The sequence below is a fragment of the Brachyhypopomus gauderio genome, chromosome 13, assembly GCF_052324685.1.
Source record: "Brachyhypopomus gauderio isolate BG-103 chromosome 13, BGAUD_0.2, whole genome shotgun sequence".
Classification (NCBI taxonomy): domain Eukaryota; kingdom Metazoa; phylum Chordata; class Actinopteri; order Gymnotiformes; family Hypopomidae; genus Brachyhypopomus; species Brachyhypopomus gauderio.
This window is the reverse complement of record NC_135223.1, coordinates 21,331,585-21,593,672: the sequence shown is the minus strand read 5'-3', so window position 1 is coordinate 21,593,672 and position 262,088 is coordinate 21,331,585. Positions and strand designations below refer to the sequence as shown.

Here is a 262,088-nt window from a genome sequence, read left to right as displayed (position 1 = left end):
ATGTTATTGAGTTGAGGCAAAGTGACTATTCACAACTGCACAAGCAGCAGCACATGCGTTCTCACTGACTTAAGCCTCATCATTAGAATTAGCTTGCATCTCACAAGTGTTGTATGTGAATTTGCACATTTCTTTACACATTATATGTATATATGTAATCCACTGTAGTGCATAGGTGATGAAAGATCTCTGAACCCTATTGTTTCTCTGGAAATGATAGATAGATAGATAGATAGATAGATAGATAGATAGATAGATAGATAGATAGATAGATAGATAGATAGATAGATAGATTGATTGATTGATTGATTGATTGATTGATTGATTGATTGATTGATTGATTGATTGATTGATTGATTTGTTGCTGTTGTTGGAATATAAGTTTATTTCAGACTTCCCAAACAAGTTCAATAAATCAGCCATTGCAGGCTTTTGTATGAATATATTCTTTTTGCTGCTGAATGTAGTAGATGCACAAACTCTGCTATAATTTACAGCTGACTGAATGGGCTTGTCAGAGATATAATTGCATTCTAAGTGTAAGACCCAGGTACATTGGATTACACTGCAGTATGGAGCACAACTAATTGAGTTTGTGCACTGCTGGCACATGTGCACCGAGATCATTTGCCCAACTTCACCATGTTGGGACCTCCAGCCTGGTAGCAGCAGGTTAGTCAAGCCACTGACTAGCAGTCTGACACTGGGGGTTAAGAGCAGTCCAGCTGTGCCCAGCTGTGTCCAGCAAAAACATATACGAATTAAGACAGTATATCTAGTAATGTATTAAAGCTGATAGATATTATGAAGAAATACACTGACATCACTGCTGTGTTCACAGAGTTTATGGACATGGAGTTATGATGTGCTCTTATCCAAGATAGCGTTTATTATACATGAGTCAGTACATACTACATACTTGAGTTTCTTTCTGCGTCTGCAGAATCATTGCCTGTGTTAATGTCACAGCAGTCAGCTGTACAGTCCCTTCACTCTCTCTGTTTCTTTCACTGTGGTATATACTGCGCAAGTGTGGCAGGCCTCTGAGGGGAGACTAATGTAGTTATATAATACTCGCCATGCTGGTCGTCTGCTAGAAGAGAAACATGCAGGCAGTCCTGTTACATAAGTCTGCTACGACCGCACTGTGAAGCTCTCACACTGTAGTGTTCCTGCCGTTGCGCTGTCTGTCTCTCTATATCTGTCTCTCTCTCTGCCTGTCTCTCGGTCTGTTTCTTTCTCTGCCTGTTTCTCCCTCAATGTTTCTTCCTCTCTGTCTGTTCCTTACTCTGTCTACCCTATCTCCCTGTCTATCTCTCTCTCTTTCACGCTATCTTTTTCTCTGTTTCTCTTTCTCTTTCTGTCGAGACACTCCACCTCAGGGACAAAAGCCCAACGTGGTAGATGCAGGAACAGCGATGCCTTCCAAAGAGAACAAGCTCTGTCTAGTCTTGAGTACAAAGATATTCTGTGGTTCAAGCAAAGGGCACAATCACAGTTTGGGGCAAAAGTGAGAAGAAATGCCAGTCCATCAAAACAGCGTTTTCAGACAATGTCTCTTTCCCCCCGCCCATCTCCTCTGTATTTACCCCTCGTGGTGTCACCCTCTGTATGGCATCCTGTATGACTCAGACTCATACTGCTGCTGCCATGGCGATAGACCCGCAACCCCCTCACTCTCTGCAGGGAGTCTGAGCAGTGGTGGCATCTAATGACAAGGCCTGATCCAAAAGAGCTATGACTCATCACTTGAGTGCCAGGTGAACTTTACCACACACCATGGGATCTGCGGGGTACCTGATGACACTACGCTGAAGAGGGAATCAGAGCTTTTGTTTTGTCTTTTCACTGACATAAATGAGTTTATGTTGCCATATTTGCATATATTTTCGGCACTTTCATGCAGGAGATGGATATGCATTATTTTTTTCTTGACTGCGATGGACTTCACGTGCAAGAGTTTTTCCACTGCTCGGCCTCCGCATACCATATGCAGATAAACTGACACATTTAACTAACTTTCAGAAACCGCTGCTAACAGATCTTTTGGAAGAGCCCTAAAAAGGTATTGCATTTGAGTACAAAGGATGTCATAAACATTGTCATAATGTCATAGTTATCAAGCTAACTATCTGGCTAGGAAATAACCAGAACCCCAAAACATGCTTAGCATGTATGATAAATGGTACTGTACTGTGAAATGATGTGCTTTATCACAACTAACAGGTTGGTGTCTCACAGTAGGTCGCATCTTGTATGGAAAGGGTTATCTGGAGAGTGTTGGAAACAGGCCTGGGAGTGAGTAACTCCATCCCAAACACACCATGAGGGGGAGAGAGGAAACAGACCCGTGTCTGTACAGTGCTGCCAAAGTAAACTGACAGTCTGTATGCTGTATAATTTGAGAAGAGAAAAGAAAAATCTGATCTCTTTTAAAAAATGAGAAGATACCCAACCAGTTGGCCCAGCAGAACTGGATTGGCATCAGGTTTTAGATGAAGTGTAATTAAATCTGTGCTTGAGTGCTGGGACTGCTCCATGCTCCAGTCCCTGTTGTTGTGGTCATATCAAAGAATAATGCACGTCCAACTGACAACGTAATGTGACTCTGAGTCATACTCACAGACCTAGCAAAATCAAAAATAAGAAAAAGGAAGTGGTCTTAGGATCAACTTGCCAACTTGCCTCTTGTAATATCCCTCAACTCTGTGCTTTAAACGTGGTTTTAAATTCTATGCAAATTGTATTAGCAATCAACATGCCACATTTATTCCAGTATTACAACACAGTACAGATAAGGATAGAGGGAGGATCATATTATGTAATAGAAAACCAGGACCATAACGTCAAGGCCTACACACAGGTCTAAAGATCACCACATTAAGGAACATAAACATTACAATACTGCCCGCCTTGATAATAAATACTCTCAGCTTGTCACAATGTTTTGCGGAGGGAGAAATCTAAACTTCCAGTACTTTACTATTAACAAATGAGAGTAATCAGACCTCTACTTCACAATGAATAAAACTTATTTTGAAAACAAGCTCTGAGTATTATACTATCTAGTGGGCAAACACCCCACAATGCCCTATTCTCTCACCCATTCTCTCACTCATAAAGGGTTAAAATAAACAATGTCCATGCTGGTGGTTAAGTCCTATAATAGTCCCCATGTGGGCTGTTTATCACTTAGTTTTTCACTAAGTGGTTTTTTAACTCAAATGTAGGAGGCTAAACCATGCTGAGGAGTAAGAGAATATCAGAAAATGTGCTCACATCAGCAACATTTCTTGCCTCCCTGTGATGCATTCACCGAAAATAGCATGTAAATACTTACCCCCCAAAAAAAGCCTAGCATTTTTCTCTACCAGACCTGAATTTGATTGAACAGTTTGGTAAATTACGTACTGATAATTCACCCCTGACTGCTACAACGGTAAACAGCGAGAAGGCTACGAAAAGGGAGGTAATATATCCTATAGATTAATATAGTGTACACCATTTCAGTGCAGCAGACTTTGAACTTTGAAGAATACTGCAAATCGGAATTTTTGGAATGTTCCATGACGTCATCTGACAGAAGCCTCCAGCGAGGAGGGGAATTTAAAAAAAACGATGGTATTCTTCCAGCCAATAGGCGCCAGCACAGGACGCCGTCTCATGAATATTAATTAACATAAAAAAACCTGTAAGAGCGTCCAGTGGCAGGAGCCGGGAGGGGGCGGGCCTTCGGGCTGTCTCGTGCTGGGCGGTGCGGCGCGAACTTGTTTTGCGTCGCTCGAGAGTGTTTTTGTTGTGCTGATCAGCTGAACGTGGGACTGCGGTTCCAGTTTGACGACAAGGAGGAGGAGGAGGAGGAGGAGGAGGAGTGCAAGCGCAGCCTCCAAAAACGCCCAGAGAGCCAGGAGCACCTCCACGGCGTGACGAGGCGGTGGGATGCGGGCTGCTGGACTCCGCTGCTCCCAGTAAACGAACAGAGGAGCCGAGTCTTGGGTCCGGTACCGAAACAAGGTAACAAGAACCGCAGACGCGTCCACGTTTCTTCACGTCTAGTTTCTTGGTTGCCAAACACAAGATTTTGGTGCGTGTGAGCGCCAACAAGCTGCTGGGGAGATGAGTGTGTGTCTCTTGTATGAGCTAACGGGTCGGAACATTTGGTCAAGTGTGTCATTAGGGAGCTTGATGAGACCTTTAGGTGAAGTGTGCAAGGTTTAGAGGAAAAGGGAAGCCAAGTGCACAAGGGAGCGACACTTTTCTGAAGTGTGCTAGCTCGTATGGACGTGGACTTCCTGCTCTTGCAGTGTGACTGTGTGTGCGAATAAAACGGGTGTGTTGGAGAAACGGAGGAAGGTTTCTGACATGCAGTCGGTTCGGTTATCTGGACGGGCAGCAGAAAGGGAAACTATTTCTCGCATGAATCCTGGAAACGTTACTGATGTTCTTGGAAATGACGGAGGTGGTGAAGAGAGTTTGGGATTATATGATGGTTTCAGATGTGCGGGATCACCGCTGTGGAGCTTCTCACACCTTCTGGTCGGGGTGGTTTAGTAAGACCGAGAAGCTCTGGTCATTCTCCAGTCGGGCAGCTAACCGGTCATGTCTGCTCCTCTGGACCGATATTACAGTAATGCGGTGCTCTTTCAGTTTTTATCCCTGTAGGTAACCACAAACGAGGCCGTGACAGTAAATAAACTAAAACATCTAGTTCATAATTTACGGCGCATGATCTGTAATGCCCACGATGTCCTACGTTATCAGGAGTAATATGTCAAACACCACTAGAGATCACTCTCAGTCCAAGTGATTTGACAAAAATACTTCAGTGAAATGTTCCGGAGTTAAAGTCAAGTGTTTCTTTTGCTAATCTTAAGTTTTTTTTAACACCTGAAACGGCCAGATACGTTTGAATTTGTCTGACCTTGACCAGTTTGGCCAGCGTACCTTCTGTCTTCTGACTGTCTTCATGCTTATCCAAGGCAGAGAGAGACACTATAATAGTTATTTATCATTTTCATACTGTAGAGTTTACTCTCTGAGTCTTTACTACTGGGGCCATTAATCCACTTGTGGTACTGTGTGCTGAGGTCTGGCCAAGAGCATTTTTATTTCAGTGCCTCTGTTCCAAAAAATGTTTCTGATCGTTTTAACACCATACTTTGTTAACTTACGTGAGTTTTCTTGTGTTGAAAATCAATTTGATATAATGTATTAGGTTACAGCAGTGTTGCTGGAACTAATAATCATTTATCATTTGCAACAGAGCATTACTAAGTAATATCATAATTCAATGCTACATAATAAAGGAATTTGTCTGCCACAATAATTACTCTAAGGGGCATAACAGAGTGAATGCAGGAGGTTTCTGGACATCCGTTTATGTCTCTTAGGTTAACAGCTGCTTGCTGCCAGTAAGTGTCTAGGAATGTTTAATAATCACTGCTTGCCTTATTAACCATGGCATAGAATGACCAATAGTACTCTTCCCCCATCCCAGTTTGAGTACTATGGTACTATGGGTACTGGGTACCTGGGTACTATGCTATTCTGCCTCTTTGGCTGAAATGTCAAAAATCTCATAAAATGAGCGTTTGTCACCATTACATTTTTCTAAGGACTATTTAGAATTGGCCATTCACCACTGAAATGTACTTTATGTTGAAAGATGAAATACTCAACGAGTGCTTAAAGTACTCTTTGAACTAATATTTGGCATAATTTCAGTAGTTCATCACCAGCATGTCAGAATAGGAGAATTGGTTACAGGGCTTGGAGGAAGCTCCAGAACCAAGCGACCCACTACTAACTCAGCCAGGCAGATATTTCAGACAGGTAGCTGCTTGGAGGCAAAGGTCAGTGTGCTCACTTTTCCCAGCATTCTTCTTGCTTATTAATCTTCCGCTTATGTCCTCGGTGCATGTCAGCACAATTGCTGCAGACTGAGCACACTATAGGTTATTAGGAGGAAGAGGATGGATGAGGAAGGTAGGAATGTGCCTGATGTAGTCTGTGCTGTCATGCCATGCTGAATGAGGCTGACCACCCTCAAGACGTGTCCGTCAGTAGTTCACCTACACTTTCCTGTCCTTGTCTGCCTGGTGTGGAGATGATCCGTCTGTGTTGCCTCCTCGTCTGGTTTAATGTCCGCTGTCCCATGGTGCTGTGGAAGAGTCGGCACTCGCCATTCTCCTGTGCCGTTTGCCAGCCCCTGTTGTCCTGCCTCAGCTCTGTTTTTGTCTTTAATGTTTATTTAGATTAATTTTAAATTAGATCATCACCTAGCCACATGTTAGAAAGGTTTTGCATCAGGGATTTTTATAATGGGTAAAAGCTTATTTAAAGAGGAAACCTCTGTTCTTTTAGCAACGTTATGAAGCAATGCATGATGCATCAGCTTTTAGTCATTCTGAGTCTGTAGTTTTGTTGGAAAATGTGGATATAACCATATCCAGACCAAGAGGAAGAGCGGGAGTCTGGTGTTTAGTGACGCTGGTCTCTAGTCTGTCACCTCCCTCGTGTCCCTGGCATGACATCCTGTTTCTGATTGCATTCCTTCTGCCAGTAGAGAAGTATAGTACCTTTAAAACCTTTGTGTGCATGTGTTTGTGTATTTCTGTGATTTTGTATAATGACTTCGATTCATCGCAACCCAGACGTTCCACTTACATCTATTCAAGACCCAATATTTGTATTTAAAGACAAAAAATGGGCTTTAAAACTGAATCTTTACTCATAAAGATTTACTTTACACACAACTGCTGAACCCTTCACAATACCATGCCAGCAATTGCTGTGCGTTAATCATTACCCATACCACAGCAGCTTGGCATACCAGCCGCAGGGCTGCCACATAGCCTACACTCCTCACGCTTCACCAGAATACCGTTTGCTGGACATGTTCATAGACAATGGTTAGAAATGTTGCTTTTCTCTTCACAACTGTAGGTTTTGTTGTGCATTAAATGCAGATGGATCCCAGCAAGATCTCACTGCTGAAGTTGCATTCAGATCTACAGGAGATGAGTGATTCCTAGTATTATGACGCAGTGGCAGTTGGCAGGCTTATTTTTTACTTGGTTAACCATTTTTATTTACCCTTTCATATTTATCAGTCATTCATTCACTGGCTAGTGAGTTATACATGTATCTTTTTAACAGTTATTGACAAAATAGTGTCCTATCACATGCGGCATATTTGAATAATATGAATCTTGGTATGGGTCCCTTGATAATTGGTCAAGTGTCTGTAAAGACATTTGTTGGGAGTGAACAGTTTTCACTCTAAATGCATGAAGGATTTTACATATTTTCCAAGATAACAAGTAGTTGATAGTTGACTTTTCTGCCATCGCTGGTAATTGCCCTTGTTTCGTCCTTGTAATGCGTTTGCACATGCGCGCACACACACACACACACTCGGACCGTCCCACAGTCATTGTTTGTGGTACAGTTGTACACACACAGGCTCTGTAATCCCGGTGGCTGTGCACAGGGTCAGGAGTCAGCACAGGCAGATAACCCTTCCATGTCCCTCGAATAAACACGTTCTCTAAAACACAGGAGCTTAATAGAGCAACCATACCTCAGACCCAGGAGGACAAACCCTCATGGACTTGCAGATATCGCTTGTGCTCAAAAAACACAAACATACATACTACATACTCTCCCAGACACTCAGTTTCTCTCCATCTTTTTTAACATCTCATTGTTGGCATGAATAACAGACTAAGAAGCATCTTGATTATTGAGATTATTGCAAAGGCTTTGGCTGGGAGCACTGCTTGGACACACAGACAAGCTCTGTTTATAAAGGAGAGATACACAGTAACCACCATTCCTGTATTTCTACCATGTCAAGGACAGGGTTCTGATTGTGTACTTTAATACTTAAAATGGTAAGCATAGGAAGCACACACACACACACACACACGCACACACATACTCATTTGCCCACTCACTTTCTCTCCCTCTTGCTTAACTCGTGAATAACCCATTGTTGGCATGAATAACAGTCTAAGAAATATGATCTTGAATTTTGGGATTAGTGCTAAAACTTTGGCTTGAAGCGCTCCTTAGACACACAAACAAACTCTGATTATAAGTAAGGGATATACAGTAACGGTAATGATCAGCACTAGAAACTGTACATGTGCACACAAAATAAACATATTGATATAGTTCAACAAAGGCTATCCCTAACTGTGCTCTATTTTCTTTAGCTGAAGGAGCTCTGTTTCTTAGCTAGATTGTGAAGAGTCTTTATACTCAGCCCTTCCCTAAAGCAAGAGCTTTGTAGACTACTGGACCAACCTGAATAATGGTGTAATTATAACTTAACAGCTTCTCTGGAAAGTGTCTGCAAAAGGGAAACTGGATCATCCTCATGCATCATTATTTAGTCCTTGTTGTCATCATTATATTATTGTCAGTGAATACAGCTCTTTTATGGTGTGGCTTGTGTACAACAGTTGTGTTGTATATCTTTTGTTACTGATATGTTAGACACCATCGGAAGCTTTCATGATGTTCCCGGAGTTGTGTGCTGCTGTCTTTGTGTAATTTAGGTCAGGAGTCTAGGTAAACGCTGTGCACTCTTGTTGAACATTATTTGGCTTGCACCCAGGGGAGTCTTGGCTACCACTGCATATGGGTATAGAATTCCTTGTCCCAAATAGTGAACTCAACTGATTGGCCTTTGACTATGGCTACAGTGCACATTACAATGACAATATCATACAGTGTAGAAATCTTCATGTAGATACATTTACAGTGATGCAAATTTGTCTTACTATGTCTTATGATCTTATTTCTGGTCTTGTTCACACAAATTGTTGATGATTGAAAGAGTAATTTGTAATAGTTTCACTTTGTTGATGATTGGTGTGAGACAGTGAAGTTATTGGAAGAAACTCTTTGAGTTTAAATGTAAAGTTGTTAATGATGGCGAGGAGGGCAGTGTGTACTGTTTGTGCCACTGACTTACGTAACATGGGAGAGCATCTAGTTAATGCACACAATATGTCTCTAGAAGCTCGTCTCTTTGACAGGCCTGTGGGATTGCCCTCAGTGACTGATCACAGTTTAAAAGCACATTTTTGTAGCAAGAAGAACTATGGTGATGTTTTTTTTTAGGCTGCAAAAGGTTTGTGCTTTCACATAAGTACATATATATTTTGGCTGTGAGAGACCTTGACTCTTGTGTGGTTGAGCCAGTGTAGGTTAAGGAACCACTTTTTGAGAAAACCTCTACATTAGCACATTAGTGCTCCATTTCTGCCAAATGAGTGTTTTCCATTACTCTTCAGTGATCATTAGATAGACAATAGACATTCAAATGTGTTTTTGTGATGAGAGGACATTTTGTTCCCCCTCGTTCTCTGTCTTCTTCAGCAGCTCTTTTGAAAACATATGTATCTGCATGTGTCCTTCTGCTCACCCTGCTCCCCTCCTGCCTTATTTAGTAGAAAGATCTCAGCGTATCAGCTCATGGAGACAAGAACGGCTTAGCTCAGCAGTCAGCAGCAGACACATTCCCCCTGTTCCTCTCGCCACCTGTCTGTCTCACATACAACGTGGCCGTTAGTTCCAGTGTTCCCGTCTGGCTCTGTCCTTCCGTTTCTCTCTCTTTACCTACTTTTTCAGCTGGCCGTAAGCTTAACCGCCCTCTCCACGTGTTTTCACCCTTGCTCTTTTTCTCTTCTTCCAGCCTCCCCTTAATGTTTTTTTCCAGTCCCATCCGTCTTGGTGCAGTTACAGAAATATTTTAGAGTTTGCCTCTGCTCTCGAGGTGGTTTCTCTCCACTCCAAGGTAGGCCAGGCTTGAGCAGGGGGCTCTTATGGAGTCTCCGTCAGCTGTGTGCAGGGAGAACAGCCTGGACTACAGACACCCCCTCCACCCCCTGTCACTAGAGAGGCATGCTGCAGCACACCGGTGAGCTGGCAAGACCCCCCAGCAGAATTCAGATGTGCTGTTTTTATCCCCCCCAGTGCAGTGCAGTGGGGTGTGGCTCCTTCACCCACAGCAGCTTGGACTGTCTGTGTGTCATGGACAAACAGAGAGGACTGTGAATATGGTTATGCAAGTTTTATGGTCCGGTGTACATCTCCTGCAGCCGTTGTGACGTAGTTTGGATGTGTGTGTGTGTGTGTGCGAGCATGTGTAAGGATTGGGTATTTGGGACAGTTTTGCAAAACGTATATATGACTTCTTGACATGTTACATGTATGGCTTCTTGGATTTTAATTTCACATGGAGACAAGTTCCAAAGAAGCAAGAATGTCTAGTGCGTGGGTTTTGAGGACTGGAATGAGAAACGGTATGAAAAGCAATGCTTAAAAACTTAAACATAGGATGTAACATTTATTGCAGACATAACGGGGGCCTCCCTGAGTCCTGTGTCAGTGGTTACATAACAATGTGTTCTTCAAGTCACTGCTCTCTGCAGCTGTCTGCTTGGCTGCCAGCAACAAGAATCCTGCCAAACTCTGAGAGATATCACACATACCGACCTCAGTACCTACATCAGACCTGCTCGGAGTCTTAAGTCTGGACTAGATGCCTTTTGGTCTGGGTCTGTGTGTGTGTGCGTGTGTGTGCGTGTGCGTGTGTGTGCGTGTGCGTGTGTGTGCGTGTGCGTGTGTGTGTGTGTGCGTGTGCGTGTGCGTGTGTGTGTGTGTGCGTGTGTGTGTGTGTGCGTGTGCGTGTGTGTGTGCGTGTGCGTGTGCGAGTGCGCGTGTGCGAGCGCGTGTGTGCGTCCACGTCCCTGAGTTCGGTTCTTAACCGAGGCCTGGGTCATAAACGATGAATTTAGTTAAACCACTGCTTCTGTATTTTAAGCATGGCTGTATTTATAACAAGGGGCAGTGCAGTCTATTCAACTAAGCTCCCAGTGTCCTGCATCAGTTCACATGCCCCATACACATTGTAATGTAAAATCAGCATCACAAAAGCTGGCCAGATGAAGTATTGTCTAAATGGCAGGCTCAGATGAAAGGCCGAGATATATAAACGCACACATGTAATCATTCTTCTCCACAACATTTGTTTTGTCTTCGTCGGTGATTCCCTTGGCACAGTTGGTTTTGGTTCCTGACGGAAAACATTTCGGATGAGTTCCACCCTGAGTGATTCCTTCTTCCTGCAGATACATCTGATACATTGTTTTAACTGTACTGTTCCAAAAGTCGTGCTGAAGTTCACTGGCGTCCACAGGAGTGTGAAATACTGTTTAGAGATCATCCAACAAGTTCCTTAGAGATGTTTGCTAAGTCTTTATCCATTTTGAATGATTATGGTATTTGAGATTTAGTGTCTGTCAGTTTATCTACCTTAACACTGTTTGATTGGCTTATCCAGAAAACGCCCTGATTTACACAGAACAAACTTAAGCTGGTACAACACTGCCGATGAGATCACACCATAAGCAGGCACCTGTGTGTCCTACAGAATTAACAAGAGAAACCTTTTCAGGGTGAGTAACCCTAGCGATGTCCTAGAGAACATGTTTGCTGCAGATAGATGCTCAGATATATACTCTGATATATACTCATATACTCATATTCTTAGCACAGTATAATGCCACACTACCTATGCTTTCTCTTGTTACTAGATTTGGATATTTTCACAGATGATGAGGTCTTGCATTGTAAATCGCTCTGGATAACAGTGTCTACTAAATGCCCTGAATGTATATGTAATGTAAATGTCTTCAGAGGTTTGAGTTGAACCTGGTTGCCAGGATGTTCTGTTGCTTATGCATTCATCATATACCTGACTTGTAAACTGCATGCTCCCTTAGCCTCTTATCAAGTCACTGGCTAATCTGGTCTTCACAGCACCTATAGCTGTTTTGTGTTTGCCAAATACAGTCATCTAAAGAGCAGCAGTGTTTAATTATGTATATAGGAGTTGTTTGAGTTGATCCAAAGATTCCTCTTGCTAGCGTGCTTTCTTGTTAATCTGTTAAGCCGTTTTTTCTTATGGGTTCCTCGATGGTAAGCACGAGTCACGGCATTTGTTTCTTTGAGCTGCATACGGTCTGTGTTAGCATTAGCGCCCTTAGGGCGAAAGCCAGCCGGGACCCACACACAGCATACGTTGTCCACATCTGTCCTGTCTGTGTTTTTTGCGTGCCTGGGCATGTGTTGGAGGTGTAAACGTCTATGTTCACATACACGTTCTCGCACTCTTGCATTGTGTCACGATAAACAAGCTTCCTGGACCATGTCCAGCTTGTACAGTTCTGGCAGACAGAGGGTCAGGCAGGGGTCCAGGAATGGTGCTTCCTCACCAGCAGGGTTCTGCCCGTGATTGTCTCAGTGTTTACTGGTTTGCTCAGTGTTTACTGGTACATGGTTTATTCCTTTGTGTGAAGCCATAGAAACTGAATTGTGATATTGTCTACATGTTTGCCTTTACAGTACGATTTGAAATACTTTGAATTCTCTTTTAGAGAATTTAGATTTTATTTTGCCTTAACAAGACCGAACAGAAGCTGCAACTATGAGTGGAGTTTTATGATGAAGGTTCAGAATTGTTTGAGCATAAAGTAAAAGTTGACTACCTGCTGTTATACTCACTGTACATTTTGGTCACACTAGCTAGTTTCCTGAACATGTACAGGTTTCAAGAACTTGCGTTAAACTGCACTGTCCTGGAAGGGGGGTGGGGGGGTGGGGGGGGATCAGACAATCAGACACCCACATCCATCACAGCTCTGCACAGTTCATCTTGATTCAGCTACTGCATGAACCTCTGATCACATGAACCATGGATCTGCCATTTCCTTCAGTACAGGCACTTGAATAGGCCAGTACTGGATCTGGTGCGGTTTCTACACACAACTAGTCGCCATGTTTCGGCCTTCCTACAAACACACTTTCACACAGCCCTTTGATTTAAGCTTCTCCCAGTGCTGTCCAGCCTGCACCTGTGTGGTGCACTGTACTAGGACTGCACTAGGACTGCACTAGGACTGCACTAGGACTGCACTGTGGGGCTCTTTACTAGAGTTCTGCTTCTCAGTTTAAGGGGAAACAAAGGGTTATATTCACTGGGTGAAGACATCATGTAGTTCTAGCTTCTGTGTTCCTTTGCTTTCAGTTCTGGGATCAAAACGTATAGATGTGATAATCACGCACATGCCATCCTCTCCATCAGAGCCACTCGATGTTGTATCTCTGGATCCTTTTACGGTCTCTGGTTGCTCTATTTTTATTTATTTATTTTTTACTTTACATTTGCTTTTGTCTGGAATCTTTTCTTAAGAATGTTGAGTTTTGATGAAAACTGATAAAGGCCTAGCACAGCTGGGCAGAAGAGAGTCTTTCTGCTGGGCTCTAGTTGTGTCAAAGCTGGGACATGTGCCCAGAGGATCCAACTGAAGAATATTTTGTAGCCTATAGTGCCCAGTTGTATCAAAGGAGAGGTGTGTATGTCTTTTTGTCCTTTTAGACTGCTGATATTTTTATAGTAGCAAGAAACAACTAGTACAATGGCAGTTATATATATATATATATATATATATATATATATATATATATATATATATATATATATATATATATATATATATAAACATGGTCTTAAATTTGAGTGAAAAGGGTCATTTCTATTGACACTGTGGTGATACAGCTGAGGTACTAATGCTAATAAAGTAACTAAGACAAGTCTGAAAGCAAACATCATGCCAGGTTCAGACATGTTTAAACTGGTCTCTGTTTCTTTGTGCAAAGATTAAAAAGTTAGCATTTGAAAATGAAGCGCAAAAAAAGAAAACCTCCAGAAATATAGACTCACTAACCAGTAACCATGGAAACTAAAACACTAAAAGTCTGCAGTAAGTCCAATAAGAGAAGGGTGGATGTTCAGGACCCAACTTCTCCCCTCTCATTAAAAACAGACTGGATCAGCGTTAAAGGGAGCCCGTCGACTGTAAGTCTGGCTTGTCTGTCTACCTGAGGGAACCGGTCTGGGTTCAGCACCAGTGGCAGAGCTTTCTGGCTTCTGTCTTGCTTTTTTACTTCTGTCGCGACGCATAGGCCAGATTTTATACTCTAAAAAGAGGAATGAAGTTGACACATGCTGAAATATAATCTGGTGGTTATGTGTGACGCTGCTAGCTGTGGCCCGTGCTGTCATGTTTGTCAGTGTGTTTATTACGCTAGTGCACATTTTTAAGAACAGCGGCAGTGGAAACACTAATTGTGGGTGTAGTGGGAAAATATTGAGCAAAGCACAGCATCCCCCCCCCCCCATTAATCTTGTGCCTACTGAAAATATTTATCTGGATAAAGTTATGGTTTGACTTTCTCCGTGCCGTCATTAGTGGTGGAGCAGCTGTAGTTGCTTTACAATAATGATCGTAATGCAATCACAAGCACTGCTGGGATTTAGCAGATATTGCAGTGACAAATGAATCTATGCTCTCTGGTTGTGGTTGTCGACTTGGAGAGTGTGTTATTAAGATTACACTCCCATGAAGATGGATCACTTTGTCGTTTGCATTCGTCTGTGTGAATGCAGAGGTACAGTTCGCGTTCTCTTGCGTTTAAACAGACATGAAGTTTGCATTGTCATGTTGTACACAGTGCCCTGCCAATAGACAGATCAGCTTATCTGTTGTATATTAAAGAGTTTTAATGTTGGTTTCAGGTTATTTGTGATTTTATTTAGCTGCATACGGCTTACTATAGCGATTGCACAACAAAACCAGTATAGTGCGTTGACTGTGTGGCCCCTATGTTGTCTGTTTGTCGGACAATGGCTTTCGTTGTCTGTGTGTTTGCTTTAGGACATTAGTGCAGTTCTGTCTGGTGGTTCCTGGCTGGCATTGGCAGAGGAAGGTGGAGTGTTTGGGTTCTTATTTACTCCACTCACATCTTACCATGTGTCTCAAATCAGAACATCTGTGCTGCATCAGCACTCTGTGGAGGAGGAAATCGGTGCTACAGCACTTACTCACCATGCAATTTGATATTTTGTGTCATTGCCTGAGTCATTTTAATTTGATGTAACAGTACTGCACTCTGTTCTGGATGGAGTTCACCATGGCCTAGTTCTGATTGACAGGTGAAGTGGCGAATGGGGGGGGTGGCATTTGTGGGGAGAGAGCTGATTGGCAGGGACAGGAATTCGAACTATTGGTAAGGCAGAGGACTGTGGCCATGTGTCATGTAGACATTGCTGGAGCAGAGACAGAATGGAGTTGCCCCATGTGACCCCAAATTTATTGATCTATCTTTTATATGTTTGTCTATCTGTCTGTCTGTCTATCTGTTAGTTAATCCTCGCCCAAAAACCATTGTACAGGCATAGACGTAATATGCCCGTTGCTGGTTTGAACTTACTGTCTGAACATTCTTAAAAATGGTTAAACGCATTCATAATTCATAATGTTAGCATAAGCATGCTTGTTATTTCAGCTCAAAAAATACATTCAGTGAGCAGTAAGGCTGTATGAATAATATATAATGGCAATAGTGCAAATGACCTGATGAGTTCTGCCCAGTATTTGAAAATGTGTGGAGCACGTTGCCCACAGAGCGATATACCTGCTCTCAAGTAGTCAGGAGCACTTGCATGTTTTGTCAAATTCAAATAGAAATTTGAACACTAATGTAGAAAATAAAAAGCTTTTCACATTGTTCAGGCAATGTATTGGGTCGTATATGCACAAGTAGTCGACGGGACGTAAGGCTGTGGAAATGCATCTTGGCGTGTTCCATATTGTGCAACTATGGGTGTAAGGCGAGGTTTGAGCTGACCTGGGTGCTGCTCTCACTGCTGTGTGTGTACAGGACCATCCGTCATTCTTGTAGCCTTCAACCTGTCAGTGCTGACACAGCACCTGAAGGCCTCCCTCTCCACCCAGACTCCAGCCACACTAACAGCCAGCAAAAGGACAAATATGATAAAGGTGTGTGTGTGTGTGTGTGTGTGTGTGTGTGTGTGTGTGTTGGAGGGGGACCAGAGGCAAGGTTGCAGTCCTGCCCTACCAGACAGCGTCTCTCGCTCTCAGTGGGGAGGCTGTGAGGACTACACTCTCTGCTACACCCCACTCTGCTCTTTGACACTCTGTTCCCATCCATACTGCTGCGAGGTGAAGCAGGAACCCCTTCTGATGCCCACAGCGTGAATGTTCTCCGGCGTTCTGTTACTCCACCTCCAGCTACTCACGCTCTCCGGTTCTCTGGTTGTTGTCGCCGATGTTCTCATTCTGTTCCCCTGGAGATGGTCCTTGCTGAGTTTAAAAGTAAGCAGTATACAGAAGCAATGTGTGCATCTGTATGTCTGCCTGCAGCTGTGTCTGTGTGTCAAGATTTTTTTGACTGTCAGCAGTAAAGATGATTAATTGTACCAGTGCAGTTCTCAAGTCATTATTTGCTCAGGGTTAATTTGACTTTACGTAGCGCAGGACACAAGAAGCAGCTGCATTTCATCAAATGCTGAGGCATGGACATTTTTACCTACCAGCCTTTGTACCAAACCAAGTGAGCTATGGTTTTATTGCCTGATGAGATTCACTGAACAAGTTTAGCGTAGACTTCAGCTGTATTCCTCAACATGAAGAGTTTTAGATAATGGAGTAGGCTTTCCTCTGGTGAGCAGTCTTCAATGAGCCCTTCAGGTCTATAGACCGCAGACCACATATGGTGCTCTTCATTAGTTTTAGGTGCGTGTTTTATTTCTCCAAACTCTGTATATGATGAACATTGATTTCTGAGCGGTGAGAGGGAGGGAAGTGGGAGAGACGGTGGAAAGGAAAAGGCCCTGACTCTCACCAGCATTACAGCTCCACAGGGGTGAGAGTTTCAGAGACTTCAGGAGAGAAAGAGAGACAACATAGCTTCTCTCTGCATGGAGCCTCTGAGATTATTGAACATGAGCCAGAATTTGAGGCCCCAGGATATCAGATATTGTGTTCTGTCTGTCTGTCTGTCTCTCTCTCTCTCTCTCTCTCTCTCTCTCTCTCTCTCTCTCTCTCTCGTGTCTTACTCTTCTGAAAATATTTGATAGAGAAGCTCGGTTGTAAGGAAGCTAATTATTATTAAGCTTGAGGTAGAAGCTGGATCGGGGTGAAAAAGGGGTCTGTGTGTGCGTGGGTTCCTTGGCTGGATCATCCATTTTCAAATTTCTTTATTTACACACGTAATACGCACATAACAAACACACAGCCATAGCTGAAACTGCAGCAACACCAGCACTGCAAATGTATTCATACTCTGCCTCCATGGCCAGCCAAGACATGCAGAATAATTGAAGTATCGTAATGACTGTCAAGCTCCATGTCAGCCATGCCTATCTATCGGTGCGTGTCCGTGTACATAAATGAGACAGGCGGGGCACACTCTGGCTTTCCCCCTTTCGTAATCCTCACGGACTTCCTGTAAGGCTGTGCCTGATTCTCTACGAGGTTCGGCTCGGCCGGCGACGGGTGCAGCGGTGTTACTGTGAGCTCAGCGGGCGTCGTCGTGATCACACCCGCCGTCTCGCACATGTCTCACTGAGCCGACTTCAGAGCAACTTCTTTGGGTTGCTGAGAGAGGTGAGAGGTTAAATGAGGGTGAAGAGTGAGACTCCGAGATGAGTTTCAGTCACGTGCGGTAAATCTCCATGGCAGCATGTTGATTCTTGATGCACCCTGGTTGGCATGTGTACCTGCTTATCCCTCAGTAATGACCCTCAGGTGACCTCAACGTTGATTTAAGCCTCATTCATTTTGTTGGTTTCTATTGTTATTGAATCTGACAGTGTCTATTTGGTGAGAACAATAGCTTTTTGTCACCTTTTGTATTATTCTTTGTACATCTTGCTGGAATGGCTCTTTGCTTTTACATAGGTGATGTCAGGAAGTACATTGCTGGTTACACAGAAAATGCATGGTTAGTGTTTACCACTTACATTTCACAAATTGTAACTCATAAAAAGACATATTGCAGATCAGTGGGTGTGTATTCAAAATAAGCAATCAGACCGCCATGTTTCGACAGTAACATGATGATGGGGTCCAGATGTCCTAATGACGCTGAAAACTGGGCTTTACCCACAGGCAAAGCGGCAGTGCCGTGACTTTATTCAGATGGTGTTGTAGTTCAGGTCACTGAGATGTTGCCTGTTTGGACTGTGACTCCGAAGTTGGTGCTCAACGTGTGAAGTGATTAACACACAGTTATGAGGGCTGCTGTTGATTTTGTTTTTGAAAGATTAGGCTAACTTGGCATTAGAAGTATGTTGATTCATTGAACATTGAACAAAGCTAAATTCACTGAAATTGGAAATTAACTGTTCTTGACACCAAGAATGACGTTTTTTTTTAGATAGCCAAGTTTAAATATAAGCCAGTGTCATATCGCTACGTTTAATTCTATGCCAGTGTCAGGTGTGATATAATTATTATTATATATATATATTTTTTAGTCTTTTCCCTACTATTTCTGCATCTCACCCTGAGCGGGAAGATGTCTCTGAAAGCCCATGTTCATTCTAGGTGTGTCTCCCCTTCTCGCTTGTGTGTCTGGTGACTGATTGGCTGAAGCGAGCCACAGGCAGAAAGGCAGTGTGCTCCTGCTCCTCCATCAGAGATGTGCCCCGAAGGCAGGACTCCAGTGATCCTCTCTCTGAGGGATGGGCTTGGGCAGAAGGATCCGTGGTGGGGTGGGGTGGGGTGGGGGTAGGAGAGAGATGGGGAGGGGGGGTTCATTTGAGAACTGCGGGGAGTGGGTGTCCGTGCTCAAGGTGGGCTCAGATTTCCTCTCGGCGGATTTTTGTGAGCTGTTGACAGCTGCCAGAGCATGGTGCCAGTCCCCCCCGACGAGGGTCATGTGACCTTGGCCTCGCTTATTTCGAACAACGTAATTTCTCAGTGATGTCACGCGTGTATGTGGCCTGGTGTTCAGATATACGGTTTCATTGCCTGCATGTGTCGAAGAGCGCTTGAATGCTGGTGAGATTTTAGTGGTGAGGGTTGACTTCATTATTGGCCTGTGCCTCACGCTTACACAGAACGGGCTGATTTCTGCCTCATGTGAGTTGTAGTAAACACCAGAAACGGAGTGAAATTCTGTGTGGTGCCCCTAGTCCACTCCCACACAGGAAGTACAGCACTGTGCCTGTGGCCGTCACTGTGTGTGTCCGGGTCTCCGGTGTCCATTCCTCCCTGATTCGGGATGGACGGCGTCCGTCTGCTCCTCTGACACACTTCTACACGTGCAGTGGAAGAAAGTGGGACAGTTGTGTTTGTACGAGAGATGCCGTCACACTCATTCGCACAGCCCCGCGGGGTTATCACTAACATATTACATGTCTCACTGGGCCAGGTATCTTGAAAAGCTGACAGAAGTGTTCTTTCTAGTTCAGGTTTGTTCAAGTTTTCAATGGCCAGTTGTCCGTTTCTGCTTTGTTGACAGGTGTATGTCAGAGAAAGGTGATATACCAGTGTTTGCGGGTCTGCAGTTGGTTGTCCAGCTATTTTTATTGTCAAGCCCACAGACATTATGTTTATTTCAGCACTTCTGTTTATTCCACTTAGCTGGCGTAATGTGACTTGTACTGAAATGTTTGAGGAACAAACCTTTAGCATCATTAAAACTGCATGTGACCTGACGGGGAGTTCTTGTAGTAAACCATGCTGTTAGAGATTAAAGGTCACTGTGTTTGACCTGATGCACTACAGGGCCAGTATACCATAGTATCTTTACTTGTATTTAGTGTTTTTTTGCGTCATTTTGGATGTTTCTTACAAACATGATTTGTCTTGGCAACTTCTTTATACTGTGCAAACTTTAAACTTCCAATCTATTATATTGACATCCATAAAGGTCATTGCTACTTTGCTGTCTTGCCAAACTAGTAGAGCAATATCTGTGTATAGGCCCATTTCCCATGGAGGAGTATTGCGGATTAGTTTAGTCCCCATTTTCTGCCCTGTCTGTTGGTGTTTTGTAAGACTAAGCCAAGAGACCTGTGGAAGAGGGAACAGGCACAGCTGCTGATGTTGTTGGAGAAGACCTGCTGCAGTTAGAGCAGTCACAGCTGCTCATGTTGGAGAAGACCTGCTGCAGTTAGAGCAGTCACAGCTGCTCATGTTGGAGAAGACCTGCTGCGGTTAGAGCACTCACAGCTGCTCATGTTGGAGAAGACCTGCTGCAGTTAGAGCAGTCACAGCTGCTCATGTTGGAGAAGACCTGCTGCAGTTAGAGCAGTCACAGCTGCTCATGTTGGAGAAGACCTGCTGCAGTTAGAGCAGTCACAGCTGCTCATGTTGGAGAAGACCTGCTGCGGTTAGAGCAGTCACAGCTGCTCATGTTGGAGAAGACCTGCTGCAGTTAGAGCACTCACAGCTGCTCATGTTGGAGAAGACCTGCTGCAGTTAGAGCAGTCACAGCTGCTCATGTTGGAGAAGACCTGCTGCGGTTAGAGCAGTCACAGCTGCTCATGTTGGAGAAGACCTGCTGCGGTTAGAGCAGTCACAGCTGCTCATGTTGGAGAAGACCTGCTGCAGTTAGAGCAGTCACAGCTGCTCATGTTGGAGAAGACCTGCTGCGGTTAGAGCAGTCACAGCTGCTCATGTTGGAGAAGACCTGCTGCGGTTAGAGCAGTCACAGCTGCTCATGTTGGAGAAGACCTGCTGCGGTTAGAGCAGTCATAGCTGCTCATGTTGGAGAAGACCTGCTGCGGTTAGAGCAGTCACAGCTGCTCATGTTGGAGAAGACCTGCTGCAGTTAGAGCAGTCACAGCTGCTCATGTTGGAGAAGACCTGCTGCGGTTAGAGCAGTCACAGCTGCTCATGTTGGAGAAGACCTGCTGCAGTTAGAGCAGTCACAGCTGCTCATGTTGGAGAAGACCTGCTGCGGTTAGAGCAGTCACAGCTGCTCATGTTGGAGAAGACCTGCTGCAGTTAGAGCAGTCACAGCTGCTCATGTTGGAGAAGACCTGCTGCGGTTAGAGCAGTCACAGCTGCTCATGTTGGAGAAGACCTGCTGCGGTTAGAGCAGTCACAGCTGCTCATGTTGGAGAAGACCTGCTGCGGTTAGAGCAGTCACAGCTGCTCATGTTGGAGAAGACCTGCTGCGGTTAGAGCACTCACAGCTGCTCATGTTGGAGAAGACCTGCTGCGGTTAGAGCACTCACAGCTGCTCATGTTGGAGAAGACCTGCTGCGGTTAGAGCACTCACAGCTGCTCATGTTGGAGAAGACCTGCTGCGGTTAGAGCACTCACAGCTGCTCATGTTGGAGAAGACCTGCTGCGGTTAGAGCACTCACAGCTGCTCATGTTGGAGAAGACCTGCTGCGGTTAGAGCACTCACAGCTGCTCATGTTGGAGAAGACCTGCTGCGGTTAGAGCACTCACAGCTGCTCATGTTGGAGAAGACCTGCTGCGGTTAGAGCACTCACAGCTGCTCATGTTGGAGAAGACCTGCTGCGGTTAGAGCAGTCACAGCTGCTCATGTTGGAGAAGACCTGCTGCGGTTAGAGCAGTCAAAGCTGCTCATGTTGGAGAAGACCTGCTGCGGTTAGAGCAGTCACAGCTGCTCATGTTGGAGAAGACCTGCTGCGGTTAGAGCAGTCACAGCTGCTCATGTTGGAGAAGACCTGCTGCGGTTAGAGCAGTCACAGCTGCTCATGTTGGAGAAGACCTGCTGCGGTTAGAGCAGTCACAGCTGCTCATGTTGGAGAAGACCTGCTGCGGTTAGAGCAGTCACAGCTGCTCATGTTGGAGAAGACCTGCTGCGGTTAGAGCAGTCACAGCTGCTCATGTTGGAGAAGACCTGCTGCGGTTAGAGCAGTCACAGCTGCTCATGTTGGAGAAGACCTGCTGCGGTTAGAGCAGTCACAGCTGCTCATGTTGGAGAAGACCTGCTGCGGTTAGAGCAGTCACAGCTGCTCATGTTGGAGAAGACCTGCTGCGGTTAGAGCAGTCACAGCTGCTCATGTTGGAGAAGACCTGCTGCGGTTAGAGCAGTCACAGCTGCTCATGTTGGAGAAGACCTGCTGCAAATGTTCACTTAACCTGTTCATTACAAAGCTGACTCACCATTATGCTGTAATGTGACACTGCATTAAGACTGCTGAAGACTCATTCCTCCACTTAATGTAATGAGCATTACAGATAAGATACATTTTTCTTCCTGTCAAATGTGATTGACGAAGGTCCTGTTGGGGTATTTCACCCGCTATATAGACCTTCCATGGCTTATCATATAGTCTTTCTAAGACTGTATACAGTAAGCTATGGTAAATAAAATAAACCAGGCTGATAGACATGTGTCAAAGTAGAAGTCAGTCACTTCATTCTCGTGGCACTGTTGTATGTTGTAAGCACTGTTAAGGGCAGGTAGAATAGAGTTCATGCATATGAATGGAGGTGCTGTGTTTGTGTGCGTAGCAGAGGTGGTGGTGTGGATAAATAGGCCCCCCCTCTCGGTACTAACTCACAGTGCCAGGGTGGGGTGCTTGTGGCTGGAAACTGGCTGACATCCTGTGGCCCCTCCATGTGCACACCCTTCAGTAGCAACAGTGCCCGTTCACCCACCCCTATGCCTTATATTTTGTGGGAAGTGGAGACAGAGGTGGAGACCTGTTTACGGTGCAGATCGAGTTGACACTGTTGCCGGATACGCCACATCGACTGGTGGACACTTCACCTGACCCTCATCGCTGGAGTCAGCCCTGTGCTGCCTGCTCTGGGTCAGGGGTCAGACTGCTAGGTGCCCCGACGAGGAGGGTTCTGTTTGTATTGGATCTGCAGGCTACGATGTAGCTGTGCTAGTCACCGTCATAATGGGAGTCTTGTGCTCTTTCGGAAATGCAAGTTTGGACCAATGAGGGCACCATGGTGTAGAGCCACCACATAACGATTGGCTATTTTCAATGCACAGTCTGTTTTGACTGGGCAGTCTGTTTTGACTGCAAAGGCAAACAGGTGAGCCTTATTCGGTGACTTCATCTGCAGTTTTGTGTAAGCGAACATGGGAAGGTTTACAAATGCAGCTTACATTTTGTTTTGGAATCTTGTACTCCTCAGGAAGAATAAACAATTCCTCTGAATGTTCAAGGCACTACACACACAAGCAGATTCACTGCCACCTTCTGTGTGGCGCCCTCTGTCACATCACACCAACATCCTGCCTCTGCCACCACTTCCTAGATTTGTAGGTCATGACTAAGTTGACTGAAAGAATTGATGAAAATATGCTGTGTGGTTTCCTTGTTCTTCGAGTCTCATCACCCACGCAGTTACAGTAAAATGTGTGGGCTTGAAGATGAGCGTATAGTTTCTAAAAGTGGAACTTCCTCTTTCTATTTTTATCTCTTTGTTATATTCCCCCATGACATGTCATGCTTTTGTGTGTGTGTGCGCGCGTGTGTGTGCGCGTGTGTGTGTGTGTGTGTGTGTGTTTCTTCATTGTTCAAGCCCTCTTATTTTTCCCCTATTGCGAATTCAAATGACTTTGTTGATTGCCATGACAGTTGGAAGATTCTGTCCGACTTTTTATACCACAATAATGTTTTGTTTCCCGTCCTGTGTTGAGTCTCCCTCAGAGCACTCTCCACTCTAGTTCCCCGCACTCATATTTTCCCTCCATCTGTCTCTTCACGTTAGCCTCATTATTTTCACAGTCAGAGCTTTTCTTGGCCCTCATAATCAATAGGGCACAGAGAAGAGTTTTTTTTCCCTCTGTGTATAAAGCTTTCAACAAAAGACGGCACAGATGTGAACTCGGACCGCCTCTTGCTTAATCAGTGGCTACATAATGATTTACTTTTATATCAGTCTCTTCCAGTCATGTTTTTAAAATTAAGTTCAGTCTTATCACTCCTGTGTTCGGTAGAGTGAGTCTTGGTCACTTTTAACACCCTCCTAGCTGCCAGAGAGCCTGAACTCGACATAAAAACACTCATGCAAAATGATTAGGTGCGACTGTACGTCTTCTGTTTGTTCGTGTGTAACACCGCCCTGCACTACACTGTCCACCCAGGAGAGAGTAAAAGAGTAAGAGTTGGATGTAATGCACCGAAAGATCACCGAGTCCAGGGAGATCTGTTGGAGCTTTATAGGATCGGATGTCTGGTCCAGAGAAGAAATGTATTGATCCCCTGTAAAACAAAGGACTCGCACTGAGAAGTCCATTAGGAGCCGGCTCGGTGATGCTGGCCGACCGCGTGGGTGTATCCGCACATGGACGTGTACTAGTCATATCCTGAACATTCTGTTCTCCTTGGTCTTGCTCCATATCTGTGCAGTTGACAGAGTAGCCTGTAAAAAGCAGGCGTACAGATTGAGTGCAACAGGGCGAGCCCTTCTCCAGACCGGCACACATCTGGCATCACCTGACAAACCAGCTGACCTGAGAGTCGAGGCAGGAGTGAGATTAGGGAATTTTGGCTTTTTTCCTTTTTTTTTTTTTTTTTTTTTTGAGGCCCTTAAATTAGAGCTGTTTCTATTATGAGGCTTCACTATACAAATACCTTTGCTGTCTCTCTGCTTGAATTCCCCATGCAAATATTTTTCCAAGAGAGATTTTTTATTTTTTTTTTACCTTTTTAAGCTCTCATCCGTGGCTTTTCTGGGAAGCCAGCACAAAAATACATTCCATCCATGTGCCTGTCTGCAAAGTCCAAGACCACTAATTTAGTCTAAATTACAGCCCAGCGTTCAGCCAAAACAACATAAATGTCCCTCATAAAATTTGATATGAACATTTGGCAAGACACACCCCTTGCCATCATGTATCACCACGCATTGAACTTACATGCTCAGCTGGGCTATCAAAATATTTAATAACAAGTTCAGAGAATTCTGTTGATGCAAAATGTCATATTAGAGAAGTATTCATTAGTTGGGGATTTGAGAAGCCGTAAGAGACCAAAGCACTTGTGTGGTGGGTCAGTCTCCCTTACCTGCCATGAGTGACATTTATGTGATCGGAGTGTGAATAACATGTCTGTCTAGTGTCAGCCATGGGAGTGGGAGTCTGTGGTTGCCACTTCTTCAGGTGTGGGTGTTTTTATCATTCAGGATGGGGACTATTTTTGCGACTCCCCGGCCCCGTGCGCTTTGAGCGAAACTGGGTGGTGGCATGAGTGAAGACAAAGGCCTCCTGTATGTTGTGTGCACTGAAAACAAGCCCCAATCACACTCTCTGTCAGGGAGCACAAACAGTGGAGAGAGTAGGCTATTGTAAGGCAACTGGGAGCATGCTGCCGTGCTGGTCTCTGTAGTTAGCACATCTATTAAACATGCTTTTATGGCTCAGAATAAAGTACATTCCGACCCATAATAATCACGTAACGCATAACTCATTTCTCTGAGGATTAACCACTTTGACTGGGGAGTGATGTGAAGACAGCTTGAATGAGTAGTCCTTTTCTGGTACTCCTCAGAGACTTTGTGTTATGCATTATCTCTTGTGCAAACCTTCCCTTATGCAGGACCATCAGCCTACGGAGTGTGTACCATGGGTTTTAGGAAATTGTTGGTTCTTTGGCATTGATTTCAGCTGACCTAGACTCATACTGCTGCCCCTTCTGTTGTTTTGAATAAGAGGAGATTCAAACCTCAGTGATTTTATATAACGGCTGATCTGAAAATGATTGAAGATCAACAGTCATTTAGAGGTGAAGTACGCAGCACTAAACGTCCTCCTGGCCCCTTGATGAGGACTGAGACGCTGCTTCTTCTGGAGGAAGTGCCATGTGACTGGTCCCAAGTGTTGCCCCAACATCTGTCCTCTCCAGCAGCCATAGCCAGCAGCTGATCCCTCTATGGTTCCAGGCCTGTAGAATGGCACAGAGCCACCCTTAAATCCCTGTAATCAGTTTTAATGAGCCTCTTTGCACTGAAGTGCAATTTGCAGCCAATACTACCCCAATGCCCCAGTGAACTGGGGTTAGCCATCCAATTTTGTGGGGAATAGAAAGTATGAATAGGCACAAGAGTGTGACAACATGCTTTTTAATGCTGCCAGTCATGCCTTTTTATAGCATGTTTTGTAATCCCTGCCAGTTTTTTTCTTGATTCTGTTCCTCATCTGTGTTCTGGTGAGTTTCAAAATAGCTTCAGTCAAATCTCAAACACTGGCGTGATCAGAAACAGAAATCACTTATTATTGGTCACTTCATTGCTAGGGCTGTGAGTCCTTAAACGCAGATTATACCCTGAGCCTGGAGGTATCTACAATAGGTAGATTACTGCTCCACATTTTACCCCTGTTGGGTCTGCACACATCCCTCAGTGACGAGGAGCCTCGGGCAGGAGCAGTTCCTGGGAGATGATCCATCTAACAAGACAATCTGTCATGGCCGTGTGTGCAAGCAGCCTCCTTGTTGCTTGGATGAACACAGCCTCTGTTGTCCTTCAGCAAACCCCTTCTCTTGTTGGACAAACAGAAGACAAAGGTGACGGAAGTGCGAATTCCCCTCCCAGAGGAGTACAGTATGGCCGAAGCGTGGTGCGTGGTCTCTGGGGGGTCCGGCTGGGCTCCTGATGGCCACAAAGATCGCATTCAGCCAGACACAATACAGGCACAGCCACAGGGCTTGCACAATGGCCCGCACAATACCCAGCTCTACACAGAGCTGAAGGTTATCGCCAACAGCACACTCATTGAGCATGATTGATAGAGACGGAGAAGTAGAGGGAGAGGAGAGAGAGCATGGCAGGAGAGGGCTGAAGCAAGCCGAGAGAATAAAGGCGAGAGCAAGAGCTCGAATTAAGGATGCAGGAGCTGCATTGAAGACTAATAATCCAAAGCCGACCAGTGTGTTTGGAGAAAGATTAGGGAAAGTGATCCAGCTTTGTTGATAAATTACCTCACATTACCTCAGGTAAAGAAAAGTTCCATGGACAAAAGTAGAAATTTTGGCTTCTTACATTTAAACAGCAGTTGAAGATGACAAATGTAAGGTCAGGGTTGTAACTAAAAAGAGCATATAAACAATTGGCAAATTGGTTTAATAGTTAATTATGCATGGTTTGGATTTATTAGTAATGCTTGCAGGTGTAAAATGTGCGATGGAACACTTGTTTACAGCATTTTTAGTAATAGCTTTTTTTTTCTTTTTTTTTTTTATTAGAATACATTTTTTGTAAAATATTTTATTTATATATTTTTTTGTCTGTATCTACAAGGTGGTTAAGATTGGTTACCATGTTGACTTGTATATATATTTAGAATTCATAGGCAATGTTAAAATAAAAGGAATAAAGAAACTCATCCAACACTGTGTCCAGAGTGAAGAGGCCAGTTAAGGTCCAATATATTTGTGCCATAGTGTTCAGTTATATAAAGTGAACAACGTTATTCCATCTCACCCCAGGTCTTCTGGAAAACACTCTGAGTGCTTTTGTTGGTGGTAAATAGTGAGGACATGAAATGTCTCAAGGATTTCTGTTCTTTTTCATTCAGTGGAAAAGCCCCATTTCAGTTGTGTCCACTGTTGTGATAGATATGGCCCAGAATTTCCCACAGTATTATCCTCCACACATTTAGCAGTACAAATGGGGATGAACCACTGAAATTTTATTTAGGAATAAGATGTATGCTTTTTTGATTTACATCACCTCTTACCGTGCCTCTGTAATGCATGTATGTATGTAGTCAGTGATCCATTTTCATAGAACAGAAATGCCCTTAGAAACAGAAGATAAGTGCTCAATTCAACCATCCCATCATATCAGAGGGACATAATGGAGCTTCCCTTCCTAGAAGGGAATTTCCTTCCCACTTGGTGACAGCTGTGTTCTCAAGGAGTCCTTGTAATAGTTGTGTGTGGCATTTCTAGGAACTATCTTTGTAAATTGCATCAAATGGCTTTATGCCCTTTGACTTTAAGGTTAACATCCATTCAACATTAGTACATCAAAAATATTTCTTCTAGTAATGTGAACACATAAACAAGCATTCAACTCCGAGGAAATTTCGTAGAACCCAAAACCCACAGTGGTCCAGCCAAGCACAGCTTGTCATGATGTCATCATATAAATATAATCTGGGCTTTTATTTGGAACAGCAGGAGTTAAAATGCCAGGGGTGAGCTGAGTGGAAAGTTACATCTAGAATGTGAGTCTGCAAATCACCCCCTGCTAAAGCAAACCACATGTTCTAGTCTTTGCTGCTTTGCTGCTTCTGAGTGGTGGTATACTACGAGCACACCACTGTTGTAGTGTGGAGTTCATACCATCATGAATCTTGTATATGGCAATATTAGTCTTTCTTGGTGTGTAATTACTGAACCTCAGAGTGCTATTTGTAAAGCTTGTTTAATATGGTTTAGTACTGCTGTGTTATTGTAATATACACTTTTATCCTCGTTATCTGGCTGTGATCTAGCACACTTGAGAGAGCAGTGTTGATGACTTTGGCGACGATGATCTCGGCGACACTAATAATGTGACCATATAAACAATCCAACCAATTTTATTGAACGGATGGCTGTTTAAAATCACACTGACAAAGCTGGTGATTTTGGGTGTTCAGACGAGAATAATAACAAGGATTTGAGTTGTTGAACATGTTTGCTTTCCTTCTACCTTTTACGGTGTTTATCTCTCCCTTACAATCATCTTGTTGGGTTTTTTTTTTTACCCATCTACCCTCCTTTACTTCTGTCTGTTTCTCTCTTTTTCTTTCTCCATTTAACTCTTGTCTCTCAACTCTGTCTCCTCCTCACTAACTTCACAGAAATACACCCACTCAAACACAAACATTCATATCCGCTGTATCTCTTGGTGGCTCTCATTCATGCTGTAGCTGTGAAAAGCAAAAGCACGCTGTGGAGGACTCCGCTCTGTCTCCTGTCCTCTGTCTCCTGTCCTATTCTATATGGACAGCTGGCCCACAATGACTATTCGCTGTGAGTACTTCAGCATATGTATTTAAAATGAGGAGATGCTTGTGTAGGTACTGAGGTTATTACGTATGTTTGTGTGTAAATGTGTCTGTCTGAGAGAGAATGTCTGTCTGCACAGGGGTGTACAGTTACAGACAAAGATTGTGTTGTCTGTGGCTCTGTGATACAGTATCAGTCAGGCGAGCTCTTGCTGTATGATTAGTTGATGTGTCATTCAGCAAACATGTTGCTGGTCTCGGTTCTCAGGACATGTTCAGAAATATCTCTCACATATGTAGCAATATACTGTATAAAGAGTTTAAAGTAATACACACATCCAAAATTGAAGCTGATGTGTGCTAGATGAGTCAAAAAAGAATGTCCACACACTTGTGCTCCCACAAATATTTTTGATTAGCACTGCAGATTTTGCTCCTGTGGTAGTGTTAACGCCCACAGAGTAAAATTATTCTGATAGCTTGTGTCCAGCTGGCCGCATATAAACACTGAAGTTATTAATTCAACACTGGGGATTTTTCTGTGTAGGATTTGTCACACTCTAGATGTTGTTCATCTTGTTTTTGTTTTTAGATACTTATTAATTTATTGACGTTACGGTCCTGTGGTAGTGTGTCTTCCATTGGAATTGTATTGTCAGTGACGTTTTTCTTTCTTGGCCTCTGTGAAGCTATTGTGCATTTTATGATATAGGGCACGTTTGTAGTTGAAGCCCTTCAAGACCTTTAATGTCCACCTGAGCTGATGTGGGTCCATCTTCGTCAATGCAGCGTACGTGAAGGGCACTTGTGATGAGGAGAAAGCCTTTTCCTCATTAACAGCGCTTTGTCTGTGGAAGATTGAGTGAGGGGAGAGCAAAGAGGTGACTGCAATGAGAAATTAAAGAGGCTCCGAATCACTGCTGGAGGATGACTAATCTTATCAAAGTGCACCATGGCGACTGAGGGGGTGGGCCTGTGTGCTTGTTAGGGTGCAGCGGGGTGTCTGATTCACACTTTCGCTGGCAGCGGCCGCGATTCATTCACTTCCTGGTGTGGGTGGATGCTTCCTCTCCGTGCCGCACTCCGAAAGCCGGGCGGAGAGTGATTGACGGAGGCGCACAGAAAGTTGGCGTGGGCGGCCTGGCAGCGAAAGCGGCTCCACTTCCTCCTCAGAATAAATGAATGAAGCGTCACTGTTCGTAACCCGAGGAATGTGCTCTCCCTTCCTGGACGACAGAGGTGGATGTGTGTCCACACTGGGCCCAGTGCACATGCCTGGTTTGGTTCTCTTCACATACGCAAGGTGTGTGTTTTTGCCTTCTCCAGCTCATGCCTCCTGGTCATTTTGCCCATGCTTATTGTACACGAACTAAGAACACTGTGGCCGTTGAACGGAATTCCTCATTACGTTGTGTTAAGTAGCTAATCGAATGAGAAAACAACTTCTTGAGAAGCTGCTGTGAGAGAGAAAGTGCAGGCTTGGTCTGCTTCTCGTTATACTGCACAGGGTGCGCTCAGACATGCCAACTGCTGGCTTTTATGTCCAGGTATTTCTCTACAGTTTTTTTCCATATGAAGAGAATGCACTGCACTTTCCAAAAACTGTTTGGCATTAAAAACATTTGTCTGACTTCATGCATTCCATCTATAAAGCATTTTTTTTTTCTTTTTATGTCTTGGTTGTTTAAATCAGAGATTGTTTTCAGAGTTATGTCCTATAAAGTCAGATAGTTCATGTTTGTTGTCAGAAAGATGAAAGTCGGTAGTGATTCTCCTTAGCAGAGTTAGGATAGGCCAGTCATGGGGAGGGTGCCATGTACAGCCGTGTTTTATGAGAGCTGTCAGTGTGTAATTTTGTACCTTTATTCCACCGAGCGTAATTGTAACCTTAAATAATCGGGGCACATCTGAAGGGTATATATGGAGGGTTATTGTTTAGTCAGAAAACATCAAAACATGAATCTGTCGTCACATTCAGTATTCGTTTGCTCTGAAGGAATGGAATGTAAAAAGGTGCAGGGTTTAGAGTCCTGATGGAAGATTTAGTTCTGTCCCTCCTGATGGTGGCCATCGTCACCAAGATCAGGGTCGTGATTCCTCACCTTCTTTTTCCTTTCCCGCCGTCATTGATATCCGTGGCGGTGTGGGCTGGGGGGGGGTGAGGTGTGCTTCAGGCCCCTACCGTGTGCTATTCGGAGGGGGAGTGATGCACTACACCAGCCTGCTTCCGTCCCGTATGTTTTTGACAAACATGTTGAGGACTCGGCGAGGGGCGCGAGAGGTCGTGAGACGTTACCACTCTCGTGCGGAGGTCAGCCTGTTTCCCCACTCCCTCCTGCCTGCGTGCCGTTGTACACCACTAGGGTGCTGGGGAACAATTTTAGACCTTCAACTCATCCTCCATCTGCCATGGCTAGCTCTAGGCCCGTCTCTATGGGAACCGCTGCCAGGTTGCCAGGAGTGAAAATGGGAAGAGAGATGGTACAGTCTATTTTTTTTTTCCCTAGCAAACACGGGCCTTTTTCATTCGTTTATCCTCCATCCCTCGTTCTTAAATGCTGTGGTGTAGAGGTATCCTCCAGCATCCCTCCTGCTTTCTAGAATAAACACAGAGCTCACTGCCTCTGACTCACTCCTTCGCATATAGCTGCTTAACAGTGTACGCTGTTTTTCATTTGTGAAGACAGGAATATCACACTGCAATACACAAAACTTAAACCATAGCATGCTTAGCTGGCTAGCGGAGCTCAACACTTTGATCTACAAATCTACAATATAAATTAATGCTCTACTCACCCAACATGGCACCTGCTTGCAGTAAGTCTAGTACTATAGTGTACAGAAGGCATGAAATTAATCTTTTCTACTCTGGAAATGAAAGGATGTTCTGACCACTGACAACTGAAGTCATTTTAATATTTGGTGTATTTACACTGTTGCAACCACCCTACCTTAGTAGCATTCAGAGTGTGGACTCTCTGCAGTTAGCCAGAAGATGTGGTATGAGGCAATCTGTTATTCCAATGAGATGCAAGGTATTTACATTCATAAATATTACTTTAAAGTAAAGCAACTACCAGAACTTTCCTGAAGGATGACCTATAGGTGAAGGATGACCTATAGGTGTCCACCCAGGCTTATCGTCACATGTATGACAGAGTTGAAAAAACATTTGGCCAGCTTAAGTGGTGGTGGTGGTGTTAGCAGCAATTGCAGTGCTGGTATATAATAGCAGTGGTAGTTATATAGAAGTATTGGTGAAAGTAGTAGTAGTAGAATAGTAGTAGTAGTAGTAGTAGTAGTAATAGTAGTAGTAGTAATAGTGATGGTAGTAGTAGTAGTAATTACTTGTAGTACTTTATTAGTAATGATGCTTCTATATAATTGAACTTTAGCCAGGGCTGCCTGGCTGCCTTTCTCTTTACTATTATGGTGTCAGTCACAAGAAGAGGTAAGCCCTATACCATAAGTGTTGTTTTCAGGACCATGGGAGAGTAAGCTTGTTTGACAGTATTATTTGAAGTTATGTAACAGCAATCACTTCCATTAAAGCACTGCTGTTAAGGCTGTGACGCATGAAGAGAGGCAGGCCTATAGTGTCTGTTATGAGTGTTTAACACTCCCCCTTTCCAAATATTCAACCCAAACTTATGTCCTTGAGCTATGCTGTGAAGATGAACACTGGCAGAATGCCAAGGGTGGTATGGAAGTGAGGGAGAGATAGAGAAAGTGTGTGTGTGTGTGTGTGTGTGTGTGTGTGTGTGTGTGTGTGTGTGTGTGTGTGTGTGTGTGTGTGTCTGTGTGTGTGTGTGTGTGTCTCTTTACAAAAATGGAAATATAGAAGGCAGCATATTACTTTTTATCATTTTATGTGAACAATGTTAAATTTTTTCTTTTATTTCTAATGTAGATAGTGTCTTTCCCTTCAATAGGTAGATATGCCACAATTGTAATGTGAGCGATCTGCCATTTTGCTGCCTAGACTCCCAGGAAAACACATATGGACTTATGTTGGTCATGCACTGCTGCTTACAATGTGTGTGATTATATACAGATTCATTATTCATATAAATTCTGTTTTGTGTAGTGTTTGTCACTAAGTGTTGTCATGTCCCATCTTAGTGTTTCAATCTCTTTTTCTAACATCCACAGATGTGTCTGGTGATCCTAATCAGTTTGAGTTGGAAGGGCCTCTGTATACATAGATCGGTTAACTAGTACCCACATGCAACTGGGTACTGATTTCTCTTTACAAGAACCAGGCATCTCAAAACTCAAAGCACGTTATAAATAACTCATATTATGTAGTTATTTACATACATATTATGTAATATTATTATGTAGGTTTATGTAGATTATGTAGATAATGTAGATTATGTAGGTTTTCCCTCAAAGAAACCTATTTCAGTATCTTTGCTGAGGCATGCTAATATGTTAGTGGGGAATGCAATTCACAAACTTCTGTCGGTGTGTTCCATTCAAACAGCAAGAAGAGGTTGCTCTCCCAACACTAGCAGTGTGTCTAATAATCAGGGTCCGTGCTGTGTTTAACATATGTTGGCACCAGGGAGCCTTTACTTTGTTATCTAGAATACCATCTGTATGCTTCAGTACAGAATGTATCACAGAAATTACCAGTAGCATCCCAGTGTGCCAGTGTGTTAACATAAACAAAGTGAACCATTAAAAAACAGACAGAAAAAAACATTTGCTTCTTCATATATATGTGTATATATAATATATAAACACTAGACCCAGTAACGAAATCATATAAAACTGATTGTTTCAAAGTCTCTACATTAAATAAGCAGATATATATGTCGAAAGACTGAAGGCTAACGTGCTTTCTACATGTAGGTGTGCTCTACTGGATTTACTTGATTTGTATTATCTAGTGCTCAGAATAATACACATATTTATCCATTAAACACCTGTAATCACCTTGTTTATTGAATTCATAATCCATGTGTCTGAGATAATTAAACGCCTCATACCAATCATAAATCTAGACAAAGCAAAGATACCTTCTGATCAGTCTAGGGCCAGGAACTCATTTCAGTACTACAGCTAGACCCTTGCCAAGTTTCATTTTAATGTTGGCAGAAAGGTACAATCAACTGTTTTTGTTTTTGATTTCATATTATACATGACTTTACATCTGTAATAAGCACACCATTCAGTACTGTTCAAAGTTTGTCTCTTCATGGGTGTGAAATTGAATTCCACCACTATCAATATAAAATAAGGGGAATCACATTTTCCTCTGGACTTTTTTATTCCAATAGATTTATATTTTTTAGTATTATTATATATTTCGTAACCTTTGTATATATAGATCTTGTTTTAAATTTTATTTTATATATTGTTTTTATACCTGCCATGATTCTCTGTCCCTTCCTCTCTGCTGCTGTAACATTGCAAATTTCCCTGTTGCGGGATTAATAAAGGATTATCTTATCTTATCTCTTAGCTTACCAGTAAGGGACTCCTTATTTTTTCCAGTGAATTTCTTACTGCCCAGTCACAGAAAACCCAGAGTACTACAGGCGCTGACCGTGTAGGTTGGAGAATATTCCCATCACAAGCAGTGTAAGATAAAGAGTGAATTCTTTTTTGGCATCAGTCTAAGTAGCTTCTTAATCAACATTTTACAGACCGTCCATACGAAAGTAAAGGTAGTAGGATACCCAGTGGGGAGGTGCTAACACGGAGTGACAAGTGTGCATTTAGTGTGTGAGTTAGTGAGGGCAGTGAGTTTAGGGCAAAGTCTCTGTCCCAATGCTAAATATCTGATTTAATTCTCTTTTGTTTAGTTTTGCATATGTGTGTTCTCTCCATTAGTCGATTTAAAACTACTGCCATGAATTATGATGAAGATATATATTTCGTCATCTTATAGGCAATAATTGTTTGCTGTAAATAAAACCACTGAGTAATCAAAGTCTACCTCTGCACAGAGAACGCTCATTAAGTTGTTTTGCATCACTCAGCCTTTGCCAGATGTTTAGGAGAGCAAACCTGCTCCAGAATTGTTTTGTTTTGTTTGGGGGGGGGGGAGTTTGCTTCTTTCCCTCCTTCTCCCTCGGTAAACACCCAGTAATGAAGCCCAGGTTTGCAGTGTTTTTCGTAGACATATGGGAAATGAGGACGACGGCTCATTAAAACATCCTGTCACCGCTGCACACTTGCTGCAGTCTGGGATGCATCTAGTCGTCCATGAGGCCCGTCTGCTCAGACACATGGAATAGTGCACCAGATTCACAAAGTAAACCACCTCTCATCCTGTCGGCTTCCCCCTCACCTTTGGCAGGGCTCACAACACTGAAACCAAAATAAATGGGTGAAACCGAAGGCTGAATTGTGAAATATGATGGATTTCAAAAAGCTAGCATGTGGCTGAGCATATTGCTGAACAAAAACTGACCATAAAAAAGTGTACTAATGTTCAAAAGGTCAAAACAGTCACTGCTACTTAATAGTCACAGGGCTTTTAAAAATATCTCTTAAGACCCTCTGGCTTAGATCTACAGCACCATCTACTGGACAATACTCTCCTGAGTACTTTCTTTCTTTTTCCATATATCTATGAAGCCATGATACTTTTAGTGTAGAAAGTAGACCTCTGATCTTAACAGTCAGTCTTGTAGGCAGCTACCTGTAGAGAATAATAAATGTAACTCCTTACAGGGATTGAGGTTCTTAATGGTGAAGAATGCAAAGTGAAGTGGTGTACTGTAATTTTCATATTTATGAACAATGATGATTTCCCTTATTACATAAAATAAATATTGATTGATTTAATAGAGGTTTATTATGGGAATTTCTGACTTTTCATAATAATAATAATAATAATACCTTGTAATTTTTTTGAGACCGTCTTTTATTTAAAAGTGGGAACAGTAATGCACTAATCAATATGACTGACCTAATTTACCTTGATTTTACCAAATGTAGTATAGATACTAAAAATGAGGATATACATCAGAAAGCTTAAGACAAGCTCCTGTGGTCCTGCGTGCATTTGTTCAGTTATGAGCACATTGTCTCCACACTATAGCCTGGAAAAATCAGGCTCAGCTAAGTCCACTTTAATACTGGATGTCTATGAACTATTAAGCATGAACACTTCCTTGCTACATTTTCTTCCTTTATGTTTTATTATAAGAATAATGTGCTCTGGAAACATTTAATGTATGTGTCGTCTTGTTTTGAAGAAATTTATCTCACAAATCTCGACAATCTCACAACCATCTTTAATAATTAATAATCTTTCATTTTTGTTGGGCATATTGCCAAAAAATTAGTGATAAATGTAAAGACAGTAAATATTCGTTGTTGAATGCCATTTTTTTTTAAGCAATACCTACATACAAGGTTTTTGTTTTTGTTTCTTCTTCTAAATGTTGCTTTCTTTCTCTGTTTTTTGCAGGCCCACTGAAGTACTGGCATAACTACCCTTAGGAACAAGAAAAACTTAAAAACTTGACCTCATTGGTGGATAAATAAAATCCTTTGCCAAGCCCCTATGTAAGACCACAGTCCAAAGATGACACAATGATGAACAATGTCAAGAGTAATTGTGAATGGAAGGCCTTCGGCCCTGAAAAAATCCCCCTCATGGCTGGTGTTCTTTGGCCCTGTTGATTTCTATCATTTTTAGCTCTGGTGAACAAATTTTGGTATAAATCAGAACTTTTTACATATTTTATAAGTCATGTGCTACTTTGTTTCTGTGCCCAGGTAGATCTGTGGGACCTTGTGCCTAAGGCAATAATGTTAAGAGGGCTTGTGCTACTAGAGGCATTCCAAGCGTGTCCATAGAGCCTCCTCCCCACATCCTATGGAGGCAGAGCACAGCCAACCAGCTGATGGGGACCGATCTGGTGGGCAGCAGCAGCCTCTGTCAGATTCTTCACTTAGGGGTAGATTGCTTCAGTTACAGGAACAGGCTACCTCACAACCAATCCATGGATTACATGGCCGCCATCAACACAGACAGCCAAAACGCAGCGATATGCTCCAAAGACAGCAGCAGCAAGAGTCACAGGTGGGGGAATCATCTTTGCAACGTCCAGATGTCCCGGGGCTATCTCGAGGCAGCTACTCTTCATCTACTTTTGAATCCTCCATCCAAGTTCCTCGTGGTCAGAGGACTCCATCTCAGCATAGTCAGGAAGTCCTGGAAGGTACATCTAGAAGGGAACGAAAGCCCCCAAAACCTGGGAAATACGTGTGTACGTACTGTGGTCGACCATGTGCAAAGCCCAGCGTTCTGCAAAAACACATCCGCTCCCACACTGGAGAGAGACCATATCCTTGTGTTCCGTGTGGCTTCTCATTTAAGACTAAAAGTAACCTGTACAAACATCGCAAATCCCACGCCCATCGGATAAAAGCTGGCCTGGCGTCTAGCCGTGAAGACCACAGTTTCAGTGGAGCTGAGAGTGGAACAGTGGGAGATGAACAGGAAGAAGAAGAAGCAGAGAGCACAGATTCTGAGGATGAGACTGGTCAGCGACGACTGCCTACCTCTCAGGAAAGGCCAGCTCTGAGGAAAAGCTCCAAGGTAGAACTCTCATTCTCAGAAGAAGTACCAAGAATAGAGGACTCCCAAGCTGTCAAACAGAGGTTAGCTATGCGACTAAGTGAGAGAAAACGAGTTCCTATGTCATCACCCGATGAGACCCCTTCGTCCTCATTGGGTCCTGGGAGTAAGGGCAGTACTGAATCTGGTTACTCTTCGTCCTCATTGGGTCCTGGGAGTAAGGGCAGTACTGAATCTGGTTACTTTTCTAGCGGCGGAAGTGCTGAGCTTTCCCAAGTGAGTCCTCCCAATGCCAATGTTAAATCCTATGCTGAAATTATACTAGGAAAGTATGGACGATTGGGTCAGCAGCAAAGAATTCCACACCAACACCTCAAGTCATCGTCATCTTCATCATCATTGGGTCAAGAGGAAAAATCTGTTTCTTTTACTGTGCCTAAGACGCAAGTCATTGAGCACATAACAAAATTGATCACAATAAATGAAGCTGTAGTTGACACAAGTGAAATTGACAGTGTCAAACCAAGACGTTCTTCTCTCTCAAGAAGAAGTAGTATTGAGTCTCCTAAATTTTCTTCATCCAAAGATCCTTGTGTTTTTGATTCAAAGGGAGATGTTCCAGGTACTAGTGCTACTGGACAAATGTTTCATGGTGGATTTACCACTGAAAGACAACATTCACAATTAGTTGAAGACCCAGGTCATTGTTCAAGTGCTGTTCTTCTGAGAAGTCAGTCAGTGCCATCCTCTGGTGGCCAAGTGGACTCGACTAGCACATCTTCACAGAGTTTTCGTCTCAGCCACTCTTTTGATGAGCAGCAGGCTGCAGCAGTTGAGGTTAGGGTTGGCCACCATCATCGAATGTTAAGACGCCAACCTGCCATTGAAATGCCAGTTGGTGTTGACCCTTTAGCAGAAGCTGGTTCCACTCTTTCCACTCTGATGGAGGCAGGATGGAAGTGCGAGATGTGTGGTAATTGCTTCAAGAAGCACGACAGTTATACAGCCCACAGAGTTGCGTGCATAAGCACTTCTTCGGAAGAAGCCCACAGTGACAAAGTAGTTCGATCCACACAAGAAGATCGCCCCCAAATGATGCACTATAAGTTCAAAGCACTGGCTATGGCTGTTCGAAAACGGAGGAAAGAGGAGAGTTTGGAGGAGGACCCCCCCAGCCCCGGTCCTACAGACGTGCCCTTCAGCAACCAGCTCAGTACATCAGTGATGTGCACTAAAGATAATATTCAGGGCTTCTCAAGTACCCGTTCCCACATTGAGCCAGAAAAAATTGGACCTTATAAAGAAATTTCTGTAATTCAGCACACCAGCTCCTTCGAAAAGCAGGAAAGTATGTCCATAGAGAGTCAGGAACCAGAACCCGAGCATGAGCAATTACAGAAGCCAAAACAAACTTCCACGTACAGGTTAGTTCGACAACCCAGCATTCAAGTACCAGAGATCTTGGTGACCGAGGACCCAGATACTGAGATGGTCTCACTTCCAACAAGCACATTTTCCTCCAAAGTATCGGATAAGGAAGAATTCCAGTGGCCTCAGCGTAGTCAAAGTTTGGCTCAGTTGCCTGCAGAGAAGTTACCACCAAAGAAGAAACGCCTTCGTTTGGCAGAGGCCACCCAGTCTTCTGGAGAATCTAGTTTTGAATCGGTCTCTCTTTCACGTAGCCCAAGCCAAGAGAGCAATGTTTCTCACACCTCCAGTCGATCTGTATCTTTTGATGAATTGGGAAGAACTGACCCTGAGATGCAGGCTGGTACATGGAGCTCCCATGGGACACACATGCTGACTGTGCCAGGTCCTCTTCAACACCACCATTCTTCTAGGGAAATGCGTCGTTCTGCCTCAGAGCAAGCTCCTGCAAGCCCACCACACCCTGCCCAGATAGGAGAGACTAGAAGTAAGTCGTTTGACTATGGATCCATGTCCCCAAAACCAATTTCAACATCTTGGAAGGAAAGGCGGAAGTGTCTCTTAGTAAAGCATGCGACCCTTGAAAGGCCTGATCAGGACGAGCCAACTCCAAGCTTACAAAGTGGTCCAATTTTCTGTCAGTCTTATTCTGGTTATTCTGCCATCTCAGTTGGTGAGCACACAACAAGAAACACTTCAACACTTAATCCAGAAATTCTGAGCAAAACTTTTCAGCTTTTCCAATCTCCTCTCCCTCTTCCGACTACAATTTACCCCCTGACAAGCCCAGATACCTTTCCTCCACGGCAACTGACTAGATTCCTACCAGTCACAACAGCAATATCCGAGGTTCTTTCCAGTCGCATGCTTCAACAGACCTTCATACATGGAGTACCATCTCCACTTCATCCAAGACAATTTCATTTAGCCGAGCACCTAGGCCTTCCTGTTCAGCCTGTCCGCACTTTACTCCCTCTCCAGTACCCCAGTAGTGGTCAGACTGTCCAAGTGCCATCGGGACCTCCTGTCGGAGAGTCTAGTTCACCTCCTTCCTCTATACATAGCCAAGGTCCCTTATATCACCAACTTGCCACTCTTCACCAACCTCGCCCAGTCATTGCTACCTGCCATGAGCAATTCACACCAGTAGCGTCACTTGTGGTTCCTGTGCGCTTACAGACTCACATCCCTACCTATGCAAGTGCCATGTACACAACCATCTCACAAATCTTAGCCACAACACGTTCTCAGCAACCAATCTGTTGTACAGCCATGGTAATCATGGGAAACCTTGAGGGCAAAGAGCTTCAGCGTTCCTACCTTAGGCTACCGACTCTTGATATCAAGACCAGCATTCCTAGGTCACTGCCTCTAGACTTTCAGTCAGAAACCACATGTGATGATAACTACGGGCCGCTCAGTGCTGGGGGAAATAAGAGAATGCTTTCTCCAGCAGGGAGTTTAGAACTCAGTTTAGAGGCACAGCGCCAGCAAAAACGAGTTAAAGAGGAAGAAGAGGAGGCAGAAGAACAAGAAGAAAGGGGGGAAGATAAAAGTGATGAGAAATCTCTGGAGAAGAGCCATGAAACAGGCGAAGAGAAACTGACAGCAGGGACAGCATGGGTAGAGAAAGAAAGGCAAGTCAAGAAAACAGAAGTGGTACAGGAATCTGTGGTAAACAGGCTGGAACTTGCACAGGGGGATCCTGGACTATTTAAAAAAGAGGAAAGGGAAGAAGAGAGCAATAGGTCTGCATCATTGATTGAAATTCCAGGGAGCTCCTCAGACCCCCTATACCCTAGCCTACATACCACCACATCAGTGAGCTGGTGCTATCTAAATTACACCAAACCCAACCCATCTGCACTCAGAAATCCACAAATGTCTGTCTATTCTTCCTGGAGTGTCAGCATGTATAACCCTAATCTTCCTGGCCTGTCCACCAAAGTGGTACTGTCACTATTGTGCTCTAAACAAACATATAGTTCTGAGATTTTCACCACGGCTACAGCTCCCTCTGTGACCGTTGACAACCTTGTTCCTGCCAGCAAGAAAAAGGCCAAAGTATCAGAGGTAAACATTATTCTAATTTACATGGAGTATAAAACAATTGACCATTAAATAATATAATGGAATGTTAACCTTACTGGCTGTAGATCTGTTGTGATGTCATGGTTTGTGTCTTTCTGGAGTGTAGGTACATGCCAACACACCCACTACAACTATCAAACCGAAAGAGGAGCCTCTGACTAAGAGGTCTGAAAAAGAAAAGAAAAATATAGAGGAGGGTCCCACGACCTCTAAACAGAGTGAACCGCCACGCATTTGCATCTTTGAAGGAGGGTGAGTTAAAGACATTTTTGACTTCCATAAAGGACATTGTAGATCATTCTAGATAATTATTCTACATCATTTATTGTAGATTGTGTATTAAGCTGATTAGATCCATTTTTTTTCAGTTTGGTATCACTACATAGATGATGTACAGAACTTTCCTTAAAATTAATTAATGCCATATTCATAAGGAAGTCACATAGGATCTAAAACAGTGAATCTATTCCTGTATTTAGAGTGACAAAGAACTACTGGAACAGGTGAAAGCCAGAACCACTGGGATTTTTTTATAATTACTTTCACCCCCTATTCGCACTTTACTAAGAGGCATGCTTATCAGAATGAATATAGAGAGATGTTATCTTCAAAGATATTTACATCTGAAGTCAGATATTCATTAGTGTTGTACCAGCAGCCTCTAAAATGAGTGGATAAAAGCCAACTCGCTGGATTTCCTGAATAAAGCCTGTAATATGACTCTACATAAGTCCAGAGTAAGAGAAAATTATGTGTTTAATAGTTATATATGAGTGCTGATCATTTATGAAATGGCAAGTTCTCTCTCAATTCCCTCCTCCACTACTTTGTTTGAGTTTAAGGAGTACAAATAAACCTCTACTTTTTTTCTGTCTTTATTGTAAAGAGATTAAACAAAAGTCATAAGAAAATTGGATGGATATAAAGATGAAGACCAAGTTGTCAGCTTTGTTCATTAGCTGACTTTTTCAAATGGTCTATTATTGGCAAGTTTGCAGCACTGTTAGGGGTGCTCATGAGAGATCATCACTAGACCATCCTGTAGCTTTTCGCTCCTTCTCTCTTACAGCTTACATTTTGCTTATGCAATTTTTCAGTCACACCCACACACACCCTAATCACATCAGTCCCTCTTTGTGCTCTGTCTCTTTCATGCCATTTCCTCCCCATCGTTCCTCTACCAGTGACTGCTTATCTCAGCGTCTCTTTGCTCTCTGTTTTCCTTGCTTACCCCTGCTCTTCTTTATAGGAGGCAATTAAAGAAAAAGTGGTAAGTCTGTGTTTGCAGATACACTGTCTGTCTCTCTTAGACTTTATTCTGCGTGATGTGTCCATCTTTCTTGCTCAGATGCATGACCACACACCTGTCATCACCCCTCCCCTCCAGGCCTACTGTTACTGTGACCGCATTTAACAACACACGCAGCACTGTCTCCATACTCCATACTCATCACAGCTGTTTGAATAGTGACTTTTATATATATATATATATATATATATATATATATATATATATATATATATATATATATATATATATATATATATAGAGAGAGAGAGAGAGAGATACTGTTCATTGAATGCAGTATCTTTAAAAACATCACTTAAGGGTGAGATAAAACAATGTTTAGTGACATCTGTTCCCAACGGAGACAATTATTGCAGAATTTTGTTACAAAATACAAGAAACACGAAAAATCTAAGTGAAATAGATATGAAATCTAAATCAGACAGTACAGACAAGAATAACAGTGGGTTGGGCTGTTAAGGTGCCTGCCATAACCCTGCATGTATACGCATGAATACGCAATGTTGCTAACTTCAAGATTAGCATCCAGTTCTCACACGCTGGCATATCGGTTGCATACTCTTGACTGGTGTTCAGCACTACGATGATTTGCAATAAATGTTTATATGTAAATTAGCTATATAGCTCCTGTGTCTTTCTGTGTTTACAGGTACACTGAAATGAAATGAAATGAAATGAAACTGCTCACATGCTCACTGAATAAACCGAATAAAGAAGTGAATTCTTTTAAACACACCGTTACTGAGCAAACACATGAAAATTCATCCAATTAAAATAACTTTAAATAAGACAATTTAACTATAAAAATTTAAGTTTAATTTCTCCTGTCCCCTTCTTCTAAACTCAATGTCATTGGCGAAGAACATGCAGGAAAAAGGATGAAGCAAACGTGAGTGTCCAACTAAGAGCTTAAATTAATGAACAAGAATAAACCGAACAAAAACGTTGTACTATCAAGACCAAAATAAATGCAATATTACATACAGTGACTGACAGCGGTAATGACAATAAAACAAAACAAAAGCTTATAAAGTCCAGAACAATCTGAGTGTAGCTAATGGGTAGTTGAGTGTTAATATGGTCTGATATGTCAACTAAGAAAAATTTTCATTTACATGTGCCACAAATTTTTCTTATTCATCACATCCTTTGTGATGTGTTTATTGTGCATGTTCATATCATGATGATGATGATGATGATTATGATGAAATTATGTAACAGCTACTCTTGGGTGTTCCTGTGTAAGAAGTATTATCATTTTAGGCACATCCAAATCACAGTGAGATGCTGATTGTTCAACCTGAATCTAGAGTTTTGATTAATCCTGCATTTTGGATTATGTCAAACCTTTGAAGAAGAATGGCAATCGCATGACTCATCAGATGATGATGATGGGTTACAATTTATGTTGCATTTAGCAAGGAGAATTAAGATTACTTTGAATCTAGTGGGAACGCTTAGTAATTCTAGACCAAATCTGAAGGGAAACTTTGAGCTTAAACCATGTTTTTTTTTCTCATCACTGCTGTTTTTCTGTCATGGCCAAACTCACTAAGGACACAGTCTGAATTTTCTCATTGCTGACTACTGAATAGCAGATGTTGCTGAGCACAGAGACAGAATGTCAGGCAGATTTAATGGTGGGGAAGTGTGAAACGTTAGTGCTGGGACCTTGTCACTGAGGAGCGATCTGATTGTTATTAATTAAACCGTTAAATCATCTCTGTCTCTTTTGCTATCTCTGTGTCCATTTCTGCCTCCAGGTATAAGTCAAACGAGGACTATGTGTACGTGAGGGGGCGGGGGAGGGGGAAGTATGTGTGTGGTGAGTGTGGAATACGCTGCAAAAAGCCCAGCATGCTGAAGAAACACATCCGCACTCACACGGACATTCGGCCCTACGTCTGTAAGCACTGCAACTTTGCCTTCAAAACGAAAGGTGAGTGGTCTTCTAAGCTCGGCCTCTGTGCTGCGCTCTCGCTGTGCTGAGCTACGCCACACGTTTGTCCGTAAGTGTCCGTGTGAGATTGTTAAAACCGTGGCTCTGTAATCTGCTTTGCGTCAGGAAACCTCACCAAACATATGAAGTCAAAGGCGCATGGAAAGAAATGCCAAGAGATGGGTGTGGCTGAATCAAACACGGATGAGCTGGCGGACGAGCCAGGTAGGTCTCCAGGTACATGGGTCCAATCTGCTGATGGTGTCAAAAACGTTAAGAGTGAGTGAGTGACTGGATGGAGATCTGGTATGTGAAAGTATATACATTAATAATGAACTGCAGGAAAATAATTGCTCTTAGTTTTGAAGAAAAAAAAACAAATACAGGCAAATTATCATATAAAGAATTAAGAATTTAGAATTAATTGCAAAAGGAAAATCTTGTTTACATAATCTTTTAATTTTAATGCAATGAACGCTGCATGATAATTAATGACAAAAAAGCTCAGAAGAACTGTAGTTAAATAATTATATAGACACATTTATGTAACTGTAATTTTATCATTCAGCACTGGACCATCATTGGACCAGATCTTTCCCATTGGCAATCATGAATGCACTGTAGACAATGGTAAATATCAGGGTATTTTCAGGCACCCAATTCCAGTGCACTCTGCTCGCAGTTTGGTGAAGGCCAGTGTAAACGGATGGCTGCGCCATTGAGAGAAGAGGGTTCTGATATGCTTGTACACTCAGCACCAAGGACAGTTCATTCAAGATCAGTCCATTCAGCAAGCTTTAAATATGGTTTGTGAATGGAGGAGGCAGGATGCACTATTATAAGAGCATGCTTATATTCTGTGGACGTGCTTTATAAAGTGCTTTTGTGTGTGTGTGTGTGTGTGTGTGTGTGTGTGTGTGTGTGTGTGTGTGGGGACAAAAACTAAGCTGCATCCAAGAAACTGGATCTCTGTGATGGAATTGTGGTGAGGTGTAGATCAGAGCAGGGATATATTGCACACACACACACCCACTATATATAACTTCTAAGGCTTTAAGTTCCCAAGACTACAGTAAGTTTACAGCTTTAGTAAGTTTGAAATAGAAGGATAACGTTGAACCTTCCTAGAAGTTGCCATCCAAACAAACGTCTAGTCCAGTTGAAAAGTGCCTTGGTCATGGAGGTAAGAATGTACATAAGGGTTATTATAAGAGCTCCAGATGTGCTCTACAGAGACGGGAAGACCGGGTGGACAGACAACCGTCTTCGCAGGACTACATAAATCAGGATGTTATGGCAACACCTACGTCACCGTTTAGTAAAAATCTTATGACAGTCCACTCTACCTATATATTATAATATAATAATATATAATATATATATCTATAAGAGGTAAGGACTCTGGCACCATATGGAAAAAGAGTCCAACAGTGTCTCTGGGTAGAACAGCAGACACTATGTTGATGAAAACAGGAGCACATCACATGTCTAATAGCTGGTGATGTATGCTAGTGGCAGCATGATGTTATGTGGGTGTTTCTCAGTGGCGGGGACAGAGGGACTATAACAAGTGAGGGATGACTGAATACAGCCAAATGTAGGAACATGTAAGAAAACCTCCTCCAAACTCGGAAGTGTGCAGCCAAAACAACACAGGAGCAAGTCTGGGAATGTCCAGAATTAAATATGTGGAGAGTCTTGAAGACCACTGAATACTTTCAGCTGTGCTGGCATGTGTATGTATTCATATGTTCCTGCAGCAGTGTTTTTTGTTCAATTGACTGTATATTGCTGCAAAGTAAGGTAACGCATGTACAAAAATGAAGTGTTCATGCTATCCTTTTCTCCTGATCCTGAAAACTTTCAGTGAAAACTTCTACTGTATGCTAGCACAAGCAACAACAATTCTGCCTTTAAGAATTAAGAATATTCTGTGTCTATCTTTTGTATATTTATTTTATATTTCTTTACTTTTGAGACTTTTGTGTTTATTGATGCATATATTTAATCTTGTTGTTTGCCTCAGGGTTCATTTGACTGATTTGAACTAAAACAGATGTACACCATGTTGTTTTGTTTGCATTATGGTTCATTTATTGAATGGAGCATACAGTCATAAGAAGCCTGAATCCTTTTCTGTTTGCCAGGCACCAGCGAGGAACAATTCTGTGAATCAGAGGATCTGGATGAGCACCAGTTCTCTGATGTTGAAGACTCTGAGGATGAGGATGAAGAGGATGAGGATGAAGATGATAACGATGAAGAGGAAGAGACATTGTCCTCCCACGATGACCCTCCTTCATCCTGCTCTACTGACACTCGTCAGTCTGACAGTGGTCAGGGATCACAGACTGACCTCTCAAACCCCACTGCTCCGGAGAGAGAGGACCACCCATCCCCCTGCAGACCTTGGTCTAGTGGGAGAGCTACCTCACCAGGCAGCAAAAGGGCACTATTCTCCCATAAGGGCTGGGAGGTTTCTCCCAGAGCCTTCTCTCCTGGTAGTGAAGGCTCACCTCTCAGGAGTCTGTCTCCCAGACTGGAACTGTCCTCACCAAGTCGACACCTCTCACTCTCCCCAGAGAGAGGTCCTTCTCCTGTTAGGGCCTCCCCTCTCAGGCCTCTGAGTCCCCTGCGGCCCCTGTCCCCTGCCCGCTACAGGTGCTCCAGAGCCCTGGACTCCCCAGTGCCACTCAGACCCCATCATAGACCTCAGAGCTCCCCTGGACAAATCTACTGGGATTCTAGCTCTCAAGTCCGAGAGGGCCAGGTGGGTCTCATCAATTCTAATGCCATATTTGTTGCACAGCAGATATTTTTACTTTGTCTAATTTACTTTCAGGACGTTAAAGAGAATCAACACCTGGCAGAAGTTTGTTCATATCAGAGTTGAAATAAAGAAAACGCATGCTGAATGTTTGACTGTATCAACTTGTCTCCCTCTACAGGAAAGGCCTGGTACTCCCAACACCCCTGTGCAGGAAAAGTCTGCTACTCCTAGTAACCCCCAGACTCCACAGAGGCCAAGTCCTCCACATCCCAGCGTATTCCCACCAACCCTACACCTCTCTCACAGCGATTTCTCTAGTCACCTCCCAGTCCCAGCAAGAACTACAGACCCCATGTTTAGCCATCTCCCTTTGCACTCCCAGAATCAGGCTCGCATGGCGTATCATATGATCCCCATTGGAGGAATACAGATGGTGCAGCTCAGACCTAGACCTTGTCCCAAACTGGAACGAAGTTTATCCTTCATCCCATCCCCCACATCCCCTAAAGAGGATTTCCCTTTTTCCTTGAGCAAAAGGGAGACATTATGGAGCTCACACTCTGCAGCAAGCCAGCAAAGACCTCTGGCAGCTAGCGGGGCCCAGAGTCTAGAGGGGCGAGCCAGGCCATCGGAGCTGCAGTGCCAAGCGACATGTTCCACATCGGTCAAATGGTCTGTACAACATGGCAGTGCAGAGCCAAGAGCAAAAGACCGAAAGCAGCATGGCCTCTCACAACCCTCTAAGACTTGTACCATGGCTCCTGAGACATCTCAAGAAGCGAGCCAAGATAACAGAGAAGTAGCTGAGGAGATATCTAGTTTTGATGAGGAAGAGGTAAAGTCCTCCTCATACACGAATACTGGAGAGCTTTCAGAGCTGGAGGAACATAAACAGACCCCATCCCAAAGGCACAGCTCAACTTCAGAAGGAACTCCAAGGGAAAAATCTGCCCATCTGGGTGAGAGCTGCGATAGCGACCCAGACAGCACTTAATAGCCTTTTTGCTCAATGTCTAAATGCTCTTGATTGCTACTATAATATTATTGTTACTTTGGTTTTGTAACGCTATTGTTTTTTATACAAATTTTCAATACTGTTAGTAACTTGATAAATGTTTTTGTTTGTTTGTTTTTGCAATATTCAAGATTGTAATAAGATGCACTTTTTTGTTTGGACAAAATGTTTCTGTAAATCTATCACTTCTGTCTTACCTGTATCTTTATTGACATTACAATCAATCTTAAGGTATCTATTTGAATATGTATATGTAAAAATACTTCTTAAAAGTAAATGATGATACATTTTTAAATGACCAAGGTGAATATTTAAACCAGGAGTAATTCCAATATCTTGTCCCTTGTCCAGTATTATTCAAAATATAGTTATGTGTGCCTTTTCTGTCAGGATTTATTGCTTAAGGTGTAAACAAAGATGAAAGGCTGTGAATTATTATTATTTTTTTTATATGTGGTTTGTTTTATGTTTAGATGGAGTTGGTGTTGGTGTCTGCAAAATTGAGAGGCATATTCAAGTTGTTCTTTATTTTCTCTGAAGTCAGGGTAATAGAAAAAGCAGTTTGTACCGAAGACAGCTGAAGGATTGCAGAGGTTTGCAAATAAATTGCACTGAAGTCATATTTTTTATATAGAAAAAAAAGATATTGTGTCTGTACAGATAAGAAGTCTATGGTCTGTATTTATTGCCATGTGAAAATATGAAAATGTTTAAGTTTTGTTTACTTTAGTTTTTTGAAACAATTTAATTGCATTTTTATTCTTTATACTTTTTGTTTAATTACTTTTCTGTTACATTCTGAAGACTTGAATTAAAGAAACTGGACTTGGTGACAGAGAAGAGGGTGAACAGCTGCAGTTAGATAGGTCAAGAGCCTTTTGAATTTGTCACAGATCTCTCTAATTTCTGAACCAATAAAGGTGCACCAGGAATTACTCAATATGTCTTTTTGCCAAATATTTCATAGTGTCAAATTTGGACATGCCATTTGTTTTCATTTAACTTTTGTTCATTTGTCAAGTGACCAACAGGTGGTGCATCTTGCTTGGTGTCGTTTATCCTGTCTTTGTCTTTATCTCTCCGTCACTGCTGTGAGCTTGAACAGGGAGTTTGTTTGCGGTGTTGATGGCCTGAACAGTTCATGGTTTCCTGGAGAACATCATTGCTGTAGTGGTGATCTGCATTACAGTGGACTTGATTATGTGGATCTGTTCAACATATGGTGCAATAAGTTGTAGATTTATGGCTTCCGTACTCCCAAGCAACATTTACTAGAGGAAATTGAAATACATGAACACAAGAGGGGAAAAAACGAAACTTCCATAAATAAACATTCCATGCATCTGCTTTATAGGAAAGAGTGGCAGAATTTGTGAAATTACCAAATGAAGCAAGATGAGCAGCTTTTCCCAATGCCATGTGCCACATTTTCGGGTGAACACAAAGACAATCACTATGTCTTAAGTGCAGATGTGGCTTTGTGGTGTTGTCATGAATACACAAAGTGCCTTTTGGTATATTTGTTTGGTATATTACTAGGGGAGACGAAACTGACAAGAAGGAAAGTCTCATTCATTATTCTTATTAATTAAAAAATGTATGCATTTGCATTTGTGGTCTTATTCAAGATTTGAGGTTCAAGCAGTCCCGGGGGTGGGTGGGTGTGTGTGTGTGTGTGTGTGTGTGTGTGTGTGTGTGTGTGTGTGTGTGTGTGTGTGTGTGTGTGTGTGTGTGTGAGAGAGAGAGAGAGAGAGAGAGAGAGAGAGAGAGAGAGAGAGAGTCACAAGACTGCAAGCTTGAACCCAAGAGTATTCTCTGGAGCCAATAGTCCAAGGCAAGGGTAAACTGGGAAGGTGAAAGAATATATCTGATCTGAACTCTAGACAAAAATGCTAAATACATTTCACTAAATTGGATTGATTTCTCAAACCTGTAACCTAACATTTACTTAATTTGAGGGGTTTTTTCAAGTTAATGCATACTTAGAACATCTCTGTATCTACTTTCTAATGCAAAATTCTTGTTATTAAGGACAAATAAAAAAATGTCAGTATTCCAGGAGAGACTGCCTTAGCCTGTGAACTAGGAAGATAAGAAACATCAAGTTACAAACACATTTAAAGTTAACATATTACTATACAAGTCAAATTAGAGATCAATGTTGAATTTACATCTCTCTAAATTGCCCGTAGGTGTGAGTGCGTGTGTGCGTGTGTGTTGGCCATGTGGTGGACTGGCGACCTGCCCATGGTGTACCCTGCCTTCGCCCGGAGATGCTGGGATTGGCTCCAGCCCCCCCGTGACCCCGACTAGTGGGATTAAGCGGTTCAGATAATGGATGGATGGATGGATGTTGAATTTACTTTGAACAGTGTACTAACATTAAACCAATGAATTTCACTTGCCCTCTAAAATTTAGCACAGTTAGCACAGTTGCAGTTATTATAAGACATCAAAAAGTCAAATCACTTCTTAATTTTTGGCAATTATGATTTCACTAAAGGGTATTTATTAAGGGTAAATGGGTATTTATTGTTACTTAAGTGATTTCTTGAAAAATACACATTTCTCCCATTTTTAATGATGAATGTGCATTTAGAAATATGAGAGTCTTTATTGAAAGTTGGCATCCTGTCATTCTGTAGTTCTTCTTTTATGGCCCTGTTGCTTTATTGATTCTGACATAAATGTAAATATATTTGGAAAAGGCATATATGGATCTATTTGTCTTATATGTCTGCGTGCTGCTGTTCTAGTGGACTGCTTTGTGCATTTTTAGGGAAACTTCTTGTATATTAAACCAAGCTACTAAGCTGACTGGTATTATAAATAGACAATGCTAAAAGTGATGTAATCAACGCTAACGGGCAGCTTAGTTAGTTACACTTCTTCATGTCTGTAACATTTTGCATCGTTATGCTTTAATCTTACTTTTGCAGAAGTAAGACGCTATGAGCCTCTGTTCACTCATATCATAAGTGTGGTTGTGAACCGATGTTCACTCATATCATAAGTGTGGTTGTGAACCGATGTTCACTCATATCATAAGTGTGGTTGTGAACCGATGTTCACTCATATCATAAGTGTGGTTGTGAACCGATGTGTTTTAGGATGGTCAGAGAGGATTGGGGGGGGGGGGGGGGCATTTGGCTGTTAAATGGCATAAGTGGAACAGAACGGGACAATGTGCACATGCAAGCAGGGAGGTAAAGATGGTGCTAATGAAAGGAAAATAAAGCTCTTCAGAGAGGAGGGAACTGCCTACACTTCAACTCCCGTAGCAGTGACCTCTATTCCTGTCATGAAGGAGTCGTGAAGGATATGGGCTGTGTGTGGAGAATCCATGTGCATGTGTGTGTGTGTGTGTGTATGTGGTCTTGCTGTGACAGGTGGAGATTTCTATTTTTATAAAACGTATAAAAAAAAAACACAAAACAGCTATTTATTCACATAGCTGGGCGTTCCTAAAGGCCTACCTGTTGGTATTTTTATTGTCATCTGAGGTGTACACACTGGTTGCTTTTTTATGTAAAAATGTCATAGAGTCAGCTTTAGCTTGTCATAAATGATTTATCAGATGTTAGATAAAAGATTGTTAAACATTTTACAAATACTTTCATCTGATTGCGCATTGGCAACAATATGGTACATATAAATTAATATTGTTGGTGTGTTCACATATATCCAATGTAATCTGGATAACATTAGCACTTTACCATATATGTAACCATATATGTTCTTTAAAAAAAATGTATACATGAAATGTGTACACAGACCATATACTTTACACTCTCATTATTCAACACAATCCTCTCTGGGCTTGGGGAAGGGGGAGGAGCAATTTTAGATGGTTTTGGAGAGATGAGTGTATTTCCTCTGGTTGAGGACTGTGCTGAGGAATGTGTACTAGCCTTCCGCAGTAGCTTCTCATAGTTGTGCAATCCTTTATCCTTGTGTGAGAGATTCAAAATTGTTGAAACAAAATGTCTTCCTGGACTATTTTTATGTCTAGTTTTAATACTGCATAATAACAACACTGAAGATTCGTTTCACGTAGAAGTTTAGGATCAGATACGTGTACCCTGAAAGTCTTTTCAGAGGTTTTAGGAGTGACTCAGCAAAGTTTTGATGCAGGTTTTATCTCATGCTCTATCTTCCTCACAAACACACACACGCACACACATGCACCTTTCACCACAGCAGATGTTTTCTTAAAACTGAACGCATGAAGCCACAACGTAATCATTGATACTATAGATCAGATTTGCGTGTGATTTAAAGCACGGCTAAAAAGTGATCAGATTTTAACTGTGCTTTTACGATGTTAGATTATATAGTAATAAAAGCGGACAGTTTTTATATGCATACACGTAGACATGATCAAAACACTTCTTCCAAAGTTGTGGAAATTATACTAAGGCACTCCTTCCTGTGCTGCGGAAGAACGGGTTGCTGTAAACCCTTTGAGGTCTCTTATTGGCGTCTTCAGTTCCTGCCTAACAATGCAGCTTGAGCATGATGCAGAGCCACTGAAGAGACTCTGCCTGGATGTTCTCACAATGACATTGTCTCTGTGCATATTCATGATACTTTCAGTGCCACATATGCATGACTGATTTACATATTAATTTGAATTTTTTGTGTATTCCTTTTTTAATCAAATTGGATCCTGTTCTCATATCAACTCTGTATGACTTGATGATTGAACACAATCTGTGGGGAGATTAACACCTCACTTGGTTTACTGACTCCCCTACTGACTGCTGCAAATCTACTGTGTATGTCTGGTGGAAAAGTGTAGCCAACGCCATATGTGAATCCAAATGCCTCTTTACACCTATATGACACAGCATACATGTATTATCTGTGTATGGCCACAGTCAGACAGTACAGAAGTGGATTGTTAACTGGAAATGGGCTGCTATTTTACTGGAATAGTTCAGTACTCATCCCCAGTTCTGGAAATGTCTGACTTCTTTGAGAGAGCAGATGGCTGTACACCTACTGTAAATCTACAGTATGAATCATCATGAATTGCAACTGAGCCTGTTTGTAGCCATTAATACCAGGTTATAACTATTACTTTTATAAAGCAGAATATTCCTTTGTACACTCGTACTGCATTTATACCTTTTAAAATTATTATATCAATTGGCTAAGCATCAAATTGATCCACTGAGTTTTTTTCTTAAAATTTAAGTCCAAGCTTAATTTTGATGTGGTATGGTGTCAGAAAATTTCAGCTTTTTTACTTTTTAGTACAGAGCAGAATCTTTGCACTTCATCATATATGCCATTACAATCACAAACCAACAAACAAATGCCTTGTGTGTGGTCATTAACACATTGTACTGTGTGGAGATCTAATATTGTTCTCAAGCATATTTTGTATAATTTACAGAAGTCTAATAGTTCATGCAGGCTTTCTTAAAAGCAACTCACAACTTTTTCTTGCGTTACTTTCCCATCTGAAGAACAACAGTTATCATAGGATATCTGAATCATATTCTGGTCTAGTGATGAACACCCTGGAAACCATGTGTTTTTAACTTAGTTCTCCTCCTTGCCCATGGGTTGGTAACATTGCCATGCAGAGGTGCAGAGATTCATGAAAGACAACCAACCAAGACATGCTTGAGTTGTGTTAAAACAACCTGTGCTTGCCGACCCAGGAAGATGGGCGGGGCTGTCTCAGTGACATCACAGAGAGCAGGCACTATAAGTCTGTCAAAACATGTTCAGCACTAGGCAAGTACCTACAACTGAGCATGAACCAGTCAAGAGTGTTTCACCTAATTGAGGTTCTTTAGACATCGTAGTGCTACCGTACTTGAACCCCATGGCACTGCATACTGTTCTGTTTTGTTTCATCAGTTGGTCTTCAGTCCTGCATGAAGGTAAAAAGCTGGTTTTATCTTATTTGAATTTACAAAGGATAGCAGCATAAAAAATATTTTCACACCATTTATAGTAGTTCTTTAAGACTGGTAGAAAATCTAGTTTATCTTGGATAACATAAAATAAGTGCTTTCGGGGCAAATGTTGAATGTAAATGGTAAAGTTGTCTGTTAAGCAGATGTTGAGGGCTTGCTTTGAATCATTGGAGATATAACAATATCATTCTGTGCCATAGTATTTTTTTGTCATTCTTCATTTTTTAACCACATGAAAAATAGGAAGTTGCCTTTAAGAGACAAGATGGCCATTGAACAGTATCTTTCATGTGCCAACAGCATGACAAGAAATGCTAAAAATCTCTGAAAGACAGAATTTAAGGGGACTCCTGAGTCTTAAAGAAAATGTGCCTTCTTTCCAAGAGTCCTGCTACTTTTACAGTTAATGTGCAGCGCAATGTGCCTAAATATGAAACCACTGTTAATTATAGCCATAGAAAACAATAAACATGAAGTCAGTACTCCTCTTATTAATGTTGGTGTGTATCAGTTGGTGTAATCGAATAAAGATACTAGGAGATACCGCTGATGTTCACAACATGCATTTGTTTACTTAAAATGACAGCCATTTCCCAAACTATTATAACTAAGTTATCATAATGTAGACTATAAAATATAATAATGTAATAGATACAATAGTATATATATTTATGTGTGTATACAAAAATTAATTATACGATTCATTTACCAACAGTCTGGCCTTTCATCTTCAGGTTTACTGATGTTATTGTTAAGCAGTAACCTCAGATGTTTAAATTCAAAATTTTATAAGATATAATTTTCAGAGCCTAGAAGAAAAGAATGTAATTACAAATCAATGCATGACATGTGAAACAATCATTTGGGCCTCGTAGGGGCATTCACAGGAGAGTTGGGTCCGAGTGTGGTGAGTGAGTGGTCTTTCCATCCTCCAGGGTTAGGTTTGCCTGTCATAGCTCTGTCTGAAGTGACTGACCCTGGGTCTGCACACAGAGTGAGGACTAAACGATGTTCCTGCAACAACCAGCTGGACTCTGAATGTCACTACTTTTGCCATATGGACATTATCTGGGTGAATACGCCAAGGTGTGTAGGTGAACTTTATCACATTTCATTTTATAAAGGTCAGCTAGCATGTGATTGTTAATTGTGTGTGTGTGTGTATATATATATATTGTATATGGTTTTTATATGTTATATGTGAATCAACTAATATTTATTACTAAAACATGTAATATGTCTTCCTTTCCAGATTTTATCATCTGGATTCATAGTGGCTTGTTAATCTTATCCATAATGTACATTAGGTCATTTCCTGTGCAATACTTGTTTCTGTCAAGTCAAATGAGACATTTTGGGAAGATACCTGTTAGGAAATATTTATCATTTGTGTATACACATCCATTCAGATCACTGCATGGTTTTTTTCTGATTTCATGTGTAACCAAACTTAAAATAGCCCAGAACAAATAAACCCCCCCACACACACACACCTCCCACAAAAATCATACACATTAGCCAAAGACTGCACAATAACATTATACATTTATATTGAAAATGCACCTAGGCTTAGCAAGAGTCCAATATTTGAGTTGTCATCTTATAAACAAACACAAAAATGTTTTTCAGATAATTCAATTATTCAAACAATAATTCTAAGTCACAGTTATCAATATTTCACATTGAAGTCTGTAAAGCTTTAGTTGAAGTGTTGTTATGGTATAATCTACATTGTTGACCCATTATACAAACCACTGTGGTGCATTATACTTATGCATTGTTATTAAGCATTATGGTGTGCACTGTATACTTAACATATGTCAAATATGCTCAGCAACATTTACCATCATATAATCATATTTGTAATTAGTAGTACTTATCTACAGTCAAATGCCATATTTCTGTGCACTCCTGACATACCTACACAGTTCTTGTGTAACCTGACAAACATAATTGCTGAGAGATATAATGAACTGTCCTTTGGATTTACCCCCCCATAGTTAGTGTATGGTCAGTGTCTGTGGTTACAGTAAGAATATTGTGTGTGGTCTGTGGACATAGTAAGACTGCTGTATATGGTCTGTGATCATAGTAAGACTGCTGTATATGGTCTGTGATCATAGTAAGACTGCTGTATATGGTCTGTGATCATAGTAAGACTGCTGTATATGGTCTGGGCAGTCCCCTGGTTCGCCGGCTCAGGTCTGCAAACCGCTGCTTCTGTGCCAATTCTGCTGACCAAGCCTGCTACAGCTTCTGTGTCAACAGGTGATATATATATACACTCATGCACAACACTCCTTTGGCTTTCACTTTTGTGGTATCAAGTGCAGAAGTTATCCTCATGCAGTAATTGTGTTTTAGTTAGTTACCTCCTTGAAAGTCAACTGAATGGGACAAGCATATTTAAGGCATTGCAAGAGATGGAGTTTTAATTGTAGCATTCCAGGTCATGCATTGTTTTTCCTATTTGAATAACACTACCGGTAGTTCTGTGTCCCATACCTTTTACATAAATAATGAAAACTTTCTAAAGTTATTTAGCAGTCCATTTTGTTTTATTTTTTTTTTTCTGTTTAGTTCTTGACATCTTTCCAGTCTTTTTCAATGATTTATTTTTCAGCTCAGAAAAGGCTGCTGGCGTGCAGAAGAACCAGTTTGAGCCAGTGGAAGACAAACCAGAAACCCGGACATCAGACCTGCAGAGTGTCAGACTCGGTGTTGCTCCAGCTGTAGTGGCTGGAGGAACTGAGATCAGAGCATGTGCAGATATTCTCACATTCCTTAGGTGGGTACATGCGTATATCTGCTGATGTGGATGTATTTTCATCAGGTGACTCTGCTTCTCATCACATTTCCCTGCACTTGTAGGAACATGATTAGAGCCAGGGCCATGAAGAGAGCTTCTGCTCCTACACAGATGGACTCCAGGGTCCTTATACTGGGCTATAGCTAAACTTAGGCTGGAGACAGCAGTGAGGGCAGCAAGCACCTGAACAACACACAACCCTCACAGATCGGCTGTCAGAAGGCAACGTTCACCAAATGGCATGATGCAAAGAAGAGAAAAGGGCATCGGGGCAGCATGTGAGAGAGCCTTTAAATCACGTGTGAGTGAGACAAAATCACACGTGAGTGAGACAAAATCACATGTGATTGAGCCTTTAAGTCACCCGTGAGTGAGCCTTTAAATCACACGTGAGTGAGCCTTTAAATCACACGTGAGTGAGCCTTTAAACCACACGTGAGTGAGCCTTTAAACCACACGTGAGTGAGCCTTTAAATCACACGTGAGTGAGCCTTTAAACCACACGTGATGTCCTGCTGTGAAGAAGCAGAGAGGCTGCAGATGAAGAATGGCTGTGTGGTTCCAAAACTGATAGGAGATAGTGGGTCCTTCTCCTAACATCATGACAATCGATGTGGACAAGTAAAAGAAGGCCAAATGTCTTGATGAAGCCTAGGTTTGCTTTGTCATTATAGGACATCCTATTCTATACTATTCATAGATGTCTCACTGGTTCCAGTGGGCTTTGTTTAACATTCTGCTTATGCTTTCGAATAGCTGTTTGCTATGTGTTAGGGCAAAAGCTGACAATAGAGCTGGCTTTGCCAAAAACACTTTCCTAGTTTTAGCATGAGATGGTTGATTTTGTATAACTTAGAAAGTGTACACTGCTTACAAATAATGCATACAATTGAAGTTGTTTTTGAAAGGGAGTTGGTCAAGCAGCACTGGATAGTCAAAGACGAGCTATGTGCTGAGAGTTGTGCAATTGCTTTGGAAGACCTTCAACGTGGGCAGGAACAATGTCAAAATGTTTACCTAGTGGGTGTCATTTAAGGTGCGTATAAAATCCATGATAACTGTGCTGAGGTGTATGTAACATGAATATGCTTTGGAGAATGGGAACATTCCACAGTCAGAGTAACAGGACAAATGCCCCTATTAGAGCGAGGTAATGTTAGAGCAAGGTAATGAGCGAGGTAATGTTAGAGCGAGGTAATGTTAGAGCAAGGTAATGTTAGAGCGAGGTAATGAGCGAGGTAATGTTAGAGCGAGGTAATGTTAGAGCAATGTAATGTTAGAGCGAGGTAATGAGCGAGGTAATGTTAGAGCGAGGTAATGTTAGAGCAATGTAATGTTAGAGCGAGGTAATGAGCGAGGTAATGTTAGAGCGAGGTAATGTTAGAGCAATGTAATTCCTAATGCAAACAAGTGAATAAATCAGTAAGTTGACAATCGGTACATGGACAAGTAAGACTGCACAATAGTCAGATGAGAACCAGTGTAATGCTTTCCTCCTGCCTTCTGCACAGTCCACTTAATGTATTAGATCCCATATTTACTTCTTATATCCTGTCTGCCTGACTCTAAATATGGACTGAGTCTCAGAAGCTGACCTCAAAAACTACTGACGCTAGAGCCATGAGACCAATGAACACGGTGTAAGGAATGTTTTGATTGACACATAAGCAGAAATATCTGATTGCTGACCATTTCCACTAGTGGCACATATTGCCACTGTAGTATTGTTGCTAGTGGTAATATTAGAATGTAAATGTACTTCCTCATTCATGTTTTTGGATATGCTTTATTAGTTATGAGGAAGAAATTAGATGAAGGAATACAAATTCCTATATCTGAGAAGCCTGAGTTTGTGTATCAAAATCTTAAACTGAAGCCAAGCAGTCTGTGTAAACTTGGTTACAATGACATTATGGAATGCTTGAAATTCTTCAACATAGTTCGTCTGCTGATCCATGTAATAAGATCTCTGTTAATAACCTATGACCCATGTAACCTATGACCCATTTATTCGATCTAATAGCATCACAGGCTGTACTTCAATCAACAATCAACCTGTAGCACACCTGCTCTAGTCTAAATGCTGTGATGGTCATACTGTTATCCAACATTGTCTTAGGTCTGAACGAGTGTGAAATTTATCTGTTGAGTCATCTTGGTTATTTTTGAGCAAAGCCAGCACTCACAGGATTGCCATGTTGCCACTTCACATGTAACTGCTCACTGTATGGATTGCATTAAGACACCCCAAAGACCAGTTGGTATCTATCAGAAAGCCCAGAGACGATCTATTCCTGTCTGGCATTTCTGATGCTTTTGATACTTGTTAGTGAATTGACAAATTAGACTGCAAAAAGTGCAGTGTTGTGGCACAAAACATGAATCAACAGATCATGATTGAAATGAGAAGGTGAAATATAAAACAAAGAAGGTTAATGTGAACCGTAGTAAACTTTCAAGAACTGGTACACTCAGAAAATTGGTAACTGAAGACAACTGAATACATACATTTTGGTCTATGCCAGGAATGTCCATGTTAACTCATGAAGTTGTTGAGTAAGGACATTAAATCACTACATTTGACCATGGTAACTGCTTCACTGATTATTTGAGTCTCTATATAAACATTCCCAAACATTCCCATCTGTCCATGCCATTTCAACATGAACATCAGGAGGCTATCACATTCCAGCTAGACTTCTTCTACCATCATGTGAGGCAAGAAGAATGGCAGGAAAAATGCACCTGGTTCAATAAGTGGAAGTGAGAGGAAGTAAACGAGGATTGATGTCATTAAACGTTAACCCTTGTTTTCACCCACCACTGCCTGCAGGGACAAACATATCCACTAAAGCATCCACTTCAGATATGTCAGGTGTTCTCGTCCCATTCGTTGTAAAATAGGGTAGGGAGAACTTGAGAGTAGCCTACATGAAATTCAAACAAGCATCTGATCATGATGTATTTATATAGATTAAAATATTGTCATTCAAGTCATTCAGATAGGAAGTCACGGAATAATTAATCATTAGTTAGAAATGTCGTTTGTAGCTTGTAGCTTGTACTACAAATGTAGTTTGACTCTATGCCAAGTAGGAATCATAAAGAGCAGACTTTGGTGGTCTTAGAGACAGTACCATTGGTGCTAAAAAATAGACATCGTGGCATTTAGATTACAGGCAACCTGAAAAATTATATTTCATTTTCCCTGAGAAGTGCATAGCTGATCATTTTAATGATTTCATTCTTCTGTTATGTTGCTTTTGGACAGGAATCAAGTGTGAGTCTAATTAATCGTTTTTTTTTTTTTTTGTTTTTTTTAATGAAAATGAAAGTAAATAAAGCAGAGCCACAAATCGAGGCAATAATCAAATACGCAGGAAGGTACACACAGGAGGACTGGGTTAATACACAAAGATGGGGAACAACGAGGTAGGTGCTAACACGAAGGCATGGGAATGTGAGCATAATGCACATGGCTGTCAGTGTGATATGAATGAAAAACATAAACACAGGACCACGTGGTGAACACCATAGACACTTAAATGTAATTATATATAATTATAAACTATATATATGCTAGTAGGAGGAGGAGAACGCTGTTAAACATTCGTGCTTTTCAGATGTAGTATTGTTATTGTAGGTTTAACTGGTATGTAATTGGGCACATGTTGAGACCCAGAAACTTGGAAAAAGCATTATATTTAGAGATAAAATTGTAGCTTGTAGCTAACTGTTTGAGAAAACTGATGACGATAATATTAATACTGGACCGGTTACTCCTCCTTCCTGTTTAAACCACTTCTCACTATTCCTAGTGATTCTGTATTTTTACTTCTCTGGAGTGATTTTTGCTGTCAAAAGGACTAAAATGTAAACAAAAGGCCTACTACTAATAAATGTAAGTCCATTACTGACACTACCAATTTTATTTCAAATATTTAAGACTACATGCGTATTTAATAAAAATGACAAAGGTGCTCTATTTACATGTCATGACACTGCTGGAAACCTTCATCTCACTCTAACTCAACCAAGTCTTTCTTGGAACTCTTTTGGGGGGAATTTGAAGCACAATGTTTATATATTTCTATATTAATATCTGCAAAAGAGAACTTACCTGATAATACCTGCAAAAGCCTTATATTGCCACATTTTGGAGCTTTACCAGGTCTTCCCAGAACTCATCTGTTGAATTTAGTCAATAATTATATGGTCAAATTTATATGGACTTTTAATATTATCTGTGGAGGAGTTTTCATATCACTGTGTCAGCTTGCTTTGTTCTTACTTGCTGGTGTGCTTGAACCCGAGTTTTAGCTTTGCTGTTTCATCTCTCTGTGGCTCCTTTGGATTCAGGATGTCCAGTTCACGTGCCTATAGCAAAGGTGTTTGTACATGAGCTCTGCCACCTGGTTGTGTCCGTGTATGCTCTCTTTGGGAGTCATTACTCCAATGTTCTTGTGAATGTTTTTTGTTTGTTTGTTTGTTTAACTCAGACAGTGGATTTGAACCTTTCTCAACCTTCTGTGCAGCATTTGAAGGATGGCTCTTATATGGGGTGCTCCATCGTGATGAGTTTTCTGCTCTTAATGCTAGCACATTCTATATCGTCTCTTACTGTGCCTGCTGGGTGACTGATGACTGCCAGGGCTTACATGTTTATGGCTTTGATCTTAAAACTGCCTTGACTACCTGCCTCACACTGTCAAGACATTTGATGTTTCTGTCCTTCTGGTGCAAGCCTCATGGTTTCCATGTGATTAGAGAACCCCCAGGTATTTCTAGCTGCCCTGTAGGTCAGTTATATGGCCTTGTAGTATCTCAATTCCCTTTGTCCTAATCTTGTTTCCTCTTTTTACTGTCAGCTGACTACATGTTTCTAGCCAAAACGACAGACACTCAATCAGCTCAGTTACTCAGCTACTATTCAAGAGCTTACATGTTGTGAACAGAGAATTTATTGATGTGCAGTAGGATGATTTCGGTCCATGGTTGGGCTCCTTCATAACTGTTACTGTCCTGCCTTGTGTCAGTCCAGGTGGAAGCATTAGCAAGCACATCCTTCATTTGTTCTGCTAGATGGCCATGCAGGGCTGTTAGTCTCTTTAGTTATTAGGCACAGGTCATGTCAGGCCCAGGTGCTGCCCAGTTCTTTGTGTTTGTCTCCCACTCTTGGACATCTGGTGTAATGCTAACTGGTTCCTGCTCTGAGAAGATGTTTGGTGCTTTGGTTTCAGATTGTTTAACCAGTGAGGACTGGCGTTACATGCTTCTGTCATGTATATCTGCAGTGTGGTTTCTAGTGCTGTCGATATCGCTTTAGTAAACTCCAAAGACTCGTTTATGGGCAGTCATCTGTTGCCAGGCACAAACAGATTTTTATACTCTTTTGAAGCTTTAAAGTTCGCTTTATTTTGGTTTCCAGTATATGTTGCCACTGAGGACGTATTCAGTGCTCTGTGACTTATTTTGCAGCCTAGGATTTCACACATGACAGCTGTTGTGGTATATACCACTTTGCTGGTTTGAATAATACAGGTGATTAGAGTTGTGCTTATTGCTGTTATTCTAACTGCTAACATACTGTGTGATGGCATACTACTAACATATTACGTCTGCCAGACTAGGGAGTCATTTCCAGTGGTTGATAGTGGTTAGCTTGTTCACGATAATATTCTCTAGGCCACACAGTGTGTCCAATACACACCCTGGCATGACTGGACACATAGATCCTGGCATTTCTATAAAATATGCAGAAGCAGTGAATGCTAATGATCTTTATGTAAACTCTTTCACTGGACTTATTGTGATATTATCATTCCTTTAACTACATATCTTCTGAGCTTTAACATCTGTGGTTTGTTCCCGTAGTCTACTCACCATAAAACTATCCGTGTTCCTGTACATTCCAGGTGGATCTTGATAATCCTTGTGACATACAAGGCAGTCCTGGTTCTCACTCTCACATTTCAAAGGAAGGTGGCCTGTAGTATTAGAAATGTTTCCCAGGAACTGATCTCAGAAATGATCTCAGACTCTGTGGGACGACAGGCTGGATACTCTAGCAGTTTCCCATCAAACACTGACATCTGCCTGTTACTGAGCTGTTATTGGAGCTGTCCTGTGCCCAATCGTACTACATAGTAAGTATTCACTTACATGGAACTGTAAAAACTGGCAATCTTAAACAAAATGAAGAGAAATAGAACATTAGAAGGTATATTTTATTGGTAACCAATATTGCTTTGACATTCAAGATATCATAACAAGATATCAGGAAACAGAACCAAAATATTTTGCTGTTGTATTTTACATTCACCCACACCCTGTTCACTGTCCTGAATTATCCATAATTTTTTTCTGTATCACAGTATAATAGAACAAGGAATCAAAAACATTTTTAGAGAACTGACCAAAGGGCAGGTAATTTTAACAAGGCAATGCCAGTGAAAGCCAAATGACAATACCCATATCAAAAACAGCTATCACAAGCAGAATGTCAAACACCAGATCATGAGAAGAGTTATTCACACAAATGTCTCTGAAAGAGAGTCATCGGTAAGGTATTCCAAGGTAGACAGAATCTTTTTCCCTGGTTGACCTATTAAATCACAGATGTATAATGCCGTCATTGGGTGGCAGGGTCAAGGTGGAATGTAATCTTTAATTGATAGATATTATTCTTAGAATCAGTCATTCAGAATGCAATCCATTATTAGAGGAATTTAGTCAATATTCACCTAGAATGATTTTTATAACCATTAGTCATGGTGCTAAACCACAATATATATATATAAATGGCTTTAATTATAAAAAAAAGTACTGCTTGCTTAAAAAGGTCACACTGAGTTCTCTTTGCATTGTTCTTTAGTTGGACTTTGCTTCCTGCTGGGCTTAAGTGAGGACATACACCAGGACTGAGATTTGATTTATTTAAATTGATTATTAACTGAGATCACAGTCCCTTTCTTTCATTTGTCTTCCTTGTGTTATTTAATTCCCAGAGCTTATGGTTTCAGTAGGCTCGCATTCAAAGGTGCCTTGTGCAATAACAACTTTAATGTGCTTTAATGTTTAACATTAAAACATTTATAATAGGACCATTTCCATTTCTATGGAAAATAGCCTATTTCATCTGCAAAAGGTATTCATAAAGCTGATTTTTCTCTAAAGACCTAGACTTTCTCTAAAGCACACAAAAATGTTATTACTTCAGGATTTTCAAGTTCTCCAACAAAACCTCTGTCTAATAAAAGAAAAATTGTCTTGAAGACTAAAAGAGGGTTTTCCCCCCTCTAGTGTCCTCTGGATGGCAGTGTTGTTTCAAATTACCTTTCCAACTTAAAACTCATAGGAACCAGAGTAAAAAATTGCAGAGCTCATTAAAGGTAGATTAAGATATGTTATGTTTTTTATGACACATCTACAGAATTCTGCAGTTTTGATTATACAATTAAGAAATTTACTTTGTTAGAAAGCACCTTTAACAGAGTTTATATACAGTGTTTAATCGTAAATTGGAAATTTGTGTGGACAAACATTTATCATGCAAGGTGTTAAAGCTACCAGCTATGTAAAGGTTTGCTATAACAAAAGTTTCGATACTGCTTAAGCTCTTCTCTTCTGTATTATATCTTCTATTGAGTTTTACACATTAAGGTTGATATGAAATAAATATCATTTTGTCATTATAATTTTAATTGTGATTAGAATGCTGCAAGATGACAAAATGACAAAGCACATCACTGAACATTGTATACTTCCATAAAATGAAACTTCATGTTAAACAACAGCAGTGTCAACAGTAATAATAACAACAATAATAATAATAACAATAATAACAACAACAAAGCATTTCATATTCACATATTCATGTTAATACCACTGTTTCACACATAGAACATTAATTAGTAACTGTGATTAGCTGGTGTGATCACACAATTAAACATTTCTAAGATTTATTTTGTTTACATATTGCAGCCCTTTTGTAGCCCATTACTATGCCTACTGTATATTTTTTACCTCTTACTACGTATAATCAATTTACAACATTGAGTGTATTATACAAAAAGTGTCATATCCTCATAATCTCTAATACTGATGGCCATGGGTTCATTTTGTATAAAATGTTTTCTTGCAGCTAAATAATACTAGAGTCTGGAGATGAAGAGAAGAACAAAATACCTATAGAATGGTCTTGATGTCAAGACAAGTTGCAAAGCAAAAGATCTGTTGTGCATTAGCCTACATGCAAAAATGAGTAAAACGCTCATGATTGTCACAAGTAGCAAATGAGAGAAGAAGTGGGATTTTCATGCACTTACACTCTCTGGGGTTTACACACAAAACGGCGTGAAAAACAAAGTGCAGTTCTGTTGGCAGAAACACCTCACTGAAGCGAGAGGTCACTGGAGAAAAATCAGACCAGTTTGAGCTGACACAATGCTACATTAACTCAAATAGCCACTCTTTACAACTGTGCTAAGAAAAAATTATAATCACATAATATACAACATTGAACCTTGAGGTAGAACTAACAGTAGAAGACTGCATTGGGTTCCTCTCTCAATCAAGAAGGGATTTGTGGTGGTGGTGGTATATGTTTTTTTGGAACATGCTGGTGTCCTTAATTAATAGCAATCAAGCATTGTGTGAATGCCATGACCTATCTAAATAAACTGCTCAAAAAAATAAAGGGAACACTAAAATAACACATCCTAGATCTCAATCAATAAAAATCTTTGAAATCAGTTGAAAATCTCTCATTTCTACCTGTTGTCTGTTCCATTTGCACAAGAGCAGTTGAAATTGATTCACAATCAGTGTTGCTTCCTACCTGAACACGAAGTGTGGACATTTACATGGACAGTTACATTGTGTTATTTAAGTGTTCCCTTTATTTTTTTGAGCAGTGTATTTTTGCTGACCATGTACGTATCTGTGTGGTTTATAAGAGTTTTTTCCAACATGATGAGAATCAGATAATGTGCCAAAAACATTAACATTTCAAACTGGTACATAGCTAGGACCGATATTCTTTGCATTGTACATATATAAAATCTAGACAAATCTAGAAACTAATATAAAACAGGGGAAATTATGTTTGCTAATTTGGCATGCGATACATGCTTTAAAGGCGCTGTCCAATAATCTCTGGTGTTATAATTAAAGGCATCAGTGCCCGCTTTAACAGCAATGGCCCTTAAACTGCAGTAGTAATACATCGTGTATTTCTGTTATATGTTGCTGTAGTGTGCAGTGCAAGTCACATCGTTCATGTTTTTTAACCTAAATTGTAGGACATTTAAACGAACGTTATTTTGTTGTTGAATAGCCCATAAGGAGCCTATAGAATTTTAACACTGCGCGGGTTCGTTTCCTTTGCAAAGCCACATGGGTATTGTAGTGTTTTTAATTAAGCCACACTAGATGAGTCGGCATGTGTCTTCAATTCCAAAACTACAACTACCAAACAGTGTGTGGAATGATTTCCGGTACCTTTGTAAAAAAGTTTCAATAGGAGGTGGAAAAAATGAGTGCCAAAGAAGTGTCAGTATCTGCAGCGTTTGAAAACTACTCGGCAAAAAACAGGGCAGTTCATAACACGCACATCGCAATGGAAGGTAAGAAATCTTATTTGTCCACAGGAGAATTGATTACACACTTTGTCCGACCTGAAAAAGGCCAAGAACAATATATCTTCTAAATGAAAAAAAATCTCTGCCGCTTGAGAATCTTACAATGAAACTTGCATACCGTTATTTTAAAACAAATCTAGGAGGACGGTTGTTTGTAATTAATGCATTTAAGGGATGCGACCAAAAAGTAATAAATAAATCAGGAACGGGACCATCAGAAGCCCTGATTGTTTCGCTGCTGGCGTTAATACTTAGTTGCCAAAGTTGAAACGTCTTGGGCTCTAAATGATACAATAGAGCGGCACCAACGATGCTCTATTGATCACGGTGCATTAGACGTTTAATATGCGCATGCAGTCTTTATATCGCCCAAGATGACACCAGCGACTTGATCATAGTCCCTGCTGCTTTCTTCCCGACGTGGTGAACACTATAGTAAAATGATGATGAAGAGGTCATTATTGGAAATATGACTTCTAATATTCAGCCGGCGGGACAGCAGGTGTCCGAGAAGAGTGCTGTGGCGGAACCGAACCCTGTTCGGACCTGATGTATGATTGGTAGATGTAGGTTTATGATGAACGTGTAGTCGCTGGTGCTCCGTTAACAACAATGCTGGCGCGTCGCCTACGGTCGTCGATACGAGCGCACGCGCCCTCCCCGTGGTCGCGAGCACAACAGGCGCGCGATAGAAGCGCAGCAGCGCGAGACGTGCACGTGCCGAGTGTTCTGACTCGCTAATATCCAGTGTTAAAGTTGCATCGTCAAAAGTGGCAGTTAATATTTCATATAGTTGATAGAAAACTTAACGGATTAACCTACGTGTTTCGGCTCGTGCATCTCTGTCTCTTGGACGTATGGACCGAACCGTTTCTTGGGTGAACGGCTTCATCAGTCTTGTTCACTAGTCCAGAATAATCCGTGTTTTGGTGGGATGCGCGTTCATTTCTCCCTCTAATGTGTGTCGCTTTTGCACGATCGCAGGATTGACATGGATTGCGTTATGAAGGTAGGGTGAAGGGCACGAATATTTCAATCAAGTAAACATATTCGGTATATATTCAGTGATTTTATTGTTGTATGCAACATGTTTGCTGCTATTACTAAAGGTTTCCTTTACATGTATATCCCACGAATAATATAGATGTTTGTGGCCAAGCATGTGCTTATGTTCTGTTAAATGAGTTTATATGTGGAAATTGGTTGCAAATGCAGTGTGAAGTTAATTAAATGCAATTTGAAGTGGTGGTATGCTTGTGATTCCCCATCTAACTTGATTAATGTAGCTTCTGTTCAGAAGCACGTTGAGAAAGCTGCGTGTGTCTGCATGTGTGTGTGTGAGTGATTCTTTTTTCTGTCTCTGATTGTAGATGTTGTAGAGTTTTGTGGTTCCATATTAAGTTCTTCACAAACCAGTTTTGAATAATTTTTTTCTCGCTAGGCATCTGTAAATATTGTTAACTGATGTTGCCATAATAGAGTGCAGGGGAGCTCTCTAAAATATTTATTCTTTTGTGCTGTGAGCATCATGATCAATCTGAGACACTGCTGACGAGTTCTCTTGGTGTTTTGATAAATCATAGCATTTACATGGTCCAACAAGTCTAAATAATGAGAGTATGAATAATACAAGTCATATGTCATCAAAGGATCGCTGCTTTTTTAAATGTAGTTCAGAAATATTACAGTCGCAATATGTAGCAACATATCATGCAGGCCATATCCTCAGAACAAAGGGCATGATCTGTTATTGATCATGTCTTTTGTTCTGAACTCGGACTTCAATTAGCCATTTTTCCCCCCATGTCTGAGATCCAGGATCCTCTTTGTTCATTTCGCTATTTTGGGTTCTGCATAGTAGCCCAGAGTAACTGAGATGTTGTATGTTGTGTTTTGGTCCCATGCCGTCCCACAGCAGTCAGGCTGATCGGTTTCTGCACCGTTTATTGGAACCTACATGACCAACAATGTAAAGTTGAATTGCTTTAGGTGACAAAATAGGCAGTGGATGCTTTAGGACTTGAGTGTGTCGGCTTTACTTGTTAAATGCTGTGTCTTCTAGAAGCGTCCCATCTGTGCTGTGTCATGGAGCTTTGCTCTGTGTTGTGGTGATGGTGGAAGCAGGATATGCCACCCCGTAGTGTGGCTGTGGGGTTTCAGTCCCCCTGAAGTCTCCAGTCTCCCAGGTCTTAAGGTGTCTGCTACAGCATCTTGCAGGTGTAGCGGCTGTAGAACTAAAGTTTTGCGAGGACGGAGGAGGGCACCGTTTTGGGCTCCTTGTAAACTGGGCCATGGGTCCCTGCGGTGAGCAGAGCTTTTCTGGGACAGGCGCGGCTGTGACGTACAGGCGGCCCGCAATGGGAACACACACTGCCGTCCACTCATTCTAGAGGGGGCCGAGGATGTGGAGGTGATCTGTACGCGGAGGAGGGAGCAGGCTGCAGGTCTTTTGCAGCCTCCACACAGACGCGGGTCCAGCCGGATAGACGTCCTCCCCGTAGACCCAGAGTCGCGGCTGCAGGAAGCTCCGTGAGTATAAGCGCGTCGATGTCGGCCTTTCTGAGTAGCACACCGTTCCGCAGTTCCTCTCCCCCCACGTTTGGCAGCCAAACGTGAAATCGGAGCTCGCCGCTGGCCTGCAGCGTGCACAGATAACGATTTTCTCCTCGCCGTTGCTGGGTTTTTCCTCCTTAAATCTGAACTTGTGAGCATGACGCTTCATCAGAAGATGGGCTGCTATTTAAGGAGTGCCACCTGCTCTTCATTCCGTTGCATTTTTTGAATCGCTGCATCCAATAGAAGTTATTGTCCATTTCTACGGCAGTTTCAAAAGTATATTTTGGGGCAATCTTGTCCTCGTTTTCTCTTTTTCATCTTCGTCTTTGATGATTATTGGAGAAAAACGCCTCTGTGATGTCACAGCCTGATGTGGGACACTGAGTGTCTTCAGCTATTCTTGGACATTAAAGTTGTAGGATCCAATTTTTTTCCCATTAAGAGCACATTCGCTCAGCACTAGATTGATGACTTGTTTGTTCCACTGATGTTTTTTGGACCTTATATTCTGACTCTTTTTTCCCCCCTTTGCTTTGTCTCATTACTTTGCTGCAGTTCAAATAGCCTGTTTTTGATCTCCATCAGCTACTGATGGATTAGAGCAGAAAACATGATGGATAGAGACGTGGACTGATCAGCTAGTCATGGTTAAATCCTAAATGGCAAGAAACCTGCCAAATAAAGCAAATGACAGTAGGTCATTGTTCAAGGTCATGCAATGACATAATCTCATCGATTCCCAAAACACATGTGTTTCACACCCAAGTTCCTTCATGCTTATGATTTGGAACCAATATGCAAACAGTGAAGAGACAATTCAGTTCAATTTGCTAGATGCCACATAAGTTCCTTGTTTAATTGACTGTACTGCTGATTTTAGTTCCCTAAGGGTTTTCTGTTCAACAGTCGCATTTTAACTGGTGCATGGTGGTTTGCGAGGAGTTAATGCTCAAACAGGAACTAGGCCAGTTACATCCCATTTTCACACTTCCTATCCTGAGGGAGGCAGTAGAGAGTGTGTGTGTGTGTGTGTGTGTGTGTGTGTGTGTGTGTGTGTGTGTGTGTGTGTGTGTGTGTGTGTGTGTGCGCGCGCGTGCGTGCGTACATATGCATGTGCATGTGTGATTGTTTTTGTGTGTGAAAGTGAATACGACTGTGTGTAAGGTGTCAGTGAGTGCCAGTGTCATAAACTGGCATGCAGAATTAAAAACCTAAGGGAATTATTAATTATCATTTTCATTTAAGCACCAGTCTTTGGCTCACTTACAGTCACACAAGCTGGCTTTGTTGTAGTAAGGGAAATGGTTTGAGCACTCTTCCGTATCTCAGTGAGTGACTCAGCACAGCTCATGAACTGTTGAGGAATTGCGAGTAGATGTAGAGTAACTTGAACATCGATGTCTGCTGCAGGACGCTTCCACTGCCCAGCCGTCTTCTGTACAGTCACGGTTGTAGTCGAGCGCTCATCACTGCCATTGCTCACGCTGAAGTCATGCAGTAATTTTACTGTCTCTGTAGCACGCTTAGTCATGTCATTATGTTTTGTTTTCACAGTGTTTTAAAAGTGTTTGGGGAAACAAGTAAAAGGTCAGCAGCTTGCAGGAAAATAGAAGGCGGAAGTTTATCTTTTATTTATGAATTCTTTTTTAAAATAATCCTAGCATAATATGTAAATTTGACGTTCTTCACCTCAGTTATGACAAAAACCTCTTCCTTGAAGAAATTGCCAGAGAAATGATTGATGGACGTCTGCTAGTCATAGAAAAATCTGTGTGAAGATTGAAGTTGAAGATTGCTTTGTGAAGGTGAGGGTTTAGGATACGTAGTGCAGCCATGTTTGTCTTCAGTGGTGAGGGGGCTTCATCGCTGTGCTGTAGCTGCAGCAGCCTACCTTGCGGTATACCGTAAGGTCTTTAGGGGGCAGCAGTGAGCACAAATGGCCTTGCATCCACATCTGGAACCTAATGCAACTTTCAGCTTGAACTTTGTCCCTGCAGCTCAACCTGCTCCATGTCTTAGTGCTGATTTTAGTATAATACCAACACTGTGATATTGGAAGTATGTAGAGAGCAGAGATGAAGGGCAGATGAAGGAGGAAGGCCTCTGTGGTGAGGAAGAGTGCATGTCAAACGGTGTAGATTTAGCTTATGATACAGGCTGAGTAACATGAACGCCTACAGCCACAGCCCACTTATAGCATGACTAATGTTTAACACTGTAGCTGCAGAGGTTAGAATACTCCATCGTATACACATTTCAGCTGGCATTGGTGGTAGTGGTTGGGTTTACTTATACTGTCACTATACCATGGTATAAAACCAAATGTACTGTTTCATACACTTTATAATTTGAATGATTTCCATAGCCATGTATTATTACTGTCCTTAATGTCACAGTGGATGTAAATATTCCTTCCAAAGCATGTGGGGAAAAACAACACCGCTACACTATGCAGTGTGTGCATGACAACGTGTTGGCTTGTGAACACCCGGAGGACCTGAGGCGATAGCCTTACAGTTATTTTTATGAAGCTGGTGATAAAAATAAAACATTCTAGATGATTAGGCACGTTCAGAGTATATTCCAGGGGAATGAAGGAACAAAGATCTGTGAAGGTATAGCACCATGTTTACATTTCTAGTCAAGGTGGAGCCTGTGCTGGCTGCATTGCCTGAATTACGTTGCCAACTGAATATGTTCAGAGGGTCAAAGCCGCCTCTTGCTGGACCACACAGAAGACCATCCCCGAAGTGCCATTTTTATGTCAGACTTTCTGAGTCTCGCTTTTGAACATGCACATGGAATCTGGTGGGCAATATTTCAGCAGTCCCATGGATCTTTAATGCAGCGCATGTGTCCGCTGCATGTGTTTTCAGATGAACCCACCTCTGGGTCATTTTGGTGTGGTTGCAGAGGTAAAGATGGCTTTGTGGCATTGTGTTCTGAATCGTCTGTAATGTAAGCAAGTGTGAAGATGGTTTAGGTTAACATTCTAAGTTGATTACTTAAACCATGGAATGTTCTTGATGTTGAGGGTTGAAAACTGTTGTCATTATTCTTAATCCATCATGTTCTCAATTCCCCTTGTCTAAAAAATTATTTTTTGCTGCTCAGGTTTTGTAGACATAAGCCACTATTGGCAGTGCAACAAGCATATTTATTATTTACATTTTAACATCAGTAATTTCTGATTGCAGTCAAGCTCTTGGGGAGAAGAAATATACTGTATAATTATCTTATTTTCTCAAACAAATGATATTTTTACCCATGTGACTACCTCCATATTGTAGAAAAGTGCATAAACAAGAGATCCAAAGGACATGTTTAGCATTTTTTAGCTGTGATTCTAACTAGCAGTTGCAAAGTACAAAATGGACTAATCATTTGGCACATTATGCAGATTAGTTAGCAAGCTAGTAGAACTCAGGGAACCAATCCAGTGTTATTATCAGTAAGACATAAAACCACTCAAATTCTGTTTTCTTCAGAGACTCAAGTATTTCAAATTTTCATTCTGTTGACACTTGCATAAAAGTTGCTGTGCAGTAAATGGCAGTCTGATAAAAGTTAGTTTTGTTTAGTCGTCTTGATGAGCACTGTTTGGCATTACCATTTTGATGTTTTTTGCATATGTACATGAGTGTAATTATACACTTGAGTATATATGAGTATATATGAGGAATCTTGATCCCGTTGTTTATTACTACTCTGCAGGGTAACTTCCTTCACAGGTCTTCATAGCTCTGACTGTGGTTGTGATTAGCAGGCCCAGTCTCCTTCCTCACACAGTGGCCACTTCATTGTTACCATCACAGGGTGTACTGTCTGTACACCCAACCAAGCAGCTCCCAAGCCAGTGGGTATTCATGATGACCATTTTGAAACTGGGCCAGTACCACCAAACTTGGACATTATCTTTTGATTATCATAAACTGCTGCCAAATTTTGAGGAAAAGCTTTTACTGCACGATACGTGCCTGTAGCCCCTTAATGGGACTGTTTGAAATGACCAACTCACATTTACACAATTGGGCAGCACTCATGATTCTTGAGGAAGTGCTCTACATATTTTTTGGATTGTTTTGTGTCTGAAACCTCAAAAATGTGAAGCGAGTGAAGCTAACTGTTGCTGCACAAACTCTCGCTAACCCCTGCCTTCTTAGCCCTAGTTCATGAAGCCACGTGTCTGTTTAACATCAGCTGACATTAACATGGAGCTAGACCCGCACCTAGGCACAGTACAGTAGAACTTGACGCATAAGGCATAAACCATCCATATGGGCAAGATCTACAAAAGAGACATTTAGAGTATTTTGTGGTTTAGTAACCCTTCCTCTCTGTTTTCTCTCCATAATCATAAATATTTCTCTCCCTCTTCTCCAGTTCTGATGCATGCAGTGACAATATTTTACTAAGCGCTCTGTGTGCAGCGTAGATTTACAAAACACCCCTAACAACTACCAGAACTGCCACAAATACACTGGACCTGCAGCTGTTCTGGGGCCTGCAGCTGTTCTTATCGTGCCTACGTGCCTAAATGCAGTGGATTGCTTCCATGTGATTGGTTGTTTAGATATTTTTGTTAACGAGATGTTGAACCGATGTACCTAATGAAGTGATTGGTGAGTGTATTATCATAATTGTCATTGATGTTGCTAATTATTATTATTGTTCTCAATCAAACTTATTATAAAAAAGATGATGAATGCCCCTGGAAGAGGATTCATTTATGACTTGAGCCACCTCTTCCCAGGCAAGTTTAATCCTATCAGTACTGTGAGGTCTGCTCCAAGTTCCATATATTTACATCTTTCCTCACCTGTGTACTCTTTTAGTGTCTACATACTCATTGCCATGACACCATCATCATTGCACTGTGTCATTTACTCACACTGGGCTATTAAAGGGAGTTAATCTGATTGGATATTGCAGCAGCACACCTGTCCACACCTGTTGATCATAGCTTCGGGCTAATCCAGCCTCTTTTCAGAACGGCACCACTCTGTGCTGGATTAGTGCATTACACCATGGTCTCGTGCCTTATTCTTGCTCATGAACCATGTCCACAAAAACAGAGTCCATAGTCTTGTGCTTGACCTTCATCATCCCTGAAAACGGCAGGGATTTGTAGATCTGCTTGAGTTGGCAGCACTAAAAATAAGCTCCTGTCCTATGTTCCCTGCACTGTTATGGACGCCTGGTTGGAACTGCAGGCCAGATACACATGTGTTCATAGGCTGGAGTGAGAGAAACAGCATCTGTGCTCTGGTAGGTGTTTGGATTTACATCAAAATTAGAAACATTACATCTAGCAAGAGTTGCATGAATCGTGCCGTAAGAGTGGACACTGGCTGTTCTGTCTGCAGTAAGAGTGGACACTGGCTGTTCTGTCTGCAGTAAGAGTGGACACTGGCTGTTCTGTCTGCAGTAAGAGTGGACACTGGCTGTTCTGTCTGCAGTAAGAGTGGACACTGGCTGTTCTGTCTGCAGTAAGAGTGGACACTGGCTGTTCTGTCTGCAGTAAGAGTGGACACTGGCTGTTCTGTCTGCAGTAAGAGTGGACACTGGCTGTTCTGTCTGCATCTTGTTTTGTTTCCATCTGCTGTTGCAGTGGAACGTGGGAGAATCTGGGGTGAACATCACCGCTGGCTTTACTCTCTCACTTTATTGATTGCCCTACCTTGGGTGAGATGCATTAGTATTTCTTTCTCTCTCTCTCTCTCTCTCTCTCTCTCTCTCTCTCTCTCTCTCTCTCTCTCTCTCATTTTGCCGTTCCCTTTCCTCTCCTGCCTCTCTTTCTCCCACTCCCCTCCTCTGTACCGTATCTATCCACATATCTCTCCTGCTCTCCTTGTCCTAGGCTGTTGCGGCCTGATGGACCACATCCGTCTCCTGCTCCTCCAGTGGTTTGCTCAGCTCGTTGGGATGTCGTGTGTTTCTTTTTCCACCTTCTTTTATCATGTCTGCTGTTGTCTCTGCTCTTCCGTGCCCCTCCCCCGCCTTCCCCCCCTCCTCCTCCTCCTCCTCCTCCTCTTCCTCCTCCTCCTCCTCCTCCTCCTCCCTGCGTTTCCTTTTAAATGAGCCGTCCCGTCTTTAGCTTCTCCAGCTGTGTAACCCCACGACGGCTCCCAACTTACAGAAAATAGCTGGCATTTGAAATTAATGGTGTGTAAAATGTGTCTAAATGAGCACAGAAGCTACAAAAGTGTCCTCCTCCATTTTTATAATGGCAGCCCTAAGTAAAGTAACCAGGCTCATTCAGACCCTGATCGTAAGAAGCTGGTGACTGAAGTATTCGAGGACGACTTCTTAATGAGGACACTCGAGTGCGGCTCGCTTTATTGATGACTCCTATTAACCTGTGATCACCCGGTCTCAGTGTGCTAGTTAAAGTGTATTATCAGTCATTGGTCCCTTCTGATTTACATTTCTCGTTCCCCCTGTAGGAACTCGGTGAAGGAGAGCTCATGCACCTTATCTGCTGGTCAGAGACCTGTGAACTGGACACGCTGAGGACGACCACCCCCTGACAAGGCCAATGACCTTCCACATTGTGCGTTTCTAATGTTAGCCGTCAGGGCAGTAGCGCTGTATCCATCATAAGGGTCCAGATTTTCTGGGGCAGTGATTTCTCATACTGTCCTCAATGGGGTATTAGCTGCAATAATTCTGAAACGTTGATTTAAATGGAGTGTAAGTGATATGTGCAGAGAGTGTACAAGTGTAAAAACACACTTTTAACACAGCAGTACCACAGCAGTACTAATCTCATGCCTCATTAATGGTGGACATCTAACTGCATCATGATGTACTTAATGTGTTCTAGGAAAATGGGCATTTCTGGAGAATTTAATGTCATATGTTCTTTGTCAAGATGATGAATAAACTCTTCGTTTTTACTCCCCCCAAGGATCTACTCAGTGGTTCGTGTCAGCTTCTGTGATGGAAAATCGTGGTAAGTGTTTAGGCTAAGAAGAGCTTCCAAAGAGTTTATCTGGGTTGATCTTGATTGTACACCAATCATATTGATGGGCTTATCTTTGTGGAAAAAGAGCTATTATCTAGACAGGATTTATATTATGAATTATAATATGTTACATTACATATTTTATTAATTTTATCCACATTGTTTGGTATAGGCAGATGTGACTCCTCCCACTTCTGGGATACAAACATTACTGGCCTTTGCTACTGATTCTGCAGATGCTCTTTTGGACAATTTTGTGTCCAACACCATGAAAGCAATAATGTTTTCCTAAATAATAAGCTCTGCACCTAATGCTCCTGGATCTGGACTCCTGGTCCAGTCTGCTGTGCGTCCATAAGGAGAGCCATTTTGGGTGTCCATTTCCATAAACGGTGGAACAGGGCTTGTATTCCAGGTCACAGCAGTGACAAGGTTTGGACCGAGGCAGAACCAGCCAGAAGGCTCTCTGTGTCTGGATCAGCATCCTCGAAGTTGACACTAACTGGGACATGGAGGAAACGGGCCGTAGCTTATCCGCATCGGGCCTTATTGAGTTTTGTGCTGTGACTGCACAGTGACTGACTGCACAGTGACTGACTGCACTATGGCTGCACAGTCTGTGTTGGTTCTGAATTCCTCTTGATTCAATTCCGTTTTATTGGTAGGGAATGCACTTACAGAACCATAATAAAATAACTCATTTGGAGGCAATTTATTCTCTCTCTCTCTCTCTCTCTCGCTCTCTCTCTCCTCTCTCTCTCTCTCTCTCTCTCCTCTCTCCTCTCTCTCTCTCCTCTCTCTCTCTTTCTCTCTGTCTCTCTCTCGCTCTCTCTCGCTCTCTCTCTCTCTTTCTCTCTGTCTCTCTCTCCTCTCTCTCTCTCTCTCTCTGTCTCTCTCTCTCTCCTCTCTCTCTCTCTCTCTGTCTCTCTGTCTCTGTCTCTCTCTCTCTCTCTCTCTCTCTCTCTCTCTCTCTCTCTCTCTCTCTCTCTCTCTCTCTCTCTCTCTCTCTGAGTATCTCTCAGTATGCATTTACTTTTTTTCCTGCATGATTTGGCAGTTTGGAGATTTTATAGCAGCTACTCCAGGAAAGAAAGACTTGTTTGTGCTAGGTTTACTGTTGCTGTACCTAAGCGTCTTTTAAGAATGCTGCTTTAAATGACGTGTTAATCCCATTGAATATGTAGTTGTTGGTGTTATTAAAATAAAATTCATTTAATTACATTTAAATTTAAATCCATAAAATTTTAATAGGAATTCACAGCTATGGAAGCTGCTCGGTAGTGTGGGTTGTTTTGCTCAGATCAAGATAATTTATCAAAATATAACTTGTTTCATGCTTGTTCTGTTTAAGGATTAGACATTAGTGCCAAAAAGATGTATTACTTTGTGCTAGTAAGAAAATAAGGTGTTTAGTGATGAGGACTAGCTGTTTACTTAAAATCTGGGAAGCCACTTCCCTCCAGCCCTTCATACCACAGGCCCAGTGGTCTAGAATGAAATTGTGAAGTTATTAAATGTAGAGAAAATCATCTGTGCCACCTGAGGATGGCAACCATTGGACCAAATCACTGAACTGCTGAATTACTAGCCTGTAGTGGGACTAAGCGGTTCAGCCCTTCTGAGTGTTGGTGTACTTTGTACCCCAGGCACAGAGAGGAACCTGTAGGCCTGTCACTTCTGTGGGCAGAGAAATGAACCTGATCAGAACGCCTGGAGTTCCTGCTATTTTGTATGTTGTTGCCTCTAAGGTGCAGAAGACTGGACCCACATTCTGGGTTAGGAGGTCTTACTGAGTTTTCCAAGCTGGGACACTTCAGTGAGGTTTCACTCTTGACAATAATACATCAGTATCTTTCAGACCTCCACCAGAATAACCCTTCAACCCTTTCCTTCCATTCCTGTCACTTTAAAGCACACGTATACACGTATGTACGTTCAGACACGGCTGTCTGGAATGATAAGCATCCGTCTGCACTAGCGCTGGTTTGCAGGTCTCGTTTATGAAGTCGGCGAGGGACAGAGGGTCTGTGTAAAGGAAAGGGGCGGGCAAGAGGAGTGGGAGGAGTGATGCAGAGAGAGAGAAGGAGAGGGAGGCCGGCCGCACGCTGGAGAGAGACACTGAGCAACAGTCGTGAGGAGCAGTGTGTTGGACTGTGGAGGGGAGGTGGTGATAAGCAGGCCCACGCTAGTGGAGAACCAGGGTGAGCTTAGAGCAGGACAGATTAGAGCCTAGTGAAGTGTGTCCTTTCCTGGGCAGAGCAGCACTGACGGGCCCTTAGGGCCACGAGCATGGGACAGACCCTCTCTCTGGAAACTGCATCTCCGGACTTCAGCTCACGCCCTGGTGAGTTCCAGCCACACACTCCGTGGACGTTATCTAGGTTAGGACATCTGAGGCTATCTAGTGTTTTCTGAACAGAAAAAAAACACAAGGAACACGTTTGTTAATAGGGAAGTAGCTGCAACATGTCCGTTCATAGGGACGTCATTGGAGCAAGTAACTAAAACTTGTGTGGAGGCATAACATTTTCACACTCTGTACATTTAATCTGCCTGTGCTTAGTCAAATATAGAAACAAATGATTGAATCTCATTTCTAAGAAGACTGATTGAAATGCTGTCTGCTCAGTGTTGTTGGAATAGGTTTTTGGAATATGTTCTCTTCTCTGAAGCTTTAAATCTCCAAATATTGTCCATCGTCAGTGCTTTAAGAAGCACCAGATGTTGCTATATTTCTTAATTCCACAATGAAGGTGCATATTTTGGTTCAAGAGTGTTCTAAAGAGTGTTCAAGCCCAAGAATTGTTTGGCGTTTCAAGTTCCTGTCATTGTAATCCTCAAGAACCTCCCAAACACTCTGGGCTTTTATCTTCCTTTTTTTAAGTTTCAACCCCACATTTCTTGCGTGTTAAGAGAACTGCTTTACAGCAGGCGGTCGCGTTCCTTCGGTGTGTGTGAAACTAGGACTTCTGTTGGCTTGTTTTTTTATGCAGCATGGCAACATTGTGAAATCATTAGAAAACAGCATTTCTATGCTGTGCAAGTTTTTAATGTTGATCATCTCGCTGTAGCTCTGTGAAGTGTTGCTCATCACATCCCTTTAAGCGGTTTATAAGCAAACACTGTTTTGCGTTCCAATTCATCTTTCATGCTTGCAGAGACACCTACAGCCCTGGAATTTGATGTTCTTGCATCATCTTCCACCAAAGAAGTCAGCGTTGCGCACATACCATCTAACCCCTTCTATATTCCGTTTTCAAGGTTTCTGTCAGAAACCTTCCCAGCATAGAATAGATTACTCATGTATATTTCAAATGTGAATATTTCAAATGTGAGAATTTGCTTCTTGCTATTACATCACATCCTCTACGTTCCAAAAACATTAAGGTTCTTCTCCACCAGCCGAAGCTTAAAACACAGTTTATTTATGGAGAAAAGCTTCAACCCTGCATAACCGTGATCTCCGACCTGCTTTTACTCAGTCTGGAGTTAGAGATATCAATAGTGAAGACGCGAAAAACACAGCTAAGGGCCTCTTTCTGCACACTCGGTCTCGGTCAGGGCCCCAGTGATCCTGAGCCAAGCCGAACCGCACGGCTAGGTTTCCTCTCAATACAAGCTTCTTTGTTCCATCTCCAGACTCTCCTCAAGCTCGCCCTCGCGGACACTGGATTCACTTACATCTACTTCTCCACAGTGCAAGACGTCATCTTTCTATATGCTTCAGGAACCACCCAGAGCCTCGGACCACGCGCCCTGGTGGAGATAGCTTATACAGGCAACCGCTTGGTTACCTTTTGGGCTTCTGTTGCTTTTCCTGAGGTGAAATTTGCCAAGTTCTGCAATCAACTGATAGGACTGTGAACGCGACGGCAGGCGGTCGTGCTGTTGTTTTGCACGGATGCGTTTTTCGCTGGGCGTTGTGAGCCGTGCCGGGCTGGGGAAGGGCTGTTGTGAGCTTTGTGAGGGGTGTTGAGTGCAATCAGGGGAGGGAAGAGAAGGGGGAGGATGGTGTTCCTCATGACTTCTCCCAGTGGAGCCGCTCTTACGTAACCACTCGGGCTGCTCCAGGCTCCGTGTGTTTGAACCAGTGTTGTTCTTCCGTCTTCACTCTGCTCCCTTAGCTGAACAGCATACACACCTGATTCCATGAGCCCGCAGGCTTTATGCACACATGCCCGACACCTTATTCACTGAATTATAACCGTGTGTCTGTGCACTTCGGTTATGAACGCCACAGTTTGGCAACTTGCTGTTTGGTTCGATGTACATGTGATTAAGTCGGAGAGCATGCTAGCTGCATGTGGTTTATTGGTTCATATAGATGACACTTTGACACATTTTACTTATTGAATAACAATACAAGTGGAGTACTACTTTAAACAGTTTAAATTAGAATGAGTTCTATATGAACCGTGAATGAAAATGAATGAAATGGTTGTAAGTGCAAGCATGTTTCTACAGTTAGCTTGAAAGTGCATTGACCCAATACAGCGGCATGGATTTCATGGCGAGCGCCATTTCTAAAATCACAGATCCTCTACCAGTGTGACTTTCAGGGTTTGCTGTTGTCTATGAAGATGGAAATCATGTCAATGATGCAAGACCTACTGTGCCATGTTTTTATCAGGCATCTGGAAATGCATAGAATATGCCAGCCCATCTTCAGTGGCACCACAAACACAAAACGTGTTGAATTCAAATCATAAGTACTTGTATATGCATTGCTGAACTCATTGGTATTTGCTAAACTCTTGTTTTGTAGAGCACTTTTCTGTCTCTACCTTTTGAATAATATCGTGATCTGCCTACCATGGATTCAGCAGTGCTTCGTGGTTTGTGATACTGTCCTGTGAGTTCCACAGCAGAGACGTGTTCTGTGTATAGTCCAGAAGACCTCGGTACTGAGGAGGAGAAAGCTGCCATGTGTGTTGCCCTAGACGAGGTCAGGTCGGTCATTCTGGAGGACAAAGGGATTTGGTTGTGAATAAAGAATGAGAAGGTTTGGACTTTTCAACTAAGTCCATGCTGAGGACGGTTTTATGGCTTGAATGTTCTCTGGTATGGCTACGATTAACGCTGGATTTTTGCAGGACTAATCAGAAACGTCGCACTGAGCTTTTTGCAGGATTAGTATGAAGATATTGCTGAGAGCCTTAGTCCACCAGCAAGCACTTCCTTCTGTACTGAAGAATTGGCTGTTATCAAGCGTTTAAATAATTGTAAAATGTGCACGCATGTCTGTGAACTGTAGCGAGAAGAATTGTGAAAATGGCTGCTAAAGACTAAATGACAAACTGGCGTTAATATTCACAGAATAGGTTATTAATCAGCTGGTGCGTGTTATTTTTACACATCTGTTCCAGTGTGTTTTCCACTATGTGCTGGTGTGGTCTGTAGCCTCCCCCACCACCACCCCCACCTCACTCAGGATCAGGGTGGAGTGCCGTTTCCTCCCTGTGTTTCCCAGGCCTCGCCCCCACTCCCCATCCCCCGCCTCCCAGCCCGGTCCTCCCTCGCTGCCCGCAGCGCACACAGCCTAGCGCAGGATGTGAAGGGGGCTTCCACCTCACTCAAACGGACGTCTTTATCAACACACCCCCAGCCGCAGGCTGTGTCGGCCAGCGCTGCGTTCTCCCGTCCTCTCGGGGGCCGTGCGCGATGCCGCGTTCGTTAAGTTCCAGCAGGCGTGAATGATGAGCTCAGCCTGGCGTTCGACACGTCCAGACGAGGTCCGCTTAATGACTGCGCCGCTCGTCTGCTCCGGCTGCCGCTTTCGGGACCGGGACTCCTGCACCGGTGCGTTTTCTGGTGACGGATGGCTGCTCGCTTGCTAGCTCGTCTCGACTCTCCTGCTCGGCTCGGATCTGGACGTCCGCCTGCGTGGCGTGGGGAGTGTGCTGTTCTGGAGGACGACTACGGTGTGAGGGGTTCCGCACGCGAGACTGTCTGCTACGTAGCTTCCACAGCAGGACTGTCGACTCGACTTCTGCTAAAATGCGTATAATGGGGACTCTCTCTTTTTCTCACGGGTATTCTCTCCATTCTATAAGGATCTGGAGCTCCAGATAAACTATTACTTTGAACCTGTTTGTGTTTTGGGGAACTCTTCACCATCACGGCCGTTTGCTCCAGGCCCTCTGGGACAGGGACACGCAGGGGGGGTGGGGCTCACCTCAGCTCCCCCATGGCTTGCTGCCTTCACACCTACTGGACAGGCACCTGGAGCCCAGGTAGTGCAGCCCCCCCCCCCCCCCCCCCCCCCAGTACTGAAGCCCATGGCCAGGTTGGGGCGGCTTCACCAAGTTAAACTGCTGCTAAAGCAGGAAGCTTGTTTTGTGCTGTCTGTCTGTCTGTCTGTCTGTCTGTGATATATTTATGATCTCTGGAAGGAGTGCAGGCAGTTCTAATTTCCAGCTGAGATCTCGTTCCAGGAATCAGAGAGAGCAGCTGATCTAATGTCAGTCATTTAGGTCTTTGTGTTCAGCTCTGAGGGGTTTGCTGTAATTTACTGTAGTTGGAGGCAAATGCACAGATCTACTCATGTTGCTTAATGGGACATTCTCACTCCCACTGATGGAGACTTTCCAACATTTACCTTATGGTGGCCATGTAAGTTCAATGTATTTTATAAGCACAGTTTTTCATCCAGTCCAGAAAAGAATAGCAGGTTCATTATAAGTCAGTTTCTGACTGCAAGTCCACTGCTTGGACGACACACCCTTCTCACAACACAGCACTAACAGTAGCGTGGTGGTGGTGGTGGCTTGTGGGTGTGGAGCTGGTGTACAGGGTTGCCATGAATAGTGTGGGCCTTGTACATGTGTCACTGTCACTGTGGGATTTGCATAATTACACGGCTGGTCCTGTGGTCCCGTCGTGCTGTAGTCAAAAACCCAACAACACTGGTGCTCTACCACAATGTCTAAACGCTGCAAACTGTTTCTAATTTTATGCGTGTGTGGGTCAGGGGAGAGCTGGACTGTTCACTGCTGGAGGGGTTTGGCCCGGTGTGGGAACGGCACTGTGGCCAGGACATCCTGTGCCTGTCGGGCTGCATATTAAACCACTGCCAGTGGTCCTGCACAATGATAAATATTTTGCTATGTAAAGTGAAGCCCAAATCTGATGATAAGTGCACGGCTTCCAGAGGCGGCACTTGGCACGCACTGTGGCGGTCGTGCCGTAATGAAGGTGGGCTTGAGAACATTAAAATACAGATTCCTGTCAATCACTTCGGTCCATCTCAGTCACAAGGGTGCTGACACAGAAGCTTTGAAGCAAATAATTAGGCGTGCTTCACCACGATGGCTCCTGATCTAATAACGACCTATTTTAGCAAGCATGAGTGGAGCAGCGTGCGCTAGCGAGGTCCTATTATTTTTCCACTGTTACATCCTACAAAGGTCTTCAGACTTTTTCCATGTTCAAACAATCCACAGTTCTTTCATCTGTGCATAGTTATTGCGGCATTGATTTAATCAAATCCAGTAAGCTAACCATCAACGCTATCTTCTTGCACTGTCAGTGTTGTGAAGTATGCTATGTTATTCTTTAATAAGTGTCCGACTTTTCAGGGCTCTGTTTGCCTCAAACCACATCTGCCAGGAATCACAGTGCTGTTGAGCTGAATCCAGCCATTCTGAGTAACCTCAGCCCATCCATATGTATTTATTTTTAAAACCGTGAACACATACATCACATGTTTCATGTGTGCATATGTAAGGTATGGGTGTTGATGGGTACAGCTGATCTCTGGCCGTTCATACTGTTATGTGTGGCGTGTGTGTGTTTGTGCAATGCACAAGTGTGATGTGTATTGCAGTGTGGCCTGATGGGACCATGGTTTATGTAATCTGCTCATAGACGATTTCCTGCGTAGGGCTGCTATCGATCTGCAGTGTTCAGTACCATTTCCTCCACTTCTGCCTGCCTGGTCATCTAAGATAACTATGTCCATCTCTCTGCTCTCTGATCTCCCTGCCAGATGATGAAGGTGACCACCAGCACAGTACCACAGGAAGTGAGGGTGGCAACTTGGGGGATGGCACCGCTGCCCCCAAACGCAAGGGCAAGTTCTCCACCCTGGGCAAGATCTTCAGGCCTTGGAAATGGAGGAAGAAGAAAAGCAGTGAGAAGTTTAAGGAAACTTCAGAAGGTCTTGAATTCTGTTGCCTTAATAATGGTCTGATGGGCTTAGTTATGCATTTTCTTTTGCGTTCGTTTTTCTTTTAACTCACAGTTTGCTGCATTTCTCACACAGTTTAGAAACACACAAGTAAGAACAATCTCAAACTAGGAGATTTTAGGATTTGTTATTCTGAAATTGTTTTTCAAGGCCTTGGATGTTTGGCCTTGCCAACTGATAAAAAATAATGTCAACTTATAAATATAATTGAGTTCATCACAGAGTATTGTATTCATGAGATACAATAAAACTTTTTTTAATACAGTTTTGGAAAGAAAGATCTCGATGAGAAGGCCAAGGCAGGAGCTGATAGAACAGGGAGTGCTGAAGGAACTTCCGGAGAACGGTAGGTGTGTGCGCGCGCGCGTGTGTGTGTGTGTGTGTGTGCGTGTGTGTGCATGCGTTTTAAGTGTCTAATTTAGGAGAACAAACTGATGTAGTTATAGTACCACTTAATTGCTGCTCGACATGTTTGACCATTACTAACACCTGGCCTGTGTGGTCCAGCCTTGTCCTTCTGAAAACACTTTGGATCACGGCACTCACAATTCTCATAATGTTAGTGAGAGGGGAAGAGAGAAATCTGTTTTTGAGACAGATGAAGGCAGTAAATTAAATTATTTGACTGTCTAACTTCATATTTTGGAAGGGAAGTGACATGTCATTTTTCTTCAGTCAAGAAAAGTGGAACAAATTGTGCCCTGCAGCAATAAGCTTTGAAAGTCATGCACTCAGGGCTGTGAAGTCCCATTTATTTGAGAGCTGTTCTGAACCATGCCAACACCGAGACACCCTGCTCCTGTTCCCTGCCTCTGGCTGGCTTGTAGCTTCATAGGCCTTCTCCACCTTTTCCCGACCTGATTTAGAAGGAGTAATCCTTATATCAAACCTTTTGTGAAGTCATCTAGTGGAGGTCCTCAGAGATGCATGTACATACTTTCATATATTGTTGCTCTTTATTCTTTTCCATCCATGTCAATCTCACCTTATGTAACTGAATGCTTATGGATTGTGTTTATTTATTGCCACAGAGTCGGATGAGGCCCACGGCCCTAAGCCACCCTATGTGAAGAATGGACATACCCTGCCTGTAGGGGGCAGCGGTGGAGGCGGGAGACTCGAGCCCATCAGGCCTCCGCCCGAGTCAGAATTCAGGGTGAACCAGGCCTGGTTGCCCCAGCCTGAGGACCGCAGGGTTCGAGGCCCCTCCGACGGGGACCGTCGCGGAGCGCTGGCCGTTCGGGGCTCCAACCTGGAGGAGGGCAGGAGGGGCGGGCGGAGCGGCGGGGATGAGTGGAAGATCAACCTGGGCTGGCAGGTGGAGGAGGGCCGGCGTGGAGGCAGAGCTCACGGCGGCGACGTGGACAAGAGGCCCGGCCTGACCAAGGCCCCGTCGGAGGAGGGGCGCAGGACGCGTCCCGAGGCCGACTGGAAGCCCACCCTCCCCCGACACTCGTCGGCAGAGGAGGGCAGGAGCAGGCGAGGTGAGTGGGGTCAACGTTCTTCGCTGTCCAGCTCCTTGGCTTTCGGTCTTCTCTGCCCACGCTCCTGCTCTCCTCCTGGCCCCGCTGGAGAGGAGGGTGGCTGTGCTCCCCAGGGTCCTGCTCCAGCTAGGTTTCTTATTTAGGAACAGGGGAGGGACAGCTTAGCTTCATCCTCTCTTTCCCTCCTAATTAACACACTGCCGACAATTCAACTCCAACCTCTTTAGAATGAACATTTTCATTTTAGCCAGAAACCCCCTTTGGGGATGAGTTTTCTACTAATAGTCTGTTCTAATCAGAATTTCAACAGTTCCGACACGAACCTTCATCGTTGACATAGGAAGCCAAGGCGAGCAGAAAGAACAGTTGTGGTTTTGTTTGAACTCCTCTTCCCTTTCTACTCGTTCCACTGGTTACCCTTTCTTCTCTGACCCATTTACCTCTGCGGCCGGTGTCTTGGCGTGATACGCTGGCTGTAAATAACCCTGAGCTTAAAACGTCGTCTTTGAAGAATGGAGAGAGAGAATAAATGGGGAGGGGGGGGCGGGAGATGGACACAGGGAGGTGATTACAGCTGCTTGTTTATCTCCCACAGCTGATTAAGAACAAGTACACGGGCGAGTGACACGGGAATGATAACACAACTCAGCACCGCAGCTCAAACATCCCGGACAGGGAGATGAGACGAGCTCTTAGATTCGCCTGTTTGATGCTGCCGACTGCAGCCCTGCTTTAATTGTTGAGGAAATTCTTTGTTGGCTGGCGTGCCTGATACGCTCACTGAGAACAGCTTACAGGACGCTTGTTAGCAGCACTCTCAGGCCATGGTGTCACCGTGTGTCTTTACTCCCTGTGTGTGTGTGTGTGTGTGTCCACAGAGTCAGACAGCAGTCACTACGTCCCGGACCTGGAGGCCCCGAGGGACACCCTGCGTGAGCCACTGCCGCCCAAACAGTCCCTTCAGCCGCCCAAGTGGCTAATGAGCTCCACCCCCGAGCCGGGCATGGAGACCTCCCCGCGCTCCCCCATTCACAGCCCCGCCACCTCCTACTCCTCTTCCTCCCCGGCCTCCTCCAGCTCACCCCCGTCCTTGGCCACCGGCGGCACCGGTAAGGCCCCCCGGAGCTCGGCAGCCGGCGGGGCCAACGTGTCTGCCTCCAGCGGACATCCCCTCCCCTCCTCCTCCACGGGTCTGGTCCAGCATGTCAAACAGCCACCGCTCCCTCCGCCCAAGCCACTGAACCGCACCAACCCGGCCGTACTGGGTGAGTGCACGCCGCTGCTTGCCGTCTGACGTGAACCCAAAACGCTGAGCGGATAATGTGCGTAATATATCCTGGTTTCTTCTCAGGAAGGGCCTTTGTGGACTACTTTTGCCATTATCTTTACATTCCAGGCCTTTTAAGTGAGGTTGGACATTTTTAACAAGATGAGACCCAAGCATGTCTCTTCCCTGGCGTTCCTGTTCTAGAGCAGCGTTACGTCTAACGAACCCGGGCTGGACCAGCAGGTCCACGGGTCATGAGCTTATAGTGCCATGAGCAGTTTGCGCTGGATGTGTGACCTGTATGTGATAGAACTGCCTAAATGATCTTCATGGCACGATTTAGGCATGCCTGCTTTGTTGGGGCACCTGGTTTGTTCTCATATTCCTCACATATTCAGTGTTTAGGCTCAGCTTGACCTGTTTGTCCTGAAGCATCTAGTCATAAACATAGTAACGTAGTTGTCAAAGGAACACGCACTACAGTTACCTGGTGTTTTCATACATTTGTTGTGTGTGTGTTGGACAAGTTCATGAACGTGGATTGTGAAAGATAAAACAAACACTACCTGTACAGAGATTCCCCGTTGAGGGTTGAGGTCTAGGAGAGTCCAGGGTCAGGAATCACTAATGCTGTTAAAAAAGGTTTTCATTCGTGCTATGAATGCTTTCGGGTCATGTTGAACACTCCAGGAAAGAAACTCACGTTTGCCAGTTAGCGTCCTTACATAGCTCAAGTCTTTTTGTCCCTTAATTCCCATAAAAGATAAAAAAAAAACTGGTATTAAAACAATGGTAACATTGTGCCATCTGTTATGAGACCAAAAGACGGCAATAGTTGGAGTAAACTGATGATGCATGGTAGATTTAGACTTAAGAACAATGCTCTCTAGTCTAAAGAAATGCTATGCATTGGTTTACTATTTTCAGAAAATATTGCATTTCTTTTTATGAAACAATAAGATTTAATTCTACTGTGAGTTATGAATAGTATGTTATTATGGTGATTGTAACTTTAAAGTAGAGTTTACCTGTGATGCTTTACTGAGTCTTGGACAGTAAGAGTTCCAGGTCACCAGGTTTTTTCTGAGCGGTGACATGTCTCCACACTGCCCCCTGCAGGGCATCTGAAGAATCTGAACAGTTTGTAAAAGCATGCTGGATGTGGGCAGTCATGTTGGATCTTTAGAATCCAATGCTCAAGATTATACTGACACCGTTTTCTTTTTAGAAAGCCTAGATTTCACTTTCACAAGAGTCATAAACACTTCACTAGTGCAAAAACCTGTACGACTGGCTCCTTCATTGCTGTAAACTTACTATAAATTGCAGCACTACAAAATGCTTCATTCACTACTAACCTTCTATAGTCAAATTACAGTGACCTTCATTCTATTACACACACATGTACTTCTCATCACGCCTAATCTTGACATAAGCCCATGCGATGCTAATTCAGATGAATATTTATGCTGAGGTTGGTCATATACAAGTGGGCTTAGTACCCAGTGGCTGGTGTTTGACACCTGCGGGATGGTTTCTTACCCCTGCCAGCCACCACCCTGCACGGGGGCGACCCCTTTCCCCTCTACTGGTCCTGTTGGAAGCGTGAAGGCGACTATGATGTCTACCTGTCCCTGCCTGTCTACCTGTGCCGGCGGGCAGGAGGCGTGCGTGCAGGTAACGCCAAGGCCACGCCTGTCGCTACGGCCACGCTGCCCGTCTGCCGTGTCGTCTGTCTGCTCCGTGTGCTGGCATCATCTTACTCACCTTTGCCACCACTGCATGCCCTTAGCTCTGGCCGACCAGCTGGACTAACATGCAGTGACCAGAGTGCCCCACTTCTCTTTTGTGTATTTCTTTTTTTCTTTTCCTCTCTCTCTCTCTCTCTCTCTCTCTCTCTCTCTCTCTCTCTCTCTCTCTCTCTCTCTCTCTCTCTCTCTCTCTCTCTCTCTCTCTCTCTCTCTCTCTCTCTCTCTCTCTCTCTCTCTCTCTCTCTCTCTCTCTCTCTCTCTCTCTCTCTCTCTCTCTCTCTCTCTCTCTCTCTCTCTCTACTCCTGCTAAGTTGCATGTCTATGGCACTAAATTAGCAGTAAGTGTGCAGTATCGTGCCACTCTGTAAGCGCTACGTATTGAAGGGCATGCAGCACTGAGAGGGCCCCCGTGGCCCATGTGAGGCCCCCCCGTGGCCCATGTGAGGGGCCCCCCGCTACAGTCCCTCCGGGGCAGCGGCTGGATGTCCGCAGGTGCTGTGGAACAGCCAGCGAAGGGGTCGAGAACGGCAGATACGTGCCACAGGTTGCACTGCATGCGGAAGGGCCCGAGACCACTTGGATTACGCCGAGAGTTCAGCACCAGCCCTTCAAACCCACATCACGGTCCGTGTCAGTGAGGCGCTCTGCTTGGTTCTGATCGACGGTGCTAATCTGAGGTGTGAAGGCAGTCTGGATGAGATGCATGCTCTTACTGCATTAGGCTCCTCCCTTTGGCTGTGGCTTTTCGTGTCTGATGAGTGTACTGAGGTCTTCAGTACATGGAGCATGTTAGCCTCACATAGAGTCTGTGGCAGGTGAATGAGCGGTCTGTCCTGCCACACACACATATGCAGAATGTGACCGTCACGGGGATCTAGACTATTGGCCTGAGTGTGTGATCTCATGTACAGTTTTGATGCTTAAAATATACATCATTCCAGAGAAATCCTTTCATATCCTTAAACAATGTGCTTGGGTTTAAGACCCGATAAATGACTAATGATTGTCAGCTTATGACATTGTAATGTGGTAATCTATGCTTGCATCTGTGAGTATTAATATGATTCTCGAAACCTTTGATTGTGGCTCACAACCTTCTGTCCTTCTCCAGCTGAACTTGGACAGATGGCAGGAGGAAGCAACCTAGTGCCAGCCAAGCCGTCCCCACCCATGCCCCCGAAGAGAACGACCCCCGTCACCAAACGCAACCCTGAAGATCCCAGCGTGCCCGTGTCGTCCCTGCCCTCTGTGCTGTCTCCTGAAGACCGGGCCAACATCCCGGGCGGGTTCCCTCTGCCCCCACCTCCCCCCTCCCCGCCTCTCCCGACACACATACCGCCCTCCCCTCCTCGTGGCCACGCCCATCACCTGCTGCATCAACACTCCTACCCCCACCCGTTGCCTCTGCCACTGCCTGTTCATTTTGATCCACCCAGCCCATTGGAGGAATCCCCTGCCCGTCAGGCCCCAGTACCCCTGCACATTATGATCCAGCGGGCACTGAGTAGCCCCGGACCGGCCCTCCCTCACCCAGACAGCTCCCAGCGGGCCCACTCCCTGCTGTTTGAGACCCCCCTGGAGTACCAGGGAACACGCCCACTCCCCGTCACCATCCAGCCCCTCAAAGTGTGAGTGTCCAGCACCAGGACCACAGCCAGTGCCGACACCAACACTAACACTGGCTCAGACACTTCTGTGGTATTTTCACTCTGACTTATTGGTTATCAAACAGACCATTTGTTGCTGTGGCTTTTACAGTTGAACTAGACTAATGTCTAAGAACATCTATCCTAATGGCAATAATGTGTTAATGAGAAAAATAATTGTTTGTGGAAGTATTGGCTGCATAGTTATAGTTATAATACCTCCTTCTTTTTTTAACCGCTCCAGGGCTGAGGATGACTATTCTGATGAGGAGGAAGAGGAGGAGGAGGAGGATGAAGAAGAGGAAGAGGAGGAGGATGATGAGCTACCTCCTGAGCACATACCGGCCCCGCAGATCCAGCCGGAACTGGAACCACGCAGCCGCAGGTGTCTGGTGGGAGATCTGGCTATCACGGTCGTTCCTGAGGGCCCTGACAGCAGCGAGGAAGAGGAGGGAGAGGAAGATCAGCAAGCTGAGAGTGACTCAGATGGGCCTGTGCTCTACAAGGATGAAGAATCAGACGAAGATGAAGAGGATGAAGACCCACCCAGTATGTGATTGTGAATAGAGTGTTTTTTGGGGTTTTTTTTTCATTCTCCTCTGTAGATCACTGAGCTGTGTGCAGTGAGGAGTTAATGCTGTAGTACAGCTCCATTGTTCGTTTGAGCAGAGCACAGGAGGCTGCCATGCAGATTGGTTCATATTTGCACATAACAAGCTGTTATATATGTGTGTGTGTGTGTGTGTGTGTGTGTGTGTGTGTGTGTGTGTGTGTGTGTGTGTGTGTGTGTGTGTGTGTGTGTGTGTGTGTGTGTGTGTGTGTGTGCGTGCGTGTGTGTGCGAGCGCGTGTGTGTCTAATTGGAAACGTGCTGCTCATGGGTACTGTAGTTTTTGCCAGATACATGCAAATGCTCAGAGAAGAAAGAGACCCAAAACGTTGGACTGCCTTTGACTCTGCAGGTGCGCTGGCCAGCAGGGTGAAGAGGAAGGACACTTTGGCTCTAAAGTTAAGCAGCCGGCCCTCGGCCCCGGACAGGCAGGGCCCCGAGAGGCCAGCCAGAGGGGAGCCCACAGGTCTGTCCTGGCAGAGCAAGGAGCAGTGGGAGGCCATTCGCACGCAGATCGGCACAGCACTAACACGGTACGGACCCTTCACACACACACACACACACACACACACACACACACACACACACACACACACACACACACACACACACACACAGCACTAACACGGTACGGACCCTTCTCACACACACACACACACACACAGCACTAACACGGTACGGACCCTTCTCACACACACACACACACACAGCACTAACACGGTATGGACCCTTCACACACACACACACACACAGCACTAACACGGTATGGACCCTTCACACACACACACACACACAGCACTAACACGGTACGGACCCTACACACACACACACACACACAGCACTAACACGGTACGGACCACACACACACACACACACACACACACACACAGCACTAACACGGTACGGACCCTTCACACACACACACACACACAGCACTAACACGGTACGGACCCTTCTCACACACACACACACACACAGCACTAACACGGTATGGACCCTTCTCACACACACACACAGCACTAACACGGTACGGACCCTTTCTCTCTCTCTCTCACACACACACACACACACACACACACACACACACACACACAGCACTAACACGGTATGGACCCTTCTCACACACACACACAGCACTAACACGGTACGGACCCTTCTCTCTCTCTCTCACACACACACACACACACACACACACACACACACACACACACACACAGCACTAACACGGTACGGACCCTTCTCTCTCTCACACACACACACACACACACACACACACACAGCACTCACATGGTACGGACCCTTCTCTCTCTCACACACACACACACACAGCACTCACGAGACGGACCCTTCTCACCCACCCACCCACACACACACACAGCACTCACATGGTACGGACCCTTCTCACACATACACACACACAACACTCACGAGACGGACCCTTCTCACACACACACACACACACACACACACACACAGCACTCACTCGGTACTGACTCTTCTCACCCACACACAAACACACACACAGCACTCGTGGTACAGGCCCTTCTCACCTACACACATGCACACAGTACTTATGCGATACTGACCCCTCTCACCTACACACGTACATGCGCGCGCACACACACACACACACACACACACACACACACACAGCACTCACGTGGTACTGGCCCTTCTCACCTACACACACACATGATTTATATAGAGCACTTACATTTAACATTTATATTTTTATACACTGTTTGCAATGTTCTTTATAGAAGAACAGGAATTTAAGTCAATAAAATACAGAGCAAATAAAGTTTGCATGTTCTTTACCAGCCCACACATGTATGTACACTAAAAGAAAAAAATGTTAATGTCTTCATAATTTAAAAAATATGGTGCTGCTGTCACTCTTCAAGTAGAACAGAGTATTACAACCTGGAGCAAATAGCCTTGATTAATGTCTGATAAATATGTCAGCTGTCTGCTACATGCAGTAACAGTGTGTGTTTGCCTGTAGACGCCTGAGTCAGAGGCCCACTGCCCAAGAGCTGGAGCAAAGAAATATTCTACAGCGTAAGTGTCTTCCCGCAATGCTGTTCTGCCCCACTGACCCTTTTCATCTAGTCAGAATCAAGAAGAGCCACCAACTCTGTTATGCTTCACACTCACATCTCTTTTATTTTAACTCTCGATCAGGAAAACAATTCCATCAGTCTGAATCTGCATTTGCACTTCTAAGGAGTAGATATGTTTTGTAAAGCATGTAGAATAACAGTGATGCTTGCCAATATGACTTTTAGTCTCGCCAAAATTCAGACAGGAAGGTGTTTAAAGCACACAGGAAGGTGTTTAAAGCACACAGGAAGGTGTTTAAAGCACACAGGAAGGTGTTTAAAGCACACAGGAAGGTGGTAAAAGCTGTTTCAGGGTTGCCCGTTACCAGTAATTATCACTGTGCTCATTTGCTTTCATATGAATCAGGAATGAGCCAAATCATTTTCCATTCACACCTCATTTCCCTTCAGCCAAGAACGAAGCTGACCGCCAGGCAGAGGTTCGCGAGATCAAACGCAGGCTCACCAGAAAGGTGCGAATCAGCTTTCAGTCTTCTAATGAGTATGACGTATTGGTGTTATTTAATGTGAAAACAGCAGTTTGTAATATTTTATCATATTTAGATGTACCGGTCTTATTGTCACTCAGTTATTATATTCTAACTGCTTATCTAAACACTGGCAACAGATTTGCATAAGCTGCATGTTAAGTACATGCTAAACACAGTGTAGGCTGTGTTGTCATCTTACTTCAGCAAACAAAAAAAAAGTCCACGTGCAAGTGTCTGCTCTGTCCCCTCCTCAGTTGAGTCAAAGGCCCACGGTCGCTGAGCTCCAAGCCAGAAAGATCTTACGCTTCCACGAGTATGTGGAAGTCACACTTGCTCAAGACTATGACCGCCGTGCTGACAAGCCATGGACCAAACTCACACCTGCTGACAAGGTACAAGGGGGCAAATCTCTCATCGTCTCACATCCAGAGTTCTGTAGGAGACGTGGAGTACGTAACCATTGGCTGTTTTTATTAGTTTATTTATTTTTTTCCTTTTTCTAGGCTGCAATCCGAAAGGAACTGAACGAGTTCAAGAGTTCTGAGATGGAAGTTCACGAAGAGAGTAGGATGTATACAAGGTACAGAATGCAGACCATATTTCGGTGTCTTACATAAAAATAAAATAAACTATCACTTTAAATTTTATTTATTTATTTCTTTTGTTCTCAGATTTCATCGCCCTTAACGTCTTCTGTTGCCTGGACTGTGAAGCACTTCGGCACTGGAGACAGGGCCAGAAATCGCTGTGTGTTCTGTGAGGAGCCTCTGGGTGTTTGCGCTCACGGACATCCTCTCGATGAATGTACTGTACAGAAACCTACAACAAAGTTGTCCGTCCTCTTGTAAATATGGTGCCCGTGAAGGCTAAGAACTGCAGGACAAATGCAGTGTTTGTACCAGACACTAGAGGGAGATGAACATGCCAAGCTAGAGTGTGGAGAACTGATGAAAGACCCTCTGAGGGGTGTGTAGTGTGCCTGCCATCAGGACATGCATGGTGACCCTCAGGATGCCCTTTCCTGACATCCCTCTGCTTTGGGGGGAGAAAGAAAGGTCTCAAAGGGCCTTTTTCTGCTTATATTTGGTATTACACAGTCCATTTCCTTTTAGGGAAATGTAATAACCTTAACAAATCATAGAAATAAGAATGATGGTGACAATAATAAATACAGTAATAATACATGTTAGTTACTGAGAGTGGCTGAGCAGAGTTGTGCACACCTAAGACTCTGCATGGATAAACATGGGGATATTTGTGTATTTGTATGTGTGTGTGTGTGTGTATGTATAGAATGCTGTAAATATCTCTTAGACTGATTCCTTGAAAAGTTTATAATTAGATATTGTGATGCACAAGGTTTTATGATGTAATGTTACATTTGTGTGACTTGGCCTGCTTTTATTCCTCCTCTCGTTGAGACTCGCCCATCTTCTGGTGTTTACTGGTCAACAGGAGTAGGGAGTGAAGCTGGCCTTTTCTTTTTCACTAGTTTTTGTCCTCACACAAACGTTTTAGACGAGGTCACATGAGGGTTTTATGCTAAAATATAGCCACAATATACGATCCTCTTTTTTTAATACACAGGGTTCAGCCATTTCATTAAAGTTCAATATTTAAACCATGCATACATGTCTGAATAAGAATAATTGATATGTAGGCTTTTAAATGAAAGCCAGTAACAGGGCAAACATTGATCAAGCACTAAAAAACAACTTGTTTTATAGAATAACTGTGGACAGGGATCAACTTGGAAGGAACATTTTTTGTCTTTCTCTTTTTTTTCTTTTTAATGTTTATGGCAGTAGAATAATAGAACATGCCCTGCTGTACAGATATATTGTCTAGATTAAACTGACTGATGTGTATATCTCGTCTTCCTTTTATTTGGGAACATTTTAAATATATTAAAGGTTATATAGGTTGCTATTTTTTTAAGCACAAAATATTGGTGTATAATGCGACATTACGAGAATGGCTTCAGATTAATGTATTTCTTCCATGTTAATGTAACATTGCAGCCCCATTTTGTTTTGGCTTCAATTATATGTGAACATTTAGAAACTGACAGTATTTTTTCTGTTTAGATGTCATCCATAAATCTAAATTAAAATGCTTACAAATAGTTTATTTATGGTCTGGTTTGACTTTTTCACTGAAAGATATGGACCTCATTTGTCAAATGCACATGCAGCCAACAATCTAAGTTGCTGATGTCCGAAATAAATGCGGAAATAATGTTATTCTTATATTAGAATCCGGACCAAGTTGCTTTCAATTGAGCTCAAACTCACGTTCTTTTTAAGACATCAGGTCTTCTGGTACCCATGTTCACTGAACAGAAACCAGCATGGGGGCTGAAGGGAAGAGGTTCACAAAAGGTTTTACGGCTTGTTTTGCCTGTCAACGAGGAACAGTGCAAAACTCAACATTGCGATTTAAAATACTTGCAGTATATTTTTTCACTCATTTTTTTTTATTAAAAATGTGTTGTTGATGTGCACAGTATACATTCAAAAAGTGCAAAGGACAAAATTAGCCATTGAAGAAAATGGTGGGAACATGTCCCCAAGGCAAATTATAGAATTAAGTGCTCATCAGATAGACTCTAGGAATTTAAAAGGTATTCCAAATACTGTTTACATAAAGACCAGAATAAGTTTATTTGAGTAGTCTCTGTAGTGTATTAAACTACACAATTTGAAATGAAGCTTTTTAGGTGGATGTTTGCTTCAATCAACTGAGTCGGGTGTTTTGATGTTTAGATCATTTTAATGCGGTGATTTACTTCAAATTTGATTTGACTGATCCATTTGCTTCATAAGCAATACCACATTCATATCAATTGTGGCTGGTCTGAAGACATCAAAATGAATAAGTATAGATATCCAGCTACGTTGCTAAATTGAACGGTATTCATAATCATATATTGTTCACCCTGTTTAAGATATCTTTCTACATAAGTAATTATCGAAGACACTGTACAACGTGTCACGTTGTCAAATCCAGTCTCCACCAAACGCTCCACTTTTGTCTCCCGGCTCCCACCAAATCGTGAAGAACGGTGGCGAGTTCTCCTCCGCAACACTAGGTGGCGCCGTCCACCCTCGACTCGTCCGAGCGCTCACGGCGAAGTCAACGAAGAGCGAGGGCGCTGAAATCGTGAGTTCTCCCCGGGAGGCGCAGGCTGAGGTAACCGCGGACGGGAGGTGTGTAGTCCCTGCGTGCTTGGAGGAACCGTCACACATCATTTATCGTCCAGTTCTGAAGGTGAGGCCCTAACGAAGCATACAAACTATTATCAACTAAAGTGGTGATGTTTGAGGGTTTTTTTGTCTTTCTGGATTTTTGTTTCCTCGACTTAGGGGTTTGGGGACGTAGCTAGCACGGCTAACGTTAGCTAGCGTGGCTACGGGATGGGGGGACTCAGGACCGAGTTATCCCGGCGATAGTGGGGTAAAAACGGCGGTGTGTGTCGGTGAGCCTCGCTGAAACACGCCAGCACGTCCGGGGCGACAGCTGCGCTCAATCAACGGCGCAGCTGAACTTCAACGTGCCACCTGCCGCATAACTTCGACTCGACTAACTTTTTTTCCCCCTTTTGTAAGGTTAAATAACCAGGACCTAAAGCGGAACAAAGTCCGTCCTGACGTGAAAGTCGACTAACTTACGAGCGAGAGAGGTTAACGAGCTGGTTGTGTTGGGTTAGCTAACGTAGAATCGTTTTAACTAGCGGCCGGCGCGAGCGGTCGCTACGCAGCGGCACGCGCGCTGTGGAAGGCCACGCGCGCGCGTCCTGTGATGTATAAATAAGGCGACTTTGGTGAGTGTGGGGAATAGTTTGGGTTTTCTCCGGTCAAATGACATCTTGTAATCGTGTGCGGTAGGTCAACTTGTTGAAACGTACGGAGTCGTTCCCAAATGTGCTTTTAAAAGGCTTGATAGCTGCACAGCGTTGCCATGTGACATATATGTATATAAAAGTTTACAATCTATTGTTTTATTTAAATGTATGTGCCGAGTGTAACACTGCCAAGTGAAGTTGCATTGGTGATGAGTGAGTTTTTTGTGTAATTGTGGAATTTACAGCCGAGATTGTTAGTTTAGTTCATGTATGTTGATTAAATCCTTTTAGGATTTTGAGCTGCAATGCCTGCAAAAAAAGCTGCAAAGAGACAAAAAGAAAGTGAGACGAACAACTCTGCGTCTCTGAAAAAACTGAAAGGTAATGGCCGACATACTGCAGATTCTCGTCAATGTACAGTAGTTCTCATTTGAGAACTAGCATATCAAAATCATTGTGTGTGTGTGGTGTGTGTGTGTGTGTGAATGCAGTGTCCCACAAGAGTCATGGGCAAGAGAAGGGAATGGTGCTGGTTGTTGGCCAGGGGGACGTGGGTCAGCTTGGTCTTGGAGAAGACGTGTTGGAGAGGAAGAAACCTGCCCTGGTGACCCTCCCAGAGGGTATTGTACAGGTGGTGGCTGGGGGCATGCACACCGTGTGTCTCAGTGACACCGGAAATGTAAGTGCATTTTTTTTCCTGTTTGCTTTTGCTGCCTAATGTTCAACCTAGTGCATGGAGTTTTGTTATTCACTATTCAGATTCAGGTTGTAACTAGTCTTGTCATTGATTTGATTATAATCGCACACACCCAGTCACTTAGTCCCCCAGTAGACAAATTCACCAGATCAGAGTAGATAACGTCGATTGTAGTTATGCAGGTTTGACATTGCGATCTATCTTGTGTTTTAAAAAAGTCGTTCATATCTTCATGGACTCCTGTTGCTTTATTGTTCCGTGTTGCAGATTTACACATTTGGCTGTAACGACGAGGGCGCTCTGGGCAGGAATACAACAGAGGAAGGCTCTGAGATGGTGCCAGGGAAGGTGGAGCTGGCAGAAAAGGTGGTGCAGGTGTCTGCCGGGGACAGCCACACTGCTGCACTTACAGAGGAGGGGGCAGTGTTTGTCTGGGGCTCCTTCAGGGTGAGCATCATAATTTGTGTATTTTGCTTAAAATCTAAATGTATGATTTACATATTAATACATCTATACCTGCAATCATGGATATATTTCTTAACGTATTTATACCCGTGAACACACAACATGAAAAACGTTTCTTCCTTTGCAGGATAACAGTGGTGTCATTGGCCTTATTGAGCCTATGAAAAAATGTAGCCTGCCTGTCAAAATCCACATAGAAAAGCCTGTGATAAAAATTTCTTCAGGTGAGATTTCTGCTTGTTGTCACATGGATGCCGTCACGAGGCTCATGTGACTAATGAAAACGTCTTGCTGCTCTGCAATAAAGGCAGTGACCACCTGGTGATGCTGACACTGAACGGAGATCTCTACACCTCGGGCTGTGGGGAGCAGGGCCAGCTGGGCAGAGTACCGGAGTGCTTCGCCAACCGCGGCGGCAGGAAGGGGTTAAGTATGTGTTCGCCAGATTTGACGACTGCGTGAGATGTGTGGAGCACTAGAGTCTGGGGGACCGTCCCTCTCGGAGCTGCTTGAGCTTTAGTCTTGGTCCTTGCAGTGAGGCTGCTGGAACCTCAGATGGTGGTGGTCAGGCCTCGGGGGAAGGTCCACTTCTCCGACGTGTTCTGCGGGGCGTACTTCACCTTCGCCATATCTCAAGATGGCCACATCTATGGCTTTGGTCTTTCCAACTATCACCAGCTGGGTGAGTGGTGACTTTAAAGAAAGATTGGGTTAAAAGTGGAAACGCGACGGGATCCACTGATGTTAAAGTACAATTGAGAAACACGTTTATATCGGAATTATACTTTGCGTTAGAACAATGTTGGACAACACAGACCATGCGTTGCTGCCATGCGTCGCTGCCATGCGTCGCTGCCGTTTCTGTTCCTTAAAACAAACTGATTTTGGCAAGCAGAAATACCATAGAACCATATATATGATATCTAAGTAGTGTTTCTGTATTTCCATACTGTTCATTTTGTAGGTACCCAAGGTACAAACCCATGCTTTATTCCACTAAAGCTCACTGCCTTCAAGAACACCACCACCACCTGGGTTGGCTTTTCTGGAGGACAGCACCACACACTCTGCTTGGATTCGGAAGGTAATTGCAAATCTTTGCAGTTCAGAATGTGCATAGTGTTGAGAGGTTGTTTGTATATTGCTGTGTGGTGTGAGACTTGAAATTTCATAACCCCCCTTTCTTAGTGTTTCATGTTGTACCACAATTGAACAAATGGTTAAAACAGTAAGTATTACTGAATGAAAAGATATCATTATGCCTTACATTTAATAACTAATGGCACCTGCTTTGTCAATAACCTCAACAAAGTACTTTGTGGATGCTCTCATGTCCTGTGAAGTGGTTAGGTGTCATTTTCTATAAACTTAAAAGCATTAGTTTCATGTCTATTTTTGTGATGTCTTGCTTGAACAGTTTTCAGATCACACCACTGCATTTCAGTGGGTTTGAGATCAACAGTCTGATCTGGCCTTTGTAAAATGTGGGATTTAAACCTTTTGAAGAAATCACTCCTGTTCACCATTGTTGCATGACACTACCTAGACGAATCCTGGGGTATTACTCTACGGTTGTGTGCTGGTTTAAGGCCTTGATGCCTTCAGTCATCTGCACAATGACCCCTCCTAGGAACAGCAGGAACATCACATTATTTACCTTTCATTCCCCCAATATATAACCTGTCTGCAATTATGTAGGCTCAGAAAATGTATGTGCCCATTACAATATTACAATTACTTTTCTGTGATTCTCCACATTCTTCTGAGGTCACCTGAGTGGATTTGGAACTAACCAATTAACTCCCAGGGTTGTCCAAGACTTTGACACTCATTTTCAGTCAGTATTTTTAATGTATATCAAAGGTCTAGCAAGGTAGAATGTTTATACACATTCCTGTCTATTCATCAGCACTATTCATTGGTTTGAGCAGCATTCATGGTGCAGTATCTACATTACTAACATGAGGCCATCACCCTCAGGACAGGTCTACAGTCTAGGCCGTGCTGAGTATGGGCGTCTGGGCCTGGGAGAGGGAGTCGTAGAGAAGAGTGAACCCACGCCAGTCACAGGGCTCAGCAGCGCCTCCCTGGTGGCCTGCGGTGCGTCTGTGAGCTACGCCGTCACAAAACAAGGTGAGCGGACCTAAATAGTTTTCCTGTTCTTGTGTGTTTGTTTTTTAACCTGGATAGAGCAGCGACGGGACCATTTTTCTGTCTCGAGACGCTACGTTCCCGTTTGCCTCACGTGACGTCTCAGGAGGCAGGCTGTCCTCCACGTCTGGGTTTCCTGCTGTTCTATTCAGACATAACTAAAATTGGAAGAATCTTTCCGTGTCTATACTCTGTGCTCAGTTTGATCTCATTGTATTACTGAGAAATAAGTATGCAGCTTGAAACAACTAATACTCTTATTTTTTCAGTAATAATATGATATCTAAAATACATACTGTAGACAGACCGCTGCTTTCTGTACACAGATTTTGTTCAAACCTTTCAATATTTTGTGGTGAATGTCCGCATTGGTGTTCATATGCTACAGGTGCTGCGTTTGCTTGGGGTATGGGCACCAACTTGCAGCTGGGCACTGGGGAGGAGGAAGATTTATGGAGTCCAGTGGAGATGGCAGGCAAGCAACTGGAGAACAGAGTAGTTCTCTCGGCTTCCAGCGGGGGGCAGCACACAGTCTTGCTGGTCAAAGACAAGCAAGAGAGCTGATGTTAAACGAAAATGCATAGGAGTTCAGCTGCACTACTGTGTCGGTGGTAACTGTAAAATCATATCTTGATCTGGGGTAGGGGGAAACTGGAGGTGCCAAGTCCTCCTGTACTGAACAAAGCCAGCCAGATGTTCGAGATGGGTGGGTCTCGTCTAATTAAACCTTTCTTCCAGTTTGTGGAGAATTCAAAAGTTCGCTGGATATGTTCCAGTAGATCATGATCAAAGAGACTATTTTTTTAAAACTAGTTTTTGCTTCTTCCTTTTTTCTTAATTCTTTTTAAGAAGAATCACAAGTGTTAATTGTGGGGATTGCAAGTTGAGTGAGCATATGCATGTGTGTACTCTGGTGTGGTTTAATAGTTTGAGCTCTTTTAGAAAGTTCCCTTAGATGGAATTTTAAAGTTTGCGGTTTGGTCAGAGCAATAAGTGTGTGATGGCTACAGCTGTTGTGTTATTTACAGAAAATACTTATTCGTATTCCTGTAAATGGCATTATGAAGCTGTGTTCCATAAAATGCAAATACAAATGGTTGATTTAATCCGAGATGTGCTGGCCATGTGGGAGGGGTAATAAAAGTTTTTAAGTATTTCCAGAGTTCTGATTTTTCACTGCTAACAAGATAACTGCCATTACAAATGCATTGCTGAGCCTGAAATTACACATTTGTACACTCTGTGGGAATTGAGTTTGCCTTTGAGAAAGATCAGCCATGAGCTTAAGGGCTTAATCTAATCCAGTTAAAGAACTGCTAAATAATTTTAGAGCCAATCACTTGTTAATTTTCTTAAGTGACTCAAGATGCCCATATAATGACTGCAGTGCCTAGGAAACTGTTGCATTTTTCTCAAAATGTATCCCAAGTCTGCTGATGCTCTTGTAATGATGGCAAATCAATCATTTAATCTTGAACAAGATAAGTACCAGCATTTTTCAGATTATGAAAATTATCATATTATATGGGGGAAACTGTTGAGGTTGTATAGCACAGCACAAATATTCAAGTGTCGAAAAAAATTTTTTTGGAGTGGGTTAAGTATATTGGTCTGTCTGGAAAGAGCATTCTCGAGCCTAAGGAGTAAGTGAAAATATCTTCATTGGCATAAACTAATGTGATGTGTTGAGTCTTTCAGTATTACAGTGGTCTTAAAATTATTAAATAACTAAGACGCAAGGATCGAAGTCTGGTTTTACGGGGGGGGGGTTCATTATATTCCACAGGACCACAGTGAGAGGTGCAAATCCTCTTATTTGAAAGAATAGTCCTAGACCCATTCTGAAATGCTAAAGGTCTCTTGTGAGTACCTAACGGACCACTCACATTTCATCCTCTTATTTTTGTTTCATCAACCCCCCCCCCCTTCACATTTTAATAGGATAGCACTTATTCTGACCTTATTCTGTCCCTTGCTTTTGTTATTCATGTTTACCTGAGTATAGATCCAGTAGAAAGTAGACACCCCCCCCCCCCCCAATTTATTTTGCCTGAAATGTGGTCGCATCTTCATTTGTGTCCTAAAAAATAGAGACACTAATATCACTCCTTTGTTTAGCAACATAATTCAACATTTAAATTCTATATTGGATCCTTTCATTTAAAGGTGTAATTGAAGATGGGTGTGTGAATAAATCAGACTGTCAAATTTGACTTTAGCAGGACATCCCATGTTGCAACATCAGTCTTGGTCTTCGCTACCAAGGTGTTCACCACAAACATGTGTAGAGCACACACAGAGTGAAAACAGCTCTATATGTTTCTTAATGCCAAATAAATTATATTCATATGTGGTATGTCCCAACTGCTTAGTATTTACTAATAACTTTTTTTTACTGTACTGCATACTGTATTCTATATAAGAGTGTATTCTAAAATTGAGTGTATACTTGGAACTGGTACATTTGTACTGATTTTAGTTTTTTTGTACAGTAAAGCTGGTATGGGGCTTTAGGTTTTTCCTTTTTTCATGCTTGGATTGTTCAGAAACTGTTTGCACTCATTTATTCAGATTGCCCCTACATTTATTTATACAATGTAGATACATTTGACCTTTGTGCCAGTATACATCCATTTAAAAAGCTTACTCACAGTCTGTAAAAGGATAATGTACATTTTCCATAGTAGTAATACACATCAGAACAAAAATGCCAGCATCATAAATGCCACAAACTACAGTTCGCTTGTACTTTCAGTTTTTGTTGTAGATTTAAAAAATGAGTTAGGGTTAGAATGAAGCAATATACTGAACTTTCTGGTTGCTTCTAGAAGCTTACTGGACATAGTATCACAAAGCAGAGCATTACAAGAAGGAAAACCATAAGACCACGCAGCAGTGTACCAACGCACCTGAAGACTACTGGTCCCCAGTGAAGCCTAAATCCCTCCGGTTCACTTTATCATTTAATTCTTCATAAGAAAGTAAATACACATTAAAATACATGTCAATATCCAAGGATATTTTGCCACACAATACAAGTACTTTCTGTAATAGACTGAAAGCTGACTTGCATCCATTTTTTTTTACGTTTTTCTCTCTGATACTTCTGTCGTTTTAATATTTACAAAATTTGCTTCACAGACATATGGCCATATGAAAAGGTGTATTACAGTAACTGAAGTGGCCCATGGATAGGTCTTAATGTGAACACATGTTTTTAAAAACAAACTATGCTATATTTGAATTTTACAATTTTATGTATAAGGACATAAAACCATGTGGTCTTTCCACTATTTCCTTAACAAAAAGGCTGAAATGCAGAAGTTGTGTGTGAAAACCTAAGTACACCCCATGAATCAATAGCTCGCACAACCAGTTGACCAGTAATAGAAATTGTAACCTCTACTACTCTCTTTAATTAATATAGGAATCTAAATAAAACTTATTTTTCTGGGGAATCTAAACTACATATGCTGGATTATTTTTGGATTCTTGGAATAAACACATTTATTCCAAACTGGTGTGCTTTGGACAGTGTTCTGTTGCATGTCCTGATTTTGCTTTAGCAGACAGATAATACAGCCTCACATTTGACTCTAGAATACTTTGAGATACAGAGGAGCTCATGGTCAGCTGACTGACTACCAGGTCCTGTAGGTCCTGTAGCTATAAAACGAACCCAAATCATCACCTTTCTACCACCAGGCTTGACGGTTGGTATGAGGTGTTTGTGATTATAAGCCATGTTAATTTTGGCCAATTCGGCACTGATATATGCTGCAATGTGAATTAAACATCTCCAATTGGACCTCATCTGTCTAAAACAAATTGTTTCAGAAGTGTTGTGGTTTGTTCAGACGCAACTTTGCAAGCTTAAATTGTGCAGTGTTCTTTTAACATAGGCTTTCTAATGGCAAACCATTCAAGCCATATGTATTCACTCATGAGCTTGAACATTGTGTGCTGAGGCCTGTAAACTTTTTTGCAATTTCTCTGAGCATTGCACGGGTTAAAATTGGATTCTCAGTTTGATGGGCAGCAACAATCGCTTCTCCAAGATTACTGGTGATGACTTTCTTCCTTGTGTCAATGGATGAATGAGTTTATATAGGAACCCAATGTCAGTTTGCAATTAACACACACAACTTTTACATTCAGTCATACACCAGTGAGAAGCAACAGTGAGTTGCATACAGTTTACACTCAGCTAGAAACATCAGTGCTTGGGGGGACTGAATCAGGTACAAGGAGGACAACATCCACCACTGGGTATGCAGAGACAAACCAAGACAATTTAGTAGGATCGCCAATTTACCTAACCTCCGTGTTTTGGACTATGGGAAGAAGGCTGAAACCCCAGAAGGAACCCATGGAACATGTAATCTCCCCACAGACATGGACACAAACCCAAGACCCTAGCGCTGAACAGCAAACATGCTACTAACACATACCTGAATGATCCAGACTAGCAATCTTGCCAAATCCTCTGAATACATATGAATATATATATATATATATATATATATATATATATATATATATATATATATATATATATATATATAATATTGTTTTGAATCAGTTCAGTCTCTCTGGACCAATTCAGTGCAGCAATTGCCTATGATTTTACAATGAAGCACAGTGCCTGGTTCTCCGTGTAATGCCCAGTAGTGGATGTTGAGGATGTTGTCCCAGAATATAAGTATACAGGTGTTCAGGTGTTTCACTTGCTTATGTACTCCTAATCCCCTGGAAAGGCACTCACAGCAACACTGCCGGCATAAACAACTTGCACACTTTGGTGGTATAAAATACTTATAGAGAATGATTGATGCTTTTCTTTGATCTCTGCAGAAAATTACTACATATTTTCACATTTTAAGGAACCAGCAAAACTATACAAATATAGCAGACATTGTGATACACACTATGAAACCGAACAACTATTAATTACTAGTATACATGTAATACATTTCACATTTTCAATAAATACTGCAGTATTTAAATACTAGATATACATTGCATTTAATACTTTTATACATACTGAGAATTGATGCTGTGGTGTGGACACTAAAACATCTATTTTACATTCTATTTGTACATTATTCAAAACTTGAAATAAAACATTAAACATGAGGGTCGGGGATTAGCTCTTACTGCATGATCTAATGATGCAGTGATAAAGTTAGTAGTGCTCTTCACAAAAAAATGTAATGTAAAGTTTCATTTTCCTTCTGTTATAATATTGGTCTGCTTGTATATGTCAATAAAACTCCAGGGATAATGATCTGTACATTTAGAAAACATAAGTGACAACCTGCTAGTTAGACCTGCTTTGGTACAACTGAAAGTGACAACGTGTCAGCAAGACTGTCCCCAGACAGTGAATGGCTTTACCGGCGGTTGCCACAGACAAATTACTCTGTACTTCTCCTTCCTGACTGATTCCTCTGGACTGTAGAGTCAACATAATGACCTCCAGCAGGCTTCTAGTGGGCATGTTTCTGACCAAACATCCTCATGTGGGACCTATGCTCACAGCTCAGCAGTGTGTAGTTTTGACAAGCAATCAACAGATAACACCAGGACTGGCACCCCAGTTCGCACTGAGCAGATATGACAGAAGAGTCTGTAGACGCCATGTTGAATGTTATGCTGCCTGCAACATCACCCAGCATGACTTTGGGGGACTGCATACAGTCATATGGGGTCCATACACACTACTGAGTTACATTATGAGTTGACATGATGACATTTTCTACAATTGGTTCAGTCTGTAATTACATTTTTTTACATTGATTTTCAGTGTGGTTTTGATTCTCGTTTCTATTCCCAATTGTTACATCATTTTGTTATCAATGAAGTACACAATTTGTGTCAGTCAATATTTTAATATTGAATTTTTTTTTCATTCAGATCCGATGTGTGATTTTTTGTTCTTTTTTGAGCAGCATGTGTATCCTATGGCAGCGCCATGTTTATAGTTACTAAGCATTTCAATACAACTCATTCCACTCTCACTGTTGTGGAGTTTGAAGCTTCGAGTTATGAGCTTGAGGTAAGACATCTGTCAGAAATAACTGAAATGCTTGAACCCAATAATTAGCAGAGGTGACCACATACTTATGGCCATGTAGTGTTTATATGTTTGTGTGTGTGTCTGTGGGTGTGTAAGACTTACATCTGTGGGTGTGTATTTCAGCATGAGGAATCAGAACTCTGTGGTTGAGATTTGAGTGTCCTCAGACTGTTGGTCCTGCATGGTCCTCCTTTGTCCTCCTGGGGGCACTCGGTTCACATCTAGTCATGTAGACTTATTCATGGACTCTGTTGCACCACATACTGAAGTGGGTTCTCGGGTGGCATTACATGCCTGGGAAAACTTTTGCTCCCCTTGAGAGCGGAAGGGCAGGCAGACCTCTCTGAAACACCTTTTGAAGTTCTCGTCAAGGAATGCATAGAGCAGTGGGTTTAGGCTGCTGTTCAAGTACCCCAGAGCAATGCAGAAATGCCAGCTGACAATGACAAGTGGGTTTTTCTGGTTTATCTCCACCAAGATCTTGATAATGATAAATAAATGAATGGGTGTCCAACAAATGATGAAGGCTGCCACCACCACCAGCACCATACGAGTAATACGTCGCAGGTTCCTGTCCTTCTCTTTGGAGCCAGAGAGCAGACGAACGCTTTTCAGACGCACGATCATTAGCCCATAGCAGACTGTGATGACCAGAACAGGAACCACAAAGGCAAAGATGAAGACACAAATCTTGGTTGCCATTTCATAATACCAGTGCGGGTCAGGATATATCACCTTGCAGATGGTTTTACCTAAGAGGACAGATGGAAAGTTCTGCAATGGGTCTGCAACATTAAACATTGAACTTTTCATAGCCCTAATAGGAAAATAAAAGTGAGATTTGTTGATAATTGGATTACTTTTAAGGGTGAGTCAGCTAAAGATAGGCCATATGTGAATTCCTAAACCAAATGTTCTAACACTTAATCTTATTGCAACATATCTTCTGGCCTAACAAACATTTTGGCAGATCAATACTGCTGGTATAAAATTGCTTTACCAGAGAAAATTCTGAAAGGACTTACCGTCTGTTTCAATGGTCGTTGACATGACCATGATAGGAATGCCGATCGCAGATGACAGCATCCAAATGCAGACATTGATGATCTTTGCTTTGACGGGTGTTCGGAAATCAAGTGCCCTCACCGGATGGCACACAGCGACGTAGCGGTCTACACTCATCATCGTCAGGGTGAAGATGCTGGTGAACATGTTGTAGTAGTCAGTAGCTAGAACCACTTTACACAGTAGCTCCCCAAAAGGCCAGGTACTCATCAGATACGTGGCACCCTGGAACGGCAACGTGCTGGTAGACAAAGCATCCGCCAAAGCCAAGTTAAAGATGTAAATGTTGGTTGCCGTCTTCATCTTTGTATACCTGTTGAAGTACCATGACATGATTGCTGTGAGAAAAACATTTTGCAAATTATAGTTTAATACTATTTTAAATTTTTAAACGATGGCTGCAGAAAAAAAAAACATTAACATTAAGCTTTAAAATAATGAAGGGAAGTGAATCTGAATCTGAATTCCAATGAAAAAGCCTCCAGTTCCATTTCAGATTTTCGTTCACAAACCACTTTATTAAAACACCAACCTTGTATCCAGAATCACCCTTTGTTTGAGCTACACCTATTTCAATTTTATATATTTGAGCCCATATGTTGCCAATGACCTTTTTGTGAACCATCTTCTACTAAAGGTTTTTGGCTAGTGGACCACTACATTTCATACAGAATTCATCATTATGTTATTTAATACAAAATGTAATTTTACCTTATATTATAAGCAATGCAGTTTTAATTATATTTCACAAGGAATTCAGTTTAATCACATTCATAAGGAATTCAGTTTAATTTAATAAGGAATGTATAATCATCTTCAATGAAAGAATGCATGCTATTGATAAGCTTGATGCATTTTTTATTCTAATACTTTGACCATCTTCATGCGTTTGTATTTGCAGTGTATCTACAAACCGTATTCCAAAAAAGTTGGGACACTAAACAAATAGTGAATAAAAACTGAATGCAATAATGTGGAGATGACAAATCTCAATATTTTATTCGTAATAGAACATAGATGACAGATCAAAAGTTTAATCTGAGTAAATGTAACATTAAAAAAAATATGTTGATTCAAAATGTCACAGTGTCAACAAACCAGGGGTGGAAAGTAACTAATTACATTTACTCACATTACTGTAATTGAGTATTTTTTATGAGTAAGTTTTTGAAATACGTAATTTTTACTTTTACTTGAGTACATTTTGACCCAAGTAGTTTTACTTCACTACATTTGAACGGCCTCAAATTACTGAGTAAAAAAATATTGATGGTGAAAAATTAAATGTGGGCAGAAATTTAAACTTCGAGTCCCAGAACTGAAGGCCAATTGCATGGCCTTGCCTTGCGCGTGCCCTTTCCATTGTCTCATAATCAGGTCGTAATCTGGTGCACTTTTTTTCCCAAAAGGATGAGATTGTTCTATCTTTAAATCTTCTATCTATCAGGTTCTGTGGGATCCTGTGGACATTTTATTGTGAAAAGTGGAATCCTGTGGGCACTGTATTTTGAATAGTTGGATCCTGTGAGGGTTTTAAATAGTGGATTCCTGTGCGCATTTTGTTTTATTTTGAGATGTGGGATCCTGTGGTCATTTTATACTTTATTTTGAGTTGTGGCAACCTGTGGGCAGTTTATTGTGAATAGTGGGATCTGGTGGGCACTGTATTTTGAATAGTTGGATCCTGTGAGCACTTACTTTTAAATTGTGGGATCCTGTGGGCATTTTATTGTGAGTAGTGGAATCCTGTTGCATTTTAGTTTAATTTGTGGCATCTTGTGGGCACTTAATTTTGTGTGCATTTTGTTTTTTGAATAATTTGTCATTTAAATTTCTTTATTCTTATCATAGTGTTGTCCGTTGGACAATAGGACTGAAAATTGTTTGCACTTTATGGTACAGGTTGTGACTGTCCTTGTGCTGTGAGGAAGTATGTTCCTGAGCCCAGCTGATCTTTTTGCAAGTGTGGATGTGCACTTAAATACAAAATCGATTAAAACAACTTGTGCAGAATTTGGTTCATGATTCATCCATGCATTAAATAACTGAAAGCAACTAAGTAACTTTTACTCAAATTACATTTTAAATGAAGTAATTTTGTACTTTTACTCGAGTAAATTTTGAGATGGGTAATTTTACTTTTTCTCTGAGTAGATTTTAGGACATGCCCCCCTCCACTTTTTCAAAAGCCGGTTTTGGTCCCCCCCAGTTTTTACGGTCAAAACCAAATATTTAAATAGCGACGAATCCATGTCCCCCCCACTTTTGAAATCAAAATTACGTCCATGGCATCAGGCATGAGAGTGGCATAATTCCCACTTCATGTGAGACCAAAAATTATTATTTGTTAAATTTTCATTCTTGGTGACTAATTGCTGGCCAATATATTTAATGGGAAGGGACCTGATGTGTAAATTAGGAACAATTATAATCAGTGGCCCAAATGTACTTGTATGTGCTCTCTGTTTAGGAGTGGTGGCTGTGTGGCAATGAGTGACAAAATAAGTCAAAAGCTCATTGAAAAATCATTGCAAGTTACTGACCCCATGCAAGCAGACTTTATGTCTGCCTCTGCTCTTCACTTCACAGTCAGATCAGGGTTTTGAGGAAATGTAGTTTAAACAATGCTAGAGTGCTAATTCTGGAGTGGCTGCTTAGGAAAGGAGGTAGATGTGCAGTGGAGGTTGACCTTAGCAGGTCAGGAAGTACTTGTTCATTATGGAAGGACGATCACATGTCTCACTTGCTAAAGCTGTGAATGATGATTGGCAAGGATGAGGTGAAACAGGTGAGATCGGCAGGAAATTGGGTGAAAACTCAAGCACAAAAAGTTGAAAATCATCCAGAATTTGATACTTGTAGTGCAACCCTGAATTTGGAATTCAGCTCCACCCAGAGTGGAGAGGGGAGTGGAGCTGGTCACACATTTGCCAAATCCCTTGGCCTTCTTTATTAAGGAAACAATAAGGGAAGAGGAACTTGAAGTTCCTGATACATTGTGGGCAAAAGGCACATGTGATGTGGGTCTAATAAAAAAAATCTGTCCTCCAGTGCAGATTATTCCAAAATCTGACTACAGGTCACGCAAAAACTCAAGCCTGAGGCTGTGAAAGGTATTACTCCAGTGTTCAAGGCACTGAGGAAAGCAGGAATGATTGCTCCCTGCAAAAATGTCATCTGTGCGATCTCCGATCATTCCAGGTGTAAAGAGCAGCAAGTGACCCTGAGGACTGGAGGTTTCTGCAGGACCTGACGTCAGTTAACAGGGCAATCATGGCAAGGGTCCCACAAGTTCTGAATCCATACACCATCCTCTCTCAAATCTCAAAGTTGTTCTCTGTTGTGGATCAGGGTAATGCATTTTTTTAAGCATTCCCATAAACCCAGTTTTGGTTTGCATTCGAGTTTCAGGGAACGCCATAATACTTCTTCATGTACTGTGTCAAGGGTATTGGGAGTCACCCACCATTTATAATGATGTGTTGAGAAGTGGTCTACAGGCTTTGTTTTGTTGCAGTACACTAGTAATTGTTTTCTTGCAGTCCTAAGAACACTGCAGATGAGATGTGATTAAATTGCTTAAACACCATAACATAAGGCAATACATTGGATGCAAGTAGAATTCAGGCCATGCAAAAAATTCCAAAGTCACAAACAGTTAATGTAATTGCTGGGAAAGTGCTCATATTGCAGAACATATATTTGAACATGCGTACAGTGAGGAAAATAAGTATTTGAACGGCCTGTGACTTTGCAAGTTCTCCCACTTAGAAATCCTTAAGGGGTCTGAAATTTTCATCTTAGGTGCACGTCCACTGAGAGAGAGAATCTACAAAGAAACAAATGATTCCCAGACATTTTGTGAAAAATGTGTGGTTTGTGCCATGAACAACATAAGGCAAGAGATGAAGGTACCACAAGGGATGAAAGTGCACACCCAATAGTGGAACCTTCAAATGTCCACCCTCGGGACTTCTCATTATGAGAATCCCATGCTGCCCTGACTGTATTCACTGCCAGCGACCCACTGGGCTTCCTACCTCTGCTGCGTCTACACTCACCTGCCTGCCTCTATCACACTAACGTGAAATGAAAGTGATTTTTAAGAATTAAGAACTAGAGCAAGACTATGACTATAATAATGAAAACAGCACTCTACCTAAACGTTTTATGGGCTTTGATTTTCAATTTGTCTCTATCTTTCAGAGCATGAATTAAATAAATGTCTATCTCCACTTAGACTCATAATGGTGTCTCAACTAGTGATATTGAGTGATATTGACACATGCTTGTCAGGCAGTTTGCACCATAGATTTATTAGATAATACCATCTAGTGTTTTTTAATCTTTTAATTGAGGAATCTTAGACATGCATGTTTTTTTGCAATAACAGTAACTACATTTTTTTTTTACATTTGTTTAATTATACTGAAATGTTCCATCTGCAAAATTCTACTTCTGCATAGAGTAAATACCACCTGTAAAAACATTCTGTATTTGGTAAAGACATAGTTTAAATAATTGTAGCATGTGTCTTTTTTGAGTGTTAACTTTGCAATAGCAATACTTTTTCTCTTTCTGAGAAAAGTTCAGCGAAGCTCATTCATTCAGTTTTCTCTTTTGCAAATCTTTTGTCTTACCTTTTGGTATTTTGTATTAAATGAGCTCTATTAAAATGTTGCCTTGAAAACATAAGTTTGAAATAATTGTGTTGGGTGTCAAGTGTCCTTCCAGGTGCAAATGTGATCACCACTGGGTCATTCAGCCTAATATACATGAAGACATGACAGTATAGCTTATCACTGTACACAAAAGGCTACATACAAAAAATTAATAGTCTGAAAGGTTTATAGTTGGTTATGGATAATAGAATGGATGATAGTAATCAATATTTAACATTACACAATTACAATAAGTAACGAACTTTATTAATTGAAAACACTTTTAATTATTAAATTACTGCATGCACTGTTTTGTACTGGGCTGTTTTCAATCTTATCCTTTCATTTACTGTAGGCTATTTCTTTATTTTTTGAGAACGATCACTTGTGTTTTAATGCTGTGATGGGGGACTCTCTCTCTTTCTCTCTCTCTCATCCTCTCCTATCCCACCTATCACTCTCTTGTTGTCACCCTGCCTTTATTCTTCTCTGAGAAGAATTTTATATCTAAATCCCTAAGGACAAATTAAAGCTTTAATAAACGATGTAGTGTGCGTTCGCGTGTGTGTAAGGACAAAAGCGCCGTTAACGGACGTTTCTAGCAGCTTGGGACCTCATCATGTAGTGTACACACTAACGAGTATATTCCTATAGCTTACATTGACCGTTTTGTTAAACGCATATAAACAGCGCTCTACAACTGACGCACTTGAAACGCCACTTTTACCTTGTAAAGCAATTTACAAAGGCATTTGAACGACTAAGTACTGCGGTCACTAAATGTATTCCTACCCTTCTTACCTGACAACACCATACATAACAAGGACATTTCCAAGCAGTCCCACCACGCAGATGAGAGAATAAACCGCAGTTATGGAGATGGCGATCATCATAGCAGCGCTTCCACTCATATGTGGTTCCACTTCGCTCTTGTTGTTTGATGCTTCTAGCGAAAAGTTACTGTTATAGGGCATCACCGTATAAAGGTCACCAAAACCGCTCTCGGATACTGTTGGTGAAAGATCCATTGTTCGCTACCTTCTCCTCTTCCAAAAAAATTAACTTATTATTATTTTTGTTGTATGGAAAAAACTTTATTTTTCCAGTGTTGTCGATGGGTGTTGAGGAAATGCTAGCCGTCTGTGGACGCATCCGAGTTCAACAGCAGGTGCTTCTCTACAGAACGGGGTGTGTAGGCTGTGGTGGGTTTATATGCGCTCCGTGAAGAACGGTCCTGGTACCACACGAGGATACTCCACGCCTTTTACGTCCGGCGTCTCCTCCTATTTTTGCTCACTAAAACAATGTTATACCACAGTAACACGTGCGACTCTATCTTCTGAAAAGAAAGAAATATATATATATATATATATATATATATATATATATATATATATATATATATATATATATATATATATATATATATATATATATATATCTCCATGCAATATTCATTTATATTTCACAGAAAATGTGTATTTTCTGTGAAATATAGATTAAATAATGAATATTGCATTAGTTTCCATTTATCATTGTATGAAAGTAAATCAATATACTTAACAATTTGTCATATTGCATTATTTTTAAACCAAAAGATTTAAAACAAAAGGCAGCATTAGCTGAAGAATAATCAGTTATTTGCTCTGCCTAGTCACACCATGACTAAAAATATATACATATAAATTTAATATATACAGTGCCTTAAATATAAATCCAGGCATCTAATGTTGTTGCATTTCTGATTACATACAGTAGCTAATCAGTTTCAAATTACACATTTGGGAAACAATGATGTAATAAAAGTGTTATCCTATAATGTGAGACTGATGTTTAAAATCACGTCCCACTGGTGTCATGGTAATGTAACTGGAAAGGCCTGGGGAAACAGAGGTCTAATTAATTATTAAATAGGAATATGTGTGGATAAGTGGTAAATCTTTAATGGAAGATTTTCCTGTTAGAACCTGGACCTCCCCTACCCAACACATTACCGATACAGAGACATGTTTCTTTTTCAAGGTAAAGAAAATATTAATTCAAAGCAGCCGTGTTAACGCTTTCAATTTACTCTCAATTGGTAAGATTTTATGCCTAAATAGAACACCCTCTGCTCTGTGGCCGTGATCACTTGATGCTTTAAGCGACTGTGTTGTCCTGCAGTCAGAGCCGGAGTGGCTAATCGGGAGATTCGGGAGGATTCCCGATGGGCCGGCTCATGTCAATCTCTAGTTTGGGCCGATTGGGAGGGAAAAATAATTTTGGTCCGGATTTGGGCATGAAACTCCCGGGCTGAAAAAGTGGCCCACTCCGGCCCTGCCTGCAGTGATCTCTTTCTCAGCAGTCTTAACCTCTATTACCTGTTCTTTAGTATACCCTGTACATCTGATCTTTGTCCGTAATTGCAAATCATGTGAAAATGCAGGGAAAATTATGAATTTGGGAGTAGTAAGCAATTTCTTAATGATTTTTAAATTCAGACATTTCACAATTGTGAATAGCTGTTTAAACATTTTGAATTCAGGAATTTCATTTATGGATTTAAGACCATAGTATACCCATAGTACACCCGACTGAGAACAATGGTACTGTGAGACATAACTTCTGTTGTGCACGGTGCTATTTAGGCACATCTTGCACCTGAATCTTTATAAATCAAAAGCCTTACAATCATTTGATGGCCTTTATAGTATTGCATAATGTTTTACTTTGCTGGTGGCGTATCAGACCTTTAGAGGGTTAAAGGTTCTATGTCACATGCACAAAGCAGGTCTGCAGGTGTTCAAAGGTAATGTGATGAAGATGCTCTTGCTGGTCTGAGGACCCATGTATAATAAGACATGGGTCTGACTTCATTATCGCTAATGTAAGAAACACAACAATCCATGAATACTATTAGCATCTAATCATTTCCTCCTGCTCTTCTTGGTAAAAGAGGTAATGAAGTCAGGCTTTTTGGTGCTCTACAGCAGAGAGACAAGTTCTCTACATTTATTTTGAAAGCCCTGTGGGTCATTGCATGGCATTTTGCTGATGGACACAATCTGCTATTATGTATATTAGGTCTATACGAGGATAGAACAAGATTTAACATTGAAAGGTCACAATGTTTTCAAAAGAAAGCACTTTGTAAGTAGCTGTAGCCCAATATTTAATTTCCTCTGTGAAAAGTAAATACTAATAAGCAACTTCTAATGCACTGAGAGCAGTGTTGCTGTTGGCTACATTGGCCATCACAATATTTCAGTGTTTCAAAGAGCTACATGAAATTATTAGAGTACCCATCCTCTAAATGGCTTTCAGCGAGAGTGAATACAGTGATGATGGCCATGGTTATCAGGTCTTACCATCCTGTTGATTTTAGCAAGACTGCAAAACAAAAAGTTTTCCTGTCACAGAAGGAAACATTCTGGAGGTTATAGGTCATCCTTAAAGTCACAACCTTACCTCTGCTTTCACGTTTCTGTATATTGTGTTATATCTGTTATGTATACTGCACTTTTATTTTCCAACGAGAATACATTATTTTAATCTGCCCTAAATGTTTTTTTTCTCCTCTGTTTCGATTAATTGAATTCCCCTGGAGAAGGCAATTCTTTCTGTACAGGCAGCACTAATGTTTCTGTGTGTGCCTTCCCCCAGGGTTCAGCTGTGGTGGTTGTATTATCCCAGGAGGGAGCGCAGCGTTGGATCCAGAGATGAATGCAGAGATCTGCCTGTGGGAGGTGATTAGCTCCCTGTTCTCCTGTTAGAACTCTGCTCCCAACATCCCAGACAACACACAGCCTTCCACTCGCGTTGTGACATGAGCGTGTCCGTGGGGACACTTCACTCTCGTTAACTTCTGTGGACGTAACTGTGTAAGTGGACTCACTCTAGCACTAAATCTTAGATTCCAGTCGAATGCTTTTAAGTGTGGACAGAAATGAGGACATTTAATTTGCATAGACTCTCTGGCGGTTGCAACAAGCAAATGGCTGTTACAAGACTGGCAAAGGCTGCAACAACAAAGGCTTGACCAGGCCTAACAGAACAGCAGGACAGGAAAGAGACATGGTGATTTTCGGTTGCCAGACCTCCTCACAACAGAGTCATTAATGCTCAAGAAGCAGCCTATTTGTATTAACAGGACACTCTCTCCACTCTAATAATGCACTCTGCTTGAGAGCTACAGACCAAATGGAGGAGTCATCATGGGTGTTCATTAGGCTTTACCGTGTCCTCGATTCACTTCACAAACCGACTCTCATCTGACTCCACTGAAATTTCCATGTTAGTTTTTATGAGCATGACTTTATTTCCATAGGTTATTGTTTTTAATGGGATGGTTGTTGGCTAATTTAGGTTATTAGCAACAGTAACATCATTAGTGCAGAAAGGAAGAGCACACTCATTTACATATCTCCTGATTGCACAGTATAGTTTAATGACAAAAAAGCCTACCTATGCTTTAATGGATACAACATTAAACCAAATGCTATCATGTAATTTCACCATAAACAGACATGGTATTTCACATTCTCACTCACATTCTCTTTTTGTAATACATTTATCAGTGCAGTATTGCAGAATTTATGAATAATTTTTTTTTATTGTACTGGCTGCATTCATGCAAAGAAGATATGCAAATGCAGATATGAAAAGAAACCTTGGGGTCATAGTGGTACCGTAAATGTGTCTGTAATACATCTGTAATTTCACACGGCTTGTCCTTTCTCTGCAAGCCAGTACTTCCAGAGAAATGTCTTTCAGTGTGAACACAGCAACAAAGACATTCACTGCAGTTCAACCTGTGCTCAATCAAGCATGAGTGTGTCGCGCTGTCATAGACGGTCACCCCACTCTTCTGTTATTAAACATGGAAGACCACAGAATCTCCTCAACCAGTATCTTCTTTCTCAAGCACTGTTCAACACAAGCGTATATGCATCACTCCTCATACGCATAAAATGACAGGCTTTATTAATGTTCACTTTGCTTTCCTCTCTCTCTCTCTGTCTCTCTCTCTCTCTCTAATTTGATCTTCTTCATGTACTGTTTATTTACTCTGTAATTGCTCTCTGCATCAGTCCCCTCTGAATGCTAATAGCTCCATCTGAGACACCCTCACTGAGGTCACTGCAGGGGCGCTGCAAATGCATGTGTGCTTTGTCCTAATGGATTTAATGTCAGTGAGGTTTGGGGATGAGATGAAAACCACAACTGCCGGTCTGCATTGGGAATGGATGCTTAAACAGACGCATGTTAACGGGTGCACAAATCATTGCATCATGCAGGGAGAATCAAAAAGATGGGGTGACGGACTCGGATTGCTTTCGATGCTTTAGGTTCTACAATGGTCACTCGTTTCATCTACACACACCTACAAAGGCTGATGAAGAAAATGATGAGGGACCCTGGTTGCTCCTCGTCCTTGCTAAAATGGCTCCATCTTTATTATTATAAAGCAAGACAGCTTTTAGATCTAATGACCCTCAGGAAATTCAAAATGGCGTGTTAATGTCTGTCCAGCTAAATGAAACACTGTGCATGCGTATTCTTCAGACATGTGCGAGTCGTTTCATCTTTCCTGTTCAGTTAAGCTCTGAAGAACGCATAGTGTGCCGCTCTGCTCTGCAGTAGTCCTGCTTGTAAAACCTTCATGATTAGGATTTCTCATCCTTTTTGTCTAGATCATATGAAATAATTTTGGATGGATAATAATGCAATGGAACAAAATGAAGAGCATATGTAAGCAAAACTGGGTGTTTTTAATAGCCTATAGCTGCAAAGGTGAAAGGTCTCACATTTAAACTGCAATTCATTTCAAGACGTCCATATCCAATATGTCATCTGTAATGGTCCCTCCACTCCTCCCCCGTATGTTTCTGGTCGTGTTCATCATCATGTGTGTCTATTCCACTCTCCCATGTGTGTGTGTGTGTGTGTGTGTGTGTGTGTGTGTGTGTGTCCGGTTCTCACTCCCACCTTGTGTCTGGTTAGTGTTCAGTGTTGTGTACAAGTCTGTTTTCATCATGGTTGTTTCATTCTGTGCATCACACACACACACTTTCTCTCATAGCTACTACAGTTTTTAGCACTTATTTACAGACTTCAACTGGAATCCCTGAGCAAAGTCTACAAAAACACAAACTCATTTTCATTCCTTTATGTTACATTTCTTTTCAGAACACTACACACAGTTATTTATTTATTGCATTCATTTTGAAAGCACTTCCATTCAAAACCTCACAGTTATAGCAGTTGGCCATGCCTGGTTTTCATGCCTGGTTTTCATGTGTGGACTCAGAATTGAACATTATGTTGGCCTACTGACCTCTACTGAGAAATAAAGAAAAGATGAAGATGGGGAGGAGGAAGTGGAGCTTTGGTCCATTGTAGACCCTGTGAAACTGAGCCACTGTTCTACTGCTTCAAGACATTCAGAAATTAGTAGGCAAAACACAATTTTAAGAAGACATAACACTCGAGTGTAGTCTTCATTTGATGAAAGATCTGCATTGTGTTGTAGCTGGCATTTGTGTTTTGAAAAAATGGGCTACTGTCTAAAAAAAGTGCCCGGTTAAAGTTCTAGAATAAAAACATTGAAGGCAGAGTGATCTACAACCATAAAATGTAAATGCAAATTTGTTAAGAAAGATTACTTCTCACTCATGTATAAGATCCACAAATAATATTTCACACATTCAGAACTTTGCATGCTGAAACTTTTTTTTAGTAAAGGTCTGCAATTTCCACTGCAGAAATTCGTTACTATAGGACAGGCCACAGTCAATCAGGTTGGGGTGTATTTGAGAATGAGGCACAGCACCTTGGGGAAATATGGCAAAATATCTACAGGGTCCCAGTGCTTGGTCTCTGACAAATGCTGGTGTTAGGGCTAAACAGCTGCCTATCTACTGGAATGAGTTGATCCTCCAGGAGCCAGTCAGCATGTGGCTGAATTTTACAGAAAAAAGGAATCTGCACAGGAAAGTTCTTTTTTAGCTCAAGAGGTTATTATCTGCAAAGCGCACATTTTTCTGAAGACATACACAAAGCAAGGAACATTATGAATCCACACAGTCCTAATCAGAGACTGCTTAACTAAGGATTGGAAGACAACAACGATTGTACTTTTCAGTATGCATGCTAAATTCTAATCTTCAAAAGTATGTGGTGATTACCAACATGAAAGGACCAATAAGTTGCAAGGAGTTTTATAAGGTACCTCGTGAAATATACTAATAAAGAATTTTAAAAGCATTGTCCTGCTGAAGTACAGTAAATACAGTATTTATTAGCTGAACACTGAACATAGGAACAACTTTTGAACTGCACTTTTGAGCTGTGAGGATACTTATCTATGTGGGTAAATATTGGCTGACAGAGTGATCTAGCTATGTCAAATGTAGAGGGAGGAGTCAACCTTAAGCAGTTCTCCAAGTCATTTTACTATTGGCTGGGTATTATGGGCAAAGATAAGATGAATAATAAAACGTAAGGCTTCAAAGCTAAAAGGGCATAATTTCACACCGAATCAATTGTTTTAAAGACAGCAAGATGGCAAAGAACAGAGGATGAAGCAGATAGCATGGTGCTTATTAAGGGTCAAATATAGAGCCAGGGGCATCATTAACTCTGGTCTGTGTCATTAAGAGACCGGGAGTGCAACGGCACGTAGATCCCATGTGCTAGTGGCTTTTGAGAAAAAGGAACAGGAAGGAAAAAGCTCTGCTGTCTTCTGTTTATTTCTAAAATAATGCAGACTGACATGATGGTAAGCATGGCATTACAGGTGCCAATAAAGGTGTAATTATGACTATGAATGGAACGTCAAAAGTAGCAACATTATTGTACAGTCTAAAGGATCAAATATTTTTTAGAAATCACAATTTCTAATCACAAGTCAAACCTATATATTAACCGAAATGATATACAACTCATCTGGACTTTGTTTTTAATTAGTACCATAGAAATCCAATAGTATGATCAATTTAGGTTGTCATTTACATTCCAAGGAAAACACGATTTTAAATCAGATCTTATACAAAGATTTTTCCCAAGCTAGAAAATTGTGGTTTTAATCTCATTCGAGACCATGCAGTTTACTAGTGTTGTAGAAAACAAACAAACAAAAACAAAGCAAAATAAAACAAAAAACAGCTAAACAATTACAATGTTGAAATGAAAAATTTTAATTATTTAAAATTATACAAAACTGAATGTTTTGAATACAATCATTTATCACTGATATTGAAGTTTTGTATTCAGTGCAGAATTCAATTAAATAGAAATCAGTGACCAGAGCCGGAGAGGCTAATCGGGAGATTCGGGAGAATTCCCGATGAGCCGGCTCATGTCAATCTCTAGTTTGGGCCGATTGGGAGGGAAAAATAATTTTGGGCCGGATTTGGTCATGAAACTCCCGGGCTGAAAACGTGTCCCACTCCGGCCCTGTCAGTGACCAAACATTGGTGACAAATTGTGACATCACGGGGTAATTTGGTAAAAGTAATTTGGATTTTCAATCATCCAGAATGAGAAGGCGGGCAACTCTTTATTGTAGATGAGGCTTCACACTGGAAGTTAGCAAAACTGTAAAAAATAAAAGAACATATATATAAATATATATATATATATAGAACATATATTAAATATAAAAAATAGTAGCAGCTAAGATACTCTATAGATGCAATCCATGGGCAAATGGTGAGGTGAAATATAGATTACAACATTTGTGTAGCATTTGGTGTTGTATTAGTCTTCCTTACATCTGATAAAAATGAACTTTACTGTTTAAAAACAAATTGTAGCAAACGCACACAACAACAGTTGTACATAAAATAAGAAAGCCCATTATGAAGCAATTTTGTATTTGGAGTTATAAAATGTTCAAGCATCTAAAAGAATATAAAAATGTAGTTCTCGCGGATCTCCAGTACAGGAGAGCACTAACGATAGATGAAGGGTTTTGTGTTTAAAAATACAAAACAATGCAATCATTGGTGTTTTGGAGAGAAGTGCTCGATACCTTCCAGCGGTTTCCACACTCATTACACAGCACAAACGTGGTCATAGGCTCATCAGCACTGCGAGTTTGCACCTGCACAACAGCACAACATTCATACAGACTGATTTACAGTATAATGCCAGGGGCAATATCTGACAGAGAGAACCACTCCTCCATCAATAATAACCTGACGGGGTGAAGCAGGCTGTGGAACACCAAGAAATGCAGGCATGTTACGTGGCAACTGCATGTTTTGTTTGTTATTCTGTCTCTGGAAAACCGGTTCACAGCATAGGACATGTGCTAGGAGATATCGTTGGCTTGCATGTGAGCATAAGTACCCGTAAAGCTTGACAAAACATGCAACATTTTACAAAACCTAGACCTGACCAGCTGAACCCATAATGGAACAAGTGTACCTGGTTGTAAGTGCAGTTCTTCTTCTTGCACTTGCTACACTGCAGCAGGTCAGTTGTGGTGCCGCCGGTCTTTGCCATCTGGTGCTCGCGGATGGCTTCCTGAGTCAGAACATTCCGGAGCTGCTTCAGCTCATCACTAGCCATCTCCTACGTTTAGCAGAGAGCAGAGAACTACTTTTAAGCAGAGAGCTTTACTGAGATCAGTCACAAATACCTCCAATTTTGAAAGTGGACTGTTGAAAGCAATTTTAATTAGTATTTGACTATGTTAAGACCTGCGGCCATGCTAGGCCCTGTGACCATGGCAGGCCCTGTGACCATGCTAGGCCCTGTGACCATGGCAGGCCCTGTGACCATGCTAGGCCCTGTGGCCATGCTAGGCCCTGTGACCATGGCAGGCCCTGTGACCATGCTAGGCCCTGTGACCATGCTAGGAGACATATATTCTAAGATGGAGACTCCCGAGCCATTCGCTGGGACCCCCAGGACTATGTGCATTTTTGCTCCATTGCCGCTCCTGCTACACTTGACTGAGCTAATTAAGGGCTATAAAAAGCAAAAACATTTGGTTCAAGTTTGTGGAAAGAAAAACAGAAAAAAGGACTGTACGTGATATCTGTGGCTTAACAATCACCGGCCTAGGAAATGGATGACCACAAACTCATCTATGTATAGGTCACTTGGGTTTGAATACAGACACAATTAAGGTGCAGGTAAGTGACCTTTGGAAGCGTTCTGCTGTGCACTCTACCTCAGCGGTCATTGTGGCTATGCGACTCAGCTCAATAGCGCCACCTAGGACATTCTTGCGCAGGTTGGGATTCTTGGGGTCCTTCAGGTTGCTAATGCGGCTACGCACTCTGTTTTTATATTTCATATCTGTGGCTTTAATCTCCTGGTAGATATTTAAAGAGCACAGTTAAGGAGGTATATTATGTAAATTGCCATATTACACACTACTCCACAGGCACTGTGTAATACCCACACTTAAATGAACTTTAAACAATGGATTATTTATATGGATGAAATATTTGCCAGTATGAAAGAGAAGTAGCAAAAAAAAAGAAATATCTACACATATTTGTAAAAGTATGTGAAAACCAATAAAACACTTCACATATATATCCACACATAAAGGATATGATCTTCAATTTCAGCTGCCATAGCATCACAGTTTGCTCCATAATCCTTGAAATCATCTGAGAAGAACAACATTTTGTCATTCAAGTGCTAAAAATCATCTTTAAAAAAATTTCGGTGTGGATATCAAGGGTTTGTGTCCATTGTGTACCATCTGTGCGCAGTGCGGCGGATAGCATTTCGATGCACTTGTCCCTAATGGATTCCCCGGTGAGCAGGCGAGGGGAGAGAGCCCCCCCACCACAGCTGAAGGAAGGGGACAGAGGACTGCTGGGTGTGCTGGGGGTCTTTGGAGTCTCAGGTTTACTTTTCCTGTTTTACAGAAGCACAAAAGGCAGAATGGTAATGCCAGCAGACCATGTCCTTAACCTATAGGTCACCTCAGTGTGCAGCCAACAGAATGACTGGAACCTGGTGGAGTTGCAGATGACTGTTCTGAAAGATGGCGGACTGAAAGATGGCAGACTGTACTCAGCTGCAAGACCCATTGTTGAGCTTATAATGATTCACTATTCAATAGAACAAAATGAACCTCTAATTCAGGGGTCTCCAACACGTCGCTCACGAGCTACCAGTAGCTCGCCACCCCTTTCCGAGTAGCTCGCCAAAGGGCCAATGAATTACATATAAATTTGTAAACCTAATTGGTCCCATCGAGAAATCTACTTAAAATTATGTCCAATCAAAATTCACAGTTGTCCCTCCCCTTCTAACACTAAATGATTATTCGCCAATTATACAACAGTTAGTTCACAATCCGACTGGTTGAGAAGTGTTCTAACCCTGCAGATATGTGTGATAACAGCACTCATTCTCTGTATCACTCCGCGGACGCGTTGTCAAGTAACGGCATGTACATATATTCACGATAACACACTCCCTCTCGTGTTCTATTGCTCAATTAGCTGTCAATCAAAAATTTAGACTGCCGTCAATATTGAATAAACCAGGGGTCACCCACGTCATGAGACGCCCGCGGGCTTGTTTTAAAAATAGCTCACTATAGTGCCACGCACCAAAGAGCTGCATCGTTTTTATGTTTTTATGAGACCCCTGCTCTAATTAGACACAAACTCTTCTCTCTGAAATTCTGCAGTGGTGGTATATGAAATGCAGACAATGCTATATCCTCTACATTGTGTTAAAATTATCCATAAAGTCGGTTTGTGGATAATATTTATTTAATATGTTAATTTTATATCCACAGTTTTCTCGTAAAATGGTAAAAATCTTTTGTGGGAGGGCCATAGCATGCCGCATGCTGCAGTTTTGAGCTTTCTCTGCTCTTCTAAGAATGTGTCAATTATGAGTGAAAAATAGATATTAATGCCAAATGCCTACACACAAGATATTGGCTCTTGGCTGCTTGGCACAAAATTGTTTAAAGCTATTAAAGAGTTTTTCTCCGACAGAGAACACATGGTGCCCTTGAGCAAAGATCAAGCCCAACAAACTGCACACCTCAATATTCACTTAATGAGAAACATCTTAGGTATACATACAGGCTGCACAGCCCATTTTGGGGCTGCCAACCACTTTAAAACCACCAGTGACATTAAGAGTGAGACCCCAAGTAACACTGTTGCTCTTTATAAACATCCTATCAGTTCAATGCCTGCAATGCTATGTCATGCATAATTCACATCCAAAACATCTAGTCAACAATGATCCTATATTCAGAAACTGACCAGTAATGAACAGGAAAGAGTGGGTGACTAATTGTGCATGCTGACAAATGGACTCCAGTCTGTAACTGTAAAACAAAAATAATAAATTAATTTTAAAAACAGATCTACTAAATATAGTAGCTGGTGAATATATCCATAAAATGTGGGTCCAAATGTCAGTCCTATCAGCTTGCTGCTCCCCCCCCCCCCAATTTCACACAACTGATCTCAATCATCAACTAATTACACATAATAATTTGAGCTCCTGTACAAAGCCCGAGGGTCCCAGGGGAATGACTGGGGTTTGGAATGACCAATGAGTTCTGTCACAGCTAATGTCCTCCTGACTGGCTTTGGGCTGCAGCCACCCAGTAGTTCCAGCTACAGCACTAAAACTCCACTGGGAAACTGTGAGTCATTAAAAGAGTCTGGCAGTGTGAAAGGAAGAAAGCCTGGAATAAAGTGAATAGATGAGAACAGTACCATCCATCACTGCTGTCGGTGGACAATTTTCTCTGCTGTGCTCCAGGGTGAGATGACTTCGAGCCATGAGACTCTCTCCTGAAGATACAAGTATACAGAAACCTTTGATAATCAATCAGTCATATTTTTACTGATTAGTGCATACTATCAGGACTTTTAACCCCCTGCACTCCTGCTAGGTCCAGATATTGATTCCTCATCTTTCATATCAGTCCTATTGGAGTTATGACGTAAATATGAAATTAGGGTTCTCTACTCAGAGACCCATAAATGAGTGACTAAGAACACCCTAAAAGGGTTTGCAATTCCTTGCCTTTCACACAAGAGCTTCTTAGCTGGGGGTGGTGAGCTTCCAGACTTTGAGTTAGCTACATCTCTTCTAGAGCAGAAAGAAATTATTTATGTTAAAAAGGTGTCTGCTTTTAAAGGTACAATGAGACAACCTGTAGCCAAGGAATTTTACTCAGAGACTAATACTATACCTCTGAGGCTTGCTGTCACTTGACTGACGTCTCTGGCCAGATTTAGAATCAGTGGAGTCTTTCCTGCATTACATTCAGCAACACCAGTGGTGTAAAATGTCTGACCAATAGATGTATCTTGAGTCCAAAGTGTATCTCTTATGTTCAGTGGCGGACTTAGCAATTTGGGGGCTCAAGGCGAATTTAGCTAGGGGGCCCATCAACATTAATATGCGAGAAATAAGTTAGCTAATCAGGGGGCCTCTACAGTGGGCTGCAGTGGGAGGGGCCTAAGGCAGTTGCCTAGCCACGCCTCTATGCAAAGACCGCCTCTGCTTATGTTTCTCGTCTTATAACAAACTAATCAAGTAATCTGAGCCCCAGATCATACTTTGTTTAGGATTTTTGAGCATACCTTTCTTTTTTGCTATCCTGGATCAGTTTTTTAGGAGGCTGCTGTTTGACATCAGGGGAATCTTTTCTGGAGAAAAGAAAAATGAAGCAATCCATCTATACACTGTGAATCCAATTTAAAATGACGTAACAAGCAAGAGCTGAACAAATGACACATGCTCCATCTTCAAACTACCTAAACATGGGCAAATTAATCCATGCACTGATGCTGCCCTCTGCCTTTCATCCACAGTGACACACATCTATTCCAACCTTTCTCTCTTTGCTTCTGCAGGTTGTTTTCTGGGTGCTTTACTGTCCCCCACATCTCTAATGAGAGAGGAATATTACCTCAGTACTCAGAAGACAAACCAGCCTTCATATTTAGCACCACATGCAGATCATTACATTATCTTTCTTGAATAAGAGGAAATCACACATTTTAACATAATGTATTTTAGTAGATAATATGTCTATTTCAGCACACTGGGGCCATGCAGAAAGACAAGCAAAACTTCTCGAGGCTGTCTCAAGACCACAATGCTGGACTTTAAATACTGGACAACTATCAGTGGTGCTCCAAGTAGTGGAAACGACAAACTAATGAATCATGCGCTGAACCTGTCTTTGTGTTCAGATGTCCTCTGCTGAACAGTTTGTCTGGGAGTTGTTGGTGTGTCTTTTCTAAATGCATTATGAAGAGGAATAAATCTGCTATAAGATACAAATAAAAAAGGAAAGGATATTTCAAAAGCTATCTAATCCAACATCTACTCAGGTGCTGACCTGTCTTTCTCTTTGTCTTTCTTCCCATCTAAGGAGGGGCGTTTTGTAGGAGTGGGTGGATGAAGGTGGAGAGGAAGAGGAGGAAGAGGAGCAGCATCAGGATGAACAGCCTCTTTTCTAAAGATCACCAAAAAAAACTATTGATAACCATGTAATCAAACAAACCTTTACATCCTGTGTGTACTATGCCCTCAGATATGTAACATGAGTTTGCGTTATGAAATAAAAAGTAACTATGACAGAATGGCAGTCCTTGGGTTTACAATACTACACCAGCAAAGCTTCATTAAGCATCACTGCAAGCCATCATTAGTACTGAAACATCAAAGGATTCTGAATACAAACACTGAAAACCACTCTAGCTAAAATGGACAAATGTTTACCTTATTGTGATACCAATTTTGGAACTAATCCATAACTACACAACATAACATTTGGGTGTTCCATGCCTATATCCAATTTTGTGCAGTTTTACAATTATATGAGCCGGACTGTGTCCATAACACACTTACTAATTATAAAGTAAGGGTTTTTAACAAATGCTACTGTGCATTTGAAGATGTGTGAATGCAGTAAAAAGTGGCAATTTCAGGAGCTTGTATATGTACAGTTGTGATCAAATTTATTCAACCCCCACTGAAATAAAGTGTTTTGGCCAGTTTGACATTGATTTTGATCATTTCAGTCATCTTATTTACAATTATATCAAAGAGGCACTTATAAATTAGACAAACATAACATAATATTTATGATGGAATAACCACAAATGTCTTTACTGTGCTCACATCATTATCAGTTTTATTCAACCCCCTAGTGACATTATTTTTTAGTACTTAGTACAACATCCTTTTCCAGTTATGACAGCTTTCAAGCGTGAAGCATAGCTTGACACAAGTGTCTTGCAGCGACCTATGGGTATCTTAGCCCATTCTTCATGGGCAAAAGCCTCCAGTTCAGTCACATTCTTAGGCTTGCGCACTGCAACTGCCTTCTTTAGGTCCCACCAGAGGTTCTCAATTGGATTTAAGTCTGGTGATTGCGATGGCCACTCTAGAATGTTCCAGCCTTTCATGTTCAACCATGCTCTAGTGGACTTGGATGTGTGCTTCGGATCATTGTCCTGTTGGAAGGTCCAACGTCTCCCAAGCCGCAGGTTTGTGACTGACTCCATCACATTTTCCTCCAAGATCTCCTGGTACTGAAGGGAATTCATGGTACCCTGCACACGTTGAAGCTTTCCTGTACCATTAGAAGCAAAACAGCCCCAAAGCATAATTGACCCCCCGCCATGCTTCACAGTAGGCAAGGTGTTCTTTTGTTCATAAGCCTGGTTCTTCCTTCTCCAAACATAGCGCTGGTCCATTGTCCCAAACAGTTCTAATTTAGTTTCATCTGACCACAGTACACTGTCCCAAAACCTTTGTGGCTTGTCCACATGACTTTTGGCATACTGCAGTCGACTTTTCTTGTTCTTTGGAGTCAGCAAGGGGGTGCGTCTGGGCGTTCTGGCATGGAGGTCTTCATTATGCAGTGCACGCCTTATTGTCTGAGCTGAAACTTCAGTGCCCACATCTGACAGGTCTTTTTTCAGTTCCTTAGCAGTCACGCGGGGATTTTTCTCCACATTACGCTTCAGGTAGCGCACAGCAGTCGCGGTCAGGATCTTCTTTCTGCCACGACCAGGTAACGTTTCCACTGTACCCTTTAACTTGAACTTGCGAATGATACTTCCGATAGTGTCTCTTGGAATATTTAACAACTTCGCAATCTTTTTATATCCATTGCCATTCTTGTGAAGAGCAATAACCTCTTCTCTTGTCTTCTGGGACCATTCTCTTGCCTTCACCATGCTTGGAAACACACCAGTAGATGTCTAGAAGGAGCTGAGTATCACAGTCCTTTTAAATCTGCCTAATTGGTGCTTATCATGCTTGATTGCTGCTCGTTGACATCCACAGATGTTTTCAATACCTGATGGAAAACACTGGAATGAACCTCTGTTCTTAGGAGTGGTAGTCGTAAAGGGGTTGAATAATTGTGTCAATGAAGAAATCACAAAAAGGCCATTTAATACTTTATGACAAAAAAAATTGATGCTATCTTAGTTGCATTTAGTTCTTTAACAAGTCCTTGTAAGATTTCATTATGAACACAATTACAAATGTGCACTGAATTCCATAAAACCCTTCGCAGCATTGGGGGTTGAATAAATTTGATCACAACTGTACTTGAAGAAAACACTGCATTTGGGTATTTAGTGTTGTCTAACACACTAAACATATCTGAGGTTTTAGGGCTACTGTGTTTTTGGGGGAAAACAGGCAAACAGTAAGTGCCTGACTGAGACGGTAAATAGTTTTGACTGAACATGAATTATGTATATGTACCAGTATTCATAAAAACTGAGTAGGAAAGAAGAGGAAAAAAAAAGATATGAAAATGGCTGTCAACAAGCCAACCTACATTATCAAAGTTTCTCATGGTCACCACAACAAGAACAACTCATTATCACCCAGGACCAAATCCTTGATCCCTTAGTTCAGAGTTGAGATCTCTGACCTGTGTTAAATTATTTGCTATCGGAACAAGTGACATGCACACTGTGCGTATCATGTTTTGAAACTTTCTTCACTATCAAAATAAAGACATCGAAGATGTCTTATATATGTTAACCAGTTCAATTACCTTAACCGGTAGTCTCTCTCTAAAGAGAGAGAGAACCTAGCAAGGGGGTCAACCGCAAATTTGAAGGAGCTCTAAGCTTTAATGGCCGCCGTCATCCAGTCACAGGAAGAACTGGACAACAGCAGAATGTGGATGAATGAAAACAGAGGAACTGGTGTTTTGATGAAATGTCTGGAATCATGGCCATGTTGTGACAGCTTCTCATTAGGATCAACCAAGGCTGTGACTGAACAGTATATCCCAAACCCTACAGAATTAGATTTATTTTTTTTGCATGCACACAGACTGTTGTCCAGTTTGCTAGAATAATCTGTGGTCATATTTTTTTGTCTCCTCCTGGTGTTATCTCTCTATGTTTCTCTTCTATTCTGTTAAGGTGGCGTGTCTACGTTTACGTCTGCCGCCGCTCTGGGTTTTCGGTGCTTTAACATTGGGCCCAGGGCAGTAAAACATTTAATCTTGTACTTGTACAATGTATGATGAATAAATTTGATTTGATTTGATTTGAATTACACTCTATGTCCTAACGTGCCTAACAGTATTACTCCCACACCAAAGAGATGGTCAGATCTGACACTAGCATTTAAAAGTGGTGCAGTATTTATTGATAAAACTAGACTGCAGAAACTGCTGCTATAGAGGATAAAACCAAAACCATTTGACCACATGAAAAATTACAAAGCAATTAGGTAGAGAATAAGAATATATATAAGCCAATCAAACTTCACCTGAGACTTAAAGACTTAAAGTCTTTTATCAACAAACCATCCCCTCACCGATCCTCTGATTAGACAGAAATGACGAAGACAGAAATTGATTGTCAGTTTACACAGAAACTACCTTATAAAACAGAGTTGGCAAATTAGCAAATAGCGCTGTAAATGGTAGATCTATGAACAAAGAAATATTATAGTTAATGCTGACAATGAGAACACATTAACAATGACCATTCAGTTGTAGCAAGCAATCTGAGCCTTAAGCTTACAGGCAAGCACTCAGCACTCCACATGCTGGGGTGAAAACGACAGAGCAGAGAGTGATAGTGTGATTAAAGGAGGACATAGTGTCCGAAAGTAAGTGATTGCCAGAAGGATACTGTGAATTCTACAGACATGCCTTCTTAATGTGCATCTTTGCATAATTTTGCAATGCTAGTTAAATAAGCCACAGACTCCCAACAACTAATGTAGCATTCCTTGCAAGCCTTGACCTCTCTTTCTTGATGTCAAAGGTAGATGGTTTCTGAGAAGAAGGATGCGAATGTAGAGACAAAGGAGGAACTGCACAATGTGGATCTGGAGCCTTTTTCCTATGTGGGAAATAAATCAAGACTCTCTTGATCGATAAGGGAACAGGACAGTGCTGTATGTGAATGACAACAGACATCAACAATCACTAGTTCTATTTCCTGACTGAATGAGGCACACTTGAGCTGTACTTCATCATAGATTGTTTTCTTAACAGCACATTATTAAGGTTCTCTTACAGAGTCTTTATGCCTGTCCAAGACATTTTTTTTTTCAAACAAAGAAGGTCATTCATTTCCAAGAGCATGCAGAAGCCAATTCTGACCTCTCTTTAGAAACCTCTAGAGACGGTCTTTTATGTGGAGAGGAGGAACGAGGAGTATGAGAATGTTGAGAAGGGGTAGCTGTCAAGGTTTCTGCTGAATCTCTCCTGAAAATTAATAAAAAATCTGATATAGGCTTCAGGAAAAAAAAGGTCCCAACCTTCAGCTGTTCAAAAAGAGGTTTCTTTAAATCATTCTCATCTGCTTTTCAGTACTTTATCAAACATGGACTTTATCGTACATGCTGACCCGTCGTTATCACACCAAATAACACGCTGACCTGTCTTTTCTCTCTTCAGGTTGACGTTTAGGTATACGAATATGAGGAGGAATAGGATGGTGAAGGCGGAGAGGATATGACGCCTCTCTCCTGTGTACATAATGTTAAAAAACACTGAGGCAGCAAAACAACAGCACTGTTTTCTACAACTCCGCAACGCAAACATACTATATGATTTTTTTTTTCTCGCTTCACTACCACCTGTACTTATTAAACTTAATAATGTTCATCTGACTTTGAGTCAGCTGTATGAACCCAGTCTCGCATAGGTACATTAAACCACCGCTAACCTCTCTTTCTTTACTTCTGCAGATGGACGCCTTGGATGAGCAGGTGGGTGGAGGACAGGGGCAGCTGGGAAAAAATCAACAGGAGCGTCTCTCCTAAACAGAAGAGTAACCACCCAATTAAAAACCATTCAAACAGCCATGGGAGAGTGATATCATGTTATATGCTGGAAGGACAGCCTGTGGACTGGAGCCGTATATTTATAACTACTTCGTTAAACGTGTTAGGCGGAAAGTGAGTTTATGCGAATACACACGAGAAACTGCAAATGCCACATACCTTCAGATATGTTAATGGATATGGCATACAACCTCAACACTGCTATATATGATTGACACTGAGCTACTCAACCACTATCAGACAATACAAGTTATCACTAAAACTTTTATTTGCTTGAGAATGCTTTGTCTTAAACAGCTAGAGGAACAGAGTCTTCATGTAGTGCACATGCTCGGAACCCCAGCACTAACCTCTCTTTCTTCACTTCTGCAGAAGGACACTTCACAGGAGGAGGATGAGAAGGTAAAGAAGGGAGAAGAACTGTGGAGTCCACAGCTTCAGTCCTAAAGAAATCACAAGCACTCATGAGAAGACTTGTGGCTGTGTTTCACTGTTAATGAACCAACAGCTACGTAACGCAGGAGACCTCTCACCTTCCTCTGTCCTTTGCATGATTACTGAAGTGTTTCTCCTTTCTGTGGTCACTTTCTAGTTTTTCTTTCCTTAGCTCCACCTCTCTTTTTTCTTTCCTGTGTGTAGATATTGCAGCACGATGTTACTTCCGCACTAGCGTGGCTGTGATGAGTGCGTGCGTTTGGCTCTGCGGTTACCTCCACTCTCTATCTGGGGAAGCACCATTGGGAGATTCCAGTTGCTTACTGGCCTCACTTTCACTCTTCACATCATTTGGTCTTTCAGCTTTTTGAGACTGGGTAGATTCTGTAAGAGAAATAATAGAGACATCTTACGATATATACATAACGTTACTAGTATTTTTTTTTTGCTGAATCCTTTATGCAAATATGTGTGTGAACACAGCATACGTAGTAGCCCCCTAAATCCTACCCAATAACCTCTTCCAGTTTTTGATCAGAATCTTTGCCAGGGAGACGACGTCCTCATCTGTGCAGTGCTTTCTTACACCATTGACAGACATGCCAATTCTTGTTTCCTGGAATAATAAAAGCCAGGAAGCCAGTTACAAATAAAATGGCTACTTCCTATATATATATATATATATATATATATATATATATATATATATATATATATATATATATATACATATTTATATATTTCATGTTTTTTTCTGCTCTAGATAGATTGACTAAACTTACCTGAAGTAACTTAAGAGTCATATTGAAGTTTTTCAATTCCCTCAACAGATCAAGAGCACCTTCCTGCGCATATATAAAAGTTGAACAATGAACCAATAACAAGGCTAAACGTATTCATTATCTTCAATTTCACAATGTGCATATTAAAACATATCTAACATATTTAACATGCATTCTTTCCCCTCGTTTCTGTTTTGGAGCCTCAGTAGCGCGCGCCCTCGCGAGTAAACATTTCGGGACACCCAAAAAGCGCGTGAACGTCTTGGCAGCCGGTCGACATGTTGCCGCCTCCGCGACCTTGTGTGCCATGTACATTCAGGAATCATGCGCAAATCTTTTAGTTGAAAATGCGCAACATATGCATCCTTTAGCTACATTTGAAATGAAATCGGTCTATTTATAGTGTGAACCGATTTGTTAGCGTGCACCTAACCCTCAAAAAGGGAAGTAATAAAAATGTACACAATCTTGTCAGACACCTGTTCAGCTTTTGCGTTTGTCAAGCTGAGCGTCGACGGCCAATACGACTTTACAACACGAAACGAGACCGTGTGCACACAGGCCGACCAGTGTGCGCTGAAAACTAGCGCCAAACAGCCTCTAGAACAATAAATATGAGGAAATCCTCAAGTGAAAAAGAGCGAAGCAAGCGTTAAATTGCATTTCTTACCGTGTTATTTCTAGACACCATCTTGTCTAGCTTTTTAGCGATCCGTAATAGGTCTTCCTCTCGTGTCATTTTTTACGCATGAGTTGTGCTTAAAATACAAGACTGAATGAAGTTAAGTGTACTTATGGCATGTGAAAAAAATTACAAATACACGAAATGTAAGAAGTTTTGTTCCCAACTTGAACTTGTTTCTGCACTGTCCGCTCGACCAAAGGGCGGGACTTAGCAGCCCAAGCCAGAAAGACAGAGCCGTCAAACCATCTGGTCAAAATACTCCCGACTCATGACAACTGCTAAGAATAGATATTAACACGGTCGACGCTGATTTTAAATAAATACTGAAAGCAGACAAGGGGAATCTTTATCTGAAAAAACAGTTTATAAAACGTCTTTCCCATGTAAGGTGTCTTTCGTGCGCCACTGAAGGCTGTCGACTTTCTCAACATTTTCTGTGAGTGCAGGCGACGACGTTTCAATTCTCGTATTGGGGACGAACTTGCTTTCTTTGAACTTTGAACACTTTACTGACATGCCAGTGAAACTATAACCCATTCAGACTGACCTACAAACATACCGCTTCCGCTTCTGGCAAATATTTCGTATTAGGAAAGTGGTAGTATGTTATTTAAAACAGGGCAGTTGTACCAGCTAAACAGGTGTTCGTACCCTGCCCACCAGACGGCAGCGTGGTGTCGGATATCAACGAGTATCTTCCATATCTTCAATATCTTCCAGGGTTTGAAGCAACAGTACAGGGTCACTCTGTCTACTGTAACAATTCACTAACGAGGTGTTTACACTTGTATTTAAACACTTTTGAGCACTTGTAACTTTTACTTCAATCAATAAAAATATCTTTATTCTACTTTTACTATCCCAGTAGAGGTGTCTGATGCTTTTTTCATTGTTAATGTGAACATTTGAGGGAGCTGTACAAAACTCCTGCCAGTAGTTAATATTGTGTACATGCATGTAGGCTACATATAAGAATTCAAGAATGAAACTCAGTCATGATTAAAGCATTTTACATATTAATTAATTGTGTTATTGTTTGTGTACATTTGTTAGTGTGCAGTATAATACTCTGAGCAAACTCACCACTGTCTTTTGGAAATTTTAAATAGCCTAACAGTTGAAATATGCATCATAATGATTACATTACTGAAGTCAGCACATATGCACTTGAAGGGTAACAGACCTCATGGCTTGAAGATCATAAATATGGAGTGGGGAGATCCCCTAACCCCAGGTACGTTTGCAAACATAATATTGCATTCCTAATTAAAGTGAACTCAGTTATCCAACATGTAATTTTAAATCTCCTTCATACCATTGATGGGATGATCTTGGGACTAGGTTAATTTACTGCAGCACATTTCTTTGCTATAATGTATACACTTCTCTCTCATTATTTCATCATGTCTTCCATTGCTTTTTTAACCATTAATACCCTCTCTTCAAAAGTTCTTGTCTTGCATAACTCACGCTATGTAAATGCATCAGCATACGTTGAAAAAATGCCGAATTACAGCAAGATTTAGACTTTGGGAAACAGATCTATCATTACACACTGGGAGTACCCCACATCAATCAGCAGCCCCAACCAGTTCCTGACAGCAGCAGACAGTCAACAATTTAAACTTGCCTTGAAGGTCTGGTTTTCTGAGCCACAGAGTACAGAGAAAGTCTGGTTCTCATTTTGATTACCTCCCACTAGAGGTTTTATGGGAAGATAATGCATCTACCAGTTGTGAGCACCAACCTACAACATCTTCTCAGGAGCCTGTGGTGTTTCCACCAATTACAGACCAAAGACGCCAGGCTCAGGAGTTATGAAAGCTTTGAGATGACATCAGACTAGAAAATGAATGATTTCACTGTAATGCTGTTTTTTTAGGCACTGTGCATCACTAATAAAACACTGCAAAATGTCTGGGTTTGGAATGCCATGACATGCACATCAACTACTGGTTTATCGAGTATTTACAGGATCTGAGAAAGAATAGTTTTGGTTAGTTTGTCACTGCACATGTTTGGGTAAGGCAGTTCTGTAGGAAGTGATATTTGGTGAGGACATGGGCCACCCGTGCGTCAAAACATACCTCCACAGAGCACCTGTTCAACCATAATGATTCCATTTAAACCATTAAACTACACTTAATCTCCCATAGAAAGAAGGCAAATGCATGTTTTGTAAGAGTTTTGGAAATAAAAATTTTTAAATTTTACTTCTATTTGAGGCCCTTCTTGCCCAGATGTTCAATGCTTAAATATTGTTTTATATTTCTGTGCTGATCTATGCCTTGTCATGGTTTGATCATGAAGATTCACAGTTCCTTGGACTTCATGGCTCAATTATTATCTTGACAATACAGTGTAAACTATGGGCCCATATACGTAGAAGTCTTTCTAAACTCCAGTCAATTGAAATTGCAACTGGTAGGCCGAGACACGTCTAAAGGTCAATTAAAGCAAACAGGATATACTTAAGCATCAAAGGAGCTGAAAACATTTGGAATAAGAGATTTAAATTTTTGGTTTGTCATTAATTTTTAAAACTCTTTACAACATGTTTTCACTTCAATAAATGTAGACTGATGTGTAAAAATGGCAATTACATTAATTTAAAATCAAATGCACAACTCGAGTGCAACAAATACAGGGATATGACTAATTCCTGACTACCTTTCAACTTTTAAGGTTGATGTTAGTATTGTTCCATCACGTTTATGGTAGTTCAGTATTGCAGCTTGACAAGACAGAAGTGTGTTAGTGCGCTTATCTCCTCTTGCTCTCATTTCCCCTCATTATCTGCCACTAATCCTGTCTAACGATATCCCAATCCCATTATGCATTACACTCTTTCTAGTCAGTTTCAAACAGCTGCTTACATTCAAACCATGTCCCTCTTCTTCACTGTAAGACTGCAAGAACCAAAATTTGTTCAAACATTTAGGCTGAAAATAAAATAAAATTACCATATTCCCCAATAACACAATAGAGCCTTGTCTAGCTAATCTCTCTTTATGGGTACATTCTCAGTGTCTAACTACACGTCTGACCCATTTTTAGACTCTTTTATATCAGTAAAGATGTAAGACAAGAATGTGAAGGAGCCAGAGCATCCATCAACAAGCTGCTATTCTGCAGACACATTTTCCCAACTAATCTCCAAGCCGTAACTCCCACGGGATAATCACACCTCAGGACACCACGCTACTCTTATCATACCATTCAGCATGTGTTGAGGAAAATGTGACTTGTCTCGTGAGAGAGCGTCTTCCCTTACTCATCCAAACCTTAGTATCTACAAACAGACTTGTGACACTATTGTAATCAGATTATCTCATCCAACTCTTTTCCCAGTGTCCATGGTTCTATAAATAAAGTCCTTTCCCATCAAAAGACATGATTATAATCTGTACACAGAGCATTTTAATATTCTTGAAGATAATTCCTTTCCATGTGCATTAAAGAAGGCTACATTTATCAATATGGTGACTGGCAAAGGCTTCATTAAAACTAGCTCAAGTGCTGAAGTTTACATATGAAAACGTTTATGCTCAAAAATATAGATTCCAACTTTTTGTCAGTCCATAATATACATTGCCCTGATGATTCAATTACCAGATGGAAAGTGCTCCAATCATTATTGGACAATGTGTTTCCATTTGTAAGACCTTACTGGAAAAACGTAGAAGTAGGAAATCTTACCAAACAAATGGAAAACTCCTTCGGTGGGTTCCAAGGTCATTCCCAGGTCAGGGGGAAATGGCCAGTAAAGTGAGAGTATAGAGCCGATGTCATCAGAGAGAGGCCCACAGAAGGTGACGTCATGAAAGGCAGTGACCTTGTTGGCAGGGTCATTAATAAACCCAGACATGTTCAGTCCCCAAGAGGGGAATCAGTCCATATGGGCCCTGAAGTATTCCCGGGGCTTCCTCCATTCATGAAAGATCTTTTTGTCCACCCTGTCACCTCTTTCTTAGAAGCCAAAGGGTGTTGAGGCTTGGGAGAAGTGGACATGTGACTTCCATTAATGGTCAATTTGCTGAGACCTTTTTTCCAAATTAGACAAATCATCCTTAGATGATGCAACGAGGCCTCACTGTTTGTGCACATGGAGCATATTCAGATCAATTTTGAATATGTGGGTGCTAGTCTAACAGCATGTAGTCAGGCTAACATCACAGGAGTGACGGAGAGAAGGAGGAGAGAAAGGTGGGAGATAGGTAGGGAGAAGGGTGGATGAAGCATCAGTGTGTTAACACCTCATGACCTTGATGCATTCACAGAGGCATAAGGCACAGAAAAGAGCCACCAAGACATTCAGAAGAATAATAGAAGTACTTAACATAAACATTATAAACATAGTCTGTGAAATGTTATATAAAGCAGAATCATAAACAATGACAAAACAAGTAAATAAGATTAAAGGGGAATATGAATTCCTCCAATTCCTCCTTTGATTCTTCCTAATGGAGAATCACAAAGTAAGCTTAAGCAGCCTTCATACAGGAGTGCCAGCTGATCAAACCTGCCCTTCAACAACAACAAAATACAAAACCATACCCAGAAATCTAATGATCAAACCTTTGTTCAGTGTAATAAAAGGCTAGGACAGATTACACAAATTTCAAAGAATATACCAAAAGTCCTCTCCACCTGATGACCATTCCAGTGAGTCAACCTTGTCATATCAAGTTATATTCTGAGTAGTCTTTAAGACCATCACTAGGGTTGACAACATTAGAGGAGGAATTAGGGCCTATTACTGAACACGCACCTCTTCAGCTGGACAGTGTATAGGTTAAAGCCAGTCAGTTTAATCATTATCTTGTGTGATGACAGTGCAACTGTGATACTGCCAAGACCAAGGGCTATATCATTAATCAGTTGGTCTACCGATTTCTATGAGGTCCTTGAGGGTCACAGCACCAAATTTCCCTGTTGCCACAGGAACAACCTTGGTGTTAACCTTCTACGGTCTTTCCATTTCCTCTTTCAGACCCTATTTCTACTCCATCTTCTCATGTTCCTTCTGCTGAATGTTTCCATTATCTGGCATTGCCACATTACCAGAGTCTTATCTGCATCTTAGCTACTCTCAGTATGCCTGGTTGTTTCACTGTTACTTGTTTTTCTGTGATGATCTGGCTTATATCTTAGCTTTGATTTTTTTATATCATTCTCTGTGGCTCCTCCCATGTAGATTTGTGCATACATATACTAGTCAAACATTTGGACAGAGCTGACTCAATGTATGTTCTCAATGTTTTATGTATAGTCATAAAGTCATTTTAGCCAAAGGTTTATGCTTAAATTTAGTTAAAAGACAAATAAAAATAGTTGATGTTGATGGCCTATATGATTTTTTTTCCCAGAATGTATACAGTATATAATTACAGTGTATAAAATAAAAATAATAATGAAAATTTAAATACATTTTAATTGCCTCCTAAGAAAAACCCTACAAGTGTTCAGAGTACAAGAGAATGTGTTCAGGGCATCACAGGTGTTGCCTCATGAAGCTGGTTAAGAACACCAAGTACATCCAGAGCATCATCCCAAACTGTCCAGTCATGGACGGCTCTGAAGAACTTTACAATCTAATAAACTTTTTTTCTTTGTTTTAGCATAGCATGGTCATGTTATTTCATTATTTTGACACCATCACTGTTTTCCTTAAATGTGGACAATATTAAAAATAAATAAACTAGGTGTGTCCAATCGTTTCAATGTTTGATACCTGCCACTTGGTCATGTCTGTCATGCATTTGCTTTATAGGGAATATAGAGCTTATAAATAGAGAATAGAGAGCTTATACTGTACTCTGATGAACACACTGATCCTGGTAATACGTTTCAGATGATTAACTTGCAACATTGTGAAACACCAACTAATGAACCAGGAAGCATGTTTTGAAAATATTTCATTATTCTTACAGTAAACCTTTTCTGTTTTTTCAAGCAAATCTGACAAATAATTCGTGGTGTAGCTTGCTTTGTGCAGAGCTATGTAAATGGTTTAAGGTATTCTTTACCTTCAGATTAAAACCCTTCACTCCACCCTTCAGACTCTGAAATACTCTGAGCATGCCAGAGTTGCTTTATCAGGGGATTCTTACCCATTATATCTTATGATAAGGTATGATAAGACAGAGATAAGATATTGTTGCTTGAAGCCATTCTACATAAAGTTTCTGTATTTGTTTCCACAGCTCACATTAGCAACAAATCTACAGAGCGTTCATTCTGGTATTGCCATTTGGCTCTGCTACATCCAGAACTTTAGCTCAGGGCTCTGGAAAATCCAGCCAAATGCCAGAGAAAATATTACAGTAGATTAATGTCTCCTTTTCAGTGCAAAATTAAGCCTGCAACTGGAGGAAAATCTATCTGGAGGAAAGCAAAGTTTTTATGAATTAAGACTGGATTGGATTAAGGTCTGCTTTGATGGCACAAACTTTTTTTGTCTTGTTTTAATACTACATTAGATGCATTTTAAATAATGTGACGTATAAGGACATTGCTGTTTTGACTAATGTAATAAACAGAATGAAGTATGTAGGCGTGCACGTGTCCCTGTGGCCATGGTGCAAGTATTTGAGTACGTCATCAATTTCTTCATGGTTGTATGAATACATACATACATCTTTAAAATGTTCTAGTTATCCAGTAATGCTACTGATGCACACTGACGGAATTCTAGTAATGTTAAGAGTATGCTTTGTTGTTTTGGGCAGTTTAATGGATGATTCAGTATTTCACATTCTGGATTCCAGAAACACATTCAAATGATCACCAATTTGTTTTGTTTGTTAGAAGTAAACAATACATTAGTTAAAACAACTATGTTAGAACAAGTAAGTTAGAACAAACAACTCATTATTTGCTTAGTTAAACTGTGGACCACCCCAAGGAATATTAGCTCACAAAAGGCCTTTTGTACCAGGATTAAACTTCCCATCACCAGTGTAAAGTGATATCCTAAGCAGTCCAGTTTCTCTCATCAAGGGCAGAGCAAGGCTGGACCAATCACCTGCATCTGTGGCTAGGGCAGGACACCAACACTGCTCATGTTTTTAAAGGATCTGATTACAACCAACGTTATCTCAGTTTCCATCTAATTTCCAAATGCATTGCAATCTTTATTCTAGTATAACCAATTCATCACAACTATACAATAAATGATACAGCAGCTTACTATATAAAATAATAATATGTATTATAATAAGTAATATAATAATGCAGGATCTTTGAAAGAAGATTAAATCCATATAAATAAATTGGCTCAAGGGGTCATTAAATGAACAGTAACAATGTAAAGAAAGTTGGGCTTTAAAAACATTCTGTTCTTACACTGCCACCTTTAAAATATTTCGAGTTCATTACAAGTTATTGTACAGAACTGGCACATTGCGTGTTTAGACTTCAGTTCCACTCCACCTGTGATATTCACATCTTTGTAGCTCACTTGAGTTTTACTGTTCAATTTCAATGGAGGGTGCCTAAATATAGAAAATGTATACTTATTCAGCACTAAACATTGTCTAATTTTCAAAAAGTGAATGAAGAGAACGTGACAACATCAACACCAGCTTAACATCACAACGGAGCACAGTGGGCACTGTTCTCTGCTGGTGCAGCTAGTGTTACTTCACATCCTTGCTGTACACGCTTGTGTCCTATATGTAGCTACACCAAGTGCTCCTGAAAAGGGAATTTCCACTGCCATGGCAATATTTCACTTTGTGTGTAGGTCACCTACACTATTGTTGGAAATCATGGCAAATGACTTCACATTTAATGACATTTTAGGAGGAAATGGCAAGCGTTGTGTTTTGTCTGTTTGAACAAAACGACAAACCACAAACTCTGAAGTCACAGACAAATGAAAAAATGGACAAACAAGTTGAGAGAAAAGGATGAGCAAATGGACGGAAAACAAAGAGTATAAGCATGATGCTTAAGAACATAAGCTATACTTAAGGACGCAAGCAAATATTTGGCTTGATTTGATGTCTTTGTGTAGCACTGATACATCCCATAAAACCTTAATTGAAAAGTGATGTGGATGTTTTTGAGTATTTGAGCGCTTTTGAATTTTATGTGGGTTACAGTGAGGTTATTTATAGAAGCCTCACCCTGTGTGTGTGTTCCCGGGGTGTTGGGTTTATTTTGTTTGTCAGTGAGGAAAAAACTTTCGCCTCCAGAGGATCTATGAAGTCCTTGGCGTTGGAGAAAGTGAGGAGTAAGTCCAGACAATGACATGCTGTTTGAGCAGACAGAGGGAGGCTCTGTGAGCCCACCAAGATCTCCACTCCCTTCGCTTGGAAGAGCCCATGTCTGAGATCATAGCCCCACAGATAACACTGCACCCCCTCCACCCTACGCTCTTAACTCAAGCCACAAGCTGAGATAACATCCTAAGTTCATTCCCCCTGCAGACTTCACACAAGGACCACATGTGCAGTGTGAGTTGACAACCAGCAGGACACCTCTCTGGCCAAAAGCTGCACCTGAACATCTGGCCATGGGCAGAACAGGCCACAGCTTTCATCAGACCCAGGGCAGTATGTGGGATGAGAAATGGGTGGATCCTCGGATACTGTAAATACAGACAGAGTGAGAGAGCTCTCTGGTTGCTCTCTGCCTCGTCGCCATGCACGTATGCCACGTCGGCAGTAGGAGAGTATGCCATGCTATCGGACTTTCAGAACTCCATTCTACATTTCCATGTTTATAGCAGGATGTGACAGTGACATTTGGCACTGCAGTTGGAACTCAACATGGTTGTCCAGCCCAAAGTTAGAACCATCGTCCCATAATATAAAAAATAGTTTTAAAAACTTCAAAACTTCAAACTTGACATTAAACATATAATTTAAAAGATAGCAGTTGATACGATCCAAATGTAATGAGATAGTTCGAAGGCCAGTACTGAGAGGAGAAAGTACATCTATAATTGAAAGACCACAATGAAGTGAAAACAACTGCACTTACTTAAGATTCAAAATACAAGTTAAATGTCATTGTATGCTTGTACGTTACACAAAAATTTGCCTCCTTAAAAGGCAAATCATGATCATAAATAACATCTTTCAACCTGTTGCCTCTTTATCCATGCTTCTCACTCACTCTGCTCCACAAGATGTTTGCCCTTGGCCCCTGGCGGCCCATCTGAAGCAAGCGTGTTTTTTTGGGTGCTCAGGCCTACCAGACCACCTAACGTAGACGCATGTTTGGTTTAGAAGTGCGGAAGCTCAGTGGGGCACTGGGGCTTTGCCGGCAGGCACCGGCTCTGCCCCTCTCGCTGGGTAAACTACAGCCCGCAGCCCAGACACTGCACCCATTCAGCCTGGCCACGTGCTGGGGATAAAGTTGGGATTGTTTGTCAGCGTGCTGCAATGTGTGGAATGCAGAGGTCCAGTTCTCTTCTGGGAAGGGAGCGTGAGGGGGGGAGACGCTCGGTCTGCGCGTCCCTCTCGTGCACTTGCTCTGTCATTGTGTCTCCGGTTGCCATTCATTCTCCTGCTTCTTCCCCTTCCTTTTCCATCAGATGGTCTGCATTCTTCATAATGATCCATTTCCATGTCCAGTGATAGTTGCAATCAGAAGCTGAGACAGGAGTCCAAGAACATTAGATTTCACTCTGTATAAGAAACATGGAGTCCTTCTGATCGGAATACTCCTGATCCAACAAACGTGGCCACAGAGGCGTGATGAGCTGGTGATGCAGAATAAGAAGAACCCTGCAGGTTCTCTAGGGCCACACAACCCAAAGAGACAGCAGATGGCTCTCTGGGTGTATCCCATAATATAGTGCAACGGCGTCATGTATTTCCTTTTAACTCCGGCAGAATTATGTCACCTTAAGAAAATCATATGATCACCAAAACAAACTTTAATTAAAAACATCTAGAACATTCATCTGTTTATCAGACCTTTCTCATGGTTCTGGAAAACCAGCACAAGGGAGTCAGACGCTGCTCAGAACTCCCAACACAATGATCTGCAAGGATAAAAATGTAAAGATTTACCCCATGATTGAGTAGTTTTAATAGACTGCGTGCTACTTGTTTATACTCAAATCGTTTGAACCAGTATCCCAAAGAGTATGGCCCAGGTATAATACCTAACATAGCCTGAAAATCATGTCTCTTATTCAACCATATTTGATCACTCAAATAGTGAATCAGTTAATATTCACCTGAACAGCCAGTTTTCAATGTATCAGTAAAATTTCAAACCATTATCAGCACTGAACTTCAGTGCAGAACTTTCAGTGATTTCCCTGCATTTCTTGAACAGACTGCTGGTGTTTCTCCATGGTATCCTTGGTGCATAATTTCTGGTTTTCCTGCTGTGTGGCCTTTCATTATTGGATGCAGTCCAAAGGGTAGCTTACACAGTAATACAGCGATGTGAAGTAATGGAGAACATTACTGTTTAGTACTGCATTACTAAAGTGAAAATAATAATACTTTTTACATAGCACATTTTAAAAGAAGGTTAAAAATGCTTTATAGTAACAAATAGTATAAAATACAACAAAACAGGACCTAATATTAAACTAAAACTAATAATATATATAATAATATAGCATGCAATCAAAGCATGTGAGCATATGCCATGGGTTAAAGCAAGAAATTTTCATTTGACTGAAAATTTTTCCTGGCAAAAGACAATGCCAGCAACTACTGAAAATGTGGTGTAGTTGGGACACAGCCTCTTTTGCCTAATTCTACACAATAAACACATTTATAAAGTATATTTATCTAAACAGCCTGTGTAAGGAGAGAAGAAATAATAATTAAAAATTATTTAAAGATCAAGTCAAATTTAGTGAATCCTGGTGAGTTTTAAAAGGTATGAAGCTCTCTTGTTTTTATCAGATTCACTATCGCATAAACACAAGCAGTAAGATTACCTGCTTTAAGTAGGTATGTTACAAAAAATTAAATGTCCAAAAATGGCAAATTAAATCACACCACTGGATAGAGATTTTAAATACAAACAGAACAAAACCATCCATGTTAAGCCTGGTTTAAGCCTTGAAAGTATAAACCAGGCTTAAGCCTATGTGTCTATGTATACACATTTGTGGGTAACATCTATTTTGGGTATTTTTTATCGCTTCATGTAGTACCTGGTGTATCTGAAACTTAATTTCAGATAGAAATTCCTCAAATGCGTCCATTCTACTAGCGCGGCTCGCGCAAATTTACAAAATTCGAGAGGTGCACGACCTCAGGAATCCACTGCGCGCGAGGCGCTCGCGCACGGGCGGAGCCACAGCGATGACGTCATTTTCGCCGCGCGGACCCTCGCGCCACGTCAAGTATAGGCGCGAGCGGCGCGAGGGTCCGCGCTTCAGCGCAATGAACAAAGTCATGCTTGTTGGGGTCATACACCTTAACAAGGTGGAATTAAAGCACTTGTACGTCACTTTCAAGGTCCATTTCAACACGTTTTCAACGTTAAATTTATTTAAGTTAAATATTTCTACATATATTTGAAATCATTCGCTTTTTATCACATTATTTAATGGTTGTTTATTTTCAAAACGCCCAATCTTAACGTCTTCACGTTGTCTCATGTTTCGTCCTGGAATTACAAGAAAACTGTTCAATCAGACAGATTGTTGTGAAACGAAGTAGTTACAATTTCAAGCATTTTAAAGTACTTTAGCCTAAATTCCAGCACTTTTCAAACCTGAAACACAAAGCAACATTAATTTTTGTCAGGTAAATGTTCATTCCTGTTTTTGAGGGGTGTTTCTTTATACTACCACATATCGTTTCAGACAACACTGTAAAAAGATTGTGACGCGGCAAGTAGCCTCTGCCGTTCGCGCAAGTTTAGCGCGAGGTGTACGGAGTCGCGCGCTCACAGGCAGGAGGGAGGTCACTTTTCTACGTAATGTCCGAAAATCAGAAGGCGGAATGACCGCAAGTCAATCAAATTACACTGCCGTCATCCATCCAGCGCTGCTGAGCGCCAGTGAGAGGATCATATTTCGGCCACAAAACAGATAGCACGCGCGTGTGTGTTGTTTATTATGATTTGACGGATTTTTTCCCCAAAAAAATCAAATGACGGAAATCCGTCGTAGTGACGGAGAACTTTAACCCATGGCATATGCAAGTCCATGCAAATACAGAATGTCACACAAGCATTACATGCTTCTCTCTACAATATACATTGTTATAACTGTTATATAAACTAGTTAATTGACATATTAACTAATTTCCATACAAATCAAACTGCATCAACACTGATTTAATTTTCCCATTTAAATTGTTACAAATGTCCATTCCCAATCATACATACATTTTCACTATCAGATGTGCAGGAGTTATAGCTGCTTCAGGAAGTTCAGAGTGATCTGTCTGGTTACGAATACACACCTCTGCCCCCTGCAGGCTCAGAGGCTTGGAGTTGTCTCAGCACTGTGAGCTGTTGAAGGGATGTCTTTGACCTATAATTTCTCAGGTAGTTCCATTTAGCAAACATTGCTTATATGGCTCCAAACGTTTGTGACCCAGTTTTCAGGCATTACAGTTAGGGACTCTAAGTGTGGCTAACAATATAAAATTGTTCTTATTCAGCTGCTCAGCAAAAACTCCAGCGAATTTAGGAAAAATAAAGTATAATGAAGGAATACAGCAATATCCAGCAGTATGTCAGGAATGATGACTGATAGCCTAACCGGACTCACCTGTTTCTCATTACCACGCCCTCTTTCCCAGACATTCTTATACACCTTCGCTTCACTTCCTGGTTGCGAAGTATTACCAACTATGTTGCGTACCGAGCGTTCTACCTTCCTATTGTTTCTCCTGTGTATCGACCACTGCTTGATCCCTAGACCTCGTCTCCTGCCTAGCCCTCTGGTGCCTCTCGGACTCTGCTACCTCGTTACAACCTTGGACTGGATTGACTACTCCCGTATAGCTACACAAGCTAACATTTGTACATCCATTGCCATCTCGTACCTTGCTATTGTACCGTTTTGTCAAATAAAACGCATTGTGCTTTTGCACGAGGATCCCTCTCCGTTTCATCATTTCGTTACAAAATACTTCGCCATCTACATGGATGCTGCAAAAGCCCAAGCCCGTCTGGAACACCAGGAAGCTACTATCGCTGCGCTGAATGAATGTATCAGACAACTCACCCAGATGGCTCGTAACCAGGAAGCCATCCGGGCTCTCTCTGAGGCTGTCCATCAAGCCACCACCACCACGCAGAATCTAGGTGCTGCAGTCCCTACATCCAGGGCAGCAGCGGTATTACCCTCAAGTATCCCGGTTGCTGTTCCAGAATGATACAACTGCTCCCCTGATCGTTGCCGTAATTTCCTAATGCAATGTTCAATGTATTTCATTTTTTGCCCAGTTCCAAACCGAACGTCAGAAGGTACACTTTGTTTTGTCCTTTCTCACCGGAGAAGCGGGTGCCTGGGGTACTGCCCTTTGGGATAGTAAAGATCCATCCTTGGAGTCAGAGAATCAGTTCTCGGCACTGTTTGGATCCGTCTTCGATCATTCCGCAGCAGGACGTGATATCGGCACACAACTGTGTGAGATCCAACAAGGGAGACGTAGTGCTGCTGATAATGCTAGAGAGTTCCGCACATTAGCCGCAGAAAGTGGCTGGGGGGACTCAGCACTGGAGACTATATTCTGTCGTGGGTTGAGCACCGATCTCCAAGTAGAATTGGCCTGTAGGAGTGAAAGCCTCTCTTTTACGGATTTTGTTCAAGCTGCCATGAACGTGAATAAGGTATTAACTACTCACCGTTCGGATCCTGTAAGATCTAACAGGTCAATCTCCCCAGTTCAGCCACCTCATCCCCTGGGTGAATCAACCCGTAATGATCCATGCAATTGGGCCGATCTCCCCTTTCAGTGCGAGAGAGAGCCCATCGCATCCAAGAGGGTCTGTGCATCTACTGTGGTGAGGAGGGTCACTTCCGTGACAGATGCCCAGCTCGCCTGTCCAGAAGCATGTCCACTCCAGAGGCATGTCACACTTGCAAGACAGAGTAAGCATGCCTTTACTTTCTATTAGTAGCAAGTCCCAGCTTAACCTGCCTGTACAACTCATCTGGGGTGGTATCACCAATGACTATTCAGCATTAGTGGACTCTGGTGCAGAAGGTGACTTCTTAGACACTGAGTTAGCTGATTCACTCCACATTCCCACAGAACCAGTGAATCCCTCAGAATAAATTCAGTGAATGGTCAACCCAACGGAGACAGAGTGGTGAAAGTACGTACCAAACCCCTGATGCTCAGAGTGGGTCTATTTCATTCTGAAATGAGACAATTCTACCTGGTGCCCTCTCCCCGAGATCCTGTTATAACCCGGTTTTCCCTGGTTGGCGAGTCATGACCCAGAGTTTTCATGGAACACTAGAGCACTGATAAGGTGGCGACCACACTGTTTAGAACATTGCATGCATTGGACCCCTCCGCTCCACTGCTGTTGAGAGACCCGACACGTCCCTCTCTGAGGCTGTTCCTAAACAATATCAGGAAAATACAGACGTGTTTCATAAGAGCCGTGCTAGTCTACTGCCCCCGCACAGGTCCTGTGATTGTGCTATCGACTTCCTCTCTGGAACAACCTTGCTGAAGAGATCCAAACCGTACCCTCTCTCTCGTCCCAAAGATGTGGCCATGGAGTCGTATATCAGCAAAGCTCTTCAGAAAGGATTCATCTGTCCGTCCACATCTCCAGTAGCTGCCGGATTCTTTTTCGTGGAGAAGAAAGGAGGTGGATTATGGCCGTACATTGATTACCGCGCACTGAATGCTGTCACTTCCAAGTATCCCTACCCTCTCCCTTTCATTTCAGCCTCACAGGAGTGTTTAATGGGCGCTACTATCTTCACTAAATTAGATCTAGGAAGCTCTAATAACTTAATACGCACACGTGAGGGTGATGAATGGAAAACAGCATTCGTCACTGTACCACTACGAATACCAGGTGATGTCATATGGGTTGTTGAATAGTCCATCGGTGTTTCAAACTTTTATGGATGAGATCTTCCGTGACATGATTGATCGATTTGTCTTTGTTTACATTGATGATATCCTAGTTTCCCCTTCCATCACGGAGCACATCGAACTTGAGAATAATTTGTATGTCAAGGCTGAGAAATGTGAAATCCACGTTCCCACGATTTCCTTCCTCGGCTGCACCCTATCTCCCATCCAGATCGCGAACTCCTGGCTATGAAACTCACACTAAAACAATGGCGTCATTGGTTGGAGGGTGCAGAACAACCTTTCATAGTATATACCGACCACAAGAACCTTGAGTACATAAGATCCGCCAAGTGTTTAAATCCACGTCACGCAAGGTGGGCTCTATTCTTTTCTCGTTTTCAATTCTCAGTATGTTACAGACCCGGTTCAAAGAATACCCAGGCGGATGCCCTATCTCGAATACACAAGAAAACACAGAGTGACGAAGTGACGGAGTGATGGAGTGACAGAGCTCCGGAGCGTATCTTAAAGGACTCTTGCTTCTTTGACCTTATCCGATGGGATGTACAAGACAACTTGGACGAGGCGTTACATACTGACCCAGGTCCCGAAGATTGCCTGAAGGGAAACAATATGTTTCAGTAACATTAAAGGGGCATATGCCTCAACTCGCCCAAGACACGGCTGGGACAGGTCATCCTGGCATAACTCAGACCAAACAGCTCATCATGCAAAGGTACTGATGGCCATCGTGGGAGGAAGATATCCGCGATTATGTACTCGCATGTGAGGTGTGTGCTCGTTCACGTACTCCACGCACCTTACCTACCGGTAAGATCCTCCCGTTACCTGTACCACGTCGACCATGGTCTCACTTAGCTATCGATTTTGTTACTGATCTACCTGTTTCAGAAAATAACACTGTCATTTGTGTCGTGGTAGACAGATTTTCAAAGATGTGTCATTTAATTCCTCGCCCCAAGTTACCCTCAGCTATGGAAACAGCCCTCGGTACATCGGTCCATTCAAGGTTCTTAAAAAAGTAAATGCTGTTACCTATAAACTCCTATTGGCCCCACAGTATCGCATCAATCCTACTTTTCACGTCTCTCTCATTAAGCCTGTACATTTCAGCCCCATGTCAGTCTTCTCTGTGCCTACTTGTCCCCCGGAGCCGTTGGACATCGACGGTTGACCGGCGTACATTGTCCGGGAACTACTGGAATCTCGACGTTGACGCGGTGGTCTCCAATACCTTGTCGATTAGGAGGGCTTTGGTCCTGAGGAGAGGGCCTGGGTACCGGCACTAAACATCCTCTGTCCCTCTCTCATAATTGATTTCCACGCTGCACATCCGCAATTCCCAGCCCGCCGTGGCCCACCACCTTCACGTCGTGGAGCGTCAAGAGACGCTCCATTGAGGGGGGGTAATGTCAGGAATGACAACTGATAGCCTAACTGGACTCACCTGTTTCTCATTACCACGCCCTCTTTCCCAGACATTCTTATACACCTTCGCTTCACTTCCTGGTTGCAAAATATTGCCAACTATGTTGCGTACCGAGTGTTCTACCTTCCTGTTGTTTCTCCTGTGTACCGACCTCTGCTTGTTCCCAAGACCTCGTCTCCTGCCTAGCCCTCTGGTGCCTCTTGGACTCTGCAACCTCGTTATGACCTTGGACCGGATTGACTACTCCCGTATAGCTACACGAGTTAACATTTGTAATGAAATGATAATATTTGTTGTTGTGTTTTGTTGTAATTATTCAAACAGTTAGGAACAGTTACAAGCAGTCTGGTAGAGGTTTTTACTTTTCTTAAGTGAGGTAAGGAGTAAAGAAGTTACTTCCTTGTTTGTTTTACTGGAAGATCAAAGTATTCTGTCTGTACCCACCATACAGAAAATAGTGGATGAACAGGTTTATAAGGCTTATATGGAAAAAGAATGTGCCTAAACCTGTTGACTTACAGTAAACATGACTTACCGTAACAACCTGTTTGTAGATAACAGTTATTTATCTCAAAATCGATTCTTATTCTGACTGTACTGGTCTGGTTTATGAGCTTGTCAGTGTACAACTAATCAACAGAAAGCATATTAATCAAATTTAACTCCAGCAGAATGTGGAAATTAGTGAACATGAACCATTTACCAGCTCTGCTAAAACGTCCTTACCTATAAAACTCACAATTTTCCTCCTGGAAAAGCTTTCTTATACAATAGAAATCAATATATAGAATTTACATTATGTAAAATTATTTAATTTTTTAAATAATAATATAATAATTAATATTATTTAAAGCAGCAAAGGAGCTTGATTGGAAAGTGTCCCATTTTGTTTTTTCATGTCCAAATATGTCTCAAAATTCTAGTTGATTTGTCCAACCAAAATACCCACCAAACGTAACAGTGAAAATACCAAGATCATCAGACACAGCAGCAGTTGTGTTTTCAAGCAACCTGTGGCCTTGAACAGTCTGCTGGCTGATCACATATATTTAGACCTAATAACAAGATGTCTAACACCAAGCATTAGACAGTAAGTGCAGTCCAGCCCTTCCACCACAGCCATATAAGAACACCCGGTGCTCTCGTCCCTCAGAAACACTGTAAAGCCAAGTGACCCTGTGGACGTGATGGTCACACCTCCAGCATGTAATGTTACCACTGAGACTTTCCATCTTACACATTTAGCAGACACTCTTATCCAGAGAGAATTACAATTTCAAACAGGCTACAGACAAAAGTAAATGTAGTCTTAGGGGTTGTACCCAAGGACTCCTATTGGTATGGCATAGAGCGTGCCCAGATGGGGCTTAAACCACAGTCCATAATGCGGGCAGTAACAGTTGTAGTTACTACATTCCATATGTTCTATGCTTGACCTAAATGAATTCTTCACATCTAAATGTATCCTTTAAGATAGGTCAAGATCTATAAAGCTATTAATTGCTATTACTAATTCTGTGACTGTTATATATAGATTTATTGGTATACAACAGTGACACTATATAGCAGTCAATAATGAATTAATTTAAACAAGCAACAGAGACTCTGAACTTCACTGCCAGCCTTATTTAAATTCAGTGACATGATTTCTGAGCAATTAATATTTTGCCTCTGACTAATTAATACCATGCAATCCATGTATATTTAATTTTAAATTGCTTTATTTTGAAAGTGATGTTTGATCCTTGTAAGAACAGTGCGTTCCTTATTTCAGTTCCTTATGTAATTTCATAGCAATGCGGAACCCCAGGAGCTAAAGAGGTCTTGTACAGTGAAGGCATCTGAAACCAGTTGGCTGAGTTGTGTAAAATGTGACATTCAAAGTGGCAATGCAATGTTCAAAGTGAAGACATATACCAGCTTCCAGAGAGCATCCTCTTAAACTTGACCCAGATTTCTAAATCAAATTTCATAATAATTTCATAATTTAAACCTGATTTTATTTGGCTAAATAAAGGTGGTGTTTGGTGGGTGCTCTTATCCAGGGTGATTTACTTTCAGTATGACTGTAAATGATAATCTCGCAACATCTATTGTATCTGCACTAACAAGAAAGGTTAGGTTACATTGACAAGTTGCCAGCAAGTGTATTATTTATTATTCAACCCTGAATGTCTGTGGAACGCAGGTTTCGTTTCTGGTCCCATAGTTAAATAAATATTCCATCGCCTCTAATACTTAAAAAATAAACATTTTGCACTTTTGGGAAACAAATGGCAGTATGAGTGATTCATATGCCAGTACATGAAAATAAGTCTACACTCATTTTACCGTGCGCACTAACTTGGGGTTCACACATCAGAAATGACACTAATCACACTAACTCAGAGAACACATCTCATTTCCCATAAGTCTATATCTGGCAAGTAGGACAAACTCTGCCCTTAACAGGTAATGAACAGCAGCAGAATGTACAGAGGTGTGACTTGCAAAAACAAAGACAACAGACAAAGAACATTCTTGGTGCTTATTCTAACCCACTTGGGTAGAGCCCAATATATCAGTGGGGGTGCGGTTAGGGACCGTACATACTCCATACATGTGACAATACATTAATTCAGAGAACATCCAGCTGTTCATTTCAGTCTCAGAAACAAGTGGAATTCACTTTAGAATACAAGAAACACTTGTTGCTTAATAGCTGTTAAGCAGTTCAACTCTTACTATGATCAACATGAAGCTAATGAATGTGTGAGAATATTTCTAGGACTTTGAAAGACCTTTATCGTAGGCTTGGCTTAACTTGTACAAAACAAAAGCCAACTCACATAGTCCTTACCATATGTTACATGCAGCTTTTACAGGCACACCTCCACTGCCTCTGATGTGGAACTGCACCTCTTAAACTACAGTCTGGTACTTTATCAGTCTCCACTACTGTATCATATACTAGTACATTCCTATAAACTTCTATACTACTTTAACTTAACATACATTTCAGTCATGCGTTTGCCTATTTTTCTTTTTGTTTCATTTTATTCAGCAATGAGTATAAATAACACAAGAACATACTACAGGATTTTGTACTAACAGCTGGACACTTGTTTTCAAGCTGTATTTAAGCTTCATTCAAATAAAGTTTCAGATTGTGTCCCTCAAACCACAATCGAATATAATGTCTCTAACCAACCTTCACAACCATAAATTTGTTGGCCCAGTCAAAAGAATGTCATCTGCAATATCATGTTTTTTTTACCTGTCATCTTGTTGATATGACACTAACAAAAGTGAATATGGCATTAAGCAAAGTGGATTCTGATTTCATTGGCAACATGGGTGGTAAACAAAAAGACCTTTGTCAGTAGCTTTAGTGTCACAACAGAAAGAGAAACCATTGTCCTTTAGAAAGGATTCTTAAGCTTCATTGCCTACAACAGCAATGCATCCAGTGCTTCAGCTACAGAATGACACACGTTTAGACCATAAATCTCAGATCTTTGGTGAACAGTTGGAGGTAAAGGCAGGCTTGTATACTGTTTACACAAAACGTCTCTGTCAAGATATGTTAAAACCATTTCTCTGTATGTTTACCTTTGAAGAATGAAACATATCTTTAGGATGGGTTTAGGTTTTTTAATTGCATAAAAATACACGTCTCCATCCATGAAAAATAAAGATTTACATTTAATGTGGGAGACAGAGGATCTTGAAAAACATGATATTCTTGCTGTTTTGCACATGTTTTTTTTTTTGTTGTAGGCACTTGGAATTACAATAAACATTCCCTTCTTAGCAAAAATAAAATGACTTTGGTCCTTTAAAGAATGGAGAGAGAAAAACAGAGGTTGATTGAAACCACAGTCAGGCTAGAGAAAAAAAAAAAAAAACTATAATTTTTTTTTTTTTACTTTTCACCTCAAAAATGCAACCATGTCTTACATCACCATATCCCAAATCCTGGTGCGCAGCATGTAGACAGAAAAACGCTGCAGATCCGAGCCGTAATAACTGCTGCATGTGAAAGATCAACCGTCATACATGCAGCCGGCAAACACAATACATGAGAATGCGATAGAATATGTATTAGAATGGGCTCATATCAGACATACAGCAGTAAATGATCAGTCCGTTGCAGTCGTACCAAAATAAAGGAACTAATCTCAGTTTACCTTTGTTTATAATCTCATTTTCACTGTAGAGATCACAACAATCAGGTGCTTGTGCATCTCCCCACAGGACAGTGAGTCGCTGGGGTTAGTTACAGGGGAGCCACGTCTGGTAGGAGCTACCGCATGTGTGGATCACTGGCTGCACGTGAGCAACATAGTAGTTACTGAAGTTAATGTCCCGTACATACGGGGCAGGCTGGTAGTAGCACGTGACGTTGGTAACAGTGGGCAGGGCGTTCTGCTCAGCCAGCACCCGCAGTGCCAGCGTGGCGATTAGGTTTAACGTCTGACGCCTCTCGTGCCCCATCAAGCACACCGTACTCTCGTTGACCACGTGGTGTAGTGTCGCTAGGCAGTCGTAGCGCTTGTGCTCCATGCCGACAAAATGGTTCTGCAGGTAGGCCTCCAGTTTCCTCTGCTGCTCGCCAATGTCCGAGAAGTCAATGAAAAACCGCGAGCACATGTAGCGCTGGAGCGATTTCATCTCCGTCTCCGATCTGGGCCGGAAACCCCGCACCAGCAGGTGGCAGTACTTCAAGAGCCCACCGCCCCGGATCTCCTCCGGGTTGCGTGTGGCGATGACCTTGTGGCGCAGGTGACCGAACGCCTCCTCGAAGTCCCCATACACACTCTCGCCCAACACGGAGGGGTGGAAGCTCTCAGACATGGGTGTCTCTGAGCAGCGGTCGAAGAGCAGCAGGGAGTCCAGACTTATCTGAAAAGAGTCCACGCTGAACTCAAACTGCCGTCTCAGAGAGTCCACGAACTTCAGCTCCACGTTCTTGCCCGTGTTGTTGGAGAGGGAGATGAGGCTCCAGCGGTCGGAGTCGTTGCACACCTTCACCAGCTTCTGCACGTACGCCTCCTTCAGCGTCAGAGCCGTGATACGCTCCTTACTCACGCCCTCTGGGAGGAAGTCCAGCAGGCTGTCCAGAACCACACCCTTAACCAGATGGAAAGCCTGGTCGTCTGACAGAGAAACTCCAAAGATCAGGTCCAAGTCCTTGTAGCCCAGCCCCGTGTCCTGGTGCAGGACGTGACTGGCTGCGGAGCCGTTCAACCGGACGTCCCGCACTGTCACTCCCTGTTCCTCCAGCCGTGCTCGTACAACCTAGAAAGACACATTTCCAAACAAAAGGAAAAGTAAATAATAATAAGTAAATATTTGACAGATATTTGCTTTTAAAACAGGTCTTACACCTCCGATTTATACTTGGCAGTGGACTTAACCAAGCATACCAAGTGGTTTTTAACACTCAGATTTGGCAATTTTATTATCATGAGCATGATCCTACAATAAGAGATTAGCCTGCATATGCTTAAGAGGTAAATTGCATAGTAATCTTGCAAATACCGTCACACACCAAGATAAGTTAAATCAGGATTTCCCAGTTTGCTTTTCAACTGATCAAACATTTCCATAATGCCTGCACACCTGTTCATTATTATACATAATAAAATAATAATATTAGAGAATGCAAGAGGAAAATGACACCAAACAGAAATGTTTTATTACAGAAATACGAACTGCTATGAGATCCATGGGTTAATATGAAGTAACTATGTCTATGAGCTCAAGAGCACGACTGTCCCATGCACACTGTCTCCTTCTACTAAGTCACAGTCAGTCAATGGACAGAAGAAAACCAGAGATCATTAGCACAGTGCTGTGATGTAACTACTCTGACTGGTGCTATAGAGTTTGTGCTCTCAACTGTGGAACTGACCCTTCACCAGACAGACTAAGCGTGTAAGTGTGAAAGACATGACAGAAAGGCAAAGCAGGTAGAACACTGTGAGCCAGTTATACACCAAGATTTAGCCAAAGACTAAATCAACAGCATCAAATTGAGAGTGAGCCCACAAATACAGAAAACGGCATCTAACTGCACAAAATGTGTTGACCTTAAACTGCAGTCTGAAACATCTATTTCTACTATCTACAAAATGAGTAACAAGCCACATTCAGTGTTTCTTAATGAAACACACACAAAGTCACACGCATCCCTAAAATATTGCAGGATACAGAACACATAATTGCTTAATGTAGTCACACTTTATTTAGATATTCATGTGTCACAACCTGTTTGTGGCTTGGATTCTATCTTCCAAAAGTATTTAAGTATGTGTGCACATCTCAGTTGGATATCTGTTCTAATTAAGAGTGGTGTTTTTTCTCTACAAATCATTACGACACTGAATACATTAGCCTACGGATAGCTTGCCATAGTTTACACAGCTTACTGGCAGTTTTACGTCATATGCTGTGCAACAGCGTGCAGTGCTTTCTGCAGGACCTATCTAGAGTTTTTAAAGTCTACAGTATTCCAGCAAGCCGATACACCCACATACATATTTTGTCAGTAATAATGTCTTAACAGTGCCCTAGTTAAGTATGGGTTCAAGACAAAAGCAGACATTTTTTTCTGAAGCAGGTCCACCCCCTCAGAGTTATATGTGATGTTTAACATGGTTTTTGAGTTCAGCCTTTAGGTGCTACTAATGCATGGTGCACTAAACTACTGCTGTAAAATGAAAACACTGCATAGCTTCTTTTCACAACATCCTGATGAGTAAAGCCGAGCTTTCAGTGTGCATTGTTATTCCGCAAAACGAGTCCTATCCTTCATATGCTAGACATCTTACGCAAGCTTGAACAAGCAAAGGTCGGCAACCTTTCCCAAACCTCTCAAACACCTCCTCTACACACCCTGCATCAAAACAAGCTTTATCACTAAACTGAAGGTACACTGTCAGGGCATCTTCATATTTACATGCTGAAAAATAACAGACAGCTAATTAGTCAACATTGTCTTTTATTTGTATTTCAATGTATAATAATAATAATAATAATAATAATAATAATAATAATAATAATAATAATAATAATTAATTTTATATGTACAAAGTGCTTTTATTCAACTGGCTATATGTCAGAAACTGTAAGATCATAGAGGGAGTTATGAAACAAGATAGACAAGTCCCACATGGCTGGCACTTCCAGAAGACCCTTCCATCTTTTGGACAGATCCATGGGGGCTTAGAGGACATGACAGTTCTGTGCTGCCAACAATGATTATTGTAGGGATTAAATAATATAGGTTACACATAACCACCATTGCCCATGTCAAAATAAGCATCGCATACGTTTTTGAGCAAACCTAAGGGAATATGTAGATAAAGTTTGAATCACATATTTGGAAGAATGGATGATTTAAATAAGGTGTTAACAAAATGTGTTTATATTGGATTCACCAGGACTGGAATTTAAATCTTGTGGATATTTGTGATGCAGTCTGTTCAGGGATCAATGTCCCAGGGGTCAAGAAAAGTGTAGCATTTGCAAGAACATCTGCGTCATTAACATAGTTGTTTAATTAGCTAAGCATGGCACATTCTCTGTCCACTGACTCAAGGGGCAAAGGCTAAAAATGTTTTGCTTATCACAGACGTTCTGCAAGTAACATGTACAGACAAGTAGCCTTTACAAGCTTCTGCTTTTGATTGGCGACAGTGGACACTCTGGATTATATCCCTAGATTAAATAATCAACCACTTATTTCCTAACCTGCATAATCTGTATGTGGCATCTGTACATGATGAAGTCATGGGTACCTGTTTTAGAAAACTATAAAAGATGTTTTTGATGAGAAGATGACTGATACAAATGTTACATTTTAATTTAAACGTTACAACCAGCAAAATAAGCTCTCGGATTAGTAAAAGCGACTAATCGGACTAGGAATAACGACTGGCGGCTGTAATCCTCGCATTTTACCTGCACGATTTGCCGAGGTTGAACCGAAAGCGTCGGGAAGTTTCCACGTCCGTGAATGGGAACCGTCTCGCCAAGAATAGAGTCCAAACGCTGCACCTGCTCCCAAGATAAGACACTAAACCGCCGGTTCTGTTCCGACCCATCACCGGATGTCATGGCGGTGTGAGAAAAAACGGTCCGGAGAAAAACGGCTCTACTTTCTAAGATACGCCGCCGTCTCCGGTTTCAACACTGAACTACAGCTAAGGTTCACGTCCTTGTGTCGATGGGTTTTGGTGTTTTTTTAATCAGTTCCGAACTGGTCTTCCTGATAACTTTCCGCTACAGTCTACCTTCACAGTCTACACGACCTGCCTGCAGTCTCCTACATCTCTCTTCTGCCTGGTTCGGCCGTCTGTGAGATTATATACCGCCCGGATTTACATGCGCGTGCTGATTGGACACGGAGCTCGTGCACTTTTTGTGGACCGCTGGTCCTAAAGAACTTCTGGTCGGGTCCATACTCGGTGTGGCAGAAATGATGTTGAATACGTGGTTATGATTTTGTCTTATTTTAAAGTGTAAGAGCTTCACTTAGGTGTAATCTGCAGCTAAAATGGGAATAATTGGAAAGAAAAAATAACAAAACAAAAAAAAAACTCTACATATCTATTAATAACCTGAGTCACAATTAAGCCACAATTTACGAACACAGTTTACATGTCGTGTTTTAATAATTGTGAAAATTAATACATAATATAAACATTACTTAACCTATGGTATATTGTCAATTCAAAAAGTTTATTATACAAATCTGAACGAGCATTCAGTAACATGGAACGAGGTTAATTTGATTTGATTACGATTATAAGAGAACGATAAGCCTGTGGAAAGTATTCAGTTGTATTTTCCACCTAGATAAATTATCGCATGTATATTTCCATTGGAAATTTAACTGTAGCCTTGATGTGTAAACGAACTGATAACAGTAACTGGTGTTTTCAGGGATTGGTGCCGATTACTACCTCGGTAAAGAGCGGGGAGGACGAGGACCCGCGGGTCTTACACTGTGGACAAAGAAGACAATAAGCATTAAGAATAATGTAATAATGATGATGAGCGGGGTTAGTGCGCATGCGCGAGTGAGAAAAAGACGGTGTGTGTGTCCCTCTTAGACTGCGACCGGCGCAGTTATGAAACTAAAACTGAAATACAGAAATCACCCTCTAAGAAAGAGCAGCCATAAAATTCCTCAACTAATATTTTGAATATTGAATATTAATTAGTCAAATTCAGAATTCTAGTTGCATTTATGGTTTGTTTTGTTTGACTGAATGGAAGTTAATAGCCTTAAGGAACTTACTGAGACTGTAAATCACTCTCATGGTAATTAGGCCTCTGTAAATACCCTAACTATGTCGCTTTGTGACAGAAAGGATTTGAACAGTGGCAAGACCCAGTTTAATAAGAACACATAGAAACTGATTTCATGATAGCCCTCTGTACGTTTCAGAAACGGAATTAGCTTATTTACACTGTAAAAGTTAGAAACAATCAGTTATGGAATAATTCATCAAATTTGTGCAGTTTGCATATGTGCAATGCAGTATAATGCAGCTTTATTGTGCAATTCAGTATTTACTACAGCACTGCACATTGCAAACTGGGTGGGATTCAAGTGGAATGATCTAATCAGCTAGATGGTCTAACTGAAATATAACGAGATTCAGTCTGGCTGATCAAAGAATAACAATCGTTGGCTTGTTGACTTCCAAGATTTGCAACATCATTTGTGAACACTTTGGGAGTAGGAATCCACACCCAGTAAACAGTGAGACATACCTGAATCCTAAAAGAAACAGACGTTTAAATGTATACATTACTGATTATGTCTCTGTTAGTAGTGTCTTTTGGTTCAGCAAATTTTGGATCTTTATGTACTAGATGAACTGGAGCTGTAAGTCTAGTGGGTGGAGTTGGATTTTCACTGTTTGATCACACCTTACTTATTCAAACCCCACATAGCTCAAATAGACAAAGAACCTTTTATAACATAAACAGTAAGCACCTCAAGGATGCTATTTAGTTGCTGGTGTTCTTATAATGAAATAGTTTTCTGAAAATGAGTGATATACTGAACTCATTCATTCAGTTAAAAGAATAGTTTTAGGCATCTAATCTATTAGGCAATCGTAAATCCTTTTCCAAGTTATTATTTATTTGTATTTATATTTTACTTATGGAGCACTATGAGTTATCCTTAAAAAGGAGATGTATGTCACTGGTAAGAAGGCACATCTGTTTCATGGGAGTGACAATAGACCAGGATGTCACAAGATTGACATCACAGCATAAAATAAAGCTGAAAATAGCCATGACTAATAAGAGGTAGATGTTATGACGCTGAGTGCTCTGTTTCACAAAACCACAAAAGGTTTTCAATTGGAGTTGCTGGTTTGCTAGTCATGCACAGTTTGGCTGAGAATATATTATTTATCAAATCTAAGGAAATTAGTCCATCATATGTGCAATGGTGCAATGACTCACTCTAAACACTGCTGAACGAAACACACAGTAGTGTCATATATCATTTGGATAGACCCCCATTTAGTTTTAGGGAAGAATAAAAACACAGCATTCATATATCAAAAGAAATAGGCTTAGACATTTGGTAGTTATGGCAACAGTAGTGTTTATGTGATTATAGTAGGTCAGGATTTTCCTTTCTGTAGGTCATAGAGTCTACTGTTCTAGTTTGGGTTTGATAAGATGCAGGAGTCCTTACTTTCCTACAATAGCTGTTCAACCTCTCGAGCAAAGTTATATAAGCTGAGTGGCACCTGTAGTGTGAGCTCCTCTTGAGTGATTGCTTGCTTACAAATCTTTAGATCTGCAAGTTAACAAGGGAAACTGGTACTGATAACAGAGTTCCATAATATATATAGTAACACTGAATCTTGCAAATTTCAGATCTTCCGAATTTCCAGGGTGCAATACTTGGTGAATGGTCAAAGAAAACCAACAGAATGACATGGAACCTCTAGCACAGAGTACTATTTATAAGAATTAAAAAAGAGAAGCATTGCAAAGTTCTTTTTGACATTACTGGAAAGATAAAACAGAAGCAGCTACTTGTTGCTTATTCACAGCACATCTGTAAGCCCTGTTCAAAACCAAACATTCCATCACTCCAAAGGTCCTGCAATACATTCTCTCTCTCTCTCTCTCTCTCTCTCTCTCTCTCTCTCTCTCTCTCTCTCTCCCTCCCTCCCTCCCTCCCTCAGTTGATTTGTTTTGTTCTGTGCCTGTGTCACAGACAGCCAGGTGAGTCAAGCAGAGGATATAATACTTTATTATGTAAGTTTCATATATGATTACATGCGGTTAACACATACAGACCAGCAGCACAGCATGTTGTGAAAGGCTGAAGGATTACAGTGTTATAACAGGGCTGGGACACTTACAAAAGGAGTACTTGGCATTGCCATGCAAACAAAAATACATAGCAACATGGAAATGTTTGAATAGTCAGCTGTTTTAAGGAGCGATAATGAAGTGATGATAAGTAAAATGGGATAAATACAAAGCATTTGCTCTTAAAACTTTGTTTTTCTATTATGTGACCTTATATCCTGCCAATTCATGTATTTTCATATAGATACATTTCTGTACTTTTAAAATGTATTTTCATTTAAGTAGTACCGGTATATTGTTGAAGATTTCATATATTCTTTAAAAAGCACGTAAATGAGTGAATGTTCAAATCAATGCTACACCACAGAGTTTATTTGAAACATTTAAAAGTGGGTGGCTGCTCTCATATAGCTGCCAGACCAGTCATGCATTCAAAGTAACTAGTTCATCTGATACTCTAACAAAGTCATTTTACAGCACATCTGAAAAGCCACAGAGATAGCATGAGAAAAAATGAGGTCACCCCTTCAAATGGAGTGTCTCAAGGGAAGAGAGACCTTAAAAAGGACCTTTGGAAGTGTTACTTAACACTGTCCAAACAAGTATTGAAGAATCCTCCCACATCTGTCTGCCTTATCTAGATGGTAACGAAAAGAGGACACAAGAAATCTTTCCCAATTCACAAAAAGTTCTGCCAATTGACATATCCAGTATACATCATATGTGAGCACAGCTTATGCATTTCTATTGAAAAGTTATTCCAAGTTTAAACTTTGCTTTTTAATCGAGGGTTAAACAAATACTTGCAGTAAGGAATTTGTAGAGAGACATTGTTTGTCCTGCATGTCTAAATCATGAAGCTTCGCGTTCCACTGCCAGAGTCTTGATCGTGTTCACTATGAAGATATGAGTATGGGTTGAGTACAGACGTTTCTTGGGAATTACAGTGGTGGTGTCAGGTAGTACATTCCTACTCACCAGCCTAGTGGCAGAGTTATAAAGTCATCAGTGTGGCCCATTTTCACTGCACCATGGCCTGAGGCTAATAACTTCCTTGAATATAAACCACAGGAATGTAGCCTATCCTAATTTCAGTGCCCAGTGACTCTGCCCATGCTGATGTTAGTAAATGAGGTGAATAAAGCCAGTAGCCACTTCCACAGAAAGACTGGGGTCAACACTGAGGTCTTCCCGCTGCTGCCCATATTTACACAGAGATGGGGGGAGCTGCTCGCAACACATTGGAAAGTCATTTCTCATTTCCACTGGGAGCTACTTGAATCCTGTACTGCAGGTATTATGTAGAATTTCCACTCACTGGTGCCTCGCCGTGTAGTTAGGCATGTGTTATTCTGTAACAATGATAAATGATTTGTTTATAAAATAATTTTCATCTTTTGGTTCGCTCACATCCACCAGTGTGAATGTGAATGTTAGTCCATATTGTAGCCTTTGGCAGTTAACATCAGATGCTCAGAATTAGTAGATGATGACACATTAGTAGATGACTGAGCTTTGCTGCCAAGGACAAATGTGTGTGTGTGTGTGTGTGTCCTAGATCAATAATTTTGGAGTAATATAAGTATATAAAAAAAGGTCTTCACATATGAGCCATATGATACTACATCAAAACTATGCGCAAGACATATCTAAAAATAAAATTTTTTACAATTTACTGTATTTCCATCAACAGACTGCAGGTATCAGTATTTTGTATTATTATCAGTGACCGGCATCCTGCCTTTGTGGCTATTTCTTATTTGACCCTGTAACTCTGTTGTTGTTGCTGTTTATGAATAACTGAGAAGCAGATGGCAATCTCTTCTCTTCTAGTCATCTGGGATGCAGCAACAAACCCAAGGAACAGATTATCAACGACTTTTATGGCCACAGTCTTATCAGCCTTCATTTTTACTGTTATTGCTCCAGAAAGAAAGCATAATCAAGTGAATTGCTCCATGGGTGCTGACGTATTTATTATATAGCAGTCTGGATAGTTTTCCCACTGTTTTTAGACAAACTGAAAAAGCTTTTGCTGGTTAAATGTACTTGTAAAGATCCTTAGAACGATTCTTGTTTATCCACACTCAAGGCAAACTGAAACCATAAAGTAGTGACTTAAGGCAAAATTATACCATAACGCACAAAGCCCTTCACATAAATCACCTCGGTGGAAGTTGACCTTACACGTAGCAATGGACAGCTACTTACAGTTTACATGACACATTTTAACTTGATCTTTATTACTTATTTAATATGCTCTGATGATTCCGCAGGTGAAAAGTTTTGAAATCCACATCCATCATTCGCGTTTTATCATTTATCATCACAAGGTATTTACATCCAATTCCAACAGTGCTCAAACACTGTGCGAATAATACAACACTACATGAACATAGCTACAAGTACAGAAACAATGCTTAGGAATCCAAGATAACTTCTAAGTTTGAGCTAAAAACAAACATTAGTGTCAGTCTGTTACAAAGTGTGTCTGTATGCAGCGCCCTCAAGAATTATAACCCCTGATAAAGTTTAACACAAAGGCACTGAACTATGGATTCTAATTGTAGCGTTGGAAACACCCTGGGATGCAGCCATTTCCTGCGGCTATCCAACTGCTGCCCAATTGGAGGAAATATTATCTCTTGATCCAATAATCACACAGTCTAAGTTCCAGTTGTTTTGGAGTAAACCCTGATAGTGGAGATGAGCATTTTATATGTCTGAAATATTTTTAATCGGCTGTGCCTATTTATGAAGGTCAGTTCTGTCTCTATAAATTCACTGATCTTCATCTAAGTGTATGTAACTGATAACCAAGCATCTTTTCAACACCATTTTTGCTCATCTTTATCAACTGGCCTATGATTTAGGAGGATATTATAAACAAACATGACCATAATAAACATTCATATTTCTATGGTGTGCCCTTCACTGCTATGAACATCTAATGCCATCTAAGGCCCACACGTTACTCTAACCAGCTTTACATATTTATCTTGATGTGTAGATTCAATGTTTACAGGCATTTGCAATTTGTCAATTACTGTCAAACATTACTGTCAAAGAAATTCCAGATGTAAAAGTCAAAAATTAATATGAAATTTGGAGGACAAGATTAGGCAAACTGGGATGTGAAGACAGGGCTTTAACTTCAAAAACTGCTGACAGCTAAGCTACATCCAAAGAGTAATTATTTGACTTAAAAAAGATTGAAACTTTCACCTTTGGACAGCACTTTGTAGAATGTGTGGGTGGTCTTTACTGATCAGAAGATCAGACCCAGACACACGTAGGATATGGTGTACATAAATGACTGAGAACTACATCATGTATACACATAATGGTACTTCTCATTATCAGATATGGTGAAAGTGTTAAGCTATGTTGCACTGAGGTATACAATAATTGAAACACTAATCTGTTTAGGTCATCAATGCAGTTAACCTGGATTCATAGTGTGTGATTCATAGCATACTCTAGACAGAAGTCATCTTGGTTTCTGGGTCTTATACCTACAGTATATAAATTCCATCTATCCATTTTGGTATTTGTTGGATATGATTTCATATTTATTTGTTGACATAGCTGAGCTGCTCCACTACATGCGTCACTCTTTTGTGAAGCACATGGAGACCTATACAAGGAGCAAATGCAACTCAGAGGAGAACTTTTACTTTCCATTTGGTCTAATCACCTACACAAGGTTTCAGATCCTATTACAAGTGAATGAAGAGTTAGGGGAGACAAATCGACTAAGTGCAAAGCCTTCTGCTTTGCGGCTTACCTTTGACCCACATATACCTTCATTCATTGGCTGTGTCCAACAGGTTGAAAGACTGAGGAGATTACAGCAGACATTCATGTATTTCTTGCTATAGGTGGCTTTAAAGCTGCTTGCAGCAGTAGCAAATACATAAATACTGCATATGTTCACTTTAAAAAGACATATCTGTATGGGAATTCATTATACAACTACTATACTTTCGTGTAAGCATTTCCGTCCTGACAGTGGTTAAACAAACACGAACAAATAATTGTTGTATTTCATGGTGTTGTATAAAGTTAACTAGTGTTGGGCCAGTACCTCGCCATAAATGTTTTCCTTCCACTTCCTCTTTTCTTCCTATTCCTCTCTGGTTGCATTTCATTTGATTTTGACACTGTTTTTTAAATAATATCACCAAAGAAAGAAGGTAAGATTGTTTGTGGATTTTTGCTGCCATGCCAATGATATATGAAATATCATCAGTATGGCTGCAAATGTCATGTGTTATGTCTGTTCTACAAACTAAAGGAGATGAGGCTCACGAGACCTTGGAAAACCAGCAAATGAACAGATGGTGCACACAGGCAAAAGACAACCCTTTATAGATGTGATTTATACTACAAAAGGAAGGGGAAACAACAACTCTCCAGTAATGGGATTTCAGTAAGATCATATGCAACTATGATTCAGAGAATATATGACACATGGCCAAGCTGGAGTAACAAAGACAGCCAAAGCTCTCCTTGTTAAAGCACAATGATGTGGAAACTCTACTTGTTAAGATTAGAGATGCCACTGACTTTCCTTAAGATGTGCAGAACTTTTAGAAAGCCTACGTTTATTTTCAGAAGGTTTAGAATGGTTGTAATACATAAACATCATATTAAACAGACATTTGTTTTACATTGTAACATGGCTTTCAAATGGAAACATAAAAGGTTCCTTTATTCTGAGAGAAAAAAAATGAAGTATGTAAACAAATATGCATAACACATGCTCTGAACGAATGAATTGCTCTAGGTCTTCTGGGATATCTGACAGCTGACTTAGACTCACAACACACCTCCTTTAACACCGTTTGGTTCTTAGAGGATGGGGATAAATTGTGCTCTTCATGTCACTCCACTGCACAGGAAGACTAGACCAGTCCAAAATGTTAGCAACAGGATCAGTGTATGAGGAACTGTAAACAGAGCTCTTAAAGATTAGGTTATTTTGCTTACTTAAAGGTACAGCATACCAATAATTACCCCTCCCCCCATCAATAAGGTGTAGTCATATATAATTTATAGCCAAGAGTCCTGAAGAAGATCATTTGTATGATTTGTGATGAGTATAAGCTTGAACATGAAGCATGTTTAGTGCCGCCCTATACAGATACGGATGTGGTCATTTCACATCAATAGAACATTAGACTTTCTTGCAACCAATTAAAGTTTAGACTATAGCCAATTAAAGTTTATAGCCAATTAAAGTTTAGACTATAGCCAATCTAAAGCTTTACATTCACAAAGAATTGCAGGAAATCTGTCAGCACCTGTGCAAACACGTTGAACTGATATTTTCCTCCACCAAGTGAGAAACGAATGAAAACGGGTAATAATGAGATGCACGCGGTAGGGACCCGACAGGCCTTGTGCTTACGGTTTATTCCAGTTTCCCCAACAGTGGATGCCAGAACCTATTTGCTGAAAAACAAATCAAGTGCATCATGGTCCAAGCCAGGGCTAATTAGCAGCACTCGGCTTGAGCAAAAACATATTAGATCAGTTTTTTGCTCTACAATGTCTGTCAAAGCCTCAGTGTATAGGAGCAGGTTATTCTTTAGCCATGTAGCACAGGGGTACACCAGGCCAACACTACTCTGGATCAAACTGGATCACTTCATGTTTGTTAGAAGGACGCATGTGCCACCTAGTGTTGAAGACCGTAATCTTCCCACTCTCACATTTAGACGGTGGCAAAGGGATGTACTCACAAAGCCTCTCAGAGTAACAATGTTGAGTAACAAAGATTGCTCCTTATTTTCTGGTGAACATGGTCATAGTATCTGGAGTTTCACATTCAAAATGTGGATTTATATTAAACAATTTACACAACAATTCTAGACCTATTAGAAATCCTGGCCCACTCTCCTTGGTCCATGATACTTTGATTAAATTTCCTTTAAGATTTCATAACTACTTGCAAACATTTAGTCATACAGACGAAGAGAACACTTAGCAGTAGAGAAAAAATGTGTCATGTTTGCTTATGCAGTTTTCATGTATACCTAGAAAATGTGAACAACAGTCTTTTATCAACATAAAAAACACACTTATTAGTTTGAGTCTTTTACTTAAGGTTGGCAGTGCTGAATTCATTTTGCGCTGGTATAGCTTAGTAGATCAATATACAAAAACACCTCGGTGTATGGGCTTATGCTTTAAAAATGAATACATGGAAACCCAAACGTGACATTGATAGCCCTGGCTATAATAAATCACCTCATTACAGCACCTACTTATGAGGGACAAAAGGAAACACCTTTATATAGGGATACAGGGTGTTTATCATACACACTGGTCAAACCAAAAGTTACAGAAATATGACCGCATTAGCTTCTCTGGTACTCTTATGCTACTCCTTATAACAAAACAAAATGACCTAAAATCACCACAGAACTAAATGGAAATTCCTGTTGCCATCTCAGCAAAATTGTGCAAGTACCTTCTCAAAATATTAATATTACCAAACATCCAAACTGCACCCCGTGTATATAATAAGCACAAAACACGCATTAGAAATCATATGACAAATCAAGACGGTTTACTTCAGTGAAAGACAAAGGAAGCACTGAATTTCCAGCATGCTTTCACTTTGCTAGCTCACTGTTAAGTTCCTCTAGTAAAATTCCCCAACAGAGTTTACAAAACAAACAAACTGCTGGCAAAAGTCAGTTCAAGCCATTACTGATATCCAGAGTGTGTGCATTATTCCTTCCCCCCCCACCAAGTCATCAGCTCATCATCTCCTGGGATTATTACTTTCCTAAATTTACCAGTCCAACACTGGGATTACCATTTCTTGCTCAATTACTTCAAAAAAGGCCCAACATTAACAACCATACAAAATAAATATAGAAGATTGTTCATCAGTGTTCTAGACAGCAATTCTAAAACTTGGGTGAGAATGTTTAATAAGTACAAATACACAACGGTGAACTGAGTAAATCCCCAGTAAAAAGCCACTGAAAATTTGTAAAGCCAGTGTAATTTATTTTGCAGGATGCAGATTTATAATAGTTCAAGGATGCAGTTTCATTATACTTGTGTACTGTGGCCATTCCTAACTATAGAAATCTGGCCCTTGTTTTTTTTGTGGTGGATTACTTAAAAACAACCATGTCCCCCAAAGCTTCTCATCCATACCCCTTCTCCTCGCTAGAATAACACACACTCCTCAGGCTTAGAAGTCCACGCCCTAACACCCATGAGACTTGGGAGGATCCATATTTGTATTACTGCTGAGATTTAAAAGTTCGAAATATAGGACATCACAGTTTTAAGTAATCCTAATAAACAGGCATTAACACCATCATGTACCATACTTTAACACACTGTGTTATACTCAGATTAAAAACAGATTAAATTACTTATTCATGTTTGTGTTTCACTCTTTCTCTCTGTGGTTGTGTGATGGGGGCCTGTTTATGCTTAGATATGCCAAATGAGATTTTCTTCATACAAGTCAGGTTTTTGAAAAAGAATTATTGCTATGACTGCAAGCTTATGGGCATAAGCTTAAATATGGCTCAAGCTTGGTCCAAAACCAAACATCACTTGTGATCACTGCAGACAAAAGAAGAAACAAATCATGGAATGTGTTATGTGCTTCTCATTATCCAGTTTGAGAAAGACCACAAAAGAGTACGAAGATTAATCCTAAAACCACAACTACAGGCGTTAAAAACATTGGTCCAATTGACGTTCTCCACAACTCCAAGGTGGTATGTCTCCTGAGACAATCCTGAGTTTTTTTTAAGTTACTTTCTCTGCTACTTTTAGAAGTATACGGATATTGTGAGAAACACGTGTCCTGTCAGGTACTGTGCCAAGGCTGTCAGCGGCGGGACAAAGCTCACGTCAGGAGGGTCACTATAGATGAGAGGGCGTTGGCTAAGTGAGTACGGTGGTCTGGGCAGACAGCAGATGGGAGGTTTAAGGGCATGAAGAGTGGCCCTTTGAGTTATTCTCTCCCTGACAGCAGGCCTTGTCCACGGGTTGGTCCATCTGTTGTCCCGAGTGGCTGGTAGAAGAACTCCTGTTGGACGGTGACAGCACGCTCGAGACTTTACTGAGGGGGAATTCCTGGGTCACCAGGGCAGTCTTGGGTGTGGATGGGGTACAGCTGCTGTGGACCAGTGACGAGTGAGCAACTGTCTCCAGAAGCTTCTTAGGGCCCTGTGTGCACTGCACACCATGAGGGAAGGAAAGAGAAGCAAAAGTGAAAGAAGACAAATGAAAATAAGTAGTGAAGACTGCAACGATGCATGGCTGAAATTCACAAGGGTGAACTAAAATGGGAACAAAAACAACCACAAAAATAACACATGGAACGGCTGAGCCAAAACATTTCATCAATAGAATATGGTTAGGTTCACTTCTGAATATACTATAACAAAGCAAGCCCTCCAAAGAACTTGAGAGTGTTTTAGAGAAGAGGCAGAACTTTGAATGGTAAATGGCTTCCCCGGCATCACTAGGGGTGAAAAGATGACCCACATTACATTTAGGAAAGAATTTCAAGTAAATGAATAGCACACAAAAGCAAGTTCAAAAGTGCCTGCAGACAGAACCTTTTGGAATGACTCAAAGTGAGCATAGAGGAAACTTGGAAAGGTTACGAAACTGGTCAACGCTGTAAGAGTATCAAAACAAGTAATATAATGTGTGAGACTATATAAACAAAAAAGAAAATAAAGAACATGTATGTAATTTTTGCATGACCCTACATCAAAATCCAATTAGATCTAAACCATGTAGATTAACATTGGTAGTATATTTTAGTAACATTTCATTACTTTCCTGAAAAAGTACTACTTTAGATGTATACATAGATACACACATTACAAATTTAGAAACAGATTCAGAATGTTAGCTGAAATCACACAGTTAAGAAAAGAGAATACACAGAAAATGAAATAAAGTCTGAGCTGATGGAAATGGTAGTTATGCCATGAGTAGAGAAGATGGTGATGAGAGTGCATGCAAACCATCCAACAACACACTCTTACCCTTCAAAATAATGAGACCTGCCACAGCGTTCAGGCAGTGCAGGAGAAAGCAAAGTCCTGACAGTTGTCCTCCTGTTAAAATCAGCCCATTACATCATACTGCAAACTGCACTGTTCAAATCTCTAGATTGTTGGATCATGTGACTCCAAAAAAAAAAACCAAGCACAAAAACAAATAGAGTCAGAGGGCTCAGAATCAGAAAACTTCTGGTTCAAACCACCCCCACAGTGAAACTGCCACTTTTGGGCCACTGAGCTGTGTCTTTTAACACTCCGTTGCTCAATTTAGGCATGATTCTCTTTAGATAAATGCATCAACTAAAGAACATTAAGGTCACCCACTAACGGCTATGTCAAAGTTCTGAGAATAATGATCAATCTCACAGCACACAATAAAATATGATATAGAGGGCTCATTACTTTTTTACAGCCTTCAACATTATTGCCAAGGCCAACTATATGGCCACAACAACATCTATAAAAGCTTTCACAAAAAAAAAAACCACTCATGGTGTTTTAGTGTTCACGTATAACCTTTGAGATGCATGTGTGAAAATCCTAATTTCTTAAGTTGTTTCAGAAATGTTGTTTTAGTGGATTTGGAGAACAAATCTAACAGTATTACCTACAAATTATTTTTAAAATGCCAAGGGAACCTATACCAAATAGATCATTAATATTCAAATAATGATCCCAAATAAACGATTTGACTTTGAGAAGCCGGACACATCGTGTTTGGGAGATCTAGGCTGCAAGACAGACAGGGGCAGAGACAGAAGACACTCTTACCATGTTGTTGTCGTTTTTAGCCATGAAAGGATGGAGCTCAGGCTCAGAGGTGACCTTTCGAGGAATCACATCCGGAGGTAAAAAACCTCTTCTGTCAATTAAACTGAAAGAAAACCAAAAGTATTTGCAACAATATTCTATTTGTGTGGTTTTTCTACCACATAATCCATCAGAATTAAACTTTTAACAGATGGTTAAATCTAGCCCTAAAGTGAAATGGCAGATGTTATTCAACACTGAAAATCTCTTTTGGTGAAAGGTCAGTAACAAAGTGCATCCAAGAACCTGGCCGTGATATCTGACCTGGGGGGCATGGGTCCACACAGCACAGCACAACAGTTACGGAAAATGCTGTTGTAGCTATAAGGGTTCCCTGATTCTTCTCCTCTTTTAGCTGACCGAGAACCTTTAATCTGAAAGGGATTATTAACAGAAAGATTGTATCTGCATTCTAATCACAAATACCAATTTTAAATGACAGGTCTGACATTATGTGCTTCATAATTCTGTTACACTTCTAGTCTACATAAATCACAATTCCTACTTGAATGCATTAAAAATCTTTTCACAAATACAGCACTTGATTATATGGTAATGCTTACATCTTCATTAGTCGTGAGATTGGAGGCAACCAAGTACGTATGAAAGCCAGAAAGGCCCAGAGTAGACCAGATGGAGAAGAAACAAACAACAAGCTCCACAACATTAATGGAGGGGTTAAGGCTGAAATATGGTTACAGGTGAATGATTCTCCTAATTTCAAACACTTTGAATGAATCTGCACAGCAACAAAATGACTAAACGTTTCTGAAACACCCGAGCCTGTGAAGACTATCTTTGACCTCGAGCCAATAACTCTAGGGGTCCTCTGCTAAGCCATGCAGACCAACAGAATATTTTGCTGCTGACAAGTTTAGCCATTTAAACGCACATATCGTTGAGGAGACTTCACAAAACCTCGAGAGTACACTGCCTGACAGCCTGTCTTGAGCAGAAGCAGCCTACAGGCCAGAAGAACGACTGAGCAATCAGAGATGAATGTTAGAAGCAGTGGTTGGCTGCAGTTCTGTAAAGAAACAGCAAGGCTTCTTCCGTGTGGTCACTGGATGAATGTGTGTGGTAGTGGTGGATGGTCAATGCCTGACCATGAGGTGGTAGGCATGGACAGAAAGGATATCTGGCTGGGCTCTCCTGTAAGGCCTGTATGAAACCTTTACCACCCTGTGATCCTGTAGGTGGGTAGTAGAAATTATTATTCAGAAAGCAGTGAAGTGACCTTCAAGTTTATAGTGCAAAACTGCAGATTTATGATCAGGGTAGATATAGAGCTGGTGCAGTATATAGGACACATTTAAAATGAGTTGGGTAATCTTACAACAGCCATTGCTTAGGTGTGTAATATAGAGCAGCAGTTTCAATGTACACTACACTGTCATTTGAACGTTTTCTTAGTTCCTTGAGGCCAAGGTCAGTAACATTTTCAATATAGCTGTTTAACATTAAAACATTAAAAAATGCTCCAACCCTAGTGCACGTGTGTGTGTTACAGTTAGTGACATGGTATTTGAAGATGACTTACGTAAAGTGAGGTGTGTGATCACACAGCCCAAAATGAAGGAAGTGAGAAAGGACAATGAGACTATGAAGGTGTAGAAAAAGCGATAGTTGCGCTTCCCAACACAATTCCCCACCCATGGGCAGTGGTGGTCAAAACGCTCTGTTTTAGAGAACAAACATGCACAATTCATTGCATTACAATTTTTCTATGCTACAAATACAATTAATAGTTTTGATTGATTTATTAAACAATAAGAAAGACCTGACCATGGGCAGAAAATTATAATACTGTACATGTCTGGGTCATCACTTTTAATTCTAGGGTTAAAATTAAGAGCTTCTATTTTTTGCTATCTTGTTGTTATTTAGCCTGACTGTTGGTTTACTCATGTTTGTGTGTCCTCTTTTATGAACGCTGCATAATTACAAAAAATATTTTAATAGTCCTCTGAGTAGAGGTGTGGTAGCAGGCAAAAAAATGTAAAGGTATGGTCTTACCTACACAGTTGTCACACAGACTACAGTGTGAAGTACGGGGTGGACGAAACATCTTGCAGGTAAAACAATATTTGAGCTTGACTACCTGCCCATTTATAATGATTTCCTTCGTCCGAGGTGGGGGGCGGTATGAAACTGACCCAGAGTTATCTAAGAGGAACAAATACACTGTGCTTATACAGAAATGCAAAGAATATATAGAGAAAATATATACCGATCTGTTTAAAATTACATGTAAACAACATATTTTTAAAGGAAAAGGAAAATTAATTATTTTTATTTTTTTATTTTTTTTTATTTAACCTTTATTTAACCAGAAAAACCTCATTGAGATTAAAAATCTCTTTTTCAAGAGTGTCCTGGCCAAGACAGGCAGCAGTACATTCACAATTTACAATAAAAACAATCATACATAAAGACAATAACAAGTTTTCAATACATCAGAACATAGAATCAAGACAATAAGTCAAATCAATTAATCAGTCAAAACATTTGCAACTAGAAGCATCCACCTCCAAGTTGCTCAACATCCTCTTAAAAGAGCCCAAAGAAACCAGATCTTTAAGTTTCAAGTCTTTTTGTAGCTCATTCCAAGTAAATGGAGCTGCAAACCTAAATGCCTTTTTTCCCAGTTCAGTTCTAACTTTAGGAACAGACAATAAAAAAAGATTCTGGGAGCGTAGATTGTAAGAATCAATACTCCTTTGACTGATATAGGTCAGAAGGTAGGATGGGAGTAGACCTAAAATAGACTTATAAACTAAAATAGACCAATGATATTTTCTACGAGCATACAACGAAGACCATCCAACACGCGCATACAGCATACAATGATGTGTAAGAGATTTAAAATTGGTGATGAACCTCAGAGCTCCGTGATAGACAGTATCCAGAGACTGTAAGCTTTGAGAAGAGGCGTGCATATACAAAACATCACCGTAATCTAATACAGATATAAATGTAGCAGAAACCAGTCTCTTTCTAGATTCAAAAGAGAGACATGATTTTATTCGAAAGAAAAAACCTAACTTCAGTTTTAATTTTTTAACAAGTTGCTGAATCTGAGCAGTAAAAGAAAGAGAACTATCAAGTAAAATGCCTAGATATTTATACGTAGGAACAAGTTCTATCTGAGTTCCTTGAGCAGTAATAATTGAAGGCAGGTTTGAAAGTTTAGATTTTGAATTTGAAAACATCATAACTTTTGTTTTATCAGCATTTAAAACCAGCTTTAAATCATAATAATTTTGTTGTATAATGTTAAAATCAACTTGTAACTGACTGAGAGCTTGGATAGGTGTGGATGCAGAAGTATACATAACTGTGTCATCAGCATAAAAATGAAATTTTGCATTACAAATATTGTAGTTAATGTTATTAATATAAAGTATGAACAAAAGCGGCCCCAGGACTGACCCTTGTGGAACACCCTTTTGTACAGTGAGTAAGCTGGAAGTACAGCCATCTACTTGTACACACTGTGTTCTGCCTATTAGGTAATTTTTAAACCAGCCAACTGCATGATCTGACAATCCTGCTTTAGATAATCTGTGTGCAAGGATGGAATGGTCTACAGTATCAAAAGCCTTAGACAAGTCAATAAAAAGGGCCGCACAATGTTGTTTGTTATCAATAGTATCTATAAAATCATTAAAAACATTAAGTGCTGCTGTAATTGTGCTGTGTTTTTTCCTAAAACCAGATTGAAAATCAGACAAAATACTATTCTCATTTAAAAAATCCTTTAGCTGATCACTAATAAGAGACTCAAGAACTTTAGCCAGAACAGACAACTTGGAAATAGGTCTATAATTATTTAAGATCGTGGGGTCACCTCCTTTAAACAAAGGAGTAACCTGGGCAGATTTCCAAATAGGTGGTATGGTATTAGAGACTAAGGACAAGTTAAATATATGAGTCAAAGGTGGGGCAATAAAATCAGCTGCTAATTTAAAAAAAAAAATTATAACAGTTCAAACTTCTCAAAGGTCTTACCAATTTGCCGTTCAATGTCGGCGACCTCTTCGGGTAAAGCCCTTGGTAAGATCCCTGGATCTGTAAAACTGGTCTGAAGAAGGGTGATAACCACAAATAAAAACAGCACTCCAGCAATCAGTGGGATGCAGACAGTAAGGTGAGCAACCAGAAAGGGGCAACTGTTGGGGGGAAAAAAAGATGTTCAATTGTCAGTACTATCACTGTTCAACAAAGTAGCTTAAAAGACAACAATCTCCACAAAGTCACTAGACTGATGTCTTTGGTGATATAACCGTCTCGACAAATACATGACATTATATGTTGGATTTTTTTAAATATTCCTCAAGTTAATCAAATCTAGCATTGTTCAGACAACTTTTTTATGCATTAAACATTGAAATACCACAATCAACACGAACATGCTTAACATGAGCGAGGAGTGGATTACTCACTCAAAAATAAAGAATAAAACACTGGTGGACACTATTAACCCGAGAGTCAGGGGCAGCACACCGCACTGCCGGGCCACCACGATTCGCCCGTCACAGTAAAAGCGGTTCCTCCCGGGAAAAACCTCCCATTTCCTCCGTGGACGTGGACATTTGTGGCGGACACACCGGGTGTCTGCTGGTGTGGAGGCCGGCGTGCCCAGCGCCAGGGGGTCGATTTGTTGATATTCACAGTTTTTCATTGTACTTCAGCACCCGCGATGTTTTATCTGAGCTGCTACATGCACCCCAAACTACTTAAATTAAAGGTCGTTTTCTTAAATTGTGGTGGTTTTCATGACGGAAACCCATCTGGAGGACGTCCCTGGACTCTTTTAGATGAATATATAGCTACAGTTATCTAGTTATTGTTCACTAAAGACGTTCACACACAATTTAGTCAGCGAGCTACAGACGTGCTAACGTGTCACATCACACACGCTAGTAAAATAAACGGCACGGCCCACAGTAAAACAACACGACGTCCACCGCGGTGTTTAATTACCTACAACTACCCGGACGACCATAACCCATTTATCCCGACCATTTAGCGGTCTGGTCAGCTATCTGAGCCCATCACCCGTTAGTCCATAGCAGCTGGAGTTTATCTGACCGCCGCCTCCATTTGGGCTCCGGCGTCCGTGTCTCTCCTACCGCCCCGGCTGCGTTACGAGGCGCCGTGGGCCTCTCTCAACCATCCCTCGCCTAACTCAACGACAAAAAAGTCAAGTTTTAAAGTCTCGTACGAGAGTTGATCTGAGTTAGTTTTTTTTTGGTCATACGCCACTCGTTCGCCTATGAAATATAGATGTGGTTCACTGTCGGAGGGAGTTAGCGAGCTGGACGAGGAGGTTCGTGTCGCCTTGCATCACTTCCTCGGTGTATTTTTGGAGGCGTCTTGACAGGTTGGCGACACAAATAACAAACGTTTGCTCTAAATCCGAGTGCATGTTTTAGACAGATACTGCAGAAAATTGTTTAAACCTGTGTTCTAAGCCTGTGTGAGAAATTGTATGTTGTCACAAAGTGACAAAATCTTGATTTTCAAATGTGTAAGGACTTGGGAGTGCCTACAAGATGGGATGTTGCTTTCTAATTCTTGCAGGTTTTCTTATAAAATTTCAGGTTTCAGTTTTTTTCCACGTTATAGTCAAGGCCTGATAGCATTTTTTACCTATTTATGTTCGTATGAGGATATGTTTCAACACATTTAATCTCAACAAAGATTACAAAGCACTTCTGTAAATCGGTCTGGTAAACGTACACACAAATGTTAACTATACGCATAGCTTCTTAGTTACGCTAGATGGCGCCAAAACAACGTTATAATCGACAGTGTAGCTCGGAGGTATTCTCTTAACCCATGTGATACAATTCAGATTAAATAAACTGGACTTTATCTTTAAGATGACAGGCTTCCTAACCAGCCTTATGTTTAGTAGCCCTACAGCAAAATGTAGACTCTGAGACAAGAGGGTTTTAATTTTGAGTTTGAATTGGCTAATGCAATTTTTGTTAAGTCTTTAGTGAACATTTAATTAAAAAAAATAATGCCTAGTTAGATAATTCGGTAGGACTAGATTATTCCAAAGAGCAGCTAAAATTACTCCAAATTTTTTATTTAGGAGCACAAAATCAAACATTTATACCAACATGATGCAACTATATTTTTTTTATTTGATAAAACAATTTTGTTTTTACATCAGTTTTCCTCAATCAAATTAATATTAATACAGAGACTGGTTTAGCATGCCTAAACCTGTGCTATCCAATGCTAAATATATTTTCAACAAACATTTTAATTTAAACATTAAAAACATATGTTCAAGTATCCAAAGAAATAGTCCCACCGTTTTGACAGATTTGTATTTTGCAATTCTTAAAAAAAATACCTTTATTTGTATGCAAATCCACTTATAAATAAACATCATGTGCAGCCAAAGACCAATAAAAATCACCAAGTTTGAGACGAGACACTGTAGCCATGGGAGTGTTTTGTGGGTGAATAGAGTTGAAATAATAATTTACATTAAGTCCAAGGCAAAAAGTTGCAATGCAGAGCTAACCCCAACAACCAATATGAAACAAAGTATCCCAGAATGCATTGTGTGCGAAAGGAGCATGTCTTCCAGTGCATAAGAAGCTGAGTGACAGGATTGTTAATGTGCAGGAAGAAACAAATACAGCCTTGTTTAAGGTTGTCCTGTGGCTGGCCTGTGGCAAAGGTTTTGTCTTTTTGTAATGAGGGTTCACTGCATAGAAGAAAGTGGCCACTGATCCAGTAGATCACAGGTGAAGAGGAGGCTAGAAACCGGGTAAGCACCTGGTGGAAACATCGACACAGTTTAGCATGACCCGTTATAAGCAAGCACGGACTATATTCATCCACAATTTATAGCGCTATGCTATGAATTGTTCAAATAGTTATTTAACTGTAATGTCTTTAGCAGTATATGTTAAATGGAGAGTATATATTTTCCATCACAAAGATCTTTAATATCATTCTGCAAATATTAATGTTACAAATTCAGTTGACAGTGCAATAACCGTAAGATACCTAATTTTTATGTAATGTAATCTAAACTATCACATGCAGTTTGAGGAAAAACTTACCTGGACGTGCATACAAAATATGCCAAATATAAGCAAGGCACAGCAATGCACAATGTACACAAACACTTTGGGGCTGTAGAAGTCTGCTGGTGGTTTTCCCTCTGTTCCTTTCTTTCTCCTCTCCCACAGACCAAGATGCAAACAAACTAGTGGATTAGCCTTTACGTACGTGTATGATGCCACCACACCCAGTGTAGCAATAGGTAGTGCCAAGAGAAAGTTGGGTATCTGTTTCAACTTGAAATAGCGGAGAAACCCCACGTCCCAGTAGACGTCTTGGATGTAGGAGTACAAAACTGGGATGGGCCTCAGGCACCAGCTTAAGGTTGGCGCCGCTGCGTCTGGGACTCGGTACCCTTTCTCGGCAGCAAGGTTGAGCAGCTCATTAGGAACCTGCACCTGATTCACGGATGGTTTGCAGAATTTGTAGTACCCATAAAGCTGGAAAAGTCCAAATGGCAGCACAACAACGGTGATGCAGAGGGCCGATGTGAGGAAATACCTCAACGCGGCCAGAATGTAATGACTGCATCTGCTGTGCCACGCAGACCCTGTGGGGAGGACGCGGGCCTGGGTAAGACTCCTCTGCAGGGGAAGGTACAGTAGGAAACCAACGTTCACAAGTCCATTGGCACGTGCACCAGTAGCTAAACCTAGAAAAAGACATGCTGCAAATGTGAAGCCCTTCTCCAAAAACCACAGACCGCCAAAAGTGAGGGTCGCAAACAGGGTTTCTGAATAGCCTGCTAACATAAAAACATTGGCTGGTGTGAGGCAGTACATAAGGCTTGAGAGGAGGGCAAGACTCCGGTCCTGTAGAACTACACAACTCAGTCCATACAGCAACACTGCACTTAGCACAAACAGTGCGGTATTAGCTATGGCCACTGCGAGTAGTAAACGTCCATGGAGCGTGAGAAAGGGACTCAGGGGCCACAGCAAGGTAGACGCTGTTGAACACAGGACCAGAGGAAACAGGGGGAAAAAAGCAAAATTGTGCTCGTACACATAACCATACTCTGCGATGAAGAGAAAATGTTCTGCATCCCAGCGACCCAAGCCACCAAATAGCACATCAGTGGTATAATCCAAGAAGAGTGGCTTCTCCGTCCGGGGAGGATTAAATGCGTCTGCTTCATGGTCAGGAATAATTGCATTTAGCACAGCCTAAATGGGAAACAAAGAAACAAACATACATGGTTTCTAACTTGCTTATTTCAACATACTGCACCTCATAACTGCGGTACTTAGTCTGAACACAAGGTGGCGCACAAAAACAGGAACATGAATGAAGACAATATCGTCTGGCGAATCAGGCTACTTACAGCTAAGAGATGTTGGGGTGCTAATTATTTTTACCTTCTAAATGTATTTATAATAGTAGGCCTATATTATTACTGCTATTACTATGCTATTCGAAGTGCTTGACCAGATTCATCTACATCCCAAAATGAAAACAGAGGATGTACATTGGTCTGTTCAGAATAGCTTGCCAGTATACTAGCAAATTAACCATAGCGATACAAAAAGTGGTCGCAACACTCATACCTGTAAAACAAGCGATAACACTCGTGTAAAAATAGCAAATCGTACAAGTATCTGTATGTCCAGCTTCGTACGTCCTGATGTCAGCATCACTGACGCAGGTATCAACCAACTGCTCCAGGGACCTTAACTAGCCAACTTAGCATGCTACTTTTAGGATTTATACGTTTAGGTTAAACAAGCCCCACTTAAACATTAGAGATGTATAAAACACCACATGACCATGAAACCTTACGTTAATTCAAACAGTAAAACAACCACTTGAAATCAAGTCCGCTTCGAGTGTTCTGCTTCCGGCGCATCTACTACGAAAATGTCAAAATAAAAGTCTAAAATATACACGTCGATTTGAAAAGCCTTTCGTTTACTATATTTTAAGTAAATAGGTTGTTTAAATACTACAAATGTATTTATTTTTAGGACCAAAATATGAGATGTTGGTGACTGGCTTTTTCAGTGGTATTCAGACCGACTGACTAAGCCAAAGGCAACGAGCTCCAAAACGAACATGGACTGAAAATGGCTGCTTTCACAGAATCTCCAAGGAGCATAGCAAAACATCTTGCAAGGTTTACATTAACTGTGAAGTATTTACAATAGAGTACCAACATGGCACTTTTATTTAAAATGTTTAATTTACTTTGTATGCCCTACTGGGAAACTGTGTAATAGGGCTACAATTCTTATTTGACTCAATATAAATGACAGAGTTAAAGCTGGCATCTACACTTAAATATTTTACATTTTAAGCACAGAACCAAAACAAAAGAGATCCAATTTGTCCATTTACTTACAGATTGCGCTGCATGCAATGACTTGGACTTGATCATTGCTGACCAAAACTGGTTTGCTGGATATAGGTTAAAAAGGATTACATACAAAAGCTAGTACTAGTATACACATTTTCACTATTAACCTTTTGCTTTTCTTCCATAATAAATTGATTGTTACTAAAATTTAAGAAATTGTGCTTGGTCACCAGTGACCACCCATTCAAATGAATAAAACAATCACAAACATCTTACGAAGATTTAATGTACATTTATTCTTACCACATGGAACATATAAAGATTTCATACTGAATAAATGATATTCATTGAGCCAAAAGGGGAAAGGAGGAATTTACATTAAGTTTTAGCTACATAGTCTGAAATACAAATATGCAGAAATCATATCACTGGAGGAAAAAAATATCTCAACTGTGTTTCTTCATCTAGAGTTTATTTTTGTTGTACCAGGAGATGAAATTAAAATATTTGTGTTTGCTGTACTATGGAAAAACTGTGGGGAGGCCTGTGGTTCCTTTCATATACCTAAGGATTTTATGCAATGAACCAAAGTTGAGTGTCCACTTTCATTCTTCATAGATAAAAAGTGTGAAGCATAAGAGTGAAAGACAGAGGGCAAGAAAGAGACAGAAAAAAGAAGTGTAATGTACAACATCTTATATACATCACAGCCTGGGCTGTATCTTAAGTTGAAAATCAGTCCTAGGAAGTGATTTCTTTAAGGGTCAAGTCATACAATCAGGGGGTTAGAGAGAGGAGGTAAGGGTGTCCGAGGTTCTCGATACTTTGGGGAGAAAGCCTTTCTCTCGTTACCATTAAACTAAATTTTTTAAAAACTTTTTTTTAAAAACTAGCGGAGCTGCTGAGCCAACATTTCTCCATGTGAAACAGTGCTGCAGTATGTTTACAGTCAGAAGGAAAATGGAGCACAGCGCTGTACAGAAAATGTCTACAATCTGCTGCACAGGTCTCCACCGTTAGGGTGTCCTGCTCACGGCCGATACAGGTGCCCCTGTGGGGCCGAACGTGCGGTATCACACGGCTCCCGCCCCACAGAGCTCTCTCGTTCAATCAGACTCCAAATACAAACCAGATGTGTGTGCTCACGGTGCCCTCCAGGGGACAGCAAGGGCACAATTTACCCCAAACTCACTGTAAACGAGACAGCAACTTTGGTCAAGAGTGTTTATGCTATTTATTTTATTCATTTATTTATTTATTTTGCTATAAAAAAGTAATCCATCCAACCACCCACCCACCCCTTGGGCAGCACATAGAACTTGGGGGTCCCTGTCCAGAACATTTAGTTGGCATCAGGGTTACAGTTTGTGTCGGCTTTTTGAGGCTCTGGTTCATGATCCACAGCTAATTTGTGATATCCTCCCCAAAGTGAGACACAGCAAAAAAGGGGAATCAAAGGGTGGAATCCGAAGGGGCTTGCATAAATTAAAAAAGGGAAACAGTCATTTTTCTCTGCTTTTCATTCCCTGCCCACCAAGGGAGGCCGGCGCAGGGGAGAGAACGAAAATCAGAGAACGTGGAGCCACCGCTCCCCACAGCTGTCATGACTGGCCAATCAGAAAGAGTACATCACAGATGACATGGGACACTAAAGAGTTCATAAGAGGGGAGACGGATAGGTCCAGTAGCCGTGACTCGTAGAGCGTAAATTCAGAGTGGTTCTCCTCCACCTTAGCAAGGGCGTGCAAGGCTCGGGCAGCCCGACGCATCATGTCCACACTAGTAGGTTCGAAGTGTGCACCCTGCATGTGCAGCAGGGACCCCTGGCTTTGTTGAAACTGTGTGGCTGCTAAACTGTCCTCAAGAAAGCCCAAAAGGTTCCCTATACTGCCCTTTTGTACCGCAATGGCACGGGCTGCCAGGCTGTCGCCCTGGGCCAGGTTGGCCAGCAGCACGACCGCCATTTCCCGGCAAACGGGTACCTTTCGTTCCCCGACCAGGCGTACGAGGTTCCCGAAAAGCTTCTCCAGTCGACCGAAGGGAGGCGTCGCCAGAATAAGGTCCACGTTATTGTCCTGGATGCTGAGTTTACTGAGGGTCTCTAGGACCAGTCTCTGCGGAGACAAAGCCCCGTTGAGCCCGAGAGTAGGGAAGGGGTCCTGGGCCTCGGCCGACGGGCAGACCGCCCAGTGGAGCAGACCGTCGAGCAGGGGCAGGCAGATGCTCTCGGGGTAGATGGAGAAGTCCAGCTGGCCCGAGATGTTGGCCAGCGTGACCAGGCAGTTCTCCCGCAGCAGCTCCAGACAGTCCCACCACCACTCCTCTTTGTTGCGGCCCACGTCCTCGTCGGTCTCCTCCTCCTTCTCGTACGTCAGCGGCGCCTGCTTGCGCTCGGGGTGCCAGTGGTGGAGCAGAACGAGGCGCCCCAGGAGCAGCAGCAGCCCCGGGTGCTTGGACATCTCCAAGTCGTTGCCCGGGACGAAGGAGAGGCTGCGAACGATGTTGGACACGCAGACGCAGCGGCGGGTGAGCGAGTCCTGCCAGTCTGACAGCGTGATCAGCGGCGCCTCGTCCTTGCTGTGGGGCTCGTCCTCCAAGATGGTGGCCGAGCAGCGATTCGGCGAGGGAGAGCCGGCGTGGGGGAGAGTCAGCTTGCTGATCTCCTGGATCGTTCTCTCTGGTCCCTCTCTCTCTCTTTCCTTCAGCAGTATCGCCTCCAGGGCAGACTCCAGGCTGTTAGAGGGCTTCTCTACCCTCGGATCTGAAACACCATCTGTCGGCTTCCCTGAGGAAGACTGCTGAGAGGACCTCTCCTCTTCTTTTCTTCGCTCCGCGCTAGCAGAGGGCGCAACGGGCCCCTCACCTTCCCCTTTTTCGCACACCCTCTTCACTCCAGAAGCTTGGGTGGGCTTCGGCCGCGACACATCCGTCTTTCTCTCAAAATGGGTCTGAATGTGCTCTGTAGTGTCACCCCCACCAATACTCCAGTGCACCAGGCCACTGTCAAACTCCTGAAGCCGGCCCAGCTTGTTTGAGCAGTCCACCACAAACGTATCCTTCTTTTTCACCACCTTTAGTGGAAGCTTGTCAAACTTGCTGGCCTGTTTTGGCTTCTCCTGAGCCACAGCTGGGTCCAGGGAGGGTGGTTCTGATGTTTTCGACTCTGGAGGCAAGACCTTGTCGGTCATTTTACCATCCTCACTTTTCTTGGACTCATCCATCCTCTGCTCCAATTGTATTAGAGGCTGTGGTGCTGATAAACGTTCTTCTGCCTGTGGTGACGAGTCGTCTTCTTCATCATCATCATCATCTGTTTCACCATCATCCCCCATTCCCTCCATCACGTGCTCCTCTTCATCCTCACCGTTCTCTTCTGTACGGAGAGCGTTAGGGTCCAGTAGAGTTCTCTGTCCTGGGTCACCCACTTCATATTCCCTCAGAATGCCAAAGATCTCAATGAGGCAACGCCTGAAATACTCCACTATTAGTTCCAAGAATCCAGGGAGCTGTGAAGGAGACCAATGTGGGGTTAGGACAGCACATCTACAGATGGCAAAACTGTCTCTGTGATATAGTACTGATATACTGATATAATACTGAAATAAAATCACCTGAATAAGGTTAAAATTGGAGATACTGTTGTCATCATACAGTAGGATGTTAATAGTGTCCAGAGCCCATGTGCTCTCTGCCAACAGACCTGATTTTAATGACATCATAACTCTCCATGCCTCGGGTGTGCCTAAAAAAAACCATAAGTATCTCAGCAAGGCAAAGATTAAAATAGCCTTAGGCAAAACAGTACAAGAAATCATCACCACAGACAGAAATTATACCGAGCACCCTGGTTTCCATGGCTATGAATTATTAAGGGGTGGGAAAGTTGTAGTTTTAAAGAATAATATATTTTTTACTGACATCATGAATAATTTTACAATCTAATTCTTAAAACAAACTTCATGAAAGGATGTGAATGTTATATATGAAACACTACAGAAAAGATCATTGAAAGCAAAACAAATATAATAAATTTAAATAAATATAATAAAAACCTTATCTTATAAAACATGAGAAGGCATAAGGCTGAAATCCAGTTTCTAGAAAGGTTCTTGTATGACTAGTGTGAATACCTTGGCAAATACTTGAATGTTTTGGGTTTTTCTTTCTTTCTTTTTTTTTTTTTTACAAATTCAGCTAAACTCTTGTATCATTAGCCAAGTACAAACAGCCCAACAGCCTGCAGGAGACTCGTATTCTGATACTTTATTCCTTCAGAATGTTTAAGCTGCCTCTCCACATGTGCTTATGCAATCTGAAATGGAGGAAGACGTACCGATATCCTTCATGGTGAGGCGCCTGCGTGGCTTGAGGAGGGGCTGGGAGGCCTCCACAGAGCCCGGTGGGAACGGAGGGTCTCTCCTCATCAGCGGGGGCTGGACAGGGGAGGGGATGATGTGGGAGGCGGGCACTGGGGGACCCGCCTTCTGCATCTTGATGTTGCTGTGCATGTAAGGGGATTTACTGGGGGAAGTCCTGCTCTCCATTGGTCGGGGCATCGGTGTTGGGCTGGACACCTGTGGAATGTGGTTCTGCATGGGTTGGCTGGGCTGATAGTTGGACTGCAAGGGACGGCTCATGGGCGGGGCGGTCCCGGCTGGGCCGAAGGGCGGCTGCCGCGGCCCCGCCCACTGGCCCTCGTGCCGCTGTTCGGACGGCATCATTTCTTCAGAACGATTCATGGCGTGGTAGCCAGGGCCTTGTGCGGGGCCCCCTGGGGGAACCTGTCGGTTAGGATAGTTGGGGTATCCCAGCTCTCCCCGGCCCTGCCACATCCCAGCCTGGGGGCCGTCGGGTCCGGGCTGCATGGCGCCGCCCATCATCTGAGGAGGCATAGAGCCCTGGGAGTTGGGACCTGATGCAGGCTGCATACGCTCCCTCCCGAAGGCGAAGGGGAACTGGTTCTGAGACCCGGCGGGGCGGCGCTCTGCTCCGGGGTATGACCCGCCGTACTGGTTGAACATCTCCTGCTGAGCGGACGAGGGGCCGGTAGGAGGAGGCTGAGGTTGTGGCTGTTGCTGCTGGGCACTGAACGGGCCGCTGAACATCTCACCGTCGTGGTGCCGCTTGGCTGGAGGGTAGGCTCCCTCTCCCGGCCGCTTGTAGTTCTGGTGCGGAAGAAATTATGGTGAAATAAGTACAATCACAGGAAAAAACAGAAGGAATCATACTGAGTAAAATGAGCAATAGGAGGACTATCTCCAGATTTCTAACACGTTCTAGATTTCAAAATAGATACAAAATACATAGATGCACACCCTTACAAGAAAACAGACAAGAATATTACATGCTATCAATAACTCAATATATTACTATACTACTAAAATATACTAATAATAATAATAATAATACTGTTGTAATTTACCGGCTGCTGTTGTGGAAACATTCCTGGTTGCTGGTTCGGGTAAGAGCCACCAGGTGGCGCACTCTGGCCAGGATACTGATTACCATAGGAATCAAGCCTGCGAATGACACCATGCATCAAACTGAAAATTCACCAAAACTAAACAAGAGCTTGATAAAAAATATACATATATACATATAACTTAAAATCAACACGTCCGAGTGAACTGACCGCTGTTGCTGTGCAGGGTAGCGATTTGGTGAGTACATCCCAGCGTCGGTGTTGGAAGGCATCATGTTTGGCTGTGGTACTGTAGGTCCCATACTGCCTTCTGGGCCCATCCCTGACTCTGGCCTACAACCCCCACAGAAAGAACAAGTAACATATACTGTACAGAATCACCTACACTCCTCTTTTCACAAAGCCAACACACACATATATGCACGCACACACAGCTGTTCACATCAAGGGGACAGTCTTCTATGGCTTTACCTTCTGTCATAGCCTGGCCCGTATGGATACTGTGGTCTCTGACCCATGGGCATATTCCCAATGGCACCACCTGGTCCACGGTTAAACTGTTCTCCAAGATTGTTATTGGGACCCTGTCCACCAGACATGAACGGCTCGCCAGCTACAAGTACAAATACACACCTTTACCAATAGGCACAACAGGAAATGTCCAAAACCTCAAGTCTGGAGTGTTTACCAAAGGACCAGCACTAGCAAAACAAACCGAGAGGCAGGAAACCCTGGTAGTCAAGAGTGCCTTCCATAACACTGAACAGGCCCACACATGATCACTGCAAGGTGTTTCAGCCCCAAGTTTATACTGAAATACAAGTCCAACACTCCTAGCATAGTTTCACACTGCCGATTAGCTTTCTACGACTTTTACTTTGCTGGATTTTGTTTTATTCTAAAGATACAAGCTACACCAATGGAGTTATAATTCTACAAAAAATGTATATGCAACATGTGTACATCTGTACAGTAAGGGATTTTGTTCTTTGTGATAAGGGCATTATCTCCAAATCCCCAGCAGAAATCACACCTGGCTATTAACAAGACCAATCCAGACCGCCCCAGATGAAGTCCTTACCTTTACGCATGCCACTAAATGGGTCCTTGTTGGGTTCATAAGGGCCTACGCGAGTAGGCATCTCTGGAGTGCTCATGCCAGACTGGTACCCAGAGTTGGGGGTCATAGTGTTTCTCCTAGAGAAGGCCGGATCACTGCTCTCCGCGAACGGATCCTGAAGGTTCACACTGCTCCTATGAAACGGGCTCGGTAAGGAGTTGCTCCTAATCAAAATCACACATGACCATCGCTGAATGAGCCGACCTCACCTGCCACTTGGCATCGCGGGCATTTGGCTGTGTGGTGTGGAAGCCGGCGTAGGGGGCTTCAGGTCTCCACCCTCGGCCATGGAGCTGCTCGTAGACTGAGGCGTCTGAGGTCCCTGCAGAGAACCAGATCCGGCTGGACCACAAAGAATAAAAGGTGGAAAGCCAAATCAGTTAAGAAAGGAGAAGAGCGATGATAGACCTCGTCAAACGGCACGACTAGCCAAGTCTTTACCTGGGGAGGGGGGCTGAGCTTTCGCCTGGTTCTTCTTGGTTTCTGTAGACAGGATGTCAGGCGGTGGGTCTTCGCCACGCTCGATCTTGCACTCAAAGGCGTACAGACACTGAATGTACTGCTTCTTCAGAGAGCTGGCTGCACTGCTGGAGGTACCAACATTCAGACTGGTGGCAAGCTCCCTCCACTTTTTATTCTTGTTCACCTGCAAGAAGGAAATCATCATAAAGGAATCTACTGCCCGACTGATCTTCGGTGTTCATCAGGGTGACGTCCTACATCGTATGTAAAGGGACAGCTGTTCTGATGTGGCAAACCACTCCCATACTTTACTGGGGGTGTATATTACTGGATCTCTGTTGGGAGTGTAGATGTGAACGTGTACAATCACCCCATCCAGGACACGAACCTGTGTGAGGCCTCCGATCTCCTTGACGGACACATACAGGCGGAAGAGATCCAGGGGCCTGCGGCCCACCGCGGGCAGGTTGTTCATGCCCATGGCCTTCTCCTCGATGAACGCTAGATAACGGTCCACCCACATCTTTCGCTCTGGCTCAGATCCCAGCTCATACAGACGTGTGATCTTCTCATTGGTTGTTGTGGAGGAGCTTGACTTCTAGGCATAAGCAAATTTTTTGAAAGGAATTACATAAGTGGCTCAAAACAAAAATGATTGATGTACTTGTTTACTGCACCTTATTTTTAGAGAACATTATATTTAGGATCCGTTTTGAGGAGCACTGGAGGCTTAAACACTTTCAGATACAGGGAGGCTGCAATAATCCAGCCTCTCTAACAGAGACATTTAATATGCTGTATGTCACTCGTGCTGAAGGCTGAAAATAATTTAAATGGGAGATCACATTATTAATTTATTACTTTACTCACACTGTGTATGCATTCACTTATAAATAAAGTTTTGTTAAAGCCCAGAATGCTCATGGAAAAGCAGCAAATTCCGCAAGAGCCGTCCGTCAGCTATTTAGGCCATTCTTGACCCGCTATTGGTCAGCTAGTTTTGTTGAGGAAAGGTGTGGTAATGGTAATAAGTCAATATGACACAACGTTACTCGTTCAGGTCGTTCTGTTGCCGCTTCTACCGCTCCTCAGCTTGGCCAAACATTTTCTTCCCCAATTCTCTCAGCCAATCAAAAACTTAAAACCTCATACCTAAAGCTGTGGTCTTGAGGTCAAATGTGCACAATTTTTACTTTTTGTTTTTCTAATAGACTCTGGGGTTTTTTTCTCAGATTACATTACTACATGAAACCTTATCCTGAAAAAAGTCCATGTAATGGCTATAAAACGAATAATAAAATATTTACAAGCTCTTTCCAGGACGTACTGATAACTCATCCCCCAAACCCATGGCTGGCTGGCTACTAGATACAGCTAACCACTTCAAAATGTGCTGAACTTCAATAGAAAGTAAAATGTCTTCAAAATGGAGGCAAGTTGAAGCCATCAGAGCAGTACCCCACCCTCCCTTGGGCTGTATGTAATAATGATTCCCACCCATTTGGGAGGGACAGGGCCTTCACGCACGTCCTTTGAGATGTAAGAAGTCTGTGTTCACACTCAACTAGCTTGCAATCCTGGAACTCAAACATGGCACAGTTGGCACTCACACCAAAATGCCAGCTGTCGAGTACACCTGAGTAGAACTGGACCCTACACTGCTCAGGGGACGGGTGAAGAATCCCAGTCCTGCTCCTACATTGTTCTGGGTGGCCAGTAATACTGAGCATGGCCTGCCTACAGTTGTTCATTCGTACAAAACACTGTTCTTTCTTAACAGGAGTCACCACTCGGCACTACAGCATACGGATCAGGTTGTAAACCTTGGATTTCGAGTCCGTCTTGGGCGTCCCCTCGACTTTGTTATTCATTTTCTGCGTCTGGTTCAGTTTCCCATCCATAGCAAACTCTGGACCAGGGGACATGCCTATAAACAAACAAACAAAAATAAAACCAAAATATTTATCTCAATAATTAACAGGACTGCTAAGCCAGAGGAGTGCTGTTGGAGCATCAATGAAAGTGACTATTTTATATATATATATGGGTTGTAATATGGAATACATTTATTGCTCACCACTATTATTATTGGGCATGTTTCCACCCATGTAGGGCGTTCCCTGGGTGTTCATCATTCCTGCCATGTTGTTCATGGAGGGCCCATACGGAGGCCCTGAGCCCATCATACTAGGAGACATGTTGGGGTAACCAGGCAGCCTGTAAGCCAAAACACAACAGTCTATTAGCACTATACGAACCAACAGTAACATTTTGGGTAGTGATTAACATGCCCAAATCAGCCCTTCTTAAACACTTTCTACACAAGTTAAACTATCGAGTGACGGCATTAGATGAGATTGTGTGTTGATCGTCTAGCGGCAGAGTATAATGCTAGTGAAAAGTACCTGTTTCTTTCCAACAGCAGTGAGAGGTGTGTCTAGAGTGTCCAACAAGAGCCCTGTCCCTCAGCTCCCTGTCTCTACATCTGAGCTGACCTGCTATTTCTCAGAGCTGCACCTCTGCCATCTGCTCTAACTACGCCACTGTCACAAAACCAACACACAATACAACCCAGGAGAACACCATGTGACAATTCTTACTCTCCACGAGGAGACGTAGTACCATCAATTAACAGTTTGCAGAGATCCGTGGAACCTCTAGAACCTCAGCTAGAACCTCTGCTGATGAGGCCTCACATGAATAACTATTATTTCTTGGATATGAAATGTGCTCTACGCCATTTTTGACCAACATACCTGTTGTGTATAGAATTAGTAGCTCCATGCTGCATGGCAGCTGGCGTTTCCTGGGGCTTCCTGTTGAGACCTGGAGGTGGGCACATCCCAGAACCCACCTGTGGGGGCATATTGCCAATATTGGGACCCATGTTTGGCCCCATGTTGGCACCCATGCTGGGAGCCATGTTTTGCCCCATGTTGGGAGCCATATTTTGCCCCATGTTGGGAGCCATGTTGGGGCCCATATTGGGGCCATAGGGACGGGCACCCATCTGTCCAGGGGGCATCCTACCAGGCTGCATGCCACTAAAAGGTGCCCCTCCTCCTTGTCCAGGCACAGGATTCATAGATCCACCCATGCCAGGGCCTGGATAGTTAGCATTGGGCATGCCACTATATCCTTGCTGCCTGGGGTAACCTGTAGAGACAGGGAAAAGGTGCATTTTAATACACTATAGTACGCTGCACTTCAAAATTAGTATACTGAATTATACAATATGTACTGTATTAGCATTTCAAATGTAGATAGCATGCACAGATACAAGTTGTTACCTTACATTTTTATATTATTTTTTAAATGCACCTGCAAACAAAACAATGCACAGAAACTACCAACAGCTGCTTTAGACACTCTACAAATTATACTTCACTAAACTACACTAATCACTGTAGTATCAGTAGTGAAGGCAATTCAACTACACAAACTACACTTCTCCACAGAGTGAAAGGGGATGAGGGAAACCATACCATCACAATTTGATGGTCTTAATTCCATTACATTTCTACCATACTGTTGGCAGAAATGTGGTAATATTCCTAATGCATCTTGCGTTAAAGACATTAACCCTCCCGTTGTAAATGCCTGCTCACTAGCCGTGGTGTGCAGAGGCTCAGAGTCCCCCGAGCACACCACACCGCGCGGCTGCAACACGCAGTCTCCGCGGCAGCTCGGCTGACGTGGGCTGCGCTACGTCAGATGCCTCTTTTCACCCAGGCTAAAAATAGCTGCACTGTGATCCACTGGGCTCTCAAAGAGTGAGACTGAGGGAGTGAGAGAGCAAAGCCCAGTCCAAAGAGATGAGCGTTTGGTCTTCAACTTCTTACACATGAACTCGATTCAACCTTTTAGTCGTCACAAAAAGGGAGCAAATATTGACTGGATTGTTTTGTTATGACTAAAAATTAATTTAAAAGCAGCTAGTGAAGATTTGAAAGTAACCACAATGCCCAGACCACAGAGAACTAATTTTGCTTTATATCTACCAGCTACACCCATATACAATTTGAAACAATGAAATGTAAGACAGAAACCAAAATGAGCATACAAGCTTCAGGGTAGGGAGTGGCCTGAGTGAGAAATCTGTACAATATTCAAACAAGTTCTTTGCTCTTGTAAAATTAAAAGAAATGGCAGAATAATACACCTTTCGTGGAACAAATGTAATTGCAGGATTACAAGACTTTTATTTTATAAACTATTATGAGTTTTAGGTTGCCAAGTTGCACAGAGAACTTAACCTAATATTTTATGTTTCCTTTTATTTATTTATTAAATGTATGAAATGTATCTTCTGGCTTTCAGTGTGGGATGAACACAGGAGCCTTAGTTTGAGCTGCTCACCTTGTGGACCATACTGGGCCCCCTGAGGGCCATAGCTACCCATCGAGTTATTCTGCTGATAAGGCCCCATCCCAGCATGCATCTGTGCCCCAGATGACTGGCGTGGAGACAGGGCAGAGCCAGTCTGAGGTGAGCCATAAGGCGCCATCTGAGGGTTCCTTTGCATAAATCCTGGAAGAGGGACAAAAAAATTAAAGCATTTTAGCTAAGAAAGCAAGGAAACTGGAAAAATGTCATTACACCACTTTGTTCCTGGTTGGTTTTACCTCTCTCCTGGCCCATGCCAGGCTGATTCATAGAAGGGTGCAAGATGCCATCAGACTGACCACTAGGGGGGCGAGGAGGCATCTGGTTTCCTATTTAGGGGGTGGGGGGAAATAAATAAATAAATATAAAAATTTGCACATCAAGCTAATTTTATATGTCACACAGCAGATGGAAAAATGGTGCATTCGTTATGCGGTTAAGCTCACTTCAAACAAAATGTAAATACAAAATGAAGATCACCATTTCTTCCGCAGGTTACCGTTCCTCCGTGGTCTTACCTGGCATGGTGGCGGGGGAGAGGGGTCCGGAGCGGGAGGCCGTGGCACTGGCGGGGGAGCCCACAGGGGAGGGCGAGGGGCCACGGATGCCAGGCAGGTGAGGGGAGGTGTGTGGGGAGAAGGGAGACTGTGCGGGGTTACTCTGCTCGCCCTGACTGCTCGACACTCCGGACGTGCTGACGCCAGGACTCAGGGCTCCCTCCGTCCCCGTGGGCAGGTCATCGATGGACCCGGACAGGTCCTGCAGAAAGGAGAGAGGCAGGTGTGCGGATATGAAGACCAAAGGCATCTCGTCATATTCACATGTGTACACACTGGGAAACAACAGGTGCAGAAGGTCCACTTCCTCATATTGCGTCCACCTGGAAACCATTCTTCCCCATTTGCACATAAACATCAGAAAAAGAGTGCTGTGCAGATTTTGCAACTTCTAAAAATACTGCTAAATGTCTAAACTTAACTGCATAATGCCAATCCATTCAGCTAAAATCGAAATAGAAATCTGCCCACTGTACATTCAGCATGAACATCAGTTCAGAGCCAGAAGTCTGGAAAAAAAAACTAAGGAAAAGAAACTTTATTATAGATAAAAAACGAGTCGCTAATGGTTTCTAAACCAAAAATCCTTAAGCTATTATTTTACATTGAAAGGTGCTGAGATTATATGATGGCAAATTAAACTGGAATGCCTGTTCAACCACACAAACAAAACTTGTAAACATTACGAAAAGAGAATCATCATCTGTTCTTTCTCCGGTCCCATCTCCACCACAGACTCGCATTCTGGCACCATTTCTGCTGAGCCACACTCCACAGCCCCGCCCCTCCCCATCAGCCCCGCCCCTCCCCATCAGCCCGCTGGCCTTATTCAGCTCATCTGGGGCGGGGGAGTGGGGATCACAAAGCATCCCACAAGTTGCCATAGCTACAGTAGTTCACTGCACGTGTGCCGAGTCAGCACACACGCGCACGCACACACACACACACACACACACACACACACACACACACACACCTGCCCTGGAGGTCAACGCATCCACTATCTCACCATCTTAAAATTCAGATCCACTTCATGGACCCAGTTAAAGATGGCAAGCAGAGAGTTCTGGGACAGGTCTCTTTCCCCTTAGCGTTTCTGAAGACTCGTCTTATGTTCTTTCTTTCTTTTTTTCTTTTTTAGTCATTAGGAATCCCCTCAGTTGTCACTGTGGTTAATGAGCTTTCTTAATGACATTTCACACTTTGTAAGGAATCATACACAAGCAGAAATCACCCAATAAATTGCGCAAATTCGCAACTCGCCATTCATGTCAAATCAAACTTGCGACTCCCTTAGCGAGTAACAGATCCTTAGCACTGGAGTGAGAAGGCAAGAGTGAGGACTCACGGGGAGACTGGAGGGTCGGCCCTGCAGGTCATCAGAGCCGCTCTTGCTGGAGGCCACCGGTTGGCTAGAGGCAGGAGCACCGGACTGGGAGCTAAAGGACTCCTGGGAAATCTCCTGTAGTGCAGACAGGCAGGACGAGTGCTCTCATCACTTGCATGTACAACTCTTGAATATATATAAAATGTCTGAACACTGTTAATATTTATGTATATTCCTTCTACATGATGCTATGAAGTACTCTACGGTAGGTCCCAAATCACCTGCGGAGGAGGGGGGAACCGTTGATACGCAGTCTGTTGCTGCTGTGATGCATTCTGGGGGTACGACGCCGGCTGGCCGTGCCCAGGGGGCTGCTGGGAAGCGGGGGCGGGGCCTTGCTGTGGCTGCTGCGTAGGCGGCTGCTGGGGACCTTGTCCGGGCGGGTAACCGGACTGGGCCTGGGAAACCGGAGGAGCCTGGGGGGCACCCTGGGGTGGCGGCTGGGACGGGGGCGCCTGCTGCTGCGGGTAAGGAGACTGGCTGGGCTGGGCCGCAGGGGACTGAGAGTAGGGGGGCTGCGGCTGGGCGGGGCCCGACATGGGCCCCTGGGGCTGCTGGGCCATGTGAGGCTGTTGGTAGGGAGCGCCACCCTGTCCGTGAGGGGCGGACGGCTGGGCCGAGTGAGGCTGCTGTGAGTAGGGGGCCGTGCCGCCCGGTTGGCTAGGCTGGGGCTGAGGGTACGCTGTCTGCTGCTGAGCAGAGTGAGGAGCCTGGCCCTGCTGACCGTAATAGGCCTGCTGGCCCTGCTGCCCATAGCCCCCTGGTCCCTGTTGTCCATATGGTGCCATCTGCACAGAAAAAGAGAACCACACTCATTAGCTACGAAGTTATTTGGTTTACACAAACGATGAAAAGGTTCCGATATTTTTAGCCAGAATACACGGAATTACATTAAAACCACATTAATCAGTAATTAACAACGAAGTTCTTCAGCATGGCCAGACGCATTTACATAATTCGAGGTAAGTGCAAAACAGTTGTAATGTTCACGTTTCTTCGAGTCGTGCTTTGCAGCGAAGGGTAACAACAGAAAACAGAAATCCGACTGAAATCACTCGCATGTGCTCCACTGTGTACAGTCTACACGATCAGCCTCAGTGGGGACTAAATTTAGTAAACCTGGATCTGGAATTTCCCCTTATACAGCGTTCTCTATTAAAACCTGTACCTGCTCATTTACACCAGAGAAGCACAGCACAGCACGGGAAGAAGCCGGCACTGACCTGCTGTCCATACTGCATGCGCCCCTGCATGCTCATGGGGTATCTCTGAGGGCCCGGGGGCCCATAGCCCTGGCCCGGGTAACCAGCTCCCTGCTGGCCAGGAGGCCCTTGGTGTGCCTGCTGGGAGTAGGGACTACCCGTCCCATATAGCTGACCACGCATTTTCCCAATCTGATCCATAGAGCCTGGTGCCTGTGGACATAGAGAGAAAGATATGGAGTATGTGTGTAACATATTATGCTATGGCGATGTCCACCACCCTACCTACCAATGCCTAGAAACACAATCAACCAGGCACAGCAAGTTGTATGGCATACAATACGTGACCGTTTAAATTTGATCATTTTACTGAACGCATTGCAATGCAGCTACACAATGGAGACTAATTACCACATAACTGTTAAACATTTTCCCCAGAATGACTTGTAAAAGATAAATCTGTATTTATTAAGCACCACTATTTACAGCTACTAGGTATTAGCGCAGTCATTAATACCACATGGGCATTATGTTATTACATATTGCAATTGTGAGCTTGGAAATACATGAAAAGCTACCATTCAAACCTTAAAGCATCATGATTAAAAAGACTGGCCGGCACTGTTTCCACCAAAACCACTGAACCAAGCAAATGTCTGTGTGTCTGTGTGTGTGTGTGTGTATACACGTACATACACATACACACACACACACACACACACACGTTTCCCACGGTTATTAATCTGCATTTTACCTTTTTCTGCCTAGTTAAGGAAGTCAGGAGTGTTCGCTATATATAACTCATTATATAACTCATTTCAAATGGAGGGCAGTCTGCCGAATATTTAACACATCCCAGCTGTACTGTATTTGAAACGGGGCCAAGCCAGCGATTCCACTAAAACACAAAAAGAGGAGGGGGACAAACTTTGGCACTGAATGAATGACCCACAGCAGCCAAGAGCAGAGAGCCTTGAAAACAGTGGATGGGATGGTTTTCTCTCACACTGCCGACACAAATGGGTTACGTCTCTGCTTACAGGCATGTTGCACATGCCCAAAAGTGAAAATTGTTGAAGTGCAGTGAGGATTTTGTCTTCATTCCGCAAGTCTCGAAAGCAGCAATAAGTGAAACTGACAACTGCCAATATACGATACGAGGCCAACAAACTCCCTCCAAGACATCCACAGTGGTAATAGAAAAACTGTCCCCACAACTGTCAGAGTACTTAGAAAATGAGACGCTCTAGATCAGAGTAAACGAAGTGTGAGAGCAGGACATCAAGGCAGGAAGTCTGCTCTCTCACCTGGATTACACCTTGGGGGGGTACCTAAGGTCACATGACACCAAAGGTCACATGATCACATCCGGGTTTAAGCCCATGCACATGCGATGACTTGCATTGTTATTAAGTACCTCATTTTGATAACTGAGTGTACAGAAACAAGTTAGGCATCTTCTACTGTTTTAAGTGTCTAAACAAGTCAAAACAGTGTGGGCACTGTTCACTGCCACAGATCCACAACCAACGATGCTTTATTTACTAATCCCTTATTTTAAAAACAACAACAAAAAAACTACCATTGTTTTATGTTTGGGTAAGGCAAAGCAAGAAAAATGCATAAAACTAACAAAGAGAGCCAGCGAGGAGAAAGAGTAACCAAACAAAACACTCTCCGTCTCTAAACTCATGGGTTACGGACTCTCGGGCTTAGTATATTCAAACTAGGTGAAAAATCAGACAGCTGCTGAATTTGCCGTGGGCTGAGGTTTAAGACAGACTCAAAACTGTTAATAAGAGACTAGATAATCTATTAACTTTGTTTAACTTCACACATAGATGAGTTTTCAGGTACAAAAACGAAGCGTCTTGTAATGGTTACTATATTATACTTCCACTGGTGTGAAGCGGAGGTTGCGTGAAGACATTCGTAGTTTAGTGCAGGTGAGCTGAATGTTGAACAGCAACTTACTGCTGAAACATAGAAGAATCATTATATGGTCATGCAGATGAACTATAGTGTACATTTCAGGATTGAGTGAGGAAGCCATCCTGAGCAGAGAGAAAGATACAGACTGTGTGTGTGTGTGTGTGTGTCAAGCAGGTTATGAACAAAGCATTAAATATTTCACTTTCACAACAGATGCTGTATGATGTATATGCATTGTAAACAAAGTATTTGTTATTTATGTTTTATTTAGATTTCAGTCATGTCCATGCACAATAACTGTAAAAGTGTATCATATATAATACAAAAAAAATCAAAGAATCTTACGTTTCACCCAAACAACTGAACCACAGCACCACAGTGGTTTTTTAATGAAAATATATTGGATCGGTATAAATCTTGGGAGATATTCAAATGCAAGATTTCGGTATTAGGAAAGAAAAATTGGTATTGTGCCACTTCTAATATCTGACATGCAAGATAACTTTCCAGCACCATTTGACAATCACAAGAGATGTGGCCACAGAACCAGCCCCACTGGAAGTCTAAAGCTATTTACTGTGATTTACAAAACACAGGAGAGTATTAAACAAACAAGAACACAAGACAGTCGACAAATATCTTGAGTCTGTGGTGTGTTTATCCATACAAGCCAGTCTGATTTAATTACCAACCTGATGTAAGGCCCCCTTTGGTAAACACGCTCTAGTCAAAGAGGCCGCGCCAGAGCTCCTGACATTTTCCAGTGTCCAAATGAAAAAAAAAACCATAAATAAAAGCAGCACATGGCTAATCTGCATAAGATAAAGCAACCGCTCCCGGGGCAGGACCCGCCACTGGACTGGCCCTTTGATTGGCTGTGGGGGATGGGGTGGATACCGCAGTTCCAGCAGATAAACTGAATGCAGCGAAGAAATCCTTCAGCTCTACTAGCAAAAAGCTCCATCAACATGATCCACAGGACAACCTCAAAAAACAAACACGTGGCACTGCATGCTGTACTCGTATTAGAGGTACCTGTAATGGGCAAATAATCTGGTAAAGACTTTGTGCATTCATATGAATGAAATTAATTCTAATATAATACAGTTATAGCAACTATCTAGTTTGGTCAATCAAGGATACGGGATTTGATTTTTATGTTTAAACTGTGCAAGTACTTAAGGAAGATGCATGAGAATGTGTTGCCCAGGTTGGGACTGCATACTACTGCCAATAAACAAGTAAATAGGTACTAGTCACTTATTTATGTAATCATGTTGCCATCTACTGCAGCTAAACTCAGTATGATACAGTAAAAGACCGACCAGCATTTTCGGAACAAAACATTCAAATAAATTGTAAATGTTGATTGTTTAAACTATCACTCACTCATCTGCAACATCAAATATTCCCGATATTCATCAGGATGCTCGTCTCTCGCAACAAACACAATTTGATTTGTTGTATATTCATTAGCATATTCCAACAGAGATTACCAAAAGATGTACCGTGCTGCTCCAGCGCATGTATTTCACAACATACTTGCAGGCCATTGCAAAGATTTCAAACAGCTAAAAACAATGGGATAACAGCAACTTCTCGCTCTGGCTAGCAGTCCAAGACTAAGACTCCAGTAATGCTCATTCATCAGAAAACTACATGTAGTCTTCCTCCAGCTCGTTCTGTTGAAATCGATTCATTTGATGAAATCTCCAAATCACAAACACTACTAGCGTGCTGTGGTACATTCTGTCGGTCCTGTACCTGTCGTGCAGTCTGGCACTGCTGTCTGTATCCCATATCTGACACTGGGCCGAGGAGGCAGGTACAGGAGTCTGCTGACCGTGCAAACTAATTCAACTAGCAAGAACAGGTGCCCACCTGCATCCTCCAGCATCTGTGGACTCCAGGCCAAACAGCTGCTGAATACAGAGCTCAAGATTTGTACTTCCAAACCACGCGGTAGCAGGTGAGTAACTCCTTTGGTTACTCATGTAGGAAATCAAGGGATGCTAAAAATGTACACAAGCTCAAACTTTGCTTATTTTAACTTGTACACACTGTCTGCTCTTCTGCCCATGTATTAGATGTTTTACCATCCATCAATGTGCACTATATAACACATGTAAAAAGCAATTCACCCACCCTGCGATCTACTGTTGTCTGCTCAGTCTACTGTGCTGACCTTCCGGTGCCTAGTGGCTAAACTAATATAAAACTAGTATAAAAATTCAAATGGTTTTAACAGTGCTTGATATAGTTTATAGCATGTATTTATTGTACTTAATGTTTAGTTGCACTATTGTATTTGCTGTATTTACACTTTTGGGTGCTGTTATACCAAATATTTGTAGCCTACATATTGTTCCTCAGTAAACACTTATGTGGTAAGAATGAATAACAATGTTGACTGTGACTAAATGCATGGACAGCACAGCAGATGTCAATTATTAGGAAACAATGAAAAATATACATCGTAAAAAAGATATACATCATAATTAACGACTACATTATGATTGTGAACTTTAACATGTAATTAACATGTTACAACTTCAGTAAAGGTGAAGGGTATTTTTTTAATATCACAAGCTCAAATGAAAAAAAAAATGAACTGATTTAGTCAAAACCATAGATCCATAGGAAAACAAGCAATGTGCTGATGGATATGAAATATATTAATATAGAACACATATCGTTCAGTTTTTAAGTAGTCTAACCTACATCACAAACAAAACAAAACGTATAAAACATTACTTACTTCCTAGATGCTGTTACGTGGTTAAGAAGATATTGGCATAACATTATCCAAATCACTTCAACACTAAAATGGGTTTTGGGTCTAAAACTAAAATCTAGGTTTACTTGAAGAGAAAAAAAAATGTTCCAATCATCATAGCTACATAGATTGCATGCTCTTCATTCAATACATTTCACTGTGCTGTTACTATAAAAAAAAATATATTTTTTTTATATAATAGTATAATAATGATATTAGCAATCATCTGCACAATTAGTTGCAATGACCTAAACGAACTCACCATTAGTTATAGCGCTATGGACTTTATCTGAGGCATTTGCAGGATACCATATGCAGAGAAGTGCTCATAACTCAAACCATCCCTGCAAGCTTTATAACTATTACTGATTTTTCATCAGATGACCCTCAATATGAAAAATCATTAGGATTCCAGATAATTACTCATTTGTAATCTGACAAAAGAACCAGATATTATGATCAAATACTACATGATTTTATGTGAATTGTCAGTTATGTTTAATCATACCTCAAACCCTGTGCCAATTATAAAAAGATAGTTTGCCCATGTTTTTAACTTTATTTTCATAAAGAAAATATCTGTAGCAATGAACTGGTGCTTGGCATAGGAACAGTGGTCTAGATTGAGGATAATGGTAGATTTAATGGATGGCCTCATAGAAAGACTTTAGTGCTTCATATCACACCAAGTTACCAATGAATTTTTAAGATACAGGGTACTGAAGATAATGCCTCTCTATTTTCTTCAGGAAAATAAAGTCTGTATACAAGTTATCGATTTGGCATAATAATGGCAATATAGATATTCAGCATAAAAAAACTGGAATCATAATACCAATAAGTCAGATTGTGTTCTAATGTACATTTTGATAAGATCACACCCACTGTTTGAAAAAAAAAAAATCATTATGTCAAGTTAATTCACCATACAACACCAGATAATGTAATTATTTAGAATATTGCATCAACACGGGCCAAAATGCAGACACAGGCATATATATGGATTAGTTTCATCAACCACTCTTTGAGAAACTGCATGTTCCACTTAAAGCATGGGAAGGCGAAGCAACATTAATTGGTCATTTTTTTCCTGCGTTACATCATATGTAATTATAAATGGCCAAGAGCGCAGGATAAGGAGCCAATGGGATCCGGGCGAGCGTGTAAACCCGAGACCAACAGTGTCCGGGCGGTGACAGCAGCTTTTACCTCCACTATTCAAATCCCAAAGCAAACCAACCTGCACTCACTCAAGCATTTACAGGCACACACTTATACCGTCTCGTCAGGCCCGTGTTTCAGTCTTTTCATTTTTTCCCCCCGAACATTTCACAATTCCGAGTGCATTCACTCCCCAAATAAATCATAAACATCATTTAATGTGTATAATAGCTACATATGTGTACATATATAGATATATAGATATCTATAAACGTTATGAAGCCAGTGACTAGCTTGCTAACCTGGCCAAGTCCTTCAAACAACGTAGGCGTGAAAACGTCCGTTTTCTCTCCAAAACAAACTCGGTTTAGCAAAAAATAAATCCGGTCAACTGACTCTTGACACACGGCTATATTATATTAGATTATATATTATATATTGGACATGAATTTCCATTCAATGTTGTGAAATCCTGAGGTGGGAACGGACGGCTAACGCGCTAGCTAGCTGGCTAACCTTCAGCCCATTACGTCTAAGCCGCCAGCTCCTGGGACGGCGAGGGGGACACAAACACACACATTTCACGCTTTTTCTCCCCCAAATCACGCACCGCTTTAGCTCCGCGGGGGACCGTGGTGTCCTCTAACTACATCCAGACACGTTAAAACCAACAAACGGGCGCTGCTCGACAGAAATAAGACGCTGTTAGGCGAGGTGGTGTGTGTGTGGAAGAAGCGAGAGGAGGCAGCCATTTTAGGAGAGCCTCGCTCAGACAAAAAAGCTGCGCTCGGCTCGCACGTTTGACAGCACCGAGGCCAAACGAAAATAAATGTCTTATTTTAAACGCGATGGTCAGTTTTACCTGGTTTCTACCAAGGGGCTGGCCCGTACTTCCCGGGCTCATGGGCGGCGGGTGGTGGGTTCTTTGTTGCCAACCCGGATGGCCCCCTCCATACTGGGCACCGCTGCCAATATCTGCCGGTCCCTTGCTGGCGCCCTCCTGGCTGTTGTAGTCGTTGGGCGGGTAGCTGGCGTAGCCCCTGGTAGAGCTGGTGGAGGTCAGCAGTTGGTTTAGAGTCGGCGTGGATGTCGGCTGTGGATTTCCCATGTTATACCTCTGGTTGTTGTTATACGACGCAGCCATAGCTGTGGATCCTCCCGCTGGCGGCGGCGGCTGCTGCTTGGCTGACTGCCCCCCTACCGCCTGGGCTTGGGTATTGCGCGGGGAGTTCATGGCGTATCCCTGGCCCGGGTAGGGCGTACGGTTGGAGAAAGGGTTGTAGCTGTTGAACTGGTGGTTGGGGAAGCCGTGTTCGTGGGAGTTCGGCTGGTACGGGTCCATCATGGTGCCGGACAGCGCGGCTGGCCCCGCCGCAGCTGCCATGCCAGGGCTTTGTTGTCCGCCATGTTGATGAAAAGGGGCCCGTCCGTAGTGCTGGCTGTAGCCGTAGGAAGGTGGTGGGAAAGCGGACGAGTGGTGATGCACCATCCCGGGGTGGTTGTTCCCTTCGGCTCCGCTGGTGTCATTTTGATTATTGTTCACCCTGGAAGGATTCCCGTTCCCGTTCTTCATCTCCGATTCCCCTCCTCCTCCCCCAGCGTTCCCAACATCGGCCCGGTCGTGCAGTTCTCCGCGGCCCGGAGATCCGCTCTCCGATCCCGGCTCCTTATTTTCCTGCTGCTTCTCCCCCGGTACCGACTCCTCCTTTGGGTCTCGATCCGGTTTTTTCAGCTCGGAAGGCGGGCTGGTGTTGAGAGAGGTAGCGCTGGCGACCTGAGCGGCCATGATCCCCCCTCTCTCTCTCCCTCTCTCGGCGACTCGCTCACAATCAAACGCTCGACATTGAATGTAAATACGGCAGTTTTACACCAATTTACCCGTGTCCCGACTCATCCCCACCCCTCACGCCGGACCGAATCCGGACCGCACCGTCAGCACTGCTTTTTTTAAGAATAACTATTAACTTAAATTCGGTTCCCCGGAATGAATTTAAGCGAGACAGAATTTGTGGGGGTCCAGTTACAGAACCAGACTAGAGGAGCGGATCACACCAGCACGAGGCTCACACAGCCATCTTACCGAGCCGCACTGCAGCACGGCAAACACGGACTGGACTCCCGACACAGTACGGAACGGACTGGGCTGGAGGTGTGCGCGCATGAGTCTCTCTCTCTCTCTCTCTCTCTCTCTCTCTCTCTCCTCTGTGTACGCGTGTGTTGGATAGGGGGGTGGGGGGTTCTTGCCGTTGCATAACAGCATGTAAAGCAGCTTTTTTGGAATAAAATATACTGACATACAGCACGAATACAGTGGGTCCAACATAAATATATGTATATATAGTACGCATTACTAATTTGTTGACTACCTCCAGCACTCCGGTGGGGTTTGTGGTCGCTGAATGTTGCCCTGTCGTCTAATAAAGTATTGCAATTGAAAGGCATTAAGTGTATTGCACTTGCCATTAATATATGGCAAGAGGAAGTAAAAAAAAACCTACATATTCACTTATTTGTATTATTATAAAATGCCATGAATATCACATAAGAGTTGCTGAAATGTTGCTGATTTTATAAACATTTACTGAGGCGCCACAGACATACTGTAATAAAACTAGAGAGAGGGAGAGAGCTTTGCTCGTTGAGTAAGGTATAGGAAGAGGGCAACAGTAGGGCTGGGCTAGTCTGTGAGCAGGAAGTGAAAATTGAAAAAAAAAGAGAGAGAGTGAGAGAGAGGGAGGGAGGTAGAGGGTGAGAAGAAAATCAGATAAACCATGGCAAGCGGTTGAAAGGCAGAATACATTATCATCACAAAATAACCTCTGTCTATTTATACTGTGGTGCAGTTTGGACCCTGAAAGAAATAGAGCAGGTATCTCACAGGAGGAAAATATTCCTCTTTAGAAGAATAACACGGTCTCATGTCCTCACATCTCCCCACCCCCCTCATCTCTCCTCTCTCTGCCTACCTCTCTAGCTGAAGCCTTGCTGGCTGCAATAGAAGCACAACTCTGCTAGTGAGCGTGGGGGATGGGCGGAGCAGCTCTAATGCAGTGCTGCTGCTAGCCTAGTGCTGGCCTGCTCCAGCTCTGCTCTGTGCAATAGAGAATTTTTTTTTTACAGTGATTTTTAAAACTACATTTTGAGGATAGACTTTAGCGATTGAATTGTGTGTTCATATATCTGATCACTTTGCACAACAATATAAAACACATTTAAATATATATTTTTATATAAGTATATATATTTTTTACATTTTAATATTTAGTCAGTCCTATTTAAACACACAACTGCAACATTTCTATATACTGATTTTGCCCTCTATTTGTTCAGCCATAGATAATTAACTTTAATTACTGAAAACCTGTAACTGCAGTGGGGATCTAGGTATGATTTAAAAAGTGAACAAATATTATTCTTTACCATAAAAAAACTGGCTATAGATATTTTGTTTCTTGCGTCTTGATACTTGCATCCTCATTGAATTTTCCCTTAAACTCACATTACAGTGTTATTAAATGCAGTTTTAATTGCACTGTAAAAACAGCTATGCAGTTCAATATACAATCCTTTGTTTTATTCATCTTTTTCAAAAATGATAGACTTTCTTATTTATGCAGTGCTAATACAACATTATTACTGTTGTACTGTTTTAACTGTTACCACATCTATCTGGCATTGTTGTATTTAACAGTTGGAACACTTAGATGCCCAAGACGAGAGTGAAATTTTATCTTTCAAAGTATAATTACAATACAGTAATAATATGCCATGTTTGTAATCGACATCATTGACATTATTGATTCAAATTAAAAGTATATTGAAGGATCTTTTTGGAATTGGAAAGGATCCAATTTTTGTTGTTGTTCTCAATTGTTATAGTTCATAGGTTAGAAAACATGCAAGTTGATTCATTATGGTTTTTCACAGATATATGTAAAGGTACTAAAACAAAACAAAAAAAAATTGGTCACTGCTCTCAAAATATATGGTTTACCATGTAAACCTCATACCCCAAACACTCCCATAACCCTAAATTTGCCAATAGTTTACACATAAACTACACCCATGGCCAAGGGAAGAGGCTGCTCTGTGGCACGCACCATTCAATCAGTGGTTCATTCAATCGCCTGCTTTCAGACACACCCCCACATGGGAATCCACAAAGTAACCAGAGCAGACGCAGGGAAGTTGGGGCCTGGCCAGCAGGTTGCTGGGCAGCAGTCACACACACACACACACACACACACACACACACACACACACACACACACACACACACACACACACACACACACACACACACACACACACACACACACACATTCGTTGGGTGAAGTGTGTTAAGGAGAGGAGAGGCGCTCTGGGGAGCCACAGCGGCGAAGGATGCATGTGCGTGCGTGAACACACCCCTAAAACACAACAAACCTATAGAAAACAAAAACATGAGAACACTATCATTTTACAGGGCCTAGCTACGTCTCTAAAATAAATATAAATAAATAAATAAATATATATATATATATATAGTTCAACATACAATTATTTAAAGCAAACATATTATTATCGATATTATTTTCACACTATATTGTCAGGCTAATTCTCTGTCAGACATTATCTTAATGTACTATGAATTATTACAGTATACTATATTTATGTATTGGATATAAATAAATCTGTTTTAAAAATCACAGTAAAACTAAATCAAAAAGGGGAAATCTGTTAACAGATCTGTCTATCTTTTAGACTAGTGAATGCTAATTCTCTGTCAGACATTATCTTAATGTACTATGAATTATTACAGTATACTATATTTATGTATTGGATATAAATAAATCTGTTTTAAAAATCACAGTAAAACTAAATCAAAAAGGGGAAATCTGTTAACAGATCTGTCTATCTTTTAGACTAGTGAATTCAAAAAGCTTTGAAAGCAGAAACAAATTTTACATTGCTAACTCCTGCCTGTCTGGTCTCGGTTTTTACTGTGCAGATCATGCTAAAATGTGAACTGGATTCTGGATTGAGACCGCAGTTGACGTGCGTATCAACAGCAATTTAGCATTTTATCTTACGTGCTAGCTGCTATAGTTGCATAAAAAAACAGGCAGTCGTTGCAGTACTTTACCTTTACAAGCATCATCATTAGTGATAGCTTACAGCTGTGAGTAAGATTAGGGACTAAACACACTGTAACAAGAAAAATACATAAGGCCCAAACTAAACACGTGCTGTTCACATCAACAATCTTAAACCAGGATACAATAGTCCGGTAGGTGTGTGTGTGTAGAGAGAGAAAAAGAGAAGTATAGATATTGAACATTGTAATGAAGTACACAGTTTAGATAGAAAGACAGACAGATAGATTTAAAATTTAATTAAATTCTTAGAGGTCTGGTTTGCATACTGCAGCAGCATTATTATGTGATCATCGTGAACAAAATGTCTATGTTGTATATGTATGGTCTAGTATAAGTCTGGTATAGATTTAGTGTGTATAATGGAATAGTCATGAAGGCCAAAGTATAAATATGGATGTATAGTTGGCAAATGTGTGCTGTTTTGTTTCATCACTCCAAAAATGTGGTAAAAGCAATGCCCTAAATAACGATTCCCTCCGTAGGATTAAAATCCTTATGATAAACACGTGTCTGGAAGAACGTTTGTGCAATCCTGAGAATAAATCACCAGGTTTTGTTGACATTTCTTTAAAAAGGCCAACAAAACCGATTAATACATTTTCGTACGTATCTTGTTAATACACAAAATGAGTTCACCTAAACAAGTTTATTCGTCATAAATCCTGTCGTGTTGCTTTTTCACTAAGGTACTATGTTCAAGCAATGTAACAACCGTTTGTATTCCATTCTCATTCTGCTCCACTACGTGTTTTACCAAAGACTCAGACGCACAGAGTGCGCTAAGAAGCGAAGCACAACTCGAGCCCTACAAATACTTCCGCGAATCACACAAGTATGCGTTAAGGTGATTATTTGTGCGAAAGCTTTAATAGTGTACGGCGTGACACAGGTTTACTGACTACACTGACTAAATCAGAACTACATAAAAAGCACGAGCATTTAAACATAAAAATAACTGAAAAGGCAAGTTCCAAAACCACAAGGCACTATGTAACATAGTTGTCATCTCTCCCTCGCATGTACAATGCATTCCTGTGTTATTCCGCTGGTGATAGGGCCTTTCCAAGGTCCAGGCTACATATGATGGGGAAGGTGTTCCAGTTGCAGCAGTCTGCAAGAAATTCGAATGAACGTCGTATTACAAGCATGCAAGGCCACGCATTAACTGGGGGAAATAACACAGATACAGACAGTAGCTTTATGTATACATTTTGCACTCATAAATAAACTACAGCCTAGCAACATTTGACTACCAACTGGTGCTTCTAACGCACAAAGGTAACGCCGTTCATTGATCTTTAATTCAGAACACAATAAAGATCATCTATCTTAGAATTTCCATGGATATATATATATATATATATATATATATATATATATATATATATATATATATATATATATATATATATCCGAAATAACTATACATCTCTGAACATCTCGAACCAATCTTTACACAAACGTATTTGGTGTGACAGTGCCCTCTGGTGGCTAAACTTTATAAGGTTCTACATTGCGCTCACAAAAAAATAAATAAATTCATTTTACAGTGTTTTTAATAATAGTTCTTACTAACGATTTAGAAATCTGAGCATATTAAAAATTTACCAGCATACATTATGCTATATAATAAATAAGTAAACAAACAAACATGAACAAACAAATAAAACGTATCTATTTGAACTTGGAAGACGTGTCACTGAACGTCTTCTGAGTCGCTATTTGATAGTGATCCCCCTTCTGGGCAAAACTACGCTATTATCAAGCAAATACTTTTATTCGCGGTGAATAAAACGTGCGAAATTCGTGCGTCTTTGCTCTTCTCCTTCTCATTAATTCATGGGGGACGGGGGCGTGCGCTCCCCTATAAATATGCTCTCACTAATCATATAATGTGGTAGGTTGGGTGGTCTGTCCCACGAATGTTGAAATGAACATGCCAGACACAGTGGGAGAAGGAGAGAGACTATGTAATGTAACGGAGATAACAATGTTCTTTAAAAAATTGATTACTTACTGTAATGGCTTAAAAAACATAAAAAATTCAGTTTTAAAGGGTTCCATGGGGGTTGGTGAGGGAATCAACTCTTTGTTGACAATAAAAATTTAGCACGAAAATTATTACAGTTTACAGTTGGTTTACAGTTGGTAACCATTTCAGAATTTTACAGTTGGTAAAAATGTAGTCTTTTATATATTTATAATTATACCCTATTTTATCTATAGGAATTGTTTCAATTTCTAGTTCCTCTACCGAACCCATCTGTTTGTATAAACCAAATTTAGATGCATTACTATACACGTTTAAACATGTTTACACATACATGTACCTTGTAGACACCCACTTTATGTTCACAAAGAGACTAGCACAAGCTCATTTGCTGCATTCAGCAGATTCCATTAGCCAGCCTCCATTTAATCAGTGGTCAGTTTGACCACAGGACTGTTGCTGGGTCAGTGTCACTGCCAGGTCGACCACTTCCAACCCAGCAGTGACACTTGGAGCAACATCACTGTGCCCAGCGAACTTAGTTACCCACAACCACGCTGCTACCATGTCAGTGTTTACTGTGAAAGGTAGAAAATGTGTGTAGATATTAAATGGCTCAACTCTTTGTTAATTACAATGAGAAAATACAATGTACATGTACACCAGGGCAGTAACAGCTGATTTTCAGAAAAAATGTAAATATCAAATAAAAGAGTAATAAGGACATTTATTTCAGTGAAAGTAAATTTTGTTAATTAAAATAAAATGCTTTATCCTGCATTAGTAAGTGCTCTTTTATGGTTTGGACTTACTGACCTACTGCAAATTGTCTTTTCTTAAAACATCAATGCCTTTTGTGGTACAAAGACAAGTGTTTGTTATCAGTACACACAAAATTACAATTCCATGACTTCTTCTTCCAAAGACTTTTTGTTGGGCTCCAAATATCTCTCTTGTACCCCAAGGGTTCTGAAATTAATCATTAAGGAACATGTAAACACATTTTGGCTCTAAAACAAAGTTAACAACTCTTTGGAAATGTGTATCACTTTAAAAGCGAAGAATAAAAAAAGTCCTGCCATCTAACCCCCTCCCTAACTTTACGTACATATACATTTAATAAATTAGGGAAAAAGAAGAACACCACCAAATACAATGTCAACAATGCCAAACAATGGCTGGTCTGATAAGGATACGAGTCAAACTGAAAATCTGCACCAACTGCAGCAGACATCATGGCCTGCAGATTCCTTTCCTCCAAGTCACCAAAACAGTAGCCGTTTGCCTTGTCCACCGTGCGCAGGACTTGCATCATGCTTTCCTTGTCCTGTTAATAAATATATATATATAGGTCAAGGGTCATCATGTAACCTTTGTCTGCCAGTCTTCAGGTTGCTGAAGCAGTGGGAGAGAGAAATAGAGGGAGGAAACTTGCCTGGACATTTAAAGGAACAAAGGACACCAGGCCGTAGTCTTGAATGACCTCCGCCAACTTCTCATTCAGGTGGTGGAACTTCTTGAAGAATGGGTCAGATGCCAGATGTTCCACCAAGTATGACAGGTCCATAACCTCCGTGTAGAAATCGAGATTGAAGGCTTTGAAATACAACAAAGCAGGAAATATAGACATTTTATTATGCTGGCTCACAACAAGACATTTTAGTAAGAACATGGTGTTGAGATTGCTGCTAAATGTATACTAATAAATCACTTTGAAAACAGTGAATTTCTTAGGACAATCTCTGCTTGCTTTGATATAGGCTGAAACTAGCAAGTGCAGTTACACTAATCATGTCACATTCATAGATGATATGTTTAAGGGAGGCAGCAGAATTTAACAGAAGAATCATGTCTTTGATTTTTAATCACCTTATATAATTAGCATGTACAGATCAACACTGTCCCTCAAAGTGTGATGGTCTAACCTCTCTCTCTCTTTCTCTCTCTCTATAAAATGTATTTAACAAATCAGAATGTGTATTCCCATTCTGGCACACAAATTGCAAAACCATATTAAATACTCACCCAGCTTCCCATACTGCTCAATAAGGTCCATTTTAGACAGAACGTTGACATGAGGCAGTTCTACATGAAGCATGGTGGATAAGGAGGTGCAGAGAACAGATATGAACTTGGCTGGGTCAGCACAATAATGAGAGTCCACCAGATGCACTGCAGTCAGCTAGAGTCACGAATGAGAGCCAGTGTTGAAGCATCAGTGATTTAAGACATTAGGAGATTTACCTGAGCAGTTTAAATGTCATTTTTTTTACTCACCCTGAAATTCCATTTTGCCAGCTTGGCAAATATACTTCTGATTGAACTGTGGTGGGTGTAGAGTTCCACCTGGCCAGGGCAGTCGAAGAGGAAGTAGCAGTCACGATGTTCCTTCAGTTTACCCTCTAACCAGTCCAAATTGGTGGTTAAGTACTCCATACAATAGATAAGGCCACCATTAGGGCCTAGCTTCAAACCCTCCATCACATCATCAAGGGTAACAAGCTCCGATATGTCCACTGCACACTGATATGGAAGTCTTTCGTTTGCAGGGTCGAGGTTTATCACTACGACTTTGCGTCCAAGATGGTTCAAGAACTCTTGCATGCCACGGCAGTAGGTTGTTTTACCCGAGCCGGGTGGCCCAATAAGAACCTGACCAAAACATGGAGATATCTCCTGATGTTGGGAGGACATGTTCAACCCTAGATTCACAGCCACACAGAAGAGGGCTAACAAAAACACGAACGAGGCGAATCTACGCAGGATTTGTGAAACATAACAACAGCAATTATCAGGCGCAAAGAAAGGCAATGAAACTTCACAGTGAAATTAACGAAAAATAAAAAAGCAACATTTAATCTCAGTAAACCAAGACATGAGCTAGCTAACCAACATCACTCTCAACAGATACAACATGAACACTCGCAATAATAATGACTTCCGGGTCATATTACTCGACCTTCAAAGTAAAAGTCTACTTATTTGTGGATTTTGACTTAATAATGGATTCGTTCTTAAATGTCTAAGATAAATGAGAGAAGAGGAAGTGTTGGTATGATGTTGCTTCACTTCAGCAGGTGAGTAACCGCAGAGTACCTTCCAGAGAAACAGGACAGGTTTCAGACAGAGGTCCTTCAATGGCTGTGCTTGCAAAAAACTTCTGAATTTGATGGAGGAGGAAACAGTTGGTATATGCAAAAGTAGATGTTTAAAATCATAAAATTAATTCCAGTAGGTTATAATGTTCCCAGAATGTAGAAATTTGTCTGTGGTTTTCTAATTGCAATGATGTGACAGCAACAATTGGCGATGCAAACAGATATGTAATTAATACAGTACTCATTGGTAACAAATCCTTAATTCTGATGGTCTGATAGTGTTCAACAAACTGATCAGCAGACATTCTTTGTTTCTACAAAATAAAGCTTACATATCTTGAAGATAATGAAATAAACTCCTGCAATAATGCATGAAGGTGAAAGGGTGATGACAAAGGATGATCCTTTTGTGCCAGGTATGTTGGTGTCTGTGTCAATAAATTGACAAGTAGCACTAGTTTGGTTGCAGGCTAGTCTTGGCTATAAATGAGTGGAGAATACAGACTCACCCTGGAGGATTCTGGTTGTTATTCAAGTAGTATATTGACTAGGCACACCTGCCCACATAGTAACACACCACCAAAGGCTCGTCTGGTGACAACAGTGGCTGATGCATAGTGCTCTCATTGACGTCTCCAACACCATTGTCAGCCATCATTTCTGCGGAGTGTGAATTGACTTCCATCAGTAAACAGCACTGAGGCCCCCCGGGTCCCTGGTAGCCTAAATGCTACTTGACCCATGGAAGACGATGACACGTGCCCCGGTCAGATGTTCTTGCAGATCATCTAGCATGCAGACCACTCTGATGTAAATGGTTTTGAAAGGTCTGACGTGACACTTGCCTCTCGCTTCTCTTGGCCTGGAGTTGTGTGGCATCATCATCTGCTTCAGCAGGACACTGTTCACAATGAAGCGGTCATCAGTGTGGGATGTGCATATTCAACACGTTATTTAGTCTAAATTAATTTTAGATAAATTAATCGTTATCGTAAAAAATAAAAATATACAATTGATTTTTGTATGAAACATGTTTGACCCCCCACAAGAGAGTGAGAATTTTATGGTGAGGGAATAATATATACCAAATGTTTTTATGAAGTTCAGTTTACCTCAAAAACTTTTTGACTGAACAGATTAAATGCTGATGTGTTAGCAAATATCAACAGATTATGGATAATAGTCAAAGAAAATGTTTGAACATTTTTTGTTTGTAGAATAAGTATCTTTGTGTACATTTTGCCAAGAATATTTTTACTTGCATTTGAGCCATAGAATTACCAGTAATGGCTTGTCACAATGAACAAGCCATTTTCTCATTTTCTATAATTCAAACACATTTCCCATCTTAAAGTAAAATACATGTACACATCTATTTTTATTTAACAGTACAAAACATCGAAATTGTATACAGATTAGGAAATACTGCAACCCAATATTTCCAAGCAAGAATGTCAATACAGGACCAGAATACTTGCTAAATTTTACAATAAAGACAATTAACTGCTATGTGGCATTTAGTAAAATATAAATGTTTACAAACTGAAAACACCAAACAATCAACAAAATCAATCAACAAAAATTGCAAACTAAAACACAAGTAGTCGAACACTCATGGAATATATCCAGCATATTTACAATAACAGAACCGACAAGTTATTCAAAATATATATATTTTAAGTAATTTGTTCTGGCATTGAGCACTTGGTTTGAAGGGACTACACTGAGCGGTACCAGGCCACACATAGCTGATACCACACTTATGCTGTCCACCTGAGAATGTTACACACACAAACTAGTCAGGCTGAAGCTCGTCAGTATATATTTTTAACAAACCTCATCCACAATGTAAAAGTAATCTCAAAACCATTAACAAAACAACCTCCCCCTTTCCAAAACATCTGGGTTGATCACAGCGATCTTAATCAAATAGACATAATGCTCTTTAAGAGTCCAATAGAACAGAAGTACTTCAGTACCCATTCAGTGGGCACTATTCATCAAGGCCTTCATCCTCGTCCTCTTCATCCTCTTCTCCCTTAGCATCAACCTCAGCCGTGTCAGAAAATTCATGCAGTAGCACGTACTCTCGGCTGCTGAAGCCAAACTTCAGCACGTCTTTCTCTTTCAGCTCGTAGTAGCGCTGGGCTTCAATGCGCTGATTGTTCAGGTATGTACCATTACCTGAGCCCAAGTCAATAATGTAGGGCTTCACCCTCCTGCCTGCCGTGCCGTCAGCTCGAGTGAACTCTGCTAGCCTGAAAACCACAAAAACGATGCATTGCATTATGACGTGCTGAAGCATGAAGAAGAAAATGTCTTGGGAAGCAGTTCAGTGCAGAACTAAAGTCAATGTGCATGAAAGCACCTGCTATATGCCATTAATGTCAATATAACATGAATGGTTTTCTATTGACCAGAGTAAGAACGCTGACCAGATCCTTTAAATGCATTTGCTAAGAGTTGGTATTGGCAAAGTTTTTCGTGCAGGCGATTTTATCATACTGAGTATGTGCACATAGATGCTTGTGTGTCTTGTCTTCAAGTAGCTCATGCGCGCCCCCTGGTTGTCATTTTATTGACTAATACAAGCATATTAAGCCAATTAATTTTGAAGAAACAAAGCAGATCGCTTGTAGAGGAAAAACTTTGCTGATGTATGGTCAGCCAATTCCTCCAGCATCCTACCACAGAACACTGTCCTTGTCTAGGTTCAAAGCAGTTTAGGCCGTGAACAAGTGAAGACACTGGTCAGTTTTGTCAATAGCTGAGGACTGCACGAAAATTGACTGAAGCTTGAAATTCTCAATACAGGAAACACCCGAACACTGTGAGTGTGCTTATGCTCATTTGTAACATTTTCTTACACACACTGAAATGAAACACATGTAAATATATACGAATCACTGAAAAGTTCTCTCACCTGTACTGAAAGACAGCATGCTGCTTGGAACAAGAAGGGTGATCAATAGGTATATCAGCTATCTTCCTTTGTCTTCCAAGCAAATAGGCACTCTGCCGATGGATGTACATGACTGGCAGTGGCTCATCATTTTTGAAAGGGTATAATCGCCACCTTCTCTTAGGTATTCGGGCCTCGGGTGGCTCATTGTACTTAATGACCACCCCTCGAAACGTGTTGGTATCTTCCACCAGGGCACCTGAGAGTTCAAAGTTGGGCTTTTCTTTCTCAGCTGCAGTGGCAGAATCGTTGCTCTGTTCACCACCAAAGGCGTGCATCTCGTTTTCATCGTCTGCCTCTTGCCTAAGTCGGTTTTCTCGACGACGCTCATTGTGCTGTTCCCTTTCTGCTTGCTGCTGCTGCTGTAGATGTGATTGCCGCTCACAAGACCTCTCTCTGTGTCTCTGCTGTACCGTCTCACGCTCTCGCTGACGAGGCAAGTCTCTTTCTCTTTTGACGCGCTGCTCATGGGACGCACTCCCTCTTTCACGCTGATCATCTTTTTTCTGAAGACGAAACAGCAGAATAAAAAAAATACTTGTAATGTTTATTCATACATAATCAGGACCCTAGTTGTAAAACGTGCAACAAATAGGTTGGAAACGAAAGGAAATGGGTTCAAATTTACGGTTATATCTTCAAAACGTACAATATATCCTATTCAACAGACGTTATAGATGAACCATTCACAGTTATCTGTAATTCTAGTATTTGTGGTCTACTCCACCCGCTTTATCCGGACATCAGTGTGATCAGGACTTCTTCTCCGGCCTGGCGGGGATCTGTCCCGCTGTCGTCCTGACGAGCGATCCCTTCTTTCTATCGATCTGTCCTTCTCTCTGACGTGCGATCTATAATTACAGCAGGGATATTAAAGTTTGACAGTGTGGCTGCAACATTTAAAATCAGGCATACAGCACGAAAACTTCCGTTTGAACCACACACACACACACACACACACACACACACACACACACACACACACACACACACACACACACACACACACACACACACACACACACACACACCGATGTTCGCGTCTCCTCGGCGGGCTCGTGCTGCTGCGGTCCGAGCCGGAACTCAAACGGCGCGGTCTGTGAGGCCTAACCGGGCTCAGTTTCTCTTCTTTTATTTTGATTTTTTCACGAACGGGAGACTTTTTGTCTCGTTTCCTGTCATCCATCACGAGCGCCGATCGATTGTTTCCTACCAGTGACGAGTATTATTATCTCATATTATCTCATTTCAACAAAAGTCGTAAATCTCACGTCGAAAATGTTGTCTAGCGCCACACAACTGGGCCCTGTGTCCTGTACGCCCGTCAAATCGGTTCCCTCCGAAACGAGGAAGAGACTTTTAGTTCCGCTTTGACGACGCCTTTGGCGCCATCTGGTGGTCATGTGTGGTGTAATGCATTTATCTTCACATTTGCGCAGTTTAGCAGACGCGCTTGCCCAGAGCGGCCTGTGCTTAGAGCCCTCAGAGGGTTTTCCATCCACCGAATTTTTGCGCATTTTGAAAATGCGCATGAAAAAAACTGGATGGAAAAAGACCAAAATTCGAAAAAAGCCCCAAATATCGCAAAAAGATTTTACGCTAGGAGGAGGTGGAAAAGTTAGACTATCGCATCGCCAAAATTCGGAAAAACTGGATGGAAAAGGGTTTTTCGCATAAACGATGACGTATCATGCCTCAAGTCATGTGGTTCTGTACATGATCGCGATGTAAAGATGGCAAATGCATACAAAACAGTTCTGGAGAGAGCAAACATTGAATTTAACTTCTCCATGTATAGAAAAGAAAAAGAAAAAAATGTTTCAAAACCTCAACGTGCAAAAATGCGTAACTGCCAGATGGACGTAAAACCACTATTGTTTGGCGTCCTCTCACGTGATCTAAAGTTTATTCACATAACTGTAATGAATGGAAACAAGGCTTAATTCGCTTTTTTTTCTGCCGAAACTTGGAAATTTCGCATTATTTTTTCAAAAGGTTTGGATGGAAACCCGGCTACAAATCATTTATCTAGCAAACAAACAAACAGAAACTTTAACTCTAAGGATACAATTAAGATAGAGCCCAGCTACAGGGAATACACACAATGGGATATAATTATTTTTTTTATGTGCCTTGATGCGATTGTGGATAACTCGAGTGCTTCTTGAGGAGATGGATCTTTTAGTCAACACTTGAAGTTAACACACCTGTCACTTAACAGATGCGACGGTTTAGGTTGTGCCGCACTAGAGGCACGAAGGAATCAAGAAACGGTGCAAAGGGAGACAAATGCTTGCAGGTGGGAGGGGGGAGGACAATTTTTGATTTTGTAGAGTGTTATATTTTAAATCTTATATGGGCAAACTCCGGGAGCTAGTGGAGGGAATGCAGCAGTCTGAGAGCCACGCCAAGAGTGACTTGCAGTAGTCATGAGATGATGAGTGGCAAATGAGTAGCACCTCTGAACAGAAATGAATAAATGTTTCCATTGAATGCCTTTAAAACCGTCAGTAGTGTATTTATGTCCATTAACAAAAGGCAAAGTGAATGAACAAAAGAGAAATCTATCTAAATCAAATCAATGTTTGATGTGACCGTGTCGGAAGGAGGCGATGGGGGAACAGGTTCTAATGGGTTGCTATGGTAACCTTAAACAAAGCTCGCGAGCTCTTCTAGTGGGTTCTCTATAGCGGCGCTAGTCAGTGTCTCTTTTTTGGACATTTTCTCAACTTTTCCCTCAACATCCTCCCACTCTGAACATGATTCCTCCTGCCGACTCTCTGCTGAAGTACGACACTCCGGTACTGGTGAGCAGGAACACGGAGAAGACACCGAAGGTAACTGGCCAGCTAGCTAAGCGCTGCTAGTTAGTTTAACCAGGTTGGTTAACTAACGACACCGATACGTGTGTCTAGTTTAGTTATTCCATCATTTATTTGACTTATTTACACGACTCCCATATATTAGGACTAACGTTTGGGTTTCAGTGGTTCTATTTGTACCCAAGTTAAGCCAGCCAGGTTCACTAGGTGTGTTAACTATTCAGGCTCGAGCTCTGAAAGCGAGTGCGCACGCGCCGCCTCCACCCGGCCCGGTGCCGCCTCCACCCAAGCCCACGTCGCCATCGGCCGACGCCATCAGACAGCAGAGCGAGGAGATCCTGGACTCCATCCTGCCCCCGAGGTACCGGCGCCCCCTGCTGGCCGCCCTCGTGTTTGCAGTCGAGCCCGTTTGTGCATTAACACTGCGCGTGCTGCTGTTTCAGGACGTGGGTGGAGAACAACCAGCTGTGGGTGCAGCAGGTCTCCAGCACCCCCTGCACACGCATGGACGTGGTGCACCTACAGGAGCAGCTGGATCTCAAACTACAGCAGAGACAGGCTCGAGAAACAGGCATTTGTCCTGTCCGCAGAGAGCTGTACTCTCAGTGCTTTGGTATACAACTCCCCCCCCCCCCCCCCCCCCAAAAAAAACAACAACAAATAAAAATAATCATATATGGTTGCACTCACTTATTTTATTTTTTATATTTTGTTCCATAGATGAGCTAATCAGGCAAGTTACTATCAACTGTGCTGAGAGGGGGTTACTGCTGTTGCGAGTGCGAGATGAAATTCACATGACTATTGCTGCACATCAGACCCTGTACGAGAGCAGTGTGGCCTTTGGCATGAGGAAAGCCCTGCAGTCTGAGCTAGGGAAGTCAGATATGGCCAAGAGGGTAGGCATGGCTGCATGGCACATTTAACCACACCATCTTCCCCATCCCATCTCAGCAGTCTCCCCATTATTTTTAATGCATCATTGGACTACATACTTAAAATGTGACCTTGGCTGTATAATGTAGCATCCTGATCACTGGGCAGATTTCAGAGTTGGAGAATGAGAAGAGGGATCTGGAAAGGCAGGTGAATGAGCAGAAGGCCAAATGTGATGCGATCGAGAGACAAGAAGCCGAAAGACGTCAAGTTGAGGAGAAGAAGCACACGGAGGAGATCCAGTTCCTCAAACGCACCAACCAGCAACTCAAGGTATGGCAGTTGAGAAGCCACCAACTACGGTCAAGAAAAGTGCCTTAGAGCAACACAATCAGAAATATAAAAATACCCTTTCTCCTTTTTTAGGCCCAGCTGGAAGGCATCATTGCCCCCCGGAAATAATACATTCATGCCTCAGACTTGTAAATGGTGATGCCAAATGACTTTTTTAGCTCTCAAAATATTACCAAACTACACAGGATTTGTTCACTCCTGTCCACTTTATTCAGACTTTCTCCTCTTCTGGAGAACTCAGTTTTTGTAATTTTGCTGAACAAAAACATTAATGTGAGGTAAATTGAAGTACTTTAATGGGGTTTTGGAGATAAAATGTTAATGACTCCCAAACCCTAATTTCCATGTGGAAGGATGGTACACTGAATAAAGGTCATTTAAATTGGTGATTCAGTCACAGATGAATCACACTCGCAGGAAATGCTCTTCAGACACAGCTCCAGACCTCCCAGGCCAGTGTCCAAAACCAGACAGGTCCATTGAAATGCAGCTCTCTCGCAGCACGCAGTCCAAGCACCTTTTCTTAGCGTTTGGCTTTTTTTCCTTTATGACCTTCAGTGGGCATTTTCTTGTTTTTATTTTTGTTTTTCACATTGTGCGTGTCATAATAGCGAACACCAATCTTCTTCACCTTCTGGGAACGCTCCCTTCTTCTTTTCTGGGGAGGGAAAAAACAAACAACATGAGCTAGAGAAGTGCAACGTTGGTAATTTGAGCTGAGGAACACCAGAAGCATTCTCTCTAGTCTTAGAACAGCAGCAACAGCACACGTCCATCTCAAGTGTCTGCGCAGATAGGAGTGTGCCTGCCACTAGAGGGGAGCTAGAACAGCACAAACCTCTTTAGATGTCAGCTTGTTCGGGCGTAGCGGCTCCTCGTCTTGTTGAGCTTTTCTCTTTCTTCCGACATTCGTCATAGCTGAAAAATGGGAGATGACAACTGTTATACCAAACTTTCCTCTTCCTGTTGATGTTAACATCAGCCTAAATGTGCAATGCTGCAGTACTCCTCTACCAAATGATTGTGGTCAAAATGTGGCCCCTTCTTCTGCTCTCATTCTGTTAGAGTTGGCTTAAAAGGTTTTTTAGTACAGTTCTTAAACAAAACTATGCAGTACTTATACTATGTACCACTGGCCATTCCAAAGTAACAAAGTTTGTCAAACAGATTTTTAAAAATGTCCTTATTAAATTACATCTTAAAACACACATTTCCTTTGTACACAATTTCAAATTGTATTTAATAGTTTATATAATAACATACAGAACATAGACATTTACTGTCTGGGAGATTGGAATTGAATTTCTACCTTTTTGTGGCGGGGTCTTTCCCTTCTGTTCCATTTTTGTTTCCTTTGAAACAAAAACCTTTTCAGAAAGGTCCTTGGGAATTCTGTCGAACATAAACACATTAAAACAAAGTACTTATTACTTACAGGACACCCAACCTATTATCAAGGTCTTAGAGGTGCTGCCAAATCTGATTCAGACTTGTACACAGACACTCCGAAAAAACAGCAAGAACGCAGTGATGCAGAGTGTACGTGAAAGCAGGGTGTAGATCTGTGGCCAAAGCCAGTGCTGAGCGCAGAGATGGGCAACATGGATTCTTTGACAGAATGAAACTAAAAGGAAAGCACTCGTGAAACAAGAGGGCTACAGGAACAGAGGGGCCAACGCACCGGATCGCAGAGAAGCGCTTGGACTTGGCACGATCCAGGAAATGCTTTAATTTGGTTATCTTCTCGTCCAACTCTCTGTTCACATCGCGTGCACTCCTTCCTTCTTCTTTGTCAGACTGGCCATCTGCAGTCAATTCCTTTCCACTCTCTCCTTCTTGCGTTCCACTCTCCTCCGTGTCCTCCTCCTCCTGCTCCTCCTCCTCACTTCCTCTTTCTTCATCCTCTTTGGACCCAGGGAAGTCGAGATCAGGCATCTCCACTGGCACGAGATCCTCCTCGCTGAACTCGGGGGCAACGTTGATTTTGCCGAAGTTTTGCCGAACGGTGGAGAGGATCCTTTGCACCTGTTCGCGTTTGCGCTCCTGCAGGATGGCGGTGTCCTGGTCAGCGGACTCTGCTACGTCTGTGCTCTGCTGCTTGGACTCCTCTTCACTGGCCAGCTGCTCCGTTTCCAGTCTAGACTCTTCCACTGGAATCTGTGCCTTTTCCTGCGAAGAAGGGCAAAGAAAATGGGGTGTCCCACTAAGACAGTTTAAACCCAGTTTAGGGCCAATGCCACATACTGATGTAAATTTTTCAGACATGAGTGACAATGCTGCTCTCTGATCTATAAGTTCATTTGGTTCTTGAATTAAACCACAGTGCAAAAATAAAAATATATTTAAAATATTGCTTTAAATTTACCTCCTCATCCATTTGAACTCCAAGTGGCTTTACAAAAAACGGAATGCGCCCTCTTTGCCAGTCGTTCAGCACCATTTTAGAGACCGTCGACAAGTCAGGCTCTCCGCCCTGCATTCCAAATGTAGATTTAGTATCCATGATTCATAGAACACAGGGCAGTCACTGTATTTTATGAGGACAGTTGAACCATCTTTGCCCTGTAAGTCATCATTAAGCCAAAGACATGATTTTCTTTTAGCAACACACTTTTTGTTCAAATACCAATACCTGCGTACACCGGATAAAGCTCAGCATGAGCTATCAAAGGTTCCAGGAATTATTATTTTTAGTTTTTACTAATTTTTTACTGAATACATCATGCCTTGTTCATTTAACTGGAAAACATTCGGATAGTGAAAAGCAGGTTTTCATAATCAGCAGAAAAAATCCACATCTTGCCGCTCAAACTGATTCCAGCCCTGTTCCGTGTTGTGCTCCTCACGCTGGCATGCTCCAGCATACGTGGACTTGTTTACCGAGAGGTCAGAGTAAACAACCACTGAGCTGTAACACCACTTCAACATGCTGTGTGCTCCTCGACAATCAGAAGCCAGACCTTGAGTAGTTTTCCCGTGCGGAAGGCCAGCTTTTCCAGAAAGTCCTCGGCAGAGTTCCAGGATGGGATGCGATATGTTTTCTGGATGTACTCAGCTTTGGCTCTTTCTAACACGGCTCCGATGTGATCCTCCGGGTTACGGATCTTCTCCACCTGAACCTGGGGACACGGGCATGACAGATACAGCGCAGTGAGATCTGAGAAAGCAGCACTGAGCAGCGCAGCAGCAGAAAGCAGGACCAGAGTGACAAACATCTCACCACTCCCTTCAACACAATATCAGTTTCGCTGTCCTCAGAGGGGTAGACGACACCAGGGCAGTCAATCAGAAAAATACGCCTCATCAATGTGATGTACTGCCACACCTAACAAGAAAAGAAAACAATAAATTAATTAAATGCATTACACAGTCTACTTTTTAATATATTCAATATACTAGGTTAGAAACACAACCAGCGTCTTGTTTCCCCAAATATGAATGTAAAACCGTGGGTTTTAGTAAACAGAAGAAACTGCCAGTACATTTAGCGTTAACCCCCTTGGACATTCATGTGTACTTTTAGAAAATGGACCTCTTGCTTTTAGCAGTTCTTTCGAAAAATGTATCATTGCCACAGGGCTACAGCTGTTCAATCCCCCACTTACAGATGTTGCTGACAAAACTCACCTGGGCAAAGTAGGCAGGATGTACCATTTTACTTTATTGAAGGAAGCTTCTGTTTAATTTCAGAATGCTTCACAGTATAGTTTGAGAGTTGGGAACATTTCAGATTTGGAAATGGTTAGCCCACATCATAGCAAAGCATTTTGGGTGTATGATGGGTGTATGGTGATTTATTTTATCATTATAGGGTAATATGATCAGTAATACTCTTATTTAACTGCAGGTCTGCACTTTTTTTTTCTAATTCTACAATTAAAATGTGGTTATCAAAGAACGGTTTGATGGGCTGGAACAGCCTTGTTATCCTTGCAAATGTTAATAGCCGTGGCTTTCCATAAAGAACTTGTAATTGAAAAACATTAGTCTAATCGTGAGAATACACCTCATGGGGTTTTATAGCACAAAGAAAAAGAAAAGAGAGACCAACATGGTCTCATGAAATCCAGAGCGATGTCATTTAGAGAAACTCCAAGGAGGATGCCTGTTTTCAATCTGAACTTGGTCAATAATCTCTCCCTAATGCTCTACACCATTACTACACTCCTCGTGTGTACAGTGGAGAGAAAACGACGACAGACCGAGCAAGTGTAAACAAGTCATTGTCACACCATGCAGAAATACGTGCACGCCACAGCCAGAATCTGACTGCTGGAAACCCAAGACATCCAAAATGTTAACACATGTCAGGAGTTCGTGCTGCGTTTGGCTTGCGTGTAATCTTTTGATCACTAGTGTACTCTGCAATAAACAAAGTCAAAGCTGTTTAATGTTATGTGTAAGAAAAGGTAATTAGTCGTTTAACATCCACGATCTAGCTAATGATGTCTAATTATGCATGAGGAGAAAAATATTGTCCAAACGCACACAAGACAAAAACGAAGTAATTAAAGCGGTTATTTATTTAAAACAACATGAGCATGGACTGAAGTTCCTACCTTGGTCTCCCCAGCGAGAGGTGCCACGTTGCAGACCTTTTTGGAGCGCAAGGTGTTGATGATGGAGCTCTTTCCAACATTGGGATAGCCAATGAAACCAACGCTGATCTGCTTTTTGTCTGTGTGGAGCTGGAGACGAACATGTTATTAAGGACAGAACTTTGCCTCTGTATTAAGCTCTTAAGTTCATTATGGTGGCTAAGGAGGTCTTCAAGTTTGTAAATGAGAACACATACAACTCAGATGGAATATGTCTGATATGATGTGAAAATCTGTTGGGGGGGGGACCTCAAGCACGTAATGCGTTGCTTGGAGAATGCAGTCCAAAACCACACCTTTAGCAATGATCCAAAAGATCAGCAAAACATATGTGAAAATGTCACCCCCCCATTATTCATGGCTAAACCATTTATACAGGACAGACAAAACAAATAATTAATACAAAAAATACACAACTCTTAAAAGCCATTAGATTGTTCTGTTTATAACCCCCTCAGGATATTTTTGCACCGTCTCCCTGAGCTGAAACAAGCACTCCTGTTGTGTAACTTTGAACTGAATTTATATTTTCAAACCCCATCTCATTTTGTGTGCTTCCATGGCTTTGTTTATGGCTACGGTACCAGAAATAGCCCCGCAGCAGATGTGAAGACAGAGACAGTATCCAGTAGCTGTGTGGAGTGATAGATAATAGGGCTTGGGTGGGTGGTTGACTGGGGAACGGTTCTTCTGTAGCTTATGAAGCAGATAGCATCTTAATAAAATAACAGTGTGAAAGGACTGCAGCGCGTATGTATTTGTGCTTCATTCAGATTGCCCTTTGCTCCTTTGGAATGAGAATGAATTCATGAAACTCTTCTATTTCGAGACGACCGAGATCTCACCTTTCCAAACTGCCGAAGGAGCTGTATGAGAGAGCCCTTCCCAAAAGAGTTGGTAAGACTGGCGTGAAAGGCCAGTGTGGGGTAATCCTGAGACAGCACAGCAACCCAGCGTTTCTGATACACACACAAACACACACCATTTTGCTGAAAATGTGCTGCGGGTCTTCATTGGTGTCAATACTATCTTGACCCAGTGTCATTATTCATGAATTATGAATTTTGAATATCATACAACCAAAAAGAGAACAGTGAGATCATTCAGACACCTATAGAATTCAGCCTTTGGTGTCACAAGTAATTAAAAAAGAGTCTATCTGACAACAAAAAGAACAAGGGATTAACAACAAGCAAGGGGCACAAAAACCTTTAAAGCAAAAGCCTAGCACTTGCAAACAAACATATCCATTAAGGACTCTTTAATAATCCATTAATTTCTCCAGGTTTTATGAACAAAAAACCTGGACAAGGTAAAAAAATGCAAAAAGCATAAATGTCCTTGGGGACTCACTGAATCCACAATACTTAAATATCCGACATCCTTGTGCTGGGAGTTGAATTTGGGGAAATCCTGATTTAAAGACATAACAAAAGCACAGAAGAGCTCTGTAGGGCTTACCGTCACCCAGGTAGGAACAAGATCACACTTATTGAGCACGAAGATGAGATGTTTCCAGGGCTTCTCCTTCTTCAAGTAGGTCTCAATGTTCTTGGATCTGGTGCCTAACGGGTCCCGAGCATCCAGCACCTGGATGATGACATCTGAGGAGTCGATCACCTGACGACAGAAAGCCTCTGGTGAGTTTGTGATGCCTGCTAGAATAATTGAGGCTATAATGCCTTATACCATAATTCCAAAAAGTAGGTCACCGCATACATGAACCACGAGACTACTGCTTTCCAAATCCCTCAATATTAATCAAACAACTACCTTATAGAGCTCTCCCCAGATTCTCTTCGATTGTCCTTTCTTGAAGATCTCCTCACGGACCTCTTCCCTACAGCAACATGTTGAAAACACAGGGTTAGTTTAGCCACACATACACAACTTTGAGTGACATTTCCATTCCTACATCCTGAAGGCAATCTGAAGTCCTGATCGCCACCAACAAGGAGCACGCCAATGACATTTATGAAGTCTCACCTCACCCCACTATCTTCGGTCACCAGATCACGGTCTTTCTCCATGCTGTAGTTTTGTGCTGAAGCTTCAGCATTCTCAGCTAGTTCCTTCAGTTCCCCCACACTCAGGTTTGGTCTCTTCCTTTGAGCCTTAGGCCCAAACGTGCTCTCAAACGCCTCTGTGTCCAGAATATGGACTTTGGAGTTCTGAGAAACATGAACAAGAGTTGAAGGGTATTGTAATTTTACTGATAGCATCCTTCTAGTCTCCCCACCATTGGAGTTGCATTAAGGACATAGGAGAAAGGATGAGATATGAAAAACTACATGACCGTTTGTTGAATTGTAATAAATCACACTGGGACAACTTAAGTACCCTGTTCTTACTTTTGTAGCTGCAGGCTTGTACATGCTCGGTCTACATTAGTCTCTTTGATGAACAACTAAACATCCTGTTTCTCTCCACAACATGTTTGTCCATTTCTTCTACGTTGATATTATACAGCACCATTGCTAAGCAATGGGACTGTTGATCACTTTTGTTGTTCTGAGATGAAGAACAGAGCGCAGATTGCCTGTTTTAATCTGGGGTCCATACATCCAAGTGAGGTAAACAGTGTAGAAATTGTAATCCATTTCATACAATTCCTCTTATTTTAAGGGACCAAAAGTAATTGGACACTTCTCAGTCATGTCTTGGCCAGCTACATGCTGTTACATAATTTGGGTATGCATAACAGAGCTTAGACAACAATCGCAACAATTGTCTCTCGGCATGAGAACCAAAGACATGTCAAGGAACAAAAATGTCATTTTTAATAAAAGCATACCATAATGAAACTGAAAAATCAATCAAATACAGACAGAATACTGGATATGACAAACATTTGCATGTTCATGGAGGAAAGTGAGTGCCAAAAGCTATTACAAAGACAAGCATGACTCCACAGAGTTTAATATAAGATCCAAAACACTAGTAAGGCTCAAAAACAGGAAGGCCGTTTGTGGCAGTTTGTGGTGAAAAAAAAAAACAACATAAAAAAAGCTAATAATGGAAGCATGAAACGAAGTCTCAATGATAAATGAGACAAAAAAACTAACCTGTACTACCATGTTGAAATGAAGTGTGGATGAAGGGGTGTGGCTATAAATCAAAGCGCAGCACTTCATTGGTGAACCGTAGGCGAGGGCGTGTATGACTACCAGAGGCAAACTGGTGCACACGCCGTTATTGATGGTGTGAATACTGAAATGAGCAGCATGTGTACAGAAGCACCTCAATTGTTCAGATGCATCAAACAGCTGCAAGGAACACCACTACATAGTAATACAATAATAACACCACTATATAGTAATACAATAATAATAACACCACTACATAGTAATACAATTATAACACCACTGTTAAATGGTCTGTTAAATGACATCTGGTGTGCTGTAAAACCATTAACAAATTGGTCACTGAGAAAGGTGTTTTGAATAAAGTTTATAATGCAAATATCATAAAATGTTTGTTTTGTGTGAGAACATTTGTTCAGATTCACTGATTTTCAAGATTTCTCAGTCAATTATTGTATTAATGACCTACATTGATTGTACAGTGTCTGTAAAGTGTATGGAACGCCAACAAAACCAGAGCAAGGAATTAAAAAACCAAAAACAAAAACAAAAAAACAATGAGCAAAAAAACCCCCACATATTCCCGGAATGGCCAGCTGACAGCCACACGTACACCTAGTCACGCTCTTGTTACCTGGCCAACACACACTGGAAACGTGCTGGATCACCGAAGCTTAAGGCAGCGGGTCAGAGCTTAAACACGGTCATCACCAGCCATCATGGGCTTTAGAAACAACTAATGGGGAAACGTCAGGGTTCTTTCTTCCTCCAGCAAAATCCCAAGGTGTAACAAAAGAACAAGAGAGTGTGACGGCTGTAGCAGCGGACGGTGAGCTCACACTCCTCCAACTCTCCCAGTCTTACCAACACATGGAAGCATTTAAGGGCTTGGAAAATCTCACCAAAAGTCAACAACATTTGTCAGGGGAACTCGAGGAACCAAGCAAAATGTTAAGTGTTATTTCAAGCACATTTTACTCTGTTTTTTAGCACTGGCAGAGGCACGAGTGGGATATGCCAAAGAGCACGGTTTCCTCTGGGCTCCTCTCCCACGGAGAATAGGTGATACCTCTCCACACAATCTCATCTAACTACACGCCGTGCACCAAAGTGGAAGCTTCCAGAATACGATAAAGACGAGAGTAAGCGACTCTTTACGCCTTTTCATTCCGCAGCACGTCATGTGGAAGCCCATGTTATGAAACTCTCTCCCATTAGTGTCAAAATCTGACGACACGTAACTTATAAATTAACAACCCATTTCAATTGTTTGTAAGCAACATGCATTCCGACAATTTGAAGGTTTCGCTGAAGGCGTTTGTGTGCATACGTACGTGCGCTTTGATTCGGTCGTGCAGGAGAGACATGGGCAGCTTGCTCTGTCGCATTACCACTCTGTACGGATTTGTCTTCACAGCACTCATCTCCTCCTGGAACTTCTGCAGGGACGACTGTTTGATGACCCGAGTGTTTGCTGCACAGGGACCAGGGGACACGAGAGGGTTGCAGGGTGAGTCTGAATGTGTCCCATGTGAACGAAGACAACTTTGGCATCACATGTTTTTTTTCACCTAATTTCCTCCTGAAGCAGCAGGGGTTCTCTGCTTCACAACAGTAAACCCAGTCTTATGCGGCAGGGACTTGCATGTAAGCGCTTTCATGTCTTTCATGAAATGATACAAGAATAATGCAAACCTGGGCAACCATGTCAAGGTTCACCACCACAGAGTTTATTTATTTAACCTTCCACCAAGAATCATAACTAGCATATTTCTCTAAAACACGAGTAGCCTAGTTATATTACATATACTTACCAAACCACTTGATATTAGGCTCGACTCTGGCTACAGTCCCAGGGGCAACAGTGGACTGGTACTGTAATGGCTTGATGACTTTTCCCCGATTGTTACTGCAGAAGTATCATTAAAGAACATTATATATTCATGTTCTCTGTTTAATGTAAAAAAATACAGTATTTTAAATTTTCAGCTCTGATATTTTAGCACATTCTTCTAACAGTGAGTTGTGTGACCAGCGTGTAAGCATCGTGTGATTACCATCTCTGTTTCTGTCGGTACATATTCAAGCGCTTGATAGTGGCGCGATCCCTCATGTTGTTCCCACCAGCTCCCTTTACACGATCTTGGAAAAACAAGAGAAAGTCATTCTGAAATGTGACATATCACACAATGCATGTTATCCCAGTCTTTATAAGTTAATGAATGAACCCACTGCAAATGCAATCAAGAAGGTATAAAGGCTTTCCCACCTCTCCTCACTTAGTGTACTGGTTACCCCAGCATTATTCTTGTTAGAAATCAATCTACATCATGGACAAGGACAGGAGTAATTCTATTAATGTTGTTGTTTATTGAGTGACCCATAACATCATCGGGGCGTCCTCCTACAGTTAATCTAGGACAGGGATGGATCATGGACCTATAAACCAATGTTTGTGCACCGTGTGCCCATGCAAACACGAACAGCCCATCCTAGGGGCAGAAGTGACAGGGAAGTGTGTGTTTGTCTGAACGAGAAGACACATTCCCACTAGAAAAGCGAATGATCACGCAGTGAGCTGGTGTTTCTACGTGAATAAAACTCCGACTTGCTCCTCTAAGCACTGACGCATGAAGGTGTACGGACAGGCTAGCTAACATGGATAACGTTGGGTGTTTACAGTCGAACTAATGGCAAACTTACCGGGATTACTACTGGAATTTGACGGATTTATAGAACTTTTCCCCTTGAACTTTGGTTTCGTCATTTTCGTATTCGATTTAGGATAGTCCTTGTTGATAAAAACCCTAAAGAGCAGATTAAGATTTACTTCTCCCCGTTGAATTCCACGTGTTACCAACTTCCGCGTGCAACACGGAAGTACGTCATCAGCCTAGCGACTACGTTACTACGTTATATTCTTTACATTTATTTGGATGTATTTTGCTGTTGTTACTATTAAAATCTATTTTCGCAACTTCAGACAAGTCATTACAATGATTGACTGAACGACTTAAGAGAAAACCAAGACAAAACATTGTTTATTGGCTCACATTTATGGTTGTTCCCCCCCCTTATGCCACATGTTATCACTTAATCTGTACACTTTAGGCTATTTCTAATTTGATTCAGTTTACACCTAAAGAGTTTGGCATGTTCCAGGGCCCAAGGAGTAAGTCCATGTCTATGTGCTTCTTACACACTCAGCAACGTCTTTGGGCAAATGAACCATTTGGTAATTACGCCATGATTTCTGGTTAAGAAAATACCAAAATACCATGTTATTGTTATTTTATTCAGACACTTGTCTTGAATATCTTTAGAATACTGACAAAAATGCACAATAAAATTAAGTAGATTACATACGAATAATATAATTAACATCAATGTATCAGCAAGTAGTAACAACTGAAAAATAACAACTTATAGAACACGGAGAGCACAGTGTATGTCACATGTGCTTTCTAAATATTTAATGGGGATGTTGTCAAAGCAAAGAAAGGATACATATTGCAGATTCCCTATAGGGTACAATTCTGTTCCAGGTTTTATGGAGATGCTGCAAAATTTAAGCTGTTTGATTGCACATTTTAGACCATTTTATGACTGACATAAATTTTTGAACTGTCTAGTCTGTGTGCTGTCAGTTTTAAATATCTTGACGAATAAAAAAAAATCTAATGGTTAACTTAAAAATGTTTGCGAATAGGTGCCTTATGATAGTTCTCAATTACATGCTTAATTCACTCTGGTTTTTTAAACTATTTTAATATTTTAATATTATCATAAGAGTCCAGTATTAGGTCCGTTGAAGTGTGCTTTCTAAATGGGTGAGGAATCACACAGAACTTCAGTGCATCCAGAAGAGGGCATACATGCATAGGACTAGTAATTATTCACTTTCATCCTCTCGAATGTATAGCCTGCTACAAAGGCCACTACTCAGTTCTTGTAAATCCACCATCTACAAAGAGTTTAACTCTAACCCTAATCCATCACATATGACCCCACTTAATTATTCTTGCTCTGTTCATTAATCTGGGTGTGGTGTGTTAAGTTTAGTTAGAGGGTAAGACCTGCTATAAGGGAGACTCCCCAGAGGTGAATCTACACCCACAGTATCCACAGACCTTCTGTGTCACTGCAAAGTTTAACCAAAAGTGGCAGTTTCTGTCACAGTTGGTGCCTTCGGGAGGATGTTTTGTCCATCTGATTTTGAGAGACATGTTTAACAATGTCATATTCATCCAAACCCAAGTTGTGAGGATTCTTTCCCACATGTTTATCATTAAGAAATGTTGTTTTCTCATTGTGCACTTTTTACAATAGTAGTAGATTTCCTCAGAGACCCAATTTATGCACAGGATCAAAACAACATTTGGGGGGAATGAACTAAGCCGTACAGTGCAAGCAGTTTTCAACTTAGAGTCAGCTTGGGTTTCCTACAGTAGATGAGTCCGGACCTTGGAATGTTCTCTGTTAAATTTCATATTGGACAGGATTGAAACTGACAGCTTTAGAAATGCACCGCAAATGCACCCAAATCACAGACATGCCATATAAATGCCATATTCTTATTCGACCAAGACAGAATACTAAGAAAACTCTCTTCAACCCTAAAAAACCCTCACCAACCCTAAAAACCCTATCGTTCTTGTAGTAAACAAAACATCAACATAATAAAACATAAACAAAATAAACATCGCAAACATAAAATACAGAGCAAAGTTAAAATCAGACTGCTTTTCCTGGGAGTCCATAGATATTGCCTAAATGAAACCTGTAATTGAGTGAGACATTGTTGTGTATAATTGTACCCTTTAACATTTGCATGTGCAGGCCTGCTGTTTATCAATCACTGGATAAAAGCAGTTCCTCAAAAATCTACTGGGTTTAGAGGGATCAAATCACTGGCTTGGTTTGGTTTGACTCATAGATCACAGATATACATATGAGTGGGATAACCTTATACCACATTTATTATAAGCCAGTAGTTCTGATAATTTGATAGACAATTAATGTATTTTTATTAAAGGAATTTAATTAGAATTTAAAAAAGCTTAAACATACTGCAGTGCTTGTCATTTATATTTGACTACTAATAAAACATCTGGTACGTGATTTATTGAGTTTAAATACACTGTCAAATTTTTTTTCTTGCTTACAGTAAATGATTGATCACACTATTTTAAACAATGTACATTGAGCTAGTTTCCCAAGAACAGACGTTGACATATTTTAAAGCTGTCTCTCAGAAGTGAGGTCACATGAAATGGCCTGCAACAAGTAGTTTATGGCAGTGATAATCGTTGGTAACATATGGCTTTATTTAAAATGTCTTTATTAGTAGGTTTCTGTATAGATAGCCATATTACTTTGTTGAGAGAGGGAAATCATTTGAAGATTGTGCAGAGGATGTATAAAGACTTTCACGTCTTTAAATAAAGTTTAATGAGAGATGAAGTAACAAAGCAGAGCAGCACCATCGTGCTGTACCAGCACCTGTAGAAACAAATCTAGTAGAATGAACAGCATATTTATTTATCAATGCTGTTAGTTTTCTAATCCATTGAAAGCCATCAGCAAAAACATGGAAACCAAGCTCTCTTATGTGACGGGCAGGGAGTGCGAAATAAAATGGAAACGATCACGCCAAGTCTCAGGGAAAAAGGAGGATTTAATGAATAAACCAAAAACCCGTGACTCAATCCAAATTAAGGATGTAATAACCAGGAGACAAACGACCATCAGGTGAGACGGATCATAGACCCTGCCCACCTGAGGGATGAACACAACGCAACAACAACAGGACAACTGCCGCTGTGGACGGGGGCGACCGGCAGGGGGCCCTCCGTAACGTGACATATATATATACAGTACACATTTTGGAGCTTTCTGCTGGAAGATAATACACAAATAATTATTTGATTGTCATTGCCAATTGCAGCTATAAGTGAGGATTTAGTGTGATTGTGAAATAAAGAATTCAGCTTTAGATTTTATATGACTAAACAACAGATGCAGACAGATGGAGGCCTGTGTGCCCTGGAATTATATACAGTACAAGAAGCCAGTGCTGCATGCAGGATCCTACTGCATTTACAGGGCTGGAAGGACAGCATGTTTGGTTTAGTTTTCTTTGTGGATTGGCAGAATCTTGAAATCCCACTTGGTGCACACTTGGTGCACACTTGGTGCACGCTTAATTGATTTTCAGAGGTGCCCAGCAACCATCTCTAGGCTTTGTGTGTCTCTGACATTTTGGAGGTTTGTGGACTACCCTGGTACCCCAGTATCAACTGACAGGGCATCAGACTAAGGGTCACATGCATAGCTATGATCATTTTTACACTGACGGGTCCCATGTGACAGAAAATCATTACAATTATTGTTCATTCATTCTGTACCCAAACTAAAGTCTTTCATTGCACAGTAGACATTTTCATACCACAGAGCTTCAGGAAGGTCCACATTTGTCTTTCTTGTGTTTCCAGTGCCCTAATCAGAATGTTCTGTGAGGTCTGGATAAGCTGCATGTTTATCTACTAAACCTCGATAGCTATTTACACAATGGTCAGAGTGTTTAGTTTTACTTGGGATAAAGATGTCATTGTAGACTCTAAGAGCGAAACTGTTCAGTATGTTTAAACCTGAAGTCATCACTCCTGTACTGGCTTCACAGTGGTACCAGCAGAGACTGAAACGTTTTCACGATTTGGTGCTGAATTTCTTCATGTTGCTGTCTAACTAACTCAGTAAGTATGTATCGCTGAGTGCTGCCAAGCCAGAGTCTGTCAGCTTCAGAGCTCCCTGCTCAGATAGCCACTGTTCTTAGATCACTGCTCAGATAGCCACTGTTCTTTCATTATAAGCTTTGATCCAAGCGCTGTGGGAATGAGTGTTGCTCTTCTGCAACCAACTGGTGGCATTTGTGAAGGCATCATTCTGGTGGCCATTTTCTCCAGATGGTACAGAGTACATGAGACTGCTGAAAAAATACATGTGCACATGTAAGGGTAAAAAGACTACGGCTGCTGCCAGGTCAGTTTTATGAGTGAGGGTTGGTCTGTTTTTTGGAAGGGTCAGAGTGATCTTTATGGGGTTGGATGCAGAACTGGTTCAGAAAGTCCTGGGGCCCTAAAAGTGAAATTAGAGGAATTGCGGAAGCAAAGGAAATACTTAGAGCAAAACAGTTGGCAAAATCAATTAATCAACGGCCTAATCAGGAACAGGTTGCACTCGAAATTTGTATTACAAAATGAATTAATGAAAGTATTTAGTTCTTTCTACAGTAGTGTTGACAAAGGCCTGGCCAAAATGGGAATTGCTCACCGTACTCAAAATGCTCGTTAATTCATCATAAACAATGCAATTAGACCATTACTCCTTCAGTGTTCTTCACGGCCTAATTTGCAATGACAGGACTTATAAACATTTTCTTTTTGTTGAAAACACGTAAGCTGCCCTTTCATTTTTAGACAAATGCCAGATACGGAGGATGCGACGGGCTAAAAAGGTACACGTCTCTTTCAAATCAACAGCTCAACGTGGACTAATCAAAACAGGCCCCCTGTCAGATATTCCATTGCAGTGCACAGCTACATCAAATAGAAGTGCCTTGCTTAATAATTGTATGCGTGGGTTTGTGGATAATATTTCAGCTCTGCTCATTAGTTCAGGCTCTGTTTTGAGTCAGACATGGATAGCCAACGTGGTGAAAGAGTGCAGGCTTCAGCTGGTATGACAAAACAAAAGGAGACAAATTGCTGATGGCTAGAGCTCTTTCTGATAACGCTGCCAAAGAAAGCCAATGTAGTTGACTCGACAAAACGAAGAGGCCCTGTCAAGTGCTACTGGGGTGGCGATTGGGCGTCCTTGATGGTTTGATATACTTTATAAAGAAGGGTGGTGATTATGCATAATTAGATTTAGATTATGCATAAATGCCATCCACCATTCCTCAACATCTTTCTTTTGAGAAGTTTGCTTGGCCACATACAGTAATACAGCATTTGAAGTGACGTGTGTATATATACAGTATTTGTAATGAGGCCCTATTAGTATTAAATATCCCAGATCTGCAGCTGACCTCCAAGACCTTGTCAGCCCATTTCTATGCAGACAGGCCAATGCAGTGACCCACTCATCCAGTCCTCTTATTACTTCCTAGACCTCATTCACAAAATGACAGATAACTGCCAGTTTACACAGCAGGCGAACAAGCAATTCAGAGAAAGGGGAAAATGGAAGATGGGAAGAAGAGATAAAGCCCTTCAAAAGCAGTGCTAAGAGCTTGTTCTGCTAATGCCTTTTATCCGGTTTATTTTGCTCCACCTCCTCAAATCCTTCACTTGTTTAGTTCTGAGGTTTCTGCGGCCGCTGTTTTCACACCACATAAATCACTGTATTATCTTTTGGCAGAGTCTAAGGCAAGGAGTACAACACCCCTGCTCATCAAACGAACAGTGTTTACGAGAGTCTATATACCACATGTAATCCACTGTTTAGAGGACCACAGACATAATAAGTTTAATATTTGTGTGTACAAAAATAGGACTGAGAAAAGTGGATCCAACTAAGACGGGAATTTATTTTTGGCTTTACATTCATTCATATCAGTTGTCTGTTTCAGGGAACACTTTCTGTCCAGGGAACACTGCAGCAAGAAGTCTCTTTAAATGGGCCAATCATTCATCTGTTCTTGCAATTGACTAACAAGCACAATACTTGTTAATTGTCACTTATTAGGTAGTGAGTTCTAATATGGTATGTGTTTACTCCAAACAGGGTTTCCATTTCAATATCTTGTTTCATTTGAACTGCTGAGATGAACAGGATATCATCTCAAATGTTTCCCGGTGGTGTCCTAAGAACAGGGATAAAGGAATTTTTAAGGGTTTTGCTGCCTATCACATTAAACGAATAGAAGGCATGTATGCGAAGTGTTCTGTTGTTTTAGAGTAAAAATAAAATTGTTACCTTCTGATAAGAAAAATATGTGTGGTAAAGGTTTCTCGGAAACTCACTAATCTAAAGCAAAAAACAAAAATGATTCCTTGCCTGCGATCTTGATTTCCCGATCTTTTCTAACATTGCCAGAACACTTGCTCAGAGATGCTGGCAGCCATAAAACTGTCTGTACCTTGGCCAAAACAAACAAGTTCTTTACTCTTAAAAGGCAGACAATGGAGTGTCATGAAGATCAGATCTGTCTGCATTATATCTGTATGTTTGGTCCGTGGCATGAGAAACCTAAACGATGCAGGTTGTTTGCGAGAGAGATACGTTGAATAGGCAGACCATTAAAAACTGAATGTACTTGTGAGTTTTTAAAAAAGATACAAATAACAGGCAAATTGAGGTAATTAATGAGATTAACCCATTGTATACTGGTTTACTAGCCACTGTCTCGTTTTTCTTTGTCAAATGAACCTGAGTTTGAAGCAGTGTTAAACCTTTCATTAAAATTCTTCTGCAGGAGACAAAAGGATTCTGAAGTATTCGAGTGCACAGTGTTCTGACTCCAGGTTTATCAGCTGACCTTTTACTCAGATAGGCCAACAGAGCAGCCCGTTTTTGCCTTTGGTAATGCTGCTGTTGACACAGACTCCTGTTCTGCAGGTCTTATCTGCACTGCAGGACATGATGTGAGCTCATCACTCCAGAGGGCTTGGCTCAGTGAAGATCAAAAGAAGGCCACACGCTACGTTTTTTCCAGAGACGGTGTTGTTGGAGCAGTATACTGCATTCTGAGCGATCACTTTAGACAGCAGTTGGAGGGGATGCCGGGAGTGATATCTTATTACCGGTACATTGCTTGATGTAGTCAGTGAGAATTACTTCATGAGAGCATTCAGTGCTACTCCTAATGGAATAAATGTCATTTTCTGACTTCAAAAGTCAAAGTCAAATGTATTTATATAGTACCTTTTACAACACATGCATTGGCACATTCAAAACATTCAGCATACATTACATGTATTACATTACGGTACTTAATATTTTTAAATTGAGGCCAGAGGAACAGTATGACAACTGAACAGTATGAAAGCTGAACAGTATGACAACTGAACAGTATGACAACTGAACAGTATGACAGCTGAACAGTATGACAGCTGAACAGTATGTGTCATGCTATCCTAGATTTTCATTACACCCCACAAAAATCAATCTGTGGTAATCTGAAATATACGTTTAAGGGTGTTTTTATGGCAGTGAATATTTATTTGGTGACGTGAGTAAAAAAAAAAAAAAAAACATTTTTGTGTGTTTGTAGTTTTCATGCTGAAAGATGTTTTTGTGATCTTCAAAGAAGCTTTTGGTCAACCCACAAACATTTTTTTGTTACTTTTAATTATATTAATGTTTTTGCATGAATATTTTTAGTAGTCTAGGTTGCCATGTTTTAAGATTTCTCACAATCATGAGTTATGTTTTTGAAAGGCACTTTACAACATGGTAAAAAAATAACCAAAAAACAAAATCTGCTGCTCTGTGGTAAGTTTTGAAACTTTTAACAGCAAGTTATAAAAATGCCCTTGGTAAGGCTGATCTATAAGATAAGATATTTTTGTTTTTTTGGGTTTTGGTTTCGCCTTTGCTCTAAAGTATCAGTGTGCATCCAGCACTATGTTCATGCTCATAGCTTTGCTTAGTTATATTCATTAACTATGATGGATTAGTACTATGTTTCCAGGGCATACAGTGTATGTCTACACTACTGTTATCTATGGATAATCACCAGCTGTCTGCTGCTGAGTGTATCTATCCAACCTCACCAGAAACAAGTCTTTATATCAGACCTGAACTGACCTCAGTCAGAATAGTGGCCAGTAAAGTCTGTTTAAATGGCTGTCCTGCACATTGCCCGGGGACGTGTTTACTTAGTGTTGTCACAGTCCTTTGACTCAAGATGCTGCTGCTTTTCTGTGATGACTCCAGCCAAGGTGGTCGTAAAACGCAGAAGCCTCCGTTTCGTCTCATCCAGTTCTCGCCCCGGCTCCTTTCTCCTGGAGGCTATGATCACAGCTGATCAAACAAGAGCATTATGGATGGTGTTATTTCTCCCTCTCTCACCCCCCCCCCCCCTCCGTTTTAGCACGTCTTTGCAGTGGCTATTCTCTTCTTGCCCTTTCTTGTCTAGATGTGTCAGATTTAAAGAAACACAGAAGAAGCATCAGCTGAAATGTCATAGTGGTAGTTAGTTTAGTTAGTGTAGTCTTAGTTTAAACAGTGTAATAATTTCTTCAAACACAAGAATGTGGAGCTATTTAGAGATGTACATATGGGGGAGATTTAAATATAATTTCAATGCTACCTCAGTTGAACTGATGTTTGTATGTTTGGAGATATTTTTTGGTGTCCATTGCATTTAAGAATTAGTTAAATTTATAATGCTACTAGTTAGGGCTGGCAAGAGATCTGATTTTTAATGTAAAACATCATAAACAACCCCTGCCTGGATGTTGCTGTGCCAATTGTCTGCAGAAATATGCAAAATCAATCATTTATATGGCAGAAGAGTAGACGTCCAAATTTCGCTGGCAGAGAGACAGAGGACCGGATGCTCTGAAATGACTCAGAACAATTTGATCATGGCACTAGCAAGAAAGAAACAGTGCTGTATTATACATAATCAAATGTTACTGAGAAAAGCAATTCAGGACAGCTGCCATTTAAAATCATGCAAATCCTCATATTCCTTTTCTGCCACGCTCTACTAAGTGATTGTGACCCAAAAGAATTGAAGGAAAAGGAGACAGTGTGGATAGATAGGATAGATAGATATAGAGGATAGATAGTGTAGGTAGATAGTCATGGGCAGTCATGGACTGGTGGTTAGGGAGCTGGTCTTGTGACCGGAGGGTTGTGGGTTCGATCCCCAGACCTGAGGCTATGACTGAGGTGCCCCTGAGCAAGGCCCTTAACCCTCAACTGCTCACTTGTATAAAAAAAAAGAGATACAAATGTAAGTTGCTCTGGATAAGGGCGTCTGCCAAATGCCATAAAATGTAGATAGGGTAGATAGTGTGTATGGATTGGGTGGATAGATAATGTGGATAGATAGTATAGGTAGATAGAGAGGGAGGATAAATAGTGTAGAACTATTCCTCATAGATGAGTTGATGTCCACCACTAATATCATACATATTAATACAGTGATTTTCCTCTCATTAAAGACTTTTTAGAAGAGTTTAGTTTTAATGAGTACTACATTTAAAAAATCTGAAATAAGGTGAAGTAAAAGACACTGTATATTGAAAGACAGCGTACATGTTATTAGATTTACTAGATAGACATTTTTGTTTACGACTCTTCATTACACACTCTTACCTCTTTTTCTTTTTTGGTGATCACATGAATGAATGATTCCTCCATAAAAATCTTGCAGGGAATTAAAGTGAACATTGTTATCTAGCTTTTTTTGTTCATTGCATATTGTTATCTCTTTATTACATCTTCAAACATGTTCCTGAGAACATGTCCAAAGCGATTAACGTCCAACGCAGAGGTTGCAATGACATTCTCAGCCAACCACAATATTCCCTCAGATGCAAGTCTCAGGACCTGTAAATTAGAGTGAGGTCCCCTTATGCGTCCATGTGATGAATGACCCATGCTGAATAATAGTGTTTTCTAACTGGGCACGCATCTGCACACGCATCAGCACAGCCAAACCTGTCCTGCCTCACTTCCCTCCATAAATTCAGGCCCTCTTTTGGTGTAACAGAGGTCATTCAGCCCTGGTCTGCTCAAGTGCTTTCTGTGCGAAACTCTTAACACATCTACGTCTCAGCAAAAGCAGTAAGCTAAAAACCTTAAAAGACTTTTTAAAGCGTTACAGGGTTACCTTTTTGCATGTATTTTTTTCCTAAAATATGCACAAACCTTCTAGCATATTTGTTCAAGTAGATTTTGCCATGCCTTGGCTTTTAGGTTAAACAGCTCTTGATATGGGACATTTGTACAACTAGAAATTGCTCCAATGTTCATAATTGAAAACATTTTTATGCTTTAAAAGATTTTTATGCTTTTAAAATGCTTTGTGCTCTCTTTTAACAATAAAAACACACCTTAATTATAGAGCCCCCCCGAATTCCAAGTGTGAAAGGTTAGCCATGAACCAGCTCTGAAAGTCAATCAAGCCTGAAAGGGCTTTTTATCATGTCTATGAACAGGGATGTCTGTCCTGGAATCAAGCCCTTCTTCACTTCAATCAGGTCAGCCATGAATTCTTGTAGTTATTCAAGACTGGAGTTGCAGATCATTGCTTTAGGTGTCCATGGTGATGAAAGATTTCAGGCTGTTATCTAGGGTTCTTCAATGCCACATCACTGCCAATATTAGTATTATTAGCAGAGGTGTCAATTCCAGGTTCAGAAAGTAAAAGTCCTCACCAGGATTTTGCTCTGGCTTTCTGGATTGTGTTGATTCCACTAATTTTACCTGGATTGCACTAATTAGAAAATCTAGCAAGCTTGAGCAAAATCCAGGTGAGGACTTTTACTTTCTGAACCTGGAATTGATACCTCTGATTATTAGTATTTTCAATACTCAGCTATATACATAATGCAAGGATAACACTAATCTGTGTTGATTCCACTAATTTTACCTGGATTGCACTAATTAGAAAATCTAGCAAGCTTGAGCAAAATCCAGGTGAGGACTTTTACTTTCTGAACCTGGAATTGATACCTCTGATTATTAGTATTTTCAATACTCAGCTATATACATAATGCAAGGATAACACTAATCTGTGTTGTTCAATATGGAGAGACTTATCTGCCACATCAACACTACTTGATGAAAAAATTAACACATTTCAGACATATCAAAAATGACAAAATTGCAGAATTACTTGAGAGTATCAGTAGGGTGCAAATACACCATTCTTTTCTAAAGATTAAAACAAGACTTTTAAGTATAGCATTAAAGCATCTTGACATCTGTCATGATAACATATTGGGAAATCTTAGTTCTTAACTCTAACAAAGTTGGGGTTAAGTGCCTTGCTCAAGGGTACTTCAGTCATGGCCTCAGGCCTGGGAATCAAACCCACAACCCTCCGGTCACAAGACTAACCACCAGACCATGACTTACATTGCTTGTGTTTCATTCTTTCTAACTATCTTTAGGTAGGTAGAAATTTAAGGCTTTGCTCTGTAGCACTACATTTTGATTAAAAGCATTGGTGTCTTGTCAAATATTAGAGTATGGGTTCAGTTCCCCTTTCCAGGGCAAACTTGCTTAGACTAGATCAAATGCTTTTGTATAAAATGCTGCCATCAGACAATTGACATTTGCTGACAATTGAAAAAAAAAACATACAAATTCCATTGGTTGAGCACTGAGATAACCTATAGTCTGAAAAAGATGAAAATAACCTACCAGAATGCCAAAACTACTACATTCTGCTTGACTCTGTATACCCTGAATACCAGCTGATGTGTCTGTGTATGAAAGCCTGCAGTCAGAGAGTCTTTATGGCCCTTTAGCTGCAGTAGCAGCTGTTTTACACACCTGTGAATCGGAATCTTACTAAACATGAGCCAAGAATGCACCTTCTAAATGAGCTGCACTGTGTTGCTGTGTGCACTTAAGCTTACAGAGCCGCTTTGACTTACTGCACTGGTTAAACTAACTAGATTTTACTGAAATCTTTAATCCTATACTTAAATACTCACAGTATAATAGGTAAGAACACTTATTGATTTATATAATTTTTGTATTTTTTTTTTGCCTTGCCCTGAAGACACAAAACACATTCAGGCTTAACTAATCTTGTTGTCTTAATGGTTCAATCATGTGACAGTTATGTGATATTGACTGGGGCGTGGGGATGGGGAGTGGTCAGATCTCAGTGTGCCTAACTACATTCTTCTAAGTAACTACTAAAAGAATGTTCTGCAAAGTTCATCCCAGGACATCTGATATAGTAAAAGTTACGGGAGGACTCATGTCTGGTTTTAGACTAAAACAAAGTAAATGGCATGAGTATTATTTTATAATAAATGGCAGTATGATTTGGCTGACCTATGAAATGTGATGGTCTGTTTAATGAACACATAAAGGATAATGGGAGTATTTTGTTATCAGGTCGTCAAATTATTGTGATATCTTCATTTTGCCATAATTACCTATGTTAAATACATTAGAAATCTGAACCATCTAGTTTCAAAACATCACAAATGAGAAACTACTGTTTTTGGTCTAATCTTCCAAACCAAGGACATAATTACCATGTTTGGATACTTTTGTAGCCAAGTAATAAAATATTTAGTGCTAGCAGAGTCCTTCTGGAACATTATTGTGGATGAACTCAATGTTTGGACTGGGAGCTACTTGCCAAGAGATGAACTCAGACTTAAACTCCCAGTAGTGACTGAGGTACATCTAGGTGTGTGTATATATATGTATGGAGTTTATAAATATATATAAAACTCCAAACTGAATGTTACAATTGAAACCTCCTTGTCCGTTTATTGAGTGCTCATAGCTTCTGGGTCTGGTGCTTCACTGATCAAAAAGCAGTGATATGAGGGACGTGTCTTATTCATCACGAGCATATTCACGGAACAAGAAATTTAATGGAGGTTATCTGGTTCTTTAGAAATCTGAACCTAGATCCACTAGATCACATTTATTTCACCTTCTGAATAAATTTATGGACAATTTAATAAAATATACAGTTTTGTCAACCTTTTTGCTGCTTTTCATAGCCTAACTCATACTTAATGTGCTGAAAGGTATATTTATTAGTGCAAGACTGAGAGAGTTGTTTCACATGGTTTCAATTCATCAGCCAGATTTTACATCTGTTCCTGGTTCAGACAGACTGAAGAGATTATTTTACAATGTTTGTTTTGTAGTACCTTCACAACAGTGTTTGCAATCCTAACATGTTATATTGGCTTTTTGTTAATTAGGCATGGTAATGTGATTTTATGAATCAGATGAACACTGATTCTAGGTGACTCATCTTTCTCTGAATTCACAAAGATCTAAAATAACACTAGTATTAATAGTGAGCTTTATCTTCTTCATCAGCAGTCATATTTTATTACTGTAGAGCCGCAAATCAGAAGCCACAATCTCTCAGGCATAGCGTGTATCCTGACACACACAGCCCTGCAAAAGGAGAACACATGAGTCACACCATCTGGATCTGACCCTGTTACAGTTTTGACTATGTTCCACTTTGACACCAATCTTGCCTAAATATAAAATGTCCTTAAAGGGATGCTGTCATGGAAATTAAGCATTTTGAAGTAATATGCAAACACTGTTAAAGTTTCAAGACACAAAATGACTGCTTCAGTCCACATAGTTCATATATGGAATCTAAGACTACATTCACATTAAAAGCCACACTGTTCACATTTTAGATTTTTTACTCAGATCAGGTTTGCCTATGCATGTGTATATTTACCGGTAATATGTCACCTACCTCACCAACTATAGAAAATGTTTCTTTTTCATATTTGTGAAATGACTCATGGTATTAAAATGTACATGGATGCACTAATAACTCACATGTGTATCACATTTTCCCCTGGAGGATTGCAAATCAGTTGTGCATAATCAGGTCATGAAGGTGAAAAAACAAGACACCTGTCACGTCCAGCCCCTCCCTCCTTCCTGGTCCCGCCTAGCTCCCCGCTCCCATTCGTTCCTCCCTCTGTCTGTCACGCCCCCCTCGTTAGTGCCCACACACCTGAGTCTCGTTTCACTGTCTTGTCTCTGTGTATAAAGAACCCCGAGTGTTTCATTCCCTTGTCGGTCATTCCCTGTACGTGAGTCCTTGCTGTTCCCCGGTGTTGCCTTAGATTGTTCATGCTGTTGTCCTTGTGTGTAGTTCCTAATTTCTCCTTTGCCCTGTTTCATAGGCTGTTCATGTTATTGTCCTTGTTCTCCCTCCCTGTTTCATTCTTAGCCTTCGCTAGTTTGGTTTTCCCTATGTTTGGCGTTTATGTTTGCTTTGTGTATATCCCTAGTCTTTGGTAGCTTGTACTTCGTTGTTTGTTTAGTTATCAGTTAATGCTCTTGTGGTATGTTCCCCTCGTATGCTTGTATGACTCTTGTTTGGTATCATCTTACGTTAACCTCTCCCTGTTGTTTAGCATAGTTCCTCTACCCTCCGTGTCTTTGTCGTGTTTGGTAACCTCTTTTATTAAAACCCTTATATATTCTGCAATTGCGTCATGCCTGCCCGTCGAAAACGTTACAACACCTAACTTTTAATATATTTGATGATCAAACTAAAGGAGAAGCAAAAAATACAGATTAGTGATTGGTCCTTAACATCACTGCGTATGTAGAGGTCTTTAACTTCATGCCATCCTGAATTGTGCTGCTCTGCCTCTCACTCACTCAACAGAGCAGACCTACAGGGATCTGCCTCTCTACCACTCACTCAACAGAGCAGACCTACAGGGATCTGCCTCTCTACCACTCACTCAACAGAGCAGACCTACAGGGATCTGCCTCTCTACCACTCACTCAACAGAGCAGACCTACAGAGATCTGCCTCTCTACCACTCACTCAACAGAGCAGACCTACAGGGATCTGCCTCTTTACCACTCTCAACAGAGCAGACCTACAGGGATCTGCCTCTTTACCACTCATTCAACAGAGCAGACCTACAGGGATATGCCTCTCTACCACTCATTCAATAAAGCAGACCTACAGGGATCTGCCTCTCTACCACTCACTCAACAGAGCAGACCTACAGGGATCTGCCTCTCTACCACTCACTCAACAGAGCAGACCTACAGAGATCTGCCTCTCTACCACTCACTCAACAGAGCAGACCCAGAGGGGTCTCACATGACATTTATGCTAGTTTGGTCCTCGGGCTTGATTGGTACGGTGTACTATGTTCATATATGTTATTGTGTTGATGTTGTCATTGTTGCCACATCCCTTGTTAGTTTGCCTTCTGTGTTACCTGTGTCGGTTCCCCTTCATCAATGTGTGTACTTAAACCGTGGTGTTTTGCCCTCTGTTGTCGTTCTTTGTTAATGTTGTGGTGTTGTGATGTTTGCATGTAAATAAATGTTCTCTGTTACTCCTCTGTGGGCGTCCCCTCCCTTGCACTGTGACAAATTCATCTGGACACAAATAAAACCATTAATTAACACTCTAGGTGTTAATTCATTGGGGACTTTGGCATGTAGGTTGTAAAATCTTGGGCTCATTTGTTCATAATAATAATGTTTTTAGACTATGTAGACTGTTTCTAGATTAAACTTCACTTTCACCACACTGTGTTATACGCCCAAGACTGGCATCATAGACTTGGTGATTGATAGCGTCTGTCTGCTCAGTTGTTTAAAGCCAAAGCACATGGGCAATAAGACTAAAAAAACAGCTTTATTATTTCCACTGCAGTGGGTCATTGTTAGCCTTTTCACCACAGGTGCAAAACAATTGGCAAATCTCCTGGTATGCTCCTTCAGTCAAAATCTACAAGCCAAAGTATGATGTTCATTTTAGATGTTTTCCCCTTTGTCCTGAAAAAGAATTCAAACTCTCCGCCAGATAAGAGACTAAAACGACCTACTCCCTAGTGTCTCCAAGACCATGTAGGCATGCTGCCTTTACCTCATGCTTAAATTGGGGATATGTATGTGGAGGGTGCACAAATTCTATATTACATGGAGAGGCTGCAGGTAACATAGAACATTTATTGTAGTCTCTCTCATAGGTGTTCCTGGAGAATTAATTATAGAGAGGCAGATTTATTAAAAAATTTCTGTTACTTTGTCACCATCCTCTTCTCTACCAAAGTATACTTGGTCAATACTCTGATGGGCCAGGCCTTCCAAATCAGCTTATTCAGATATTTCCCCTGTGGTGGTGGTCAGTATAATGTGACTGAACAATACCAGTAACCTGTTGCACAATGAAGTTGCAGGTATTCCCTATACCACAAATAGTATTCAAATATATAAACCTGTCCTCAAAGTGAACAATAGGTTTTATAAAGTTTAAATTTTCTATGCAAATATCTATAAAATGACTATGGAGACCTTCATCTTTGAATAAAGGTGTTGTGAGCATGTAATTTGATGTGCTCACATTTGATGTTTTGATGTGCTAGTTTGCGGATAGGTGGAAATGTACATGGCATGCTCTTAAGTGCTTCACCAAACTCATCCCAGAGTACTTTAAGCAGTAGCAAACCGTGACCATTAAACCTGGGCCCGCTACACCCCCCCCGAAATTTTTTTCCTCTCGGTTCTCGGAAGCGGAATATGTAAATGAGGACGTCAAAGGGCCGAATCGAAACTAGCTAGCGGCGGTAGGTTAACGACAGCTAGCGTCGCCACAGCGGGCGGAAATTATCATACAGTTAAGCCCGCCCACTAAGAGGGAAGATATGATTGGTCAGTTTTACTGTCATTTGAAACTGGTTTTGCGCTGAATTATAACGGCCAGGCCCTCTGTAAACAAACAGCGGGCATCACAATCCTGATAGGGGGAGACACAGGCTCACAGGCTTCCACTTAACCCCTCACCTTCCAACACAGATTGAATAGACACGGTTGAATAATTTATTTGCTTATATTTTTGTAATTGTTTAGATGTCGATTGTAAAACTGTAAGTAGATAAAATAAAATTGGATAATTATATATATAATGTTTTAAGAATATTTTAGGCCCTCTGAGAGGGCGTAGAGGGCCCTGACGGTTCCCCACTGACTAAGAAATGTTTATAAAATTGCATTATGCCCATCACTTAAAAGGAGTTTTATTTAAAAAGATCAATATAAAGCCATGTTTAGCCAAGTCAAACATCATGTACCTTTACACAAAGATACAAACATTTAACTGATTTTTCAGGTGTCAATGTTCCACAATATCTCAAATACAATTTTCCAAATCATCAACAGCCTTCTAAGGATATCCTTGTTCTATGATCATTTAAGAAACAAAATAAATAGCTCATTTTAGAACAGTCACCATTTAAGACAATGTTTATGGTATTACACACGAGCCACCAAGAGTACTTTCAGGATTGTTCACTTGTGTTCTCAGAAAGCTGACCCTGATCTCCGGGTCTTGGAGTGTGACGGGCGAGGGAGTGCAAAAAAAAAATAATAAATAAATAAAAAAAAAGAAAAGAAGCAATCACGGTAGTTTCAGGGAAAATGGAGGATTTAATGAATAAAGTGCACCAATGCAAAACCCGTAACATACTCCAAAAGAAGGATACAATAACCAGCAGTCTACTGGTACAAAGACAAGACATATAGATAGACAAATGACCCTCAGGTGTCAGGTTCCCTAATGGGCCATGCCTACCTGGGGGATGAATACAATGTCACAACAACAGGACATCATGGAATACTGTCGCTGCTGATGACGGTGGCCGCCAGGGGTCCACCGTACCATTTATTCAAGCTTTTTCAAGGCTGCTGTAATTTGGAGACAAGGAGACATAGGCACGTTTGACATCCTGAATCTTCTGGTACTAAATCATCATTTCAAAGCAAGAGTCAGATTTTTTTTATGAACTCAAGCAGCAAATCAGTTTTTTCAGTACCACATGTCATTAAAGCAGGAGATGTGATTTAAAGCTGTGATCTGTTGTCTTGAATGTTGTGTATTCCCTGATCTCACTCTGATTGTAAAGAGAATTTAGGATGATTCAAAATCTTTGAAGATCCGTCTGATGCTCAGATTTTCTTAAAATGTTTCAGATGCAGTGAATGGGGCTTAAGGAAGAATATGCTTGCTTTAAAAGATTTAAAATAAAGGAGGATTGTGGAAATGTAGTAAAGCAAGTTGACTATACTCTTAGGAGTGGAATAATGAAGAGGATCATTAAAAGCACACTGTTTCTCCGTTAGTTTCAAATATCACCAAGGAAGTCTTGGTCTAAGAAAAAAAACTCACATAGTGAAAAGAAAAATTTCAATTTAGAAATATAAATATGTAAATATGTAAATAAGTATGAAAATGAGAAATCTCTATGCAGACTATAGGAAAACTGCTAAAAACAGACAAGTAAATATTGAGAGGTTCCTCTCATGTTACTAGTCTTCAGTCTTCCAAAGTCTCTTCACTGCTGTGTTCCTTTCAAAAAATTACAAAAATGGAGTAATGAGGTACAAATACCACGAGAGACTAACAAAATAACTTAACCTAGAACGAGGATGGGTTAGCGGAGGAAACAAAGAATAACCAAAACATACCAGAATAGGGGAGAGGGACCTGAACCAAAATACCTGAGTGCAAAGGAGCAACACAAAGCAGGAAACATGAACAGAGAACAATGACCAACATGGAGGTGAAATACAGCATGGCTTAAATACATAGAAACTAACACAGGTGGGATCACTGATGACAGGGGTGTTACAGACAGAAGGGGAACCATGGTAACCGAAAAGAAGGCGGGACTAACAGGCATGGAAAAACACTGGCACATGGAACAGGACGACAGGGAGTGACAGTTAGCAGAGGGGGGCGGAGCCCTATGGGGCAACAAGCACGGAGACTCTTCTCTGTCCTGGCTCCCAGATAGTGGAATGAACTTCCGCTGACTGTCCAGACAAGTCTTCAAATGCAGACTGAAATCTATTTGTGGAATATATAAATTGCCATAGGTCTTGCAGCTATGAAATTTACACTACTGCTGGGTAACAAACTCTAGCATGCATTGTTTGAAATGATTTTTATTGCACTGGGGTGGGTTTCCCGAAACGTTCGTAGCGCTAAGTACTTCTTAACCTCGTACGTTTCATATGAGGTTACGAAGTACTTAGCGCTACGAACGTTTCGGGAAACCCACGCCTGTCTGGTATATATAATGCACTGTAGCTTATATTTATTTTGCACTACTAGGTGTCAGCATTTTGTAAATTGCTTTGGGTTAGTAGCACCTCAGTTCTGTAAGGGCACCATTATGGGTACTACATCTATAGCAGTTTTTATTTGTTCAGCTTTTTGATTTATCGATTTAAAGTTTTTTCTCAGAATTTGGCAAGAAGGCCATCCTTCATAGAGGGCCACAGAAAAAAAATTGTACAGTGATCTGACTGTGTGCAAAGTGTACAGTGTTATTTATTCCACAGTCCTACGTGACAACATGAAAGAAAAATAAGTTTTTTGGATAAGGTAAGCAAATTATTTAGCATAGTATATACAGTGGAGACATGTTCATTCATAAACCAAATATAAAGTTTGACTGGTGCACTTTACAAAAACATTCCCATATTACACTAACAGGATTGACATTCGTATTAACTCTCTTGATAACTAAAAGAAAAATAAACAACTCGGTCTACAAAAATAAAATTAAAAACCTCTACTGTAAACATAAGCCAGCTGACTTGTTGGAGGGATGCCAAGTATTTCCCTTCAAATTTACAAAGGACTGGCAGGGACATTTAGTGTATAATAGGTGCACATTTTCCTTGGTTTGCAGAACATATAACTATTATAGATAGACAAGTAGCCTAGCTCATTTTCTTACTGTCTGCTACATAGTTTATCTAATGCTCCTCTCAAGCAGAGGTGTATAATCCAGGTTCAGAAAGTAAAAGTCCTCACCAGGATTTTGCTCACTAATTAGAAAATCTAGCAAGCTTGAGCAATATCCTGGTGAGGACTTTTACTTTCTGAACCTGGATTATACACCTCTGCTCTCAGGCAATCATATATCAGACCAGGGCTGTATTGTGTAAAATCTGATTGTGTTAAGATTCTCTGTGTGATCCCTAAAATGGAGCTGTCAGACATATCTAATGTGGTGAGGATTTCATATGAGGCCATGCACGAGAGTCTAACCAGCCTGGATCTTTGCTAATGTTGTCATGGAATGCTTGATCTCATTTCTGGATAAGTTCAAACTCCATGTACTTAACCCATTTCTACAACATGTCTTAGAAGGTGGTAAAATACTACTTGGTGTGCCTTTATGGTAATGTTAAAATACTTTTTTATGGTTATATACTGCACGGCAATTTTTTTATGTAATGGACAAAGGTTAACAGATAGTGAAATACATCAACCCATAAAGCATTACTTTGGATAACTGCCTTTTGCTCCTTTCTGGATAAAAAGAAAAGGAATCTGGATTAATACTGCAGATGCTGAAAGAACTTCGAAAGAATTTGTCCTGTGTCCAACTTGTTAGTTCATCACTCCTCAGTGCATCTGTTTATGATCAATAGAGTCTTGCCGATACCTGATTGTTGTCTAGGCTTTCATCAAGTTGGCACAACCCTCCCTGACCTATTGTTTTATGTTCCACCAACCAATATAGATCATCCTCTTGAACAAAAGCCAGCTACTTCAGCTGCTTTACAGCATCACCACTCAGGGCCTCCACCTTCACCTTAGATTGCCTTTGCCTCCATGAGGTGAGTATTATTAGTGAAGTAAGGACACAGACCATGTCCAAATCCTAAGGCTTAGCTTTCCAGGTGACTGAATGTATCTTTGCTGTAGGAAGGAACAGAGCTACAACAGAGATCAGACAGACATTTTCCCAGCAGCAGTCTGGAAACTTCAGACGGGTTAAATATTTTGGGTTAGCCATTTGCTAGAACTTATTTAATTTTATTATATACAACAAGCTGTATTAATAAATGGAAACTCTGTTCATGAAACTAATAAACACATCAAATTAAAATCACTTTACCTACAAAATAAATTATGTTCAGTTTTGGTTGATGTCCATTGACTGATTAAAGATTGAATGCTTTTCAGATGAACAGTTTCACTGAGAAAATATTTGACAATCTACTGCAAAAAGATTTTGTCCTGATTAAATACACTTTGACAACAGAATCAGCAAAATGAAAATGTTGGCTTGACTCACATTTCTAAATAGTATTTTGATCTATTAAACTGAGAATGTCACTTGCACATGCATCAAATACTCTGGCAGTAATACAAAAAATATCTATCAAGCTGAAAAATAGGAGATCATCTTGTGTTACTAACAAACCACCCATAAAATAATCTCATTGCATGCTTGTAGATCTGCTTATATGAAAACATTATTAGATTTCCTGTTCCCGTCAGCAATAACAGGTTACTCTGAAATAATATTCATATATTATAATGCGATGACCGTATATGAAGAATCTGATATGGTTTTGTGAAATACATAACTTCATGTACAAACAAAGCACTTGGCTGCAGAGAGAGTTAAAATCAGAATAACAGGCAGCAGTCAAAAGAAATAAAGCCAGAAAACCAGGCAAAGGTGATCAGGCATGGAGGTGAACAGACTGTGGCACTGCTGAGGTGTTATGGAAGCCCAGGTTATTTTGATACCATCCTTCAGCTCATCTGCATTGTTGAGTGTGGTGTCTCTCATCTTCCTCTTGACAATACTATATAGATTCTCTATGGGGTTTAGGTCAGGTGAGTTTGCTGGTCAATCAAGCACAGTGATACCGTCGTAATTAAACCAGGTATTGGTACTTTTAGCAGTGTGGACAGGTGCCAAGTCCTGCTGGAAAATGAAATCTCCATTTCCAAAAAGCTTGTCAGCAGAGGGAAGCATGAAATACTCTAAAATTTCCTGGTGGACTGCTGTGCTATCTTTGCTCTTGATCTAACACAGTGGACCTACACCAGCAGATGACGTGGCTCCCCAAACCATCACTGACTGTGGAAACTTCACACTAGACCTCAAGCAGCTTGGATTGTGTGTCTCTCCACTCTTCCTCCAGACTCTGGGACCTTGATTTCCAAATGAAATGCAAAATTTCATTTAATCTGAAAACAACACCTTGGACCACTGAGCAACAGTCCAGTTCCTTTTAGGTCATTTAACACAACGGCATTTTTACTAGTACTTTGCCATCAACATTCAAACACTGTATGAAACATTTTTTCTACTTACTTCAGTCAGTCTGTAGAGAAGTCCAAACTTCAGGCCAGAGCATGAAACTCTCCTTACCGCTCACTCCTTCCTGCCTGCACAGTGCGCGAGCAAATTGTTAATAACTGAATTTGTCTACTTTTGAGTCAACAACTAACTATTTCAAGTACAGACAACTAATTCTTAAGTTGTATTTTTTTTACAGTGTACCACACTTTCTTTCCACTCAACTTTCCATTAACATGCTTAGATACGGCACTCTGTGAACAACCAGCTTCTGTATTGGATTAAGATAACAACATAAACAAACAAACAAACAGACAAACAAACAAACAAACAAAAAACAGCTGGAAACCAAAGGCTCCATGCACAGCCCACCAACTAACATGGAAATAAATATGTGTACTATTGGCAAAGAATCCAATAAAACTGCACAAGCTTTGAAACAATTAGATTGTTTTGAGGTTATTGACTTCAATCTTCCTCATACATCCAATAAACAGTAAAATGGACAAATGCAGCACATAAAATTCTTCCTTGCCTGGTAAGAGGTGTAAGACACCTGGAAGCCAATGCATGAAGCTGCAGCTAACATTCTTATCTGGTCATATGTGTAACAATGTGGCAAGCACATGTTGGTAGTTGCAAATATTCTGGGCACAAAGTTTCCAGCCCAATCAATCCTTAGCTTGAAGCAATGGGAAGAATTTCAAAGGAAATAATTCCCATAACATTCCTGTGTTCATCTATTCACATGCAGGTTAAAGGGATTTTATTGGGGTGTTCTCATCAGACTTTGCTGTAACCTTTTATTTATAAATGGCAAAGCACACACTTAAGCATACTTTGGTGTAATCCGATTGGCTGCTTAAATGTTATGTATTTTGAGGAAAACCTAAGCTTACGTTTGTTGTATTTTTTCATAAAAAAAAATGTAATACATGACTCACTAACAATCACAAAAACTATTCTTGAGAACAACGTTGTTGTATAAATCAGATGACATCCCAGCTAAAATTTGTGAGGTTTCCATGATGTAGGCCTGTTATCTTCACCCTAACCTAACTCTAACCCTAACCCTAACCCTAGCCTAACCCTAACCCTCTTGCACTTAATTTTTTTAATTTAAGACATAGTTAGAATAAGAGCTGGACATCAAAAGCAGGAGAGAAGCATCTGTGTTAAAATAAATGCTGAATCCTTCTCATACTAGATTATTCTATCTTTATACAACCAAATATGATTGATAACTTAAGATTGTCAAGTGTATCAGTACAACAGAATGTGACAATAATGTTCACTTTTATCCAAGACCTATTTGCTTTGAATAGTGGAGAAAACTAGAGACTTTCTTCTATTTAATCCTTTTCAGTACGACACCAAGGTCCACGCAGTGAGAAGTCCAAGTCTTGAAAACGTCTAAGTCTGGTCTTAACTGGGAAGGAAGGAACACAAGTGGTAACACTTTTGCTAGTGGAAAACAAAATGATATCCGGAGGCCTGCCTGGAAGTGTAGTTTTGTAGGATGCAAAATAAGTACATAAATACTGAGTTCAATTTGACTGCAGGCTTTTAATACCATTCCAGCTGATCCTTACCATATTAAGCGGAATGGTTAAGGCACTTTCTAGTAGTAATGACACATCATGTAATGTGGAATGCCCTCATCATGCTGACTTTCCATAGCACTATGTGCAGGGTAAAAACATGGCCATGACCCTGCATTTTCAGGAAAATCATTTTCTTTCAAGTCTGCAAAAAAGAATTAATGAACAGTAAAGATTTATGAAGCAATGCTTAATTAATACTCTTATGTTAATAATGATAACACAGATAACCATGCCAAACCACAACAAACCTTTAAAAGTTCTCATGCAATCCTCAAAACAAACTTGGAATAGCAAATGACCCTGACTGAGAGAGACCTGACAGGAATGCATGTTTGTTCCTTTCTGTTTCTCTCCAGCAGCAGTTGAGCCGCAAGCCAGTCTGTTCTTGGGTTTGTGGCTTGCAGCAAGATATCAACGATAATAGATTTAAACGTGTTAACACCAACCTTTTAAATAAATACAGATCGCTCGAAAATTGTGCATTGTTGTATGCATTCCAGGTGCATGCATAGTTTTTATATGGAAAACAAAATGACAACAAGCCTCTTGGTGTAAGGGTAAAGGTTTTAAGACTGGTTTAAATATTTTGGTAGTTCTGAATGACAGCTTTATGGGACACCTTTTAATTCAATGTGGTCTTCCAATAAAAAGACACAAAGCAGCACTACATTACTAGTGAATTCCAAATTGTAGACTGGGAATACCAAGAAAACAGACAACTTTCTCTGATGTTGGCCCAGAAGCCGCCTGTTAATTTTACAGCTGCAACACTTCTGTTGAGTGAATGGGCAAAGTGAACGAGTTGGAATTGTTTCATAGTATTTATCTAAACAGGCCAGGTTGTTAGCACACATTTAGTGCATTATCTTAATTCTATTTTTGTTAAGTAATACATTAAACATAATAAATCATGTTCAACTAGTACATTTGACCCAAATTACAACCATTTGCGAGAGAGAGAGAGAGAGAGAGAGAGAGAGGCACAGAGAGAGAGAGAGAACAGAAACACAGAGAGACACAGAGAGAGACCCTCATTGAATTTACACTGAATTCATGTTTAGTATTTGCCAAAACATACCAATATTATTTCAACAGTTATCCAAAGATTAAAACTAGACATTCTAATATGCATTTATTAATTGAAATTATATCACATTGTACTGTTTTTAATACAAATGGTAAAATAATAAAAAACAGACACCCAGATAAAGGGACATACCTACTCACATACATGTAGATAAACACCAGCACAAACCTCCTTCTCAAAGGTCCATTGTCACTCCCAATCACCAGTTTATTAGCCTAATCTAATAGCCTAATCTTTTCATTATTTCTCTCCTACCTTATCCCATAGGACAAGGGTCGGCAACCTATGGCACGCCGAGGCATAATCACTGGCACGCGGCACGCTAGGACCACACAGAAAACGACCGCTGAAATAAATCAGGTTAAAGTTGGCACTCCATGTCTCAAAGGTTGCCGACCCCTGCCATAGGATATTGCATCCAGTGCTTCGCGTTTCACTACCAAGAAAGCCATAAGGGATTACCAAAGAGTGCTTTCAGCATTTGTGTCTATTTCTAACATTTTGTTGTTGTTGTTTTTTTTTTTGTATTTGAGCTTCTTCTTTACCACCAACGCAAAAGCCGTGGCATACTCCAAATGAAGGATACAATAACCAGCATTCCGCTGGTACATAGACAAGGACATACTGTATATAGACCGAAAACAACCGTCTGGTGGCGAACTCCCTAATAAGCCACGCCCCTCCATCCACCCCCCCCCCCCCCACCCCCAGAGGGACGAATACAATGCAACAAGATAGGACAGACATAGAACACTGACGGACGCGACCAGCAGGGGGCCTCCATACAGCGACAATTATCTATTGGTATTGGCAAATTACTTATAGATCTTGAAATAATATGCACTACATTGTATGGACTAAAGTGGCATGTCGATAGTCAGAAAGTTAAGCAGCAAAAGTGTTCTACTAAAAAATTGATTTTTTTTCCACTAGTGGTAAATTCATGGAGCTTGTTTAAAATAATTATTAAGTTAATAAAATATCAGGCACTGTTGGGGAGATTATTGTGGGGGAATTAAATTTTCATCAATTGACATGCTGTATTACGTTATGGTACACATATGAAGAAAGGCACATCACAAAAAAACAAATGATCCTCTAGCAACATCAAGTCCATGTAGTTTCAGGGCCCTCCAGGGGGTGAAGATAAATGATGCAGAGTAGACAGCCTGCGTCCACAAGTCTCAGCCCAGGCCTGGGAACTGACTACCTTGAAAAAATGTTGAATTTTTCTCTGTTCCGTTGAACCTTTTAGCTCATGGAAAAACTTCCTTGATGATGAATCAGGTGTGAAAGTAAACACTAGATGACTAGGTCCACAGTGTTGAGAACCAATGCCCCAGATGTCTGTTTAAAACCTTTATCATTGTTAATACAGGCCAGAGGGCAGTAACTATGTGAATGTGTATTTACATTAATTCACTGTCACTTGTCCACATATTACAATGTTAAGACTAAGTTTTCAATTTACTAGAATTTATGTTTTATTTAGCATTTCGCCTAAAATAGAGGAAAAAAAAAACTTTCAAATGTTGAAAGTAAACATGCATTCAGTCTTCAGCAAAAGTATTTTTCAAACAAATAATCATGAAAATATGATCGATAATGAATTTACTTCAGTACTAAAATGCTTTGATATCAAGATAACGTTTAAAAAACAAATGTCATTTGACCTTAATTGTCCCTTGATTCACACATTTTTAAGAATTGTTTATAGAGGTACTATTGCAGAGCTCTGTTGGACTGATAACCCAATGTCTGTTTGAGCTTTCGGACCACTGGCGGAGCCAAAGGGGGGGCAGGGGTGGCGATTACCACCCAACAGAGCCCTTGCCACTCCTACTGCCACCCCACTGGAAATGGTCATTTAAGAGAAAATATTTCTTTCCTTTTGTTCATCATTTTATATGGACCCCTCTGATAAAACCTTGCTCAACCTTTGGCCACCCCTTGAAAAAAAGTCTAGCTCCGCACTGTTTCGGACTCTAAGGTGTCTGAATCACATCCTGCCTGTGCTATCCTGCCTGTGCTAACCCCGAGACAGCTGGAGAGACAGATCAACTTACTGTGGACTTTTTTGGAACACTGGGTTTTAATTTTGATGTTACGAGCTGAACTAAATTACCGACATGACGTCTTTGTTTCTGATTTATCTTTGATAGTGTTGGCATATTTGCATTTGCTAGGGATTCTTGAACACAGCTGAGGCTATGTATTTGAGACAGGGCGGTCAATAATTTATAGGACAAATTTCAATCATATGTAACGTTATTGTAATTTGGTTATAAGTTTCAAATGTTCCAAGGTTTCTCAAACCATAGTGCCTCTAGAGCACCTTTTGAAATGAAAGTCCTAATATGTGGAAAGGCAAGAGCTAAGACTTAATTAACAAACTGATTCAGTGTTCTTTGTGAATATACTAAAACTTGATTTTAATTAAGGTTTATTACCAAAATATTATAGATAAAAATAGATCATATTCATAAATAACTGTGAAATGGTTAACTGTTCATGGGTAACTGTGAGGTCAGTCACAGACAGAATCGTCACAGACAGATGTTTCTGAAAATTTGTCTCTAAAATGGCTGTAACTTTGGGTTAAATATTACAGATGAACATGCTGTGACAATCATGAGGTACATTTACTATTTTGGGTGACTATTTTAGTCTTTTAACTTTTATTTAGAGTTGACATACTGTACATTCAGGGAAAACTTAAATGGCAATGATGCAGAGAAGAAAATGTAATATATATTAATAGGATGACAACAACTTGCTAAGAGTAAAACAGGTACAAAAAACCACAAGCAAGAGACAAAACCAACAAGCAAAAAATAAAGCAAACAATCTGTATAACAGGTATTTTGGGTTCAGAACATGGAATGTGTCTTGAAACATCTCATTTGAGAGCAGAATATAAATTGAATCCAATGGCTTTAGGGTGGTAACTGAAACTTGCATATATAATACATCAGCATAGTCCAAATATGAAAGGAAAGTTGCCATAATATACAGTTGTAATCAAATTTATTCAACCCCCAATGCTGCGAAGGGTTTTATGGAATTCAGTGCACATTTGTAATTGTGTTCATAATGAAATCTTACAAGGACTTGTTAAAGAACTAAATGCAACTAAGATAGCATCAATTTTTTTTGTCATAAAGTATTAAATGGCCTTTTTGTGATTTCTTCATTGACACAATTATTCAACACCTTTACGACTACCACTCCTAAGAACAGAGGTTCATTCCAGTGTTTTCCATCAGGTATTGAAAACATCTGTGGATGTCAACGAGCAGCAATCAAGCATGATAAGCACCAATTAGGCAGATTTAAAAGGACTGTGATACTCAGCTCCTTCTAGACATCTACTGGTGTGTTTCCAAGCATGGTGAAGGCAAGAGAATGGTCCCAGAAGACAAGAGAAGAGGTTATTGCTCTTCACAAGAATGGCAATGGATATAAAAAGATTGCGAAGTTGTTAAATATTCCAAGAGACACTATCGGAAGTATCATTCGCAAGTTCAAGTTAAAGGGCACAGTGGAAACGTTACCTGGTCGTGGCAGAAAGAAGATCCTGACCGCGACTGCTGTGCGCTACCTGAAGCGTAATGTGCAGAAAAATCCCCGCGTGACTGCTAAGGAACTGAAAAAAGACCTGTCAGATGTGGGCACTGAAGTTTCAGCTCAGACAATAAGGCGCGCACTGCATAACGAAGACCTCCATGCCAGAACGCCCAGACGCACCCCCTTGCTGACTCCAAAGAACAAGAAAAGTCGACTGCAGTATGCCAAAAGTCATGTGGACAAGCCACAAAGGTTTTGGAACAGTGTACTGTGGTCAGATGAAACTAAATTAGAACTGTTTGGGACAATGGACCAGCGCTATGTTTGGAGAAGGAAGAACCAGGCTTATGAACAAAAGAACACCTTGCCTACTGTGAAGCATGGCGGGGGGTCAATTATGCTTTGGGGCTGTTTTGCTTCTAATGGTACAGGAAAGCTTCAACGTGTGCAGGGTACCATGAATTCCCTTCAGTACCAGGAGATCTTGGAGGAAAATGTGATGGAGTCAGTCACAAACCTGCGGCTTGGGAGACGTTGGACCTTCCAACAGGACAATGATCCGAAGCACACATCCAAGTCCACTAGAGCATGGTTGAACATGAAAAGCTGGAACATTCTAGAGTGGCCATCCCAATCACCAGACTTAAATCCAATTGAGAACCTCTGGTGGGACCTAAAGAAGGCAGTTGCAGTGCGCAAGCCTAAGAATGTGACTGAACTGGAGGCTTTTGCCCATGAAGAATGGGCTAAGATACCCATAGGTCGCTGCAAGACACTTGTGTCAAGCTATGCTTCATGCTTGAAAGCTGTCATAACTGGAAAAGGATGTTGTACTAAGTACTAAAAAATAATGTCACTAGGGGGTTGAATAAAACTGATAATGATGTGAGCACAGTAAAGACATTTGTGGTTATTCCATCATAAATATTATGTTATGTTTGTCTAATTTATAAGTGCCTCTTTGATATAATTGTAAATAAGATGACTGAAATGATCAAAATCAATGTCAAACTGGCCAAAACACTTTATTTCAGTGGGGGTTGAATAAATTTGATCACAACTGTAATTGTGGTTGGTATGACAGGAATTTGTAACATACACAAGATTCATTTGTGGTTGGAGGGTAAAACAAGTTTTGTCTTTCATGATGGTCACTATAGGATAGATTAGCCAATCAAAATGTCATAAATTCTTTTGTCATAAAGTCTTGGTGATCAGACTGGCCATACTACAAATTTGATGACCAATCATCATTCACTTTCTGCATGAATTCATAGGTTGTTAGGGAGGAAGATAAAAAGAAAAACGTCAATCATGGCTATCAAGGAACATGTTATAGCTACGTTTTTCAAGGCTTAATGTAACATTCCAGATGCAACATTGTTGTTCTTCAATGATGTGACACTACAATGTTCTCATTCCCATTGCTCATACTTGGGACCCACAGTGGAAATGTGTTGGCTTCTACAGGCACTGTCAAAATCAGACCGAATTTGTGCAGTCTTGATCTTGGCATAAAGCATTAAAACACTTCAGACAATTCTTATCATACTCATAAAGATGCATAATATGTCTTATAGACTAAATATTGTCTCGTGTAAACAGAACAGCACCTCAAGTAAGTTTGGAACCTCAAACACCCTTACTTTGGTAGAACGTGTTCATTAATGTATCTGATCACTTTCACTTTCAAGGAGATCTCAACCTTTCACTAATGGGAACCTCTACAAGATTAATAAAATATTTCTATTAAAGTCTAATGTACAGTAGTTTATCTTTGTAAGAAAACACTTAAATAATCTTGCTATGTGAGGTTAAGGCAAGCCTATTTGCAGCAATGATGAAGATGATCCATTTGTTATTGACACCTTGGGTGGCACCCAGCCAGTAGCAGACACAAACCAGCACCCGTCATAGCTCTCGATCACTCGCCAGCTCCTATTCACCCTTTTATTGAATCATTGCCTGCACCTGCAGCCCATCACTCCTGCCCTGTTTAACCCCTTGCCCAGTACTAATGCTTGGCGTGCCTCTCTGTTTTCCACACGGGCTGCTTCGCGTTTATCTCCTTATCGCCTTGCTCGTGTGTTTATCAATGTCATGGTTATTTCCAAACCAGAGCAACACACATTTGTTTCTCACTATTGTCTCATATTTGAAAATGATTGTTTAATTTTCACAAAATTCACATAATTTATTCAGCCTATAAACGATGTGTTCTATATTGAGAGAAAGATAGTATTTTCAGATTCACATAGCCAAACATTCCTAATGTAGATATGATCACAGGGATTTTTGCACACTTATTGCTCCCAGTGGAAGTTCTAGAAATGTTTAAGCTATTAACTGAATAGAAGGGGTGGTGGTTCATTTCATCACATACTCAGGACGCTTCATTCTCCCCCATTGTTGGCCCAGCTCTTAAAATTATGTTCTTCTCTGTTTGATGGATTTGAAGAACATCCACATATATTATTCTGACATTCACATCCCACTACTCTGAGAACTCTAAAGTTGGAGTCATAAAGCTATCATTAAATATCAATAATCCCCAGTTCTCTCGTTATATTGGCCGTGCAGACGTCTGCCTTGGAGGTATTACGACAAACTTAACTACCATTGGCTGATAGACACTGATAAAAATTACGACCTTAATAAAGTCTATTTTTTAATATTTGCATGCATAAGCATCTTATATCTGACAGTGAAAACAGCCTCTGGCTCAGTTTTAGGGTCCTCTTGGGGAGGTCTCTTGGCAGGGGTAGATACAAACCTGGGTGGCACTTTCATTTGTAGAAGCACTATAGAGACTGTTTCTGAGTAAATCTGAATATATAGCATTATATGCTACTCTGATCATACATTTGGTTTTATTCCATATCACATCTCTGATATCTTTCACATTTAAATAGCAGGCTAAAGCTCAATGCCAGTGCAGCTGAGATCTAAGAAATAATCATATCTGGGGGTTTGCCATTTAAGTAACAATCATTGTGCAGCTGGAAAACTCAATGTCCATAGCCCATTCTATAGCTACTTAATCTTACAATTCAATTACATTACATGAAGCATTGCAGGAAGCACAGGAACAGGACATTTAAGTTAAGGTGTTCACAGAATCAAGGTGAACACTTCACTTGGAGAACAGGGTAATAATAATTTAGCACAGGAAAACTGTCATACTAAACAACAAACTAACAATACCCAACAAAGAGACAAAAACATGGAATATATTCACACCGGGAACAAAAGTACAGCTAGGTAAATACTGGGAGGTGCTGTAGGAAATACAGGTGAGGTGTTTGACAAATAACATGACGAAAACAAACCACAACATAAGCACATGGCATAAGTTGCACAAGGAGCCAAGACAGACACAAATGAAGCTACAGTGACAGTGTCCTTCCTCTAACATGCAGTTACTGAGAGGCTAAACCCAAAACACCATCCACAGCAGCCACAAGAGCTGGCTGGAATAAAGGATCTGGAACAGAGGACAGGACATCAGGACGGATGGTGGGCCTGGGGACTGGACAAGGGACTCGACACCATCAACACTGAGCCAAAGAGTGGTCATGGGACCGGACCACAATGTGAAACATGGACTGAAACAAAGACAGGTATGGTATCTGTATGGCAGCTGGATCAGCACTGTAGAGGGAGCTGAACCTGGAATGAAAGACAAAACAGAACCAGAAGCAGAGCGAGAGTCAGAAACCAGGGCAGGACTTGGGAAGTGGCAAAATAAAAACTTAAAATTGTCCCCCCGCCCTCTCTGGTTTTCTTCTTTCTTCTTTCAAACTCAGGTCCACTAGCAGAAGTCTGGGAGCTTTAGGGTTGTGCACTGCATCAGAGGTGAGGTGTATGATGAGGGGGTGGAGACAGGGAGGAACACACAAATGCATACGGCACAAGTATCAAAAAGAACCAAAAACAAATGTCAACCAAACAATGCTAGAAATACAGTATATTATGCAAGGATAACCTTCTCAAGGTCTTGTTTTGACAAGATATTTGATATAATATGAGGCATTTCTTCAATTTGAACCATTTGTTCTACATAGCTGAAACCTATAGGTGTCCTATTAGAGTCTATAATGCATTTGCTGTATTATTATTTTACTACCATAAACAATGAGTGTTTGCCAGTACAGATTCAGCAACATTGTACCTAATCACCTGGTTTCAGTCAGCACTCAAAACTTCAACTCACATTACCTCGACACAGCCATGCTGGCCTGAGAATACTCCACTGACCCAATATCTAGTCAGCAGTGTTGCCGTAGAAACTGGTCAGTGAGATTTGCTAGGGGGTGACAGATGAATGGTGCATGTCAGAGTTGCTGTATTTTGTAATTCTACACAGAAGAAATGCATCTACAAGACAGGTGTATCTAATAAAGTAGCCACCTACAACCTACATATGTAGTACAACCTACAGTATATGTGGTAGCTGGTGAGGGTCGTTTTAAACAATACACCAGATGTATCAAAACCTTAGCAGTATTTTGTCACATTATGTTGCTGCAAAGTAAAGAAGTGTCAACTGAGAACTGTTTATATGCATTTTTTTTAAACATATAAAACATGGTTGTCATATTCAGTTAGTTTCAAATAAGGTGAATGAAGTAACTGTGGTTTTTACCATACATTTCTAATCATAACATCCGACACGTTCTACTTTAATGCGTTGAATTCTATGTTCCCATATGTTAACCTGCCCAATATGTGAACTAGTTTTTCTTCGATCTCCTCTATTCATGAAACTTAATATCTATGTTGATATTTCAAATACCATTCTAACAACTCTTCTCAATTAAACATACCTGAACATGCTCTTAAAATGTAAAGTTTCACTTCACCATCCCTGTGCTTATGAGTAAATTCGCAATTATTACATGATTTAGGGTCCACATGACCGAAAGAAGGAGATTGAGAAAACAAATGGCTGAAATGAATTTCCTCTGCAGGGTGTCTGGGTTCTCCCTTAGAGAGTGGATGAGGAGTTTGGTCATCCAGGAGAAACTCAGAGTAGAGAGGAGCCAGTTGAGGTGGTTCGCAACTGGCCGGATGCCCCCTGGGCGCTTCCCTGGTGAGG

General features: G+C 41.5%; 14 protein-coding genes across 53 annotated transcripts; 5 read left to right on the top strand and 9 right to left on the bottom strand.

Annotated features, from left to right (window-relative positions):
* Positions 1-3,757: 3,757 nt before the first annotated feature.
* On the top strand, positions 3,758-49,278 carry hivep3b (HIVEP zinc finger 3b). Of its 6 annotated transcripts, none has more exons than XM_076971729.1 (9): positions 3,758-4,014; positions 36,260-36,357; positions 36,575-40,876; positions 41,001-41,146; positions 42,144-42,164; positions 43,967-44,142; positions 44,269-44,379; positions 46,290-46,912; positions 47,091-49,278. In XM_076971729.1, exons 3-9 carry the CDS (start codon positions 36,671-36,673, stop codon positions 47,904-47,906), a joined length of 6,099 nt encoding a protein of 2,032 aa, XP_076827844.1. In that variant the 5' UTR covers positions 3,758-4,014; positions 36,260-36,357; positions 36,575-36,670; the 3' UTR covers positions 47,907-49,278. The 6 variants fall into 6 exon arrangements, with proteins under 6 accessions (XP_076827844.1, XP_076827843.1, XP_076827846.1 ...); XM_076971728.1 differs by having other exon boundaries at positions 36,571-40,876; XM_076971730.1 differs by lacking the exon at positions 3,758-4,014 and adding an exon at positions 28,736-28,855 and having other exon boundaries at positions 36,571-40,876.
* A 4,411-nt stretch (positions 49,279-53,689) lies between these two features.
* On the top strand, positions 53,690-59,225 carry LOC143474381 (endothelin-2). 2 transcript variants are annotated; one of them, XM_076971845.1, is made up of 5 exons: positions 53,690-53,824; positions 54,796-54,946; positions 56,015-56,128; positions 56,484-56,648; positions 56,732-59,225. In XM_076971845.1, the coding sequence occupies exons 1-5, from the start codon at positions 53,767-53,769 to the stop codon at positions 56,814-56,816; spliced, it is 573 nt and encodes a 190-aa protein (XP_076827960.1). In that variant the 5' UTR covers positions 53,690-53,766; the 3' UTR covers positions 56,817-59,225. The 2 variants fall into 2 exon arrangements, with proteins under 2 accessions (XP_076827960.1, XP_076827961.1); XM_076971846.1 differs by having other exon boundaries at positions 53,691-53,824; positions 54,854-54,946.
* Positions 59,226-66,136: 6,911 nt separating this feature from the next.
* On the top strand, positions 66,137-95,500 carry phactr4b (phosphatase and actin regulator 4b). Of its 7 annotated transcripts, none has more exons than XM_076971723.1 (16): positions 66,137-66,295; positions 75,313-75,419; positions 75,777-75,821; positions 83,821-83,991; positions 84,287-84,367; positions 85,053-85,505; positions 86,384-86,770; positions 88,324-88,449; positions 89,635-90,151; positions 90,414-90,718; positions 91,130-91,310; positions 92,783-92,838; positions 93,291-93,352; positions 93,625-93,762; positions 93,874-93,950; positions 94,042-95,500. In XM_076971723.1, the coding sequence occupies exons 3-16, from the start codon at positions 75,809-75,811 to the stop codon at positions 94,055-94,057; spliced, it is 2,583 nt and encodes an 860-aa protein (XP_076827838.1). In that variant the 5' UTR covers positions 66,137-66,295; positions 75,313-75,419; positions 75,777-75,808; the 3' UTR covers positions 94,058-95,500. The 7 variants fall into 7 exon arrangements, with proteins under 7 accessions (XP_076827838.1, XP_076827842.1, XP_076827839.1 ...); XM_076971724.1 differs by lacking the exon at positions 66,137-66,295 and adding an exon at positions 66,973-67,319; XM_076971725.1 differs by lacking the exon at positions 66,137-66,295 and adding an exon at positions 68,691-68,839.
* Positions 95,501-96,483: 983 nt separating this feature from the next.
* Positions 96,484-101,681, top strand: rcc1 (regulator of chromosome condensation 1). Its single transcript, XM_076971720.1, has 10 exons — positions 96,484-96,640; positions 97,506-97,595; positions 97,706-97,893; positions 98,179-98,358; positions 98,504-98,600; positions 98,684-98,806; positions 98,912-99,058; positions 99,341-99,460; positions 100,357-100,509; positions 100,916-101,681. The coding sequence occupies exons 2-10, from the start codon at positions 97,520-97,522 to the stop codon at positions 101,089-101,091; spliced, it is 1,260 nt and encodes a 419-aa protein (XP_076827835.1). The 5' UTR covers positions 96,484-96,640; positions 97,506-97,519; the 3' UTR covers positions 101,092-101,681.
* Positions 101,682-105,185: 3,504 nt separating this feature from the next.
* Positions 105,186-113,483, bottom strand: oprd1b (opioid receptor, delta 1b). Its single transcript, XM_076971719.1, has 3 exons — positions 113,134-113,483; positions 107,632-107,984; positions 105,186-107,358 (listed from the first exon to the last, which is right to left on the bottom strand). The coding sequence occupies exons 1-3, from the start codon at positions 113,358-113,360 to the stop codon at positions 106,832-106,834; spliced, it is 1,107 nt and encodes a 368-aa protein (XP_076827834.1). The 5' UTR covers positions 113,361-113,483; the 3' UTR covers positions 105,186-106,831.
* Positions 113,484-120,044: 6,561 nt separating this feature from the next.
* tcea3 (transcription elongation factor A (SII), 3) lies at positions 120,045-133,759 on the bottom strand. Of its 23 annotated transcripts, none has more exons than XR_013120723.1 (19): positions 133,504-133,759; positions 132,834-132,896; positions 132,562-132,667; positions 132,327-132,435; positions 132,150-132,245; positions 131,967-132,059; positions 131,499-131,591; positions 131,209-131,298; positions 130,931-131,035; positions 130,569-130,667; positions 126,674-126,790; positions 126,509-126,571; positions 126,161-126,217; positions 125,910-125,975; positions 125,516-125,578; positions 125,347-125,412; positions 125,034-125,111; positions 121,346-121,890; positions 120,045-120,909 (listed from the first exon to the last, which is right to left on the bottom strand). XR_013120723.1 is itself a non-coding variant. In XM_076971700.1 (19 exons), exons 1-19 carry the CDS (start codon positions 133,570-133,572, stop codon positions 122,857-122,859), a joined length of 1,677 nt encoding a protein of 558 aa, XP_076827815.1. In that variant the 5' UTR covers positions 133,573-133,757; the 3' UTR covers positions 122,645-122,856. The 23 variants fall into 23 exon arrangements, 20 of the variants coding, with proteins under 20 accessions (XP_076827833.1, XP_076827815.1, XP_076827822.1 ...); XR_013120722.1 differs by lacking the exon at positions 120,045-120,909 and having other exon boundaries at positions 121,346-121,417; positions 121,744-121,890; XM_076971700.1 differs by lacking the exons at positions 120,045-120,909; positions 121,346-121,890 and adding exons at positions 122,645-122,942; positions 123,035-123,195 and having other exon boundaries at positions 125,347-125,409; positions 133,504-133,757.
* Positions 133,760-153,053: 19,294 nt separating this feature from the next.
* On the bottom strand, positions 153,054-158,275 carry tent5ba (terminal nucleotidyltransferase 5ba). The gene is made up of 2 exons (XM_076971692.1): positions 157,903-158,275; positions 153,054-155,235 (listed from the first exon to the last, which is right to left on the bottom strand). The coding sequence occupies exons 1-2, from the start codon at positions 158,056-158,058 to the stop codon at positions 154,210-154,212; spliced, it is 1,182 nt and encodes a 393-aa protein (XP_076827807.1). The 5' UTR covers positions 158,059-158,275; the 3' UTR covers positions 153,054-154,209.
* Positions 158,276-166,694: 8,419 nt separating this feature from the next.
* zdhhc18a (zDHHC palmitoyltransferase 18a) lies at positions 166,695-176,549 on the bottom strand. Its single transcript, XM_076971698.1, is given in 10 exon segments — positions 166,695-169,301; positions 169,303-169,515; positions 171,129-171,231; positions 171,432-171,541; positions 171,731-171,833; positions 172,306-172,357; positions 172,708-172,845; positions 173,184-173,333; positions 175,179-175,339; positions 175,613-176,549. Coding segments are annotated over 10 exon segments (1,464 nt in total). The 5' UTR covers positions 175,852-176,549; the 3' UTR covers positions 166,695-169,106.
* A 764-nt stretch (positions 176,550-177,313) lies between these two features.
* pigv (phosphatidylinositol glycan anchor biosynthesis, class V) lies at positions 177,314-180,222 on the bottom strand. 2 transcript variants are annotated; one of them, XM_076971697.1, is made up of 3 exons: positions 179,855-180,222; positions 178,262-179,428; positions 177,314-177,971 (listed from the first exon to the last, which is right to left on the bottom strand). In XM_076971697.1, the coding sequence occupies exons 1-3, from the start codon at positions 179,894-179,896 to the stop codon at positions 177,678-177,680; spliced, it is 1,503 nt and encodes a 500-aa protein (XP_076827812.1). In that variant the 5' UTR covers positions 179,897-180,222; the 3' UTR covers positions 177,314-177,677. The 2 variants fall into 2 exon arrangements, with proteins under 2 accessions (XP_076827812.1, XP_076827811.1); XM_076971696.1 differs by having other exon boundaries at positions 179,810-180,216.
* Positions 180,223-180,832: 610 nt separating this feature from the next.
* Positions 180,833-203,082, bottom strand: arid1aa (AT-rich interaction domain 1Aa). Of its 3 annotated transcripts, none has more exons than XM_076971695.1 (20): positions 201,823-203,082; positions 195,113-195,304; positions 194,111-194,677; positions 193,851-193,964; positions 192,464-192,704; positions 192,185-192,274; positions 191,919-192,089; positions 190,316-190,715; positions 189,637-189,776; positions 189,383-189,486; positions 187,948-188,157; positions 187,539-187,743; positions 187,307-187,439; positions 187,059-187,225; positions 186,449-186,590; positions 186,188-186,310; positions 185,978-186,074; positions 184,889-185,720; positions 184,167-184,297; positions 180,833-184,061 (listed from the first exon to the last, which is right to left on the bottom strand). In XM_076971695.1, the coding sequence occupies exons 1-20, from the start codon at positions 202,744-202,746 to the stop codon at positions 182,157-182,159; spliced, it is 6,888 nt and encodes a 2,295-aa protein (XP_076827810.1). In that variant the 5' UTR covers positions 202,747-203,082; the 3' UTR covers positions 180,833-182,156. The 3 variants fall into 3 exon arrangements, with proteins under 3 accessions (XP_076827810.1, XP_076827809.1, XP_076827808.1); XM_076971694.1 differs by having other exon boundaries at positions 187,059-187,231; positions 187,948-188,154; XM_076971693.1 differs by having other exon boundaries at positions 187,059-187,231; positions 201,823-203,081.
* A 3,882-nt stretch (positions 203,083-206,964) lies between these two features.
* On the bottom strand, positions 206,965-211,365 carry gpn2 (GPN-loop GTPase 2). Of its 2 annotated transcripts, XR_013120721.1 has the most exons (6): positions 210,366-211,365; positions 210,114-210,270; positions 209,524-209,684; positions 209,285-209,415; positions 208,905-209,057; positions 206,965-207,209 (listed from the first exon to the last, which is right to left on the bottom strand). XR_013120721.1 is itself a non-coding variant. In XM_076971689.1 (5 exons), exons 1-5 carry the CDS (start codon positions 210,780-210,782, stop codon positions 208,985-208,987), a joined length of 939 nt encoding a protein of 312 aa, XP_076827804.1. In that variant the 5' UTR covers positions 210,783-211,363; the 3' UTR covers positions 208,798-208,984. The 2 variants fall into 2 exon arrangements, 1 of the variants encoding a protein (XP_076827804.1); XM_076971689.1 differs by lacking the exon at positions 206,965-207,209 and having other exon boundaries at positions 208,798-209,057; positions 210,366-211,363.
* A 1,175-nt stretch (positions 211,366-212,540) lies between these two features.
* snip1 (Smad nuclear interacting protein) lies at positions 212,541-215,486 on the bottom strand. The gene is made up of 4 exons (XM_076971688.1): positions 215,180-215,486; positions 214,876-214,999; positions 214,110-214,654; positions 212,541-213,444 (listed from the first exon to the last, which is right to left on the bottom strand). Exons 1-4 carry the CDS (start codon positions 215,332-215,334, stop codon positions 213,180-213,182), a joined length of 1,089 nt encoding a protein of 362 aa, XP_076827803.1. The 5' UTR covers positions 215,335-215,486; the 3' UTR covers positions 212,541-213,179.
* A 1,019-nt stretch (positions 215,487-216,505) lies between these two features.
* Positions 216,506-218,589, top strand: dnali1 (dynein, axonemal, light intermediate chain 1). 2 transcript variants are annotated; one of them, XM_076971691.1, is made up of 6 exons: positions 216,512-216,985; positions 217,195-217,331; positions 217,414-217,583; positions 217,691-217,869; positions 218,015-218,179; positions 218,273-218,589. In XM_076971691.1, the coding sequence occupies exons 1-6, from the start codon at positions 216,908-216,910 to the stop codon at positions 218,306-218,308; spliced, it is 765 nt and encodes a 254-aa protein (XP_076827806.1). In that variant the 5' UTR covers positions 216,512-216,907; the 3' UTR covers positions 218,309-218,589. The 2 variants fall into 2 exon arrangements, with proteins under 2 accessions (XP_076827805.1, XP_076827806.1); XM_076971690.1 differs by having other exon boundaries at positions 216,506-216,985; positions 218,015-218,589.
* Positions 218,388-228,760, bottom strand: gnl2 (G protein nucleolar 2). Its single transcript, XM_076971687.1, has 16 exons — positions 228,585-228,760; positions 227,939-228,023; positions 227,696-227,790; positions 227,216-227,355; positions 224,785-224,969; positions 224,572-224,638; positions 224,260-224,418; positions 223,644-223,757; positions 222,760-222,888; positions 221,421-221,525; positions 221,161-221,319; positions 220,566-220,673; positions 219,882-220,369; positions 219,510-219,592; positions 219,039-219,118; positions 218,388-218,858 (listed from the first exon to the last, which is right to left on the bottom strand). Exons 1-16 carry the CDS (start codon positions 228,646-228,648, stop codon positions 218,724-218,726), a joined length of 2,196 nt encoding a protein of 731 aa, XP_076827802.1. The 5' UTR covers positions 228,649-228,760; the 3' UTR covers positions 218,388-218,723.
* Positions 228,761-262,088: the final 33,328 nt, after the last annotated feature.

Coding starts and splice junctions, on each gene's coding strand:
- arid1aa (XM_076971693.1), bottom strand. CDS start 202,746: ATGGCCGCTCAGGTCGCCAGCGCTACCTCTCTCAACACCAGCCCGCCT. Junction 187,744..187,947: donor AGATCGGAGGCCTCACACAG/GTTCGTGTCCTG, acceptor TCCTTCTTGCAG/GTGAACAAGAATAAAAAGTG. Junction 185,721..185,977: donor TGTTTCCACAACAGCAGCCG/GTAAATTACAAC, acceptor CTTCCGCACCAG/AACTACAAGCGGCCGGGAGA.
- LOC143474381 (XM_076971845.1), top strand. CDS start 53,767: ATGGCACTGCATACTGTTCTGTTTTGTTTCATCAGTTGGTCTTCAGTC. Junction 53,825..54,795: donor GTCTTCAGTCCTGCATGAAG/GTAAAAAGCTGG, acceptor TCCATCCTCCAG/GGTTAGGTTTGCCTGTCATA. Junction 56,649..56,731: donor GATATTCTCACATTCCTTAG/GTGGGTACATGC, acceptor CTGCACTTGTAG/GAACATGATTAGAGCCAGGG.
- tent5ba (XM_076971692.1), bottom strand. CDS start 158,058: ATGACATCCGGTGATGGGTCGGAACAGAACCGGCGGTTTAGTGTCTTA. Junction 155,236..157,902: donor AACCTCGGCAAATCGTGCAG/GTAAAATGCGAG, acceptor GTGTCTTTCTAG/GTTGTACGAGCACGGCTGGA.
- oprd1b (XM_076971719.1), bottom strand. CDS start 113,360: ATGGATCTTTCACCAACAGTATCCGAGAGCGGTTTTGGTGACCTTTAT. Junction 107,985..113,133: donor GTTATGTATGGTGTTGTCAG/GTAAGAAGGGTA, acceptor GTACTTCAACAG/GTATACAAAGATGAAGACGG. Junction 107,359..107,631: donor AACGACCATTGAAACAGACG/GTAAGTCCTTTC, acceptor CTGTCCTCTTAG/GTAAAACCATCTGCAAGGTG.
- rcc1 (XM_076971720.1), top strand. CDS start 97,520: ATGCCTGCAAAAAAAGCTGCAAAGAGACAAAAAGAAAGTGAGACGAAC. Junction 98,601..98,683: donor TGTGATAAAAATTTCTTCAG/GTGAGATTTCTG, acceptor TCTGCAATAAAG/GCAGTGACCACCTGGTGATG. Junction 98,807..98,911: donor CGGCGGCAGGAAGGGGTTAA/GTATGTGTTCGC, acceptor TGGTCCTTGCAG/TGAGGCTGCTGGAACCTCAG.
- hivep3b (XM_076971729.1), top strand. CDS start 36,671: ATGGAGGCAGAGCACAGCCAACCAGCTGATGGGGACCGATCTGGTGGG. Junction 44,143..44,268: donor CTTTGCCTTCAAAACGAAAG/GTGAGTGGTCTT, acceptor GCTTTGCGTCAG/GAAACCTCACCAAACATATG. Junction 44,380..46,289: donor CGAGCCAGGTAGGTCTCCAG/GTACATGGGTCC, acceptor TCTGTTTGCCAG/GCACCAGCGAGGAACAATTC.
- tcea3 (XM_076971699.1), bottom strand. CDS start 133,572: ATGACACGAGAGGAAGACCTATTACGGATCGCTAAAAAGCTAGACAAG. Junction 132,246..132,326: donor TCCCCAGATAGAGAGTGGAG/GTAACCGCAGAG, acceptor ATCTACACACAG/GAAAGAAAAAAGAGAGGTGG. Junction 126,218..126,508: donor ACATCTGAACACAAAGACAG/GTTCAGCGCATG, acceptor CTCTCTCATTAG/AGATGTGGGGGACAGTAAAG.
- snip1 (XM_076971688.1), bottom strand. CDS start 215,334: ATGGATGACAGGAAACGAGACAAAAAGTCTCCCGTTCGTGAAAAAATC. Junction 214,655..214,875: donor CTGATGTCCGGATAAAGCGG/GTGGAGTAGACC, acceptor TTTCGTCTTCAG/AAAAAAGATGATCAGCGTGA. Junction 213,445..214,109: donor CATGCTGTCTTTCAGTACAG/GTGAGAGAACTT, acceptor TGTGGTTTTCAG/GCTAGCAGAGTTCACTCGAG.
- pigv (XM_076971696.1), bottom strand. CDS start 179,896: ATGCTGACATCAGGACGTACGAAGCTGGACATACAGATACTTGTACGA. Junction 179,429..179,809: donor TGTTATCGCTTGTTTTACAG/GTATGAGTGTTG, acceptor TTTCCCATTTAG/GCTGTGCTAAATGCAATTAT. Junction 177,972..178,261: donor TATTTTGTATGCACGTCCAG/GTAAGTTTTTCC, acceptor TGTTTCCACCAG/GTGCTTACCCGGTTTCTAGC.
- gpn2 (XM_076971689.1), bottom strand. CDS start 210,782: ATGTCCTCCCAACATCAGGAGATATCTCCATGTTTTGGTCAGGTTCTT. Junction 209,416..209,523: donor TTGTTCCTTTAAATGTCCAG/GCAAGTTTCCTC, acceptor ATTTATTAACAG/GACAAGGAAAGCATGATGCA. Junction 209,058..209,284: donor GCAGATTTTCAGTTTGACTC/GTATCCTTATCA, acceptor GATTAATTTCAG/AACCCTTGGGGTACAAGAGA.
- phactr4b (XM_076971721.1), top strand. CDS start 78,123: ATGGGACAGACCCTCTCTCTGGAAACTGCATCTCCGGACTTCAGCTCA. Junction 78,178..83,820: donor GGACTTCAGCTCACGCCCTG/GTGAGTTCCAGC, acceptor TCTCCCTGCCAG/ATGATGAAGGTGACCACCAG. Junction 86,771..88,323: donor CACCAACCCGGCCGTACTGG/GTGAGTGCACGC, acceptor TACCCCTGCCAG/CCACCACCCTGCACGGGGGC.
- gnl2 (XM_076971687.1), bottom strand. CDS start 228,648: ATGACGAAACCAAAGTTCAAGGGGAAAAGTTCTATAAATCCGTCAAAT. Junction 224,639..224,784: donor ACCGAAGATAGTGGGGTGAG/GTGAGACTTCAT, acceptor ATGTTGCTGTAG/GGAAGAGGTCCGTGAGGAGA. Junction 223,758..224,259: donor TTGTTCCTACCTGGGTGACG/GTAAGCCCTACA, acceptor TGTGTGTATCAG/AAACGCTGGGTTGCTGTGCT.
- dnali1 (XM_076971690.1), top strand. CDS start 216,908: ATGATTCCTCCTGCCGACTCTCTGCTGAAGTACGACACTCCGGTACTG. Junction 217,332..217,413: donor GACTCCATCCTGCCCCCGAG/GTACCGGCGCCC, acceptor CTGCTGTTTCAG/GACGTGGGTGGAGAACAACC. Junction 217,870..218,014: donor AGTCAGATATGGCCAAGAGG/GTAGGCATGGCT, acceptor ATCACTGGGCAG/ATTTCAGAGTTGGAGAATGA.